This window comes from Ursus americanus, chromosome 4 (assembly GCF_024610735.1).
Source record: "Ursus americanus isolate L20-20 chromosome 4, mUrsAme1.1.p, whole genome shotgun sequence".
NCBI lineage: Eukaryota > Metazoa > Chordata > Mammalia > Carnivora > Ursidae > Ursus > Ursus americanus.
This window is the reverse complement of record NC_142130.1, coordinates 61,421,748-61,629,112: the sequence shown is the minus strand read 5'-3', so window position 1 is coordinate 61,629,112 and position 207,365 is coordinate 61,421,748. Positions and strand designations below refer to the sequence as shown.

At 36.6% G+C, this 207,365-nt stretch overlaps 1 protein-coding gene and 1 pseudogene across 1 annotated transcript; both read left to right on the top strand.

Moving 5' to 3' along the window:
* Window positions 1-33,795: 33,795 nt before the first annotated feature.
* HTR1F (5-hydroxytryptamine receptor 1F) lies at window positions 33,796-161,397 on the top strand. Its single transcript, XM_087861716.1, has 4 exons — window positions 33,796-33,935; window positions 67,971-68,158; window positions 129,051-129,226; window positions 158,703-161,397. Exon 4 carries the CDS (start codon window positions 158,752-158,754, stop codon window positions 159,850-159,852), a length of 1,101 nt encoding a protein of 366 aa, XP_087717842.1. The 5' UTR covers window positions 33,796-33,935; window positions 67,971-68,158; window positions 129,051-129,226; window positions 158,703-158,751; the 3' UTR covers window positions 159,853-161,397.
* Window positions 48,563-49,100, top strand: LOC148110263 (UMP-CMP kinase pseudogene; annotated as a pseudogene).
* Window positions 161,398-207,365: the final 45,968 nt, after the last annotated feature.

The window sequence follows — 207,365 nt, the reverse complement described above, 5'->3', positions numbered from 1 at the left end:
TGATAATTGTTAAAGTATAATGGAAAAGGATCTAAGTTACATAGTGGCATTAGAAGCTCTTTGAATAATACTCAGAATGATATTTCTATCTTTTTAAACAGTATCAAATAGCATGAACCAGGCAAGGATTTTTTTCCCTGTAAATCCTTTTCTTTATTGCCCAAGCCCCTCCTCAACCTTCCAGCTTTGACAAAAGGGAGTCATTGCTTAGATTGAGAAAAGGCCCCTAGGTTGCCGCTATCGAACTAAGAAAATCTCAATAGGAAAAGTAAAGAAAGTTTTGCACTGTCTTCTGCACTCTCTAGGAGCCTATGATAGATAAAAATAAGTGTTTTCTTTCCAGAAACAAGCTATCTCCACAACCTTGTCAACAGTGCAAATGAGAAGCTTTTTTTGCAGTTACTTTTCAGAGATTTTAATTTTTATAGGAAAAAAAGAAAGTTGAAAAGAATCCCATAATCTATTACTGTTAACCACACAAGAAAAGACTTGTTAAACCGATGGAACAGTGCCCTCCTAGTGTGCAATTGTTTTAGTTGCAAAGCAAATATTAGGAGAAAACAAGCAGCATCATAAATATCATAATTCTATGTAAATACAAACCAGTCAAGTAATGGCAAATTCAATGGAATCTTAAAAATTTAAAGCAGAATGAGACCTTAGAGAACAATGAATCTATCCTCCTCATTTTAATGAAGAACAAACTAAGATTTAAAGCTACATAACTGGGTGACAGAGGTCAGACTAAACTCAGGTATCCATTGGCACGTGATTAAGCCATTTCATCATGCTGTAAATTTTTGGAAAGTAAATGACTACCCGCTGAGTTTATCATTATGATCATCAGATACATATGCAAATTTATATGTAGTTTAGTTAATCCAAAAGTTTGACAGATTTTCATTGACTACTTTCATTTGCCTAATGGCTAACATGATTATGAATTTTAAAACTGTCCATATTAAATGGGTGTTCTTGGCTTTTATTATGCATAAATTATTATGCATATAAAAATTAATGTGTGGAAGTTTATGTATATACTTGCCTATTAAATTCTAATATGCGTAATATAGACATTAAACCTGGGGTGAAGTCTGTCAGAGCCATGCTGCAGCTGGTGAATATCAAAGATATGGCTATTTGCCTTCAAGTTAATTGCAAATACCTTTTGTCTGAAATAGAATAGCATTGCTGCAGTTTTACATTCATTTAAAAATCAGTCCAAATTGCATATGTAGTTGCCACAGACTAGATGAAAAAGTTGATATTCCCATTGAAATGGTATGTGCTAATCACATTGCCCTACAATGTCAACTTCTCTGATTGTGTATCAAATGTTTTCTTAATTATATAATATTATATGAAGGATGGCACAATAAATATTATGGCTATGTTTATATTTAACTAGTAATTTGCAATTTGCTGGAAATTAGTGGGGTTTTGCTCTTTAGAAGAGTTTCTCTGTATGTTTTATTTAGAAAATTAGCTGAATGTTATCTTACTGAACATATCAAAGCAAGTCTGAAATAGTTTATTCTAATGAAACTATAGCTATTTCATTTGTGAAGTTATAATCATGTTTTCTAAAAATTCAACAGTAGATACTTTTATATTCTCTTATATCCTGTTCTAAAATTTCTTAAATGATTAATATTTAACCAACAATAACATACTTATTTTAAATCATTTTCTGCTTCAAAAATTAGTTAAATATTCATTTTGAATGAGGAGACAAGAAGGAATGCTCTCTTCTCACACCATGTACAAAGACTAATCAAAATGGATTAAGTACCTAAATATAAAAGCTACAACCCTAAAACTCTTAGAAGAAAATAGATGAGTAATTTCAGAGACCAAGGATTGGATAAAGCCTTCTTAGATACGACATCAAAAGCAAGAGTTGTTTGTTTGTTTGTTTGTTTGTTTGTCTTACTGCAAAACATAATTTATTGGAGAGTTAAATTGCTCATGTGGGTTAGTGTCACATGGCCTTTCAATTTGGACTTTATCAAAATTTAAAACTTTCAGGAATACCAACTAAGAAAGTTAAAAAAACAACCCAAAGAATGGGAAAAAATATTCAGAAATCATATATCAAGTAAGGAACTTATATCTAAAATATATAAAAACTCTTACAACTCAATAATAAAAGACCAAATAATACAACTAAAAATTGGCAAAGGATCTGAATGAATACTTCTCCAAAGATACACAAATGGCTGATAAGCACATGAAAATTATGCTCAGCACCGTTAATCATTAAGAAAATGCAAATCAGGGGCGCCTGGGTGGCACAGCGGTTGAGCGTCTGCCTTCGGCTCAGGGCGTGATCCTGGTGTTACGGGATCGAGCCCCACATCAGGCTCCTCCACTATGAGCCTGCTTCTTCCTCTCCCACTCCCCCTGCTTGTGTTCCCTCTCTCGCTGGCTGTCTCTATCTCTGTCGAATAAATAAATAAAATCTTAAAAAAAAAAAAAAGAAAAGAAAATGCAAAGCAAAACTCCAGTGAAGTACCACATTGTACCCAGTAGGTTGGTTATAATCAAAAAGGCAGAAAAAGCTAGGGTTGACAAGGATATGGAGAAATTAGAACCCTCATATTGAATGAAAATGCTGCAGATGCTTTGGAAAAGCATCTGGAAGGTCCTGAAAAGGTTAATGTAGAATTACCATATGGCCAGCAGTTCTGCTCCTACATCTAGAAAGAAATGAAATGAAAACATATGACTATGTAAATACTTGTACCCGAGTGTGTATAGCATCATTATTTATAATAGTTAAAAACTGGAAACAACTCCGATGTCTTCACCTGATAAATGGATAAATAAAATGTAGTAAACTCATACAATGGAATACTGCTCTGCAATCAAAGGGAATGAAGTACTAATACATGTTGCAACATGGATGAACTTTGGAAAAATGTTAAGTGAAAGAAATCAGTCACAAAAGACCACATATTGTATATTCCACTTACATTGAATGTTTGGAATAGGCAAATCTATAGAGATGGAAAGTAGACCAGTGGTTACCTAGGACAAGGGAATGGGATGGGGGAAATAAGGAGTAAGGGCTCATGGATGTGGCATTTTCTTAAAAGAATTTTTTTATTTTAGAGAGAGAGAGAGAGAGAGCATGAGAAGGGGGAGGGGCAGAGGGAGAGGGAGAGGGAGAGAGACAGAGAAAATCTCAATCAGACTCCCCGCTGAGAACCAAGCCTGACACGGGGCTCAATCCCACAACACTGAGATCATGGCCTGGCCAAAACCAGGTGTCTGACACTTAACCAACTGAGCCACCCAGGCATCCCACATATGGCATTTCTTTTAGGGGTGATGAATATGTTCTAAGATTGATTATAGGGATAGTTGCACAGCTCTGAATATCCTGAAAATCACTGAAGGTAGACTTTATATGGGTGAATTTTATGGTATATGAAGAGGCCTAGGGACAGGGCTGAACAACGAGATAAGGGCTGGAGTTGAAGCTGGTAAGACCGCCTCAGAGGTAGGCAATTAATAATAACAAAAACTCATACTTTATAATAATATAAAGTGTGTTATAATGTATGTATTATATATAAGAACAAATAATATAATAATCAAAACTCAATAATATAACAAAAACTCAGAACTTAAAATACTTAAAACAGCAGCACAAAACCATTCTTAATACTTTGACTTTAAAATTAAGTCAATATATACAACTGTGTTTTAATAATGGTGTTTTGACAGGAAAAGCATTCTTTGGGATCAGTCATAAAATGGATTCAATCCAATATACGCCACTTACTAGCTGATTAACCCTATGAAAGTTATTTAGCTTCTCTAAGGCTCAGTTTTCCTGGTTGTGAAATAGGTACACTGATACATTCCCTTAATCCTACAGTACAGTACATGCAGTGTGCTTCTGTTTGGCATGGTGTAGGATTCCATAAATGGTAGCTTTTAGTAGAATAAGTAGCATAATCTTATCATTCAGTGACAATTACCACCAATTTCCTGTATTCTACTGAAATTTCTATTATATTTACCTATTATAGCAATAGGATAGTCCAAAACGTTGTTACTTAATAGAATTTCGTTTCTAGGTTCTACAGGAAGATGTAGGCAAAAAGAAGCTTTTCTTTTCTATTACATAGCAAACAGTTATAGAAGGGCAAATACTTTTCATTGTATAGAAGAAAATGTAGGGGAAAAGAGAATATTGAAAAACAACTGATCTAAAACCCAACCTTATATTATTACAAAATAATATAACTCTCTCATTGTGGTATCACCATTTAGTAAAGAAAGTTAAAGTGAATGGAAAGTAGAGCTAGAGGAATAGAAAATAGGAAACAAATAAAACTGGATTCTCAAAAAGCAGAAGAAGAACAAGAAACATATATGCAATTGAGGACAAATAATTCTTTATTATCATTCCATCAACTTAAAAAATGGACAGTTCCAGTTATGACAAATAGGCAATAAAATATGACAATAAAAAGGGCAAAATGACATATAAGTTGTATATATTGTCTTACCATATTGCAAAATAAAATAGTATATAATAATACATAATAATTAGTGCCAAACATTTGTCTATTTTACAGAGAGATCCTCCTTTAACTTTGAAAGGTTAAACACATGTATTTGCGCATGTATCCGTAATATCCCTTCTAAGATGGCAGTTAAGAAATAAAATGGTGATAAGCCACTAAGGGATAAAACAACAGGAGAGCAGACACGAAATTTCCATATTTTACTAGGAGATGAGAAAACTGAAAGCTGATAGATGATGGAGGCTGGCCCCTCCACACCCATGAAAGGCTCAGAACTGGAGAGCACAAGGCGTCTTAGAGGTGGACGATGCACAGTACTGAAAACAGTTGTGTTGGTTGTTAAGTCTTGTAAGCGTAACAGAAAGCTAGGGCTAGGTCCCATGACCATACATTGTAGCCAGGCAATAATTTCTCTATCTTCACTCCAGGAGAGAGACTGGGATTTATTTTCCAGGAAAATTGCACCTGAGATGTTCTGTACAGAAAACAAGAGATGCAAGGCACCCTGCAGGAAGATAAAGTGAAAATTTACATAATAAAAACTGGAATCTCCAGTTCCCTTATCTGCTATTATTTCCAGAATTCCTTCAGAAAACAGACTGGAAGATTCTTCTCTGCAGGAATTGAACAGCCCCAGAAAATAGATTGTCTTTCCATGGCATCTATAGCTCACTGACCCATCAATTTTAATGAAGCCCATTCTTGGGTAGGCACAACCTGGCACCCAGAGCCTCTGTGTCCCAGGTTTAATTATTAACGCACATTCAAAGAACACCAGACATTTGAAAATACCTCCAACATGGAAAGCAGAGAGGGATGATGGGGGAAGGGAAAGGAGGGATATTTTATATAGCATCATTGGATAACTCTGTAAAAGGCACTAAATAACTTCTACCATTGAAGAAATACCATTTTGGGGGCGCCTGGGTGGCACAGCAGTTGAGCATCTGCCTTCGGCTCAGGGCGTGGTCCCGGCGTTGTGGGATCGAGTCCCACCTCGGGCTCCTCCGCTATGAGCCTGCTTCTTCCTCTCCCACTCCCCCTGCTTGTGTTCTCTCTCTCGCTGGCTGTCTCTATCTCTGTCAAATAAATAAATAAAATCTTAAAAAAAAAAAAAAAGAAATACCATTTTTGAAAAACAGAAGTTATAGGCTTAATTTATTATAAAAGTTAAAGGTATGTACCTGATATATTTATTCATGCATACATTCCAAAGATTCCTGAGCATCTTCCAGTTTCTAGGCACTAGACAAATTACTAAGAGTAAGCCAAGAAGAATAACAGTTTCTCTTTAAAGTAGCTCACAGTCCAGAAGAAAAGAGACAAATACACAACCCCTCCCCAAAATTACAACAAACTATAATAAATGATGAAGTAACAGAATGGACACCATCTGAAGCATCATACAAGAAAAATAATTAAATGTTTGGGAGAGTCTCCTTCCCAAAGCAGCATAAAGACATTCTGTAAAACAAATTCACAAATATTATTACATATGTAAACATGTACTTTTCAAGGTAATATAAGGAAATATTTATAATTAAAAAATGATTAAAAGTTTTTTTCTCTTTGAAAATTAAAAGCTTTATGGTTGAACCCAATTTCAAAGAAACTTGACTACTTCATCAGATATTCTTAGTAGGACTCTAGTGATAGCAGCAGGCTTACTCATATTAATCAACCCCTGCATTAGGCTTTCTATTTTCACCTTTGGACTATTACTATCAAGGCACTTTAAATGGTTACAGAATTGACATGGAGCTTTGAACAAATCATATTAAAATCTTTTGAGAATTGTACTTAATTAAGCAATAATAATTTATCAACAGCTTTACCAAGCTGTTAGCTGGTTAGTCTAATTTCACATGCATAGAAAAACATAATAAGCATACATACAAAACATAATAAGCATATTAATTTTTACTAATCACAATTTGTTCTCCATCAACAACACATATTAATCAATCTCCTAAATACTAATGTTTTGGGGTAATTTTGTTCCATTTTAAACACGCAGAGTCTGCTATTTTGTCTTAGTAAATTTCTAGTAATAGACATTAATTACAGTAGAGCCTGTTTTACATATCTTATTAAGGGCGTCTGGGTGGTGCAGTCAGTTAAGCGTTTGACTCTTGGTTTTGGCTCAGGTCGTGGTCTCTTGGTCCTTAGATTGAGCCCTGTGTGGGGCTCCATGCTCAGCACAGAGTCTGCTTGAGATTGTCTCTTTCTCTCCCTCTGCCCCTCCTGCTCATGCTCTCTCTCTCTCTCTCAAATAAATAAATCTTTTTTTAAAAAACACCCACATAAAAACATTTGTTAGGGAAAAAAAAAGAAAGAAAGAATTGGCAATGGTCCAGCATAGGGTTTTACCTTGATTTTTCCAAAGCATCCTTGTTTTTACCAGCATCATCTCTATCACTACATCTATGTAGAAATAACCAGCAGGACATTGTGGGGACAAGAGAGAAAGCCAGGTTTATCTTAAGTACATACTGGTGTTTTCTCGATGTCGCCACTCCGTACTCCAATTGACCGAGTCCTTACCGCTACAAATGCATGCAAGGCACCCTCTCTGGCTGTCCAGAAGCTATATATGTACATGACACTTCTATGAAATATATTCACTTTAAAATTTGGTTTGTATGTGTTGACATGATAAGATTCTGATCCAAAGATTAGTAACCTTGAAGATATTTTGTAAGGTGTCAAACCTGATGGTTTTGTTCTGATTTCCTTGCTAATTATCTTCACATAAATTTGATCTGTTGCATAATACTTCACTCTTTTTATGAACACTTATATAGTATATCCCAGTATGCTCAGGATAAATTCTAGAGATAGATAGATTTGGCATTAATCCCACCTGGAATTTTAGGAAGCTGAAACTGGGAGAAATTAAATATCTTCTTTAGGTCACCAAACTGGCTAATGGCTAGAAAATTGAATCAAGTTAGTTCAGCTCTAATGCAAGTCTCCTTTATGATTCTTATGCGTAGTTTTCTCATGAATACAGAGAGATAACTGCCATTTTCCTGTTGCCTTAACAAATACAGACTAAATGAGAAATTGTGAAATGGTATTGAAAATATTAAGATTAATATAAATAATGGCTAAAGGTAAAACACAATTATAAAATAACTGAGACTAGCATCAAAATTATTAAGAAACATGGATGTACTGGTATTGACTATCTCTTAGTTGGAGGGTTAGAATATATACCAGTTTCATGTTGTTCATATCTCTTTAACTAAATGTGATCAACAGTTATTCTTCCATTATACCATCATAGTAAACTTAATAATTACTTGTTTATATACTCACATAGTTTACAACTTTTTTGCCCATTCATATTACATGTAGTAGGCAAAGCACCATGCTGGTATTCTTTCAGTTGTGGAACGAAAGAACAACTTGGCAACAGATAAGAATATCATTTAAGTGTTTATGTTTATCTTGTTCACTACTCTTCTGCCCAATAAACTAACTGTGCCCAGTTCACTTATGGTAAGTTTGTTCCAGAGAGACAGACCTGCAACCTTCTGGTTAAGTGGTCTTTCTGCCGTATCATATTGTACCTGTTTGGGAAATAACTCATGAATTTAACTAACTAGAATGAGAATTTTAATGATTTACATATAAAAGAACCAATCTAAACTATGAACCCAGTTTTTCTGTTGGTGTTTTAGATATTATAGTATTCTCTTGAGAGTTGCCTAGGCATACTGTCTGCCAACAAGAAAATAAGCATTATTTTATAATAGGGATTATTTCCCAATCAAGTGTTCCCCTATGTGTTATGGAATTGTTCAATTATATGTATTCAACCTCTTCAATAAATACCTTTTTATTTGACATCTTTTCAAAAGAACTGAGCAATTACCTTATGAATTTAATGAATGAATGAAGTCAATCTAAATTATTATGCAAAAAATAAAACATTTTTCCCATAAACTTAGGGAGAGGTTGCTTATTTGATTGCTTTAATTTGCATTATGAGTTTTCATTTTACTCTGCAGTATTTTTTCCAAAATAGAAAAAGCAGTACTTAAAATAATGCTCCTAAAAAGTGACTTTTTGATGTGATGGAATGAGTCAGTGGATCTTACTCGTGAGGTTTATGAGGTCAGGTTTATCTTCTGTAGGTAACCAAATAACTTAAGGAAAATATAAGCCATTAAAGGCAGGTTACATTATGTATTCCTGCACTATTTGTGTTAATTCTATCTACACCACTTATATCTTTTTACAACTTTTCAGCTTTTTCCTTAATTTTACACTTTATGTCTGGCTTTTGCAGTTTATTAAAACAGTGCAGTCAGCCTAATTGAAAGGAACAAGGGAGCTTCAACTTAGTCTTAAACTGAGACCAATCAATAGTATCAAAATAGTGTAATTTGTCCTTAATGAAAATCTCCTTTCTGGCAAAATCTCAAGAAATAGACTATTAGCATCTTGCCTATTAATACATGTCCCTGCATATTTAAGATTAAAAATAAACAAGATCTTTAAGCACTGACACTTTCTGGATCTTTCATCTAAACTTTTGAAAAGAACTTGTCTGTGATGATTCAATTCATCTTAAATAAACTAAAAGCAGTGAACTTAATAACTGACTGAGCTTCTGGTCTTTCTCTCACTGAGACTCAGGCTTCTAAGATGTAGTAGGATATCCAAGGAAGCAGCCTACTTACTCATCCTCTAGCTACTCAGAGTAACCCTCACTGAGTGCTATGATTGTGTCTTGCCAACTGGGTTTAAGTGTCTGTGAACTGAATAGCAAATGGAATATCTCTGGGGTACAACATCTTGTGCAGCATGCAAGGTACATTTTCATCACTGATACCTACGTGAATTTGTTTCTGCAGTTGCAATATCAGGAACAACTGAAACCTTAGATCTCCCCTTGTATCGTAGGTAAAGTCTTTCCCCCATCTTCACTTAATATATCTCATTTATTCCCCTGGTGTACTTTAGAATTGATAACTCCAATTGCACAAGGCCACACACGGCATCTGGAAGCATCTCTCTGTGTAGAAGGTGGATACTTCCCCGTCTGTTTGTTGAGGTGGCATAACCTTGGACTCTCTGTCATCTACAATATTTGTTACAAATTACTCTGGATACAAGTGTAAAATCAAGGTGGTCAATATTATATCTTCTGGGGAAATTACTGTGTTCTAGTAGGAAAGCTATAAATCTTGACTTCCTCTGTGATTATTTTCACTATGCTTTCCTAAATGAGTAGCTATTACCCGTAGTCATATATTTATAAGGGATGAGGGCTGAAACTGTGCAAATCATGGCACCAAGAATCAAGTTCCCTTGTTTCAGAATTATGTGAAAGAATAAAAACATGAGATAAATTCCAACGATAATCGGAAATCATTACTCATAATGATTTGGCTAACATTTCTTGACGACTAAGTGCCGAGCATTATGTTTCGTGTTTTTATACAATATATCATTTAAATATGTGATTCCAAAGAACAAAGATGACCTCACCAACAGAAGAAAGTTGGGCTGGAAAATACAGGTTTTATCTATAAAGTAGATGGTCTTTGGAAGGCAGAAAGTATTGCAAAGTGAGAGCAGAAAGGATCTTCAGTATCAAGAGTTCCTTTCTGGGTAAAAGGATGTAGAAGGCTGTCCCAGGGTGAAACAGTCCTGGGAGGGACAATCTGTCAACTGTGGGGGTGGTTCTCTGTACAAAAAAAAAAAAAAAAAATCTGTCCCACCATTCCTCGCTTTGGAGACCTGTTCCACTGCTGGAGAACTGCCACTCTCCAAGAAGCGCTCCAGTTTCTAGGGGAGTTCCTGGTAGGCTACAGCTGAAGAGGCTGTCTCCTGGGCTATAAAACATTAGTCTGGAAAAATGATTTAAGGCCAGCAACAAGAAAGGTCAAGTATTTTCTCAAGGTCACATTCAGATCAAAACACCAGAGACGGATTTTAAGAACCTGGAGAATAAACCACAATGGATGCCTTGGAATAAAGCCTTGAAAAAACTCAGGTCCCATTACCCTGCCTATCTCCTTTGTCATCCTTCCCCCTACCTCATTTTTTGAGGAAATGCCTGCTTTGTGAAATTGTGGGTAAACAGATCTCTGGGCGCACTCAAAGGGTGGTTCTCGATCCCACTCTGAAGACGGCTGCCTCTGACTCCCTCTTGGCTTTCCTCATCTGACTTCGCCTCATTCCTAGCCACTCAATCAAAAGAGACACAGAGAGAGACTGACTTGGAAGGAGAACCAAAAGGAAAAGGAAACTAAAGTCGTTTTATTCTAGATGTTTTCGGACAGGTGTTCACGTCATTTCCAGATTCCATGAAGAGATAATCTCCAAGGTATCAGTCAAGTTAAAGAGACGGCACTTCTTCCCTCCCCCGCCCTTCACCACGCACCAGTGCCAGCCGAGGGAGGGGACGGCTGAGAGAAGAGGGAGGAAGGGGGAAAAGTGAGAGAAGCAAGATGAGAAAGGGGTGTTGAAGGGAGAGATGAAGGCAGGAGGAAAGGAGTGTTAGGGGTGGTGGCGAGCCTCTGGCGACGGCCCGCCCGCGCTCCGGACCCAGCCGGGCGCGGCCCCCGAGCCCCGCGGCGAGCAGCCAGCCCGCGGCCCCGAGAGCAGCCCGGACGCGCTACTGTCCGCCAGGCAGCGGCCGGCGCCCCGCGCGGTGGCCCCCGCCCGCGCGCGCCCGGACCTGGAGCGCCGCCTTCCCGGCTCCGGACTGCTGCGGGCCAGCGCTCCCGGTGAGTGTGCGGGTCTCGCCGGAGCCCGGAGCGCGAGTGGGGAAGCGGAGCGGGGGAGCCCCGGGCAGTGTCCGTCCTCGGCGGGAGGGCCAGGAAGCTCTGCGGGGCTGGAGCCTGATTCCTTTCCGACACTTCTTTGGGGTGAACGAGCAGCGCTGGAATTCAAGAATTGCCCTTCCCCACTCAGCCCGCTACCTCTGCTCCCTGGGGGCGAAGTTGCGGGGGGCGGGAGTGATTCTGGGCGGAGCAGGTGCTCCAGGCTGGGAGGGAGGGGCCCGACCTAGGCCCAAGGGCGAGGGGTGGCGGTCGGAGTCCGCGACACCCCACTTAGGGTGCCGGCTTCCGGCGCTCCTACCTTGAGGAGTCGCTGGGGTGGAGAGAGACCGGGCACCGGCCAGAATCCGGCACTGGAAGGACAGTAGAGTCTTCGCATCCATCCCCCGGTGGGGTGATTCTGGGGGGAATGGTTAGAGAAATGTGAGGAGCCGGGAGGAGGCGTAGATTGGGAAAAAATAATGTTGCAGTTTTCTAACTTGACTTCCCGCGGGTACGACCCACTGAGGTAAAGGGCAGGAGAGAGCTTCCACCTCGCGGCCGCCAGGTGCCTGGGCGGCTGCAGGTCCTGCCCGGCAAAGGCAGGCGAGTTCCTGTTGGGGGGGCGGTTGAGCAAAGGAGAAAGGGGGTCTGAATGAGGGTTGATATTCAGGGTTCCGGTCCCCAAAGGGGCTGGGAAAGCCGCGTCTGTGAGCGCGGAAAGTTAGGAAATGAAACGCGGGAGATGAGGAGAGAATATATACGGAGAAGAGCATTTTGGGTGCCTCAAATGCCGAATGGGGCTTTTGGGTTACATCCACTTGCACGAAAGAGGCGGCCCCCGATAGCGCACTGGAGGAGAGCTAAGGATGCACTTCCATGCACTTTGGAAGAAACCTGAGAAGACTTCGTTTTCTGCATGTAAAGTATTTCCCCGGCACTTTGACGATGGTAATATAGTTAAGCTGATTAGTTCAATGAGCATTTAAGATGACATAAGCAGGAAGAGTCACCAGCTACTCATACCATTTTTTTCTGGAATATCTATGTAATCATTGCAGTTTGACTAAATTTTAGTGGGTGTACTATACCAAAAGCCAGGAAAATGAAACAAGTTCAAGATGGGTTTCAGTCTGTTTCCATTTATATACAAATCTTTGAAATTTGATTTAGTGATCAAAAATCTAAATCCTTAAGTTTGAGTTGCCCCTTTTGTCCATGTATTTGCTGATGAAGGAGGACTGGACTCTGAGCTGGTTTTCACTGTGGAGTGAGAGTGTCAAGACACAGAGCTAATCTGAGGAAGCCTCTCCATCCCTCTGGGCTTACAATTGCTGTTCCTCCTCTTTCCCTCTCGCCCTCTCCAAACTCATAGGCAGGTTTGAGCATCATCACTGTATGTCTCCTCCAAGGCAAGGGTCGTTCTTGCTCCACCCCATTCAAATCTGTGTGTCACCGTTGCTCTTGATAACTAGTTATTCACTATTTCCGATCAGAAGTGTTTTTCTATGCTTTAGGTAGATTGTTCATTAAACTCAGATGTTTCTAGAACAAATGTTATACTTGCCTGATATCAGCTTAGGAGTTCCCAGATGTGAAAAAACTTACTTTGTCCAAGATATTTTAATATATTTTCCCACACCTCCTATGATCAGAATGAGTCATTTGTCAAGCCTGGTCCACTGAGGCTTATTACAGAGCTAATGAGCGTAGTTATATCAAGTGTGTGTTCCCTTTCAGCAGTATATAATGAGCTCTGTTGGAAGGAAGGTTTAAAGAATAATGCCTGACTTTATCTCAGGCAAGTTTTATAGATGCCTGGGATTGAGGAATAGCACATTTGTAAAGGCAGCTTTTTCAGTTTTAAACAATAAATGTATTACTTAACTCGTTTTATAAAATTCTTAAGCATATTGTTCTTATAAAGGCTATCATAAAGCTGCTGATAAAAATAATATACCACAACTTTCTTAGCATTTTTTTTTATTTTTTTATTTTTATTTTTTTTTGCTTTTAGTCTAGAATTGGGTGCGTATCTCTTTTAGAAGACTTGAAAAATTACAACATAATTCTTAACTGGAAATGAGAGGAGTGATAGTTTGAATTTTCTTATCTACTAAGCATATGGTCCCTTTTGATTAACTATTACTGAAATCACTTCAAAGATTTTTAAAGGGCACTTTCTGGTATATTAGTAATAAATGGCTAGTGTAAAACAACATGGATGTGGTAATATTTAAAAGGCCATGGCAGGATTCTCTTTTTTTCAATATGAATTTAAGAAGTGGGAGGGATACTGTTTGAGGCAGAGTAGCCAAGATGTCATTTGTTGCTTCCTGATTGCTGTTAACTGAAAGCACTAATAATCCTTAGGTGATGGAGTCCTGAGACCCCTAGGGAAGCGTCTGTAGTGATCTGATATAGAACCATAGTTCCTGTACCCCACAGTGAGAAACCTTGCTTTTCCATTCCCTCAGCCTTAAATTAGACAGGCAAGAAATACTTCTGCTCTGAAAGTGAGGAACTCCTGAAGTGCAGTAGGGAAACTCAGAACTGGCATCTGTAATGGAAATTATTACTTCCACTTGAGAGGTGCCTGGGCAATGCAGTCGGTTAACTGCCCGAGTCTTGGTTTCCGCATGGGTTTGATCTCAGGGTCATGATCTCGGGGGTGAGATCTAGCCCTGTGAGGGGCTCCATGCTCAGCAGGGAGTCTGCTTGAGATTCTCTCCCCCTCTCCCTTTGTCCCTCCTCACCTCACCCCCACTCTCTCTCTCTCTGAAATAAATAAATCTTAAAAAAAAAGAGAAATGATTACTTCCACTTGAAAAGGTGCAAAGAGAAATGTCAGAGCCTAGGACCGAAAATAAATAAGCAAAATTATATTAATGAGTGCACATAAGTATTAAAGCAGGGGGACTGGGGCGCCTGGGTGGCTCAGTCGTTAAGCGTCTGCCTTTGGCTCAGGGCGTGATCCCGGCGGGGCGGCGTTCTGGGATTGAGCCCCGCATCGGGCTCCTCCCCTGGGAGCCTGCTTCTTCCTCTCCCACTCCCCCTGCTTGTGTTTCCTCTCTCGCTGGCTGTCTCTCTCTCTGTCAAAAAAATAAATAAAATCTTTAAAATAAATAAATAGATAAAAAATTAAGCAGGGGGACTGTATTGATCTAATAATTTCTCCAATTTCTTGGTGGTGTTTTCTTCTCTCAGAAGTAATAGGTGGCCTTTTAACCCATGGTGTGGAGTTTCTGTTTTCTTCTATGTACAATAGGAGGCCATTAAAGCATTTCTGGTGGGGAACAGTTTTACCAGGATCCTTTTGCTATTGTGTTGAAATAATTTTTTGTAAAGATAAGAGGGAAAGAAAAGAGGTTATTAGGAAGCTACTAGTTTCCAAGCCTCATATTTGACCAGAGTGATAGCAGTGGATATATCAAATCCTGGATATATTTGGAGGTAAAGGTGACAAGACTTCATGACGTATGAGATGTGGCTGCTGACAGAGGAAAGGAATCAAGGTTCATGCCTAGATATATAATCAGAGCAGCTGAAAGTGTGCGCTTGTCACCAACTGATATGGGAAGAATAAGGAAAAGCAGTTAAGTTTTGAGCAGCCTATTAGATCTTCAGATGCAAGCATCACAAGAGTAGTTGGGACAGAGCTCAGGGGAATAGAGTTGGAGGTAAAAATGTGTTAAGTCACTATTGTGTAAATGATACTTAGAACAATGGGGCTTTATGAAATGATTTAAGGAGAAAATGTATTTAAAGCATCAGACTGAGAAAAGAGCTCTAGAACAATCCAAAATATGGACACTGGAAAGAGTAGGAGCCAAAAAAGGAAACAGAAGGAGCAGTTAGTGAAATAGGAAGAAATCCAGAAGGGTGTAGTATCATGGAAGCCAGAAGTAGAAAGTATTTTTAAGAAGGAAGAAGTGAGGATCAGCTATGTTCAATGCTACAGAAGAGTTAAATTATATGAAGACACAGAATTACCTTGAAATTTTATTTGGCCTTGATAAGAGCTATTTCAGTTGAAATGGTGGTGATAAAAGATTGACCGATAAGGATTGAACAAAAACTGGTGACCTTGTGATTCCAGTCCAAGGAATTTATCTTACAGATATATTTGCACTTAGGAAAGATCATTTATGTTCCAAGTTACTCCCCACAGCTCTTTATACAGGTAAACAATTGAACGCAATAAGTACCTGTGAATAGAAAACAAGCCAAATAAACTATGTACATTCATTCAATGGAATACTATCGGGCTGTTAAAATTATTAAGGCAACTTTCTATGTACTATCGTGAAAAGATTTTCAAAATATATTAAAGAGAAAAAATTGCAATGCAGTGTGCATGGTACATTATCATTTATTAAAGAACAAAGAAAAATGAACCTATGTATGAAGTCATATATAAAAAAATGGATAATAGTGCTTGCCTACAGAGAGGAAAACTGAGCAATAGAGTTCAATAATAAGAGGGAGATAAAGTTTTCTATATACTTTAATTTCTTTGAGTTATGTGCACAGTTATTCAAAATACTAAATAAAATTTTATACACAAATCTGAAAAAATTTTAATTTAAGATAATGAGGAAAAAGGAAAGAATGGGAGGTGAGGAAGTGAAAACTCTGTAAAAAATAGCTCTTTCAGGAAGAGGATAAAAAAGTAGCTAGAGCAGGCCATTGAGATTTGTTTTTAAAATGGGAACATTAATGGAATTAGATCAATGAAACTGAACCAGCAGAAGAAAGAGTTGATTTTAGAAAAAGAAAGGCAACTATGGGAGCAAAGTCATTTAATAATTGGTGGGGGTAGCATTTCAGAACCTAGTGAGGGAGAGAACCAGCAACACTAGGAATAGGGGCAGTGTGTTTTCCTACAAAGCCCCAGACCTGTATGAGTTCTTTGGTCAGCCTCCTAATTCTTAGCTCTAAGCACTGCTGCCCGCACTCCTTGAAGCTCTTCTAATTGATGCCACCGTAAAGTCTTAGTTCTAATGTCATTTGGACACAACCTCTCATCAAAGCTTTTCTTACCAGTGGTTGGCATTTTTCACCAATGGTTGGCGTTCTCTCTAGTTCTCCAAAGCAGCCTCAGCACAGCTTGCCACCCTTCTCATAGCTCTGTCTCTGTCCCTGCCTCCTTTGTTCTCAGGATGATTCTTCTTTACTAGGAATTCAGACATTCCCAGGAATGAAGCTCCCTCCCCTCCTCCAACTTTTATATAATTGGCTGCTCAGCTACTCTCCTCTGCTCCAATCCTGTAGTCAAGCTGACCCCCCTCTGCTCTGGATCCTACAACTGCCCCATTCCAATCTGAACCTTGCTCATTAATCATTTCTTTTATCACCTGCAACTTTAACTTCTTCTTTATGTAATGACTCCATTGATTAAGTTTATTAAGATCATATCACTCTCATCCTTAAAACAAGCAAATAGAAAAAAAGACTGTCGTGATCCTGAACAACCCTCTATCTAGTCTTATTCACTCCTTTTCTCAGCTTTTAGAAGAAAACTAATTTTTATTTCTTGCTATCATCTCCCCCCCTCCTATTAACTCCTTTCCCACCATACCCTGACTTCCACCCCTACCACCCCATGAAGCTCCTATGGCCACTGTCATCATATTTTTAAACCAGAGGCTACTGATCACGGAAACCCTAGCTTGCTAAGCTATGTAGGAGTAATTGACAAAGTTAACTATTAACTATCCATGCCTTCTCTTCCTTTAGACTCAAAGGTAACTTTCTTGCTCTTGAAGAAAGTTAGTGACAGTTTCTCTTGGTCCAGCTTGTCTTTGAATTTTACTTCTCCATTCATTTGGTGATCCTCTTCACCTGTCTATCCTTAGCTCTCTTCTCCATTCACTGCCATTTTTCTTATTCTCCATTGGTCAAAGATCCCTTTGAGAATCTAAAAACAAAAAGAAACAAACAACTATGGTATTTCTTCCCAGAAAAATAATTCACATAGATAGAAATATTTGCAGATAATTTTTTCAATGAGGAGACTCACTGAAGTGCATCCATGAGTATTAGGAATCCTTCCTACACCTTCTTATAAAATAATATCATTATCTACTGTGGTTTCAGTTACCTTCAAATGAGATGATGGGTCCCAGTTATTTCGAAAGTGAGGACTAATCTCCTTTCTTTTTTTTTTTTTTTAAGATTTTATTTATTTATTCGACAGAGATAGAGACAGCCAGCGAGAGAGGGAACACAAGCAGGGGGAGTGGGAGAGGAAGAAGCAGGCTCATAGCGGAGGAGCCCGATGTGGGGCTCGATCCCGGAACGCCGGGATCACGCCCTGAGCCGAAGGCAGATGCTTAACCGCTGTGCCACCCAGGCGCCCCTCCTTTCTAACATTGCCTATTAATGGTTCTCTTATGTGTCCAAGTCCCAACACATACTGCCTTCATAAGTTTTCCATACTTTCATACTACATTACTTCTTTACATAATTTCTCTTTAATTTGAATCAGATCTTAAAATATAAATAAATTATAATTTTCTTATCACTGCAGTTAGTGTAAAATCAATATTACTTCACAAATAATAGGCAATGATTAAAAAAGTAATACAACAACAAAAAAAGTAGTGATCTCATTAAATATCTATCAGGTATTTATTGCCAGCTAAAAGCCTTGAGCTTAAGGCCAACTTCCCCTCTGTTTATAAGGGAGATAGCAGAAGTTAAAAACAAATCTCCAACAAACAGCAACTCTCTCAAGGGCTTCAGCCAAAGGGAAAGAACACTGAAAAGGGAATGAATTCCTCACTTTGTGATACAGTGTTATTTAATGCCATGACCTAGTGCAAGGGAAGTCGTGTTGTATAGCCCTGTGGGACTTGGACTTGGGAAAATTTCCCTCTCTTCTGCATCAAGCAACATACCTGGAGATCACCATATGGACAGATGAATGACCTCTAGGTCCAGTCAACAGGCTCACAATTAAACTCATCTTTTTTCTCCCCTGAATGTGTAAGTCTCTTATATTCCATACCCCGTCAGAGGAACGCCCAGATTCCTTTTGTAAAATTTTTCTGCATACCCAGCCAAACTCAATCAATCTGATGGGTCTCTTGAATCTACTTTCCTGATCATCCCCTAACTTACTTGAACTCAATATGCCTGGCCTGGACCTTTTTAAGTGCCTTTAACCTCATCTCCTTGGACTAAGCCTTACCCCCATGAGTCATTTGTCCCATACTGTCACCAAATTAATTTTAGAGATTAGTTCTGTCCTACGCTTAAAATCCTTTGGTGGCTTCCCATTTCCTTCTGGGAGCGAGTCAAACTATTTAGCTCACTCATCTAGCCTTTGTTTATCTGGATTTCTGCTCCATCTTCCTTCCCACCACTCCACCTTGCCCATGGGCCAGCCATGCTTCAAGTAGGGAACTTCTCACACTCATCTCACACATGCAGTTTTCCTCTCTGTTGTCACTTAGCTCTGGATGTCCTTCCTTCTACCTGAAAATTCTTAGTCATTTGCCAAAATTCAGATTTATTTGTTTTCCTTTTCCAGACCCTTTCTTTAGCCGGAAAACAACTCACTCATGATCCCTGGTTATGACCCTTTTGCAAACTTCTGTGCTGTTCTCACCAGGCTATTTGTATCTTATTTATTTACATATGTCTTCTCTCCAAATAGACCAGTGAGTCCTTGGATGCCAGAATTGAGGCTTTTTCATCTCTGTTTCCCCTGACCGAATGAACCATAGTGTTTGGCATCAAGGGCATCAAAGGCAAACTTCTCTGACTCTCTTGTTGCTCACAGTGAAAACTCCTGTAAAGAAACCATGGCCTTGAACACTTCATAGATACCCTTGGGTGGGAGTGATTTTTGAAAAATCATTTCAAAAACGTCTCTTTCTCTATTCAGTGGTGTCTCTCTCTATGGCCTTTCACTCTTTTGAACTATTTCACAAAATTAAAAGGCCAAAAAATTCAGAGAAGCTTCCTAATGTAATCTTCTATACCCACAATTTCCAAGACAGATGGCTGTTTTCTTATATAATGAAACCTCAAGGGAAGAATGTTATATAACTTCACTCAATAACCCACTTTAGTGTTCAACTACCTTTACTTTCTTACACAATATAAATTGACATTGCTGCGATCGCTGTTTTTTTATGAAGTGGACCGTATGTGGTTACATTATATCAATTTCTCATCTATTTCAAAATAATGTCAATGAACATTGAACAAAACTATCTCAATTAAATCGGAAATTATTAATAGTCACTCATCTTTTGCAAATGCCTGCCTCTTAGCTCTTCAAGAGGTCTTTGGCTCCAGTTCAGCTTGCATCTTTCCTCTCTTGTTATTTCTCCATCTTATAATTAGTATATATCATTGTATTTACACACTCATGGTGAGAACTGATGGGATAAAATCACCTTTGAGAGAGAGGTTTTATATAAGCAGAAACCAGTATATACACTAAAGCGGTCAAGGTTATGTGCAAATACTTAGCCATCAAAAGCGGTAATTTTAGAATTAGTTTTTTTAATCTTGCAACACATCACGTTTTGAGGTATTTGTCATATTTTTAAAAGTTTATAAAGTACGATTTTGTTTTCTGATTGCCGTAGCAAGCAAGATTCCTGCCTACTGCATAAATAGCTAAAACAATTTCAGGAAAAGACTGATTTGGCTCGTGCTTTCAAGCACGGGTGGTTTAGTTAGGTGGTACAAGTAATAATGAGTAGGTTAGTTGCGAATTTTCGTAACTTCTTATTAAATAATGTTTGAAATAATGAGTTCCAGATCTGGAAAGTGGTCCTTTCAGCATTCTGTCCGCGTATTATCCAGTGCAGCCACTGCCACACAACAGTAATAATCCAAGGCATCTTGCAGCTGTTCTTTGGCATCTTGGCAGCTGTGCTTGACAAGGCAAGGACCCTTCAATCTTCATAATTCTAGTTGAAGTAAAAGCAATGGAGCTCTCTATTCTTACATTGCATAACTAAATCTAGACTCTGTGATTTTGACCCTTTCTGTTTTGAGAAAAATAGCTTGAATTTTAAGTGCTCGAAGAACCATTTTCTCTCAAAGTCAGCTGTGGATTTTTCTTTCCCCTCTTTCCTGATAAAGTTCACTTAGCCACCATTACTAGTCCTAAAACATATCAGAAGAGAGAAACTCATATTCTTCCCTTCATAGGCATAATCCTGGAAAGGGCTTTCAAATGAATGGGTTAAAGTTCCGACAAACTTCTTTTTTGTCCTAAAGAAGATTACCAAGATATAGTAAAAATCTATGCAAGTGTCCTTTCTATGCGAATCCTCTCCATATACTCTGTCACTAAAAGCATTTGTGACCTTTCATTAAATATCATTTCTACCTGAGGACCTAAGTGGGGAAAATATGTCAAGATTGTTGCACTTTCTAAAAAGTATAGAAGTGTTTCTACCATTGTACAATTGTAGACAGAGCATAATTCTGCAGTGGCTAAAGAAGGTTACCTTAAAACCAGTATCACATGTTAGAACATTAGATTTTTTTGAAAAACATCTCATTAAATGTAAGATACAAATATGTGGAATTCACAGTGAAACAGTAGGGCAGTGTTTTCTGAATGAATAAATGTATGATTGTCTATAGCATGCAAAAGTGGTATTGGACTCACAAAATGAAAATGAAAAGTAGAAGAAATGCTCCTGCCCTGGACACAAATTAATCGAGTAGAAGCAAATTGACAAAATTAGAATTATACATAATTCCATAAGTTCAATCAGAATGGTTTGAGAATGAACTATTTGATAGTTTTTATACTTGCTTTCCAATGTATTATTATATTTTATCTTCACATCCGGCAGGAATGATTATCCCCATTTTACGGAAGAGGGATGTGATGCCCAGAGACTTAAATGGTTTGTCCTAAATGGTGGGACTGGCCTTGTGGTGGCGGGGGGTGGGAACCTGGGGCACAGATCCACATTTCATCTTGGCCCATTCATCTCCCAGCTATAGAATATATTGCCCTTTGGCCCTAAAGTGTTTGAGAAAAAACTATATCCTCCTCTGGTTTCTTTTTTAAAGTATATTTTATCATTTTCATTGTTAGGTTTAAAACAAAAATGAATTGCAAAATTTACACTTAAAACTGAAAAGTATTTTCTTTCATATTACTTTACAGATGCTTCTAATATACAAAATTGTGATTTGATTCTAATAACATTTTCCTCATTATCGAAAACATGAATATATAAAACTATTTAAAGAAAAAAAGTAAAAGTCTCCATAATTCTATCACAACATTCTCACAAGAATTGGGTATTCTATCTTAGTTTTTAACAAACTCTTGCTGAATTGATAACCAAAATTATCTATCTCAACTCCTGTTAATATTGGTGTATTTTTCCTTTGATTACTTATAAGGTTGAATATAATTTTTTTATTTTTATGGTCATTTGAATTTCTTCTTTTTGAATCATCTATCAGTGCTTTTTTTGCTTTTACAATGGACGTGTTTATGTTTTTCCAAAACCTTGTTATATGCTGCAAATTTTCCCCTTTGTTGATTGATACCTTTGAGCTTGTTCCATGGTAATTATTGATGGCACTTAAGTTTAAATTGTATGTCGTTCGACATTTCAATTTTTTACTTTAGTTTGGTTTTAGTTTCATGGAACCAGAAGGAAGTTTACAACTTTCCATCCCAAGGTCAGTTGGATATATGTTGATATTCTCCAATATTTATGATCTTATTTTCTTTATTTTTTATTATGTTCAGTTAGCCAACATATAGTACATCATTAGTTTTGGATGTAGTGTTCAATGATTCATTATTTGTATATAACACCCAGTGCTCATCACAATACATGTACTCTTTAATATCCTTCACCCAGTTACCCCATCCCCCCACCCACTTCCCTTTCTGCAACCCTCAGTTTGTTTCCCTGGAGTCCAGAGTCTCTCTCATGGTTTATCTCCCTCTCTGATTTCTTCCCATTTAGTTTTCCTCCCTTCCCTTGCGGCCCTCCGCATTATTCCTTCCTTACATTCCACAGAAGAGTGAAACCACATGATAATTGTCCTTCTTTGCTTGACTTACTTCACTTAATGTAATCCGCTCCAGTTCCATCCATGTCAATGCAAAAGGTAGGATCTTATTTTCTATTTAGCTCTTTGTTCAACCTTTAATTCATTTTTATATATCCTGTATGTCCTTTTTTTCCAAAGATTTACCCTATTGTCGTAATACCATGTTTTGAAAAGTCATTCTATCTCCACTGGTATGAAATATTAAATCTATCATCTTCTAGATGCTTCTGTTTGCAGTGATCAGTTCTGTTTCATTGCTGTCTCTCAATGGTTCTAGTACCTGCACTACTTTTAGTTATGGTGAATTGTGCATTATTTTAGCAACTTTTTTTTTTTAAAGATTTTATTTATTTATTTGACAGAGAGAGAGAGACAGCCAGCGAGAGAGGGAACACAAGCAGGGGGAGTGGGAGAGGAAGAAGCAGGCTCCCAGCAGAGGAGCCTGATGTGGGGCTCGATCCCAGGACCCTGGGATCACACCTTGAGCCGAAGGCAGACGCTTAACAACTGAGCCACCCAGGCGCCCCTATTATTTTGAGCCACCCAGGTGCCCCTATTATTTTAGCAACTTTTTGGCAAGGGTTTTCTATCATTCTTCTCCAGAATTTTGTGTATTTTTCCTGTTTGTTCCCCTTTAATGAGCATGGGCAATTTTCTGAGATATCAAAAAAGTTAAGATTTTTATTGGCATAAGCATTTTGAGTACATTTAATGTGAAAGGACTGACTGGGATTTCCCACGGAGGAATACGATATCTCTCAATTTATTTAGGATTTGTTTCATGCTGTGAATAAAGTTTTATAATTGCCTTCTCATGGGTTCTACACATTTCTTATTTCGGTTGTTCCTAGGTATTTTATGTTATGGAATATTAATATGACTTATGATTATTTCTTATCACATCTCTTTGTGGTTATGGCTAGTTCACAGAAAAGCCACTTACTTATATTCATTTATCTTTAATCTATTTAATTGGCTAAATTCTTGTTATGTAAATAGATTTTTTTATTCTCTTGGTTATTTAAAATAGACAATAATATATTCTGAATCCAAAAATTTTGTCTGTTTCATGTTTTAAGCAAAGACAATAGTAGATAATTGTATTTATAAAGGTATTCCATTAGAATTACTAAATATCATTCTCAATAGTACAAACCAAATAGTGTACCATTGAATTCTAATGTTCTTCTTTAATTTAAAAGTTATTTTGAAGAAGCCATTATGGGTGACAAAGTTTTAGGTTTTGTGTTTAAATATTTTCAGTTGATGTTTATTTTATTAATATATTGTGTCCAGAAAATGTGGCCAGCATGATTTCTATTTGAGATGCGTATGTAAGGTTTTCTTTTTGATTTATATATGTTTAATTTGTGTAAAATATCACTGCATGTTTGAAAGAGTGAATTATGTGTTGTGTATGGCACTAAAATTTAGCATTATATTCATCACTTCTATACTCTTGTTACTTTATATGATTAATCTGTTACTTATTTATAGAGAGATCCATTATAGTTTCCCTTTATAATTACATTTGTCTATTTCCCAGTGCATATCCAAGTTACTTTTTTTTGTATATTGTGGTGCTTGATTATTGGTTTTTTTATATGAAATTTACTTTCTCTTTTTTTTTTCATTGATTTCATCTCGTTTCATATTAGCCTTCTTGTCCTTCTTTTCTTTAGGTTTGCCTCAAGTTTGTTGGCCCGAATCATATTTGAATTTTTCTTACAAACAAAATATTACTAGCTTTTATTTTTACCAAATCTGGATACTCTTGATCTGGATATTTTTCCCTTTTAATAAATGAGCTTACCTTACATTTTTAATTAGCTACTTTAAATATCACATTCTATTATATCTAGACCAAAATTTTTTCAGTGTTTTTTTCTTTTTTCTTTTGTCACTATCTTTTGATGATGATGGATAATTTCTTGATTTGTTTATTCTTTTTGATATCATAGCCAAGTAGAGTTGATATGTATTGTATTAGAAATTGATATAGGTCATTTTTAAAATTTGTTATCATTTCCAAGATTGTAAATGAAAGGAACAAATGGTTTGGTTTTTTTCAGGACATTCAGTAGAATTCTGTTGTGGACGGAAGCATTCCTACAGACAAGTGCTCAAACTACTTGATTCAATAGCTCTTGGCACAACTACACATTTAAGTTGCAATTTTAAAAAGGGGCAAAGTAGGGCTATGAATAAGTAAGGGGGGAAAGGAAACTGATGGGTTTTATTTTGTAATAGTGGGAGGTCTTTGAAGCATAAAGGACATGACAATAATGTTTCAAATGTCAACAGATGAAAACTCAGCTCTGAAAGATACATGATAGTAAAGGAAAGAGATTAATGTTAAAAAAAATTTTTAATGCTTTTAAAGATTTTGGATGAAAATGTTTTGACTAGTGGTGTTCTGGTAAATGTTTATTAACCAACAGGGGGAGGGAGAGCAAGAGCCCAGATTTGTAGAGTTTGCCGACCTTCGTAGTGCAAACAATATAAATGCTCCTGAAATAATCAGTTCCAAACTACCAGCTCACGTGAAGTCACTGAACACAGCTCAGTGGGAAGAAATGTGCCCAATGACTTTTAGCCAGTGGGAGCCAACTACAGCATACCTCTAGTATAATCTTTGTCACATTTTTTTTAAACGATTACTAGGCTTTATCAGATCTAACTGGTAAAAATAAAGGATTTTTTTTACCTGGTGGTATGTACTTTCATATTTAAAGTAATGAGTAAGGCCGTGTGGTACAATTCAAAGTGATTGAGACCATTAGGATCAGAAGCTGATGGACTTCAATCTTAGCACCATCACTTAGTGTGTGATTTTAGCAAAATTATCCAATTTAGCTAAGCCTTGATATATTCATCTGTAAAATTCTGAATAACAAAAGCTATTTCACAGACATCTTTTGATGACTGAAAGGTACAATAAATAAGAATGTAGCTGATGTATAAGTAGATAATAAATAATCTTTTTCTCCATCTTCTGTACTATTCATTTCCTTCTTCTTGTCCTTACTCATTAGAAAGTAGAAAAGTGAGGTCAGAATTGATGCAATATAATTAGTAAAGAAATGGTCATGTCTCTAGTGTTGGCACACCTATGTAGCAACCTAAGAAATAGCTTTTAGGGGTCCCTGGGTGGTGTAGTCTGTTAAGTGTCCAACTCTTGGTTTCTGCTCAGGTCATCATCTCAGGGTTGTGAGATTGAGCCCCATGTCAGGTTCTGAGCTCAGTGAGGAGTCTGCTTGAGACGCTTTCTCCCATCCCTCTGCTCTTCTCCCTGCCCTGCCCATGTGAGTTCTCTTTCTTTCAAATAAATAAGTAAGTCTTTTAAAAACTGGCTTTTATATTGGAGGGAGAATTCCTGAGAAATGCAGACACCACAGGAAGAATTCAAGAAGAATCACCTACATTTGTTTTTTTCTATCTTTGAAGTGTCAAAATAAAATAAGCACAAAACTTTGAAGAAGCTAGGGGGCAATGGCACTGGGATAATCTTTATGACTTGATGTCATTGCTCATCAATTTGCAGCCTCTGTAGTGAAGGAAAGGGAAAACAAAGAATGTAGAAAGGATATTGAGTGGATCAACCTATGTATGGTATTTGCCACAAAAATATAATTCTGCAAAAAGTAGAAAATATATGTCATGGGAATGCATGGAAGAAAATAACTTCTGGCTATAATAAACAGGAAAGACTTAAAAGCCTGACATTTAAAATGATATTTGCAGGATTTTGATGAATAGAAATTGTTGGATTTGGGGCATTTTCAGTGAATCAAAAAAAAAGAATGAATTAACACAGAAATATATGAGATTTTTTTAATGAAAAAGTGAATAACCTAATGTATTTCAAATGCAAACTAGACCCAGGGTAGGATCAGGAGATATACTACAAAAGTAGCTTGGTACCCAATCAACAAATAAGCCTACGTGAGATTTTCTATTTTGTATATAATTAACATCTTTGAAGATGCATACACTATATTAGCTGCTTTATATATGTTTTTATTTAAACCCCAAATCAATACTAAAAAGAAAACATAATCTCATTTTATGGAACAGGAACCTACTGTCTATTATACGTGGATGATCTAGGGTTACACAACTTAACAACAGAGAGACATTTGAAAGGTTTCGACCAGGGAAGTAACATGATGGGGGTGCAAATTCTTAGATATTTGATGTGTGCTAATTAAAATTCTTAATTTACTCTACACCAAATGTAAAATTAGAAGCTATTGATTACTAAGGCAGGGAGGCGTCATTCTTCATGTAGCAGGTGATGATGTCTTAGTAGATTTTCTTATGAAAGCAAGAGTGACCGCCCTAGCATTTCACTTCCTCCCCCTTAACAACATATCATTGAAGGTGCTTTTGCCCTTTCTGGAATATAAAACCAAAATTATCTAGGTAATTATCTCAGGATTATTATCCAAATTTTCATTGAGGGATAAGTTAGCCCATCTACTCTCCTTCAGTGATCAGTTTGGATTAATTTTTCAGTTTCATTTGCAGAGAACCACGCCTTAAGGAAATTTAAAACATGATAAGAGAATGTGATTAAGCAAAGAACATGTACAAATATATGATTCGAGTTAAGAGGAAGGACTTAGTTGAATGGCTAGGGAGATATTCTCTTGTAATTGTTCTTACTGAAATCCCCAGTGACCTCCAAACTGATAAATTCAGAAAACAATCTTCAACTTTCATCCTGTCCTATCGCTTGGCAGTATTTGCTATAATTTACAGAAGTTACTTCTGTTTTTTAAAAAAACCACTTATTGGGGGTGCCTGGGTGGCACAGCGGTTAAGCGTCTGCCTTCGGCTCAGGGTGTGATCCTGTCGTTATGGGATCGAGCCCCACATCAGGCTCTTCCGCTATGAGCCTGCTTCTTCCTCTCCCACTCCCCCTGCTTGTGTTCCCTCTCTCACTGGCTGTCTCTGTCTCTGTCAAATTAATAAAAAAAATCTTTAAAAAAAAAAAAACCACTTATTGGGGGTGTAATTGGCATATAAAAAGCAGTAAATACTTAAAGTATGTATACAACTTGATGTGTTTGAAGTTAAGTACACATCTGTGAAACCATCACTACAATCTGTCATAAACATATCCATCAATTCCAAAAGTTTTATCTTGCCCTCTTTAGTATTTTTTGGTAATAAGGACACATAACATAAGATCTACCTTCTTAGCAAATTTTAAAGTATACAGTACAGTATTATTAATATAGGTGCTATGCTGTTCAGTACATCTCTAGGACGTATTCATCTCCCATAACTGAAACTTGGTACCTTTTAACTAATGCCTCCCCATTTACTCCTCCCCCCTAGGCCCTGGCAATCACCATTCTGCTCTCTGCTTTTATGAGTTTGATTGTTTTAGATTCTCCATATAAAAAGGATCATGTAATAGTTGTCCTTTAGTGACTGGCTTTTTTCCATTAAGATAATGTCCTACATGTCTATTCATGTTGTTGTGAATGGCAGGATTTCCTTCTTTTTAAGGCTGAATAATATCCATTGTGTGTGTATGTATAACTGTATATATATATTATATATAATATATAAATGTGTATATATGTATACATATACACATTTATACATCCAAAGGAATTAAAGAAAATAAAGGAATTAAAGTATTATTCACAAAACCAAGATCAAGAAACAACCCAATGTCCATCAACAGAGGAGTGAATAAAGAACATGATTATATATATATTATATATAATATATAAATTGCTTTGGCTACGTAGGACCTTTTGTGGTTCCATATGAATTTTTAGGATTGTTTTTCCTATTCTCTGAAAAATGACATTGGGATTTTGATAAGGATTGCACTGAATCTGTAGATTGCTTTGGGTGGTATGGACATTTTAATAATATTAACTCTTCCAGTGCATGAACACAGAATGTCTTTGCAGTTATTTGTGTCTGCTTTTTCTTTAATCAGTATTTTATAGCTTTCAGTGTATGTGTCCTCTACCTCCTTGGTTAAGTTTTCTTTTTCTTTCTTTCTTTCTTTCTTTCTTTCTTTCTTTCTTTCTTTCTTTCTTTCCTTCTTTCTTTCTTTCTTTTTAAAGATTTATCCATTTATTTGAGGGAGAGAAAGAGAAAGAGAGCCTGAGTGGAGGGAGGGACAGAGGGACAGAGAATCCTCAAGCAGACTCCCCACTGAGCTCCCCACTGAGCCTGATGTGGGGCTCAGTCCCATGACCCTGAGATCATGGCCTGAGCCGAAATCAAGAGCCAGCCACTTAACTAAGACACCGAGGCACCCCTAGTTAAGCTGATTTCTTAATATTTTGTTCTTTTTGATTCTGTTGTCAATGGGATTGTTTTTGTAATTTCCTTTTCAGATAGCACATTGTTGGTTTATAGAAACACATGTAATTTTTATATACTGATTTTGTATCCTGCAACTCTGAATTCATTTTTTAGTTCTAATCAAATTGTCAATAAAAAAGCATCTTTGATAGTGATAGTGACTTTCTGAATGGTTATAAATAGGATTGGAAGTAATAAAAAAACTGATGCCCAATAAGAGGAGTCAGGCAGTGGTCCTTATCATCCGCCCCCATTACAAAATTTCTACATAGAATAGTGTGCATTCTAGCTAGCAAAACATCCTTTCCAAGTCCTTGAAACTACGCTAGTTGGAAGCGCTACACTTGTCGAACTGCTGAGAGCTCCAGCTTTTTATTATCGTTCTGTTCTGTGTGAACTAAGCAATGCTTTTGGCATCCTACAAACTGTTAAATTTTACAAATGAGCTGCACAGCTGGAATGTGACTCGACCTCTGCTTCTGGCGATCTTTCAGATGCTTCATTCCAAGTGACATAAAGGAAGTTTTAATCTAAAAAGTTAAAGAAGACAAAGGGTAAGATTACTAAGGTGTTTCAAAATACATGTCAAATTTGTCACCATTCATTGCTTTAGCAGGTGCCGTGTCGGTACTACTGCTCATGTCACTGATGGAGCCATGCTATATAAAGCATAGCGCTGTCAAAGCCAAGAGAGCTAATAGAAGGATATTCTTTGTCCGACATGGAATTGACAAGTACATGTTCTGTGGGAACTGTCTGATTACCTTCAGAATGGCACTCTGCTTTTACAGGATCCTGAAGAGACACCATTATCAGGAAGGAAAACAAGAGTTCTTGTGATTTATTTTTGGTTGCTTTAAAGAATTATACAAATGTGGGGCACCTGGGTGGCTCAGTGGGTTAAGCATCTGCCTTTGGCTCAGGTCCTGGGATCGAGTCCCACATCGGATTCCCTGCTCATCGGGAAAGCTGCTTCTCCCTCCCCACTCCACCCACCCTGCTTGTGCTCTCTCTCTCTCTCAAATAGATAAGTAAAATTTAAAAAAAAGAATTATACAAATGCTGTGTAACTCTGGGAATTCTGCACATACTTATTCGCTTCATGTTTGAAGAGCTCTCAACAGAGAAACCTTCGCTTACATGTAAAGCAACCCTCTGAATGAATTAGAAAAACTGTCAAGTGCTGTACTAGGTACATGCATATGTAAGACACACACCTTCAGGTTTTTTCCCAAGTATTGACAGTACTGATACCAACTGACACAGAGTCCAGAGAGTTTGTGATAGGAACTTTAAAAATAATCCATGTACAAGGCAATGGGACTGATGTCAGGGTGACAGTGAAGAGTCCAGCCCACCGTTTAGCATAGCGAGGTTGCATATTTCCTGTTTGTCAAAGGAAAATCTGGATGATTCTGTATTTGAGACATCCTGCAAGTACCACACCATGAAGTCTGCTCACAGAGTAAGGCAACTCCAGAAGTAAAAGGATCTGTGGAGCAGGAGGAATGCGGAAGATGACAGCATAGTCCTAAATGTCATCCCAGACCTCCACTTGATCCACAGGAGACCTGCAACCCTACCCCGCCAAAGAGTGGGCCTTCAGCCTCCTCCATGCCACGCCTCCTTCAGCCCCCTCTTCCCTCCCCTCCTATCCCTTCCTCTCTCTCGTTATGGTTTCCCCTGTTTGTGTATCCCACAGACATACCATTGAGTCTATAGGCTAAACCAATATGCAACTAGTAAACAAATCTAGAGCAAAATATTTAAGGAGGCATTTACTCTCAGGGCTCTGTCTGTACCGCCTTCAGTTTTGCTCACTAGGAACCTTACTTGTTTCATCTCAGTTGCACATGTGAGGGAAGGGTATAATGGGGCGTCTTAGTTCAAAATGGTACAACAAAGTACCATAGACTGAGTGGCTTACAAACAACAGAAATTTATTTCTCACAGTTCTGGAGGCTGGGAAGTCTCAGATCAAAGTGTTCACAGATTCGGTGTCCAGAGAGCTTGTTTCCCGGTTTATAGATGGCTGTCTTCTCCCTTCTTCTAATCCTCCCAGGGTCTGGGGTCTCTTTTTTAAGGGCACTAATCCCATTCGTAAGTGTTCATGACCTAATCACTTCCCAAAGGCCCCACCTCCTAATACCATTATATTGGGGGTCAGATTTCAACATAACAAATTTGGGGGAGACAGAAACATTCAGTCTGTAGCGTGGGGTATCTTTGGGCTCTTCTCTGTATGCACTGCAGGAATTTGACTAGCTTTCGCAACTTACTGAAACTTACAGAACCTTATCATTAAATTTATATACTTATATATTGGTTCTTGTTGTCTTCTGGCTTCAGCTTTAGTCTAAAATTCTAGGGAACAAGAAAAATATCCTTTAACTTCTTGTTACCCATAGAACAGCAAAGAGAGTTTATGTCACGTTTTTCACTGTTATAAACAGTTCAATGAATTGTCTCATATGCATACGATTTTACTTCATTTAAATTATTTCTTCATGATAAATATCCAGCAGTAGGATTACTAGTCAAATGATATGAACGTTATTGGGACCCGTTGCCGATTGCCAATGTTCCTTTGAAAAGAATTTTACCAATTGTCACTATAAATTTATATGGTTATATTCATTTCTCCACAACCTGATACACATATAAGTATTTTAATTGCTAATCCAATTGGCATAAGATGATAAGATTTTATTCTCAACTCTTGAATATTTTTATATATTTATGTCAATTGGTTTATCTTTGGCTTATTTTTATAGGGCAGTTTTATTTTTCATCTAGTCTGTGAGTTTGGATCTTTTGAATTCATAGAAGAATACTAGAATTTTAGTAAATTACCTCATTATCTAGACTATTATTTTTTCTCTTCTTTTTTTCTTTGACATCACCATTATAGTGCTTTTCCTTTTCAAACTATCTTCTGGTTTTGGGGTTTTTTTCCCCTGTTCATGCTGGGTGTGGTGAATTGTAGAAAGAAAGAAAACTGAAAGATTAAATAATTTATTATTTATTAATAAAAAACTTCATTATTAAGTAGTATCTCCGTCACACCAACATACACGATCATAAAGTTTTAATGTTTGTAATAAGAAAATAAAAGAACATTAGCTATATGAAGTAAAATATTTTTCTATTTTATAAATTCCCTAAGATGAGATTCAGTATTAATTAGTATTTCAACCAAATCTGTGCTTAATATTGACAAACTACAGACTTTAGTAAAATTAGGAAAAATTTAATATTAAATGTGAAAAATTAATTCAAATTTATTGGACCTCTTAATTCTAATTTTTAACTTTGATATTCTGCTTTTTTGCATTTGTGTGTGGATATTTTTATTTCTTTTTGAGCAACCCAACTTTGGGAAGTAATAATAATGAGCAAGTCTAAATCTTAGAATCTGAAAGACAAAAGTGAAAGAAGTAGACATGAATAGATTTTCAATAACATTAGTTTCCTAGAATTATGAACCATTTTACCATGATTTATACTTATATTCAGAGAATGGGATATATTGCTCACTGCCATCTCCAAGATGTTGAGAAACTTGCAATAAGATGGTCCCATACCATCAAAGATGCAATTAGATATTTGGAAATATAGTAATATATTGTTTTAGAATAATTACTTAGTAGCACTTCATAAAAAGTTGGATCATATTTTTACATTCTTTTAATTTAAGAGATAAATTTTAAATCATAAATTTGAGAGTTGATACTGATACACTTGTTTAAAATCAACCTCATAAATGTGTTATTTTTTTTGTTACTATTAATGTTACTAGTTTCTATCTTAAAGGCAAAGGAATAAACCCAAAATAAAGTGGCTGAGATTTATAAATTTGACCAGCAGTATTTATTACCCTATTTATATTTTGTAAGTTTTGCATGACCATTTGAATACTAACTCAAGTAAATCAAATTTTAAGTTTATCTTGAATGGCACTAAATATGATCCAATCAAAAGTTAGTGTAAAGACTCTGGAACATGTCAAATAAAACAATTTTTTTAATTGAAGTTTACTCCATTGATTTCCTGACTAACTGATTAAGACAAGCAGAAATAGGATTGCCAGTTTTAAAACAAAGACTTAAAATAAGCTACATTTATACAATCCTTATATTTTCCAAATTACTTCCAAGTACATTATCTTCTTTGATTTTCTTATCAACTCTATGAATTACAAAAGACCAAAATTATAGGTTTCTTTTTTTTTTTTCCATTAGAAATTGACCTCAGCTGACATAGCCAGCAATCTTATGGTATTCTACCCTTAATCCCACAAAGCATGGAATGTAGTATGCTACTAGCTTATTCTATATTAAATGTTAACAATTTGATGTCCCACAGCTGCTAGAAAAGAGCCTTCCCATAACCCCTTAAATCTCAAAATATTTGTGATTGCCTTTCCATTACTGATAACACTAGTTCTGCTCCCCTGTGTAGAATAAGTAGTATCTTTTTTTTCTTTTTTTAAAGAGAGAGAGAGTGTGTGTGAGTGAGAGGGCACCAGCCCAGGGGAGAAGCAGAGAAAGAAGACTCCCCCCTGAGCAGGGAGCCCAATGCAGGGCTCAATCCCAGGAGCCTGGGATCATGACCTGAGCCAAAGGCAGACGCTTAACCCACTGAGCCACATAGGTGCCCTGAATAAATAGTTTCATAAGGAGCAGGGCAATGAACCCATTCTCCCAAGTGTCATAATTAAATTTGCTCTCAGTTCTCTAATTGATTGTCTAATCCAATGTCTGGTAGATGTTGATAAATGTTAATTACAAAAAGAATAGCCAAATATCCTTATTTAATATGCATTGTATAACACAGCTATTATAGTTTATAATCTCACACACACACACACACACACACACACACACACACACACACACACACAGGTCTTTTTCTCTTCTTTGACTTCTAAACCTGAGGTTTCACTTTTAAAAGTGGCTATTGGTGGTGATGGAAGAGGAGGGGCTACAGCTACAGCAATACATCAGAGCCAGGGTATAGATGGCAGAAAAAGTTTTAAGAGAATCAAAAAGAAATAATTTGCATCATTCTTTTTTTTTTTATTATTTAAGGAGGAGCTAAGAAGAGAGGGTGAGATTAAAGCGGACTGTGAGCTTCTAGCGGACTTCTCACAAGAGCAGGAACATGAGGAGGCAGAGTGGTGACGAAAACCAATAATTCAATCTATCACAATATGGTGAGCATTCTCAGATTTAAATGATGAAGAAAAATAAGTTGTGAATTAGGGAGAATATGATAAAAACAATGTGATAAATCAAGGAACTAAAGCAGATGGGACACTGGGGGGATGAAAATCATGAGTACTGTTTCCAGGAAAGGCCACCACCATTGGCTAATCAGTTCACTTATGGCCGGTAGGGTTTAAAGATGCAAGGAGGATAGACCCAAGACCCTGCTGGAAGAAGATAGGGTAGAAACTTAGAAATGTTGCTAAGAGAACAGTTGAGTGAGTGAACATGGATCAAAGAAGTGAATTAAAAGAAATGCTTCTAGAAAATGAAAAATAGACGTAAAATACTGTATCAGAAAGAAAACCTTCAGAATTTCAGATTTAGCAAAGAATTTTAATCATCATCATCATCACTTGGAAAATCCAAATTTTCATTTTATTATTTGGAGGGATGATAGTTATCTCTAATAGAATGACAAATCTGTTTTAGCTCTTCTCTCTCCGTGTTTCTGCAACTGTTAGACGTAATGGTCAAAGTAAAGTATTTTACTCCCAGCTCCTGCTTAGCTTGCTCAGGCTGCTTACTGCCCAGTGTGAAGGGACCATTCATACCTTACCCATGCAGTACACAGTCCGCCAACCCATATACCTGCCTCTCTGATTCTAAGTATAAATAAGAGATCAAATCACATAACAAATGGTGTGATCTTGGGAAGAGCAATGGATTAAGAGTCATAAGATCCTCATTCAGGTCATATACACCTAGCAGGATGACATCATTCAAATCAGTCAGCCTCTCTGAATCCCATTGTGCTTATTAGCAAAATGATGATAATATTTACCTTCCAAACCTTACACAGTTGTCTGAGTTAATCAAAGAATGTTTCATAAAATTTCAAGTTGTATAGAAATGCATATTATTTATAGAAATGCAGGATATTAACACAACCATAAGATGGATTCTGTTGCCGTGTATATGGATTTTAATAGTTTTTTTAAGAGACAGTCTGGCATACTATATCATGTAAGCTACAATTCCAAGCTAGAAGTATTTGTTTAATAATTAAACTTTTTTGTTGTTGTTAAATGGATAGCCAAAATGTTACCGTCTGTGAAAAATACTTTTAAATTTATACTAATTTGTAATTCTATATATTACATTTTAAAATCCCAGTGGTCTCCAGTCTCCTTAATATTCTTTTTAAAAGGTTTTTATTTTCCCAATGTGTTGATTCTCAGTTGTGAGAGAGAATATCAACAATTTATAAGCTGTAGTGGGTTGCCAGTTTGACTTACAGAGTAGTGTAGAAAGCAGAGGTAATCTGTGTCAAGAGCTCTTGCTCATGCTGTCTACTTTGCAATTCATCGTCCTCTTCAGGACCTCGAGATGTAGGAATGCTCTAGGAGTCTCAGCCCTCTTCCCTTCTTTATCCACATCCATATTCTCAACTGTTCCCATGGCTTAAAAAAATTTACATAGGCAGAAGTTTTCCAGATTTATAGCCCCAGTCCTGAATTTCCCATGACCTCTAGACTTAGACACCAAATTGCTCTGCACCGTCTTTGTACGTCCAGTCTACATCTCCAGATCAACCTCTCAGTGTTTGACCTAAAATTGTTTCTCCCCAGTTTTTCCCCATTTTTCCTATAGTGCCACTAAACCCTTGGTTGCTTAAGTCAAAAATATGGTGTCACTCATAACTCCTTCCTTTCCTTCTCATCCTCATCCAATCCATCAACAAGTCCTACTGATTCTACTGTAATATATATCCCTTATCATGCCCTGTAAAGTGCTATATGATCAGATCCCTGGCCACTATTTTAAGCTCATCTATGTAAAACAGGCCCTTTTCCTTGTTACTCTTCATAGCACAAAACCCTCTTGAAAATTATATTTCTATTTTTGTGGGGTTTTTTTAAATTGTCTCTCTCCTCTATTAGGAAAGGACTTGTCCAGTTTTATTCTCAGGTCCATACCTACAATGCTGCCTGGCACAATAATACTTGTGAATGAATTAATTCACAGCCATTGTATGAATCCATCCATGGAAACAGGCTTGGAATCCACAGGAATCAGATTAATAGCTGCACGTGATCATCAATGTGCTAGGTGAGCTTCCATCGATGCATTCTTTGTTTATGAGGTACGTTCTGGGCATTCCTTTTGAACACAGAGAACCAAAAATATCATATTGATTCAAAGATATAATTCTACCTATTTTCAACTCAGGGTAATTCTATAAGAATGGAAGCTCTCAAAAACTAAGAAAGGGAAAGTCATTTTTGTTTTTGTTTGAATTACTCATCTCTCCAACTTTCACCCTACCTCCTGAACGTTTCTACTTAGGATCACCCTTCGTCTTTTCCCTCATAGTGGAAAATGGTGTTTAGACTTAGTGATAGTGATCATGAGAAGTAATATCATGCCAAATCCTTTCAAATTGTGTGGTAGCTAAAGCACATAAAAATACATCATGGTGGGGAAAAAATGTCATGGTGGTAAATCTGTTTTCCGACTCTTCAAGTCTCTTATTTGCCCTGACAGCTTTGCAGCCACCATACAGTAACTTTGCAGAGTGGATCTACATATCTCTTACCAGAAAAGTAGTGTCTACTTCAGATCTTTAAGTTGTATTTGAAATATTTAAATGATCCCAAATAATAAGTTGTCTGAACCTGATTGATAATGAGTTCTATAGTGTACTATGGTGTTCATTTGCTTGGGCTTGCAATAATTAATGACCAGTAAATGTATGAAATGTGGTATGGTAAAATCTCTGCTTCTTCTTTCCTGAATTTATTTGAATAATTACTGAAGTATGTCTCATTGTTTTCAGGTCAAATTTAATCTCCTAACCATGGAGCTTGTACCTCCTCCCATATTCTATATGTTGGTTAATGGTACCTTTTTTTATCCAGTCTCTCAAGCCAGAAGATTCATTTTTTAATGCCCAGCTTTCCTTCATTTCCTGTATGTATTGGGTCACCATATCCTCTCAGTTCTGCTTACAAAATATCTCTGGCATCTATTCCCTTTTCTCCAGCACTGTGACTTCTTTGAAAGATTGACCCATTCTTGCCTCAGAGGTGTATTGACCTGAGTTCTGCCTGCACCACACCTTCCCTATAAAACCAGAGAGAGGTCAGCTCAGAATCATGTCCCTGAGAGGCAGTAAGGTTTGGGAATGGTGGGTTGGAGAGATGCTGCATAGAGATAGGAGATTCTACAAAAAGAGTGTAAGTGATGATACCAGACAGGCAGCGTTTCAGATCCTGTCTCTACCTCTACCAGTGGTATCATCCCGGGCAAGTTCCTCTCTGGAATGTAACTTAACCGTATTTGACTTTGAGATAATAATTCACACTTCATAGGGTTATTGTGAAAAGCACAGAAGACCATGTTACTAAAAAGTATTTCCTGACATGTGTTGGATGCTCACCAGACATTAGTTCTCTTGCATTCTCCTACCATTCTCGGCACCATTGTCTGTTACCCAGAACACACTTGCAGGAGCTCTGTGTGCTTTCCTAGGCCTCTTGTACTGATGTCTTTGGAGTAGTAAGGATTTCCTTTTTTCTCTATACCAGGATAAAGGAACTTGAATAAGACCCTATTCTGTCTCAGGGAACCTGTTTCTTTTTATGCTTCTGCAGATCTTCATTCTAGAATAGCTGGAACCTATTTCCCTTCATGCTGTTTTCTTGCTTTGATGTACATCAATGACCCTCTCTAGGTGAGAAATAAAAATACAGATTTTTTTAGCTTTCTCCCCCCTACCGTTGCATATTTTTCCAAACTGAGTTCTGACACTCGTTCTTTTCAGCAGCTTGGCTTTCTCATAAAGTTCATCTTTGTTCACTCCTTTGTACCCACATGACCAGTCTCTTCAATTAGAATGCCTCTCACCACTTGCTGCTTATATGTCCAGTGAATGCCTGATAGTTTCAGATCAAGTCCTTTATAAAGCTTTGTCAGCCTTGGCCTCATCTCAGTCCATTTTTCTCAGCTTAGTATTCCCCTTGCACTTGGATATGTCTCTATAAGCATGTATCTTGTCATATTGGTACTGTTTATGTGATTCTTGTCTTACCCATATCAAATCAATTCCTTGAATGGATGACTGTACCACAGCCCCTACAATATGCTTGAAGGTCCATAAATAATGAATGGCTAATGGAAGGTGTTATTATCATTATTTCTATTGCCCTATTTAAAATTTTATTTCCAAGATTTTGTCAGACTATACCACCATTTTGTACTCTATATCAGAAACAAATATGATTTTTATGTAAAGCAGTTTTCATGTAATTCTAAACATCAAGATTTAAAGGCCTAAGCAAATAGTCTAGTATGTGCGCTTTTCTCATTTGCATGAAAATAATGTTCTGCAATTGAGATTTTAAGTTCAGAAATTTCAAAGCCCTGTTTTAAAAAAACTGAGTCCTTAGTAAAAATTATTCATATTTTAGCCAGTTTATTTAAATAAATTGGAAAGCAATAGAGTGTAATTTCATCAGCCTTCAAAATAAGCACTCACTTTTATTCCTAAATTTCTTTCATATTAGAAATTGGTGCCAAAAAATAGATCTGCCTTGCTAGCCTTGAGAGAAACTCCTTTCTTGGAAAAGGATGAGGAGATATGGGAATAACCGGTATCCAGCTGGTGTTCCACATTTAGCCTCAATACAGCCAGCCCCAAAGCGACCACACACACCCACAATCTATAACTTTCTCTCCTAAGATAACTTAATGCACTTCTATGGTTCCTTGCCCTGGGTCTTCATCACTAAGGGAAAGGTCAGAGAGAGCAGAGCATTTGAACATCTAGCCAGCAAGCCTACTCTATAGTGGATGTAGACCAGGAGCCTTCAAGATTTCTATAATTTTATCTGGGGATGGGGAGGGTAATTGTACAGTCTCTTCCCATATATGTGATGTGTTTATATTATTTACATTATCTGAAGATCTTTTTATACATTTTGTCCTATCTCCTAAGAAATCTGGTAGGTTATCTATGTCTTTACATTCTTTGGTTTGTGTATGACAATTTTCAAGAACCCACTTTGTAAAATAGCTGACAAAGTAGGGAACTTCTACTTCCTGACAAAACATGAGTTGAGAGTGTCATTCAAGTTTGATTAGTTAAACATTAAAAAATATTAGTCCCATGCCTGGGGAAAGATAAGAATACCTTTAGCCCCTTTTCATTACTTTAAAAGGAATTTTCTAACAAATCCAGTTTAAGTATAAATACAGCTCTTTTTTTTAAAAAAAGGTTTTATTTATTTATTTGAGAGAAAGAGAGAGAGAGCAGGAACAAAGGGGAGGAGCAGAGGCAGCGGGAGAAGAAGACTCACTGCAGAGCAGTGAGCCTGACTCAGGGTTCAATCCCAGGACCCCGGGACCATGACCCAAGCCCAAGGCAGACACTTAACCTACTGAGCCACCCAGGCATCCCATAAGTACAATTCTTTTTTTTTTTTTTTAAAGATTTTATTTATTTGACAGAGATAGAGACAGCCAGTGTGAGAGGGAACACAAGCAGGGGGAGTGGGAGAGGAAGAAGCAGGCTCATAGTGGAGGAGCCTGATGTGGGGCTCGATCCCATAATGCCAGGATCACGCCCTGAGCCGAAGGCAGACGCTTAATCGCTGTGCCACCCAGGCGCCCCCCATAAGTACAATTCTTAATTGTCTATAACAATGGAGAATGGAAAATTGAAACCTACAGGTAATCCAAAATTTTATTTTAAAGAGCACATTAAACCTTTGTTCCCAGTCAGCTTCTTAACATTGGTCAGAGTTGAGAATTAATTAGTGTGAATTCTATCTTTCTGTGTTTGACACCTCACCCATGGAGGATGGGCTGATCAGTAGGAAATTAGGCACTCAGTAGAGGGTAGCCAGAAAACATTGAAATCAGAAACCAAAGGACTTAAATCAACCACAAAATTCACATCTAGCCCTTGAAAGTTTAAAATAAAATAAATCTTCGTTTGGTTTTATTATAGCAATGGACATTCTGAGAACTAAGTACAAAACATTTCGAGTGTGTGGATTTTCTAGAAAAGAGTCTCTCATCATTTGAAAGTACAGATTAGTATCTTTGATTCAACTTTCTGAGTCAAACAGTGAAATAACTATTTCCTACTGTGTCAAGCCCATTCCTTCTTGAGCAACAAAACAGAAAAAGAGAAAGTTTACTTTCTCTGTTTCCCTTCTGGATTTTTCAAGTGAATTTCATCAACAGAAAACCATTTCGAAGGTAGACAAGTAATAGTTTTTATTTGTGATACAAAGTCAGCATGCAAAAAAGTAAATAAATAACAAGTTAGTAAGATCTGTCCAGACGGTATCTTTGTTTGGCCCCTCCCTTTGAAAAGGCTCACCGCCCGGCCAGCCCCCACCACCCAGCAAACAAAGCCTCAACCACAGAGAGCTACCTCCTTACACTCACCAACACTTCCTACTGCCTGTCGCACGGGTTTGTCTCCAAACTGACAGTTTGGTTGGGTGATTTCATGAGAATTGGGCACTAATTTCTGAAGAGATGCATGTTCACTTACTATCATTTGAGGCTAAGTCATATTCTGTAGTTTTATGTAACATGCAGAATCTGAAACCCAGCACTGAAATTATCAAATGAAACGTAAGTGGCATGTTCGATGTGCCTAAAGAAATAGCCATCTTCCTTAATAAGCTCAAATCCAAAGCCTCCAAAGTTGGCAAAGAGAGAGAGGAATCCCGCGCTCAGGAGAAGGCATGCAGAGCCATACCCTTCACAGCCATGCTCCTGGGACTTCCCATTTCTTTAGCTCTCTCTTGATTCCATTTCCACATCCACACTGACTTGAGTGGAACTGAGAAGGTTCAAACACTTGCCTTCCATTCTCCAAACATGTAACTACTACTGTGTGTTGCTCCAAGGAAACCAGCCACTCTTGTAAGATGCACCATTATTCTCACAGAGAAAATACTCAAGCCCTCCTTTGGAAAGAGAATCGCTTCCTTAAATTGTGAAAATAGTGATGGAGACTGTGCTTTTTAATCAAAGGTGTATGCAATTTGTAAATACTTTGGAAATTACTGATAGCCTCACTTAAACCCAATAATGAATATTTTCGACAAAAGTGTAAATACGATCTCAGTGAAAAGATGAACTAGTCCTTGTTTAAAATTTGTAGCCCCAAAATAGTATTTAGTCTAATATATATAATGGTATTCCCCTAATTTATGCACACTTAACTTTTCATCTTATTTACAAAATAAATTGAGTCATATTATAAGATTTAAAAATGAATTTTACATTTTAAAGTGAAAAGAATTTGACAGAGCATACTTTAAAAAAAATCTCCCTGGTCATTTAAATATTTAATGTAGATACAAGTTTTTTTGTAGTGTATTTGTTACTCTAGAATACAATTCTAGAGGGATTATAAGCCCCTTGAACTCATGTGCAAAAATGTACCTGTCTGCATATAATCTTTTTGGGGAAAAGATAAAATTATTTACCTTAGAACCATAGTATAAGGTAAAATCCACTTATTACGTGTAAATTCCTCTATGTGGCCAGGTTTTTAAATAGTAAAAAATATCCATGTGTACGGACTCACTGAAACGTATGAGAAAATCAAAGAGTCCATCAGCATATGCTCATAGATATATTTTCAGAACAGCAGGAATACTCTTGGTCATAAGATAAATTATATGCTTTATAATGATACAATTTTATTATTCATTAGCTCATTTTATTGTGCTCTGGTTTATCATCATAAGGATATTAATTTCTCATGACTTCTCTTGTTCACTTTATGGAAAGAAATTCTTTATTGAGAAACCAAATATCTTGAAATTAATAGTAGCAAAATAGATTTGAGAGGATCTCTTTAATGAACGTTTAGTGATATATCACTACATTTTGGTTGCTTTATTTTAAGATACAGAAAAATATTTTGGATGTTTAAAAAGTGAATGTGCAGTGGAGAGCTACAAACCGTGAGCCCCAGCATTGTATTGCCTATGTATTACCTATGTATTACCATTGTATTACCTATGTCTTGAATTAGGAAACTGATGGACATGCTCCAGATAATTTGTATGAAGAAGTTTTGGGGTAAAAATGAATATCACTTAACAAAAGTGCTTTTCCATGGTTCTTTTTTCTAATCAATGCTTATGGCACATTTGAAGTAGAAATAGGTCTTAAATATTGCATATAAATATGAGATACAGTTTCATTAAAGAAAGGACTGTGTCCCATTCAGTGCAGTATTCTCAGAGTCTGACATTCAGTCAATAATTGATTAATGAAGAAACAATCAACTGGACAGTATATACAGTAAATCAATAGTTATTTTTCTGATTTCTGCAAGTAGTAGGTGCATTCTGTGACTGAAGAATAGCCCAAATAGCTAGATGTTCTTATATATATGAGAGGAATTTGCTCTTATGATGGGCAAACATCATGATGCAGGAAAGTGATAATTTAGTTGAAGTGCACAAACATGTTGGCCTACAAAATACACAATGGTGATAAAAATATTAGAAACTAAGTTTTATTGGGTCTTCATACATTAAAGGATATTAAGAAAAATCATATAAACAAAGCAAGGGAGCATGCTTTTAATATCTAATAGGCACGCTCCAAATTATCTGATAATCTAGAGAATGTGCTGTTAAATTAACTGCTATTGATGAAAAGTCCAGACTCAGTTACATGTTAGCTTGCAGGAGTTTTTCGAACGCAGAAATAATTTCTTTCCTGGAGAAAAATAAATCCAACTATCATAGATTATTATCCCATAGGACATTAATCAGTGTTGAATCTTACCTAGATCTTGTACTAATAATGTTTCAAAATGCCTAGAAATGCCCAGATCCTCAAAATACTGTGAATCAGCCTTGCCATCTGATTGGTTTATCCATTAATTAGCAGGTTGAATAAAATCTTTGAGCCCAATTTAACTTATATTTGTAAATGAGTCATGCTGTTAACTTTTTGAAAATTGTTCTTACACTACTATTGTACTCTTCACCACCCCATGAAGTAGATGCTAAAATCATCCCCATGCACCGTTATTACTGTGAATAGTATGATAGCTACTACCATCACCCCTATAAGGAAACTGAGAATTACGGAGGTTAAGTGACTTATTCAAGGTCACACAGTCAGTAAGGATTACAGACTCTAATGCCACAAGCCTGTGCTCTTAACCACTACACTGTGACACCTGCCTAGAGGCTAGAAGAAAACTCACACTGAATAAACTGAAGCTAAAAGCCATGTCTCATGTGAGTCTGAAAAGCATTGTTAAAGGCAAAGTGAATTTATAAAAGTACTTCCTTCATTAAATGAATGTGATGATAGATACAATGAATAATATATAGAATGTGTAATATGCATAATACATATGTATACACATGTGCATGTAAATACATGCACAGAAATACTCTTTCTTGTAAGAAATGATCATCATAGTGCCTATTCTGCAATCGAAGTCATAATAGAGGCAAAAACCTTTGTGTCTTTCACCGAATCAAGCTAAACCTTTTTCAGATCACCCCAAGGTTCCACATTTGACATGATCGAGAATTCATATTATAGCAAAATAATGATGTCTGAAAGTTATATTTGAGATATTCAAAACTTGTATTAAAATCTTAGGAATAAAAAGCCTTTGGATGGTGGATGAATAGAGAAAATATTTGCAAGGTCTTGTTTTCCTTGTTTGCTGTGTTGTTTTTATCTTCAAACTGGCAAACTTCAGACTTGTACAACAGGGTTTAAGTGTCTTGAAATCACCATTTTCTTACCTGAAGGTTTTTCTTTAAGGTGTGAGAGTCTGAATCAACACCATCTTTTCTTTAGCTGTTAAGGAAAGGCCATGTATGAGAGATGTTTGCATCTTGTTTAGACTGAAGTTGCAAAGGGTAACACTTAGTTGTCTTCATCTGCATCGGTCTTTATCCTGGCTGCAAACTGCTTAGAAAATTGCCATCGTTTCTGCCGGTGGACTCTGCTTCCTTGAGAGTTGTTTTTTTGAATAAAACCAGATAGAGCAAACAGGCTTCTGCCTCTTTTAAGTGCCTAGAGTGTTCCCAAACTGGAACTAGGAAAAATAAAAATAAAAGCTTTACCTGTTTGCCTCTTAAAGCCATTTCCCAAATGTTGCCCCTGAGCCTACTATATCGAAACAACCTAATCTACCTGTTTAAAAAAGAAATGTATAGGGGCGCCTGGGTGGCACAGTGGTTAAGCCTCTGCCTTCGGCTGAGGGCGTGATCCCGGTATTATGGGATCGAGCCTCACATCAGGCTCCTCTGTTATGAGCCTGCTTCTTCCTCTCCCACTCCCCTGCTTGTGTTCCCTGTCTTGCTGGCTGTCTCTATCTCTGTCGAATAAATAAATAAAATCTTAAAAAAAAAAAAAAGAAAGAAATGTATATTTCTTGGCCTTGTTCCTGACCTAGTGGATCAGAACCTCCCAGCTGGAAACAGGGAGACAGTATTCCAATAATCAACACAGATAACCCTTGCACTCTATAAAGCACTTTTTAAAAAAGTCCTCTGTATATTTTTATGCAAGTTGGACATATACAGGGATTCTCAACTTTTTACTCTGAAAAAAGCATCTATTTACATTTTAAATAAGTAACTTAGGAATCAGAGTTCACATGCTAAATTCTGATTAACTTTAAAGGAAAGTTAAAGTAAAATTTAAATTAAATTAAATTAAAAAGGAAAGTTATTTTGTTCCATCTTCAAAATATATATAGATTGGGTACTTAACTCAGGAGGACATTTTGTTTTATGCATGGGAAGAAACTGCTTAATGAGATTAATACCCTAACTGTTGCAAATTAGCTGATAATGACGTTCATAATTCAGTGGTTTTATTTCTGGAACAAAGATAGTGGTTATAAAACCCAAAGTGGGAATCCTCTAACCAGTAAACTACATGTGATATGTGATTGAATTTCTAAATTGTAACTGTAAGATGTCTTGTGTGTGTGTGTGTGTATATCGATGTATACATATACACACACATACAAGGTATGCATAAGACTTATGTGTATATATGTACGTACATGTGCACACACATACACACACAATACACTGTTACTCTACCACATAACCAGATATGATGCTTTCCCAAGTTAAAGAATCTATCTGCCCAATTTATACAGTAATGCAGTATTTGGTATCTATCTCAAAAAGTTAGAAAGTCTATAGATCACACATAGAAAGCAATTAACAATGTGCTCGGCTATTTATTTTTCGATTTTCTGTGCTTCCTTCCAGGAGTGATTCAAGAAGTATTATTCCTATCATAAAAGACTAAATGTCATTTCCCAGTTCTTTTTTTTTTTTTTTTAGATTATTTATTTATTTATTTGACAGAGAGAGAGAGCCAGCGAGAGAGGGAACACAAGCAGGGGGAGTGGGAGAGGAAGAAGCAGGCTCCCAGCAGACGAGCCCAATGCGGGGCTCTATCCCAGAACCCTGGGATCACGCCCTGAGCCGAAAGCAGACGCTTAACAACTGTGCCACCCAGGCGCCCCTCATTTCCCAGTTCTTAAGTTGAACCAAATTCCTTCCTACCATGAGCTTCATCTATGACTGCATCATACGTTCTCCTAAAGAGATGTCAAATTAGAAGTAAATTGAACCATTAGTGGGATCCCTTTGACTCCTTGTGAATAAGTCTTTCCCAGAGCATTTGTTAACTAGTCTGTGCCCTCTGGGTATGCACCTTCTAAAACAAATGAGAAACATTCCTCAGGGCACTTTCAGACCTTTGCATTAGTTGTAGTGTGCCAGGGCAAAGAACCCAGGCTTGATAGTTTCATGGTCACAAGCACTCAATTTAAAGGAACACCTTCACTGCTTGTCCTAATTATTCTCCAGGATTCTACCCAGCAGAAAAGGAAGTATCTTTCATTCCCCTCACTATCAGCAGAGCAGTCAATATGTATTTTATTGTCTGCCAATGGATATTCTGCCCTTTGGTAGCATGGATTCCATATTAGTGGTTAGCTTCTTTTGGAAGACTTCATAGTTCTGTGCAATCAACTCACCGCTTTAGGAAGAAAGCAGTAATTCTGTCATTACCACAGAGAACTAAGGCTGTGAATTAACTCAATGTACTCATAAAAGTAGCATTAGCAAAAAGATTGTCTCTCCCACTGAGATGACTGTTTTTAATATGAAGAAGGCCATTTCTTCTTTTAGTTTTTGTTTTTTTGTGCTGAGTCACACAATGTGTCCTAGTAAATAATAATTTCTTAGAAGATTTTATCAGTTTTTCATATTAAGTCACACAACTTTCATTTGGAAAAAAAATTTGGTATCCACAAGTGGTTCTTTTTTTCTCCATAAAAACAAGTCATTTGTTTTGGATAAAGGAAATATTCAGTAAGTGTCAAATTAAGATGAAGCTACAGAATTCCTTAATGCTTTATTTTTTTAAAGAATTCCTTAATACTTTATATTTAGTAAGTTTTCAACTTAAGGACTATTATTTATTAGTATGTTAATATAGCCTATCAAATTATAACTCCAAATTGTATTTGTAATGCCCCCATCTCTGAGAAGCTGACAGGACTGTATAAAAGTAATTCACAATCCTTTTGCACTCCAGTATCTACTCATTCCTATCCTTAGTTCTATAATTATAAATTAATAGTGGTGACGTTTAACTTTGAATTATTAATATAGTATCATTACAACAAAATAATACTTTGTAGATTATAGGGAAATCATTTCATACAAGTCATATCAATGCATTAAATAGCACCTTTTTATTTTTTATTTTTTTTTTACTTCGTATAATTAACATAGAGTGTTATATTAGTTTCAGCGTACAATATAATGATTCAACAATTCTATACATTCCTCATCAAGAGAACTGTACTCTTAAACCCCTTTATCTATTTCACCCATCCCCCACCTGCCTCCCCTTTGGTAACCACGAGTTTGTTGTCTGTATTTAAGAGTCTGGGTTTTTTGGTATCTCTTTTTTTCTTTCTTTTTTGTTGGTTTGGATTTTTTTTTCCTTAAATTTCACATATGGGTGAAATCATATGGTATTTGTCTTTCTCTGACTGACTTATTTCACTTAGCATTATGCCCTCTAGTTCAGTGCATGCTGTCTCAAATGGTAAGATTTTATTCTTTTTTATGCCTGAGTAATATTCCAGTGTGTGTATATGTGTGTGTGTGTGTGTGTGTGTGTGTGTGTGTGTATACACATATACCACTTCTTTATTGGTCTAATGGTGGACACTTGCATTGCTTCCATATCTTAGCTGTTGTAAATAATGCTACAGTAAACATAGGGATGAATATATCTTTTTGAATTAGTGTTTTTGTTTTCTTTGGGTAATTACCCACTAGTGGAATTACTGGATCTTATGGTAGTTCTATTGTTAATTTTTTGTGGAACAACCATACTGTTTTCCACAGTAGCTACAATAATTTGCATTCCCACCAACAATGTATGAGGGTTCCTTTTTCTCTACATCCTCATCAACACTTGCTGTTTCTTGTATTTTTGATTTTAGCACTTTTTTTTAGTTGCAATATCAGCAATCCAATCAAACTATCTTCTGTTAATAAAGAATTTGTTAATAAAAAAGAATTTCACTGGGGCGCCTCAGTGGCTCAGTCGGTTAAGCATCAGCCTTCAGCTCGGGTCATGATCTCAGAGTCTTGGGATTGAGCCCCGACGGGGCTCCCTGCTCAGCAGGGAACCTGCTTCTCCCTCTCCCTCTGCTGCTCCCCCTGCTTGTGCTCTCTTGCTCTCTGCCTTTCAAATAAATAAATAGTCATAGCAACTCCAGGTTTATCATTTGCTAGCCTAGCAATACCAACAGAATAGAAAACCTCTTTTCCAAGAGTTCCAGCCAAAGTCCTGAGATTGACTATTATTGCAATTTTTTGATTAGCCAATTTGAGGCATGTTCGCAGTCTAGAAGCTAAGAGTACATGTCTAACCTTGCCTGAATCACAGGAGAAAAGAGTAAAGAGGAATACTTCCCTAAGAAAAATCAGGTGTTCTCCCTGGGAGTGAGGATAATGAATTCTCCATAGAGAAAAACAGGAAACATCCTCCATAATTCAGTAATAGAAATTAGATGAGAGATTCAAGGGAAGATACTTGGCTGGAGAGGGCATGGAAGCCCTGTACCCTTGTGCTGTGCATCTAGCTGGACGTTCCTGAGTTACATTCTCTGCAGTAAACCGGTGATCTAAAATATGGCTATACACACCTGTCTGCAGGAGAATTTCTTCATGATGAAAGGAGCAACCCAGACTCACAGTACGATGAACTCACTGAAAAATACATTAAAGATGTATAAAGATTGTGCCAGTTGAGATAACCATCAGTTTGTTAAAGAGGGAAATGGATCAGGGGTGCCTGGTTGGTGCAATTGGTTAAGCAGCTGCCTTTGGCTCTGGTCATGATCTCAGGGTCCTGGGATTGAGCCCCATGTCAAGCTCCCTGCTCCGTGGGGAGTCTGCTTCTCCCTCTCCCACTGCTGCTCCCCTTGCTTGTGCTCTCTTGCTCATGCTCTCTCTTTCTCTCTCAAATAAATAATTAAAATCTTCAAAAAAATTTTTTTTGAAAAGAGGGAAATGGATCAGACAGTGGCTGCCAATGCTCAGAAGAATGAATTCTTGATTGATGGATTTCCAAGAAATCAAGACAACCTTCAAGGTTGGAACAAGACCTGGATGGAAAGGCAGATTTATCTTCCATTCTGTTTTTTTTACTGTAATAATGAGACTTGTATTGAATTATGTTTTAAGAGGGGAAAGAGTAGTACAGGAGTGATGACAACAGAAAGGACTTGGAAAAGAGAATTCAAATGTATCTTCAGTCAGGATACCCAATTATTGGCTTATGTGAGGAAATGGGGAAAGTCAAGAAAATAGCTGCCTCTAAATCTGTCAGTAATGTTTTTGATGAAGTTGTAAAGATTTTCTACAAAGGTAAACTCTAAACTTGAAAGCATCCTTGAAATCATGCTTGAATATTGCTTTGATAGCTGCCATTACAACCCCTTTTTAAGGCATTTTAACCTTTCAAAATTACACTTCAGTTAATGGCTGAAAAGTATATAGTAAGGCAAATTAAAATTTTTATCTTCAGTTTTATTTATTTTTTCTTGGTCACAGGAGTAGACAGTGAATTCGGGTCTAACTTCATCTTAGCTGTGGTGCACACAAAACAAAGATATCAGCTAGTTCTTTGTTTTTACTCAAAAAACATATCCTTTTATAGTTTGTGCTTTCTGTGAGCAAAACTTTTTAGTATGTGTGTAAATCCCTTTAGTAATTACAGCACATTAGGATTAGGGATTCCCCCTTCCTCATTTTCTTGCAGGTTTTAAGTTTTCAACCTGTTAAGTGAATTTGTGGACCAAATACCAAAGGAACATTTTGTGTAGTTAGTTCTTGAAAAATGTATTTGGCAAACTCGTAAAGTGAATTACTAGAAGTGTTTTAATATTGGGGCTTCTGGATGGCTCAGTCGGTTAAGTGACTGCCTTCAGCTCAGGTCATGGTCTCAGGGTCCTGGGATCAAGCTCTCACTGAGACCCACATAGGGCTCGCTACTCAGTTCCTCGGGTTCCCTGCTCAGTGGGGGAGTCTGCTTCTCTCTCTGCCCCTCCTGCTGCTTGTGCTCTCACTTTCTCCCAAATCAATCAATCAATCGATCTTAAAAAAAAAAAAAGGTAAGTTTTAATATTTATCAGATAATTGACCATTTCCTATAACAAGGTGAGAAAACTTAGTCTTTGTTTTATTACAATTTATACAAAGTTGTGTGACAGAACATCTTCATTGCTCCCAGGGATTGGGATACAGTCACTGGTGGTTCAGAGCCTGGGAGAATTGTCAGCTTTATTCTGACTTAAATCTGAGGGTAAGAGGCAAGAATCACATCTAATGACATGTGTTCCTGTGCTCTTTTGCATAGTGTTACTAATCATTAAACTGATCTTAACAAAATTCCAAACTGGAATCTTGTAATGCATGTACCGGGTTTATGGTAAAATGATTTGGTTAGCATTTTAGTAACACTTCATTTAGAGGTGTTTTTTTTTTTTTCTAGACTAATTGTAGGGTTGGTATGAAATAAAGAAATCTAATGGTTAAATTTCCCATCTGTGTTTCTTGAATACTTTTTTTTTCCAGTAACTTGTTCAAGGATATTTAAAAATCATTGCACTTTGGTCAGAAAAATAATAAATATATCTTTTAAGTGTTAAAAAAAGATGAATCTTAAAGACTTCAAATGCATCTTGTTAATTTATTATTAGATTATTTTGAAAGTATATTATATATTGGCTAACAATTTTCTAAATTCTTGCCTCATACTCTCTTTTGTAAATACGACATATTTTTTAAATAAATGGTACTTAACTTATTTCACTGGATTAAGTTACATTGAATGTGTTCACCTCCTCGCTTGAGTTAAGGCAGATACAATGTTGTTATTAAAGTGTTATAGTTGAAGTATCTTTTTACCTTTTATCAAAAACCAGTGCGCCATATTTCTATTTACTTGATATTTTTCTAGAATTTATTTTATCTGTGGGAATACTATCTGGAAATAACAACTGTGATTCTTGAACAATTTCTTTCAGCAAGCAAAGCTATTTATTTTGAGATCTCTGGAAAGAAACCAGACTGAAGCCTCCAAGAAGGCCCACTCAAAAAGAATCTTAGAGATATAATAATTCCTAATAGGAACTGACCCATGAGGGAGGAGAGATGTTAAGGGTGAGTTAGCTGGGGATGGAGGAAGCCACTACTAATCAAAACACCAACCCTATAATTTTCTATCTCCTTTCAATGGAAGAGGGACCCATTAAGAGCCAGGATAAATATTTTCCCTTTCTCCTGTATTCAATACCTTCCCACCACTTCAGACACCCAAAGTGTCTCTCTCTCAAGTTCTCTATCCCCCATGTCTCTCTATCTTCAATCTCTCTCCATGATCCTTTGTCTTCTATGCATACGATTTCCCTCACTCTGGGGCGCCTGGGTGGCTGAGTCGGTTAAACATCTGTCTTTAGCTCAGGTCATGATCCCAGGGTCCTGGGATTGAGTCCTGCATTGGGCTCCTTGCTCAGTGGGGAGCCTGCTTCTCCCTCTGCCCCCCAACACCCGCACCGCTCCTGTGCACTCTTTCTCTCTCTCTGACAAATAAATAAAATCTTTAAAAAAACATCTCCCTCATTCTGGGTCGATGGTATATTTGTTTCTAACTATTGCCCATCTCTCTCCTTTCCTTGGCATCCGTAATCCTGAGACTGATTTCATGTGATGTTTTTCACTTTTTCATCTCTTATTTATTCCTCAACTATTTTTACCATTAAACTCAAACTGCTTTTATCACAATTGCCGTGGCCAAGCATCTGCCTTAGAGCGTCAGATGCTCGGATCTTCATACTGTTTGAACTCAGCAGGTGTTTGGCTCTTTAGGTTGACTACTCACTTATTCTTGAATCCTTTCACCTTTTACCCCCCCATAAACAAGGATTTAACTCTCCTTCTGACTCCATTCTTTTTTTTTTCCATTTACCACACAATTCACTTCAAAGTGACTTTTTCCCTATCCCTTTCTTAAAACCAATGAAATCACCAAGCTAGCAAATCACACAGCCGGAAGTTGAACACAGTTCTGCCGGTCCCAAACCCATACTGTTTCTATTATATTACTCTGTAGAAAGTGTAATGTCACATTCATCATTTTAAATTCTTGGTCTATATAGGAAGTTTAATACAGACGATAAATTGCCATAGCCCTTTTTATTGATACCAAGGACATTTTTAGAAGTCCATGCATAAAAACCCAGTAAAAATCCATAAAACTACTATAATCTTTTCTCCCTTCTCACTCTGAGACTTCCTACACAATTTTGGCTGGTACATTTATTAGAATCCATTTTCTTGAGTTCTGATTCTTGCCTTTACATTTTGAAAGTTTTAATTTGTTACTAAAATATAATATGCAGGGGAGGCAATTGAACACAAAAGACATTTTTTTATTATATGAAAGACAGACTTCAAGGCTTCAAATTTGGGTTTATTTGGTATCTCTAATATATGACAGGATATTATAAAACCTATCTTAAAAATGAAATTCATAGGTAAGTTTCAAGTGATTAAAATACCTTGATTCTTTGCTAATAATCACGGTCCTTAAAAATTAATTTGAAATAATAGAGTCACAAGAAGTTGCCAAATAGAACAAAGGGGGTCCCAGGTACCCTTTACCCTGTAAATCTGATAGTTACATTTTACATACTGAAATACATTATCAAGATCAGGAAACTAGTTTTGGTAAAATGCACTCACATGTTTCTGTGCCATTTTATCAAATGTGTAGATTTGTGTAACCACCACCACAAACAGGGTATAGAACTGTTCCACACCACAGAGCTCCCCCGTCATACTACCCCCCGCTCTCCCACAACTCCTGGCTACTGATCACCACTAGTATGTTTTCCATCTCTACAATTTTGTCATTTTGAAAAGGTTGTACAAATGGACTCATGTAGTATGTGAAATTTTAAGATTGGCTTTATTCACTCAACATAATGCCTTGAGATCCATTCAAATTAGTGTATGTCCATCAGTTATTCCTTTTGATTGCTGTGATTGCTTTTCGGTACTTTGTAGTTGAAGCGTTTTAGATTTAAATTGTTGCCACATCACTCAATAGTGGACTGAAATGAAAACAAATGAACTATACACACACATTATAGAAATAATATATAAGAAAAGGAACAGGGGAGCCTCAGTGGCTCAGTCACTTAAGCGTCTGCCTTCGGCTCAGGGCATGATCCCAGGGTCTTGGGATGGAGCCCCACATCAGGCTCCCTGCTCAGCAGGGAGTCTGCTTCTGCCTCTGCCTCTGCGGCTCCCCCTACTTGTGTGCTTTCTCTCTCTTTCTCAAATAAATAAATAAAATCTTAAAAAAAAAAAAGGGAAACAGAATTGGGACAACTCCACATTTTCAAATCCAAGAGTCTCTTCAGTGGGAAATTCTAGAAAAGACCTAACCTATGTCTAAAGTACAGTGGGTGACCTGCTGCATGCTAAAATCTGAGTGGGTCTGAAAGCTTCCTTCCAAAAAAAATAAAATAAATAAATAAATAAATAATAGAATACTTCTCTAGGTTTGCCTTAGTCCCTGAAATCCCCATCATTTATCAATCCTTTTGATTATAACTGGCAATGAAAACTCTTCTTCACTTATAATTGCATTTTTTGAAAGGACAGAGATGAACTAAAATATTAATCCATTATCCCATTAATTGTTAAATCAAATATATGAGAATACAGGGGGAGCTGAGAACTCAGGTGAGTAGAACCACTAGTTTAAAGAAAATGCATTTTTTCTATATTATTTGGAATTTTAGACTTCTATGGAATTCAATAACCCAAAAAACTAAAATGAAATAAATTTCATGTTTTGAAGATTCCCGAGAACTGCCGCTTATACCTTATTTCTGGTCACTTTTTTTTTCTTCTCTTAAAATTTAAAAGTTGATTAGATTATAAAAGTATCTCTTCATTACCACTAACATAACATTGTATACTCACTCTTCTGGAAGTCGAAGAATATTTTAATATTAACAACTCAAAAAATCCAAAACAATAACTTTTATAAAGAGACCCAATACATTGAAATGAGTTACAAAATATTATTTGAGCTGTAACAGAATTTCAAATATCTAGGATTTTGTATCAGTAAAATAGTCTCCTAGAAAACAAACTCTAAAATAATGGCAACCTCTATGTTATTAAACTCAGAGAAATTGTAATGAAATATTACTGCACATGTGATGGCTCTAAAATTTTTGTACCAAACAGTACCCACATTCTTTCTGGAGGAAGAACAAGAGGCTAGAAATCTCTACAGATTACGAATCAGAAAACTTTGGAAGACTTACACCTTATAAAACAAATTTGTGGCACTTAGTCTGTAGTGTATCGGGATATCTGCCTAAGGAAGAAATGTATTTCCCTCCACCAGAGACCATAGTCAAGTAATTTTTAAAATCTGAAATATTCCTCTAGGAACCATACAACAACAGGCACACATTCAACTACAGGATTGAAAGGACATGCTGTCCAGATGCTGTAGTTGGGTCTTAGTAAACCTGAGTGTCATGATCAAGGTTTCCAAGTTCAGACAAGTTTTCATGACCCTTTAGCTCTGAAGCATGGCTGGCAAACTCCATTATTCAGGCAGATCTGTGTAACTGAAGCCCCTGAGATTGTATTCCCACCTGTGTATCTGGAATGATGCCAGAAGTTTCCTGCAAGTAGTGATAACTTATATTCACTCAAGAACAATCTCAGAAATAAAAATATTGATAAAAGCAAAAGCGAAGATAACTTGTAAAACCTTTTTAAGTTAGTCGTATCAATAATACAAGCTAAAATTATTTTAACTTCTTGAGGTAACCTGCCTATGTAACTCATTGATATGTTTAGCTGGATTCTGTTTATGATGTTATTTCTTGAATATTTTCTATTTTCATCCTAAAATAGTAAATGTGAACTGTGTTCTTCCTGTGTGTACTTGATAGTTCTGTTTGATGTTGACATTGTGTCCTTTGAAGTACCTTGTGACCAAACGCAATACATTTATCGATATCACATAAACTTACTGCTGCCCCTTCACTATCTGACTTTCTTTCTCAAACAAAGGCAAGGCCTGGCATAAGTTCTATTTACAAAAGAAAGAGAAAAAGAAAAAAAAATCTATTTCCATGCATTCTTTGAGTTCTCATTATCTGATTTAAGTGAATATATTTGTCAGATGATTTGGACATTTTATATATTTCCCATCTTTTAAGTCCTAATTTCTTATTTAGAGATGGAATTATGCTCTTCTCTGAAAAGATTATTTTGGCATTTTCACTCAGAAACTCATCCACTGCATTATGAACTCCTTCCGAGCATGGGTTTTATTCATCATCATATCCCTAGTACGTAGCACACAACAGGCAGCCAGTTCTTTTGACTTTTTAAAAAAGATCTTATTTATTTACTTGTCAGAGAGAGAGAGCATGAGCAGGCGGGGAGTAGCAGGCAGAGGGAGAAACAGGCTCCCCACTGAGCAAAGAGCCCCATGCGGGACTCGATCCCAGAACCCTGGGATCATGACCTGAGCTGAAGGCAGATGCTTAAACGACCGAGCCAGCCAGGCTCCCCTTTTGACAGTGGTTAATAGAGTACTCACTGTGTGCCTGCAGTCTTCTAGGTGCTAGAGGTAAGCGGTAACTCAAAGTCCCCACTCTTGTGAGGTTTGACATTCCAGTGGGGGAGGAGACAGACCGTAAATATAATCAAATAAACACACAGTGAGTTACATAAAGGTGGGATGAAGACAAAGCAGGAGAAGCGAGAGAAAATGCCAACTTTATAATTTATAATTTAATAAATGAGAAAAATAGGCTCATGAAGGGTCAAGTGAGTTTTCCAAATCACCCAGCTAGGTAGTAACATAGTCAGCATTCCTATTTGGGTTTTTTTTAATTATAAATCCGACTTTATTGTCATGACTGAATGCTGTCTTTCAACGTTTGACTGGAAGGAAGACACTATTCCATAATATTTACAGACTCCTCCTGAGCATGAAGTTTGAATGAAAATCTTCCTGGCTAAAGACAACTTCTTCACGGATAAGAATGTAATTGTATCTTAATTGCATAAGATAATTTATAACTGTTGAAATAGAAATTCCAAGTTTTTCACACTGGGGTTTAATTTTTTAAGAGTCTTATGGGAATTTTCTAGCAGACAGTGAAATGTCATTTTGTGGCTAATTACCCTGTTAATTTGCTTAATTGAAAGTAAAATAATCACATGGTCATTGTATTCAAAAATGTCCATTTTTCCAGGTAAGTGCATTATTCTTTTTTAAATTAATTATTTCTTTGAGAGAGAGAGCAAGGGGGAAGGGCAGAGGGAGAGAGAAAATCTCAAGCAGACTCCTTCCTGAACGCGGAACCCAATGTGGGGCTCGACCTCACCACTTGAGATCATGACCCTGAGATCATGACCTGAGCCAAAATCAAGAGTTGGACACTTAACTGAGTCACCCAGGTGCACCAAGGGTATTATTCTTTTTTAAGGTATGTAGCACACACACACAAACATCCAAATCCAAAACGGGGGAAATAAAACTGAATATAAAATTCATTAAATAACATATACAAATTATTATTTATCATGAAAAATGTACAACTTCACTCAAAAGAAATATAAATTAAAAGATTAATGAAATGCTTTTGGGGGATTTAGGCTTTTAAATTAACAAAGATTTGTAAATAGTAATAATGATGATTTGATGGAGGCACTTTCATTGTATACTTTTGGCAGGAAGATTAATTGGCACAAATTTGCTATAGTTCTACTTGACAGTAAGTATCAAGTACCTAAACATCAAGTTCCTAGAGCTTGCACTGAAGAATTCCACTTCCAGAAGTTTATTCTTAGGAAAAAGTCATATGAAATCAAAGATGTTTCATATCTTATTGCAATGTGTTGAGTCCTTTTTTGTTTTGGGGTTTTGAATGGTAAATATTCAAAGATTCCTTGTTTTCAAGAAGAGTAACCTGAATGGGAGTAGAGATTCTTTCTCAATCCTTCAACATCTAATCTTAGGAGAAGAGGGGGAGAAAAAGTGACCAGGAATGAGGCATGAGCAGAAGTTCTTGGGAAATCTTCAAGAAATAAAATTTGTTTGGGGCACCTGGGTGGTGCAGTTGGTTAAGCGTGGGCTCAGGTCATGATCTCAGGGTCATGGGATCGAGCCCCATGTCAGGCTCTGTGCTCAGTGGAGAGTCTGCTTGAGATTGTCTGCCTCTGCCCCTCCCCCTAAAATAAATAAATAAAGTCTTTTAAAAAAGAAATAAAATTTGTTTTATTTTAGTGTTTTAAGTTATTAAGCTTCATAGAAGCTTGGAATTTCAAGTAATATTTATAGAAGACTTTTTTAAAAGCAGATATTAGGTACAAGGAGATGCTTAGAATTACAAAAACAAATAATCTGAATGTTTAAAAATGAGAAAATGATTTAACAAATCAATAAATTATGATACATTCATCAATTAAATGTCAATATGAGAAATATTTCCAAAGATTAATGATACAAAACACAGTATTTTATTAAGCAAAAAGTATAAAGAAAAATATATACACCCTGAAAATGCAAAATGGCGTATACAAATTTTTTATACAAAGAACTGAAAAAATACTAGAAAAATTTAACAAAAAATGATGCTAGGTATTTCTGTGTCCTGGAATTAAGTGATCTTTATTTTCTTATCATAGTTTTCTTTTTTTTTTAAAGATTTTATTTATTTATTTGATATAGAGAGAGAGCACAAGCATGGGGAGCAGCAAGCAGAGGGAGAGGCAGAAGCAGGCTCCTCGCTGAGCGGGTAGACCAACACAGGGCTCAATCCCAGAACTGTGGGATCATGACCCAGGCCAAAGGCAGATGCTTAACTGACTGAGGCACCCAGGTACCCCTCATCATTTTCTATTTACATAAATTTTCTATACTGGTCTATAATATGTACATACTACTTTTCTAAAATTTATCTTCATTTGATTGTTTTGTAGTAAGTGAAGCAGAATAGCTATGTTAAAATGCAGAATTAACCATTTCTACCTGCCTTCCAACATCTCACCTCTGCTGTCATCCCAGCAAAGTAAGAACATTAACAAGCCTGGGATCTTTCTACCTTTTTCTCATGGTTTATATAAAGATACTTTTTATTTTTTTATTTTGTTTTTTTTTTTTTTAACATTTTATTTATTTATTTGACAGAGATAGAGACAGCCAGCTAGAGAGGGAACACAAGCAGGGGGAGTGGGAGAGAAAGAAGCAGGCTCATAGCGGAAGAGCCTGATGTGGGGCTCGATCCCATAACGCCGGGATCACGCCCTGAGCCGAAGGCAGACGCTTAACCACTGTGCCACCCAGGCGCCCCAAGATACTTTTTAAATACTTGTTTCTATTTTCTTTTACCAAAACAAAATTCCATTATGCCCATTATTTTGCAGTTCTCTTTTTTCACATAACAGAATATCATGATCATCTGACAAGCAGATAGATCTAATTCCATATTTTTATTTGAATTTCTTCATGCATGCATGTGTCATTTACACAGATATGATTTTTACCGAAGTGAAATGTCATGTGGATTTATTATTACCATCTTTTTTAACATTCTCTCACTCAGGTCTGTAAGCCTACAAGTATTCCATTCCCACTCCCAGATAGTAATCAATCAAAATCTACTTGTATAATTACCCACATTTACAAGGGGTTTTGTTTGCTTTTTAAAAATACAATAGTGTATACACTTATTTGCCTCTTAATTTTATTGCTTAATATTTCATGGGGATCTTCAAGTCAACTATGCTAACTCACTCTTTTTAATGACAGTCTAATATTCCATGTTGCTGCTGTGCCATAATTAATCCAATTATTCCTCTATGGTGTTACTTTTACAATGATACAGTAAACATCCCTGAACATCGAGCCTAATGAATTGATGCTTCAGTTGCTCGGGGATAGATTTACAGGAGCGGCGTTGCCAGATCTAAGGATATGTATCTTTCAAATTGAAATAGATAGTGCTAGATTCCTCTCCTCCCTACAAACACAAAAAATTTACAGATCTATATAACAATGTACACTATGTACATTGCTACAAACAAGAGTTGAGACTATATTTTTCTCAATATCCTCACTAGCAATAAATATTTTTGCCAGTCTGATACATATGAAGTAGTATTTGATGGTTACTTTCAAGCTCATTACCCCGATCAGCAATGAGTTTCATCAAATCATTTATATTAATTGACCTTTGGATTTTCTCTAGTGTGAACTGATTTTACATATTTTTTCCAGTCCAAGTTTTGATTACATTTTTGTCTTCTTGTCAATTTAGCAATTTTTTATTGACTTTTAGCCTTTAACCTACCATTCTTACTATAAATTTTGTAGCAAAAAGTCTCTTTCTATTGTTTTAATAGTGCATGCACTTCTGTTTTTGTTTAAGAAGTTTTTTCCATACTTGACTTTTGCATGTAGCCTCCAAGGTTTACTTCTAAAACTGCTCTTCCTTAATACATCTGAAATTTATTTTGCATATGATGTAAACTGGGGCTTCAACTTAGTTTCACCCTGAAATAATACCCAGATATGTTTATTAAATAAACCACATTTCCCCCACTGATACTGCCTATGTCATACATTAAATTTTCATATATTCTGCAATTTGTAGAATTTGATTCTGCTACATCAATCTCTTTTTATCTGTATACCACAACTATATGATCTCTTTTTTTAATATAGACTATTTGCTAAAGCAAATTCCACCTTGGTAATCTTTTTTATTTTCACTTGGCTGTTCTTAGACAGCTGTTCTTCCTTGAGAAATTTGTCTTAGGTGTTTTCAACCTTAGGTGTTTTAAACTAAGATCCATTGTGATTCTAATTACAATTTCCTTCCCAAATATCTTGGCATTTCGTTGCTCATATCTTTATGTCCTTTCATAAAGTTTTATACTTTTTCCATAATCTGACATAGTTTAAATAATATTTTAATGCCCGCCTTTTAAAAACTAGTAAAATTTACCTGTGAATCCATCTTGATGCCTTTTTAATATCTTCATATTTATTTTTATAGTAATTGATCCATTTAAGTTTGTCCCTTCTTATGTTAATCTTAATGATTTGTTTTTCTGGGAGAAGATTTTCTCTAGGATTTAAACTCCACTTCCAGAATGATGTGTCTAATTGTTCCCTAATGATTCTCAACAGTTCAGAGGGTGAAAGTTCTGCAGTGGCTTTTTCTCCAGCTAGTCTGACTGGCAGAGGCAGAAAAGATCATTTACTTCAACATTGAGAATGGAGGGAAAAGTGGGATGCATTTAGCTGCCACCTTTCCAGAATCCTCTTTCTCCATCCATTGTGTTACCTCTAATCAGAATAAAGTAATATATTAAAATTAGGTATGGAGGGCAGGGAGCATATGTAAAGTCTCTGTATTTCCTGCTCAGTTTTGTTGTGAATCTAATACCACTCTAAAAAATAAAGGCAATTTTTTAAAAAATGAAATGTGTAGAAGTAAACATATTTGGACATGATTTAAAAGTTTGAAGTATCCAAAGGGACAGTCTGTACTTGTCTCATATGGCGTATATTTGACATTTATACCCCTGTTCTTTTGGGGCATACACAAAACGAAACTGGTTTCTGCAAAGAATTTCTTCCAACATCACTGAGGAAGATAAACCTCCAATCAGTTGTTAACATATAGTTATCAAACCAAAAAAGGTTAGGGATGCCTGGGTGGCTCAGTTAGTTAAGCATTTGCCTTCGGCTCAGGTCATGATCCCAGGGGATCCTGGGCTCCCTGCTCGGCGGGGAGTCTGCTTCTTCCTCTGCCCTCACCCCACTGGTGCTCTCTCTCTCTCTCAAATAAATAAAAGTCTTTAACCCAAAAAGATTAAAAAAAAAAAATCACCTTGCAGAATATGCAACTAACCCATTTTCTCCAAAGTTTGTGCCAATGTAAATGTCCATTTGGACAAATGGAATGTCATGGAAACTAGTGCAGCCTGCATCATATCTCTAAGAATGGAATAAAAGTCTTATAACTGCTATTGTAAACTTCAATCTGTATGTCTTCACATTAAGTTTTACCCTCTGAGAATCTCAGAACACAGTCTCTGGGACGTTAGTAAAACTGATACACATCAGCTTCTATTGATTCTGTTGCAGTTTACAGCCTGTGCTAGTTACCCTTTTATTTCTCCAGACTTGTTAGTGTTTTCTATGTTTTGCTCTCTGCCTTTATGATGTTGCTCTGCCTAGGACTATTTGGTGAAACAAGAAATTATTTTATTATGTTCATGTTTGCTGCTTGAAGAATACAATGAGACAGAATGGAGACGAGCAGGAGAGAATTGTCTCTGAATATTCAGAAATACAACTTGCCAAATATTTTTATATTGCACCAAATTATGATATTTTCCAATAAACAGAAAATTCTAGACACACTTGTCTAGTTCTGGTAGAGAATACATATTACTACATCATCATAACTTATATTCCATATGCACACTGTAATGAATAGGAAGAATATCAAATGCATAATCCACCTTTTAAAAATTAATTTAATTAATTAATCCTTTATCTAAAGCCAGCCATACAGATTTATAACACATGACAAATACCTTCCAAAAGGATGAAGGATTGTAGGAATGTTTGTTCATTCATAAATAGACCCAAAATAGGAAAAAAAGATAACTAATTTTGAAGAAGGTATTTTAATATGTCTTTCAAATGTCCATGATCTTCATTCCATTCAGAAGAAGGAGGAATCTCTTAAAGCCTTCCAAAATTATTCTTTAATAAAGCAAGATATCTCGGATTCTGGACTTCAGAGTCATGCAAATTTGGCTACATATCTTGACTCTGTCAGTGGCTCTGAAACTTGTCAGTTTCCCACCCTCCATTCCATTATCACTGGAATAGCATTCCTTAAGGTTCTGTCCCAGGTACTTTTCTTTCCCCCTCGGTATACTCTTGCTTTATTTGTCAGTGACTTCCAGATATGTTTTTCAAGACCAAGCCTGTTCCCTGATTTTCAAATCCATATATCTAATGGCAACTCAGTATCCTTACTTGAATGACTCAAAGACTTTTCAAACTCAATATATCCAACAGAACTCGTAATATTTTTTTCTCAAACATCTCCTGGAACATTGCCCTTCACGATGAATCGCCCCATGTTCCCTGTATTTGATGCCAGAATTTTCAAACTACTATTGGATTCCAAATGCCCCATGCCCAATCAAGTCCATGCCGACCCTAAATATTTCTTGAATGTAGCACAGTCTCTCAATCTTCATTTCTATCATTCTTCCCTGGTCTACCACAATGGCCTATTAATTGCCCACACTACCTCCTTTCCAATCCATTTAAACTCTTGCAACCAGAGGAATACTTAAAATGTGAACATTTTTGAGTCGCACACTAGTTTAAAATCCTTCGCTCATTTTCCATTGTTTTTAAGATGAGATCCAGGGACCTCTCTGTGCCTACCTCTTCAGCCTCACCCAGACAATTTTTCCCTTCTTTTGGTCATTCTGAACTGGTTTCAGTTTGTGAAATACTCTAAACTTGGCTTTATCTCTAGACCTGCCTCCATGGCATAGCATTTGCTCAAGAAAGGGTTTCCCCCCCACCAGCTTCCCTCGCTTCATCGGTCTCACTTACTCCATTCTAGGTCTCATCTAGGACATGGTAGCGTCAGAGCATTCTTCCTGACCTCCTGGGCCGTGTGCTGGTCTCAGTTTTACAGGCCAGTAGCACTCTGATTTTTCCCTTCTGTCATCCATCATACTTCTAATTACATGTCCAATGCCTTTCTTTTCCAGCAAAATGTAAGGACAGTGCGAGAAAACTTATGTTGGTGTCATTCTTTTTTTGAGTGAAAAAAGGCTAGACAAATTAAGGTTTCTTCATCTTTAAACTGAGGTATTAATGCATATCTCATAGGGCCACTGTAAAAGATCGGTGTAAAGGGGAGGGCTAAGGTAAAATAAGTTTGTGTCCATTTCTTTTCTTCTTATCAGTCTTGATATATTCATTTTCAGGTGTTGCTGTAACAAATTATCATAAATTTAGCAGCTTAAACAGCACAAATTTATTATTTTATACTTCCTGTAGGTGAGAAGTCTAATTCAGGCTACACCAAGTTAAAATAAAAGCAGGGCTGTGTTCCATCTCCAGACTGTAGGGAAGCGTGTGCTCCCATGCCTTTTCCAGCTTCCAGAGGCCACCCCCATTCCTTGTCACCTCTTCCTCCATCTTCAAAGCCAGCAACAACAGGCTGAGTTCTCTCACACTTCAACATTCTTCTCCTTCTTTTCCTGTCTTATCTTTTCACTCCCACCAGAGAATGTTCTCTAAGATTATATTGTGCCCACCCAGATAATCCAGGATAATATTCTCATTTTAAGTCTATACTCTTAATAACCTCTGAAAAGTCGTTTTTGCCATGTAAAGTAGCATATTCACAGGATCTGGGGGATTAGAGCACAGACACCTTTGGGGGTTATTCTGCTTACCACAAGGTGTGATGGTAATATCACTATTGTTTTTATTGTTAAACTAAATTTCTTCAGTATTCTAAAGGGAAAAAAAAGAAAAACGAAAAATGGTGAAGCGTACTCTTACTCTATTTGTCCTTCGGTAAAGAATGCAGTAGTAAAAGAAGAAAGAGAATCATAACCTATTCCCCACCCCCAACCCAAACTCAGGACCCAATCAAATTATTTTCAATAAATCTCAAAATATTTTTTGTGGATAAAGGAGTTTATGGCTTGATAAATACGCCTAACATGTAGAGTCTAAATGAGTTCACAACTTTCACTGAGCAAAGTAATATACAGAACAATGTCAAAGTTTGTGTACCTCAGACATACGTCCAGGGCTGGATAGGCCTATTACATTGTGGCTTGTGATCACCTATGAATGTCTGCTCATTCTTAACTGTCTGTATTGCGCTTAATCGTAAAAACTTCACCCTCAGCCAGCGTATTGCATTGGTTAGCCTGAGAAGATAACATTACCTTTGGTTTGTGTTTTGCTACTTCTTTGGGCTTCTCTTTCCACCAACATGAAATGCCCTTCATATCAATCACCTTTTTGCCTTTGCATATTTTACTTTTTAAAAATATTTTGGAATTCCATTGGCTCCGTGAACTTTCTTAAATGTCATCGTCTCTATTATAGAACCCTGAGTACCATATTTGCTAGTGTGGTTTCAGTTTTTTCAAGGACCTGCAATCGCCTGTAAAATTAATTTTATTTGAGAAAGATGGATATTCTGTGGTTTTTTTTTTTTTTACAACAGTGGGATATTTTGTGTACATTTCCTCCTTTTACCAAGCATATCTTTACTAGGAATGACAGAGAGATGCTTTACCATAGAGGTCAGCACTTACTTTGTAATGGATCAAACCATTTCTAGTGCCTTTGCAAATCCAGGCTGCAAAAGTCACAGATCTGAGGCAAGTGGCTGCAACACTTGGGTTTTTATTAATTTCCCTGTTCAACAGTGCATTTCCTTCCTTGAATTTAAGAAGTTTTGTCAAAGGAATGCATTACTGCTATTCATTGCTGTAGCACATTAGTCTCATATAAATGGTCATTCTAAAAAGATACTAAATTGGACTGAGTCGCGTTTTTGGAGATTGGCCAACACAACCAGCTGGTATCTTAGTATGCAGTATGTCATTCTATAGACAACAGGAATGAGGTACTAATAGAATGTTGCTTCTGGAGTAGAACCACAAAAAGCATCATCCCTACAGCCATATGACATTGACTGGTTTTCATAGCTACAATGCTAAGGAATCAATAGGGCCACTAATTAAGGGAAGCAAACCTTTTTTCCATGTTCAACACCTAGGGAATTATATCATCTATTGCTCCTATATTTACCCCTAATGGGTAAGTTCCTGCCTAAAACAACGGTATTGATTATTAATATATCAGACAGCAATATAAATCTATCTTCTGTGGAAGGGATGAGCTGGAAAGGGGTTGGGATTTATGAAGTGCTCTAAAGGGTAGTCTATGAGTCCAACACCATTGACAACACCTGGAAGCTTCTTATATATGTAGGCCACTTAGGCAAAGTATACATTTAACATTAAAGATAATATAGAAATTTCAAAATGCAGTGCATAGATATAGAACTTTGCCAAGAAATGTTTGTCATAATAATCTGAATATCTTATTTTTCATTAACAGCATTTTAGATAACATGCATTTTTAAAGTGAAAAATGGAAATTTTTTTGTGAATATAGGTACTTGTAAAATCAATTGTCTTATCTAGAGTGCAACCAATAACTTTTTTTTTTAAGTAGCCTCCACGCCCAGTGTGAGGCTTGAATTCATGACCCTGAGATTAAGAGTCACGTGCTCTACTGACTGAGCCAGCTTGGTGCCCCTCAATAACTATTTTTTAACTTACTATACCAATTGATATATATAAGGGTATTTCTATAATATGTAAATACATGAGTACCATTGAATGCTGGGTTACAGTCTGTGTTATTATTTAACTGAGGCATAACATACATTAGGCTGTAATTTTTAGAGAGCATTAGGCTGAGTTAGGAATTCTTTTGTTGTCCTTTCTCTGTGCCACTCTGACTCAGGCCATATCTGTACCCAGACACACCTTCTTCTTTGGCATTCACCACCCCTCCCCCTTTTTTCCTCTATTGATTTTTATTATTTCCTAGATTCACATTTTTGGTTGCTTTGATAAACTAGCCTATAGATTGAATTTTATATTAAACTTCCCTCTCTTATCATTAGTGATATAATAAATATACAGAGTGAGCTATCCTTTTCTTTCAGTTTTCTTAAGATCCAGGTTTAGAATCAGAACAGGATATTAAGTTTATCTCAATCACAGTTCAGCATTTCTTTGCTTGCATAAGGACATGGCATAATAATTGGAATATTTAAATAAATGCTTTGCCCCAGAAACCTTTAGACTCATAACAATCGTAAGTGAAACGTTGAATAAATAACTCTGGAAGAGAATGCCAGAGTTCAAGCCTGTGGTACCTAAGAAGGTATGAAATTTTGCTTTTGCTTGTAGGCAGAAAACTGAAATAGTGTCTCTACTGGTTTTACCAGAAATTAGGTTCACCTATTAAGAAAAACATTGTTTCACCCTTCCTATCACTGTGAATACTAAATCTATTATGAATGGAGTCGAAATAATTAAATTTTGAAGTAAAGCCCCAAAAGTTAGGATGAAGAATTTTACCTCCTGGAAATGACGAGCTTCTTTAATCTTTAGTTAGAAGAAAAAAATCAAAATGATTCCCTTTACAAGAGCTACATTTCCATTAATATACCAACAATAATTATTGACATTAGCCTAAACATCTAGATAAGCCATTTTCATCCCTTGTGTAGAGGAGCAATATTCAACATGCCTTACAGTTTATCTTATATGAGATTTAAATTTCTCTTGCCAAAGTTTAAGGCCACACAGCTCATAAATATTTTTAGAAGACACAAAAATAGTTCTTTTCCACTGCACTGTGAAAATTAGATGGCTGGTCCCTTTCCATATCTCTTCTAGTTACATAAATTTGTGTTTTCCTAAACCTTTGTTGATAGTCATTTATATCTATTGGGTGTTTTTTTTTTTTTTTAGTATTCTTTTAAATGACTTAAGGAATTATGAGGAATTATATCAATTATATCAATTAAATAAGGAATCATCCTTAACTTTTCACATTCTAGTTGCAGTTAATATAGTACTACTACACATAAAATATAAAAACCATGTAACCATGAGAGCTATTTACCCCCCGATCTTTTATGTTACTCATATGTATTACATTTATATATGTTAGAAACTCCACCATCCAGTGTTATAATTTTCCTTTAAACAGTTTATATTTTAGGGCGCCTGGGTGGCTCATCCATAAGCGTCTGCCTTCAGCTCAGGTCATGATCCCAGGGTCCTGGGATCAAGTCCCATGTCGAGGCTCCCTGCTCAATGGGGAGTCTGCCTCTCCCTCTACCCTTCTCCCCTGCTTGTGATCTCTTTCTCTCTCTCTCTCTAACTCTCTCTCTCTCAAATAAGTAAAATCTTTTTTAAAAAATTATTTATGTCTTAAATAAGTTAAGAGGGGAAGGAACAACCTCTTATATTTACTGGCACATTTACTATTTCTGACGTGCTTTATTCCTTCCTGAAGATTCAAGTTATCAAAGTTGATCTTTTTTGCCTGATAGTTTTTCTGTAATTTTATCTCTTTCATTTCACATTTTACTCTAAAAAGCAAGAAGAAACCAAACCACAGCTTCCACACTTCACTTGGAAATGTCCTCAGCTAGATATTCCCGTTCATTACTTACAAGTTCTACTTTGCATATAACTGCAGAACACATGTCTATCTGCTCACTTCTCTGCCGCTATAGATCCCCTTTTTCCGGTTTCCACTAGCATGCTCCATATTCCTTCTGGGTTCTCTCTAGCAAGTTTATTAACATCCGTGTTTTTACTAACAGTCTGTTATAGGCTCTTCCTATAATGTTCCCCCAAAATGTTCCAGCTTTAATCCATTACCCAATTCCAAGGTCACTTCCACATTTTTAGGTGTTTGTTACAGCACCACCCCACTTCCAGTACCAAAATCTGCATTAGTTTTCTATGGCCTTCGTAACAAATCACTACAAGCTTAGTGGATTGAACAACACAAATTTCACTCTCAGTTCTGGACGTCAGAAGTCTGAAATTGTTCCCCTGGGCTAACATGAAGATGTCAGCAAGACTGCATTCCTTTCTTAGGAGACACCTAAGGGAAATTTTTTTTTCTTTTTCTAGTGTCTTGAAGCTACAGATTCCTTGGCTGGTGGCTCCTTTCCATATTCAAAGCCAAGAGTAGCTTATCTACTCTTTCTCATATCCCATCAATCTGAAATTACTCTGCTGCTTCCCCCTTAAACATTTTAGGACCCTTAAGATTACACTGGGCCCACAAACATAACGCAGAAAATCTTCCTTTTCCAGTTAAAATGACTAGCAACCTTACTCCATCTACCTGAATTTCCTTTGGCATGTAATTTAACGTATTGACCAGTTCCAAGGATCAGGACATGGACATCTCTGGGAGGCTATTATTCGGCTTGCCGTACACAGCCAGCTTAAACCTGAAACTATCTTTCTTGCAATGGCAGCAGCCCAAATGTCGGTTTATTTTTGTAACCTTAGCTGTGCTGCTAGGGGTCTGTCCCACATATATGTTGTTCAGATCAGCCAGAGAACCGGTTAGGGTTGATACATGGAATTCAGGGCTCCTCCTCTTAGGCTCTCTCATTTTGGGAATCTCACCTGACATTGTTCAGTGACTAAGGTTGACCCAAATTCTGTCCTCAGGTTCTTCAAGCCAATAAGGTTGTGGATTTTCTATTGGAGTTTTAGCTACCCTACATGATGAAGACCTGTGCTTGTCATCAGTTGAAAAGTCGTATATATGGGAAGCCCACTCCGTGTGATTCCATTCTACCAAGTGCTGATTTGTCTCCGATATCTGTCTACTTTTGGACACTATCTAGTGCCTTCAGGTAGGTTTTCTTTTTACTTCAGTCATAAAATATAGTTGTGTCTGTGTGAAGGTTGGTATGAAAGTTAATCCAAGGGTTGGTCCCAGCCCTCTAACCATACCAGAAGCTTTGATATTTGTTTTTTAAATTGTTGATGACCAGGCAATTTCTCACTAAAGTGAGGACTAAACAATTTATAAAAATAACTTCAATAAGTCAATATTCCAGTGTTCTAAAAGAATGTCAATTGGTAGTCCACCGCTTCTACCTAGAATATTCAAAATAAGAGCCTCAAATGCAAAAGCAAATATTAGGTACTAAGGTGTTATCAGCATATGTCCGATCTGAATATTTGGATAGTTGGATAGAGATTTAAAGCCACTAGTCAGAACATGACTTTAGATTCAGAGTCTTGCTGGAGAGAGACAGTTAAGGCAATTAATTTTGTTTATAATGCATCCATAAGCAAAATCATAAATACTTTGCAGAAAAAACAACTGGTTGCTTCAGAATGTCTTTTGAGTGTATTAAAACACATCCTCATCTTTATTACAGGGCATCACCAGATTTTACCCTATATTTTCATATATATATACACTTTCCTATACCTTCACATTATAAGGGAATTTAAAAATTGACCTAGAGGGACACCTCAAAACACAGGATGTTTGCTGGTTTCATTATGCTTTCCACTGTTTTGTTTCTTGTACACAAGATTTCTTTTTCTGTACTTGTAGAAAGAAACAAAAAAAGGGTTTTAATGATTTTTCCCGTAAAATATGGCAGTTTGATTTCTTACAGTTATTCACCAGAGTTTCTCTTAGGCCAGTGATTTCCATAAGAAAGGGAAATTGTTTGGGTTAGGATTTATTTCAGAGGCATGCATGCCACAAATTGTGTGTGTGTGTGTGTGTGTGTGTTTGCGCACATATGTGCACATGTTTGTTTTCAGGTGATAGAGCAATTGAGGAAAAGGAAGGGAGTATAGTACCAATTTTCGAGATTTCTTTACCCCCACCCTGGGCAATATTTCTGTAAAGAACATTAGCTTAACTTGAAATGAAAGCTTAGACAATTGTTTAAAGACAAAATGTTGATGCAATATGATTGTTGGAAGAAGTGAACTGCTTTATGAGAAGTGTTTTGATATAGAATACAACAAAAACAATTCGGTACTAGCTTGTAATATGTCAAAGTATTTTTTTTAAACACTGGGCCATGAAATTTTTCATACCTCAGAAGAAAATATCCTTGTTTGAGCTCATTTCAACCTGTGGCAGCACTTTTTGTGTGGGTCAGTGATGCAGGCTTAATATACTTTAGCATTTTCCCCTTTGATGAGAATGTGGTATTAAAACAGCAAGTTCTGGGGTGCCTGGGTGGCTCAGTCAGTTAAGCGTCTGCCTTTGGCTCAGGTCATGAACCTGAGGTCCTGGGATTGAGCCTCCTGTCAGGCTCCTTCCTCCGTGGGGAGCCTGCTTCTCCCTCTTTCTCTGCCTGCTGCTCCCTCCCCCTGCTTGTGTGCTCTCTCTCTCTCTCTCTGTCAACTAAATAAATAAATCAATTTTAAAAAAATCAATAAATAAAAATTAAATAAAAACAGCATGTTTTTAGAGAACATAGAGGTATCAGATTTTTAAATCTCTCACTGCACATTAAAATTTTCTATCTTACTCCCTCCTTCCCTCATGTTCTGTTTTCTCACATACCCACACAGAAATCTTCAGAACAGTTAAAATGGGGAAAAAATGAAACACATATTTTATTTGCTCTAGCACTGGATAAAATCTTTAAGGGGGCAAAAATGTTTAACTTTTATTCAGAAATCTCTAAGTAAAATAGATTATCCAGGAAAATAAGTTATATCTTGTATCCTTGAGTCATCTCCAGCAAATCGATGTATATATGTTCCATGGACTATGCATTTCTCACAATAAGAAGTTGGACATGTACTATCCATGAAAGTCTGTTAATTCTTCTAATGAACCTGCAGTTTCTTTGCCTAAAAAATATCAAATTCTATTTCATTCATATTACCATGGGTATTCTCATTTCACTCACTGAAGAAAATGCAATCTGGCTGAAATTTAAAATGGTACCGCTTTATCCAAATAATAGGGACCTTGCAATATACTTTCACTAGAAAATTCCACATCTGGATTTTACTTCATAGCTCCCTTTTTTTCTTGTCTAAATCATTAATTAAAGACTTACATCTAAATATTGTCTCTGCTGCACTAACAGGATAAATGACAGGTCTAAGTAAATATAGATATTTTGCTATGGTTTATCACTTGGTTTCTTTCTATGTTTCCTTTTAGTATTTCCCTCTCTGGTGTTCCTTATGGCACTGCTACAATTTGCCCTCTCCTCTCATCTTACAGAGTTAACCAGCCACATCAATTCATGAAATGTGTACAATTTCTGACACTTTAGAAGATGATTTTGTTGCCACAGTGGCTTTTATCTTGAGGTTTCTCACATTTGTTGGATCCCATTGTTTGTTCTAGCTCTTTTTCCTTTTTTATAATAAAGTAAATGGGTTTTGCTCAGATTAACTTTTAATAAATTTATGAACAATTATGAAGAACTAATTAGATTAATTCTATAGTCTCTTGGTGAGATTTGGTTAGTGTGTGATTTTCTTTTACTGTGATGGATAAGTAACGCTTGTGAAAAGATCTGCTTAGAAAAGGAGAAAGAAACAGATGGCTCACAACAATATGCTTCGATAAAAGAGTCAGTTCAACACAAATCTTGGTAGCAGATTTTCTTAAAATATTTTCTTATCCCTACTGACTTTGATACTTCTGATTATATTTTGTTTTCTTAGGTGAAATGTTATCTACCTGAATTGCTATAAAGTAGTTAACATTTCTCAAAGCATCAGAAAAAAATTTTTTATATAAGGAGTAAATAAAATTGAACTCCAAAATAGATTGCCTTATCAGAGAATTATAGAAAAGCCTCTCTCTGGTTTTAAGCCTGTGTCTCTAAAGTACAAACAAATATTTCATTTATTATTAGTATTTCCTTCTCTATAGAGTGTAGACTTCTATTAAATGTATTTAAAGATCTAGCATTCCCGGGGCGCCTGGGTGGCACAGTCGTTAAGCGTCTGCCTTTGGCTCAGGGCGTGATCCCAGCGTTATGGGATCGAGCCCCACATCAGGCTCCTCCACTATGAGCCTGCTTCTTCCTCTCCACTCCCCCTGCTTGTTGTTCCCTCTCTGGCTGGCTGTCTCTCTGTCAAATAAATAAATAAAATCTTTAAAAAAAAAAAAAAAAAGATCTAGCATTCCCTATGGAATTAGCATTGTTGCATTGAATATCCATGTACATTTACTTGCAACAAACATTCTGGTCCATCGTCTGAACCCTGTACGGTCTTGCCTTTTTAAACTATTACTAAACCAGAAGAAATAATTGATACAAGTATTCCAGTAAACTGTCCTCCAAAATGAAGGAGAGATAAAGACTTTAACAGATAAACAAAAGGTAAATGAGTTCATTACTACACTTGCCTTACAAGAAATGCTAAAAAGAAGTCATTCGAGTTCAAATGAAAGGATGCTAGCCAGCAACATGAAGGTAGGTAAAAATATAAAGCTCTCTGGCAATGGTAAATATATAGACAAAAACAGAATCCTGTAACACTACAATCACCTTAATTCTAGCATTAACCATAAATCACCTTAATTCTAGCATAGAATTTAAAGATAAAAGCATTAAAAATAACTGCAACTCTATTATTAGATTAGTGGATACAAGAGATAAAAATACCTAATTTGTGACACTAATGACTTAAAATGGGGAGGATGCAAAGGAGTAGAGTTTTTATGTGCAACTGAAATTAAGTTGTTATTAGTTTAGAACAGACTCCTATAACTGTAAGATCTTTTATGTAATCCCCATGGTTAACACAAAGAAAATTCCTAAAGAAAATACATGAAAGGAATCAAGTATGTCAGTAAAAAAAATCAGTGAAACACGAAGATAGGAGAGGAAAAGAAAAACACCCTTTCATGGTAATAATAAAAACCGTCAACAGACTAAGAAACTAAGGAAATTACCTCAACGTAATAAAGGCCACATATGAAAAGCTCATAGATATCATACTCAACAGGGAAATCTGAAAGATTTTCTTCTAAGATCAAAAACAAGGCAAGGATGTCCATTCTGCAACTCTATTCCACATAGTATTGGAAAGCCTAGCCTGAGCAATTAGGTAAGAAAAAGAAATAAAAGACATCCAAATCAGAAAAGAAGTAAAATTATCTTTGTTCACAGATGATATAATCTTCTTTTTTTTCTTTTTGATGATATAATCTTCTTGTGGAAAATCCTAAAGATCCACCAAAAACTATTCAAACTAATAAGCAAATTCAGAAAAGTTGCAGGACACAGTCAACACACACACACACACACACACACACACACACAAAATTGGCTTTCTATACACTAACATTGAATAGTCTGAAAAGGAAATTAAGAAAACAATCTCATTTACAGTAGCATTAAAAATAAAAAAATATTTAGGAATAAACATACCTAAGGAAGTTAAAGACTTGAATGCTGAAAATTACAAAATGTTGCCGAAAGAAATTAAAGACACAAATAAATGGAAAAATATCCCATGTTCATGCATGGATTGGAAGACTTAACAATGTTAAAATGTCCATACTACCCAAAGCAAAGATTCAAGTCAATCCTTATCAAAATCTCAAAGGCAATTTCTTTCAGAAATAGAAAAAACAATCTTAAAATTCATATGGAATTGTAAGGGCCTCAAATAGCCAAAACAATCTTGAGAAAGAAAAACAAATTTGGGGTTCTCACACTTCCTGATTTTAAAACATTTTACAAAACTACAGTAACCAAAAGGGTATGGTACTGGCATAAGGACAGACATACAAACCAATGGCACAGAATAGAAAGCTCAGCAGTAAACCTTCATATACATGGTCATATGACTTTCAACTAGAGTGCCAAGACTGCATAAGGGGGAAAGGATAATCACTTCAACAAATGCGTTGGGAAAACTGCATATTCCAACTGTGGAAAAAAATGAAGTTGGACTTTACATTACACCCTATACAAAAATTAAAATGATATAAAGACCTTAGCATAAGACTTAAACTCTATTTCCGGAGAAGATATAGGTGATAAGCTTCATTACGTTGGATTTGACAATGATTTCTTGGATGTGACAACAACGGCACAAGTAGTAAAAGCAAAAAAAATAAGCAAATGGGACTATATCAAACTTTAAAAGTTCTGTAACAGCAAAAGAAACAATCAACAACTCTTTTCAACAATTGAAAAGAGAACCTATGGAATGGAAGAAAGTATTTTGCAAACTATATATCTGACAGGGGGTTGATAGTCAATATATATAAAGAATTCCTACAACTCAACAAAAACAACAACAAAAGAAAACCAAAAATAACAAAAACTGATTTAAAAATGGATAAAGGATTTAAATAAACATTTTCTTCTTTCTTTCTTTCTTTCTTTCTGTCTTTTCTTTTCTTTTCTTTCAAGTAGGCTCCATACCCACTGTGGGGCTTGAACTCATGACCCTGAGATCAAAAGTCAGATGCTGTACCAACTGAGCCACCCAGGGATCCCTTAAGTGGGCATTTTCTTAAGGGATGTATACACATGGCAACAAGTATATGAGAAGATGCTCAACATCACTAATCTTTAAGTATTTTATGAAATAAAAAATTTAAAAAGTATTGATGAAGATGTGGAGATACTGGAACTCTCATACACTGATGATGGGAACGTAAATGGTGTAGCTGCTATGGAAAACAGTACAGAGATTCCTCTGAAAATTAGACATAGAACTGCCATATGATCCCACAATCCCACTTCTTGGTATTCATTCAAAAAATTTAAAACAGGATCTTGAAGAGATATCTGCACTCCCATGTTCATTGCAACATTATTGACAATAGCCAGGTGCTGGAAACCACCTACATGTCAATGGATGGATTAATGGATAAAGAAAATGTGGTATATACATACAATGGAATATTATTCAGCCTTTAAAAAGAAGGAAATCCTGTCATATTCTACAACATGCATGAACCATAAAGACAGTATACTAAGTGAAATAAGCTAATCACAAAAGATAAATACTGCATGATTCCAATTACATGATGTATCTTGAGTAGTAAGACTCAGAAACATGAAGTAGAACAGTAGTTGCCAGAAGCTGGGGTTAGAGGTGAAAGGAGAGTTGTTGTTCAATGGGTGTAGACTTCCAGTTTTGCAAGATGAAAATTTCTAGAGATCTATTGCAAAACAATATGCATATAGTTAACACTACTGTGCACTTAAAAATGGTTAAGAAGGGAAATTTTATGTTTTGGTTTTTTATCGTAATAAAAATCAAACTTTCAAAAAGTAAATTTAGGCCTATTAAATATTAAAATAAATATTATTAAATATTAAATATTATTAAATATTAATTGATTTATTGTACTTATTTATATAAATAAATATAAATAATATATACTATATATAGTATACTATATATACTATATACTAATATATAATATACTAATATATAGTATATTATATAATATATATAATATATATTATTTATATATAGTGTATTACAAGTTATATTTATATATATTTTATATATAATATATACTATATATAGTATATATATAATATACTATACTAATATATAGTATATTAATATATTATATATATTATTTATATATAGTGTATTACAAGGTATATTTATATTACAGTATATTACAAGTGTATTACAAGGTATATTTATATTACAGTATATTACAAGGTATATTTATATTACAGTATATTACAAGTGTATTACAAGGTATATTTATATTACAGTATATTACAAGTATATTACAATTATACTATATATAGTATATTACAAGGATTGAATGAGATAATGTGCCTGACTTATCTAGCCTAGTGTCTGTCCAGAGTAGATAATGAATTTTCTCATTCCCTCCCTTTTCTTTCCAATTCACAAAATATTGATTGGGTGTCCACTGATGCATGACACTAGAAAATCGTTCCAAAAAGATAGGTGAAGGATTTTTAAATCATGTGGCAAATTATTTAAGAAAATATTAATTTTGATGTAAAATATTAATAATATAAAATTAATTATAAATCAATAATATAAAATAATATTATTGCAATGTGCCAGGCACCATAAATGCATGATTGCCTTTTATCTTAGCAATCTGACAACAAGTATGAGGAAGTCACTATTATTACTCTCATTTTATCAATAAGGAACCTGAGGTTTAGAGAATTTAACCTATCCAAAGCTCCAGCTAGTATGAGCAGAGCATAACTCCATATCTAACTCTAAAGTTCAAGCTCCCAATTGTTACTCTACTGTACTGCTTATGGAGAATGAGCTCAAATGTGTAACAATCTTGCCTAGAAATAAAAATCAATCAAAATGTAGCAGTCTTTAACTTAGGTAAGGATAAGGAAAAGGGGAGATAAGTAAGCAAACCTCCTTCCTTCCTATTATACTTCCAAATTTCTACCTCTTTCCAGACCTCAAGTAAAATGGATTTTACAGTTTCCCCAATTTCTTTCTCAGTTTTATTGTCTTGGTAACTAAGGCTTTCCAAAATGCTTTACAAATGGGAAACAACCATGGACTTGGACGATTGATACTAGCTTTAATGGAGGAGGGAGAATGAACTGTACCTTGAGAAATGGGTTAAGTTTGAATAGACTGAGAATATAGGGGAAGGCTCAGAGGTAGGAATTAGCAGGACATTTTTGTGAACAATAATAAGATTCTAGAGCAGAGGTTTTTCTTTGAAAAGATTAAAATGAAACATGTATGGAGCTTTATTAGACCATTAATATATTAGACTAGACCATTCATGACCCAGATCATTGGTTATCAAATCACCTTGAAGAAAACTCGATATTGCTTAAGATTCTGGGAACATTCCCAGAGCAAGCCTGGTAGACCCATTTAGTAACTGCTAAATCATTTGGTACAAAAGATCTAATTGAACCAGAAATGTTGACAAAAATGACTTCCCATAGGACAGGGATATAACAGAGGATTTTGCCTTCCTCAGCTTGATCAGACTCTATCGCTCATGGTTTTGTTTCACTTAGAAGTATAGGATGAGGCAGAGGCAATATCTTTTTAAGCTTGTACATTGTGTCTCTGAGTAAAAATGACGTATTTTGCTTTCAGATCTACTCTTCTGTATTGATCTCGGTCTTTACATACACACACATATATGCATACACACACAGAGATTTTTTTTTCTAATGAATGAAGATAGAGAGAAAAATAAAAACAAGGAAAATATTTGTGGGCTCTTTCCAGACATTATGTAAAGTTATTTGTTGCTAGTTGTTTATCTCTTTCCCTAGGTCTTTGCTTGAACTAGAGTTTTATTAAAAGTCTGTGGCATAAGTGTCATATTATAGTTGAGAAAAGCAATATCCAGTTTGTTAAAGCTATGAAACACAGTAGGAAATCTGTTATTCTTTTTATCTTTCAGTAAAAAAAAAAAAAAAAAAAATGTAATTAACCCCCCAGTGTTTCAGGAATATAGATAGAGGTATAAATACTTTTAAGTAGATAGTGGAAAGTGAATTTGGATTTGTGCTTTTTAAGTTTGTATGCAGTAATCATATAGAATCTTTTGAAATCATGTATGCTATGAATCTGTTCTTGGCTACCTATAGATTTCAACAAAGCTGATTCTTTTTTTAATTTAGAAGTATGCTGGAAGTCAAAAATGATGACATTATCTGCAATCTAAGTGGGAATGTACTGCATATCATTTATTGTTAAGCAGAGTTAAAATCTTGTTATCACAATAAATCTTTTCTAAAATTCCCAATTAAAATATTCACCTTGGGTTATTTTTAATCATATTTCACTTCCTATTTTCACATAATTATAAATATAATTCTTAACACTGATGTATACATGATACTAAATATCATTAAGGTTTTGTTATTTCTCTGAGTTTTAACTCATAACTCTTCTTAACTTAGAGTTGACTTACAAGTGAAATTACTTTATTTAATGTTGAGTTGATGTTCATTAGCCAACCATGGCCCCTAACACATAGAGCACACACACACACACACCCCTCCTTGGATGCTATATTTAATTAGATTTTTCTGTAATAGTGTCATAACAACATTCTAGTACGTGTAGAATCGTTCATTAATGAAAAAAATGCCAATTTCCCAAGATTCTTAAAAGTTCAGTAAAAGAAACATTTCTTATTATTTTACTCTAATGTAAAGTATTACCAAAATTTCCATAAAATGAATTATTAATTTCCTGTAGAGCTTAGCCAATATACTTATTTGTAAGTAAAATTTAGTTAAATAAGCAAGATTTATTTAACCTCCATACTTAAAACACCAGCCTACCTTATTTCTCACACTATTAATAATATATAAATTTTAATGATAATATTTTTTTCTGTTATCTATCCATAATTTTAAAATATACAGAACTTTAGGTATTTCCTTTCCAGTGATTCTAAGATATCTATCCCCTTATATTTAAGAGAGATATAAAATTTAACATTTAAAAAATATTTTTCATATAACTAGAAGATGAAAATCTGAATACAATCTGAGGGTTAACTCCTAATAAAATTAACTTGACTATGTCTGTGCTTCAAATGATTTCTATATTAATTCAAGAAATATTAATAGGTTTGCAATCTTAATCATAAAATCACTTCCTTCAAAACAAATATGTATTCTGCAACCTGTTTTCACATAAAACTTTCATCAAAAGCCACTTAAATGTACCTTCACTCTAAGTTGCACAAGTGGCTAACATAAACATAAATTATACTCAAGACAAATAGTGGTGTTCACATACAGGATTTTTGCTTCAAGAATGGCACAAAAGGAAGGGTCTTTACAGATTCACACTCCTGCATGTAACAATTATAAACTCTGGACAAAATAAAACAATAACAAAATAAAATTAACAACCTGAAAGCTCGGGAATATGAACGAAGACATGTAGACCCTTGCAGGAGAGCTAAAATTTGAAAGAAGATTCCAAAATGGTTTGAATTTCCCACTATTGTAGATTTGGTCCAAGAACAGGCCACAGTTATACAGGCAGCCAAGAAAAGTGACCAACTCTCAAGAAGTAAACAATCAATAGAAGCCAATTTCAAGGTGCGCCAGAAGAGAAAATTGTCAGAAAAGGACACTTAAGAAGCTATTATAACTATATTTAATATGGCAAAGGAAAATATATTGAAAACCAAGATAGAAAATCTCAACAGAAAGATGGAAAATGTTTTTAAAATCCAAATAAAATCTTTGAAATTGAAAATTTTCTTAAATTAAAAATTCAGTGGAGCTCTATAGTAAGATAATGGAGATAACAGAAAAGAATCAGTGAGCTTAAAAGATAGTTGGTAGATATTATCCAGTCTAAAGAAAAGAGGAGAAAAAAGATAGAAAAACACATAAATTTTCAAAAACCGGAGAAAAACAATTAAAATTATTAATTAATGTGTACTTGGAGTCCCAGAAGAGAGGATAGAAAGAATGAAGGAGAAAAACTATATAAAGAAATTATGACTGATAATCTCTCTAATTTGGTAAAAGATACAAATGTAGAAATCCTCAAAGCTCAGTAGACCCCAGGAAATATAAATGCAAAGAAAATCATGCCTAGGAACAATATACTCAAACTCCTGAAAACCAAAGATAAAATCTTGAAAGTAACCAGAGTAAACAACGTATTATATACATGGAAACAATGATTCAAATACTCTAGCTTTCTTATTGAAAACCACAGAGGCCAGAAAGCCTGGGAGGGATTATTTAAGAGCTGACATTAAAAAACAAAAAACAACAATAACAAAAACCAGTTAACTCACAATTTCTATTTTCAGTGAAAACATCCTCTGAGTACAAAAGTAAAAAAGAAAAAATTTTGGTAAAAAGATTTGTTGCCAGCAAACCTATACTATAAGAAAAGCCAAAAGATGTTTTCAGAGTGAAGGGAAATCTTTTTCGAGAAGTGAATAGCACTGGAAATGATAAATATCTGGATAAAATAAAAGAATATTTTTCTTCTTTATTAAAAATATAACCATTTGAGGCAAAAATTAATGTTATAATGCAGATGTAACATGCATAACAATTGTGACTATAAAATCCTTGTCTAATGAACACAAAAATACTAAGATGGTAGGCCTAAATCTGTATCAATAACCACATTAATGGATTAAACAGTCTGATTAAAAGGTGAAAAATTTTCACAGTAGATGTGAAAGCAATACTCAAATACATTCTGTTTACGAGAGATGCACTTTAAATATAAAAGCAAAGAGAGGAGCCTGGGTGGCTCAGTCCATTAAGTGTATAATTCTTAGTTTCAGCTCAGGTCATGATCTCAGGGTTGTGAGGTTGAGCCCTGTGACGGGCTCCGCACTCAGCTCAGAGTCTGCTTGAGATTCTTTGCCTCTCCTGCTTCCCCTCCCCCTGCTCATGTGCTCTCTCTCTAAAATAAATAAATAAAATATTTCAAATAAATAAATATAATAGTTGAAAGTAAACAGAAGGAAAAAATTGACCATCAGCATAGGTAGTTTGGAAATACTATATTAATATCAGATAAAATAGGCTTTAAGATCAAAAATACTGCCTAAGGTAAAGGACATTTCCCAATGATAAAAAAGGTCAATTCATCAGAAATACATAGCAATCATGAAAGTATACAATAATAAGAGAGCAACAGATTACATGAAACAAATACTGACATAATTAAAGGGAGAAATAAACAGTTCTACAATGTTTGTAGATTTTAACACTCTTTTTTCAGCAATCACTAGAACTAGAAAAAAATAACAGTTAAGACATGGATAATCTGAACAGTGCTGTAGGACCTTGACATCACTGATATTTATAGATTATTATACACAGCAACTGCAGAATACATGTTTCATTCACAAAGATATACCATGTGACAGAAAACACAAATCTCATTACATTTTAAAGGACTGAATGCGTAAGAGTATGTGCTGTGACCACAATTAAATAACCCAATAAACACTAGGCAAAAGAGTGAGAGGACACTCTGCAAGAGAAGATGATTGACCAATTAGCACAAGATTCTCAACAGCATTAGCATTAAGGAACTGTCATTACAATTCACAAGAAGAGAACACTGCACACTCATAAGGATGCCTAAAATTAACATGCTGATGATACCAAGTGCTGGGGAGCATGTGAAGCAACTAGAAGTCTCAAACACTGGGGTTACAGAGGCAAACGATACAATAATTGGGAAATTGTTTCACAGTTTTTTAAAACATTAAAGATATACCTATTTTACTATCTAACCATTCCACTCTTACCAAATTACTAAAATCACAGTCCTGTACATGAATATTCATAGCTTTTTTAATTCACAGTTGCCAAAAATCGGACATGATTCAAGTGTCCATCAGTCAGCAAATGGATAAACAAGATGTGGTATAGTCATACAGTAGAATACTACTCAGGAATGAAAAGGAGAGACTACATTCAACAGCATGGATGAATCTCGAAATCACTATGCTGAGTGTAAGAATCTAGGCTCAGAAAGGTACATGACATATGATTACATTAATATAAAACTCTAAGAAATGCAAACTAACCTATAGTGACAAATAAGAGGCTGCCTAGTCTCAGGGCAAGATGATGGACTACAAAGGGACACAAGAAAATATTGGGGAGTGATAGAAAAGTTCCATATCTTGTGGTGTGGTTTTCAGGTGTGTATGTGTTTCAAAAATGTATAAATTATATATTTTAAGTGGACACAACTTACTATACATAGATTACATCTCAATAAAATTGATTTTAAAAGAGATACACTTTTCACCAATTTAGAACTCATGAAAAGAAAACATCAATTAAAAAAAACCAGAAAATATCAAAAATTTAAGTTGAATGAATAAAAATTCATTTTCTTTTGCTAAACTGTGGTTGTTGAAAACCTGATAAGAATTAAAGTTGATTTAGAAATGTTAGCTGGATTACTCCATTTACCTTGTCAATGCAAAATGAACAAACCTTTTTTAAAATTTTAAAGAGAAAGGAAGAGTTTTACTCAAGCCCAAGTTAGGATAGCTGTCCAGGATTCACAATCGTCAGAAAGAAGAGAACACTCTGGGGAAGGAACATTTGGTGCAGGGCTATATACTTTTTTCCATAAAGAGCTACAAGTCATCATGATGAAGGACATTCCAGAAAGTTACTGACTTAATCTTTTGGCTTTAGTACAAGCAAGGCTGTATGACTTTAATCTTATGGGAAGGAGGGAGGATTTTTTCTTTTTCTTATCTTCAGAATGCTTCCTTTTGGTTATTTTTTTAATGAGGCAGATGTACAATCAATGTGTTCTCAGTACAGAAATAGAGCCCATGCTCTGAGGTTTTGTGGAGTCATTTTGACCTTCATAAGTAAGTATAGCTTCCCTGGGAGCCTAGGAGCAGGGCCCACAAATGTTGAAGGCTGACATTTTCCTTTATGAACAGAAATAGACTTTTAAAAAAATATTTCTCCAATTTATTCTTTGGTACCTAAAATTAAAATTTGTAACTAACTCTTAAAATTGTTCAGCCAAAAAAGTGTATGTGTATGTATATTATACACCTGCATTGAGGAGTATCTGCACATGTTTGAGAGAGAGAGAGAGAGGGACAGAGAAAGAGGGAGAGCAAATATGTCCAAATGTTAACAAGTTGCATATACAGGTGAGCTTATGTAGATTCTCGTGTTACTGTTTTTTCAATTTGCTTCTAGTTTTGAAATTTTCAAAGTAAAACATAATCAAAGACTTACCAAATTTACATTAATAAGTCTGCCCACTGAAATTTTAATACCCAGGAAATTTTAATCACCCGGAAAGTGATGTGAATACATATTTTATAAAGCATTAAAAATGAAGCATGAAATTACTAAATGTATTGAGGGTGAGAAAAGAGCACTGTGAGATAAGGAATATGGACTATATGGATTGTCAAAAAAAATCCACCTAATCCAAATAATTTTTATATTGAGAACTCTGATCATTTAATTGGGAGTATAAAATAATGAATGGCTATGATCATAGGTTCTGCAGTCTATTCCTTCTCGATCCCTTACTAACTATATAACTTTTTTTAAAACTCAGTGTCCCCATATGTAAAAAATGAGGAAAATAAAAGTACTTACCTCAAGGATGTTGTGAAGATTAAATGAGATATGAGCTTGAAGTGTTTAACACAGTGCTTTGTACAAAGAAAGAACTCAAGAAATGTTAGCATCTGTAATTCCTATTATTTTAGGAGGAACTGAAGGAGATACATTCATAAAATTGTGAATGACTAAATTTACTATACAAAAAAGAATCCTATTTTTATCCTACCACATGCCATTCCCCAGTTATTGTGGAAGACTATTTCATTTTTAGATTTTAGGTGGTTCCAAGAAGACTTTAGATTCCTTTTTACGTTTTTCTTTTAATTCCAGTTAGTTAACATACAGTGTCATATTACTTTGGGTGTGCAATATAGTAATTTAACACGTCCATACATCACCCTGTGCTCATTGCAACAAGTCACTCCTTAATCCCCATCACCTATTTAACACATCCCCCACACCTCCCCTCTGGTAATCATCAGTTTGTTCTCTATAATTAAGAATCTACTTCTTGATTTCTCTCTCTCTCTTATTTTTTTCCTTTTGCTTGTTTTGTTTCTGAAATTCCACATATGAGTGAAATCATATGGTATTTTTCTTTGACTGATTTCACTTAGCATTATATTCTCTTGCTCCGTCCATGTTATTGCAAATCGCAAGATTTCATTCTTTTTATGGTGGAATAATATTGCATTGTATATATATACTACTTTTTTAGCCGTTCATCAACTGATGGACATGGGGCTGCTTCCATATCTTGGCTATTGTAAATATTGCTGCTATAAACATTGGGGTGCATGTATCCCTCTGAAATAGTATTCTTGTATTCTTCAGGTAAATACCCACTGGTGCAGTTGCTGGATCATAAGGTAGTGCTATTTTCAACTTTTGAAGGAATCTCCATACTGTTTCCCACAGGGTCTACACCAGTTTGCATTCCCACCAACAGTGCGAGAGGGTTCCTTTTTCTCCACATCTTTGCCAACGCTGGTTATTTATTGTGTTGTTGATTTTAGCCATTCTGATAGGTGTGAGATGATATCTCATTGTAGTTTTGATTTGCATTTCCCTGATGGTAAGTGATGATGAGTATCTTTTCATGTGTGCTGTTGGCCATCTACATGTCTTCTTTGGAGAAATGTCTGTTCATGTCTTCTGGCCATTTTTAATTGGATTATTTGTTTTTTGGGTGTTGAATTATATCAGTTTTTATATATCTGGATACTACCCCTTTATCAAATATATCATTTCCAAATATCTCGTCCCATTCAGTAGGTTGCCTTTTAGTTTCATTGATTATTTCCTTCACTACACAGAAGCTCTTTATTTTTATGAAGTTCCAATAGTTTATTTTTGCTTTTATTTCACTTGCCTCAAGAGACGTATCTAGAAAGAAGTTGCTACAGCTGATGTCAAAGAAGTTACTATCTGTGTTGTCCTCTAGGATTTTTATAGTTTCAGGCCTTACATTTAGTTCTTTAATCCACTGTTAATTTATTTTTGTGTATAGTGTAAGAAAGTGGTCCAGTTTCATTTTTTTGCATGTTGCTGTCCCGTCTTCCCAACACCATTTGTTGAAGAGAGTGTCATTTTCCCATTGGATATTCTTCCTTGCTTTGTCAGAGATTAATTGACCATATAGTTGTGGGTTTATTTTTGGGTTTTTCATTCTGTTCTATGTTCTTATCTATGTGTCAATTTTTGTGCCAGTACCATACTGTTTGATTACTACAGCTTTATAATAACTTGATATCTGGGATTACGACGCCTCCAGCTTTGCTTTTCTTCTTCAGGGTTGCTTTGGCTATATGCAGTCTTTTGTAGTTCCATACAAATTTTATGATTGTTCTAGTTCTGTGAAAAATGCTGTTGGTATTTTGATAGGGATTGCATTAAATGTGTAGCTTGCTTTGAGTAGTATAGACATTTTAACCATACTTGTTCTTCCAATCCATGAGCATGGAATGTCTTTTTCATTTCTTTGTGTCATCTTCATTCTCTTTCTTAAGTGTCTTTAGAGTACAGGTCTTTCACCTTTTTGATTATTATTTTTGGTACAAGTGTAAATGGGATTGTTTTCTTGACCTCCTTTTCTGACACTTTAATATTGAAGAGTAGACATGCAACAGATTTCTATACATTGATTTTATATCCTGCAACTTTACCAAATTAATTTATCAGTTCCAGCAGTTTTTTGGTGGAGTCTTAAGGGTTTTCTATACATAGTATCATGTCATCTGCAAATAGTAAAAGTTTGACTTCTTCCTTACCAATTTGGATACCTTTTCTTTTTGTTGTCTGATTGGTATACCAAGGACTTCCAGCACTATGTTAAATAACAGTGGTGAGAGTGGACATCCTTGTCTTATTCCTGACCTTTGGGGAAAAACTGAGAGTTTTCCCCCAGTAATGATGATGTTAGCTGTGGGTCTTTCATATATGGCCTTTATTATGTTGAAGTATGTTTCCTCTAAATCTAATTTGTTGAGGGCTTTTTTTTATCATGAACAGATGTTATACTTTGTCAAATCCTTTTTCTTTTTCTTTTTTTTTTTTTTAAGATTTCATTTATTTATTTATCAGAGAGAGAGTGTGCACATGCAGGGGGAGGGGAAGGCACAGGGAGAAGCAGACTCCCCACTGAGCAGGGAGCCAGATGTGGGACTTGATCCCAGGACCCTGATCATGACCTGAGCTGAAGGCAGATGCTTAACCAACAGAGCCACCACGGCATCCCCGTCAAATGTTTTTTCTGCAAAATGATCATATGGTTCTTATCCTTTCTCTTACTGTTGTGACATATAATGGATTCATTTGTGAATATTGAACCACCCTTGCATACCAGGAATAAATCCCACTTGGTCATGGCGAATTATTTTTTTAATGTGTTGTTGAATTCAGTTTGCTAATATTTTGTTGAGAATTTGTTGAGGATAAGGTTTTTAAAACACGAAAGCCCTATTTTATCAACTTAAGCCTAGAGAACATTTTTTTCCTTCCAAATTTGGGCAAGTTTTCTGACTGAGAAGATTTAAAAGTGGAAAAAATCTCACATATCTAAGTTTGAGATGCTACAAGAAAAATGTTAGGCAGTTAAAAGAATCTTTTGAAACAAGATTTTTCTGTCTGACGATCCAGACTACAGCAAATTGATTTTCTTGTTTCCTTTATTTTTTTTTTTTAAAGATTTTATTTATTTATTCGACAGAGATAGAGACAGCCAGCGAGAGAGGGAACACAAGCAGGGGGAGTGGGAGAGGAAGAAGCAGGCTCATAGTGGAGGAGCCTGACATGGGGCTCAATCTCATAATGCTGGGATCACGCCCTGAGCCAAAGGCAGACGCTTAACCGCTGTGCCACCCAGGCGCCCCTTCTTGTTTCCTTTAAATGAGCCCATGTTTGTTCAATTGACATTTGCTATTTGATTATTTAATAACTGAAAGTATTACACTCAGTAATTGCCAGCCTGCTGAGTCTGACAGTGAAATTCTGATATGAAAATGAGATTAATAATTTAACTGTGATTTAGACATGATAGCCTTTGGATTTAGATTGCAAGTCTTACATCAGGGACCTCTGATGAAAATATAATTTGGATTTCATTAAAGTAATAAAGCTGTTTTAAGTTTTCATTAAAATATTTTATCATTCTTTTCCTGGTATCAAATTGTCAGAAAACAACTATAACAAAGGTGATCCTGTGATTTTAATGGGAAGTTTGAAACTCTGTGTTATATATGTGTGGTTCTTACCTTGTATGTACCTTTTATCCTGAACTGCCCAGCGCAGACCCAGATAGTATAACGTGATCATGGATAACACCTATAGAATGTGCTCCTTTTAAAGAGTTTGTGTTATCCAATCAATAGTCTGTATGCTCTTCGTTGATGAAGAGTTTGCTTTTTGTGGCATCTTGAGGAAGCAAAAACAATTCAAGGTAATAGTCAATACATTAACACACTTAGATAAGATGTACTCCTATTTTTCAATATATACTTTAAAACTGAACTTCAAAAATATACCTGAGGGAATATAATTGCTTAAAACTGCAGTTTTCACAGAACTTCATATCTACTCATATCTGTTATGAATCCTCTTAGCAATCCTTTAAGGTGTAACAGATAATTTTAGAGATTAGAGTTTTCAAAAGGTTAATGAAAGTGGGAGAGAAGAAGCAAATCTTCCTCACAGAAGGATTCTAAATAATATATGTAGATAGCTCTCCTTCCAGGAGGTGGAATTTAGCCCCCAAAGGCTTCATTTGAGTATGGCCTGGACTTAGAATAGAACATTAAAAGGGGAAAATAGTAACTTGACAGTGGAGAAACCTGCCAACACCTTAACTAAGTGATCAAGATTAAATCACTAGTAATGTCATATGGATATCATGTAGCCTGTAATAGGATGGGATGAGAAGGGAACTTTTCATTATTCCAAGTTATCCAAAATAAAGTTAATTTTTTTCAAAAAAGTACTCACATATGGATACCAGTGCTAGGAGTGAAGTGAGTTCCTGCTGAATGTGTTCTCCACTCCACTTCAAATCCATCATTTCTTAATGTACGGGAAGAAAATTTTGTGCATATATATAAAAAGAATGCTGACAGTGGTGCATATTTTAACTTGCATTCAATTTAATAAAATTACAATTTAAATTAAATCTTCAAAGAGAAATCCTATCTAACAAATGCATATATAAATCTAGTATTTTTGTTAAATAAAAAAGATGCAGTTCTCCCTTGTTCTTTGATCAGTGCTCAATTGACTTATAAGGTTGGCAGATCGATTTCCCCTAAACATTTGGAAACATTTATAAGCCTGATTAATTCAATTTCCTTAGACATTTTGAATTCCAATTACAAATTTTAACACATCCAAGTCTCTCAAACATTTCAAACACCTAACAAGAGAGATTTGCAAATCTAATAAACAATCTCTTAAGAACTACTACTTACAAACCTAAAAAGTCTAAATTTCTGGAGTACTAATGTCTCAAATAATGTAAGCAATCAAATATCATATACAACTTCTTTTTTCTTACAATTATCAATTTAAAATCATAAGTACAAAATGTACATCTCTTAATTATTATTTCTTAAAATTATAACATCAAATAAATAATCTTGAAAAATCTGAATTAAAAACCATAAAGTTAGGGGTTCCTGGTTGGGTTAGTCAGTAGAGCATGTGACTTTTGATCTCAGGGTAGTGAGTTCAAGCCCCATGTTGAGTGTGGAGCCTACTTAAAATTTTTTCTAAAAAAATTAAAAACCATAAGCTTAATGTCAATCACATTTTCTTAAATATTTAAATTAAAACAACAGATCCAACATGACAGATTCTTTAACGTCAAATTATCTTCAACATTTACAAACTTAATAAACAAAACACACACAAGTTACATGAGGCTTATAAAACTATTCCTAAACTTATCATAAATGAATTATATGCATTACTTCCATATTTTCTTTATACATTATAAACATTTACATATTTGTAAACATAATATAAATATTTTCACTGATGTAAATGACCTGTGGAGTCATTTGCTGACTACAGGGGGAGAAGGCCATCCAGGCCAGGTTAGAGGTGTTGGTAAGCCAAGACACCAGTTTATGGGAATTTGGCTTCACCTTTCAAGATGATTTATTAGTACCCTTTTTATAAAGGTCTTTCCTTATAAAAAAAAATGGAATTTCCAAATGCTCTCCTTTTCTTGCAAAGACTACATGATTTTTAATTGTCTGATTAGAAAGGAGATTTGGTAGTCCTAAGCACACTGCAGATAATCTTCTCATTATCTTGGTTTCTGAACCCTCTTTATGTTTTACTTCATATCTGTCAGACTCATCATCATTTAAGATCATTTTATTGATACATTGCTGCATCTCATTATATGTCACCTTTTTAGCTCTTTTTCGTGGATGAGTGACCATAAAATTATCCATTCCAGTCTCCAATTTGTTGTCAGATTCCATTCATTAAGGCATCATTATTTCAGGGGATTTTTCAACTCAGCTACTACCTTCACAATTGCTATCATTTGTACTTAATCTCTTCGGCTACTACTGAACAATGCTGGGGGCAGGGCGGGGGGAACAAACAGAAAATTTAAGTCAAACTCATGTTCCTGTTGAACTGCCAATTCAACACTTATTTTCATTCTCCCATGGAATGTCTTCTCCTCTTCGCCAGACCTTGTAGAAAAGTAAAAGGGAAGAATTGCATTAAAATGACATGAGTGTTGCAACCCCATTTCTGATGTCAGCATCCTTGTTTCTTATCAGAGCCCATCAGTTTTGTGACTTCAATTCTGATGATTGTGGATGAAGCATCTCAATGATACAATTTCATTTAACTTAGATAAAAAGCCAAAGATTTATCATTGAGAGACATCGTCATGATACTTTAAAGATATTGATAAAAAGTATTAAAAACTATAAAAGGGGACATACAACAAAAGAGCCAAATTTGGTTTAATTCTGTTATTGGCACTTTCCCTAGAAGATTCAAATACCTAGATCTCTTTAACATTGCTATTTCCAGTGATCAATAGAGTTTTCCATTTAATATCCAGATTTACTATGATGTTTGCATGCTTTACGATTGCCACAAAGGCAGCAAGACATGGTAGAAAGACCTTAGTTTACAAAGTCAAAAATGTGGGTTTAAATTCCAACTCTTTTTACTTCACTTTTCTGACTGTCAGTTTTCTCTTCCTGAACAAGGGGATAAAACCTGGCTTGAAATGAATTCGTATTTGCAGAGTTACCCAGTACAGTTGCTGGCACATAGGAGGTGTTCCAAAATAGTAGTATTTTTTCATGTCATTGCTTTTCAGCTTAGATTCACCTATGGTGTTAATTATATAGGAAATGTTGCTCCAATGGCACATTTTTAAATAAAGCAAAATTATATTATGCACCTTTTTTTGAGGGGCTTTGTTTTGTTTTCTTCTATAATGCAATGAAAAGCAGTTGTCTTGCCTCTTGGATCTCTTGGGTGAGTTGCGAATATTTTTATGATGTAGCTAATATCACAGTTGTTTAATAAAGAATGGCATGCTGCTTGCCACTTTTGTCAAAGTTTTTATGAAAAATTGGTTAAATCCCTAAAAAGAAGAGGGTCACTAACATACTAAAAAGTGAGAGAGTTATCATTGCCTTTATTATGGAACTATAGATTATTAGATTTTAGGTATTTGACATCTGAAAAAGCCTCTTCCAACTTCCATATTTCACTAAGGAGAAAATTGGAAAGCAGAGGTGTGGTACAATTCTAGGTTTGTATGGCAAATCAGCCAGTGAACCCAACTCTTCTGAATCCATTTTGACTGTATATCCATTATGCCATGCAGTCTTGATAAGCTGCTTACCTCATACAGTTTTCTCAAGCAGAATTCTTCTGAGCAGTGATTAACTAGTTGTCTTTTTTTTTAAAAGAATCTTTTTTTTAATTTAAGATTTTATTTATTTATTTGACAGAGATAGACAGCCAGCGAGAGAGGGAACACAAGCAGGGGGAGTGGGAGAGGAAGAAGCAGGCTCATAGCGGAGGAGCCTGATGCAGGGCTCGATCCCATAACGCCGGGATCACGCCCTGAGTCGAAGGCAGATGCTTAACGACTGCGCTACCCAGGTACCCCAACTAGTCATCTTTTTAACTCCAGTTCTTATTAAACCCAAATTTTCTTTCTGGTATCCATCAGTTAAGTAAGTGGCTCAAGCCTCAAATGTAATTTCAGATTTATCCTTATTTGGTTTAGTAGTGAAAACATTTAACTCTGACTTATTCAAAAAGATTATGAAACAAAGATACAAATGCAAAGTGCTAAGTGAGTTGAAACAGTCATCTAATTTCCTCACTGTTATTTTTTTAAAATGTCTCAGGAGTCCTTCTTTTCCTATGAGCAGTGAATGGTATTTCAGCATCATTTGGTCTGAATATTCTAGCACCAATTCTGCTGTTCCAGTAACCATGTAAATAAGTACATGCATGTCTGTTCACATTCTTCATCATTCCCCCAAAAAAGATTAAAGACACAGTAATGTTTTCAATTCACAATGCATAAATTTAAGCAATTATTAACTCCTTTTAAAGAAAAATAAATCGTCGTAGAATCCTAATACATTTTTAGACTCCAGAGTTTTGTGGATTCTCATTTCAGAAACACCAACCAATTGTCTCATCTTTTCGACACTTCACTCTAACATACCAAATTAAGGAATGCTAGGTCTAAACACCATGTCAGCAGCAGCAAGTAGCTGCTAAAACACCTGATCACAAAGAAGAAGTTTTTAAGCACAGTGGCCTGGGACTACTTAGCTTGTTAGTACAAATTTGTGTGTTCGTATAAAAACCTGACCCATGCTAAAGCCCTTTAGAACAACACTGCTTTGCAATACATGACGGTAACCAGTGATTTTTCATAAGACTCATCCAGATTGATCTCAGAGAGTTATACTCTGAATTCTTCCTCAAGAAGACAGGAATATATTCATCCAAAATGAATACATGCATCATTAATTTTATTATGCATAAATAAGGTGCATATAGTTCCTTGAAATCAGTCACTCGTCTTTACACATTATGTTACAGGTTTTGCTTAGCCACTTATCCCTCAATCATCTTCCTCGGTTGACTTAACTTTTCTGAATTGTTTACTCTTTAAAAAAAAAAAAAAAAAAAGTAAAGAGCAAAGACTCTGGAGCCAGACAATCTGGACGTGAAATCTTATCTCTGCATCTACCAGCTGGGTTAACTGGACTGAGGTACGTCATGTCCTTTTGCCTCAGGTTTCCCAACTGGAAAGTGGGGAGAAGATAATAATCACCACCAAATGAAATTAAGTGTGTTAATATGTGTGTCGTACTTGTAGATAAAAAGCATTTTATTTAGTAGGCATTCATTTTTTTTTAAGTTTCTTAAAATGAAGTCAACACTTTGATGAATTTTTGCATTTTTCTAACAGTTCAGGTAAATGCAGTACAGGTAAGATATGGGTTAAAAGCACTGCACCAAAAAAACGAGATGGGGGGGAAAGAAACATTGGCAGGTGGTGTGATGAGAAAGTGATTTATAGTAGTAATGAATTGAAGCCCTTCCAAAAGATGTATTTACCAGAAGAGTGCCTTAAAATGTCACCTACATTGCTGAATTATAAATACTTTTAAAATAAAATGGGAAAGAGAAACTGTTGTGAATCATTGATTTCATCCACTTTGGGACAATGACATTGCTAGGGAACAACAGATGACCTACTGGTCTCTGAATGCCACTTTCTCTCAGTGCTGCTCCTCTTGGACCTCTGACTATTTACCTGTCATTCTATTTCATCCCAGAGCCATTAACAAAAAGGGGCCTTACCTGTTCAATGTCTATGCTAATTAATGGTCACAGCTGCAGCCTGGGCATCCTCCTGAAGAATGCAAAGGATATCTGGAACCGAACTGAGCTGAATTCAGGAAGGGGGTTTACAGTCCATCTACCATTTTGTATGATTGCCTAATGTGTTTCAGCCACTGTGCTAGACATTATTATACCATGTCATCCAAGATAGAACATTGCTTGTATCTTTATTCAAATTAATTAGCTGAAAGAACACTATGTGATTTAAATTTAAAAGTAGATCTACCTTACTTAAATTTTTGGACTGTAAATAACATAAAAAAATTGTTCTTGGCATCAAAATTTAATCATTTAAAATTTGATCAGTTCTCCACTGTCTATATGTTTCACATTTGTTTTAGAATATTCTGTTGTAGAAACAGTTTGTTCATCTAAAAGGGATCTTCAAAGTAGTTTTGATTTTTTTTCATGAAATTAACAAGAGTTTTGTCTAAATTAGTTTGTCTGCACTGTTCATAATATTGGTGGATATTTACTCATCATTTCAATTAAGCAGAGGACTTGTGTCATGCCTTTAGATTTCTGAGTTCTTTTTTTTTTTTAAGATTTTATTTATTTATTCGACAGAGATAGAGACAGCCAGCGAGAGAGGGAACACAAGCAGGGGAGTGGGAGAGAAAGAAGCAGGCTCATAGCAGAGGAGCCTGATGTGGGGCTCGATCCCATAACGCCGGGATCACACCCTGAGCCGAAGGCAGACGCTTAACCGCTGTGCCACCCAGGCGCCCCTCTGAGTTATTTCTATAATGAATAATATTGAATGCGCTCTAAGGTGAAATTTAATTAAATTGTTAAGTGCATAGCTCTGTAACAGAGGGCTCCTTAGGATTACAATGCTGCTGAAATTGATGAAGGGTACAAAGCATTTGTCAAATAAGGAAAATTTAACAAATTCTCTGAAATTTAATTAAGCTCAAGTTTCAGGTTTTAGAATATCCCATTGTGGTAAGTAACATTTTTCTTCAAACTTTTCCTCAAATTGGAAATTATTTCACATTTTTCTAATTACTAAATCAATACAATATTACAAAATTATGACTATTACAGGGATGTATAAATTAAATGCCAAAATCTCCTATAATCTACCTGCAGAGAAATAACCATTTTTTAATCAGTCCTACTGGCCCAATATTCAGGTTATTTTTTATTAATTGAATCCCTCAACTTAGCATGTGAACTATGTGTGAATCACTTTTTATAATTCTCATTTTCAATAACTTCTTCATTTTTGTTTCATTTTATTTTTAAGTAATCTCTACACCCAACATGGGGCTCAAACTCACAACCCTAAGATCGAATCATATGCTCTACTGACTGAGCCAGCCAGGTGCCCCTAAATAACTTCTTCAATTACAGACCACCTATCAATTCAACCTTGTCAAACAGGAAGCTTATTCAGTTTAATTTGACAGTAAAAAATAAAAATCATTTTTAATTTCTTAATGGGTATAATGATCCCGTGATAATATTAGTTTTTTGAACTTATGAACTTATAGCTATCCTATAAAGAGTTTACCTTAACGCAATAGTACCCAATACACTATATGGAACCCTTTGAGATCTGATGGCACCACTTTTCCAGCCTCATTTCTTATTACCCCTCCCTTTTCCTACCTCCCCCTGTACACACACATATGTACTCTCACAGAAACAACAAATTTGCTTTATCCATTTTCATATTCTTTCACATCCCTACACAAGTCATCTCTTCCATTCTATCTGTCCACTTAATCCTGAAACTCTTAGAGGTAACTCTTGCTGGTAATTTTTGCTATCTTCAAACAACCTTGTGATGCATATTTATGCAACCTATTTATTATATTTACCTCAGTATATTATCATTGGATAAAGGTATGTCTCTCCAACATTGTAAGGCTGGCCCAAATTAAGTGCTCAATAATTAGTTGATAAACTGAATGAGTGGATTGATAGATCAGTGGATGAATGATGGGTGCATGGTTGGATGAATGAATAGATGGCTAAAAAAAATGGCTGAATGTATGACAAGATGCATAGTTGGACAGGTGTAAGTAAGACAGAATGGAATTTCCTGAGACAAAGGAACCACATTTATTCTGAAGTAAGATCCAAGGTTTTCTCTAAACAGGGGGCAGCATATAGAACATGTAGAAGTTTCCATGATGAGCAAACATTTAATAATATCAGAAAAGGAGTTATTATGCTCCCTAATTTCAAACTGTATAACAAAGCTATAGTTATCAAAATAGTGTGGTACTGGCACAAAAACAGACACATAGGTCAATATAATAGAATAGAGAGCCCAGAAAGAAACCCACACTTAAATGGTCAAGTAATCTACAACAAAGGGGATAAAACATCCAATGGCAAAGAGACTGTCTCTTTCAAATAAATAAATGGTGTTGGAAAAAACACAACTAGATGCAAAGGAGTAAAACTGGACCTCTTTCTTAAACCACATACAAAAATAAACTCAAAATAGGTTAAAGATTTAAATGTAAGACCAGAGCCATAAAACTTCTAGAACAAAACAGGCAGTAAACTCTTGGACATTGGTCTGACCAATATTTTTTTGGATCTGTCTCCTCAGGCAAGGCCAACAAAAGCAAATATATATATATAAAGGGACTACGTCATACTAAAAAACTTTTGCATAGTGAGGGAAAACATCAATAAGACAAAAAGGTAACCTACTGAATGGGAGAAGATATTTGCAGTCATTATAACTGACAAGAGGTTAATACTGAAAATATATAAAGAACTCACACAACTCAAAACTTAAAAAAAAACAAGCAATCCAATTAAAAAATGGGCAGAGGATCTGAATAGACATTTCTCAAAAAAAAAAAAAAAAGACATACAAATAGCCAACAGACAATGAAAAGATGTTCAACATCACTAATTACCAGTGAAATACAAATCAAAACCACAGTGAGATATTTCCTCACACCTGTCAGAATGGCTGTTATAAAAAAAAATAAGAAATAACAAGTGTTGGGAAGTACGTGGAGAAAAGGGAACCCTCATGTACTGTTGATCGGAATGCAAAATGGTACAGCCAATATGGAAAACAGTATGGAGGTTCCTCAAAAAATTAAAAATAGAACTACCATACAATCTAGCAGTTCCACTTCTGGACATTTATCTGAAAAAAATGAAAATACTAACTTGGAAAGATGCAGGCACCCCTGTGTTCATTGTAGCATTATGTACAATAGTCAATGTATGAAAATAAGCTAACTTTCCATTGATAGATGAATGGGTAAAGATTATGTGGTATGTGTTTATGTGGTGGAATAATACTCAGCCATAAAAAAAGAATGAACCCTTGCCATTTGCAGCAACATGGATGGACCTAGAGGGTATTATGCTAAGTGAAATAGGTCAGAAAAATAACAATATATGAGTTCACTTTTATGTGGAATCTAAAAACAAAACAAAAAAAAATGAACAAGTAAAACAGAAACAGACTCATAGATACAGAAAATAATCTGATGGTTGCCAGTGGGGAGGGTTATAGGTAGGGATAAAATAGGGGAAGAGTATTTTTTTTTTTAAGATTTTATTTATTTATTTGAGTGTGAGCAGAGCAAGAGAGAGAGCACACGAGTGGGGGGGTGGCAGAAAGAGAGAGGGAGAAGCAGGCACCCTACTTGAGCAGGGAGCCCAACGTGGGGCTCAATCCCACGACCCTAGGATCGTGACCTGAACGAAGGCAGATGCTTAACCAACTAAGCCACCCAGGAGCTCCAATAGGGGAAGAGTATTAAAAGGTACAAAGTTCTAGTTAGAAAATAAATGAGACACAAGGATGCAATGTACCACATAGGGAATATAGTTAATAATATGTAACAACTTTTTATGCTGACAGATAATAGCTACATTTATCGTGGTAATCACTTTGTAAAGTATATAAATGTTGGAAGTGTACTATGTTGTACACCTGAAATTAATATAATATTGTATGTCAGCTGCACATCAAATAAATAAATAAATAAATAACAGAAAAGGTCAGTATATTGATACTAACTTTATATCCTAGAGAAACATTTTTAATTTATTTATTTATTGTATTTTTATATTTTTATTGTTTTTAGAGGAGGGGAGGGGCAAAGGAAGAGGGACAGAGAGAATCTTAAGCAGCCTACATGCCCAGTGCAGAGCCTGACTTGGGGCTTGATCTCCCAGCCCTGTGATCATGACTTGAGCTGCAATCAAGAGTTTGATGCTTAACAAACTGAACCACCCAGGCACCCCAAAATTTTTTTAAACGAAGAAAGAAATGTTCTAATCATAATCCTTTATATGAACTGCTTACACTTGTATCTAACTATCATTCAAGAATAAATTATTGGGGTGCCTGGGTGGCTCAGTCAGTTAAGCGTCTGCCTTCGGCTCAGGTCATGATCTCAGGGTCCTGGGATCTAGCCCCATATCAGGCTCCCTGCTCAGCAGGGAGTCTGCTTCTCCCTCTCCCTCTGCCCCTCCCCATGCTTCTGCTCCCTCTTTCTCTAAAAAATAAATAAAATCTTAAAAAAAACTTGAAAAAAGAATAAATTATTATATATATCATTAAATATATATCAGATGAGCTGTTTTGCTAGAATTAAAACAATATGCTTGTGTGTCCAAGTACTTATAATTTCCATTTTGTTATCACTATATTTTATATTATATCATACTATATTACTAGTATTATCTATGGATATGATCCATGCCTCCTATTATCCTCAATGGGGTACTTGTGTTTCTAGAATTAGTAGCTGTCTATAGCTAATTCAAACACTTCAATGTATTGGGAGACTGCATTTATCATTCTCCCATTGTTACTCTGCACATGGCAGTGTTGAAATCTTCCCTAAAATACCTAGTAAATTATATTTTCTAATGGTGTTTCATATACTTAAGGCAAAAAAAGAATCATAAAGATGTTAAGAGAGTAACCAACACTGACTCTACTGTGGGTTATTGACTAATACCTCTTTTGTACCACGTAAGGTAAGGTGTCAAGCACTGGAAACAAACATCAGACATGGCTCTTACCTTCTGGGTGCTCAGTTTCAAAGAGAATTAAGACAAAATAGCTACTTTAAATTTTTACCAGGAAAAAAAATGGGCTAAAAATGAAATATGTGAAAAAGCCCAAATTACGATCCAGTGTGATGAGACTTCAGAGAGTGAGGTCAATACAAATCTGTACCAGGTGAGCTAATTGTGTCATCTTAGGCTGTGGAATGGTGGAGCCCAGAATTCATCTTCAGTTTTCTAGTCCTAGCCTTTCTTTCATTTTAAGATATAAAAATGAGGGGGCGCCTGGGTGGCTCAGTGGTTAAGCGCCTGCCTTCGGCTCAGGGAGTGATCCCGGAGTTCTGGGATGGAGCCCCATGTCAGGCTCTTTCACTGGGAGCCTGCTTCTTCCTCTCCCACTCCCCCTGCTTGTGTTCCCTCTCTCGCTGGCTGTCTCTCTCTCTGTCAAATAAATAAATAAAATCTTTAAAAAAAAAAGATATAAAAATGAGGCCCAGAAATACTAAATTACTGGAAGCCTTGAGGAAGTTACTTAGCCTTTATATGTTTTGTCTCATAATGTTTTTCCTATAGGCACAGAGACAATGGGTAAGAATCAAATGGCATATATCATAAAGCTAAATCATAATTCATGCCTCAGGAAGTTAACTACTCATACAATTAAAGTAATATGTTATTACAATACGATCCGTTCTCTAACATTCTAGTTTTTACTAGAAAAAAGTTAGGTACCTACCATGTGCTAGGCTGACTGATATAACTACAGAGATATGGTAGCTGACCACCTTTTTTTTTTTCCTTGGGGACTCTGTATTTCATTTTACCTGTTTTTTTTAATGCTTTCAATTTACATACATATTTTTTATTCATCCCCCTGAGTTGTAATTATTTGCCTGCTGAAATTCTTTTTATAAAAATGTTATTAATAATTCAGAGAAATTCAAATTGTATTTTAAAAATAGATGTTTGGATGTTTGAAAGACTGATTTAGCAGTTATTTCTGAGGCAAAGCAGTGGTTTATTGTGTGTGTTTTCCCTCCTTAAGAAATAACTTTCCTTTACAAGGGAACTATTTCCCTTTTTGTTCTGAAATTGTAACAAGATTTTGCTGTGAGAAACAAAACATGAAATATACTTAATATGCTTTAGGAAGTAAGCACTGACATTAAATTTTCTGTGACAGAGCTATTTTTTATCATCTGTGGTCCACTGTTAGCCTTATGAATTTTTCATTCATCAAAATTAATATAAATAACACAAGTAAGCATGGCCCTTTGACAATGCTAGCCAAATAATATATTAAGAAAACGAAATCAACTTATCTTCTCAGTCTCAGACACAAAGGAGAAAATGCCCTAAGTCTTTTTATGTCATCAACATTGTTAATATACCAAGGTATATTTTAAGTGCACTTTCCTTTGGCCACAATAAATACTATCAGAATTCCTTCATTAATACAGCTTTTAAAAAATGTTCACATTAATTTAAGAAACAAAACAGAGGCTCATAGGGGAAGAGAAGAAAAAAATCAAACAAGATGAAGTCAGAGAGGGAGACAAAGCATAAGAGACTCTTAATCATAGGAAACAAACTGAGGGTTGCTGGAGGGGAGCGGGGTGGGGGGAAGGGGTAACTAACTGGGTGATGGACATTAAGGAGGGCATGTGATGTAATGAGCACTGGGTATTACATAAGAATGATGAATCACTGACCTCTACATCTGAAACCGATAATATATTATATGTTAATTAATTGAATTTAAATTTTTAAAAATGTTTTAAAAAATGCTCACACTAATCTATTCTTGGTAGCCAGTTCCTTAGTTTTTGTTTTATTTATAACAAAATGGAGGGGCACCTGGGTGGCTTAGTGGTTAAGCGCCTGCCTTCGGCTCAGGGTGTGATCCCGGCGTTCTGGGATCGAGTCCCACATCGGGCTCCTCCACTGGGAGCCTGCTTCTTCCTCTCCCACTCCCCCTGTTTGTGTTCCCTCTCTCACTGCCTCTCTCTCTGTCAAGTAAATAAATAAAATCTTTTAAAAAAATGGAAACTAATTTACAAAGGAACTAGTTGTATGTTAATAAAAATTAAAGCTCATATAGGAAACATATTCAATACTCTTTTACTAAGCAAATTTTATCACTAGCTATTTACTCAACAGATACACCCAATATATACACCTATGTATTCTCCAAAGGAAAAAATAGAAGGCAGCCCCCAGCAGCTTTATTTGTAATAGATCAATAACTGAAAACACTCCAAATGTCCATCAATAGTAGAATGGATAAATTGTGGTATATTCATACAGTAGAATAATATATAGCAGTAAAAACAAAACATATGCAACCATATGAATATCACAATTACAATGTTGACCAAAAATAGCCAAGCACAATAGAATGCATACATATCACATGTTTCCATTTATATAAAATTCAAATACTAGCAAGTTAATATGTTGATGGAATTGAGAATAGTGGTTACCTTTTGTAGGGGTGGGAGTGATGTCTGTGAGGACTTAGGGAGCCGTCTCAGGTGCTTACAGTGTTCTTCCACAGCCTGATCTGAGGGGTGGTTTATGATACGTTCATTTTATAAAAATCCATCAAGCTGTACACTGATGATTTTTTCACTTTTCCATATTGTCTTATTCTTTAAAAAAAATATTTGTCCAAAAAACAAAGAAAAAGAAATTGGTGCCACTTACATTAATTGTTGGCTTAGACTTACCTAATATTCCCTACTCAAAACTGACTTTTTTCTCTTCTTTTGTCCACTGTCTCTTGATTTTTAAAAATACCTATTTTCTTTTCTCTCTTGGATATATAGGTTGAGATCATTGGTTGTGACAAAAATTTTGTGTGTCCCTCACAAAGAAATAAATGCTATAAAAAATAAATTGTAGAAAGTTTGGATTCTTCCCATGACAATATTGACTACTATTGAAACATTTTTTTACATGGATTTCTTCTAAAGATTGTTATTCCTTATTGTCACTGTTTTGAATAAGTAGGAGAGCAATGCAAATCCCATTCAAGAAAGACTTAGAGGTATAATCTTTTCTATTTAAAGACTTTTCATTTGGCAAAAATGGAAATGGTCACTCCATTTTTCCTTTTGAGAAATTGGCACAAAGAAAGCATTTTTAGCAAAATTCTTGAAGGCTAAACTGTAGATTTAAGGATGCACACTTGGGTGATAAACCCAAGAAACACCGGGATTTGTTATCTGTGGAGTCAACATAATGGTTATTGCAGGGAGGAGAATAAGAGCCATGATTGGGATCAGGAGCAAAGAGGGACTTCTGGGATGGCTGGCAGGGTCCTCTTTCTTGACCTGGATCATGGCTGCAAGAGCATTCACTTTAAAACAATTCATTGAAGTATACATTTGTTTTGTGTTTGATTTGACAATAAAAATTTTTTTAAATAAAGTAAAATGCTTAAGTTTTCACTTGAAAAAAGTATCCCAAGACTCGGGAAAAAAATACCAAAGATTATAATAGTAGACTAACTTTTCGAAGTTGGTTTTCTATAACTCACATTCATTTAAGCTATTTATTATAGGGTCTCATGAAACTTACCTGTCCTTCTCTATCTGTATTGATATCGAACTGTATGTTTTGTGAAAAGCAATCACTTCAGGTTACTAGAAATAATAGCAATTGAACAAGTCATTAGAGGACTGCTATGCCAAAACTGTTTTCTCACATTCAATTTTGAAAAAAATCCTTTACTGTTGACAGCCTACTGATAATGTTGTTTGCTGAACTGTTTTAGTTTTAATTAGTAGGAATGAAGAGTTTATGACATTTTTAATCAAATGATTTGAACATAAAATTTAAGTAGCTATGTTCTCATAATAAAAAAATAATGAGTTGTCCAAAAGAAAATTGATTTGCAAGATCCTGTTAAGCCATGGCTAATTTGTCAGATGCTTTGAAGGTAAAAATAACCATAGTGACCATTTATTCTAGAAACTGTTGTTCCATATCCACCATGAGAATGCACTTTTGTAGGTTAAAAGGTGTGCAGGAAAGAAGGAAAAAGTAAAGTAAATGTTAAATAACTAGATTGGAAACAAGAGAATAAAACAAACCATAATACTAGCATTAAATATAGGTAAATAATAGGGAGGGCTTTTTAGCATAAAAGCAGTGGAAGAAATAGCAAAGAGATAGACCAAAATAAAGAGTTATCAATAGACTGACTAAACATTGGAGTATAAATTAGTGTAAGTTTCTGAAAGCAACTTGAATGTATTTTAAATTTGTTCTTTTAAATTTGTGCTCATACACTTTGAACTAATATTTCCATTTCAATGTCATCTATCCTAAAGAAATAATCAGACTTGGGAAAAATACTTTTTCAAGTATTTCTAAAACATTTAGAAACATAATTGGTAGCATAATCGGTCATTTCTTTAATAAGGTATTTCCCATCATAGATTTTTCCCAAGTTATTGTTTAAAAGTTGCCTTATATTGCTGAATCTGTCATAAGAGATTCTGGTACAGTGATACTTTATTTAGAGCAGTTCAACAAATACCATTTTAAGGAAATAAAAGGAATGAGACTAATGACTCTTGGATTAAAATGCCAGCGAATCTTGTATTTTGTGAAAAATAGCCACATTGTTATGCAATTGCTAGGAAATGTTTGAAATGTTTATGTAGCTAGCTAGCATCAGCTGGTCAGGAAAGTCTTCTCAGGATCCTATCCACAGAGAAATCTGATTTGTTTACTTAAATATTATTTTAAAAATTCCCCAACTGGGATAAATGTCACAGCAATATATTAGTCATGATGATGTAATTAGTTTCCAGGAACTATCTGATAACTTAAATGTATTTGGAGGCTATAATGTAGTTGCTGTATTCTGAATAAAATTATATTTTGAGAGAGAATTCTAGAAATATTTAGAGTTATGTCCATTTCCCATCACATATCCTATATCCTTTTCCCTATGTTCTGGTTTCAATAAGGCTTATCTGAACTGTACTTAAGAGATGCCCAATCCCTGGGGCGCCTGGGTGGCACAGCGGTTAAGCGTCTGCCTTTGGCTCAGGGCGTGATCCCGGTGTTACGGGATCGAGCCCACATCAAGCTCCTCTGCTATGAGCCTGCTTCTTCCTCTCCCACTCCCCCTGCTTGTGTTCCCTCTCTCGCTGGCTGTCTCTATCTCTGTCAAATAAATAAATAAAATCTTTAAAAAAAAAAAAAAAAAGAGAGATGCCCAATCCCTGTCTGCTAAGTGGATGGAAGAACAAAACATGCAGGTGCTTGTCACTCTTTAGGATTTAATGCTCATCTTCTTCTCAGGCAAGGAGACTTGTTCTTTCTCAAATTGCCCTATATCTGCCAAAGAGAGATTCATCTTGGAGAAATTCTTATCTGGAAATCTTTGATCTTTTTCTCTAAGGTGGAAAAACCTTTCTCTTTTTTTTTTTTTTTTAAGATTTTATTTATTTATTTATTTGACAGAGAGAGAGACAGCCAGCGAGAGAGGGAACACAAGCAGGGGAGTGGGAGAGGAAGAAGCAGGCTCCCAGCGGAGGAGCCCGATGCGGGGCTCGATCCCAGAACACCGGGATCACACCCTGAAGCTGAAAGCAGACGCTTAATGACTGAGCTACCCAGGCGCCCCTGGAAAAACCTTTCTTAAAAAATTAAATTGCAGTAATCCCCCATATCTGCAGGGAATACATTGCCAAGACCCCCAGTGGATGCCTGAAAACACAAATCGTACCAAACTCTATATGGACCAAACCCATACACACCTATGAAAAAGTTTAATTTATAAATTAGGCACAGTAAGAGGCTAACAATAATAAAATAGAAAAATTAAAACAATATACTGTAATAAAAGTTATGTGAATGTGGTTTCTCTCGCTCAAAATATCTTATTGTACTGTTCTCACCCTTCTTGTGCTGATGTGAGATGATAAAATGCCTACGTGGTGAAGTGAAGGGAGGTGATGACTCAGGTGTTGTAAGGTAGCATCAGACCACTGATCTCCGCCGATAACGTCGGGAGGATCCTCGGCTTCAGGGCTGTGGTCCACCTTGGGTAACTGAAACTGTGGAAAGCAAAACCGCAGAGCAGGAGACACTGCTGTAATTATAGTGAAATTTTGTGACCAAAAGAGAAAAGCATTTTTATTGTGCATTAAATGTTCACACACAGATTCTTTTACCTTTTAGTAGGGTAGTAGATACTGCTAATGTTTCCCAATCTCTTCCTTTCTTCTGCTTCTGGGTATGAGGAAGACGATATTTTCCTACCCCTTGAAGTCGATCATGGTCTTATAAGTAGTTCTGACAAATGAAATGTGAGGGGAGGTTATGTGTCACCAGCAGTAAGTACTGGTACCCAAGTATCTAGTCCATTCTTCCCCTTCTGTGCAAAGCAGGTATCATATGATGTGGAGTGACTACATGGAAAAGAGCCCCCAATCAACCCGTTGAACATGTACAGTGAGCAAGAAATTTCATTTTTCATTTGTGTTCATTGAAATTTTGGCGTTCATTGCCACAGAATAACCTAGCTCATATGCTTCAGAATATCACTGGTCTGTCTCCATATACGATCTTTCTTCAAGACCACTTGTGCATTCACTAACAGTGAAAAAAAAAAAAAAACAGATTGGGATTCACAATATGCTTTAACTCCTTAATTTAAAAGTAGAACAAGTCATCATTACGTGTTTAAAATATTCAAATCATCAAAGTATAGTTTCCCTTTCTCTTTCCGTTTAGAAGTCTGCTATTGGTAGATACTTTGTAGAAATTCAGGAGCCCTGGAGATACAGAGTCAGTCTCTGTGAGAAGGATTAAATTCAGGTGTAAAATAGAAATAAAAAAAATATGTCCTTAAACATGATAATTTTTCTTTTATGTAAAAGAAGCTGATTTTGAAATCTAGGACCCATATGGTAGATCCACAGTTGTCTCCAGAAATCCAAGTTTTATCTTTCTGTTCTACCTTCCTCAGTTCATGGTTTTATCTTCAAGGTTACCCCTTGGTCTAAGATAGCTACCAAAGTTCCAGCTATTACACTGACGTCCAGGCCTGCAATAGGAGAAAGGAAAATGACAAAGAGTGTCCTATCCAGCTTTTTAAAGTAGCCTTCGTTGTTCTTCCTGTAAATTCTTTATACTTCCTTTTACATCTCATTGGCTAGAACTTGGTCACATAAACTCACTGACCTGCAAATTTAGCCAGGATTAAAAGGGGGTTGGATATTAAATGGCAGATACAATCTGGGCCACACTCCTTGCTAAAGAATCTGTCCCATGTTGGCTGTAATAACTTTCTATATAAAAATTCTTCAACCCCTTAAAATCTAACTAATCTCCCCACTTATCCTTCATATACATAATGACATCAATCTCTTAAGTACTATACCTTTTTCTCTTTTCTTGATAAATTAAATGATCCTTTTTGATTTCAAATCCTGTTGACACCTATTACAACTTGAAACTCTTACAAATTGAAATAATACTACTTTCTTCTGCTTCTCCTCTTCCCTCTTTGATTATACCTTTCCTTATATTTTAATTTACTATCTCACATCGCATCCTCCATAGCTCAATACTTGGTCTTTAATATAATTCTATATATACACAATTGAGCTTCTCCTTATTACTGACAAAGTAAGCTTATCTTTCTTATTTGAAGAAGACTCACCAATAGAAGATATCTACTTCCGGTTGTTCAGAGGAATCATTAAAAATTAAGAATAAACCAATATGACATATGAGAACATAATTCTGTTTGCTGCACTGACAGCCTAAAACAAAATAGAAAATGACAAAGCACCTACTGTTTAAGTATATTGATTGGATTTAACTTACACTCTTCCATGTGAGGAGATTATAATTTATCTTAAGAATTATGTTTTTGTTGGAAATTTGCCTCAAAGCAAGGTATTAGGTAATACTGGTTTAACTTATGTGCAAGGCAAATTTCACAAGGTCATGAACATTTTAACTTGACAAATATTATTTACTCTTTGCTTTTTCAAAAACCAGATACATTCATATCATATTTTAAGGAATGAGCTTATATGAGTCCATTTCGCAGCAATACAGTCATACTCACATATTCATAGTTCTGTGGCGTTACTGAAACGAGAGTACCTAAGTGGGTAAAGTTGGTTATTGCTGGATCTTCAACATGAAATTGACCCTTGGAGTTCATGTCCATGAGTCCCTTAAAAGGTACTCTCTGCAAGTGACTCAGTGGTGACTCTAAGTTTAATAGGGACTTCAGATAAACCAGATATCTTACCTTAGACAGTAGATCAAATTAAGGTATGTATATAGACAAGCCTCTTCTTGGAACAATATCTTTCCTGTCTCCCACTTGTCAGAACAGCCTCAGCCATGTATCTTTATTATATGCTCCCATAGTACCCCATTTTGGTCTATCAGAACACTCATAATATTCTAATTATTAGTTCATTTACATGCCCCCTATTCTGTGGACCTCTTATGATGAAACACTGATCATTAATCTTTGTATTCTAGACTATTTGGAAACCCCGAATGGTATATTATATTTGGAAATCTCAAATATTACATTTTGTAAAACTACTTGTTCCTTGAGTTAAGAAAGAAAAAAATGGGGGTGCTTGGGTGGCTCAGTCGTTAAGCGTCTGCCTTTGGCTCAGGGCCTGATCTCAGGGTCCTGGGATCAAGCTCCGCATCGAGCCCCGCATCGGGCTCTCTGCTCCGCTGGGAGCCTCCTTCTTCCTCTCCCACTCCCTCTGCTTGTGTTGCCTCTCTCACTGGCTGTCTCTCTCCCTGTCAAATAAATAAATAAAATCTTTAAAAAAATGAATATGAGCCTTTATGGTGCAAATTTATTCTGATTTTCCTTTCTATTTGTTCTGTTTGTACACATACCAATCAGGATTGGCAAATACCTCAACTGAATTACTGCATTTATTCATTTATTATGCAACAGACATTTATAGATGTCTACCTACGCAGAGCATAGTGTCAGATACTGGAGATACAAAAGAAAATAAGACAGGGAACAGTGCAGAGCAAATAAGCCCTCGATGACTTGAATACACAGTAATGTCAATTAATTTTACAGATGGTAATTCTATGGTACATTAATTTTAAAGCTTTTTTTAAAATTTTGCATCAGAGGTAATCATGAAACATGTAAATAACCTCCTCTAGTGCCTTAATAAATAATTTTGTATAATCATTTTCTGTGTCTTAAATTGTGTATATGAATATCTGTAGTTTAGATAATCCTCATTTACTTCTAATTGAAAAATACATAAATGCTTTCTTCAGCTATATAGTGAAATTTGTGGATCGAATATGCTTTATTTGGATGGCTCTAACAGTTCTAAGTCATAATTTTAGAAGATTTTGGATCACTTATTTATATACTTTTTTTAAAATTTCATGATTAAATATGATTTCCTCTATCCCTAAAAATGAATATCTCCACTTGGATGGATACAACTCAGTTATACAGAGTCAGTTCATGTACCAGAAACAAATCTTGCTGTTTGCAATGGTGCATACGTAATCTTGCTCTAGAAACAATGCTGACATGTACTGACTTCTGTGGGTTTTGATTCTCCTCACTTTATGCTTTGGTTTCAGTCCTTTCATTCTTCGTTTCCCCATTTACCTTTTATCAGCTAACTTTTCCTCCTGTGAGATAAAAACACAAAAACTAGGCAAGACCACAGTTCATCAGGAGAAGAAACAGAAAACACTAACTTGTAAAGAGGGAGAAGGAAATACACATTTTGTGTGGGGGGCTGCAACTTACCAGTTCCAGGTGCCAAGAATGCCGTCAGTGAAAAAGAACCATCCCAGTCTAACAGTGCCCCGGAGCAGCTCTCTTGGTAATAATGTAGTGGAAGCACATCCATTTTTATCACAAGGATGCAATGTGTGAGTTCAGAAAAATGAGACGTCTTACTGTTTATGTTACTTTGTCAGCCAGAGGTAAACAGAGATATAAGGCTTGATGGATTTGGATTTGAGGAGTGAGAACTTTAGGCTAACAGGAATCAGCTATGTCTGGAAGCAAGGTTCAATATAGTTAAGGTATTTGCCATTCAGACCATGTTGGTAGCTGCAATGAGTGCAACAATAAGGAATAGCCGTGTAAAGTGCTTGGCACCTGATGACTTACTGGTAGAGTGCAGTCCGCAGCAAAACAGTGACAGAGTTCTGCATCAGGGTAGAACTTGCCCCGACTTTGACATGTCACTGAAAATGTGATGTCTTGAAAGACAAGGGAGAGTATCCCTGGCTGCCATTTTGGTTGGTCTTTCTCAGCTCTTAAGGTCCTCCAGACGCTATATGTTATTCTACTCTCAAACCCAGATATCCTACTCACCCAATGCACTTTCTACAATATTCTATCAGCTAAGGTTCTTTGACTTTCAGTTAACAGAATCTAATTATAGCTATTTGACCAAAAGGGATATTTGGATATTAGAAATTTCAAATGAGGGGTGCCTGGGTGGCACAGCGGTTAAGCGTCTGCCTTCGGCTCAGGGCGTGATCCCGGCATTATGGGATCGAGCCCCACATCAGGCTCCCCCACTATGAGCCTGCTTCTTCCTCTCCCACTCCCCCTGCTGTGTTCCCTCTCTCGCTGGCTGTCTCTATCTCTGTTAAATAAATAAATAAAATCTTTTAAAAAAAAAAAGAAATTTCAAATGAGACCTACACTTCAGATAACATTAACAGGATTACATCTAAGCATAAGAAGTTAGAGACTTTTCATCCAAAAGGATTAAAAATCTTATTGGTATACCAGCAGTAAGTCTAGGTCTTTAAAATAAAAGTAGTGGAAAAACAAATAAATAAATAATAAAAGAAAATGAAAGCAGTGAGGAGTTATTTTCCAAAAATGAAATCAAATATCATGGTAAAGTAAGGATTTAAAGTCAGAAAATGTATTCTATTTTCCCACTTTAATTAAATATTCAACAGATAGTTACTATATGTTCATTATAAGCCAAGGACATTGCACCTACTAACTGTAAGACGTTAGGTAATTCTTTTAACTCTCTTGAACCTCAGTTTCTTCCTTTGTTTAAGACAGGGATTTTTAAAATCCCTTACTGGGGATCCAAATGTGATAACATATAAAAGAGCACTGTAAGCTCTAAAGCACTGTACTAAGATCAATCATTGAAAGTCCTTTTACTTTACAAGCTTACCTTAAATTGACTCTGTACTTCTGTATCCATTTGGCAGACTGACTTAATTTTATGTGTTGAGTGACTATTTTTGGTGTCCACAGAAATCAGTGCATGTGTTTAATGACACCAGAAGGGCTACCAAAAATTAAAATATCAAAATTAGTAGGAATTACCAAAATTGCCTCCTCAATTCTAAATATTCCAGACTTGAGTTAATCCACAGTTAGTGATCACTACACAAGAACTCCTTTGAATGAAAAAAACAGAAGGTAGATTCAAGAGATGGAGAGTCTCTTTGAAAGAAAAAATCTAATAACAGCTAAGTGCAATGCCTGAACTCGCTGGATAATGGATTACTTAAAAAAAAAAAAAGTACAAATAGCATTTATTTGACGGTTGGAGAGATTTGACTATGTCGGATATATTAGATAAGAATATAAACATATTGTGAATTTTCTCCAGTTGTGATAATGGCATTGTAGTTAGATAGTAAAATGACAAGGCACAGAATGGGAGACAATCCACAAAACATATAAATGGCAAAATATTTGTATCCAGAATATACAAACAGCAAAGTAACAGTAACAAAAAATGAATGAGAGGTTGAGATAATGTGAGGTGTATAACAATAAAGGCTAACACATATTGAAAGCGTAACCTTTGCCAAGCAATGCAATGCCAAGTTGTAGCAAAAACTGTTGACTTACAAATTGGGAATTTACAACTTGAAAATTCTTAATTGAGAGATGCCTGGGTGGTTCATTTGGTTAAGTATCTGCCTTCAGCTCAGGTCATGATCCCAGGGTCCTGGAATCAAGCCCCATGTCGGGCCCTCTGCTCAGGGGGAAATCTGCTTCTCCCTCTGCGGCTCCACCTGCTTGTGCATTCTCTCCGTCATAAATAAATAAAATCCTTAAAAAAAAAAACCTGTAAAATATGATTTCATAAAGTTAATGGAATCTTAATTGAGTCATATTTGAGGAAATACTGGCATATGTTAGTTCATATAAACTCTGTAAATATTGGCATTGATTGGTATTTGAATAAGAAACAAGGAAATACAACTTGAAAATACTGAACATTAGTACCAGTGGCATTCAAAGAATTATACTTGATCTTACATAATAAATAACTCTGTTCTAATGTTCTATTTAAAATTTTGAAAAGTCTCAAAGTTATCATTCTAAAAACCAATTATATTTTTCAGTAGATACAGAAAGTTAAAAAAAAAAGATAAAGCTAAAACTGTAATGCCCATTTATAATTTATTTTTCCTAGCCCTTTGATTTATTTCGTTCTTAGTTTAAGTTCCAAAACTATTTTGAAAACTACTACAGAAATATAATTAAATAAAAGAACTTGTAATCTTGCCACCCGAAGAATATATTATACTATAGTAGTTGAATAGAGTTCATTGTTATTTATAAGTATAAAACAAATGTAATTTTTTTAACTTTTCTAAAATCAAATGTTTATTCACACATTTAAAAAAAAGTTGAACGTACTGATACATATGGATAAAAGGATAGAGATAATTCACATATAAACTAAGTCCAGGGAAGGAGTGAAAAGGAAAATAAAAATAAAGTTCTGTCCCTAAATATTCTGAATTGTTAAATTTCTAATTGAAAAGCTCTGTTGAAAATAGTCATGGATATTTGAGTTTAGGAACACATTTGACCTTTCTCGCCAAGCATTTCTTTCAGTGAGTATATTTGAACACCTTTAAGATTAAATCTGTAATTTAAAATCAGCAATTTATGGTATTATTTGATACAATTATTTTTGCCCTCAAAGTACTATTATTGCCGTCACACTATTTTTTCTTTGTTATTCATTCAGAGTAACTTGAAATTTTCATTACCGGAAGGAGTATGCTAAATAGAGGTCTTTTGCTTTCAAATTGCCTTTAAGTTAGATGTTCAAGTATAGGAGAACAGTGGTTTGTGTAGATAGCTTAAGAAAACATGAATATATGTAAAATGGTAGAATAGTTCTCTTGTAATTAAGTAAATATAAATTAATCCTCTCAGCATATTACATTATAATTTTAAGTCTAAGAGGAAATTATTGACACTTTTCTTTCTGTTCAATAAACTTGGAACTGTTTTCACATACAGTATTACATAAAACCATAACATTTAGAAAATTAAAAATATTTTTGTTAGCTATAACCACAAATGTCCAAGGTACAGAAAATATGAGAGAAGCTCAATAGTATGGTATTTAAAAGCTTGGATTCTGGGGCGCCTGGGTGGCACAGCGGTTAAGCATCTGCCTTCGGCTCAGGGCGTGATCCTGGCGTTATGGGATCGAGCCCTGCATCAGGCTCCTCTGCTATGAGCCTGCTTCTTCCTCTCCCACTCCCCCTGCTTGTGTTCCCTCTCTCGCTGGCTGTCTCTATCTCTGTCGAATAAATAAATAAAATCTTTAAATAAATAAATAAATAAATAAATAAATAAATAAATAAATAAAAGCTTGGATTCTGGAGTGCAAAAGCCCAACAATAGCCACTTCCTACTGTGAGCCCTTGGGAAAATTATTTAAATTTTCTTGCCTTATTTACTTCATCTGTAGAATAAGATAACAACACCTACCAGCCAGGAATTTGATGAAGGTTAGTGGAGATAATGTATGTGAAAACTAAAATGCTTGGCACAAAATAATTGCTCAAAAATATTAGCTATCTTTATGCTTACTATTATTATTTCATTATGAACAAGGATAGTTACCATTGAACTAGATTAATGAAATGCTAATGTCTTTCCTATAATACGCCCAGCCAAAATAATGTTGATGTGTTACTTTAAATTTGGCTTATTATTGCAAAATCAAAGTTTGAAATTGTCAGGATCAAATCTTCTTGTTTTAAAGTTTATCAAACCACTAATATGTATGGTTTTGTCAAAGAATGAAAAAAAGATTCTTATCTAGTAACACTAATCTCCTTAGATCCTTACTTCGTTGAGAAAACTTACATTCAGAAAAATATTACAAAACATTAAGTCTTATCCTAACATCCTAGAGGAATAAAGAAAAGTAAATATAGTTGACCTTCAATTTTAAAAGTTCTGAATTTTGGTTGACTATTTTCACTGCTTCATTCATTCTGGCTGAGTTGCCCCCAGTTTTCAGAGCAGCCTAGTTAATTATTTAAGATCTTCTGTGTCTAAATGAGTTTGAAAGACCAAAAGGCAAGTACCCTTACTTAAAAATGAAGAGGTCACTAGAATAAAAAACCTCCAGGATATTGTGCTGTGTCTGAAACTTCATATCTTTGTCCTATTAAGTTACTTCTTCATTAAATCCATTTATGTATAAATTGTAAGTCCCAAGTAAGATGAGGACTGAGGAAAAATCTCATTTTAGACCTACCAGCTGGTATCCTTTTTTATATACTGCTCTTTTAAAATCACTATTTCAGGACTATTCTATAAAGACTTTAATTTTTAATATTATGTTTGCTTTCTGGTAACAGAACTGAAAGCCATGTTATAAAACCTTGCTTTTGAAGTACTTACTAAACCCTCATAACACTCTCAATGTTGTTAAACACTAAAACCTTACTCTGAGCATATTTACTAAGGTCTATAAAAGAGGAAGTATATTTATTTTCAGATTAGTTACACAGACTATTCTGTGTCTACCAAATTTTGTATCACTAACTTCAATCAGTGTTTATTTACCTTAGCTTAGGCTTTAGAAATTACAGTTTTTAAAGACAACTCTCAAACCAGACTACCAACTTGCTGAAGTCTTTGTGTAAATTTGCTCTTCAGAGCCAAAAGGGTTTGTGTACACACGACCCACACAGACCCAATAGAAGTTCATTGTATTGCCAAGTAGACTGGAGATTCTTCATGGCATAGTTTCTAATACTGCCCTACAAATAACTCCATTCTGCATACTTAGGAAATGATTAATGACTCAAGTGCCTCCACTACTGACAACAGTCAATTATGAAGAATAGCAGCAGCTTGAATGTATGAATCTACATCTTTAGAAAAGAAGGTCATTTGGGATGTAAATCATGCCTCTTCTGCCCCAGTCTTTGGGGAAGGACAACTCTTGCAGAAAGATAGGCTACTGTAAAGGACTGCCAAGTTCTTTCAAGTCTGATATATGTGTTGAGGGAAAGACGTCACACTGAGAAAAGTAAATAGTTTGATGGCAGATAATAAAGTTCAAATGAAAGCCACTACCATCTGTCTTCTGTCTCCTGGAACCAGCACGACACGCTGGCCGTTTTGTTTCTTACTGACACTTCCAGATCTTTAGTGTCTCACCAGAAGTCTAAAATCCCTTCCCCCTTGAAGTCCACATCATCTTCTTTGTATCACTCTTCCTGTACCCTCACTATTACCATCTACTGACCTAAGGTCAGAGGTCAGAGGTTTTTAGAATTTGCTTTATGGAGTCTTGTTTTTCTCCCATTCCCTGTCAGGACCCTTGGGTATTCAAAACATAAAACCCTGTAGCCTCACAGTTCCCAGTTTAAATGATTTTTACCTATATTCTAATTTTTCCTCTCACAAGTACTTTCACACCTTGGACTTTTCCTATTGAAAAAGGAAATCTGGCCCATTGAAGAACCTTCTAGTTCCCAAATCTGGTATTCTAAAACTATCTTTCCTTTCCTTCTTTCATACTTCTTCATTCATAACAAACTCTTAATTTCTCCTGGTCTTTCAGTTCATCAGTATACCCCGGGTTTCACCTCCTTCTGGATTTATCCTGGACTTCAGGATCATTGTCAGTGATGCCCTCACAAGCCCCTCTGTCTCAAATTCCCCTGACTAGTGGCCAGTCTCCAAAACTGGGGAGCCCTATCAATTGTTTATACTGCTGAGTGCAAGTGAAGTTAGTTTATTAACAATCACTATGATTTCAAACTATAGGCTGTTACATACCACTTATCAAAGACATCCAGTTTAGTGCCTGGACCATTGTATTATCTATAATAACAACAATACATTAAAGTTCACTATGTGCTAGATACTCTATACTTTGTTGTAGCATTTTAGTTAATCCCCCAACAACCCTAGAATGTAGATACTGTTACCATCCTCAGAGTAAAAGGATCAAAGTAGGCACAAGGAAGTCAACACCATTCAATAAATACTTGCTAAAGAAACTAATTAATGTATATTGTTACATTGCAAAGACTTCTTCTTTTTTTTTTTTTTTAAGATTTTATTTATTCGACAGAGACAGAGACAGCCAGCGAGAGAGGGAACACAAGCAGGGGGAGTGGGAGAGGAAGAAGCAGGCTCATAGCAGAAGAGCCTGATGTGGGGCTCGATCCCATAGTGCCGGGATCACACCCTGAGCCGAAGGCAGACGCTTAACCGCTGTGCCACCCAGGCGCCCCACCCAGACTTTTTCTTAAATAGACTTTATTTTTCAGTTTGGGTTCACAGTAAAATTGAGTGAAAGGTACACAGATTTCCCTTATGCATCTCTGCCTCCTCCACTGTCAGGATCGTAGTCTCCCTCATTACCAACATCCCCCACCAGAGTGGTTCATATGTCAACAGTTGATGAACCTACACTAACACACCATTGTATCTCAGAGCCCATAATTTATGATAGGGCTCTCTCTTGGCGTTGTGCATTTTATGGGTTTAGAACAACATGTACCCACCATTATAGAATTATACAGAATAGCATCACTGCCTTTAACTATTCACCCCTCCCTACCCCCTTAACCTTGATCTTTTTACTATCTCCATAGTTTTGCCTTTTCCACAATGTCACATAGTTGGAATTATACAGTATGTAGGCTTTTCAAATTGGCTTCTTTCTCTTAGTAACATGCATTTAAGGCTCATCCAAGTTTTTTCATTACTTGATAGCTCATTTCTTTTTAACCCTGAATAGTATTCCATTGTCTGAATAACCACAGTCTATGTATCCATTCACCTTCTGAATAACATCTTGGCTGAGATTTTTTTTTGCAAAAAAAAAAAAAAGGATTAACTCATATCAACTTAGGGTCCTGATATTAATGAATTACTTATAAGACACAAGGTCTTATTCTAAACTGACTCAATAGATTTGAATAAGACATGTTGTTTATATTTTACTATGACGTAACAACAAAATTCTATTATCTTATTTTCTTAACAAAACTGTAATTAAACCTTTAATATTTACCAGTTTTATACCTGTTCTTTTAGTTTGTAAAGTAATTTAGTGCATCCCCAAAGGGCAACTAAGGCATTTCAGAATCCAATAATTTAGTGGCGATATTGCTACGGAAACAGGCAGACTTTGGGGAATTGCTCCGAGCCTCAGTTTCCTAATCTTTAAAATTGGGATTAAAAATAGTATCTTCCTCATAAAACTATTGTCAGGAGAAAAAGACATGGTGGGTACTTACCACAAGTGCTAAAACATTACTGGAAAGAGTCAGTAAGAAGCAGTCAGCCAAATGTTGAATTTAAATTGAATTTAAATTAAAAAAAATTAAAAATAAAAAGGAAGCAATCAGCCCTGAACCTGATAAAGGAAACAATACCTTCAAGTAGAAATTTTAAAATTTGTTTCTCAATTTCTTTTGCATATTTTCAATTTACATATTCACTTTCTGATGAAATTCAAAAGATGAATAATGCATAGAACAGAGTTAATTATACCAAGAATTGGTCTTCTTCCTCCCCCCTCCCCGTAATCAACATAATACATACTCTAGGATGTTAAAAAGCAGTGAACTTCACCATTCTCTTCTCAGTCCCAATAGCTTTCTCCAGAGCCAGCCACCTATACCTCTTTTAACTTCTTTTTTTCCTGGCATTTACAGTATTTTCAGCACAGAAAAATTACCTCTTACACGTATGTTCTTAAAAATCAGTTGAATATGTTCAAAGGCAGTAACTAAGAAACATGAAGTTATGACTTCCCAGAACCAACCCTGGAAAGCAGTTATTGGAAGGCCCAGGGTAACAATTTGTAGCAAGATTAGAGAACAAAACAGCTCTCCTGGAGCAAGAGGCAACAGAGTCCCTAGAAAGTTATCTGTGAAGGAAAAATATGACTATATATGAAAATTAGATTGCGTGATTAACTTTAGGAAAAAATGAGGCTATCATGAAGGAAATTGTGCAAGAAAAATGTCGGGAAACTAGAAACTTCAGGAAAAGGGAAAACTGGAGTGAAAAAGACTTGTAATATGAGTAGTCATTGGTTCTGAGATAAATAATATTTGCATATTATATGTAAATACATGTAATTATATATAAATCAAATACACTCCCACAAATATGTATTTGATTTTCAACTTATTCTAAACTATGTGAACTTAGTGATGATAAAATTAAATTGAAATGTTATGAACTTCCACAACATGAAAGTAGAAGTTGTAAGGTATAAGGCAAAAGGAAATTTAAAGGATTGACTGGGGTATAAATATCCTCATTTCACATAATAGAGAGTCAAAAAATATTTTTTGTTAATGAAAGCAAAAAGAAAATTGATAGGATGTTTCTAATAATCACAAAGATAACCAATGAAAACATTTTAAGTACTGTTATAAATATGTAGGAGGAATGGAGCATAGAAGGCTGGATAATAGAGTAAATAAACTAAATCACATTCTATTATAGCAAAAAAAGGATAGATTTTTTTAAAAGATCTGAATTTTTAAAAAGCATTGGGAGAAGCTTATTAAACTTTCAGTTCATTTTCCTGTCTTCAGCCCCTCATCCTGCTCCCATCTTATATCATACCTGGTGTTTGTAGATCATCAATTCTTTTCAGGTTCTCCAAGATAAACTGTTCTACTCTATGCTATATTCTGCTTGGTAAATATTCTGGGCTATGGCTACTCTGCTTTACGGCCTCAATTATTATGCCTCCATCTATGTTTTGTTTTATTTTTGCCTATCTACTTTACTGAGCGTAATTTGCATAAGATAAATTATATCAATTTAAAATATAAAATTCAATGAATTTTAATGGTTGTAGATACCATGAGGCCACCACCATAATCAAGTTACACATTTAAACTACCCTCAAAAGATTCATTGAGCCTCTTTGTAGCCCTTCCTTCCCTTTGTCCCTGGAGCCAGCAACCATTGATCTGCTTTTGGGCACCTATATTAGTTTGCATGTTTTATAAGTGTTATAATACAAAATGTACACTTTTCTGTTTGGCTTCTCTAACTCAGCACGATTTTGAGGTCCATCCATGTTAACCCATGTGTCAGTAGTCTGTTGTTCTATACTAGTGAGTAGCATTCAGTGGTACAAATGACGTATCTTATTTATCCATTCACCTTGATGGACATTTGGGTTGCGTCTAGTTTGAGGTTGTAATGAGTAAAGTGTACTGAACATTCATGTGCAGGGCTTTCTGTGGACATACATTTTCATTTCTCACGAGTAAAGATCTAACAATGGAATGGCTGGATCATATGACATGTATATGTTTAAAGTTTGTTTGTTTGTTTGTTTGTTTGTTTGTTTGTTTAGATGCAGAGTTTTCCAAAGTAGTTGTATAATTTTATACTCCCATTGATAGTACATGAGAATTCCACTTGCTTCATGATCTCACCAGCAACTGGTATTTTCCATCATTTTAGCATTGGCCATTCTAGTGATAATTTCATTATTATTTTAAATTAAATTTCCCTGATGACTATGATGTTGACTATATTCCATGAAATTTGGGCTATTCGGATATCTTCTTTTGTGAGGTGTCTTTTAAACCATGTGTTCACCTTTTAAAATGAATTATTTGTCTCATTAGCAAGTTATAAGAGATCCTTATATATTCTGGATATAAACCTTTTGCCATTTATATGCCAAATGGATATTGTCTCCCATTCTGTGGCTAGACTTTTTATTTCTTAAGAACGTTTTTCAGAAATGGAAAGGTTAAAACATCAATAAATTCTTATTTAATGATTTTCTTTCACTATGCTTTGTATTAATTAATCCTATCTATGAAAGCTTTGCTTAGTCTAAAGTGACTAAGATTTTTTCCTATGTTTTATTTAAAAAGTTTTAAAGCTTTGGCTTTTACTTTTATGTCTGTGATTCAAGTTATATTTTTTCATTGGTGAAGGACCAATATTCATTTTTTTTTCCATATGGATAACCAGGTGTTTCAGCATGATTTACTGAAAAGACCTTCCTTCTCCTGAATGGATTACCCTAGCAATTTCTTCAAAATTCATTGACCATATATGTATGTGTCTGTTTCCAGACTCTTTTTCTTTTTTCTGTTGCTTTTTAAGTTTTTAATTCCAATTAGTTAAAATACACTTTTTAAGTTTTTAATTCCAATTGTACACCTGTTTCAGGTGTACAAAATAGTGATTTAACAGTTCCATACATCACCCTGTGCTTATCACAAGGGCCCTCCTTAATCCCTATCACGTATTTAACCCATCTCCCCCACCCATCTCCCCTCTGGTAACTATCAGTTTATTCTTTATAATTAAGAGTCTGTTTCTTTAAAAAAGAGAGATTTAATTTGCTTATGCTTAATTTCTCTCTTTTTTCTTTTTTGTTCATTTGTTTCTAAAATTCTACATATGAGTGAAAGCATATGGTATTTGTCTTTCTTTGACTTATTTTGCTTAGCAATATATTCTCTAGCTCTATCTATGTCATTGCAAATGGCAAGATTTCATTTTTTTGTTTATGGCTGAATAATATTCCAGCGTGTACCAACTTCTTTATCCATTCATCAACTGATGGACACGGGGCTGCTTCCATATCTTGGCTATTGTAAATATTGCTGCTATAAACATTGGGGTGCAGTGCATGTATCCCTCTGAATTAGTGTTCTTGTATTCTTTGGGTAAATACCCACTGATGCTGTTGCTGGAACATAAGGTAGTTCTATTTTCAACTTTATAAGGAATCTCCATACTGTTTTCCATAGTGGCTACACCAGTTTGCCTTCCCACCAACAGTGCAAGAGGGTTCATTTTTCTCCACTTCCTTGCCAATGCTGGTTATTTCTTGTGTTGTTGATTTTAGCCATTCTGACAGTGTGAGATGATATCTCATTGTAGTTTTGATTTGCATTTCCCTGATGGTAAGTGATGATGAGCATTTTTTCATGCGTCTGTTGGCCATCTACATGTCTTCTTTGAAGAAATGTCTGTTCGTGTCTTCTGGCCATTTTTAATTGGATTATTTGTTTTTGGGGCGTTGAGTTGTATCAGATCTTTATATATTTTGGATACTAACCCTTTATTGAATATATCATTTGTAAATATGTCCTCCATTCTGTATGTTGCCTTTTAGTTTTGTTGATTGTTTCCTTTGCTGTGCAGAAGCTTTCTATTTTGATGTTGATCCCAACAGTTTACTTTTGCTTTTGTTTCTCTTACTTCAGGAGACACATCTAGGAAGATGTTGCTATGGCCAATATAAAAGAGGTTACTGCCTGTGTTCTCTTCTAGGATTTTTAGGTTTCAGATCTCACATTTAGGTCTTTAATCCATTTTGAATTTATTTTTGTGTCTGGTGTAATAAAGTGGTTCAATTTCTTTCTTTTGCTTGTTGCTGTCCAGTTTTCCCAACACCATTTGTTGAAGAGACTGTCCTTTTCCCATTGAATATTCTTTTTTTTTTTTTAAAGATTTTATTTATTTATTCGACAGAGATAGAGACAGCCAGCGAGAGAGGGAACACAAGCAGGGAGAGTGGGAGAGGAAGAAGCAGGCTCATAGCGGAGGAGCCTGATGTGGGGCTTGATCCCATAACGCCAGGATCACTCCCTGAGCCGAAGGCAGACGCTTAACCGCTGTGCCACCCAGGCACCCCCCATTGAATATTCTTTCCTGCTTTGTCAAAGATTAATTGATCATATAGTTGTGAGTTTATTTCTGGGTTTTCTATTCTGTTCCTTTGATCAATGTGTCTATTTTTGTGCCAGTACCATACCGTTTTGTTTACTACAGCTTTGTAATATAACTTGAAGTCTGGAATTGTGATGCCTCCAAACTTGCTTTTCTTTTTCAAGATTGTTTTGGCTCTTTGGGATCTTTTGTGGTTCCATACAAATTTTAGAATTGTTTGTTCTATTGTTTCCAGACAATAAAGTATTCCTATGATTTATGCATCCATCTTTTCACCAATACTACACTGTCTTTATTACAATAACTTTAGAATATGCCTTGAATTCAAGAACTGTACATCCTATATGTTCTTTTTCTGAGAAGTAGGTTTAACTTTTCATTAAATTTTAGTTACAGCTTGCCAATTTCTAAAAGTAAGCCTACTTGAATTCTGACTGGTACTAATACTGAACTAATAGATAAACTTAGAGGAAATTATTTCTGTAGAGTCTTCAGATCCATGCCTCTCCATTTATTTAGGTCTTTAAATTTCTCTCAGCCATGTTCTATAATTTTCAGAACAAATGGTTTGCAATTAATTTCATAAGATTAATTCCCAAATACTTTGCATTTTTAGTGTTTTCTTGGAAATGGAGTTTTATAATTTCATTTACCAGTATATAAAACTCCAAATGATTTTATTAACCTTGTGTTCTGCAACTTGGAAAAATTCACTTATTCTTATAATTGGTTTTTAGATTCCTGTACATTTTCTAAGTAAATAGATGTGCCATCTGCAAGTAGAGAAGCTTTACCTCTTTATCTGACCCTTAAGAATTTTTTTCTTGTCTTTTTTGATATGTCTGTAGCATACAATGTTGAACAGAAGCTGTGAGAGCAAGCCTCTTTGCCTGTTCTCAGGCTTAGGAGAGTAGCATTCAGACTTGCTCAAGGAAGTATGATGTTAGCTATAGATTTCTAATAAGTAACTTTTGTCAGATGGGGAAGTTCCTTCTATTCCTAGTTTTCAGAGAGGTTTTGTTTTTTGTTTTTTACCATGAATGGGTGGTGAATTCTATTAATTTTTTTTCTCTGCTTCTATTGGAATAATAGCATGGTTTTTCTCCATTATTCTGTTAATATGTTGAAATACACTGATTGATTTTATTAACGTCAATGTAACTTTGCAGTCCTGAGATAAATCCCACTTAATCATGATATGTTATCCTTTTTAAATAGTGCAGGATTCAGTTGTTAGTATTTTGGTAAAGATTTTAACATGTAAATTAATGGGACTATTAGGTGTTTTTGTTTTTGTCTTTAATGTCCTTTTCTGTTTTCCTTATCAGGATAACATTGTAAATGTTCCCTCCTCTTCTATTTGCTGAAAGCATTTTTATTAAATTTATATCATTTTTTTGCTTTAGATATTTGGTAGAATTTGCCAGTGATACCATGTGGAGTTTTCCTTATAGGAAGGTGTTTAATGACCAGTTTAGTCTCTTTTACGGATATAAGGCTCTTCAGATTATCTTTTTTTTTTCCTTGAGTGAACTTTGGTAATTTGTGTCATAAATTACCTGCAATGACCTGTAATTCTGACACTCTCTCTTCATAGATAGCATCAGATCTTGCAAGTAGGAACAACTCAGTTCCACAAGACTGCTTCCCACCCCCTTCAGAAAGCTAGGTTATCACCTGTGCTTCCAATTGACTGGCTAGAGATCCAAGGTTCTAATGACCCCTCCTTGAGTTCCATTAATTCGGTAGAGCTGTAATCTGAAACTGGGTTCACCTCTTGGTGGGCATCCAGCCAAAAGACACAACCAAGAATCTAAGTCCTAGTTGACTGAAGTCCTGAGGGCCAGCAAGGGTCAGCATTATCAGTTTGCTGGCTCCAGTTAGTCTGGTGTTGAAGTGCACAAAGAGGCTTGAATCCTGCAAAAATGACTCAAGAATGTGTGCTAGGTCAATCTCTACCAGGAGTTTTACCACTAATGTGGCTTAGGCTATTTTTTGGCCTGGTAGAGACCGTAAGTTTTTACATTCCCTTTCCTTCCTGAAAATCCGTAACTACTGAGGGTTTTGCATTTCTTTATAATTCCAATGCCTTTAGAAAGTTCTGCAAGAAGTTTTCTTGGGCAAATAGAGCCAGTTGGACAGAGATTATGAAAATAGCTTGGGGTCTAAAAGTGGCTTTTCTTGTGTCCTGGAAGCTATGTCTCATCTTTCTTTTTCTGGGGACCACTAACTCTGCTTACAGAGCAGCTCACAGACTTAGGAAAATGCTTACTTACCTTTACCAGTTTATTAAAGAATATAATAAAGGATCCAGATGAAGAAATACGTCAGGCAAGGTCTGGGAAGGTCCCAGCTCAGGAGCTTCTGTCCCTGTGGAGTTGGGGTGTGCCACCTCCTGGTATGGCTGTGTTCACCAGCCTGGAAGCTCACCAAACCCTACACGGCTGAGATTTTTATGGAGGCTTCCTCACATAAGCATAATTCATTATTAACTTCATTTCTAGCCCTCCCCCCCCCCCCCCCGCCGTGGAAGATGAGGGGTGGAGTGGAAACAGCCAAGCTCCTAATCATGGATTGGTCTTTCTGGTGACCACCCCTCATCCAGGAGTCCACCCAGAGTCACCTCAATTGAACAGAAGATGCTCCTGCTGCTCTTAAAACTTAGTTTACAAGGGTTTTAAGAGCCCTGTGTCAGGACCTGCAGCAGAAACCAGTATAAATATTCTCTATTATCTCATTGTATCCTTCAAGGAATTTGTCCATTTTATCTAAATTGTCTAATTTGTTGACATTATTATTCCTAATATTCTCTTAATTATCCTTTCAATATCTGTATGATTTGTATGGAAAACTCTTCTTTCAGTTTTGATATTGCTGATTTGGTTTTAATCTTTAATTTTTCTTGATTAATCTAGAATTTCATCACTTGTCTTTTCAAAAAACAACTTTTTGACTGTTAATTTTCTTTATCTTTTTATTTCATTGATTGCTACTCTTTATTATTCCTTTTTTTTCTACTTACTTGGGTTTAATTTGCTCTTCTTTTTCTAGTTTATTGAGTTGGAGTCTTTTTTTCTTCCAAGCTTTTATTTAAATTCCAGTTAGTTAACATACAGTGTAATATTAGCTTCACTAGAATTCAGTGATTCATTACTTACATACAACACCCAGTGCTCATCATGAGTGCCCTCCTTAAGCCCCATCACCCATTTAACCTATCTCCCTGCCCACCTCCTCTCCAGGAACCCTCAGTTTGTTCTCTATAGGTAAGAGTCTGCTTTCTGTTTTGCCTCTCTCTTTTTTCCCCATGGTAAGCAAAATAAGTCAGAGAAAAACAAATACTACATGATTTCACTCATATGGAGAACTTGAGTTGGAGTCTTAAGTCATTGATTTCTAATACAGGCAATAAGTTCTAAATTTTCCTCTAAGAACTATTTAGTTGTCTACTGAAATTTTGATATATAGTATTTTTATTATTATTCATTTCAAAATATGTACACTTTCCTTGTAATTCTTTATTTGACCCATGGATTATTTAGAAATGTGTTTTTCAATTTCCAAATACTTAGGGTTCATCTTATGTATATTTCATTGTATATATTGTCAGGTATTCTATAAATATAAATTAGACCATGTTAGAAAACATGTTGTTTAGATCCTCTGTGTTCTTACTCTTCTCTTTCTGTTTTTTTCTTTCGTTCTTTTCTTTCTTTTTTGATCTAAATGTTTTATCATTTGCTGAAGAAGGGTTTATGGGGTTTTTTGTATTTTTTAGGATTTATTTATTTATTTTAGAGAGAGAGCGAGCAGGGGGGAGGAGCAGAGGGAGAGAGAGAATCTCAAGCAGACTCCCCACTGAGCATAGAGCCTGAAGCGTGGCTCGATCTCACAACCCTGCAACCAAGACCTGAGCTGAAACCAGGAGTCCCGTGCTCAACCAGCTGAGCCACCCAGGTGCCCCAGTTTTGTTTTGTTTTATTTTAAGATTTTATTTATTTGACACACAGAGAGAGAGAGACAGAACAAGCAGGAGGAGCAACAGACAGAGGCAGAGGGAGAGGGAGAAACAAGCTCCTGCTGAGCAAGGAGCTCGATGCAGGGCTCAATCCTGGGACCCTGGGATCAAGACCTGAGCTGAAGGCAGAGTCTTAACCAACTGAGCCACCCAGGTGCCCCTTGGTTTTTTTTTAAACTTCTACCATGTAGTCTATTTTTCTCTTTAATCCTTTAATTCTGTGTGCCCTTGAACACACAGAATCCCCAAGTAGGGTTGTTAACTCATTTAAAAACATGTCAAACCCTTCAACAGTTCATGGCCGATAAGAAGCATTCCAGAAATATTAGCTACTTCTAAACTAACACTCTTTGTTTACTCAATAAGCTAACAGTCTCTATTCCAGCCCTACAAGGATATTAAAACCATACCTTAGAAGGTTGCTAATAATTTGCCAATAGTCAAATCCAAATCCAGGATCCCTGTACCTTCACCCTCTTCCAGTATAGTTCTGGTGCATTTGACACACCACTCATCATTTCTTTCTTAAAATCTCTTCCCTTGATTTCAGTGATGTACATGCACTTTATTTTGTCATCTCCTTCCCTAATCTACTTGTGCCCTATCTGCTTCACAATTAGAGATGTTCCCTTACAGGATTCAGTGTTTAAAACTTTTCTTGTTTTTTGGATTTTTTGTTTGTTTGTTTTTAGCAAGGAAGAAAGAGACTGTGAGCAGGGAAGGGAGGTTGCAGAGGGAAAGAGAGAATCTTAAGCAGGCTCCACGCTCAGCAGGGAGCCATACATGGGGCTCCTGAGATCATGACCTAAGCCAAAATCAAGAGTTGAGTGCTTAACCAACTGAGCTACACAGGCGCCCCTAAAACTCTTCTTGTTTTATACTTCTTCCTTTGGTTATTTCATCTCAACTACCACCTCTATGCATATAGTACCCACATCTTTTTTGCTAGCTCTGAACTTTCTCCTGAATTTCAGATCCATATTGTCAACTGCTTGATGAATACTACCTCCAGGTCAAATTCCAGCACCCCAGATTACATATGTCTAAGTACAAACTCATTACCTTGACCACTACCCTGAAACTATTAATTGACTTGAATTATACATCTATGTTGTTTGACATAATCAACCTCTCAGTCACTCAAGTTGAGGAAGGCAAAAACATATATTGGTTAGGACTACAGGCTCTAGAGCCAGATTGAGTTCAAAACTGCTCTCTGAATTCAATTCCCCCATCTGTATAGTTGGGATAATAATTGAACATAAATCTTAGTATTGTTGGGAGCCTGAACTGAGCTGATGACTATGATGCAATTAGTACATCATAGACTTTTGCCAGCCTTATTATCTTTGAATTACCCCATGCTTCCTACACCCATTCAGTGCCACAGCCTGGCAATTTGAGCTCTTTGCCTTTTCCATAAACACCATTGTTATTGTCATTACTGTTACTTTAGCATTTTTTTTAATTAAAATTATACTAGAGCAAATCTAATAAAGTCTTCTTTAATTTTCTGTCTTCAGTTTTGCAAATTAAAAAAAACAAATTAATATCCAAAATTAAGGAAGATTTTGAAAAATGTTTTGGTACAGCAAAAAAAGTGGTAGTTTGCCTAAGTTCACTTTGTGATACTTCAGACAACGTTAGTATGAGAGACACAAATGTGAGATGTAAAAAGTGCATTAGCAAAAGGATTTAAGATATTGCTATGAGATATTTCATGCTGTTTTGATAATGTGATTTTCTTACTGCAATAATTAAATTTACACTGAGATGTGATGTGAGACCACCATGGTTTAGGGAGGATTATGAGTTTTACAGATTAAATAGAAATGACTCAGTAACCTAACTAATGAAATAAGTACATATTTTACACCACAGTAGCCCAACTGAATATAAATATCATTTAAATAGGAAAAGATGCCAAGTTGCAACTTGCTCATTTTCCATCTGAAAAAATTGACTGGGCATCTATTTTTTTAAAAGTGAGTTTGTTAAATAAAAACTAACATTGACTAGTTTCCTTTGCTTCTTTATGGAAATACTTAAAAATTCACCTTGATCACCTAAAAACAGTGATTCTCAAGGCCTGCCTACACATTACAATCACCTAGGTAGTGTTTTAAAATCCCAGTGCCACACCCGAGATCAATTAAATCAGGATTTCTGGGACTGAGACCAGGCATCAGCATTTTTAAAAGTCCCCAGGTGATTTCAAAATGGCAGCCAGCAAATTAAGAACAGCTCCCTTTTCAGTACCTGATGAGCCTTCTTTTACCCCTGTGAGTGGTTACTGATCTACAATTTGGAAAGCATTCTAGATGAACCACAAAAAGAAGTAGTCATTGTAAATTTCCAGGAAATAGCTGTCCAGTTGATTAACTTAAAAAAATTTAAAAAAAATAATTGCTGCTTTAGAGTGGTAATTCTAAAAACTGAAGTAGTCTGGATAGTTCTTGAGATAGCAAAATTCAAAAGAAATTGACTTTAAGTGGATTTCTATGAGTAAGGAAACAATACATGTTTGTTGCCTAAAGAACCTGCAACAAATCCCAGTTGTGCCAACTTGACTGGAAATATGACAATAAACAAATCACTAGACTTCTGAGCCTCAGTTTCTTATATAAAAGGGTATGATGCTTTTGTTATGAGGATATTATGAAAATCATATAAACAAGACATATAAGGCATCTTGCACGTTTTCTAATACTATAGTGGATACCCAACAAAGGTTATTTCCAAATTTTGACCTCTAAAGACAAAATATTTCTGCTAAAAATTTTTCATACAAATTGAGATGTACCAGAAGTTTAAAATACACACTGAAGACAGCACAAAAAAAAAGTAAATACTTAATGAAAAATTATTTATATTGATTGCATGTGAAAATAATAGTATTTTGGATATATACAGATGAATAAAATGTTATTAGCATTAATTTTAGCTGTTTCTTTTAAATGTTTAATGTGTTTATTATAAAGTTTTAAATTACATAGTATGTAATTCCTATCATATTTCTCTTGGATAGTGTTGTTCTAGATTCTATCCTGTGAACAAAGACTAACTTTTCAAGACAGCTCAGTATCACCTTATGTGGAGTCAATAACCCTATACTGAAATATTAGTAACAATAGTTAATAACTTTAATAATCATTAACACAAATTAATCTTGTACACCAACTATAGTAAATGCATTTTTTAGCATTATACCTATATTATGTTATTATATTTATCCTTTAGAAATTCACTTACTAAATATTTAATGAGTGTTTACTATGTTTCAGTTTCTAGAAATGAAGAAGGCCATGCCACACACAAAAAAGTTTATTTCCAATTTTCCTTTTATTCCACCCCTGTGCCTTCCCTATTCTCTATTCCCTGTTACTTGTTAATTGAGTTTATTCAATTTGAAATAACCCACCAATGATCAGAGTGGGCCATTTGAAATCTGTCCCTTAGATGCAGCCTTACTGATACTATGGTAGACTGGTTTCTGGTGATTGTCATACTACTCTAGCATTCAAGCCACCCATGATCTGGAAATCACATGAAAATGAGCTGGAACTTTTTTTAGAATCCCCTGTGTTTCCTAAAACTCTAATGTCTCACAAAATGTGTGTACACACACAAAAAGGTGTATAGTCAAAAAAAAAAAAAACAAAAACAAAGACTAGGGAAAAGCTGTAAACTGTGGTCCCCTCTTACAGATGCCCAGCAAAAAGTAGCGTAGTGAAGCTTCAGAGTTCTACAGTAGAGATATGCCTTAACCCATAATATCCTAATTTTAATTGACCACCCTTGCCCCACGGAGGCACCCATTAACAGCTTTCGGAGGCCAAGTCCGAGGAGCACAGTTTGAGAAATACTGCTGAATAATATTGTTGATGACTAGTCAAAAGCCAGAAAACTTGTTTTAACTTGCTCCCCCATGTCATTAGGGAATAGCCTATCCCCAGCCAACTCCAATGCAGGGACAAAGCCTAAAAGCTGTGGGGGAAGTTTTAAAGTAAATTCTGAGGTAAAATGCTGAAGTGGAGATTTAGTTAGAGCTCAAAGTGTCGTCAGGATTGTGACTACTTGTGCTGTTGAATTTTCTTATAACTTTACAGTATTATGTGTAAATATAGCATCTGGTATTATGACAACTCCTCTGTATGGCAAAAATTATACAACTGGATTCACTGTTTTCTCATTTTGTAATCCAAAAATAAATAAAGAAGACAGTAAAAAAGAGAGGAGATAGGATCTAAAAAGGAATGGAATGTTTACACAAATCCTACCAAATACGATAAAATGCATTACGGTTGCCAGACAAAATGCAGGACACCAACTTAAATTTGCAGTTTAGATAAACAATGAATATTTTTGTCAGAATAAGCATTCCAGACATACTACAAAAAGTATTCATTGTTTATCTGAAATTCAGATTTAACTAGGCATTCTCTATTTTTTCACTTGTTAAATCTGGCAACCTGAATGTGTTAAATATCTAGACTGCATTAAAAATAATACACATAGAAGACAAGCAATGAAAATTGATGATTTTTTAGCTTTCAACTATTGACATGCCACAATTAAAAAGACAAAGGGAAACAGAATGAGGCAACTTTGATTTTTTGCAAACAGATGATAAAAATTAGGATCTGTCTAGGAATTCAGAATAGTTTATTTGGCAATGACTTAGGACAGCAATATTTACGAGCAAAAATGGATAACTAATAAGCAAATAAATTTTGCAGAAACTGTTTTGGGAAATGGAGATTAATACTGTGAGAAATAGCTACAAAGGCTATTTTAAACCGCATTTTTTAAGAGTCGTAAACCCATAAACAGCTTTTATTTGAATGAATGTAAAATGTCTTGAGCATAAAACTAAAGATAAGCCAAGGAAGACATTCACATGCAAAAAGAAAACATGAACTTCATTATAGTCGAGTCAACATTTGAGAATTGCACTGTCAGAGAACTGCTTTTAAAAATAAAAAAGGAGCAGAGGTGCCTGGGTGGCTCCAGTCAGTCAAGCATCCTACTCTTGGTTTCAGCTCAGGTCCTGATCTCAGGCTCAGCTCGGAGTCAGGCTTGCACTTGGTGTGGAGTCTGCCTCAGATTCTCTCTCCCTCCCCCTCTCCGTCTGCCCCTTCCCTCTCTCGCTTGCACTCTTAAATAAATAATATTTTATATGTTTAGGATATAAAATAAAATTAAAATTAAAAAATTAAAATAAAAAAGGAGCTAAATGCATATCTGCATTATGATTTAATTCATTATAAACATAATAGATTTTTCCCTTATATTTAAAATAACAAGATATGAAGTAATCAGAAATTTTTGAAAACTAAATTATATCAATTGCATTGATTGGCATTTTATCTCAATATTTATAACTCCTTAGATTTATATCAACAAAATTTTTATAGTATCTAACTAATGGGGGGAAAAACAGAAACACGGAATATAACTGACAATTTGCTTTGTCCTTGTTAGGAAAGATCATTTTGTTTTGTTTTGTTTTTTGTTTTTTAAGATTTTATTTATTTATTTGACAGAGAGAGAGAGACAGCTAGCAAGAGAGGGAACACAAGCAGGGGAAGTGGGAGAGGAAGAAGCAGGCTCCCAGCGGAGCAGGGAGCCGGATGAGGGGCTCGATCCTCTGGGATCATGCCCTGAGCCGAAGGCAGCTGCTTAACGACTGAGCCACCCAGGCGCCCCAGAAAAGATCATTTTTAAATAATCAGAATTTTTTAAATTAGAAATAAATAATCAAAATTAAATTGTTTCTTAATAGCTCTTAAACAATTGCAGACAACACCACTCCCCTATACACACACACACACAAACACACACCCCACTACCGCTACCACCACCACCACCAAATTCTCCCTTTGATTCCACAGTTAAACCTAATGATCCTTATGTATAATAAATACCACCCTAATAACACCAAATATTATGTTTCATTTTTTTTAACTCTTTTCATTAATTCCTAATAGAGCAAATAATTGTGATTTCATCTTTTTCAGTAGTCTGCTTAGGATTAAAATACTGATTTTATACCCTGATAATGATATTTTACTAAATGTTTCAATAAATAGAAAATGAGTAGTCTTAGGCAAGAGTTAGTGACATGTTTAACCTTTCCGACCACATGAATCTAACAAATCTGAATTATTGGCTTGCTTATTCATTGAACCATCTTTGTTTTCTTGATTTGTTTTTCATACTAAATTTATCTTAAGAACATTTTCATTTGCTTCAAACGTGTTTAGAACTCACACACAGAGAGTTAAGATGGCGGAGGAGTAGGAGACACCGTTTTCAGCCGGTCCTCCGAGTCGAGCTGGATAGGTACCAGACCAGCCTAAACAACCACGGAACCAGCCTGAGACGCAGGAAGACGCATCTGGATCTCTACAAATGAACATCTCCAGCGCTGAGGATTGAGGTACGAAGTGGGGAGCCATGAAACTGTGCACAGATATCGGAAGATAAACGGAAGGGGGAGGGAGCCGCCGCGTTCGGGCGCCAGGAAGCGGTAGCCACTTGCACGGGAGAGCGGGCGGGGCTCGCGGACGGCACCCGCAAAATAGCAGACTGAGACCGTGAGCCATCTCGCGGGACACCGGAATCCCGGTGCGCTCACTGGATCCAGACTGAGACCGGGAGATCCGGGAGCGCGCGCGGGGCGGCTGGCGGCTGGCGGCGTTAGAAACACAAAGGACAGAGACGCGCCGGCCCTGGAAGTGAGGGCTGGGACGCCGGGTGTGGGGCGCACATCCCGGGACGCTGCAGGATTGAGCAGCACCAACAGAAACAGAGTTAATGTGGCCAGAACATTAGTAGAGAACGGGCCGCAATCCTTCTGTTCTGTGACAGAGGCTGAAAATCGGCCGCTGCTGCTCTGACTCTCAGAAGAGGCACAGCAAACAGCCAGGGAAAGCCGCCAGAGAACAAAAGCCTGGAAATACCGGCTCAGGGAGTGCCCATCCCCATCCCCCCTCGCAGGGGACGTGGAGACTCTACCCAAACAGGGCTGCCTGAGTATCGGCGCGGCAGGCCCCTCCCCCAGAACACAGAAGGCAGGCTGAAAAATCAAGAAGCCCACAACCCGGGCGCCTGGGTGGCACAGTCATTGAGCGCCTGCCTTCGGCTTAGGGCGTGATCCGGACGTTCCGGAAAGGAGTCCCTCATCGGGCTCCTCCGCTGGGAGCCTGCTTCTTCCTCTCCCACTCCCCGGCTTCTGTTCCCTCTCTCGCTGGTTGGCTGCCACATAAATAAATAAGTAAAATCTTTAAAGAAGAAGCCCACATCCCTAAGATCCCTATAAAACAAGGGGCACAGCCTGGGACCCAGTCAATAATTTGGGCTCTGGACAACCCCGCAACCTCTCCTCATCAGAATGACAAGAAGGAGAAGCCCCCCCAGCAAAGAAAAGACAGTGAGTCTGTGGCCTCTGCCACAGAAATAATGGATATGGATGTAACCAAATTATCAGAAATGGAATTCAGAGTAACAATAGTTAAAATGATGAGTAGAATTGAAAAAACTATTAACGAAAAGGTTACTGAGAATATAGAATCCCTAAGGACAGAAATGAGAGCGAATCTGACAGAAATTAAAAATTCTATGAGCCAAATGCAGGCAAAACTAGAGGCTCTGACAGCCAGGGTCGCAGAAGCAGAGGAACGGGTTAGTGAATTGGAGGATGGGTTAATAGAGGAAAAAATGAAAATAGAAGATGGTCTTAAAAAAATCCACGCCCATGAATGTAGGTTACGGGAGTTACTGACTCAATGAAACGATCCAATGTTAGAATCATCGGCATCCCCGAGGGGGTGGAGAAAAACAGAGGTCTAGAAGAGATATTTGAACAAATTGTAGCTGAAAACTTCCCTAATCTAGCAAGGGAAACAAACATTCGTGTCCAAGAGGCAGAGAGGACCCCTCCCAAGCTCAACCATGACAAACCTACGCCACGTCACGTCATAGTGCATTTCGCAAATATGAGATCCAAGGATACAGTATTGAAAGCGGCCAGGGCAAAGAAATTTCTGACGTACCAAGGCAAAAGCATCAGAATTACGTCAGACCTGTCTACACAGACCTGGAATGAGAGAAAGAGTTGGGGGAGCATATTTAAAGCTCTTTCAGAGAAAAACATGCAGCCAAGGATCCTTTATCCAGCAAGGCTGTCATTCAGAATTGATGGAGAAATAAAGACATTTCAGAATCGCCAGTCACTAACCAATTTTGTAACCACGAAACCAGCCCTACAGGAGATATTACGGGGGGTTCTATAAAAGTAAAAAGGCCCCAAGAGTGATACAGAACAGAAAGTCACAGCCAATACAAACAAAGACTTTACTGGCAACATGGCAACATTAAAATCATATCTCTCAGTAATCAGTCTTAATGTAAATGGTTTGAACCATCCCATAAACGCCACAGGGTTGCAGATTGGATAAAAAGAAATGACCCATCCATTTGCTGTCTACAAGAGACTCATTTCAAACCCAAAGATGCATTCAGACTGAGAGTAAGGGGATGGAGTACCATCTTTCACGCAAATGGACCTCAAAAGAAAGCTGGGGTAGCAATTCTCATATCAGATAAATTGGATTTTAAACTACAGACTATAGTTAGAGACGCAGAAGGGCACTATATTATTCTTAAGGGAAGTATTCAACAAGTGGATATGACAATTATAAATATATATGCCCCCAACAGGGGAGCAGCAAGATACACAAGCCAACTCTTAACCAGAATAAAGAGACATATAAATAAAAATACATTAATAGTAGGGGACCTCAACACTCCACTATCAGAAATAGACAGAACACCCTGGCAAAAACTAAGCAAAGAATCAAAGGCTTTGAATGTCATACTCGACAAGTTGGACCTCATAGATATATATAGAACACTACACCCCAGAACCAAAGAATACTCATTCTATTCTAATGCCCATGGAACATTCTCAAGAATAGACCATGTTCTGGGACACAAAACAGGTCTCAACCGATACCAAAAGATTGAAATTATCCCCTGCATATTCTCAGACCACAACGCTCTGAAATTGGAACTCAACCACAAGGAAAAATTTGGAAGAAACTCAAACACTTGGAGACTAAGAATCATCCTGCTCAGGAATGACTCGATAAACCAGGAAATCAAAAATCAAATTAAACAATTTATGGAGACCAATGAGAATGAAAATACAACAGTCCAAAACCTATGGGATACTGCAAAGGCAGTCCTAAGGGGGAAATACATAGCCATCCAAGCCTCACTCAAAAGAATAGAAAAATCTAAAATGCAGTTTTTATATTCTCACCTCAAGAAGCTAGAACAACAACAGAGGGACAGGCCTAATCCACGCACGAGGAAGCAGTTGACCAAAATTAGAGCTGAAATCAATCAAGCAGAAACCAGAAGTACAGTAGAGCAGATCAACAGGACTAGAAGCTGGTTCTTGGAGAGAATCAATAAAATTGACAGACCACTGGCAAGACTTATCCAAAAGAAAAGAGAAAGGACCCAGATTATTAAAATTATGAATGAAAAAGGAGAGGTCACGACGAGCACCATTGAAATTGGAAGGATTATTAGAAATTTTTATCAACAGCTATATGCCAATAAACTAAGCAATCTGGAAGAGATGGAATCCTTCCTGGAAACCTATAAACTACCAAGATTGAAACCGGAAGAAATTGATTCCTTAAACAGGCCAATTAATTATGAAGAAATTGAGTCAGTGATAAACAACCTTCCAAATAACAAAACTCCAGGCCCGGATGGTTTTCCTGGGGAATTCTACCAAACATTCAAAGAAGAAATAATACCTATTCTCCTAAAGCTATTTCAAAAAATAGAAACAGAAGGAAAGCTACCAAACTCATTCTATGAGGCCAATATTACCTTGATCCCCAAACCAGGCAAAGACCCCATCAAAAAGGAGAATTACAGACCGATTTCCCTAATGAATATGGACGCCAAAATCCTCAACAAGATACTTGCTAATAGAATCCAACAGTACATTAAAAGGATTATCCATCACGATCAAGTGGGATTCATACCTGGGATGCAAGCGTGGTTCAATATTCGCAAATCAATCAGCATGATACATCATATCAACAAGAAAAGACTCAGGAACCATATGATCCTCTCAATCGATGCCGAAAAAGCATTTGACAAAATACAGCATCCTTTCCTGATTAAAACCCTTCAGAGTGTAGGAATAGAAGGTACATTTCTCAATCTCATAAAAGCCATCTATGAAAAGCCTACTGCAAATATTATTCTCAATGGGGAAAAGCTGGAAGCCTTTCCCTTAAGATCAGGAACTCGACAAGGATGCCCACTCTCGCCACTATTATTCAACATAGTACTAGAAGTCCTTGCAACAGCAATCAGACAACAAAAAGGGATCAAAGGTATTCAAATTGGCAAAGAAGAAGTCAAAATGTCTCTCTTTGCAGATGACATGATACTCTATATGGAAAACCCAAAAGAAGCCACTCCCAAACTATTAGAAGTTATAGAGCAATTCAGTAACGTGGCAGGATACAAAATCAATGCTCAGAAATCAGTTGCATTTCTATACACGAATAACGAGACCGAAGAAAGAGAAATTAGGGAATCCATCCCATTTACAATAGCACCAAAAACCATACGTTACCTTGGAATTAACTTAACCAGAGACGTAAAGGACCTATATTCTAGAAACTATAAATCACTCTTGAAAGACATTGAGGAAGACATAAAAAGATGGAAAGATATTCCATGCTCATGGATCGGAAGAATTAACATAGTTAAAATGTCCATGCTACCCAGAGCAATCTACACTTTCAATGCTATCCCGATCAAAATACCAAGGACATTTTTCAAAGAACTGGAACAAACAGTCCTTAAATTTGTATGGAAACAGAAAAGGCCCCGAATCTCCAAGGAACTGTTGAAAAGGAAAAACAAAGCTGGGGGCATCACAATGCCAGATTTCGAGCTGTACTACAAAGCTGTGATCACAAAGACAGCATGGTACTGGCACAAAAACAGACACATAGACCAATGGAACAGAATAGAGAGCCCAGAAATGGACCCTCGGCTCTTTGGGCAACTAATATTTGATAAAGCAGGAAAAAACATCCGGTGGGAAAAAGACAGTCTCTTCAATAAATGGTGCTGGGAAAATTGGACAGCTACATGCAAGAGAATGAAACTTGACCACTATCTCACACCATACACAAAAATAAACTCCAAATGGATGAAAGACCTCGATGTGAGACAGGAATCCATCAAAATTCTAGAGGAGAACATAGGCAACAACCTCTACGACATCGGCCAAAGCAACCTTTTTCATGACACATCCCCAAAGGCAAGAGAAACAAAAGATAAAATGAATTTATGGGACTTCATCAAGATTAAAAGTTTCTGCACAGCCAAGGAAACAGTCAGAAAAACTAAGAGGCAGCCCACGGAATGGGAGAATATATTTGCAAATGACACTACAGATAAAGGACTGGTATCCAAGATCTACAAAGAACTTCTCAAACTCAATACACGAGAAACAAATAAACAAATCACAAAATGGGCAGAAGATATGAACAGACACTTTTCCAATGAAGACATACAAATGGCTAACAGACACATGAAAAAATGTTCAAAATCATTAGCCATCAGGGAAATTCAAATCAAAACCACACTGAGATACCACCTTACGCCAGTTAGAATGGCAAAAATAGACAAGGCAAGAAACAACAATTGTTGGAGAGGATGTGGAGAAAGGGGATCCCTCCTACATTGTTGGTGGGAATGCAAGTTGGTACAGCCACTCTGGAAAACAGTGTGGAGGTCCCTTAAAAAGTTAAAAATTGAGCTACCCTATGATCCAGCCATTGCACTACTGGGTATTTACCCCAAAGATACAGACGTAGTGAAGAGAAGGGCCATATGCACCCCAATGTTCATAGCAGCAATGTCCACAATAGCTAAATTGTGGAAGGAGCCGAGATGCCCTTCAACAGATGACTGGATTAAGAAGTTGTGGTCCATATATACAATGGAATATTACTCAGCTATCAGAAAGAACGAGTTCTCAACATTTGTTACAACATGGACGGCACTGGAGGAGATAATGCTAAGTGAAATAAGTCAAGCAGAGAAAGACAACTATCATATGATTTCTCTCATCTATGGAACATAAGAACTAGGATGATCAGTAGGGGAAGAAAGGGATAAAGAAAGAGGGGGTAATCAGAAGGGGGAATGAAACATGAGAGACTATGGACTATGAGAAACAAACTGAGGACTTCAGAGGGGAGGGAGGTGGGGGAATGGGATAGACCGGTGATGGGTAGTAAGGAGGGCACGTATTGCATGGTGCACTGGGTGTTATACACAACTAATGAATCATTGAGCCTTACATCGGAAACCGGGGATGTACTGTATGGTGACTAACATAATATAATAAAAAATCATTAAAAAAAAAAAAAAAAGAACTCACACACAGTATCTTCTCAATAAGGATTGCTTTTGGACATTAATCAGAAACGTTAATACTATTTCTGAAAAAGTTTCACATTATGGAAAAAAAAACAATTTCTGCCACATCTCTAGAAAAGCTTCTTATAATATATTTATTTGAATATTAGGTGGGAAGGAGGCGATAATTGTCCTGGTCTACCTCATTGCCTAAGCATGAAGAATTTAAGAAACCCAGAGTTATCTTGCTACATCTTACTTGTTCTTAAAGTAAAGGCTGCAAGAAGAAAATGAGACTTGAGGTGTGTTGTGTACTCCATGGTGACACAAAACTACCGCCTTCCCCTGGCCAGGTTCCAGCCCTCACTTTTGACATTTTTGTTGCCTCAACATTGACATTGTGTTACCTACAACATTGGTTCCTGAGTAGGAAATCCATGATTTTGTAGCTCAGAACTAAGAACTGGCTTCATGACTCCTCAAACTCCGGAGAGTTGAAAGCATTTGGGAGAGAGCAATTACGCTATGGCCTCAGGGCCAGAGAGCTTAACTCCCTCTAAATCCATGGTGTATCTCATCCAAGTTTATCTAGCAATTCATGTGATGTGTCATTCTGGCCGAGTTGTAAACCTTTTGAAATCAAGGTCTATAATTGGTTCTTATTTTTCATAGCCCCAGAGCAACTGACTTCAAACTTGGTAGGAGCTCGTCAAACTTTCAGAGACTAAGACTAAGAAATTAAACACATCCTTCTTCTGTTCAGCACAGGGACCTCTGTCTAGTCCGGGCCAGTTTTATGGGCTTTCCTCCCCTCCTTACAGTAAGATCCAGGTATTCAAACCACTTTCTTTCTCCCCAAAACCCACACAAGCCCTTTAAGGTTCTTTTCCCCTATAATTGATTTCCTAGCAGAAAACAAGTATCACAGTTCTCTGCTTATTTATTTCTCCGACTTAAAGATTTAGATTAACTCTTCTCGAAGAAGCAAGACCCAGGGAGGAAGGGCATGCAAAAAGGCTAGCACTGTAAAAAGTAGTTCAATTAGAGTAATTTCCTCTGAGACTGCCTTGACATAGTCCTGCAAATACAAAGTGACCTGGAGAGGAAGAAGTAGCCACATTTCAAAGAGATTGGGGCAACATCTGTGCCAATTGCCCAAAATATCATGGTCATCAGGTTTTCTGATCTGGTTTTCCTCCCTGCATTGGAAGAACGCCGAAGTATTCAACCTCTTTCAGGGATCTTCTAATGGCAAGTCTGCCTTAAAATGCTACAACATTGTCCACAAATCTTAGAGTATAAAACTGTGGCAGAGCCAGACTCTTACTCTGAATCTTCTCTTCAACTGAGTGTACATTAGGCCAAAGTAAGTCACTGCTAAGGCTCCAATGTCATTTATTTACCCTGATCACAAACATACCAATAAAAATAATCAATATGGAGTAATCAGAAATTCAATCCATCAACACTATCTAATATTTAGATTTTGTTGACATAGTATGGGGTAATTGCCCCTTCTTTGAAATTCCTTTGGTCATCCACCCCACCTTACCATAGCTCCTAAATCCACTCTGTTGACAACACCTAATACCACCTTACATTAAAACAAATTCAAGCTTTCTCCTCAGAAATTACCAATAGGGCAGAGAGATACTGAGTCAGTTAACTGCTGGATGAAACAGGAAGTTGAATGGAAAAGTTATATGACACTGTAGCCAGGACTTCGTGTTGGTCGATAAGCAAACAGAAAAATTTTTTTTTAATTTTTTAAAAAATATTTTATTATGTTATGTTAGTCACCATACAGTACATCATTAGTTTTTGATGTAGTGTTCCATGAGCAAACAGAGAAAATTAGTAAAGAAAACAGCAAAGGCAAATACAGATGAGAGAGACCAACTGAATCTGGAAAGAAAGTAGGATGATTCCCCTTTCCATTTATTTCCCTTTCAGTCCCTTCAGTGGCCTACTATACTTTATTCTCTGACCTAGTGTGATATAAAGTCACTTGTTCCAATGACCCCCCCTTTTTTTTAAGATTTTATTTATTCATTTGACAGAGATAGAGACAGCCAGTGAGAGAGAGAACACAAGCAGGGGTAGTGGGAGAAGAAGAAGCAGGCTTCCAGCGGAGGAGCCTGACGTGGGGCTCGATCCCAGAATGCCAGGATCACACCCTGAGCCGAACGCAGACACTTAACGACTGAGCCACCCAGGCGCCCCTAATGACCCCCTTTTCTTAAACTGGCTTGATTGGATTTCTTTTTCTTTTTTGTAAGAAGTTATGCCCTTCATAAACCCATATGAATTCAATTAATAACATATATTAATTCAATTAATAACATGAATTTGCTGAAATTGTGAATTAGTGACTTAATTTTTTTTTAATTTATTTATTTGAGAGAGAGAGAGAGAGAGAGCGGGGGAGGGGCAGAGGGAGAGGGTAGAGATAATCTTTTTATTTTCCCCCTAGATTATTTTTTTCATTTTTTATGTAAATTCAATTAATTAACATATAGAGTATTATTAGTTTCAGAAGTAGAGTTCAGTGATTCATCAGTCTTATGTAACAGCCAGTGCTCATTACACCACGTGCCCTCTTTAATGTCCATCACCCAGTTACTGCTCCCCCACCCCTCCCCTCCAGCAACCCGTTTGTTTCCTATGATCAAGAGTCTTTTATGGTTTGTCTACCTCTCTGATTTCATCTTGTTTTATTTTTCCCTCCCTTTCCCATGCTTCTCTGTTTTGTTTCTTAAATACCACATATGAGTGAGATCACATGATAATTGTCTTTCTCTGATTGACTTATGTCGCTAAGCATAATACACTCTAGTTCCATCCATGTCATTGCAAATGGCAAGATTTCTTTTGTTTTGATGGCTGAGTAATATTCCATTGTATATATATACCATTTCTTCTTTTCCATTCATCTGTTGATGGACATCTGGGCTCTTTCCATAGTTTGCCTATTGTGGTCATTGCTGCTGTAAACATTGGGGTGCATGTGCCCCTTCGGATCACTCCATTTGTATCTTTGGGGTAAATTCCTAGTAGCGCAATTGCTGGGTCATAGGGTAGCTCTATTTTTAACTTTTTGAGGAACCTCCATTCTGTTTTCCAGAGTGGCTACACCAGCTTGCATTCCCAGTAATGGTGTAAGAGGGTTCCCCTTTCTCCACATCCTCACCAACATCTGTTGTTTCCTGTGTTGTTAATTTTAGCCATTCTGAATGGTGTGAGGTGGTATCTCATTGTGGTTTTTATCTGTATTTCCCTAATGCTGAGTGAAGTTGAGCATTTTTTCGTGTGTCTGTTGGCCATTTGTATGTCTTCTTTGGAAAAATGTCTGTTCATGACTTCTGCCCATTTCTTGATTAGATTATTTGTTCTTTGGGTGTTGAGTTTGAGCAGTTCTTTATTGATTTTAGATACTAGCCCTTTATCTAATAAGACATTTACAAATATCATTGGGGAGAGAGAATCTTAAGCAGACTGCTCTGAGCACAGAGCCCCATGTGGGGCTTGATCCCACGACCCTGAGATCATGACCTGAGCTGAAGCCAAGAGTTGGATGCTTAACCGACTGCACCACCCAGGGACCCCAGTGACCTACGTTTTTATACAAACAATATGCTACATCATATGGTCTCTAAAAAGATGTTCCAAAAGCTGTTTAATAGACATTTCCTATCCTTTTTTGCACTATTCACTTACTTTTTCATATATATTACAAAAGTAAACTTCAGTCAAAAGGAGGTAACTGATATCAAATTATGAAATAGAAGAATGGAAATTGTACAACTGAACTGGACCATACAAAGCCAAAACAAAATGGAGAGGATGCCATTTCATTCTGGACCTTCCATATAGACAAAAAGCATTTTGATTGTATGCTGCCTTCTTAACAGTAAAGTCAGTAGACATATTCCAAGGACAATAGATAATAATGATGTCCTTAGAGATAACTGATGCCATAACCTATGAGTAATATAGTTTTGCAAGACATTTTGAGGATACTAAACAAACACAGAATTAACACAAATGCCAAATGTTATACCCACAAAACACTAATTTTAAATATGCTGTACAAAGACAAAATTTAACACAAAATTTAGCTAGGAGAGATCAAGACAAGGAATATCTATATACCCATGAGTTGCTCTTCAAGTCAATGCCAAAAGGTTATTGACTAAGGCTAGACCTGCCAAGGTTAGAGCCACATCAGCTGAAACTGCTAGCACTCTACTTTCCCTTAGCTCCCCTGCATCTCAGATGGCCTTTTGAATTATCTACTAAAATGTCCTTTAGGGACTTCACATAATGCCCTCCCTTTCTTAGAGTAGGACACCTAGAGAGGTATCAGAACTGTTGCATAATTAACTTCTGAATCGTTTTTTCTCTCACTTTTGTGAGCCTTTTTTTCTATTCAAAGGAGAAAATTGATTGCTAAATATGGTATTCTATTTCTATTATAGATTAAACTTCAGCTTTGATACAAAAATAATGGTCTGTCACATGGACATTTTTTGCATTGTAATTTCTTTTCATCATTTTATGACAATTGACATCTGACAGAAAATGGTAAATAAGTTAAATTTTAAGTTGATGATAACCCAAATGACAAAAATACACCCAGTTCATTAGTGATCTAAGAATTAAAATGAATATTTATTGATTAATTAGATTATTTTACATGCTTTTTAAAACTCATAAGATAAAAAAAACAGCTCTGCTTTAACAGGGCTTAGAAAATCTTTCAAATACATTAACTCATATACTCTTAATTAATTATTCTGCTTGCTGAATTTACAAAGGGTGTTTGCTTCCAGAATTATTTACATGATTTGTTGACCTTAAAAACTCCTATTACAGTACAGATCATTAAAATATTAACCTAAGTCTACTCAAGCAGTAATAAAATTTAAATAGAAATGGGTTCAATCATGTTTGTTTAATTCTTTTGTTTATAGTACTCATGTTTATGGTTTTTAAGCCCTTTTTGAGCAAAAAGATCAATACTTTAATAGTCAAGTGTGCTGGAAACAAATGTCTGAGAAATAAATAGAAATTTTATATATATTTAGTTTTCTGGATATTATTGTAGACATTCTACTATAGCAGAATACCATTGTCACATGATACCACTAAATTTAGTCTTAGAAAAGCTGTTATATTTTAGATGCGTAGATCTATGCAACGTAAGCAGTGACAGAAGTGGATAAATTCTGGAAGACAAGTCCAAGTGGGCTCCCATTTCAACACCAAGTCCTTCAGACAGTGTAGAGACACCAAAAATGAAAGAAAAGGTCACCCATCCCCACTACCCAACCACCACCTTCCCCCTCTGCCCCTAGCTATTTCCATCCCTCATTCAGCTCTCCATGAACATCAGGAAGTAGTCTATGCATTTTGAAATCCCACCTTGTACCCTCTGACACCGCTGTCCCCACCGCTAGTTCTCTACTACCATGGAACCCCTTACACTTTGATCTTATCTAACACTTATCAGGCCACATGAAAAGTTGGCTCTTTTCTTTCTTTCTTTCTTTCTTTTGAAAGATTTTATTTATTTATTTGAGAGGGAGAGAGAAAGAGCAGGGGGAGGGAGAAGCAGACTCCCTGCTGAGCAGGGAGCCTGCTGGTGGGGCTCCATCCCAAAACACTGGGATCATGACCTGAGCTGAAAGCAGACGCTTAACTGACTGAGCCACCCAGGCACCCCTCTTATTTCTTTCATACTCTAACTGAAGTTTCTTAAGGGCAGGGACTAAAAAAATTTTTTTAATTGAAATTGTGTAACCAGCAGAGGGCCTAGAATGTAGGAGGCATATAATAAAATGTTTGTCAAGTATTTACTAAAATCTTACATACTAGATATTGTTCTTGGCACTGAGGTTACAGCATTGAACCAAAAATCTGGATCCTTGTTTCATGACTCTTACATTCTAACAGGCAAAACAGATAATACCTGGGAAAAAACTGTAAGAATTTTAGATAGGGATAAATACTATAAAGAAAAATAACGTAGTATGAGAGTGTCTGAAACTTTAATGAGGAAGAACCAGTTCTCCAGGAGAGAAACTTCCAAGCAGAGGGAACAGCAAGCCCAAAGGCCATAACCTAGGAAGCAGTCTGATTTTATCAAGTAGCAAAACTAGGAAGGCCCAGGGTGCCTAGTTGGCTCAGTCAGTGAAGCATACAACTCTTGATCTTGGGGTTGTGGGTTAGAGCCCTATGTTGGGTGTAGATATTACTTAAAAATGAAATCTTAAAAAAAAAAAAAGTTAAAAAAAACTAAGAAGGCCTGTAGCCTCAAGAATAGTAAGCATACACGAACTGACACCCTAGGAGACCGATAATGTGAGTGAGAACCGATTCATAAGGGCCTTGAGGGCAATGTTAAGGATCTAGACTTTATTCTAAGTGTACTGGGAAGTCATTGAAAATTTTGAAGAGCAGAAAAGAATCATTTAGCCATGTTTTTAAGGACTCGCTTTGCCTAAAATATAAAAAATGGACTATAAAAGCCAAGAACACCATGTGACATGAATAAAAATTAAACATTCTATTTTGGGCTGATACCCTAAGAAAGCAGATATCAACTACCATATTCCAGTACAAGATGCTAGACTAAATTATGCCCTGTTCAGAACTGTTCGGAAAGCAGTGGGGAAACCGAGTTTTATATCTCTTAGCTTTCACTACCTGAAGATTACTGTTGTGTTAAAATTGAAGAGAGTAAGAATTGGAAAAAAAGGATGAGGACAATATTTGGAGAAAGTTATAGATTCGCTGAGAGTTTACCTCCACTTTCTATAAGTGAGTATGTTTGGACGTGAGGGAGGTTTGGGGGTGAGGGTGGAGGTCTCATCTCAAACCGAAAGAGAGGAACTCTAAGGAGACTGCCCATGGCTCCTACAGTCTGGAAAACTGAGATTGGTGGGAGACCCACACCTGAAAAATTCTCAGGTGGAACACTGTTGTTGGCCAACTGTTTCGCCACAAACCCCGCAAAGGGGACTGCTTTGGAAATGGCTCTTGATTAGACAATGGACAAATAATCATTTTACAAATATCAATTGAGGTCCTATTATACATTAGGCACTGTTCTAGGAACTTGGAAGATATCAATGTCAACAAAACAAAAAGATTCCTGCACTCAAATCAATTAGACAAAAACATTCATATGAAGTAAGTATATAGTGCAGGAAATTATAAGGGCTAAGGATAAAAGAACAAATAAAGCTGATGAGGAAGAAGAAGGGGAAGGGGTACCATAAGAAGTATGAAAGGTAAAGGTGGGTTGACATATTAAGTAGAGTGGTGGGAATGTAAGGCAAACACTTAAAGGAGTTGATGAGGTTAATTAACTAAGTGGTTATCTCAGGTAAGAGAGAACAACTAGAGCAGTTGTTTCTAATGTGAGCATGTGTCCAAAACCTCTAGAGGCTTTAATATACCCCCAAAGTTTCCGATTCAGTGTCAAGAGAGGGGAAGAGAATTTGCATTTCTGTAAGTTTTCTCCTGATGCTGATGCTGCTGGTTCAGGACCTACACTTTGAGAACCACTGAATTAGAGCAAAGGCCCCCAGGTGGTAATGTGTTCAGATGCTTACTTGTCATGATTGCTCAGCAAAGAGCTAGCTGGAGCCATTCTGGAAGAATTTTACCCTGGAGGGCTACCTTCTGAGGCTGTGGGCTGAGCAACAGAAAACCACAGGTTAAGGGAGAATTTTCGTGATCAACTGGACAAGATCACAGCTCAGACTTGAAATTCTCATTTGACTCATTAAATTCATCCCTTCCTTCAAAATGCTACCTCCTCCAGTTGTAATCTAAACTTATTTCCCAATTGGTGTCCTTATCATTTAACTTTAGCTACTTTTCTGCAAATATCCTCATTGTGCTTCTTCCATAAAAATACATATAATCCAACATTTATTTTACACTCTTATACCAGGGGTACTGAGGATTTCCAAATGGCAACTGGGGCACCTGAGTGGCTCAGTAGGTTAAGCGACCTACTCTTGATTTCAGCCCAGGTCATGATCTCGTTGGTTCTGGGATTGAGCCCCACATTCGGCTCCATGCCTAGTGGGGAGTCTACGTCAAGATTCTCTCCCTCTGCCCCTCCCTTCACTTGCACTGTGGTAAAGAATGATGCCCAAACAGCATTAAACAATACACAGAATTCTTTTTTTCTGCCTTTGATCATTCCCTTCCTATTCTCTATAGCAACTGTGCCAAATATTCTTCTTACCCTTCATGATCCCTGCCTCCTCCCCCTCAACAGATGACAATGTCTCCTATTCAGAGAGAAAACACAGTCTATGACACGTGAAAACCTCCAAGTTCCTGCCATTTTCCACCCTCCTCCAATACATATGTGCTCACATGTTCACTAGCTACAAACTTATTTCCTTCACGTATCTTCTTTCCCCTGGTCTCAAATAAGACCATACAAAGTATTTAGGAAGGTGTTTGACATAAACTAATGTGCTCAAATAAGTTTGGTACTTCTTTTTTTTGCTTTATTAGTTTATTACTTTTGAAAAATAGGTAAACACATAATGAGTATAAAATTTTAGAGTCTTTTCTATTCCCAGGAGACAACCACAATTATCAGTTTCTTGTGTATTTTTCCAGAGAGAGTGTATGTATAAATAAGCAACTGTATTCAGACATATTCTTTATGTTACACAAATAGTAACATACCATACAAACTTTTTTACCCTCTGATTTTTCACTTTAAAACATGTTTTAAGAAATCTTACGTCAGAATATAAAGGGCTTACTTATTCATTATAAGTATGCACAATAATTTATTTGTCTGTATGTATTGATGGACATTCATTTCTTATACATGGAAATATATTCTTAGGATAAATTCTTAGAAATAGAATGATTGTATCAAAGGTTATCACCACATTGTCTCCATGGGTAGTTTATTTCAGCAATGTGTAAGAGTATATGCTTCCCTCAGTCTCAATCAACACAGAGTATTTTCCATTCATTATTCATTCATCAAATATTTTTTGAGTGACTATTATGAGCCAAATTTTGTGCTAGGCCCAGGAACTAAAGTTTCTGCTCTTATATACTTTACATTCTAATGAGGGAAAGTGCAATAAACAAATAAAGAAATGACAGTTGAGTTTATAATTTTACTTTTCACTTTGCTTGAGACCTTTAGTTCCCATACTGCATAAGTACACCAAATTATGTTTGTGTTTTAAAAAATCAAATCTCTCAACCCAGAGTTTCTATTTTTTTTACCTTTGGAAAAGATTTTTAATTTTAAGTTTTTCATTAGTAATCAAACATCTTAAAGGAATACTTCATACTGACTGTATCCAATTCTTCATCTTACATTCATTCTTCCGTGCACTGCCTTCTTCAATCCCTAGTGATTTTGTAGATATGCAGGGATTCAGCTAATAATGTATGAATTAAATTTCCAATCCTGATCTGCCTTCTAGATGATTCCATACAGGTTGTCTTATATGTTAGTCTCAGTGTGTTTGAAACTATTACTTTCACCATGGCCCTATCCTTTTACCTCCCCACCAAACCTCCTTTTCCTGTGTCCTCTTCATGTATATGGTATCATAATCCAACTGGTTGCCTCTCATGGAACACAGGAATTATTCTAGGCTCCTCCTTTCACCTCAACCTTTCACCACCCCCCAAATTAAGTTAGCTGTCAAACCCTGTCATACACTAAAAAGGTGTTTAAAACTATTTTCTCTCCTCAGCCCTTTGTTTCATTCCTTGGCTGAAGACTCATTGTCTCTCACCTAGCCCTACTTACAAATCTCTTATCATAGCCTCCAACCTTTACCTAATCCTGCTTCATATTCTCCAGTGGTTCTGCATGGCCTCCACCATCGTGGTATTTAAAACTCTTACTTCCTGTCCAATTTTTTAGCTTCAACTGTCATACCCATGCAAATTATCTCCTACCATAGTCCTCCTGATATTATATCTTTGCAAATGATTTCCTCCCTCAAAAGGCCTTCACTGCAACCTACTCCCCCCAACCACCTAATGATCCAGGAAACTCATTCTTCAAGTCTTAGTTTAAATTTAAATTCCTGTGTAAGGTCTTTTCTGGTCTTTCCCGACAGAACTGCTGCTCTTCCTATGAATGATCATGGCTTCTTTCTTACATATTTACCAATGCATATATTACATAGTACATTTCAGGTTATAAGTACTGGCTTCATTCTCAGACTTCACGTGGTAGCAAAGGATTTCAAGAGATCTAAACTTAAATAATCATGGCTTAATGTCCAGTGGAAAAATAAAAATTCCCCTTCTTTGGAACTCCTACAAAATCACTAAGATTCACTTGTCCTTGGTACATGCTCATTACCAAACTCATCATTGTTAGTTACAATCATTGCCATGACCTGAGCTGAAATCAAGAGTCAGACGCTTAACCAACTGAGCCACCCAGGTGCCCCATGACATATTCATTTTTATATCCAGACTGCCAACTACAATGCTGAAACTCAGTTAATATTTCCTCAATAAATAAATGTCTCTTTCCCCCAACTACTGATAAACAATAGAGTCCTTGATGTCATGGGCTGCATGTTTCATGCATATGCATCACGTGTAGAACCTAACACACACGGCATTGCCTAATAAATTTTATCAACTGATGCTCAAAAGTTAGGAAGCAAAATCAGGACATTCAAACATTGTGTTCTCCAGTATTTTGCCATTCTGTCCAGATGACAGTTCAGATTTGTTCTATGCTAAGTCACAACTAGGTAATATATAAATCATCATCATTTAGCCATGCCATATATAAAACATCCAACAAACTCTTTATAACTTGTTTATAATTTTCTCTAAAATATATGACTTTACTAGTGTCAATTCCAAGTACATGCATTAAAATACTTTTAATCTAAAGATAATAATAGCCACTACTATGATAGTAAACAAAGTAGAAGAAGGGTAGAAGTAATTGAAGTTACTGAATGAGAACTTGTATTTTAAATTATAAAAAGCTAGCCCAAAAATCTTGGACCAGAGAAAAACTATTTGGTAGCAACTTCAGTATTCTCAGATGGAAAAAAAAAAGGTAAGTCAAAGTACATGAAGAGGAGTTCTCCTTTCTTGTTATTCAGATATAGACAGATTTCTCATAATTATTTTGGGATCGAGTCTTAAAATGTTACTATCTTAACCCTGTGCTTTAATCTATATCTTGGCATTTTAGGATACTTTACTGTGTAAAGCACAGAAATACAAGATACTATATTCCACAGCATTATGTAAAGCCAACTAAATAAAATGAAAATAGAAAGATGCCCATCTTATTTAACACTGTGGCTACTTTATACCATATATTTAAAGAAAGCAGTGTATGTTTAAGCTAAACGTTTCAGTCAATCACTGCCTATCTTTTCCAAGTTTAAAAGTTAAGCTTTTCTTCATATTATAGTTAATAGTCTGTAGTTAATAACCAGCAGACTGGAAGACCAGATTATGCTTAAGCAGAGCCCCAAGTCATGGCTATATAATATCTGTCTTGTGTTTCAGTGCTGAACATTCTATGCTATCATTAATTGAAGATGACAAATCAATTACCCAATTTCAACTGACAGCAATTAAGCACTTATACTATGTTACTAGATATTCTGCTTTGTATATCAGACCTAGGAAGCCAGTGGTGTCCAATAAATGTCAATATTAATCATTTGTTTTTTTCTATGATACTCAGTTAATCGAAGTGGTACTTACTAAACCTACCAAATATAGATCTGTGCTTTATAAAGCTTAAGTAAAAGGGGTCAAAAGAGAGAAAGTGAATTAAAGATGAAAAAAGGAGAAATACTCCAATTTAACATATTTACAAAAGAAAAATAGAATAAAATGGAAGAGCATACATCCCACTGGAGTGAAATACCTTTCATTCCATTAGTTACATTTGCATAAAATGTAAAATATAATAGCCTAATGTTTTTCAAGTGCTGGTTTAAAAAAAAAAGAGAGAAAGATAAAAAGAGATTTTTGTGCTTGAAATGGCTTAAAACTCACCAGCTTGGTGCAGTTAACTAGATATTATGCGTCAAAAAGATTGAAGTTGTCAAATCAAAAATCATCACTAAAATTAGATCTCTTTTTAATCTCACAACAGCTTTCACTGAGTTTTAACACATCCCAAGCATGTGACTTTTTTTTAAGAAAATAATTTACCATGACATTTTTATTCATGTGCAGGTAAACCTAGCTATTGTCTCCTCACATTTTAAGATTTTGTCCAATCTGATATTTTATTCTACATTAAGAATACAAAATTAAGTAACTAGATTAAGATATTTACCAGATTGTTGATAATTAATTTGAGAAAGAAATTTTTTAGGGGTGCCTGGGTACCTCATTTGGTTGGGTGTCTGACTCTTGATTTCAACTCAGGTCATGGTCTCAGGATCGTGGGATCAAGCCCCATCCTGGGCTCCATGCTCAGTGGGAAGTCTGCTTGAGATTCTCTCTCTCCTTCTCCCTCTGCCCCTCCCCTGCCCCCATACACGCTAAATAAATAAATAAATCTTTTTTTAAAAAATAAATTTTAAAAATATTTTTCATATCTGGGGCGCCTGGGTAGCGCAGTCGTTAAGCATCTGCCTTCAGCTCGGGGCATGATCCCAGCGTTCCGGGATCGAGTCCCACATCGGGCTCCTCCGCTGGGAGCCTGCTGCTTCCTCTCCCACTCCCCTGCTGTGTTCCCTCTCTCTCTGTCACATAAATAAATAAAATCTTTTAAAAATATATTTTTCATATCTAGCATATAGCTAAAACTCAACTTTTATTAACCTTCCAGTAAAGGTACAGAATTTCCAGATTCTTTGTCTTGTTCCTGGTGATAAACACTTACATAAGACATATTATATCCAGTGTCACTATAGAGTGAACTATTTGCCTTACCGAGTACTCAAGAAAAGGTAACGTCAGGCAAGGATGAGAGAAAGATCATGAACATGTTCTTTCAAAATTTGATCTCTAGCTTGCTAACCAACCTATTACTTGTTTTCCATTTTAACTCAAATATTAGAAGAGTACATCACTTCTCACACATGGTAACTGCACGTTGTTTCCTCGCACTGCCATTTTCTTTTTGTGGAATTAGAAAACTTGGCATTAGACAATGGTGATACTACAGATACTATAAAATGAAGACTAGGTAAAACTAAAAATACTGTAATACTTTTTACCCTGTTAGATGCATTTAATGCTTTCACTAATCCTTACTACAGAGGACAAATATAAATAGTGAGTTTATTAGGTGTCAGGACCTAAGGGATTTATATTTAATCTTCAACCACACTTTAAAAGATTTGACTCTTACTATCTTCACTTCACCAAAGAGGGCGGGTCTTTGAAAGTTGAAATGACTTTCTGAGCTCATACTAGTAAGTGGGGAGACAGGCTTCAGATGAAGATTTGTTTAACTCTAGCACTGTGGCTTTTATTTACAATATGTGATAATCTCTTACTAAACTGAAGCCCCAATTTCAGAAATAAGCATCAGTTCTTACTGCCTTCACAGCCCTACTTCTTCCATAGCCTCCACCCCTCCTCTGCTCACACATACACACATTTAGCTTCTTCCCCCCTAGGTGTCAGCAACAAATAAAGGAAGTAGTATAACATACTGAGTTTGTGCACGTGTATTTGCTTCCTTTTCCATAACAGGTGCTTTTATAGATGTTTTTACAGTTCATTGAATGTAGTGCAGTTTTCCCTAAGATTTTCCATTGTTGCAATTTAATTGTTTTCCCATTTTTATCAGACTACTATGCAGGTGTCTCTTGAAAACAATAACCAGAATCATTCATGCAATGAAATATGTGAATTTCATTTAAAATCAGAATTTCTCTCTTCTTTCTAAAGATTTTTAAGGTTTGGTTAAAGTTGGTTAATCCTTCAATAGTTAAAATTGCTTTCATTAATGGTCTTAATGAAAATATTGCTTAATATTTTCAATATTCAGTTATAGCTGCTTTGGTTATTAATTTCCAACAATCACCTAGCAGTGTATCTGCTTGTATTAGTCTGGGACTGGTCAGGGACACAGAGTCACTCAAAATATTCCTGGAATAAAAGGATTTAATGATGACATTGGAGTTTATGTTAATGTGGAACACCATGAGGTTGGGGGGAAGGTCGGGAAAGTCAAAATTTAATTCAACCCAATTGTTGCCTAAAGTCAAAGGAGACACTGAAGCACCTTAGCCTAAAGGCCCTAAATAGGTAGTTCTCAAAGGCTTTCTTGGAAACTGTTGTAATTCTCAAAAAACCTGAGAAAATTCCCAAGAACTATTTCCAAGAGCACACAGAAGCTGCTGTCAATGTTTGACCATGCATCTGGCTGCAACCACATTCAGAGAGTCATCAACCATCCTTCTCTTCTCCCTCCCAAATCTTGTGGGAATTCCTCTCACTATCAAACTCTGAAGCCAGATTTAAAGCAGATTCTGGGAAATGTTGTTCCCTACTGCTCCTTACATTGCAGGTATTAGGAGCTCAACACTGGAGCATGGTCCATCCTTGTAAAATCAACATCAATACACATGACATTGGCTTTGGAACAAGGTAGTATCCTGAAAAAAACAGTGGGAAGACTGTTAGTGCACGAACTTTTATGGAGGCTGGAAAGGAGGTGATGAAACCATCTTGGAGACTAGAAAAACAGCAGCCCATGTGTTGTAGTAGCAAAACAATTTGTAAAAGTGTGGCCTCCAGTAACTTGAAAGATAAATGTGCTTGATGAACTTATGGATCTGGCCAAGAGGATTCCTAGGCAAAATGTTTAAAGTGCAAACTGATAGTTTTTTAGCGGTATATAATAAGGTATGGAAAGAAAGAGAGGAATTAAAGTTTGCAAGCAAAATTTAGAAGAAATATATAAGAGCCAGGACTTGTCAAGATAGGAAAACAAACCTACTTCATATCACTGATCTGTCTAGATAGCAAAAGATTCTCAAAATAAAAAAAGGCCTTAGGATGAAGAATAGATCAAGGGTATAGTTGTAAAAGTGTTTATTAAGACTTCAGAAAGGTTTAAAGGAGTGCCTAGTAGAGTCCTCTGCTAGGCAAATAGGCTTCTGAGAATCTTAAGGATGTTGTCCCACAGACCTAATACTCTAGGCAAAGTAAAGAGAAATCTGTCCTGTAAAACTATGCATGTGGTATTTTGGGGCCTGTCATGACTTCCAATCAGACTCATAGAGAAACAAAGTTTTTAAGAGAATTTTACTTACTTTGGACCAAAGGGGAAAGACAGTGTTCAAAATGAAAAGATTTTCTATAGGCAGAAAGCAGGCTGTGAAGTCTACCTAGCTGTAAATCCAGACTATTTCTCATAGAAAGACAGGACCTCTCTGAGAGCACAGTCAAGAGCCCAGAGAGGGGATTCAAGAGCCACAGCAGATTAGAGAACCAAATTAACAAGTAGAAGTGGATCTAATGAAGGTGCATTTCTAACCCTCAGAATAGAGCACTATGACAGCATTTGCCTGGGTGGATTTAAATCAGTGGCTGTTATGTGCCTCCATTTCCTCATCTTTTTGAGATATGTGTGTGTGTGTGTGTGTGTGTGTGTGTCTGTGTGTGGCTGTGTGTCTGTGTGTATTTTAAGTTGATAGCAACTGAAATTTAAACACATTCCAAAACTGTATATTTTGCTCCTTCCCATGTTTTATATTTTTGAATTCACACGTTACATCTTTTTATTGTTTTTTCCCTTCACTAATTATTATATTTTAGTTAATTTTACTAATTTTGTCTTTTAACCTTCACAATAGCTTTATAAGTTATTAACCCACTTTCTTTACTATATATTTACCATTTCCAGTGAGATTTTAACTTTCATATATTTTCTTATTAATTAGCGCTATTTCTTTTCAGCTTAAAGATGTTCCTTTAATATTTCTTGAAAAGTTGGTTTAGTAGTGATTAGCTTTTGCTTGTCTGGAAAACTCTTTATCTCTCCTTCAATTCTAAATGATAGTCTTGCTGGGTAGAATATTCTTGGTTGGAATTTTTTTCCTTTTAGAACTTTAAATATGTCATGCCACTCCTTTCTGGCCAGCAAAGTTTCTGCTGAGAAATCTTCTGTTAGCTTTATGGGGTTTCCTTTATGTAAACAATTTGTTTTTCTCTTGCTACTTTTAAGATTCTCTCTTTATCTTCAACTTGTGACATTTTAACTATAATGTGTTACGGTGTGGTTTATCTCTTTGGGGTCATCTTATTTGGAACCTCCTGGGCTTTCTGGACCTGGATGTCTGTTTCCTTCCATAGGTTAGGGAAGTTTTCATCCATAATTTCTTCAAATAAGTTTTCTGCCACTTTTCCTCTCTCTTCTCCCTCTGGGACCCCTATAATGCAAATTTTATTCCACTTGATGTTGTCCCATAGGTCCCTTAAGTTATCTTCATTTTAAGAAATTATTTGTTTGTTTGTTTCTGTTTTGCTCCTCTGTCAGGATGAGTTCGACTGCTTTGTCTTCCAGTTCACTGATCTGTTCTGCCTCACCTAATCTGCTGTCGAACCCCTCTAGTATATTTTTCAGTTCAGTTATTGTATTCTTCAGATCTGTGACTTCTATTTTCTATTTTCTTATATTTTCTATCTCTTTGAAGTTTTCACTGTGTTCATCCATTTTTTCTCCCAAGTTCAGTGAACATCTTTATGACCATTACTTTGAATTCTTTACCAGGTAGATTACTTATCTTCTTATCATTAAGGCTTTTTTCTGAGGTTTTGTCTTCTTTCATTTGGAACATACTTGTCTCCTCATTTTGCTTGACTCTCTGTGTTTGCTTCTATGTATTAAGTGAAACAGCTCTCTCTCTCTCTCTTTAAGGAGTGTCCTTGTGTATGTGATGAGCCTTCTTGTTCAACCTAAATTTGGTTGTTTCTCAAACCTTTGTGATTGTCTAAACCACCTGATTTATTCTTTTTTTTTTTTAAGATTTTATTTATTTATATACAGAGAGAGAGACAGCCAGCGAGAGAGGGAACACAAGCAGGGGAGTGGGAGAGGAAGAAGCAGGCTCCCAGCAGAGCAGGGAGCCTGATATGGGGCTCAATCCCAGAACCCTGGGATCAGGCCGGGGCCCAAAGGCAGATGCTTAACGACTGAGCCACCCAGGTGCCCCCCCCACTTGAGTTATTCTTGATATGCCCTAGCTGTGGAGGGTGTGCCAAGACTTGTCAGTGATCCAAGGGAGGAATCTCATTTAGCACCTGGTTTCAACCTGATTGGAAGTCAGACCCTGAGGCAACAACTTTTAAAGTATGCAAATATATACAGCCATGTGGGGCCAGAATCAAAATCCCTGCTAGCTTCCAGAACAAGAAATCTGGAGGTATCCCCTAGGTGATAGTTCCAAAAATTGGGACTCCAGATGAGTGTTACGCTCCTTTCTGGAGGTCTCTTCAAGCTTTAGGGAGGCTGGTGGGTGCACAAGCATAATTTCTCCCCACTTATATTTTGCAAACACCTCCTTAGCTTCTACTTGTGTGAGAAACCTGAAGCCTGTCCCTTAGGCTGAAGTTCTAGGTTAAGAAAACAGACTTTTTTCACAGGCAGTCAGGGTTGTATTTTAGTCTGCTGTCTGTGTAGCACCTGAAGAGGGGTGGCCTGCCAAGAACTGTCTTCTGGTTGTTACATTCCTGGGAGCACAGGAACCCCAGCCCCCTCGACTAGCAGGGCCAGGCAATTAAAGGGTGTCCTCTATGTGGATTGCATGTGCCTGCTGGCTTTAGCTAGGAAGCTAGAGTGCAAGGGGTGGGGTACTCTGGCAGACTTCAGAATGGCAGCAGGGAAATGTCTTGACAGCAGGCACCCGCAGTCTTCAGGAATGCAATGGGAAAGAGCCTTGTCTGTATGTGTGCTGACTTTAAGTTGAGAGCAGGAGGATGCTGTGATTCCTTGCTCACCAGCCTCAGTTAGGAGGGGCTGGGATATTACAACCACCCATTGCTCACTGAGTTTAGCTGGGGCACTGGAGAACACTACAACCACTCATGCTCACAGGGAAGTGCTGCAACCATCTGGGCTCTCCAGCTTCCACAAGGCAGCGTGATAGTGCTGCAACCACTCACCCATGCCTGTCTTAGCAAGATAGCAGAAGGGCGTGATGTCCAATCTCCCTACCTGTGCAGGGTAGGTGAAGTGTGCCAAGATGGTGAAATGTGCAAAAATGGTGTCTACCAGGGCCTCTATCTCCAGGGAGAGTTTCAACTGCCCCGGGCCCCTCCAGCAGATGCTTTTAGATTAGCAAATGAATCTCCTTTACATATAGTCTAGGCGCTTTTCAAATTGCTGTTTTCTCACTGGGTCTCAGGGCAAGTGAGACCACGCCTGAGCCCTTTCAAAGGGAAATCTCAGTTTTCTATAACACTTTGGGTCTCTTCCGTGTGCAAGCCAGACGTTTTGGAGGCTTATCCCTCCCGTGCAGATCCCAGGGGTTAGGCGCCTCATGTGGGGCACCAACACATTGCTCCTCCAGGAGAAGAACCAGACTGGTGAGATCCCACCCTATTGTGTATCACCATACCAGGGATGGGGTTTTTGGTGAGACCGTATCTCTGCCTCTTCTACCTCTCTGGATGTGGTCTTTTAATCCTTCGCTGTGGAGAAGCAGTTCATCTAATTTTCAGATCTTTTTCAGAGGGAAATGATCCATATGTAGCTGTAGATTTGGTGTGTCCATGGGAGGAGGTGAATTCAGGATCTTTCTATGTGGCCATCTTGCAGAAGTCCACATCCTATATTTTTATGCCTCTGCCTTTGCTCATACTTTCCCCTCTACCTGGAAAGGCTTTCACCATTTTCACCATGGTATGATTAACTCTCCCTCATTTCTAGGACACTATACACACCTCTGTGATGCCCTTATTGCATCGTATTGTTGTATTGTATGTTTGGCTGTTTCGTTACTGTGCTAGACTCTTAAAAATAAGAACAATGTGTTGTTTTGCTGTTTTGTTTTGTTCAGCGGTATGTTTGTTTGCTCGTTTGTTTTTTGCCATTCTTTGACACCTAGCAGATTAATCAGCATATAAATAGCACTCGGTAAATATTTCTTTTTTTTTTTTTAAGATTTTATTTATTTATTCGACAGAGATAGAGACAGCCAACAAGAGAGGGAACACAAGCAGGGGGAGTGGGAGAGGAAGAAGCAGGCTCGTAGTGGAGGAGCCTGATGTGGGGCTCGATCCCATAATGCCGGGATCAAGCCCTTAGTCGAAGGCAGACGCTTAACCGCTGTGCCACCCAGGCGCCCCTGAGTAAATATTTCTTAAAGAAATAAATGGAGGCAAAGAAATATAATAAAAACACAAAGGAAGTCTCTGAATTAGAAAGGCAGTAAAAAAAATTGAAAACACTATGAACACATTTCTATCACAATTTACATATTTAGACATAGTCACTATCTTAAACATCCCCATAAAGAAATAAGCAGTTCATTCTACTGGATATTTGCCTACACTTGAAAACACCTCTTACTCTATAACAAAATCTTTACCAAAAAAGTAGTTACTTTGTAGATCTCATGAGTATAACAGACTATAAGTAAAATAAGAAATTTTTCATTGACAGCAAAATGGTGATTAAGGGATGGGTTCGTTCTACCAATTATTTGTTGTTATGTTGTCATCGTAGAGAAGTTTATAGAACCCTGGTACCTCAGTTTTCTTATCTATGAAAGGAGAAACAATCATTGCACCTACGTCAGGGTGCCTGGGTGGCACAGTCATTTGAGCCTCCAACTTTTGGTTTTGGCTCAGGTCTGATCTCAGGGTTGTGAGACTGAGCCCCACACCAGGCTCCGTGCTCAACAGGGAGTCTGCTTAAAAATTCTCTACCTCACCCTCTGTCCCTCCGTCCCTCTCTCTCTAAAATAAATAAATCTTTAAAACAATATTTCCTCTCATTGTAAGTGGGAACTTACCATGTAAAGGAATAGGAAAGAATCTGATTGGAGGTCATGTATGAATTAATGAAGGTAAATGGTTTACTGAAATTCTAAGTGGCAAGGAAAATAAAACAAAAAGAAAAAGAAACCCAATTGTGATTGCTTACATTTGTTTTCCTATTTTCTTTGTTTTCAATAAAAACAACTATAAGAAGATTCGTTTTCTAAATTTAATAATGGTAAGATTTCTTAGACACGGCAATCAAATTTATATGACACATTTCGATTTTTTTCCTTAGCATTAACTACCATTTTATTGAATTTAATTTAAATGCTACAACATGATTCTTAGAGGATTCAGTTGAATTATCAACCAATTCACCTGCTAATTTTAAGCTGGTCCATGTACCGAAAGAATTCATTTTTATTATGAAAACACACATAACTATTTCCAAACAGTTCCTCTTGTTCAATATTCTATTCAAAATGTAATTTCAGAATTACCTCTTGAAGAGACTCTTATGTCAAACTGTTTATCAGGCCAATTAAAGTGGAAAGTTATTTTTGCTTATAATATGGAAAATGTCATCACTTTTAAACCAACTCCATAACACTAAATAAACACTAGATGAATTCCCATAGTGCTAAATAATAAATTAACTAATTAAACACTAAATAAACACTGTTGGAAAGAATTAACCAATCAGGAAAATATTTAGTTTTTTAATTGAATATTTAGTACAAGTTTTATGATGAGAGAATGGGGGGGAAATTAGAAGGTAGAAACTAATTAATCTACCATGTTCCTAATATGTCTAATTGGCTTGGAGTAAGTGTTTCACCATCACATTTGACCATCGACTGCCCAAACACATTTCCAGGGAAAATAGCTAAAGACTGTGAGGTCCACTGATATTGAAAGCACAAAAGCAAGGATTTTCATGACAATCCTAATGGTACAGATAATCACACTATTATACCTCAGGCTGTGATCCAGTAGGGATTTAGGAAATAGGGTCCTATGTCATCTGACCTAACTGAAACTACAGGCTGAAAAGAGTAGAAATGATGTTGGGGGAGGGGAATAACCGTCTTAGAGCAGGAGGTCCAAGAGCTGTACTGCAAAAAGACACCAATAAAAATCGTCACAGAAACATCAGAAGAAAAACTACAGTAAGATCATTTATTTGGAAAACTCCAAGAAATAAGAATGTGAGAAAGAGAGATGCTGAGAAAGTCATACAGCAGAAATGTCAGAGCTGCTCTCAATTGAGAGGACCTCATCGATGCTATAGCAGTAAAAGAATTAGACGAACAGCTGAGTAACACCCATGTTGGGTTCTCCCCAGAAACCTATTCTCAGGACCAACAACAGCAGCAACACCTGGGACCTGGGTAGAAATGCAGGTTTGAGGGCCCCAGCCCAGTTTTACTGAATCTCTAACTCCAAAGGGTGAGACCCAGTAATCCGGGTGTTAACAGTCCTCCTGCCAGTTCTGAGGCAAACTAAAGCAGGGAACCACGGTTTAGAATATCTAAGGAAATTTTAGCTTCCATTCTTTTTCTGGAGCTATCTTAGTTGTCCTTTACAAATGGGCAAGTGTTGATATAAAGAATGTAGATTTATAACTCCTTCTCAATTACACACAGGACAACTACTCATTTTCTGGGTAGCAGGTATTCAAATTTCTTGTGCCACACAATTCGCTTAGGGGCAAGCCATCAGCACCTGCCTTCAATGAATATCAGAAAATAAAAATTAATTTAGTACTGGTAACCAAACACAAGTAGAATACTAGATATGCTGTACCACAAGGTTTTATTATACACACATACACACACACACTTCACAGGAAGCACTTAATATAATAATATTAAGTATTTTAAAGTATTGTTTTATCAGTTCCAACAGATGAAATATAACCACTTTAAAATAAAAATAATGTAAGGAATATTAAATATGGAGATGCAATAATAAAGCTTCAGATTTCTGTCTTCTGTCTTTTCCTAAGATACGGGTAGTTGCTAAATAATTATTAAAAAAGAGGCACAGGTGGGTGGCTCAGTCGGTTAAGCATCTGCCTTCAGCTAGGTCATGATCCCAGGGTCCTGAGATTGAGCCCCCAGTTGGGCTCCCTGCTCACTGGAGAATCTGCTTCTCCCTCTGCTGCTCCCCCTGCTCCTGCTTGCTCTCTCTCTCTCTCTCTCTCTGTCAAATTTTATTTATTTATTTGACACAGAGAGAGAGAGAGCACAGGGGGAGCAGCAGGCAGAGGGAGAGGGAGAAGCAGGCTCCCTACTGAGTGAGGAGCCTGATGCGGGGATCAGTCCCAGCACCCTGGGATCATGACCTGAGCCGAAGGCAGACACTTAACCAACTGAGCCACCCAGGAGCCCCTAAATTAAAAAAAAAAAAAAAAAAAGAATTATTAAAAAGAGAGAAGGGCTGATGCAATAAATAAATAAGTAAATAAATAAATAAATAAATAAATAAATAAATAAATAAATAAAACTATCTTACAGAAAAGATTAATCCTATTTCATCATACTCCAATTGCACTTTGACTTACAATTAAGCAATAGCATGGACTGAAGCAAAAATTATAAGCCATGTTTGGAGTGTCCTTTTTCAGAAGTAAGGTTACATAGTACTTACAATGGTGACTTGTAAAGAAGAATAATTTCCATTTCAGAGTGAATGCCATTATAAGCTCTCCATGCTGGCAAGTTCACCTTGTTAAGTGAGTTACTTGGTCATATATGTCACTGTATTAATGGGCAGTGATTTATGGCTATTTGACTCCAACTAATTTTATTTCATCTTTTTAAACCAAATTAACTACTTATATCCACAAAGACTGCTAACCACTCTGACATTTTCCTAATTTCATAAAATGATCATAGAATGCTAGGGATATACTAAAAATATTTTATTTTTGTTTATTTCCCTTTTATAATCTTTATATCCTGATATGAAATACACTAAAAATTCCTTTAGTCTCCATGAGCCCAATTATAATATCCTCAATGTAACTTTGAATTAAGTACAAAATTGCTTATGATTTTGAATACTGCCTTTAATATGATATTTTCTTATATTACATTATATAATGCATAAATATATATTAATGGCATGTACTATTAAACCTTTTCTCCACAGATGAAGGGAAAAACACAGCTAGGATTAATGTAGTTCTTAAAGGCAATTCTATAATGGTAGAGATTTTACTGAGTAATAGGTTAAGTTGACTCATAAAAATTGTTGTATTTGAGCTGTATTTTAAGAAATGTTTTGAAAGTTATTATTACTGTTCTCATCAGAATTTTTTAATTAAAATGAGAAAAAAAGAAAATTTTTAATCTAAACTCCCATTTTTTTAATCCATAGAATATTCTGGGAAAACATACACATAGACTTTTTAAAAATGTATTCTGAAAGGCAGAGAAAAATTTTTGAAGACTTTTCTGAACTGATTTTCTCCTCCTTTGTTACAGGTATCCATTTTTTCAGCTATATTGATCTTTTAAAGCAAACCCCCAAAAAATGGATTTCTTAAATTCATCGGACCAAAACTTGACCTCAGAAGAACTGTTAAACAGAATGCCATCCAAAATTCTGGTGTCCCTCACTCTCTCCGGGCTGGCACTGATGACAACGACCATCAACTCCCTTGTGATTGCCACAATTATCGTGACCCGGAAGCTGCACCACCCAGCCAACTATTTAATTTGCTCCCTTGCGGTCACAGATTTTCTTGTCGCTGTCCTGGTGATGCCTTTCAGCATTGTGTATATTGTGAGAGAGAGCTGGATTATGGGGCAGGTGGTCTGTGACATCTGGCTGAGCATTGACATCACGTGCTGCACGTGTTCCATCCTACATCTGTCTGCGATCGCTTTGGATCGGTACCGGGCAATCACAGATGCTGTGGAGTACTCCAGGAAGAGGACTCCCAAGCAGGCTGGCATTATGATTACAATTGTTTGGGTTATATCAATTTTTATCTCGATGCCTCCTTTATTCTGGAGGCATCAAGGAACCAGCCGGGATGATGAGTGCATCATCAAACACGACCACATTGTTTCCACTATTTACTCAACATTTGGAGCCTTCTACATCCCATTAACGTTGATTTTGATCCTCTACTACAAAATATATAAAGCAGCAAAAACGTTATACCACAAGAGACAAGCAAGTAGGATTGCCAAGGAGGAGGTGAATGGCCAAGTCCTCTTGGGGGGTGGTGAGAAAAGCACTAGACTAGCCTCCACACCCTACATGCTAGAAAAATCTTTCTCTGATCCATCAACAGACTTTGATAAAATTCATAGCACGATGAAAAGCCCCAGGTCTGAATTCAAGCATGAGAAATCTTGGAGAAGACAAAAGATCTCAGGCACAAGAGAACGCAAAGCAGCCACTACCCTGGGATTAATCTTGGGTGCATTTGTAATATGTTGGCTGCCTTTCTTTGTTAAGGAATTGGTTGTTAATGTCTGTGAAAAGTGTAAAATTTCTGAAGAAATGTCAAATTTTTTGACATGGCTTGGATATCTCAATTCCCTTATAAATCCACTGATTTATACGATCTTTAATGAAGACTTCAAGAAAGCATTCCAAAAGCTTGTACGATGCCGATGTTAAAGTTCATCATGAAAAGGTTGGGAAGTTCTTGACAGGAAGAAACTAAATGAATGCCAAATGATAAAACATTTAAACTTTTAAAAGGAAATAAAACTGCTAAAATTATAAGAATATAATTTATATTTTAATAGCAACATGACGATAAACTTATTGAGTAAAAGATGTTTCTTTTGACCATCATTCTAGAGTACTCAAATGAGAAGATAATTTATTGTTTATAAACAATATTTTGCCTATGCAATGTCCCTAACAGGCTAACTGGAAATATATATGATAATTATTATTATAAATAACAGTGATTTTCCAGGTTTATGGCTTATAATAATTACAGAAACATGTTCAATTAACAACATCTGTAATTTCTATATAATCCCATGGTTTTATTACATGATTCTATTATTTTATAGGAAAGATAACTCACCACAAAGCACACATTTCTCCTACCTAACTACTCCTGTCCCCTCTTCATCTTATTCTGGGAAAAAGGGGAAGTGGGGGGAAGGAGCAAACAAGGACTCCTGGGGTGCCTGGCTGGTTCAGTCGGGATAGCATGTGACTCTTGATCTCAAGGTTGTGAGTTTGAGCTCATGTTGGGTATAGTGATTACTTACAATTAAACCTTAAACAAACAAACAAAAACAAGGACTCCTACTATGACTGCACAAAATGTCAAAGTCAGAGATTGATACTGACTTTGTATTTAGATAGTAAAGAGTAATCATAAAGTGAGTTAGGCACTCCAAAATAATTCTGAACACAGAACTTGTACACATTTAACATATTCTCTTTGTTCAAAATGAATTCCTAGAATAATATTTTCTTAACCATGTATTACCAACATTTGAAATCAAAAGCTTACCCTAGTAACAGTAATTCAAGAGCGGTGCAGGGGCCGCATTCTAATTGCCCCACGTTTATTTAGTTATCAGATTTAAGGCACTAAGGACCCTAGGTTACTCACCATAGTTACTGTATTCCTAATGCCTTTTTTAAAATATAAAATAGATTTCATTTCTGTTAATGCTAACAAGCTCAGTTGCTAACTAAAATGTCAGTGTTACTTGGCACTTCAGCAGCTCCAAACCTTCAATTTAGACATTATATCCCTTTTATTAGAGGGAATGAGACAGAAATTCTTAGAACTTTCCACTGACTTCCAAAACATCTCTAAGTTTTCAATTGGTAGAAATCAAGAGGCAGAGATTCATATCATGCTAATTATAAATATATTTTTTTGTATATCTCCCAGTCACTCCACTAGTTCAGTAACCCTAAGGAATATCCTAAGTTTCTCTATTTATTCTCTTACTTATAGAAGGATTTAAAAATAAAATAACCAGGCTTCTGAGAAGATTTCATTTCATTTGAACCAGCAAGTTGATAGACTGCCTTTTGGAAGGTATACCATCAACCAAGATTATTTGAAAAACAATACGTTCCTTTTTTTAAGCTATACCTTTATGTGTATTTTAAATATTATTTCCTGGTCGGGTACTTAAGAATACATCAATTTTTTTTTTTTATGTATCTATGACACATTGCTCTCAATCTAACAAATATTTACAGAATTCTCCTTCTGTATAAGGCATTGAGATATATTATATGGAAGATACAGAAAATAATGAAATACAGTTTCTCCCTTTAACATATTTACAACTTAAAAGGTGAAACACAACGGGGCACCTGGCTGGCTCTGTCGGTAGATCACACAAATCTTGAGCTTGGGGTCATGCATTCAACCCCACATTGGGTATAGAGCTTACTTTAAAAAGTAAAAAGGTGAAACAAAGAAACAAATGAACATTATAATAAAGAAGAAAAAACAAAGCTCTGGCATGGAAGTTGCGTGCATAATTATGATGATTCAAAGGAAAAATTGATCACATCTGATTGAGAAAAATAGCAAAATTTCATAAAGAATGTATCTAAAGTAGATAATAAACAGCATTTGGGTAAGAGAAATGGAAAAGCATACTCCAGGCGGTGGCAACATCAGGAGTGAATCCTGCCAGCATTTCATGGGTCTTGTTGACGAAATAGCAATGAATTTGGCAGCTATTTAGGACAAAAGAAGAGATGAAAAGAGAAATTGGCCATTATCGTGGCTGACTCTGAATGTCAGAAAAGGAAGTTTACAGTCAGTTCAGTTCTCTGTCAATGAGTGATTGCTGATGCTCTTTAGTAGAAATAGTACAAGCTTAGGTTAATTCTTAAAAAGAAAAATGTATATTTGAATGGATCTGAGCAGAGAGGGTATGGGTGATAATGACTTCTTGTTAGAAAGCAAATCAGTAATCCATGCAAATAAGAGGTAAAGTTCTGAACTTGATCTGGCAATGGGAATGTAAACAACAACAACAAAAAAAAACAGAAGACAGTATGGATAAAGAATCTACAGAATATGGCAGATATGTTAATAAGCAGACAAATGGAGAGACACTGAGGTAACTTGCTCTCAACTGAAATGAGGAACTCGAGAGAAGGGGCCTGTTGGTGAAATGATGACTTCTGTCTTGGATATGTTAAGCATTTAAAGACCTAGGAGAGCTCACAGGCACCGCTGAGGAGGTCTGGCGCAAGCGAAAATGACAAGTTTATCTGGGCTCCTGGCCACCTTTTTTGTCCTCCTTTCTTCTGTCTTTCTCCCAGGGGCCCTGGGCTGTGTTGAGAGTCCAAAGCCTACTCTAGTCCCTATCATTCTCTGCTTGTTTTTCTTGCCCCTTCTCACTAAAATTTGATTCTGTGATTTATTCATTCAAAGACCTTGCTAAAGCAGAAACAATCTGTTCAATTAATTTATTTACAACCACCTCAGATATTTATTTAGTTATATGGGAGATCTCTAAGAGACACACAGCCCATCAACCCAAAGGAGAAAATCTCAAGCATACTACCCTCTACTCTGAGCTGGACTGAAGCTCCAATCCAGGGAAATAATACTATCAAGTGACAGGGAAGTTAAATGTCCCCTTAGAGCTCAGGGAGAATCAAGTTCATTATTTCTGTGTATAGGAAATAGTTTTTAATCCAAAGGGGCCATCACACACTGTACTACTTAGCACTTCATCTTTGTATTTCCTCCACATGCTGAAGGCACAGATCATGCCATCCCTCATTCCCTTTGATCTTTAAGTGGTAGGTAATGTCAGGGCTAATATCTGCCATTTTCACATTAAAACAACAACAACAACAACAACAACAACCAAAGGCCCCAAATGTCATCACTTAAACCAAATCACCTCACTGAAGTGTAATACCCAACCTCTCCCAGAAATGGAAGTTTTAACTGTTCAGTCAGGAATTTTCTGATAAGCACCAATGAGGTAATCAGTCACCTGGGCCCTTTTTGTCCCAAAGGAAGATGAAGTAATCTGCATGATAAGACTCCCTGCTCTTCCCCCTAAGGGAAAGTGACCTTGCCTGCTACAGTCCTTTTCTTTTACTAATAATTTCCTTTCCCCTCCCTTCTTCCTATGAAAAACTCCCATTTCATGCAATTCCTCAGAGCTCTCAACTCATGAATCACTTAATAAAGCCAATTCGATCTTCAAATCTACTCAGTTGAATTTTTGTCCTTTAACAGCAGTTTCTTTGAAATTTATGAAGAACAGATTACACATGACAGGATGTACTTCCTTGAAGATATAGGATTTATTCTCTCAATGAAAATTCCTCAAGTCACTAAAAGCTGAAGATTTTCACAGAAGAATATTTTTTCACATCCTATAACAAATGTAACAATATAATATTGTATATATTTAACTGATAAGGTAGAGAAAGAAAATATAAGTATCATAGAAAGTGGTTAAATATTAGATAATAAAGGTTAACTTCCTGCTACAATTTCAAATATACCAGCACCAGAGATGTAAGTGGAGATTTTATTTTTGCTCTGCTTCTTCTAATTATTTCCAAGTAAAGGATATATAAAAGGCAAGGACAAAACACCAAAGGAAGATAGGAAGTCAAACTACTAGATACTAAATTCAGTTCAATACATTGCTATGTACAAATCATGTTTGAAAATCCACTTCTGCTTATGAAGTACCGTCTTTATTTTACTGGCACAGGAATATGGATTGCCTACCTTAATAGTTTTTTTGTTCTTTTGTTCCACAGTAGGCCCACAGGGTTCAGTTTATAGCATAAACAGCTTATCCAGGCACTGGCAGCTGATGGATCAATCTTTAATGTAGGACCAATTTCCATTTTGTATCTCTAAAACCAATTCTCCTTGCCCTTTTCTGGTGCAACTGATTTCCCTCCCCCACCCCAATTCCTGGGCTCTAGGGTGTGTGTGTTCCCAGCTTGCAAGTGAAGAAAAACTTCTTTGGGGCCCACTTCCTAATTCTTGCTTATATCAGTTACGTCAGTTCCAAATTTTAAAATTCCCTTAGTAGATGGGGCAGCTGGGTGGCTCAGTAGGTTAAAGGTCTGCCTTTGGCTCAGGTCATGATCTCAGGGTCCTGGGATTGAGCCCTACATGGAGTTCCCTGCTCAGCGGGGAATCTGCTTGTCCCTCTCCCTCTGCTGCTCCCCCTGCTTGTGCACTCTCACTCTCTCTCTCTGTCAAATAAATAAATAAAATCTTTAAAAAACAACAAAAATAAATAAAATAAAATTCCCTTAGTGGAACCTAATCCTCACCTTCATTAGCTCAATCTTAAGCTTGTCCCTCTGTATCCACGAGTTTATGTCAGAAAAACAAAAAAAATGAAGAATTAATTGGAAGCCAATTACTAGAAAATGTGTTGCCTTGCTCTACCAAATATTGATGTGAAATGTTGGGATTCTGGAACGAACAATCAAAAAAGAAGTCTTCAGATATCTCTGGTGCAAAAAAAGGCGGTTTTATTAAAGCATGGGACAGAACCCATGGGCATAAAGCACTGCACTGGGATTGTCAGGGGCGGCAGATCGTATACTTCCAAATTGGGCAAGGATTAGGAATAGTGTTCAGTCTTTGAGGAATTTGGAAGCAAGGTTTCTAGGAACTTGAGGGGCTAGCTGTTATCAGGATAATGTCTTTTACTACTGTCTAGTAAAACCTTAGTCATGAGACCCTTCGGATGTGTATCAGTGGGCCATATGTTTGGAGGATGATTGCTACATATATCTTGGGGGGTAGAGAAAAGGAAGCCTCCAAAGGGATTTTTTTTTTTTTAAAGATTTAATTTATTTATTTGACAGAGAGAAAGAGGCAGTGAGAGAGGGAACACAAGCAGGGCAAGTGGGAGAGGGAGAAGCAGGCTTCCCGCTGAGCAGGGAGCGGATGTGGGGCTCCATCTCAGGATCCTAGCCAAAGGCAGACACTTCACCACTGAGCCACACAGGCGCCCTCCAAAGGGATTTTTGTAAATTTAAGAAGATTTACACAATCCTGTAAGTAGGGCTATTGTCAAGCTAAGGTTGTCTTTTTGCCTCTAGCAAAGTATTAACATTGAGTCAGTTGAGTTCCTGGAGGAAGGTCACTCTGCCTGTCTCAACTACTTGTCCGCGAGCAGTTAATTTTTTTCCCTATATTTCTTTTGCCTTTGTTCTCCACATCATATATCATGAAAGAAGGGGCGCTCATATGCTTCTTGCTGATATGCTTTCCTCTACATCAAGGAATGAACAGTTTCCTCATGAATTTAGACAAGAGCTTTCTTGACTTACAGTCAGAGAGTATAGGTTTGCTGTATTGCAGTAGCAAGTATTGAAGGATTTTTCTATATTATATTCTAAAGTCCTTCCAAAATAATTGTGTTCAATTCAGAATGTATCCACATTCGTTTCAGAAAATTTATTTCTAATATCCTCCTAATAACTCAAATGATTACATTCAGACCTTTATTCTCCAGAAAATACTTCTAAAGGCAAGTTAATATTTGTCATGAATAAAGTAAGTATTCTTATGATATTGTGGTAATTTTTCTTGGTCTTATGAATCAATATGCTTTCTCCATTATTTAAAATAAAGTTATTGTTGAGAGAAATATTTTCCACATTATACGAAATGTGTAGTCATTGATATAGAATGTCTTCTTTGTATAAAACGTGACAGTAGTACTTGAAACCCACCTGGGAAGGATAAAAGTTTTCCAGAGTTTATATTCTCTGCTTAGGCCACAAATCATAAAACCTCTAAGAAAAAAAAATGTACATTATCTTTATCAATAGTAACAACAATGTCTTGTCCAAGCAGCCTTTGGGTAAAGCTGGCATGTAGTCACAGGTCTGAGTTCTGCCTTGGAGAGTTTCCACCTCTGCAAGGGCAACTCAATGACCTTATTGATTTATGTCTGCACAGCAAAGCTTGCTATGTCTTTCTTCCTATGCTCACCAATGGCCTTTTCATAATGTTCTAGTAATATTCCTAATTTATATGTAATTAATATTCACTCCTAAAAATTATACTTATTATATCATCATATTTTTATATTGAATCATTATTAATTATTATAATGTATTTTTTGCTGGATTGGCTGCCTTGGGATTTCCTCTACCAACCCACTTAATAAAGAAAAATTTTACTCATCCCCACGCCCCTTCTCACACATACACATCAACAATTTCCTCCTTATATTGGTTGTCTTGACTAGGATTCAAGTGGCTCTGTGACCCTAGGAGAGAGAGAGAGAGAGAGTGACTTTGTAGATGTTAAGAAGGACTGAACTGGAAAGAAAAAAAATGTTCTCCTTAGTACAGCACATTGAACTTGAAGATGAAGGAGAAAAAGGAAGAAAGGGAGATGTTTTAACAGAAAGGCAGCAGAGCAATTCTAGTATTAGATTTGCAAAACCACTGCACGGAAGAATCACCTGACATGCTGGTGGCAGAGTCCAAAGATTCCAAGTGTGTGAGTCCATAGTGGAGCTGCCAAAATCTGGGTCTTCAGCGAGATTCTCCGCCTCGTCTAACAAAGGGGGAGGATGGAGCTTTCCTAGAGACCACTGCTTGAAAGTTCCTAGCTAGTTAAGTGTTTTGGGGAACAGAGTGAATAACTCAAAATGAAATTTCACCACCATTTCACTAGTACAGAACCCATCAGAATCCAGAAAACTACTTTGCTACTTACATGACAAGTGCCTAATACAAAACTAAACAGAAGTAAAAGTCCCATCAACATCGCTGAGTGTATTATAAAGCATTCAGTTGGGGGGGGGGGAAATAACCTATTAAAATCTATTTCCAATCAGTATGTTATTTAAATTTTCCTAGGGCAAAGAATATAAGCTTTTCATCACATATAAAGCAGCAATTTGGAGGAGTAGAAAACTCTCTAGATTTGAAATCAGCAAAGGCTAAAATGGGAGTCCTGATTCTGCTAATCACTATCTTAATGTTGAGCAAGTTCCATCTATCCCTCTTGCCTCACATTAGAGTTAAAGGCTAGGAGACAGAGTGAAATAAAGTCAACACCCTTGAAGAATGCTGAAAGACTACCAAATGTAAATTAGCATTCTTCTTCTTCTCTATGGTAGGTCTGGAAGGAGTCAAAGCACATCTGACATGGCACCTGGTCTTCTACATTGTTCACGGCCTTTTTCTGAGTCTGGAGAACAGCAAGTCCTTGATGGCCTCCTGCTCTTGGCTCTCTGGAGGCTCTATCCTGGGTAGAGCAGTAATTCCAAACAGTCCTCTCTGCAGCTATAGAAATGCTGCCCTGCAGGGCCTCACCTCCCTTGCTCTATCCTGGCATTTCTCTTACCAAAAGCCTGGCATCATCAAAAACATGTTGAGCTTTCTAGAAGGATGCAATGCAATCCTTCAACCCTATTAAAACCATCACTACAATTATTCCAGCATTAATTTCTTCTATTAATAGATTCAGAGGTGATTTCCCATATGTCTCGGAATTAGGGTTTTACTTTTAATCCTTTAAACACTACAGGAGAAACTCTATTTGAAACGAGAATTCTAAGTTGATGAAAACAAGACTGCAGGCTTAATTTTTGGCTCTACTGAGTGTAAGAAAAAAATTACTAATTTATAATAAGAATATTAAAATTTAAACTACTCTGTAATGGCTCCCTATGGTTTATGACACTGCATCCAGACTCTCTTGCTTGGCTTTTAAGGCCTGAATATTAGTAACAAAGATACTCTCTAGAAAACCTTACATCCCTTTATCCTACTGAGTCCCAGCAAGTGCTCTCTTCTTTAACCCGGTCCCCCTTTCTTTCCTGTCCTTGCAGTATGTCTGCTCATTCTTGCCTCCATGGCTCTTTTAGCTTTTTTTTTCCCTCGCACCTGAAGCCCCCTCTACATCTTTCATGTTTAAGCATCTTATCATTCAAAGCACAGAATAAATTCGATTTCCTTCTTAGACTGAATTTGTATTCAGTTTCAGTATTGTAAAGACACGATTATATTCACTAATTCTTTATCTGTTCGTAATATCACTAATTTCTTCATGAGTATTTGGTTTTTATATCAACTAAATGTAGTAAGTCACTTGAAGGACATACGTTTATTTCTTTATATTCCGTCTATATCTATATCTTCTTTTCTAAGGTAATCCGGTCCATTTCACTGTGTACTAGTAAATGAAATGCAGTTAAACAGTTGATTTATTGTTATTCCTAAATTTAACAAAAAGAAATTCCAATGGATTTTTATCAAAAAGGAAACTGAGAGGTAATGTGTGTTTTGCTAAAAATAGAAAACTAACCCTTATTTTTCAATGACTAGGTTGTATATTACTGACAATAAAATAATGAAATACATAAAATTCATAGAACACTAATTTTTGGAAATATCTATGCATAATGATAAATTTTGGCTATTTGGTAATGATATATTATAAATCATATATGTGCTATATAAAAATGTTTTAAATTACCTCTTTATAAAGACAACATTTCCATTGCTATTCTAAAACACATACAAATAAATATGCTTGGTCATATTAAAGTTCAGCTATTGGCTTTCAGCCTGCCTGACGTGAAATCACCCTTCTTCATATACCCTCCCTGGCCCCAGTCCCACTCTGTTTCACAATTTGTATGTGGATGAAAAGAAGAAAGTATTTTAGAAGAGGAAATATCTCTGCAGTTAAGTACAAAATGCAATATAACCTTCAGCTCAAAAAGAAGAGTTCTTACTTCCTGGAGAATTCTAGAAATCATTTCGAATATCTTTAAAAGCTGGAGTCTTCACTTTGACTTAGTCAAGCATCTGAAAAGCAGTAATAAGTAATTGGAGCCCACACCTACGTCACCATCCTATATCTGTCATTGTTGTCCTTGGATTTTAATAACATACTTCTAAAAAAAGGGAATAAAAGGTGAATTACAAGCTCATATTTTTATCTCTCGTGTTTTCATTTGTGCTGATGTTTCAAAATATAAGACAATTCGACTTTTTGTGTTAGGCTTGATTTTCACTTCTATTATCTCTTCCCATCAATCCAAAAGTTTAAATTCTATCTATTCTACTTGTCATACCTACACAAAGTAACTAATTATAAATGCATGGGTACATTAGGAATTTTCTGTCATTTTCCCTGTTCTCAAAGTATGTCATAAACAAAATATCTGGAGGCTCAGACTGGATAATTCACTTCTTATGTTTGTATTTTCTGTTGAGTAATGGCTGAACTAGAATTGTGTATGTACACTATTAAACCTGAGCCTACCCTTCAAATGCATTTTCTTTCCCCCAAATCTTCCCATTGATGAAAAATAATATATAGTAATTATCTTTAGTACAAAAAAAGACATGAAAAACCACTTGTTTATCTTAATAGTTTTAATAGCAATTGCCCAAACTATAGAAAATGTTCAAACATGAATTTTAATAGTCTATGAAATATGAAAGTCTACTCAGTTTGTTGTTGTTAAGAGGGTCATAAAAATAAGTGTATGCTGGAGTTCGATGTTGCTTTAGCCTAAAAACATAGTAAATTGTGAAATAAACCATATTCTTCAAATAATGAGCGTTGGTTTTCACTTTATCATTTCAAAATATCCAATAGCATTCCATTTAAAAAACTACAAAGGAAGAATAAAAAATATGCCGCAGACATGGAGTTTTTAGGTGTTCAAATGTTTTTTCATAGTGTTTGTGGAAGCCTGAGTTTATGAGTCTCTCTTATTTGACCGTATAACCTGGAACAATTTCTCTTACGGCCCTTCACCTTGCTTCACTCAGAACTGACATTCTCATTTTTTTAAACTCTGTTTAGAACAAAGGTAATTCCTTTTACTTTCCTGAATTAAAAAAAAAAAAAATCAGTTAAAAAGTAGTTCCTGAAATATTGTTACTAAACAGTATTCAAGTACAGATGGAAAAGAACAATGAGAGTTTTCCTCATCTCTGCACTGTTTTATTCTGAGTTCCAATCTTTCAAGAACAGTTTTGAGTGTAATCACGTTGAATTATGTATTAGATTTTGAGAAACAGCGTCTTTCACCTTTTCCCTCTTAAAATAAAGAACACTTACAGAGGACTTAAAGAAGAAAAGGTTACAGTGCCAAAGAAAATGTTTGCACATATTCCACAGACAAAGATATATCTTCATTAATTATTAAGCAAACCATATCAGAAGGAAACAATGGAGGGGAGGGGAAACACATGCACCTATTTCAAAATATTTGTGATACTTCTAGAAAGGTGTGGGTTTGTTTGGTTCTATTTTGTCTTTGTTTCCTTTTCTCCTCCTTCCTCTCCCGTCCTCCTCCTTCTTTCTATTACAGTATCAATTTAGTGTACACACCTGCGATTTAGATAGTGGAGTTTTCCAGCCACTTGATTGCTGAGGTATATTAAAGGGACTCTGGAGGTCTGTCCTTTTTCTGCAGACAGAAAGCCCACGACCACATCTGCCCCCTGGCGTTGGCTTTGGGGGTTGGCGCGATTCAAAAAGATCGCGGGATTGGAATTTGGAGCATGCGCAATGCAGGACCTCGTGGAGTCTGTGCGTACGCGGACTGGGACGCTTCGCGCTCAGCGACAGGGTTCGCGCAGAGAACTAAGATGGCTGTACAATGCCCGGGGTGGTTATTTCCACCACGCAGCTTGAGGTAACCGTTTTACCACACAGTGGATTTCTTTGTTGAGGCTTCAGAGCAAATTGTTATCTTTGTACTTTGTCAGTTTAATCCAGCTGAATTTAATTTAGTGATAGCAGCACAATTGAAATACCACATTTGCCTGCTTGAAGATGTAGATGCTCGTATGACGTCTTGACATTGGTCTGAAAACAATCGTACATCAGGTGCCAACTAAAATAGAACCTTTCCAAATGACCAAAAAAAAAAAAAAAAAAAAAAAAAGACTTATTCAGGAATAGGATTTACCCCAGCATGGGTTTTCTCTAACTGACTTGGAAACATGGAGGAGAATTCGATTTGGATAAATCTCTTCCTCTGATAAGAGCTGCCATATAGAACTTTAAAGATTTTTTCCCCTTTTCTTTTTCTTTTTTCTTTTAAGTGACCTGCAATTTAACCATGGTGGATCCTGACTTTAGATTTCTTTTAAGTTTTTCTCCTTGGACTTTATTGGAATTCCTGGTTCTAATGCTTTTCTTTCAGGAGTTTCTCAAAAGTTCCCAATCACTATTTTCAAATATAGCCCCCTATTGCACCGCCCTCCTTCCTTCTAGAATTCCAGCTGGATCTATGTTAGACCATCTTATTCTGTCCTTCATGTCTCTCTCATATTTTCTACTTCTCTGTTTCCCTGGGCTTCGATTGTAGGAAGACACTTTGTTGTAAAACCATGTATTGAGTTTAAATTTCTGTTATTTTATTATTATTATTTCTAGAAGCATTGGGTTTTTTACACATCTACTTACTCCTTGTGATTTTATGCTTTTTTACTTTTTGCAACATTTTAAATAATTTTTATTTTTTCCATCTGACGATTCCTGTTATCTGAAGACTTTTGAAACTTTATGTTGTTTATGCTTGCTTTCATTCATGGTGCCTTGTTTTTTTATGTTTATTGATTTTTTTTTTTTTCCTCTCTCTCTCTTTACTTTGGGCTCTCATTTTCATTTGAATTTTATCAGTGGAAATTCTTTGAGGCCTGGGAGGATTTCTTCCTGGGGGGATTAACATTTACTTCTTTTAGGTATCCATAGGCATTATCAGTGCTGTTTCAATTTAAACTAAATTATTGACTTGAGGTTTTGACTTGTGTGTGTGTGTATTTCATAATACCAGATGGTGTGAATTCAGGATACAAACGTAATGGAAGCCAGATGGTGGTTATGATTCTTGAGGAGAAATCCTTTTCTACCTCCAATCAGAATCAAGGTTCAATGTTTAAGTTTCAAGATGAGCAGGGAAGGTTTTTTGGTCAGTTCAGGACCTGCTGTCAGGGTATATTTTCTAGTTCATTCTTAAAGTGGAAGTATAACACTTCGGGGTTCCAGTGTTATTTTTAAAGGGGTCCCCTAATATAATCCCTAACTTGGGTGAGGTCTGGGTTTTGTCTGCCATCCTTGAAAACTCAAAAATTTATGCTTGAGATCATCTGAGCTCAGCAAATGCTGGTAAGGCAAAAAGCCAACCTCGGTGCCTTACTTATATCTCAGGGTTCCTGCGTTTAACTTATTTTTGGCCTGAGCAGAATTTACCTTTTTTGCCAGTATTTGCACGCATTTAAATTTTTAAAAATATTTTTACTCAGCAGTTGTAGTTGTTTTCAGCAATAGGATCAGTTCAGGTAGTCAGAGGCAAAATTGTTTTAAACGTGTTTTTTTTTTTTTTCCTGCATTCATTAGAATTATCTCAAACCTTTACTCCATTTTATTATCATTTTGTCTCTCGCTGTTTCTGATACTGTGATTTATTTGTTAAATTGACAATTATGGGTCAGTTCTCAGATTGTTTTCTTGTCTCTGAAATCTTTTAGCCCATTAACTCTAATCATTTTGGTTTTTAGCTCTTCTTTTATTGGGTTATATTTTGTTATTTTATAGCATAAAACACTCATGGGGATTCTGCCTCTGTAGTGTGAGTTATGCCTACTTCCAGACTTTTGCATAATATAAACCATAAGTCTCTTTCTTCCTTGTTTCCTCCTTCCCTTCCTTTCTTCATTCTTCTGTTTTTCTTTCCTTTCTTCTTTCCTTCCAGTGTTTTTCTTTTTTACTCTACTATAGTTTCGTTAATTGTCATGTGATTTATTTTTACCTTGATCATATTTATCATCAGGTGTTACTGCCCAGTTCAAAGCAAAGTAGATCATTTTCCTTGAATCACTTGGCATCTAACCTAAAACCAGCTGGTCTTTTCTTCAAGCATTTGAGCATGCAAAGATGGCAGGGTGCAGGCTGAGCACACAGGGGTCATGACAGCGTGGGTGGAGGCTGAGCATTGGGGATGGTGGCAAGGGTGCAGGAGCCTGAAGGCATGGAGGGAGGGGTGCAGGCTGAGCACTGGGGATGACAGGGATGGAGGCTGAGCATGTGGGGGTGGTGGGAGGGGTGCAGGCTGAGCTTGCAAGGATGACGGGTGAGCCCTGTTATAGGGGAGTTACACTCGTTAGAGATCTGGCATCTGAAGTTCCCTTCTAAGGTTCAGTTATGAATGGATTGTTGGATTGGCTGCCATTACAGTGTCGCACAGTTCCATTAAACATTGGAAGCCTATTGTCCTTTCCTATCTCTGATGAATTCTCAAGGATGTAGTTAGGATTGCATTTTTGCAGGTCTCACCTTCATTTTGTTAGGCAACTTAACTCCTCAGTCTGCATATTCCCAAATTAAGTGACATTAGTGAGAATTTTCAGGATACTCTGGACTCCTTTTTCCCACTAATTCTTCTGGAAAGTGAATGGCAGGTTTAGGAGATCTAACACAATATGACAATATTTTCTGTTTCTTGCTCTGACCCCATTTCTTTTCATTTATGGTCTTAGGTTGTGACCTTTTATTTGTTTTGTTGCTGGTGGTAGGTTTTACCACCACCACCCCCCTTTTGTAAGTGTTTGTCATTATATGACCTTGGTCTACATTTTGGGGACTCTTGCCTCATTTTCACTGCCCTTAGCCAAGCAAAACTTACTTTAAAATGCCATCCTAAAATAAAAAGTATTCTTTTTATGAAAAGCTTACTTTTAGATAATTAAGTTTCAATAATATATATCTGTGAAGGATAATGTGCATATAACAAAGGTAGTTATTTTTTATAAATTATCACTACCCATAAAAGAAGACGTAAGTAGGAATGAAATACAAGATAATTTTTAGTTGTTGGAGGGGGTGTAATTCTGGGTGCTGGACTTACATGATAGCCCATTTGAGACCAGTGTTCTCAGTATCTAGAGGTGTTGAATAGGTCCTGGTTGTTTGGAAAAAGGATCCAGAAGTACCAGAGGAATACAAAGCTAACAAAAATAAATTTGACTACTTCTTTTTCACTAACAACCAGCCTGCCACTTATTTTTTTTTAAAGTAGCTACAAAAGTCTTCCTTATGTCAAGAAAATTGTTCAGTGTTGATTTTAAATGTGAACTAGCATTCATTCTTTATTCAGAATCAACCGCTACTCCAAGACTGAGGTTTAAAGCACTGGGTTTTTTCACTACTATCTGCTGCCCTCTGCAGGCGAATTTTAAACTCACAGATATATTAGAAGTCCGGAAAAAACAACCCTCCGTATATTCCAGTGTAACTTGACACAAGAGTGCTCATAAAATCTCAACATTTTATTTCTATTGCATAGATGCCATATGACTGGGAACTGTTACCTGTTAGATGATTGATACATGGATACTTCTCTTTTGAGTGTAGCAGTGAAAGGAAAAGAGAAATGTGCTTGGGGTAGAGGTTATGTGTCTTTTGGTTTTGATTCTTAAATATATTGCTCAATATGTGAAACATCACTTGTTACATTATTTTCCCCTGAATTTTCTTTCCATTAGATTCTCATTCGAAGCAGTTTCTCTGGAATAAATGCTAAATAGTGGCCTTCAAATTCAGAAGCCTCAAAACAAGTATAACATTGAAGAAATTTTTTTTTAAGATTTATTTATTTATTTTAACAGAGAGAGAAAGAGTCGGAGCAGAGGGAGAGGGAGAGTCTAAGCAGACTCTACCCTGAGGGCAGAGCCCAACACTGGGCTCAATCTTATGACCCTGAGATCACAACCCTGAGCCAAAACTAAGAGTCGGTCACTTAACTGACTGCGCCACCCAGGCACCCCTAACATAGAAGAAATTTTAAAACATGTTTGTCTCATTAATTCCTGCCAGTGACTGAGTTACAAAGTACGGAGCTGGGTAATAAAAACCCCAGAATTTATTCAGGGGACCTGAAAGTGAAGGATTTCTGAGCTTACTTTCCTTCTGGGGGCCTTAGCAACTAGGAGTTCCCAGAGAATTTTCCATTCTAGAAGACTGCAGTGGGAATCTCTTTAATATAGTTGCATAGGATACAGGGGTAGAAAAGAGAATGATGCAGGCCCAATGAGCATTCTATGGCCAGGGGTAACAGAGTTCTCTCCAAAGATCCAAGATAGGAGATAAGTCTCGGAAGTGAGAAAGAGAGAGAGAGCCAACCAGCTGCCTCCAGGGGCACCTAGGGCCATTTAGATCACATCTTGAAAATTATGTCAGCGTGGAGAGAGAGTGTATGAGTACCATATAAAATGTACTACATTTCAGAGATTATAATACAGCATCGAGACAGATCAAACAAGAGAAGTATATGTACTTTCCAAACCTGGGAAGAAAGAATGTGGTGGAGAGCAGATTCTGAATTTGAGTAAAATGTGAAATACTCAGATATCCATGGAGCAACTGAATTTACTTGGAAATAATTACCGTTTATCCTTCAGACAGAATAGTGTCTTAAGATAGAATTTTTATCCAGATGCAAAAAAAAAAAAAAGTTAAATTTTTCTTACCAGCATTGGTGATTGGGGGGGAGGGGGAAACAATGAAAGATTCAAAAGAGATTTCTGAAGAAATCTTACCAGTGCTAGAACTTGGCATGTGTCCACCCCTTTGCTAGCATCTTCCTCTCTGTTCATGCTTAATGTTCAGAATGTCTCCTATTCTACCTAGTCCCTTTCTTAGTTTGGTTAACTCACCCCAGCTAAAAAGAAAGCACCAGGAGGACAGGTGTTGTGTTGGTTTTGTTTATCATTTGTCTTCAGTACCTGAAATGGTTCCTGGCTTATGGTACATGCTCAACCCTCGTTAAAATGAAATAATTAAAAAAAAAAAAAAAAAACTAGATGACTAAAGCTTAGAGGAAAAACAAGTCTTTTGTAAGATATGCAGGGCGAAAAGCAAGATATTATCTTCACCCTTTCCTCCTCATTAATGGACTGTGTATAATTTTTATGGGTACTTAATTTGATATGTGACATTTACTTAGGCCCCGACTTAGAAATAAGAGATTCACCCTTTGTCGACACAAAGGACTGGCAGAGTGTTATCCTTTTCTTAGAATTGTATTTTAAATGTTACTCTTTTTCCCTTTTGGATGCCCCAGTCACCCTCAGTCTTTCTGGCTCAGCATCACTAGGAGAGGGAAGGGGGTCGGAGACGTATTCATGAAGCAAAAGAATGAGAGGACAGGTCCAATAACTTAAGGTATTTCAAACAAACATTGTTGTCTGCTGCCCCTTACTGGTAAGATAATAAAATTGCTAAATTACATTTTAAAAGTGTAGTTCTTGGCACTGAAATCCTATTTTATAGGAAATAGCTCGCTGACCACAACAAAAATTATATAAGTGAATCATCTCAAATGCTAAACACTATATGAGGCAAGTCACTTCATTGAAGGCAGTTTTCTGGCCTTCAATTTGGATAAAGAGAAATGTGAAGTAGGAAAAATACTAAAACAACCCCCTTTAGTAGGGAGCGTTCTCCCTTCCTTGAAAACTTGAAAGTTATCATTGGCAACAAATACTCGCAGTTGATTTCTTTGAACTGACAATCACATTTCATTTATTTTTAAGAAAATATCTGTCTGGGGCGCCTGGGTGGCTAAGTCATTAGGTGTCTGCCTTCAGCTCAGGTCATGATCCCAGGGTCCTGGGATTGAGCCTGTGTCAGGCTCCCTGCTCAGTGGGGAGCCTGCTTCTCCCTCTCCCTCTGCCCCTGCTTGTGTTCCCTCTCTAGCTGTCTCTCTCTTTGTCAAATAAATAAATAAAATCTAAAAAAGGAAAGAAAGTATCTGCCAAATGCCCACATCTGAATAACCAGGGTCTGTCTGCCAGTCGCCCTTTCAAGTAAAAATGGCATTCCACGAAAAGCAGCAGCTAATTCAGGTTGCAGTTGAAACTGGAGTCCAGGTGCTTTTCTCAAGATAGCCATCATAATACCTCAGTATTCAGCAAATTGCCTTATGCATACTTGCCATGTCATCATACAGGACATTAGAAAGGAGCAGGCCTAACCGCTGGGAAAACACTTTAGCGGGTGCTTTAGAGTAAACCATCGAATTCTGAGGGCTTGCAGAACTGTGGGGGTTGGACGTCTGAACGCAGAGCCGGCAGTTCTGCCCTGGTCTCTGTTAATGGTTAATGAGCCCGGAGATTCCAGTTACTAGAGTAATGTTCTACCTCTAACTTTAATTTGGGCATGAAATAACCCTGGCTTTACCAAGGAGGTGATCCAGAACTGTAGGTTAACAACCTGATGTGTGGTTTCACGGATATATTTTTAGTCAACAGATTTGGCCCTGGGTTTGGGTTGAGATAAGCACCCCAAGGCAGTGCACAGAAGGGACCTCATTCTTGATCAAAAAGGAGACACAATCATGGATAAGCAAACAATGCTGAAAATTTAGTCTAAAAGTCAAGGCAAAGTTGAAAATGGAAAGTGAGCACCGAAGTCAGAAGTCAAGATTGGGGGACAGACAGAGGAGGAAGCAACTGAAGAATCAATTTGGCTAAAGGTAAAGAACTAAAAGCCTCCAACAGCACAAGAATTCTGGCCGTCGCCTCTCTGTGGTACCTGGTATGTGACATGGGACTTGTCAGCTCCCAAAGGAGCTATAGAGGACAGCTGGACTGAAGCCAAAAGGAAACGGGATCAGAAATAGTGGCCCCAGAAGGGGAGCTAACTGTCAGATGGTCATGCCAAGCAGAGACATGGCAAATTGTATATTGTTTCTGCTAGACAGAGTGTCTTCTTCTGCTCCAGGAAGAAACTGTTGTCTCTCCTCTTACCTTTTTCGTAAGCTATGGGACAGAATAATGCTGTCTCCCCTCTCTCACTTTCAGCCAGTGTACTTACACGTCATCCCCCACACTCTGCTAAAACTGGTAAAGGTCATCAGTGGCTTCCTAAGTGAGAAATCCTATTGACTTGTTTTCGTCCTCATGTGCTACTTCCTTTCCATCAAACTTCTCAAAGGTCTCTTCCTGAGAGAGGCCTTCCCTGATCTCCCTAATAAGACAGTGCTCATTATCACAGAGTTGCTTTCCCCTGTGTTATCCTCTTTTTATAGAAAATTTCAAATATAGGAAAGTAGACATGATAGCTTCAACAATTACCAAACTCAGGGGCGCCTGGGTGGCACAGCGGTTAAGCGTCTGCCTTCAGCACAGGGTGTGATCCCGGCGTTATGGGATCGAGCCCCACATCAGGCTCCTCTGCTATGAGCCTGCTTCTTCCTCTCCCACTCCCCCTGCTTGTGTTCCCTCTCTTGCTGGCTGTCTCTATCTCTGTCGTATAAATAAATAAAATCTTTAAAAAAAAAAAAAAACAATTACCAAACTCATAGGCAAATTTGTTTTATCAAGATCCGAACTCACATTCCCCTCACATACTATTTTGAGATCATTCCCAGACATCATATCTTTTTATCCATAAATATTTCATATGTATCTCTACAGGATAAAGACTCTTTTTGTTAAACAATCACAATACCATATCATGACCGAAAACAAGGCAATAATTCTGTAATATATCACGTATCCAGTGTTCAAATTACCAAGTTACTAGTGAATGTCATTTTTCCCTAATTTGAATAAATATTTAAATAAGATATAGAATTGTGATTGGTTGTTAAGTTTCTTAAGTCTTTTTTAACCTATAGGTTCTCTCTCTGTCTCTCTCCCTTCTTTTTCCCCCCTGCAGTCTCTTTATTAAAAAAAAAAACAAATCATTTGTCCTGTAACATTTCCCACAGTCTGAATTTTGCTTATGAGTTTCATTACTATGTTCCCTGTCTTTCATATTTCCTGTGCAGTGGTGGCTCGATCATATGAAATTTTCTTGGTGAAACTGCTTCACAGTGGGTGTAGTATTCTTCTAAAAGAAAGTACAGCATTGGCTTTTGTCAGGTAGGTCCATTAGCAGTTGCAAAATGATAAAGTCCAATTCTTTTGTTCCATCTTAATTCATTAACAGGAGTATTTCTATAAAGAGAACCCCACCTCATCAACAGTTTGGTTACTCCATTATAGAGTTCATATAGGAAAGACAGGATACATGCTTGATTGGTTCCTTTTTAAAAATTATTTCAAAATAATGGGTTCACTAGCATTCTGCAACAGTTACCAATCAATGTTGTTTGTTTCAATTAGCTAATTGTTAGGTTAAAAACAACAACAACAAAACTATCTCCCACCCCCTACAAACTCAACTGCTTACAACGAAGCACTTCTGCTTCTGGCCAAGATGGAGAAATAAGGCACAGATTACCTCCTGCCTGAAATAATTTTTTTTAATATACACGAAACAACTGTTTGCAAGACAGTAGGTGATAGGCAACAAAGGACAGTTATCCCTGAGAGATGGAAAACAAATAAGGTAAGCCCAGTGAATGCCCCACCATACTGACTTGAGGGAATTTATAGGCCACGACACAGGGAGAGAGAATTGAGGCAGACCCCAGAGTACTTACTTCCTGAGTTGAGGAGATATAGTGAAGATTATAGGGAGTACAAAAAACTAGAGTTCATAGGAGAGAGTACCAAAAAAGGAGAGAATTGTTCATAGAGAGGGTTCTAGAGATAGGCAGAGATACTTCCTCAAGTGTTAGCTGAGTGCTTGCATGTGAGGAAACCACTTGAGATTGGAGGAAGAACCATCTGAGAGGATTAGAAGCCACAGTGCCTGCCACTCACATAGGGCCAGAAATAGTACTTACCTCCACCAGCCGGTGTAGAAAACCCTATGATTCATTGAGCATTGGGAATAAAAGTACATGGAAGGGTTTTATCTCCACAGTAGGGATTAATTAGTACTGGACTACGTACTGAGTTGGTTTCACATAAGAATCTTAAATTTAAGAGCCAAAGGTCAGGGGCACCCGGGTGGCTCCATTGGTTAAGTGGCTGCCTTGGGTTCAGGTCATGATCTCAGGGTCCTGGGCTTGAGCCCTGCTTCAGGCACCATGGAGTCTGCTTGGGATTCTCTCCCTCTCCTTCTCCCTCTACCTTCCACCTGCTCACTTACTCTCTCTTTCTAAAAATAAACAAAATCTTTAAAAAATAAAATAAAAAGTAAAGACCTAAAAGAAGTTAAAAAGATCCAAAACAAACTTTTAGAGATTAAAACTGCAATGTGTGAAATAAATGTCAAATGTGATTAACGGAAGATTAGACATTTCATAAAGAAAGATTAGAAAATTAAGTAGACTTTAAGATACAGCAGTTGAATCATCCAAAATAAAACACAGAGAACAGGGAATTTTAATAAAAGGAATAAAACTCTGAGTTGGCCCAACTGAAGAAGACTGATCTGCACCTACTCAGAGTTCCCATAAGAGAGGAGAGAGAAGGGGACAGAAAAAGCATTTGAAGAAACACAGCTGAAATTTTTCCAAATGTGATGAAAAGAATAGAGCCACAGATCCAGAAAGCTCAACCAATCTCAAGCACACAAATAGTGAATACTACACCAAGATACATCATAAACAACTTGCTCAAAACCAGGGTAATTTTAAAAGCAACCAGACCAAAAAAAAAAAAAAAAAAAAGACAATATATACAGAAAGAAAAATTCAGATATCAGATTTCTTATCAGAAATAATGCAAGCAAGAAGTTAGTGGAGGAACAATTTTAAAGTGCTGAAAGAAAAAAAAATGTTAGGTCTGTACTCAGTGAAATCTTTCAAAAATGAAGGTGAAATAAAGACATCTTCAGACATACAAAAGCTGGAAGATCTCCACCATCCCATGCCATAAGAGGTATTAAAAGAAATCCTTCAGTTAGAAGAACAATGATGGGAATATGATCTATATCAAGGAATGCAGAGCTCCAGATATGCTAAATCCATCTATATGAGTGAGGGTTTTTTAAAAAAATTATTTAAATATTTTAGAAGATGATTGATTGTTCAAACAAAGATAGTAACAATATAGGGTGGAGTTTATAACATATATAAAAGTAACATGTATGACCATAATAGCACAAAGGTCAGGAGGGGAAGGAGGGGAGTATATTATTGTAAAGTTCTTATGCTGCATTTAAAGGTAGACTGTGATAAAGTAAAGGTGTATACTATAAAACCTAAAGCAACCACTAAAACAATAAGTTATATCCAATAAGGAAACAATGGAAATAAAATGAAATCACATAAAATATTTAGTTAAGCCAAGTAAAGGAAGAAAGAGATGGAAAGGAGAGCAAAGATCACATGAACCAAATAGAAAACAAATAACAAGGTGATATATTTAAACCTACCCATATTTAAAATCACATTAAATATAAATTACCTGAATATCCCAATTAAAATGAGGAAATTGTCATATCGGATTAATAACTCACATCTCAACTCTGTGCTGCCTACCAAAAGTGCACTTCATACAAAAATACGAATTGGTTGAGATAAAAAGAATGGAAAGAGATATATCATGCCCATTACTAATCAAAGGAAGTTAGAATGGGTATATCAATACCGTACAAAGTAATGTTAGAGGAAAGACTATTGTGAGGGTAAAGAATGTCATTTCACAATGATAAAATTGTCAATTTATCAAGAGGACAAAAGATTCCTAAATGTTTATTTGCCTAATAGATCTACAAAATATACAAAGCAAAAATGTATAGAACTCTAAGGAGAAATAAGCAAATCCACAAGTACATTCAGGGAGTTCAATACCATTCTCTCAATAATTGATGGAACAAGTAAATGAAAATCAGTAATGACCTCTGTTCTCAGAGGTCAGCAATCTATGGCCTGAGAGCTAAATCCATTCATCTCCCTGATTTACCTGTTTTTGTAAATTATATTTTATTGGGTGAGAGACAAGCTCATGCATTTATGTATTGTCTATGGCTGCTTTCACATTACAACACAAGATATATATGGCTTCTTTCACATTGTAGCAGAAGAGTAGTATTTAGGGGGAAATTTATAGCACTAGGTGCCAATATTTTGTACAGAATGAAAATAAAAACCAATGTAACAAACTTTATGAAACACCACTAAAGCATCACTTAGAAATTTATAGCACTAAGGGCCAAGATAAGAAAAGAAAAACGATTTCAAATAAATGACTTCAGTTTCCACCTCAAGAATAGCATAATTGTGACAGCAGTTCTATAGCCTGCAAAGCCAAAATATTTACTATCTTTCCCTTTAAAAAAAAGTTTATTGATGCATGACATAAGAGTACAACGACTTTGACCTACTAGACGTTACAGAGTACTCCATTTAACGAAGCAAAATACACATTCTTTTCAAGTGCACATAGAACACTTAACAAGAAAGACCATATTCTGAGACATAAAACAAGTCTCTGTTAATTCAAAAGGATTGAAGTCATGCAATATATGTCCTCTGATCACAATAGGATTAAATGGAGTTGATGGATATATCTGTCAAATCGTCACGATGATGGTTTCATGTGTGTATACATACACCAAAACTTATCAAGTTATACATGTGAAATATGTATAGCTTATTATGTGTTTGTTATACTTCAGTAAAACTCGTTTAAAAAAATAGGGATTAAAAATAAGCTTGGGCAGGAGCACCCAGGTGGCTCAATTGGTTAAGCATCCAACTCTTGATTTCCGCTCTGGTCATGATCAGAGTTGTGAGATCAGACTCTGTGCTGGGCATGGATCCTGCTTGGGATTCCCTGTCTCCCCTTCCTTCTGCCCCTCCCCCCAAAAAAAATAAAAAATAAAAAAAATAAGCTTAGGCAGTTCAGCTGCTCTAGGCTGGCCTTGTTGGTCACCAAGTGGCTGGTGACTCTGGAACGGCCTCAGCTGAGATAACATAATTCTGTTCCATGTTATCTCTCATTGGCCAGCAGGCTAGCCCTGACTTTCTCGCAGTGTGGTGGCAGGGTTGCAAAAACAATAAAGCACAATTATATAAGATAGCATGCAGAAGCATATAAGGCTTCTTGAAGACCAGTCTGAGAACTGGCACACTCTCGTTTCTGCTGCATTCAAGCCTGTTACAGAACCAGTTCAGATTCAAGAGATGGGGAAAATACCCCACCTCCTGATGGGAAGAGCTGCAGTCACAGTTGTAAGGGGCGGAGATATAGGAAAGGGAATAATTGAGGTTGTTTTTGTAATCAGTCTAAGAATTATTATTGACTTATAGATTCAATCATATTGATGTATTTTAGTCAATTGCAGTTATTCTTATTGATACTCAAATTGTCTGTATTAGGATGCTGGGAGCTGGTGTTTATTTGGAAAGCTTGCCTCATCCAGTCTGGAAACTACATTTCCCAGAATCACCTTTCCTATGTGATTTGGATCAGATTTTGTCAATGACAGGAACTTGGGTAAAATTTGAAAATTGGAAGAGGAAGCGGAAGTGAAAGCTGTTATTCTCAGGAGTTGCTAGGACCAGGTTCAATCTCTTCACAGACCTATGACCTTCTACTTCCAAGACATTGTAGGTAAATTGACAGCTTCTCAAACTCCTGTAGAATTCATACTTTTCAAACCAAGCTTCAGCTGAAAACAATAACGATGTGATTTTGTGGTTTCTTTCCCAGCTTTCCACACTCATGTAAATTCAAATTCTTGTAATAAACCCCTTTTATTCCCATAATAGTTGTAGTGGCTCTTCTTTTGTTTGACTATGGGAGTTTCTTCAAATTGGTTCCTGAGTCCTTTTGACATAACATTGTGTAGTCTTTGATAATTCATTTACTCTTCCTGGTGTAAGAAGATACTCTTTTTTGTATTATTACTGCCCAAGATCTGGAATTAGCCATTTATTCAGGGATGTCCTGTTTGTTTGTTTTAAGTCACTTGGAATAGTTCCTCTCTACCTGAGTACATGGTTTATTAATAATAGTTTCTATCACTATCTGACATTAAATTTGCTCATTATCTGTCTCTTCCTTTGGAATATGTCTAGTAAGAGCAAGGACTTTGTTCATATACCACCGTATCCTAGTACATTTCCAGTTACTAAATAATTCTGTTTTCTTACTCTCATCAAGGGATTTCTTATAATTTCTGTTTTATTACTAATAGCTTGAGTCCCTTTAATGCAGAATTCCTCCAACAAAAATTGAACGCGTTATGTTCTTACCTTGTTTATTTATAAAACACGACCCACAGATTTCTGTCTCTTTTTTTCTTAAGGATTTTTCTTATACAGTGAAGAAAATGTTGGTAAACTAAATGAGTATAAACCTTTTATGTTAAAATTATTATGCAAGGTGACAAGTTATTTTTTCATCTTTATTATACTAAAATTAAATTAAACATATTTTTAAATATTTTATTTATTTATTTATTTATTTATTTATTTATTTATTTATTTATTTAAGGAGGGGAGTACGAGCATGGGGAAGGGACAGAGGGAGAAGCAGACTCCCTGCTGATCAGAGAGCCCAATATGGGGCTCCATCCCAGGACTCCAGGAGCATGACCTGAGCCCAAGGCAGACGCTTAACCAACTGAGCCACCCAGGCGCCCCTTAAATTCAACATTTAACAATTAAAAAAAAAAAAATTCAGAAAACGACTTGTGATGCCAAGCATTTTTCTTCCAGGGACAAGTCTTAGAATACATATAGTAAAAATCCACCACATTGGGGCAAAAGTCAATGTGGCTTTGAGCAAAAATTTGCTGCAATGCAGCTGCTATGTGACACCTAGTAGCTCTGTGGTTTTTGTGGACACAGAAAATAAGTAGTGAACTCAAAAAAAGTATAACCACAGTAGTCTATTCTATACAAATACACTGGTGCCAAACATTTGATGCTAACCACAGAGCGAAAAAGTCAGTATGCAGATTAATACGTGGTAAAAGTTGAAATGTAAGTATTCATAATCACACCACTACAAACCCCATGTTTTTCATAAAATGTTGTTGGCAGGCTGAGTACCTGTAATTGGAGAAAGCCTTCAGACTAAAGAAATATAATCTTCCTACTATAAACTTTAGTGACTTGAATTGATCAAGATAGAGGAGTAGCTATAAATTGGGGGGGTTAACAAATCCAAATTACCACAGCTAAACTAAGAATGTAGCTGAAGTGGTCCTTTTTGTGTTATTAAATCAATGTGCTTTAATATAAAAATGTACATATTGAAATTATATTTGTAAAAAGTGTTTCTAAAATCAAGTTTTTAAAAACAATTCGTGCCTTTATAGTGTAAGCATGCATTCTTTTGTCTTCTTTATGAACTTGCCTAGACATTCTAAGTTCTCAGTGTCTATGTTCTTAAGTTTTAGCATTTTATAAAGTAGCAACACACTGAAGATGGAAAACGTTAACTCTAAATGAGTCAGAAACCACTCACAGATTTCTTAAAACCAGAAAAGTAAGCAGGAATGACCTAACAAGTACTGCCAAACCAATACCCAAGTTGTGACCTACTGTGGCAAAATGAGTCTGGTAAACTATGAATGGGTTAAAGAGATAATAGTAAACAGTTGTATTCTCTTTATACTATAAATATAAAATATGTCAAGCCAGAGAAGGCTATACCAAAAAAGTCTATTGATCTATAATAAAAATGTATCTATTTTTGATAACCCAAAATTCATTTCATTGCAAGCCTTGATGGGGCGAGGAATAGAAAAAGCAGAGCATGCTGGGTAACAGAAGTACAACTCCCATGGCAGCATGCAGAAAACGATCAGGTTTCAAGTCTTCTGGGCTGCGCTTTCTTAAATAAATAACACACACACACACACACACACACACACACACACACACACACTCGTTTTTTCCTCTCAGTCTGGGTGTCCCGGAAGCAGACACCAAGATGAGGTTAGAAATGCAAGAGCTAGAGAGGAGGTAACACCTGTGAAAGAGAAAAAGCAGAGGGAGCAAGAGTGGGCAGACAAAGCCTACAGTCCGTTGCGCACGTCTGACACCTGCGAAAGTGAAAGGGGAAGAATGAAAGACCGGCCAAGAAGAGCCGCAGACTATGGTGTGTGTCTCTCTGAGAAAGTCTCAGGCAGCCCAACGGGGAGCAATGGTGCAAAGATTTCCCACAGCGGAGTTTCAAAGTGGGAGGAAATAGCCAGGCTCAAGTAGCCCGCTGTGCTTCATCTCTCCAGGGAGCTGTTTGGAGAGAGCTTGGCCTTGATGTGAACACTGGGGCCGATCCTGAAGGCACTGCACTTGGAGGCGAGCAGCTCATTGCAGCTTCGCCCTTGAGGGAGAGCTAAGTGACGCACCTTCACAACTGCTACATTTCCCGGTCAAATGATAGGGATCCGTAAAGCTTGCTTTTTTTTAAATGATAGGATAGTTTTTAAATGCCAAATATATGGACTATTCTTTCAGTTATTGTGAAAATAAAATATGTACAAGGAAAAATAGGACGTTTCAGAGAAATGCAACAAGACATCTACAGTAGAACAAGATTTAAAATGACATCAGACTTTTCAAGAACAACAATAGAGGGGCACCTGGCTCGCTCAGTCAGAGCAGCTTGTGACTCTTGATCTTGGGGTTGTAAGTTCAAACCCCACATTGGGTGTAGAGGTTACTTAAAAATAAAAATCTGTAAAAGAGAAGAGAAGAGAAAAGAGAAGAGAAGAGAAGACGGAAAGAGGAAGGAAGGGAGGGACAATAGAGTACTCATTTGGAAACTCTGAAGGAATTTTAGAGTTTTATATCTAGGTGATATGAGGGTAAATGTGAGGGTAAGATGAAGATGTTCTCAAGTATACAAGGTCTCAGAAATCTTATTATACATAGCTATTATCAAAACCATGGAATAAGCATTCCAAAAAGAAGAGAAATTAACAAAAACATTCACTGTTTTTTATATGATCACTACAAAAAAAAGAAAGTAAGAAAAAGGGGGGAAGGGGGAAAAGATGTATCAGTAGGATTCTGCAATAAATGAATAACAATGTCAACACCCTTGAAGGGTGCTAAGAAGACCAGTGAGAGTGGGGAAGGGGGCTAAGATACTGATCTTCTTTGAAGGGAACATACCAGTCTTGTTTTAGGCTGGATTTTGCCAGGATCAGACCTTGCGCCAAAGACTTGAGTGCAAATATTTTATTTTGGTGGTGACCCCAAAAAGCACCAATAGGGAAATGCAGAGGGAGACAGGAAAGGGAAGAAAGCCAATATTGGGCATGTTAGGGAGCAGGGTTTCACTTTGGGCAATGAAACTAAATCCCACTGGGGCCTTCTGGAAGATGTAGAACAGGCCTCAGATTTGTGCCATTCAAAGAACAAAAAACCCACCAACTCCTGTCCCTCATTGGCTAAGGGCTCTTTTCATGGGCATTAGCTCCCTGGAGATCCCATTCTGCCCCATATATGGCCAAACACTCCCCTGAGGCCCAGGAAACTTCTAGCTGAGGGTCACAGTACTCAAAGTAAAAAGCTTTTGGCATGCGTGGAAAACACAGTGGCATGGGGAACAGGGCATGTATGTGCTGGACACCAACAGCATCCTCTGGAGTCCACCCTTGCACTGCACAAATCTGCTCATGTCCCACATTCAGTTCCTTCTGTCTAGTATTGGTTCTTCAATTTAGTGGCCAGTCACAATTGTAAAATAAAATGAAAAACTAACATTAGGAAGCTAAGAGGACAACCTGCAATCTCTGGGGCTGCAGTTGATCCCGAGGCTATGATTGCTGTTCGTTGTCTTAGTCCGTGAGCAGCCATTTTGTATTCCACTCATTCTTGGCTGGCATTTCTGTTAGTCGAGCTTGCTTCATTTGAGTGAAACTCAGACCTCATTCTTGAGGGGTCTTATCTCCTTTTTACTGTTTTCTTTCTTTCTTTTTTTTTTTTTAAAGATTTTATTTATTCGACAGAGATAGAGACAGCCAGCGAGAGAGGGAACACAAGCAAGGGGAGTGGGAGAGGAAGAAGCAGGCTCATAGCGGAGGAGCCTGATGTGGGGCTCGATGATCCCACAACGCCAGGATCATGCCCTGAGCCAAAGGCAGACGCCCAACCACTGTGCCACCCAGGCGCCCCTCCTTTTTACTGTTTTCTAACCATTCCATGGTTGTTGCAATTGGCTTTTCACTGTTATCGTCAGACAAAGAAGCACCAAGAAGAACCCAGTGAATCCCCTAAGTTCCAGACATTCTTCTCCTTGGCCTGGGGAGCCAAAAACGACCAGATGGCAGCCAAAGCTTCAGACTGAGTAGAACCTTACTGGCCCCTGTAGTCCAGCATCATCCAGGTTTTGCAGATGAAAGTCCAAACATCCAAAGTGGTCCATTGTAAGTGGTAAGAGCCACTCTTACTTCTACCCTTTGATTCCAGGATTTATGTGTTCCAGCTGTCACAGGGATAGCACATGTAATAAACGTTGCTTCAAAGCATATATCACATTTTGAAGGACAGCACTGCAGTGCCACAGAATGTCATCCACAAACGAATGACTTAGCTTGTACCTATTGTACCTGTTGAAGTCACTTCAACATGCTATCACACTGGCAGGCTTGGGTAATGTAGTGTAGGACCGGTGGTTCCCGGTCTTCTGCACATGGTCATGCCTCCTTTGCTGGTAAAGGGGTCCAAAGCAACCAAATTGCCACAAAGTTGTTGATTGATCTCCTTGAGCGAGTGTACCATTTTGGGGCCCAGCATCAGTCTCTGCTGTGGCAGATCTGACATTCAGCAGCAGCAGTCGATTAGCACTGGTAAGAGGAAGCTGTGCTGTTGAGCCCATGTGCAACCTCCATCTCCACCACCATGACTGCCCTCTATCAGCATGCTGGGACCACTGGCCAAGGACAGAGCCTAGCTAACCTCCATGAATGTGTTATTCTGTACACTTGGTTGTTTAGTTCCTCCTCTTCCATTTTATGCTTATTCCAAAAATCTATCCACATGTCTGTTGCTCAGTCTTCCTTGACTCTGATCTTTCAATCTTGCTCTTTCTAGACTCCTGCCTGACCAGCCAAGGTACCTGGCATGTCTCAAGATCTTACGTATAGTCTTCTTTCAGACTACTCTTCTGTCTACACAAAGGTGGTGACCTAGGGTGCTGCTTGAAGCTGTGTCCTCTGGGAGGATTTCCCTTCATCATTGTCTTTCAGTGCCACATCTGAGTAGGTCCATAGTGTAGCAGTGGTTCATTTTCAGCTCACTCCAACATACTGAGCCAACTCATCCATAGAGCCATAAAAGAATGCCTTAAAAAAATAGTTAAAAAAAAAAAAGCAACTGTGTTTAGAGATTTTATTTATTTTTTTAAGAAAGGGAGGGGAGTAGTAGAGGGAGAGAAAGAGATCTGCTCAGGGCTCGACACAGGGGTCGATCTCACAACTCTGAGATCATGACCTGAGCCAAAATCAAGATGCTTAACCAACTGAGCCAACCAGGCACCCCTGTTTGGAGATTTTATTTATTTATTTATTTTTTTAAGATTTTATTTCTTTGTTTGACAGAGAGAGACAGCCAGCAAGAGAGGGAACACAAGCAGGGGGAGTGGGAGAGGAAGAAGCAGGCTTCCTAGCGGAGCAGGGAGCCCGATGTGGGGCTCAATCCCAGGACCCTGGGATCAGGCCCTGGGCCGAAGGCAGACGCTTAACCAACTGAGCCAACCAGGCACCCCTGTTTGGAGATTTTATTTATTTTTTTATTTTTTTAAGATTTTATTTCTTTATTTGACAGAGAGAGACAGCCAGCAAGAGAGGGAACACAAGCAGGGGGAGTGGGAGAGGAAGAAGCAGGCTTCCTAGCGGAGCAGGGAGCCCAATGTGGGGCTCAATCCCAGGACCCTGGGATCATACCCTGGGCCGAAGGCAGACGCTTAACAACTGAGCCACCCAGGCGCCCCTGTTCGGAGTTTTTGGATAGCATTCTTCTAAATGACCTCTGATTAAACAGAGAAAAATAAGAGAAACTTGTGAAATACTTAGAACTAAAAAACAATGTACTGTGTATCAAGTCTAAGGAACATTACTGAAGTATTGCTTAATGGAAACGTTATAGTTTTAAATGTATTTATCAGGAAACTGGAACAATTAAAAACAAATGGGCTAGGAGTTCAACCTAAGAAGATAGAGAGAGAACAACAGAGTAAAACTGATGGGGGGTGGGGAGGAAGAAGAAGATAATAAAGACAGAGGAAGAATCAATAAAACAGAAAATAACCAAAAATAATAATAATGATGAAGGGAAAAGGAGAGATTAATAAGACTAAGAGCTGTTCTTTGAAAAATCAAAGATAGACAAGTAAATACACATACAGCCTATGACTCCGAAACCCCAGTCCTGGTAATGTGCCCAGAGACAATCTTGCACAAACCCCTAAAAGAACAGATACAAGATAGTTTATCTCAGCATTAGTTGTGAAAGTGAGCATTTGAAGGAATCTTAGTTATCCATCACTGAGACAATGGATAGATAAAATGTGATGGTGCATATTATAGAATGCTATGAAGTAGTCAGAAATAATGAACTAGAAATAATCAAAGCCACATGGATAATCTTCAAAACCATGAGAAGTGAAAAAAAAATACATAGTATAATGTCATTTGTGTAAATTAAAAACACATGAATACAAAAGAAACACTACATGTTTTAGGGATACAAAAATGTTCTAGGACATAAAACACATTAGCATATACCCTGGGGGTAGGGGAGCAGATATGAGTTGGAATAAGATCTGAAGAGAAAATATAATGCAATTAAATAAAACAAAATCAAAGAAGAGAAAACTGTGCTAATGGTGATAGTGTACCATGAACCAAGAAATGAGCCTGGCAACTATTTGTACCTGAGGTTTAAAAAGAGATTGTATGTCACTATTAACTACTAATTACATGACATGGAAAATTTTATTTTATATAATGTAGAGATCATACTTTTTTCATATGGCCAAATAAATAGACACCAGATTTGATTTCTGATTCAGGTTTCCCTAGGGTTTTATTATGCTTTTTCTGTGAGCAAACTTTGGCCCTAATTTTCTCAATCCCTAAGGAATTCAAGTATTTATCCAATTAAAACTCCATAGAATATTGTCATTCCAGATGAGTTAATTAAAATAATAAATAATATTCAGTGAAAAAAGGTCAATACTATGACTCATAAATAGAAAATTCAGAAAATATACTTAAAGGGGCGCCTGGGTGGCATAGCGGTTAAGCGCCTGCCTTCGGCTCAGGGCGTGATCCCGGCATTCTGGGATCGAGCCCCACATCAGGCTCTTCTGCTGGGAGCCTGCTTCTTTCTCTCCCACTCCCCCTGCTTGTGTTCCCTCTCTCACTGGCTGTCTCTATCTCTGTCAAATAAAAAAAAAAAAATCTTTAAAAAAAAAAAAAAAAAGAAAAGAAAATATACTTAAAGATATCTGAACAAAATGCATTTCTTCCTATGTATAAATGTTCTAGACAGAAATTATTATATTTCTAAATTCTCAACATTTATACATATAATCTTAGAGGAAACATACGCCTAGTAAACATCAAAATAAAAATCTAAAAGTAGATACTTAACAGAATAAAACATTCCCTAAGTTACATCAGAATCAAATTTATCTTTTTTAAAAAAAATTCATATCTAAATAGGTAAGTTGGAAGTCAGGGGAAAATATATAGTTAATCAAATTTCAAAACATCTTATAAATTATAAATTGTATTATTTGATCCTAAAATCCTAATTTTAGATCTACACTTTTAATGTTTAAATTCCCTTTTTTTAACTTTTTTTTAAAAGATTTTATTAGTTTGAGAGAGAGAGAGAGAGAGTGTGCGCACGAGCAGGGGGAGGGGCAGAGGGAGAGAGAGAGAAGCACACTCCCTGCTGAGCAGGGAGCCTGAAGTGGGGCTTGATCCCAGGACACAGGGATCATGACCCGAGCTGAAAGGAGACCCTTAACCCACTGAGCCACCCAGGCACCCCAACCTTAAAATATTTTAATGATTTTTGAAGTTGATGTACATGAAGACATTTTTAGGTCAGACCTAAATATTAATTGACTTATGTTATAAAATAAACATTTTGTACGTTTTAAAGTATATGTTTTATAACTATAAGATCTTTCCCAAAGATGTCAATTTATCTTTGTTTTGGATACTTTGGGAACATAATAACCAAATTCATATATTTTCCATTGTTTTGAATACTGATAATAGCTTTGTCCTATGCCAAACATGGTTTTATGCAAAAACCAACATATTTAAGTTTGGTCATCAGTTTTGGAGTGAAGATAGAATAAAACTGTCCTTTAGGCACAACTAATCCAAACAAAACTTGGCTCCAGGGTTAAGGCTGGAAGAGGCCTTAATATAGTTCATGAAAACTATTATTTAAAAGTATCACTAGTGAGAAAAATAAAATTTACATGATTTGTATACTAGAAATCTAGCTGGTATTCAATTAATACTTTGAATGAATGAAAGGCCAACACATCTTATCACAGCATATCATTTCCTTTTAAATACCTTAATTGAACACTTTTGTCTGGAGAAGTAAGTACAAGGTTCAGGAGGCAGAACGGTGGGCCTGGAGGATACTGCAGTTGAGGCTGAGTGAAAGTTTTGTCTGCACTTCTAAAATTTTTTCTACTAATGCTCATGTTACCTATAATAGGTCTCTGGCTGAATATGTATCAGGAGGTGTTGATGTCCTCGAGGGTGTAGACTTTGTGACTTTTAGTGCTGTTGTAGATCAGATGCAAACATACGTATGTATGCATTGACGTTGGTAAGTAGGCTACTGAGAATTTATTCCAGTTAGTTTCACTTTCAATTTCTCACGGTGTAATAGTTCAGCTTGGCAATGCGTGTTGCACTCCTGGCACCAACTGTTTAAACTTAGCTTCCTGTAAACCTCTGGAACAAAGAACAGCATCCTATATGAAACGTTTTATAAAATGCCACTCAGAGACTTATGCTTATTCTGCATATTTAAATTACGTGGGCTTTTGTTGCCTATCTTTTGTTTAACAATGTTTTTCTTGTTCTCAACTGGTACTCTGTGATTTTAAGCATATGGTTTTTCCCTTGCCTTACTTGGTGCTTGTAGAGAATCTCTCCTGCTCAGTTTCACATTGATCACTTGGTATCTTAATAACTTCCCTGGATTTTGTGTTTTGTTCTTATAGCTGCTGTGATTGAGAATTGAGGCCTGACAACTCTTCAGATGTGAGCTCTGTAGTTTCACATGCCTGATTTAATTTCCAAACTCCTCCTTGATCTCTGAACTCCTCAAGGCCAAAAGCTGTGACTTACTCATCTTTGTATATCCAGCATCAAGATCAGAGCCTAAATTATGGCAGGTACTCAGTAATTATTGAACAGAAAGAGAAGCAGATTTGGGACTGGAATCTGGAAGAAATTTATTCTAAGCATCAACTTTGTTCTATACTATATGTCAATGTCATATTATGCGGCCAAGCTATTTTACGGTAGGTCCTTTTTATATATATGCTGCCACCAACCTCACAACAAAGTAGGAATTATTACCCTCGCTTCATTAAAAACAAAACAGAAAACAGCAAATCTAGTGCTCAGAGAGTGTGTGTAACTTGTCTGAGGTGAAACAGGATTAGTATAAGTAGTAAAAGAAAAAAAAAAAATTCTTTCAAAAATTGAAACTCTTTTATCTAATTCCAACTGATAGAAGATAGATACGGAATTTCTCCCAATCCCAACATGGTGTCAACCAAGGAAGGCAGAATATTTGGGGGGAAATTGCCTGTTTAGAACAAGATCTTACTTAATGGAGTTTGGGTTACCAGGTGACAGACCTAGGGAATTCTGGTCCTGTAACTGGCATGCAACCACCCAAAAACAGAAAGGAGAAAGAGCAGAAAGGAGCGTAGAATTAATGCAATTTTCTGTCTAGATGTTAACATTCAAGTAGTCATCAAATAAGACCCAGAATTAGAAGGTCTGATTTTGTAAACTGCCTTCCCAATATACCATAAACCAAACAAAACCTCCAGGACAAAAAATCTAACAATCTAACAATCATTTATCAGATCATTTCAGTTACCTATTGCTGCATAACAAATTAGCCCAATATTTAGCAATTCAAACAATAATTTTGCTGTATCTCACAATTTTTTGGGCAAGGAAGTTGAGCAGGTCTCAGCTGAGAGACTCTTCTTCTCCATGTGAGATTGATTGAAATCATTGGGTTCTATAAATTCATGGATGGGATGATCTGGAAGGTCCAAGACCTTTCACCCGCATAACTGATACCTTGGTGGGAAAAATCTAGAAGGCTGAGTTCAGCTGTAACTGTTGCCCAGAGCCCCTGTTTATGGCCTTTCTAGCATGATGGTTGCAAGGTAGTCAGACTTCTTACTTGACAGCCCAGGACTCCCAGAAAGAGTCTTTAAAGAAACAGGAGTTTAAGCTGCCAGTTTCGTAAGGTCTGGTCCTGGAAACTGGCATAGTGTTTTTTCTGCCATAACTTATTGGTCAAAGCAGGCATAGAACCCACAACAATTTAAGGTGAGGGGACATAGACTCTCCCTTCTGGATGACAGGAATGTCAAAGAATTTGGGGCCACTTTTAATCCACTAACAGCCCAATTAACTTTCAGTAATTCTTGCTTATAAATTATATCCTTCAATACATTTTTTTTTCAAAACCAAAAAGAAAGAAACATTTTTTTCCTCTCTGTTTTCAGATTACTACCCTGTAGCCATACCATATTCTACCTCATTTTATGGCTACCATGTATATTTTATCACCACTTCCAGAGTTGACACTGAGATATTTTTACATTTATGCCCCCAAGTTGTTTATATACCAGTATGAATGGACAGGTCAGGGAGAAACTTCATAATGCTTATTGTCATTCCCACTCTTTTCTTCTTTGCCCCCAACTGTTTAAACACTTCCAGACTCCACTCTTCTAAGAGCAGGCTGAGCGTGCTGCCATTACCAGCATCTCAGTGTGCACAGAATTTTTCTCATTATCATTAAACAGTAAAATGTAAAGCCAAAAAGCATTTTGGGGACTGTATAGACCAGACTTGACATTTCATGGAAGTAAAAACCAGGGTTCAGAGAACATTATATCAACTTGTCCAAATCATGCAAATGATTTATAGGTCAGCTGGAACTAACATCTAGGGCTCATGGGTCCTCTTCAGTTGTGCTGACAGTATATGTATTTTGTTTTGGTATTTTTTCAAAAGGAATTTTATTTGGAAACTAAGAAGGAGAAACTGTTTAAAATGCCAATTTAATCAAATAGAATACCAAACCATAGAGTCTAGTGAATTTCCTGAAGGCAGATTTAAAACAAAAACAAAAACAAGGGTGCCTGGGTGGCTCAGTCGGTTGAACATCTGACTCTCGATTTCAGCTCAGGTCACAATCTCAGGATGATGAGATTGAGACCCACGTTGGGCTCCACACTCAGCATTGAGTTGGCTTGGGATTCTCTCTCCCCCTCTGCCCTTCCCCACCCCACCCCCACACACACACCCCAGGTCGCACGCTCCCACGTGCTGTCATTCTTTCTCTCTCAAAATAAATAAATGAAATCTTAAAAATAAACACTTAAAACTATTGATCAATAGGTGTCACAAGACTCAGTCTAAATGCTATTCATGGTATTCATCTCTCTCTCTCCCTTTCTCTTTCTCTCTCTCTCTCTCTGTGTCTCTCTTTAAACTAACTTCCCTTTGTCTCTTTCCCCTTCTTCAAAGGCATCTTTCCAACCCTTTGTCCTTCTTCTGGCTACCTCTTAGGTCTTTCCTGTCTCCAAGACAGTTCTGGTCACTTTAGCCAAATGGGACCACTGGCTCTTGTTTTCAAGATAATTTCTTGTAGAAACATAGTGTATTTTCCTTCCACAGGAATGTGCTAACATAATTAATCCGTATCTCAGATATCCAGTAGAGAACTGATAAAAGGCAAATCAGATAAAATTATAATGACAACATTTGTAATTAATGCATTTACTTATTTAATTGGTTTTACAAATAATTAGAAGAAATTCAGTCATTGTGAGAAATCTCACTCCAAGGAAATTATAAATCTCATTCAGTCGAGGTGATAACCAACCCTCTCAAACCACACAAGCTAAATTCTTTTTCTTTACTATACTTCTCCTCTAGCCTATTCTCCCCACTGAGGAAATAGCACTTACTTTATGGAGTCACTGTCAATAAACTCTAGCTGTTTTAATGCTGAAAATATAGACAAAATTCTTTAAATAAACCAATAAACACACTAGTCCACTTGCCAGGCCTATTAAGCACCATGTGTAGGAGCATTTGGGTAAAGAGGAAGGATGCCAGAACATTCTATATCCTGAGTTGTTAGAGTCTCAGGCATACAATGAGACGTTTGACACCTGCTACACAGATCCTAAAGACAATAATTCTGAATTAATATGACCAACATATCTTGAGGCTCTCTCACAGTCATAAAAAAAAGCAGCGTGTACATAGCTGAATATCTTTGTAATAAATTTGATAGTCTCCCATGTCCCACTGGTCAACTGTTCACTCCAGGGACATTAACTGCCTCACATTTTCAGGTTAGAAATCATGAATATGCATGTACAAGAAAATAAAAATTCCTGAGATTTTACTACCCAAAGACAAATGTAAATACCTCAGGATGGATTTATTTGTAATTTACTTTTTCATTTAATATAAAAATATAATGTGAAAACTTTTTCATGTCTACATCCTCTTCTTACAGCATCTTTTTCTAAGAGCTGTGTAGCATTCTATCCTATTACTGGTTCATAAGAATGTACTAATATTGGTTATTTAAATCCACTTCTTTGTTCTTAAAAAACGCTGTGATGAGTATACGAGAAGCGTATTCATTGCATACATTATGACTATTTCTTCATGACAGAAACAAAGAAGTGCAATCTCTGGACCAAAATATTTGCACGTTTCAAGGCTTTTACTGTGTATTCTCAAATTGTATCCAGAATCTACCATTTTTTATCCTTTTTTCTTTTTCTTTTTTTTTTTGAGATTTTATTTATTTATTTGAGAGAGAGTGTGTGTGTGCGTGCGCAGGCACAGGGAAGGGCAGCAGGGGAGAGAGAAGGATAAGCATACTCTCTGCTGAGCAGGGACCCCAGTGCAGGGCTTGATCTCACAACCCCGAGATGATGACCTGAGCCAAAAACAAGAGTTGGACGCTTACCCGAGGGAGCCACCCAGGTGTTCCTCCTCATTTTTTATTCTCTTAACATTATATGAGGTGTTCCTCCTCATTTTTTATTCTCTTAACATTATATGAGATATCCATCTTTCCCATACGCTGATAACATTTAAAAAATAATACTCACCTTTACTAGCCAAAAATAAGTTATCTCACTGATATTTCAATTTTCATTTATTTGAATAGAGTGAAGTTATTATGCTGTACTGAGATATTTTCCCTCAATTCTTTACCCTATTAGAGCTGCTTGAGCTTGCTATCAACTTCATCTTGTGTTCTTCAGGTCTAGAGTAGAGTGTCTCTCACAACACCCAGACCAGTTTGAACCCAATAGTGCTAATTGAATAAATGAAGATGACATCAGAAAAAAAAATATTAGACCAGAAACTTAATAGATGGTGAGCAAAGGTCACCCATAATTAGGAATTGGTCATATACTCATACACACGCAAATATACAATGGAACGATTCAGACATAAATAATATTAAGAAGAAATTCACTGTCTCAAAAGTGTAATAGAAGAACTTTCTTGGGGACTAATGGGTAAAAGATCATTCTAATGTAGTTAAAATCCTTAACTGTAGAATTCTTAAGTGTGGTTTTACTAATTTATGAATATAGCCCCACAACTTGAAGTAGGAGCTTCTAAATTCCTTTCTAAGCCTATTTCTGGGCCTGCTGCAATGAACAGACGAGATGCATAGATAATTAGAGCTTTCCCTTGTGTATATTAAATTCATTGCTAAAACCTCAAAAAAAGTGTATTCTCTTAAGTAATACAATAGATTCTGTTGATTATTGAATTGCTGATAAAAGAAAAAAACATAGTAATCATATATAATATAATATAATATAATATAATATAATATAATATAATATAATATAATAAAAACCTCAGTTAGATGAAGGAACGTATTGCAAACCAGCACAACACAAGGCATAACTGTGTGGAGTGAGTTGGTGTATATCTGTGTGGGTGTCTTTCCATGACACCACAACCCAGATGAAGGAAAGAAAAAGTTCACTGTTCTGACGACCTTTTAGAGGGTGATCTTCCTTGGTGACAAGGCAGTGTCAACATTTGATGTTACCCTATGGGAACACAGTTCAAGGTCCCAAGCTCCTTTTGTTTTGTCAGTTCTTCCTTCAGAGCCTGGGGTTCAGCAAAGGGGAAAGAGAATGAAAGAGGTTAATGTGGTGTCTCTCCGATTGGATGGGGGCCCCCAAATGTGGGGTGACCAGATTGGGTGGAAGCGGGCGGCTCCACTCGGGCAGTGAAAGAATTCACCTGAGGCAGAACAAAGGAGATAGAATTTTGTTGAATACGGTGCAAGGGCAAGACAGAAGAGGAGAGGTTGTCTGCCACAAGGCAGTGAATGGGTGGGGGCTGTATTTAAAGGGGGAAGGTGAGGAGCTATGGGAGCATATGGAACTTTACTTTTTTGGTACCTGTGTCCAGGTGTAAATAACCCATTGGAAAGCTAGGGCTTAGAGATATTTTAAGGTGGGTCTCCTGATGAGCCTGTCTGTATTCAGCCAGGGGGTTGGGGTCACTGTGGGCCTTTTCTAATTCCACTGTTAAGACTGTTGCCTAAAATCAGCCTCTACAGGTAACATTTGACTTCCACTCACATTCCACTGGCCAGCATGCCATGACCTGGAGAAGGAGACTGGGAAATGCAGTCCAGCTGTATGCAAGTTTGGGGAGCAGCTGGCCATACTGTGCCACATGGCCTTTGGGTTTTGTCATATCTGTGTCGTGTTACACAGTGTCTTGGAGTATTTTGCTCTACCCAAGTCTCATATATGCTATTATTTATTTGGTAGGTTTTACATTCACTTATTTTTTATACTTCAGGGTGTATTTCAGAAGAAAACTCGCAAAACTGTAATTGGAAAAGCAAAGTGAAATATCCATAAATAGAACTTAACTATAAAAACTAATGTACTAAAAACAAAACAGTGTTATAAATTCTAAGCCTCTGAGCTGAGGCTGGCTCTTTCTTTGATGAAAATGGAGAGTAGAGGGCCAGAAAGAGGCACAGTGCCTATTCTACCAGTATAAAAAAAAAGTATTTTTTTCCATTTTACAATTCTGAATTCTATTTGTTCTTTTTTTTTTTTAAGAATTTATTTATTTGACAGAGAGCGCGCGCGCGCATGAGCGGAGGTGGGGGAGCAAGGAGAGGGAGAAGCAGACTCCCTGCTGAGCAGGGAGCCTGACAACAGAGGACTCGATTCCAGGACCCTGGGATCATGACCTGAGCTTAAGGCAGATGCTTGACTGACTAAGCCATCCAGGCCCCCGGATTCTATTTGTTCTTGATTGTGATGTTGTCAAAAATGTTCTCGTTTTCCTAGCCTCTCACTAATACACCATTTTCAAATTTTCCATGTAATTTTGAGTACAGTTCTAAGTTACTTTTTAAAAATCCAATATTCTTTCAATAGCAAACTTTTCTATATGATAATGACAGATGTATTTGGATTCATTCCTGCCACCTCATGTTTTGTCTTTCACACTGCTTTCCTCTTGTTTTATTCCTTTCTTGATTTGTTTGAATGGTTTTCTTTTTCTAAATTTCATTTTCATTAACAGAATTGGGAATTATACAGATGGTTCCTGTTCTTTCATTAATACACAAATATATATTTTTTAGCAATATCTATATTTAATTATAGCAACATCTAAAAGTTATAATTTAGCTATAACTAGGGTTGATCTTAGCATGGTTTTAGGTTTTATTTACTTTCGTTTTTGCTCTAAACTTTCATCCCAGTCTCTAAATGTTGTCATCAAGAATTTTAGGACCATGTTTTTCACTGTTTTTAAGCATTATACATCAACAGTTTTAAAATCTAACTGTGGTGGTGCCTGGGTGGCTGAGTCGTTAGGCGTCTGCCTTCAGCTCAGGTCATGATCCCAGGGTCCTGGGATGGAGCTCTGTGTCAAGCTCTCTGCTCAGCGAGAAGCCTGCTTCTCCCTCTTCCACTCCCCCTGCTTGTGTTCCCTCTCTCGCTGTCTCTCTCTGTCAAATAAATAAATAAAATCTTTAAAATAAAATAAAATAAAAAATAAAATCTAACTGTGTATTCATGTTCTGCTCTTGTATATCACATCTTCTGTTATATTCGTTTGAAATTTTTTGTTATGTATTGTCATGTGATTATTTCAGAGAGGTTCTGTGGGTGGTGACTTTTGGAGCCTTTGCAGGTCAGAACATTCTTTTTGATCTTACATTTAAATTCTAGTTTGGATAGGAGTGCCTAGCTGGCTCAGTCAGTGGAGCATGTGACTCTTGAGCTCAAGGTTTTGAGCTCATGCCTCACACTGGGTGTAGAGATTACTTTAAATAAATAAATTCATTCATTCGTTCATTCATTCATTCATTCTAGTTGGATAGGTACATACCTGTGATTTCAGAATAATTCATACCCAGCATTTGGAAGGTATTTCTGGAGTATTTGCCAACAACCACCAAGTGATTCTGCAATTCTCAGTGGACACCTACTGGGTGTCCTACAAATTTAACTCAATTCTGACACTACCTGGAGAGAGCATTAGATCCCACCAGTTAACGACTCAGTCCTAGAAGACTGACCTCATGTCAGATGCCAATCACAAGTTCAGGCTGTCACTTGTGCTTCTGACAGACTGGTTATAAATGGGAGGTTCCTGTGACCCTCTCCTCGGTTGCTATAATTTGCTAGAGGAGTTCACAAAAGTCAGAGAAACATTTACTTACGTTCATCTGTTTATTATAAAAGATACTGATAAATAGCTAGATGAAGAAGTACATAGGTGAGGTCCAGAGGGCCCTTAAGAGCTGGAGCTTCTGTCCTCTTGGAACTGGGATGCAACACCCTCCCAGCACGTGGGTGCCTTCGCCAACCTGGAAGCTCCTCAGGCTCATCAAACTCAGGCATGTTCTAAAGGGTTAGCCGTGAATAACAAAAGACACGCCTCTCTCATCGGAAATTATAGGAACTTTAGGAGCTCTGTGCTATGAACCAGGGATAAAGACCAAATATATTTCTTACTATGCCACAGTATTGATCTATTGACTTCTATTACCCAGTATTTGGTATTATTCGGTACTGAAGTACTGCCCAGCTCCTGGAGGCATTTTCTGACCTCCAGACACAATCTCAGGGAATGTCATGGTGCCCCTAGAGTGTGCAAAGCATCATTTCCTCTTTGGATAATAGTTTTCCTTTTGGGGAGCTTTCAGAAATTTTTCTGAGTCCTAAGAATTCTGAAATTTCACAAGTAATTGTCTAAGGCAAAGATTTTTATTGTGTTAACAATGGAAAAAAAACCATTCAGAGCACTCTTATAAATCTCAACATTTGTGGTTTGGGGCATCATGGAAAATTTCCCTCAGTTGCATATTTGATTATTTGTCCCCTTTAGATTCTCTTTTTCTGTCTTTCTGGAACTTTGATAGACAACATACAAGCTCACCTACTCTTTCATGCTCTTTGCCTTTTGCTCTTCAATTGTGGAGAGTTCTATAACTTTATCTCCCAAATCATTTAGTACTGATTGTCCATTTTCATTTAGAGGAACTATTTTTTTTCTCTGATTGCAATCTTTTTGTTGTACCCTATAGTTTTGTGAATACAGTGTTCTCTTGTATGATATCCAATCTGAAGATAGTTCATTTTTTAAATGTTCTCTTTTGGTGTTTTGAATCATCTGATGTGTCATCTTAGTCAATGTTATTTAATGCCTTTGGTTTTGTCATATACCTGGTACACTTTTTGACTGATGCACTAAGTTAATGAGTAAGTTGGTATTATGGTTTGAATTATGTCCTTTGAAAAGACACATTGAAATCCTGATCCCAGTACCTGTGAACGTGACTTTATGTGGGAATAGTCTTTGTAGATGTAATCAATTTAAGATGAGATCACTAGCTTAGGCCCTAATCCAATATGACTGTGTCCCAGTAAGAGGGAAATTTAGGGGCTCCTGGGTGGCTCAGACAGTTAAGTGTCTGGCTCTTGATTTTGACTTAGGTCATGATCTCATGGTCCTGAAATCCGGCCCCACACAGGGCTCCGTGCTGGGTGTGAAGTCTGCCTAAGATTCTCTCTCCATCTCCCTCTGCCCCCTCCTCCTTCTTAAAAAAAAAAGAGAGAGAGAGAGAGAAGAGGGTAATTTAAGCACAGGCACACTGGGAGAATGTCAGAATGTGACAACAGAGGCAGAGATTGGAGGGCTGCTGCTGGAGGTCAAAGATTCCCTGTAAGCCACCAGAAGATGGGAAGAGGCAAGGAAGAATTCCCCCCCAATAGGCTTCAGAGGGAATATGGCCTAGTTGACAGGCTTCAGTTCAAATATATAGCCTCCAAAACTGTGAGAGAATATACTTCTGTTTTCATGCGTATATGCATTCATATATATGTACGAAGAGATTTATTATAAGGAATTGGCTCATATGGAAGCTGACAAGTCCCAAGAACTGCAGTTGGTAAGCGAGAGACCCGAGAGCCAATGTTGCAGTTCCAGTGTGAATACTGGCAGGCTTGAGACGCTGATGTCCCAGCTCAAAGCAGCCAGGCAGGAAGAAATTTCCCCTCCCTTGAGGGAGTGTTAGCTCTTTTGTTCTATTCAGGCCTTCCAGTGATTGGATGAGAGGACAATCTGTTTTATTCAGTCTACTGATTCAAAAGTTAGTGTCTTCCAAAAACACCCTTGCAAACACATTCGGAATAATGTTTGACTAAATATTTGGGCATTCCATGACCCAGTCAAGTTGACACATTAAATTGACCGTCACAAATCTGCCCCTGGTCAACCTGGCACCCATACACATCTCATTAAACCATACTTAATCTTCAGATAAAGAAAATAATAAGGTCCTAATTCCACCTAACATGACACAACTATCCTGTGTACAACCAAAAACATACTAAACCTTCCTTAGAAGAAAAGATTAGGTCTTGGAGTGAGGTTTACTCTTCTCTTTAATATCCTTTAACTTAAATTCTATGATATAAAATTAATATGTAAATAGTATGATATAAAGGCAATACATTTATGTACCATGATAAGGGAATAGGATAAGAAAGATACAAAGAAATAGATACAGATATATAAACACACAAATGTATTTGTAGCAAAAAAAAGAAAAAAGAGGAAATACTCAGTGACAATTACAGTCTTCATTTCTGCGTTTGGTTTTGTGATCATTGCTGGTACATATAACTATCTTCTTTCACTGCCCACTCTGTATTCTTTATCTTCAGGAAGTACCACAGGTGGGCATGTTACCTGGTTGGGAGACCCAAATCTTCATTTCTGAAGGGTTTGGGCCTTTAGTGGCCCTGCCTGGATTAAGTTGTCAAAGTTTTCCATTGACCTAAATCACAGGGCATGGCAATACTAAGAGATACCCTAAGGGATCTCTGTATACTTTTCCTTACCTCCATTGTGGAGTAGCAGTCCAATTCCCATTGGCAGTCAGGCTCAATTCACCCAGCCAGCACAGTAACTCCCTTCCTTGGCTATTGATGCAGAGACACAAGAAGCCCAAAGTGGCTGGACCGTTGTCTCAACTTCCAGTTTAATAGAACATCATAGTTGTGTCTCCTGGTAGAAGCATTCTTCCCTTTGGAACTAAGACATCTAGGCCGGCAGGGCATAAAGTCATGAGAACAGGAAGCAAATATTTTGCTAGTGGGTCACCAGGGGTAATAATAAATGACACCACTCCCATTTCTACTCCTCGATTCCTGCACTGCTTGTGGGAGAAAGAGTACCACATATCAGATGCTGATTTAGGGTATATTAAACCTTCTGGAGAACATTTCCCCAACCCTGTACGGTATTGCCATCTAGCTAGCCTTATTAGCCATTTACCCTGCTGATTACTCAGAGACAACATCTCCTCTTCATATTCGTTCACTCCGAGCTTGCCATTTTTCTGGATCCATTCTGAATTCTTCAGTGGTTTTCTTCAAAGCACTTGGGCTTTGTTTTTTCTCTCTCTTACTTCTCAATCAATCTAATACCATCTACTTTTCATCATCTATACAATTCAGTCCTTCCATTATTCAGAGATTCCTTAAGATGTCTTATCTGTTCATTGAAGCCTTTCTTATTTTATAATGCTACAATGAATTTCTTCTCAGATTTTAAGGGATTTGAGACATAAAGGGAAGCAAATATATGTGTACGGCTTGTTATATCTATCCACTCTCTGGCTTTGATGTTTAAATGTCACATATTGAGACCAGAAACAAAGGACTTCTAGTTTAAAATGGTGAATTAGTGGGGTGCCTGGCTGGCTCAGTACAGCATGCAATGCTTGACCTTACAGTTGTGAGTTTAAGCCCCACATTGGATGTAGAGCTTACTTTAAAAAAATAAATAAAAATATTTTTTAAAAAATCAAGAAATACTTATTTAAAAAAAAAAACCTTGTCTAAGTCTTTATTTAAAAGAAAGGTGAATTTAATCTCCTCTGTCCCATAAAACTTCATTAAAATAAAAATATATTAAAGTGTATGTATGTGTGTGTACATGTGTATAAAACACAAGGACAAATGAAATGGAAAAGGACACTTGATATATGATAAATTTTGCCAACTTTTTTTTTTTTTAGAGGGGGCAGGCAGAGGGAGAGGGAGAGAGAGACTCTTAAGCAGGCTCCACACCCAGACTGGAGCTCAATCTCACAACCTGAGATCATGACCTGAGCCTAAATCAAGAGTCGGATGCCTAACGGACTGAGCCACCCAGGTGCCCTTTTAAAAGACAGAGTGTGGTTGGGTGGGGAATAAGTGACTGACTGCCTGGAGTGGAGGAAGTGCCCAAGTTATTCACTCTATAGAACCCATCAGAGGGGGCGCCTGGGTGGCTCAGTCGTTAAGCATCTGCCTTCAACTCAGGTCATGATCCCAGGCTCCTAGGATCGAGCCCCATGTCGGTCTCCCTGCTCAGCAGGAAACCTGCTTCTCCCTCTCCCTCTGCTGCTCCCCCTGCTTGTGTTCCCTCTCTTGCTGTGTCTGTCTCTGTCAAATAAATACAATCTTAAAAAAAAAATTAAAAAAAAAAAAAAAGAACCTGTCAGAGGCTCAGCACTTAAGCTGAAACGAGGCCCTCAGCTTGCTGCAGGCCCACTTCCCTAGACCACGCAAGTAGGTAGGCATTCCCCCACTCATGCATCTCCACCCCTCACCCATCAAAGGACCAGAAGGTTATTGTCTGGAAAATCTGAGCCCGAGAAACTCTGGATTCAAGAAAGTCAGTCAAATAGAGGCTAGTAGGGAGGCAAGGGGCTAACAACATGGGATTAAAAGAATTATTACATATTGACCCATAAACTCCTGTATTAGATTCCTCGTGCTGTGGCAACAAAATACCACAAACCACAAGTCAGCAGCTTAAATAGCAGAAATGTATTGTCTCCCAGCTCTATAGACTCAAAGTCCAAGATTAAAATGTAGGCAGAATAGGTTCCGAGTGCTGGGAGGGAGAATCTGTCCATCTCTCTCCTAGCCTCTGGTGCTTTGCCGGCAATCTTTCATGTTCCTCAGCTTCTGCTGCATCACTCCAATCTCTGCCCTTATCTTTACGTGGCATTCCTCCTGTGAGTGCATGTCTATATTCAAATTTCCCCTTTTCACAAGGGATCGTCATAGTGAACTGGGGACTCATCCTATTCCAGTATGACCTTATCTTAAGAAGCTGCATCTGCAGTGACCCTATTTCCAAATAAGGTCACATTCTGAGATACTGGGGTTTGTTTAGACTTCAGCATTTGAATTTAGGGGTACATAATTCAATCCATAGTAGTTCCCTTACTCGTCCTATTCTCAGAATTCCAATAATTGGTATTCTATACACATCTCTGTCACCCCTCTCCCTGTGTGTTTGAAAAATTGAAACCACCTAGATAAAGATTTTAAAAAACTGACATTTGGAGTTCTTCAAAGACTGTGTTTTGCTTCTGATTATTCTACCTGTTGTCAAGTCTCACCCATGCGTACAGAGATTGCGATCAGCTCCTTAGTTCTTAAATATGAATGAGCATCCTAGAATCACTAGATACCTAAATAATATTTCCAATAAGGAAGAGACAGATTAAAACAGTCAGAAATAGAAAGGCCTGTAGGAAACAGATACAAAGAAGGATCAGAAGAAAGCTTTTTAAAAAATTATAATTAATATTGACAGAGGGATAAAACACTGCAATCATAAATTTATCATTTTTTTTTAAGTAAATGCTACCCCCAATACGGGATTCAAAGGCATGACCCCAAGTTCAAGAGTCATATGCTCTACCAAATGAACCAGCTAGGAGGAGCCCCTGCAATCATAAATTTATAATGGGATGCTATGAAAAGGAAATGTTTACAGAAAAAGAAAGAGGTCTTAAAAATCAAAAGCAGGGTAGAATAAATGAAGAAGAGTAGATAATCAAAGAAATATAAGTATAATATGAAATATATATAATGAAACATATATGAATATATGAAAATGCATATACATGAATCATTTATGAAATATAATATACATATATTTCATTTATTTCCCTGGAGACCTTCCTTCCCAACTCTTTTCCCTCTTGCTGCACTCTTAAGAGTGTGTTTCTCTAGGTCCAATACAGTAGTCATCTCGCGATGTCTCTTCACTGCTTTTCTGGCAGTAAATATTTACAATCTAAAAATAACGTAAAACCACCTTATAAACTAAGAAACAAGTTTGAAAAAAGCTCTAGACTTATTAATATAACAATAGATGATGAAAGACAATAAAGCAATGACTTCAAATTATCAAAGAAAATTATTTTCAATCTTCTTGGCCAAAATTTTGATTGTGAGGCAATGATGAAGTTATTTTTAGTGACACAACATATCAAGAAATAAATCTTCCATACATTCTTTCTTGGGAAGCTTTTGGATGATACGCTTAAACCAAGCAATGGATTATGCAAAGCATAGGTTGTGGACTACAAGAAAGGAAGACCTAGCCAGACAAGCAGCAAAGCAGCAAAGCAAAGAGACATCTAAGGATGAACATTGTTTTGGACCTAAAAAAAAAAAAAAAGCAGATTCAAATTTGA

Bases quoted from the DNA above. Each gene is read 5' to 3' on its own strand.
- HTR1F (XM_087861716.1), top strand. From the start codon at position 158,752: ATGGATTTCTTAAATTCATCGGACCAAAACTTGACCTCAGAAGAACTG.